General features: G+C 38.0%; 3 protein-coding genes across 3 annotated transcripts; 1 reads left to right on the top strand and 2 right to left on the bottom strand.

Moving 5' to 3' along the window:
* Positions 1-94,695: 94,695 nt before the first annotated feature.
* On the top strand, positions 94,696-239,799 carry LOC128857343 (acetylcholine receptor subunit alpha-like). Its single transcript, XM_054093056.1, has 9 exons — positions 94,696-95,007; positions 96,303-96,483; positions 119,984-120,099; positions 186,409-186,577; positions 205,036-205,172; positions 223,371-223,517; positions 223,620-223,712; positions 223,804-224,791; positions 237,860-239,799. The coding sequence occupies exons 1-9, from the start codon at positions 94,871-94,873 to the stop codon at positions 238,058-238,060; spliced, it is 2,169 nt and encodes a 722-aa protein (XP_053949031.1). The 5' UTR covers positions 94,696-94,870; the 3' UTR covers positions 238,061-239,799.
* Positions 239,800-273,216: 33,417 nt separating this feature from the next.
* LOC128856339 (uncharacterized) lies at positions 273,217-274,575 on the bottom strand. The gene is made up of 2 exons (XM_054091637.1): positions 273,700-274,575; positions 273,217-273,296 (listed from the first exon to the last, which is right to left on the bottom strand). The coding sequence occupies exons 1-2, from the start codon at positions 274,285-274,287 to the stop codon at positions 273,261-273,263; spliced, it is 624 nt and encodes a 207-aa protein (XP_053947612.1). The 5' UTR covers positions 274,288-274,575; the 3' UTR covers positions 273,217-273,260.
* Positions 274,576-275,940: 1,365 nt separating this feature from the next.
* On the bottom strand, positions 275,941-286,444 carry LOC128857342 (uncharacterized). Its single transcript, XM_054093055.1, has 6 exons — positions 286,045-286,444; positions 284,017-284,363; positions 283,707-283,850; positions 276,859-277,059; positions 276,562-276,728; positions 275,941-276,505 (listed from the first exon to the last, which is right to left on the bottom strand). Exons 1-6 carry the CDS (start codon positions 286,249-286,251, stop codon positions 276,408-276,410), a joined length of 1,164 nt encoding a protein of 387 aa, XP_053949030.1. The 5' UTR covers positions 286,252-286,444; the 3' UTR covers positions 275,941-276,407.
* Between the last annotated feature and the right edge of the window lie 1,914 nt (positions 286,445-288,358).

The following is a 288,358-nucleotide window of genomic DNA, read 5'->3' as shown; positions in this document are numbered from 1 at the left end:
CCAAAAAAATTTACATTTTAAACTTTTTATTCATTATACCTAATTCGTTCTCGATGTCACCGCCTCCATGCCTGATACAAATTCTCATTATTTTCTTGAAATTACATTTCACGACACTTGTTCTAAAAAGTCATTTCCTCAGCCTCATCGAGTATCTCATGTTTCAGAGCATCCATATTATCGATCGGCGAAGTATTCCATTTCATCTATGGTGAAAACAAATCTGAAGGTGGGGCCAAAATCTGACAGTTAACCAGCTCTCAACATTTGAAAAAACACCACAATCATCGCTCAAGCTGCTGCGTCGCCATCTGAACAATGACTGATTGGATAAGTAGGTGAATACGTGTAAAATGAGGAGACAGAATTCATCTGCCAAATAACCGCTGATGTGGTACCCAAAGTTGCTTGACAATTTTGTTTTTCCCCATAGCAGATTGGCAAACCTGGTAATCTATCAAACTTGATTTCATCCCTCACGTCAGCTTTAAGACGGAGTTCCACGCCGGCTAAATCATTGATCCATCTCTTCCAATCTAAACAAATTAATTAACATAAATTACCTAAATAATAAAGTTCTTAAGTATCGAAGACGATTTTCCCGGTAGTTCTGTATATACGAGCATTTTAATGACTCACGGCATAATTTTCAACACTACCCAATGGCGGTATGTCACAAAAACTTGTTAAGACCCAGAGATATAATTCTAAGTGTATTGGTTTTTATTTCCAATAAATAAATTGCCAATAGCCAAAATAGAACGACGATTGATGATTTCCTCAATTTTTCTAAAAATCAAAATTTCCATTTCTTCCCATGCCGCTGACTGCTTCCATCGATTGATTTTAGAGTAAATGTTGAAATATTTAAGTTTCCAGTGCATCCGCAAATCCTTGGGAAATTTATTGCGAAAATTTCACGTCAATCTTTTGAAAAATTATTTACGCTTACCACTCACTTTGCAAAGTGTTTTGTTTATGGTTTTTCTGTATTCTGAATGTTTTGCAATTGCTTGTTGGCCTTAGCATTGAGCAAAGTTTCTGAATTGTTTTATTATTGTAGTTTACTGTTACATCCGTTTCGGTTCTGCGTTGCTGCATTTGCTGGGCGTTGCTGACCCTCGAAATAGCTGCAGTGAATTTACGCATTTATTTTCATTACACAAATATTTTATGTAGATGCTTTGTTGGCACGCATACATGCATGCACACACATACGCACACGGTATATACAAATACTGTGTTTATTTGCCATTTTTAACAACAAAGCGAATAGAAGTGCACCCTGTGGTTATTGCCAACTTCGCTGTTTACCTTCGGCTAAAGTTGAGTACTGTGAGGAAATAGGATTTGTATGTAAACCTTTAAAAAAGCTATAAATAAATTAAATTATTGGCAGTGTGTCTGTATATTGTCTTCTCTTTAAACTCGATATCTCACGATATTTTGTGAAGTTAAATAAATAAAAAAATGATAATCCTATTTCGTAGGTAGAAGTTATTTGTGTTGGAGTATCAGTGAAAATTTTGTCACAATTTCATATTTGCTGTCGGGAAAGACAGAATCCAACGCAAGGTGCAAAGATGAAATTTTTATATGCACTTTCTAAAATAATGCGGTGGTAGATCGATGAGTAGAAGAAAATGCAAACAGCAAATAAATAACTTTTTTTCTGAAAACTTCGTTGCTGAAAATTAAAAAATACAAACCCCAAACTGCTAACCAATCGTTGAATTAATCACAAATATTGTAAAAGAGCGGCAAACATACTCGGAACAACATCACCAAGCACTTTTGCACCGGATATACAAAAACAACATTATCGATAAACGTCGATCCTGAAAGTAACCGGAAGGATAATCGAAAGAAGATGGAGTGGGAAACAGATTGGAGCTTTCAGTGACAGTCAGGCTGCACTGAAGGCCCTGGAGCACGCGAAGCAAACCTCAAAGATTTTTCAAGAATTGAAAAAGAAGCTTAATTCTGTCGCAAGACAGAGCAGGCTTGTACAGGTGGCGCAAAAGTAACCTTGCGATATTTTTTTGGATGTAATTAAAAAAAAAATCAAAAACTTTGATTCTTCTTGTGGATTATTTTTATTTGGTCTTTTAATTTTTTTCCATCAAGTCGAGAATATGATGTCATGTTAATGGCCGCCGCTACAGTTGATTGCCATTTGAGCCCTTTTTATGGCATTTTCCATCACTTTGGCCAAAACTTCCGGCGATAGGTCCTCTCATTCTTGACGGATATTGTCTTTAAGAGCTGCAAGACTCTGAGGCTTGTTGACATAAACGCGACTTCAAAAAGCCTCACAAAAAGAAGTCTGGAGCGGTCAAATCAGGCGATCTTGCTGGCCAGTGCAAATCGCCAAAACGGGAGATTAGGCGCCCGGGAAATGCATCCTTCAGCATATCAGTTGTGCCACGTGCAGTGTGTGCCGTTGTACCGTCCTGTTGGAGCCACATGTTTTCCAATCCCAATTCATCAAGTTGCGGCAAAAAGAACTCGTTGATCATTGCTCTGTAGCGCTCACAATTCACAGTAACCGTTTGCCCCGCGACGTCTTCGAAGAAAAAGGGTCCGATGACTCCTCCAGCGAAAACAGCACACCATACAGTGACTTCAAGCGGATGTAATGGCTCTTCGTGGGTTACACGCGGATTTTCAGTGCCCCAGAAGCGTAAATTTTGCTTACTTACGTACACGCTAAGATGGAAATGGGCCTCATCACTCATGATTATTTTTGATGAAAAATCATCTTCCTCTTGGTGGTGATTAAGGATGGTTTGAGTGTATGCACCGTCTAGACTTTGTACGGAAACATCTTCAAATCTTGTACCAAAATTCGCTGTAAAGACCGTCGACCGATACCCATTTGCGTGGCACGTCGTCTGGTCGATGTCGACGGCGCTTCCATGACATCCTCGGCTACAGCAGCAATATTCTCTGCAGAACGGCTACTCCGGGGTCTGCCACGCCTGCCACGTGTTGTGCCAGTCTCTTCGAGGCGAGCGGCTAAACGTCGCAGTGTTTTACCAGTAGGCGTTGGACGGCGAGGAAATCTGCGACGAAATTCACGTGTGCCAAAGTCACCGACCGATTATTGGTCAAATAAATAGTCAGCAATATTCCGCGTTCTGGAGCAGTGTAGCGTAACATTGTTTATTAACGTGTATTTCGCATGTGTTTACTACACAAATGTCAAAACAGAACTGACATTAGGGGCCAATCGCAAAATTTATAGCATTTTCTGATAGGAGGATTACTTTAGCGCCACCTGTTACTTATATGGGTTCCAGAACACTCCAGTGTTCAAGGAAACGAAAGTGCCGATGAATTGGCCAACGTGGATCAGCGGCTCCACCACAAGAGCCAGAGTCAATAATCGGAATCAATTCCACAGGAATCATGAATTGGATCAGCGATTATGTATGCAATTTACATAAAGAGCGATGGTCCGGTCTAGACCGCTACAGAACTGCAAAGTGCTCTGTGACGTGCTCGAATAGAAAACTGTCAAACTATTTACTAAAACGTGGAAGGAAAGACGTTCGGTTGATGGTCGGTATCATTACAGGACACATCCCATGGGGTCAGCATATAACCACCATGGGAATCATTGAGGACGCAATGTGCCTGTCGTGCTTGGAGGAGGCGGATAGCACTGATCACTTTCTCTGTGAGTGCCCTGCCTTTGCTAAAGCACGGCTACGAGTATTGGGTTCCGATGTCGTGAGAATGAGTAAAATTCGAACTCTCAATGAGGAGGATATTTTTAGATTTGGCAAAGGATCTAAAAAATTCTCACACAACTACCTTTGTTTCTGTCTCTATTCTTTCCCATCTCTTTCTCTGATACTTTCTCCTTTCCTCCTTGACTCTCTACCCTCTTTCCAGAGCACTAAATACAATGGGCTTTTTAGCCTGAGTATTTTAGGAGCCACCAAATCTCTTGGCATGAATCGGTCGTATGAATCGGAGTTGCTTGAGCGGTCTTCTGAGGTTAAAAAAATCTCAGCTCTCGAATTTTGTGGAAACCACTGTCTGCGAGGTATGCATGATATGAGGCTGCGCACTACTTCGAGTTCTTTTTGCGTTAGCTGTATGGAGAATGAGGTGCAAACATCTCAGCACCTCCTCATTAACTGCCCTGCTTTCGTGGGGTTAAGATTTAGTCATCTTGGTTCTCATTTCTTTGCTACGGCTGCAACTCAGTAATCGGTCTGTGGTTATCCACAAATTCCCCCCCCCCCCCCCCCCTCCTATTTTCCGTCCTATTAGTTACCCTCTCCTAATTTCTTCTGCAATTTCTTCGTCCAAGTGTGCCCTCTCTCTGGAAAACCGTTTGAACTTAGCCTACTATATAGAATGGGAGAGATAGTCTATCCAGAATAGATACTAAGGAAGTATTTTTATGCAATAGAATAACAAGGAATCCGTGGATAGCCAAAATTGTTCCTAGCATTCAAGACACTTGTCAAAGAGAAATTTTTTCCAAGATTTGGCATCGTGTAGTGTGGTTGATGGTGAACGTTTCAGGTTTAAAACCACACTTATAAGGTCCAATCACTGAGCTGGCAAATGGTTTTAGTCTTTCACACAAAACGCTCAACAGATCCTTATATGAGATGGCGATAAAGTGGTAATCTTACCCAGTCATACATTTCTTTTATTTATTTGTTTATTTATTAATTAATTAATTTATTTATTTATTTATTTAACGAATCCCTCCTAACACAGCAAGGATAAATTTTATAATTATTAGAACAACTACCTACGACTAAATTCCGGACAACTTACCTACGACTATCCCAAGTTAATCTTTGGTTGAAAATAGTTCCAAGATTTTTAGCCGTCAAGTAAGATTTTTGAAAAAGTTGAAGGATTGAGGGGCATTCTCGAGCTAACAAACACTTGAGACTTCTTATGGTTGAGAATTAGTGCATTGTGAGATGCCCATTTGCTTATGCGGCATAAATTTTGGTTGGTTTCAAGAACACAGATATCTATTTTATTAAATTTGTAAGATCGATAAATCTGGACATCATCTGCATACAAGTAAGAATCCATTTCGGTAAAGATTGCTGGTAGGCTGTTGATCAATACAAAGAAAAGAAACCCAAGAATAGATTCATGCTGAACTACCCTGTGCAATTCTAAAGCAGATGATGTCAGTGGGCCACTACAAACAGTTTGTGATCTATTTTTTAGAAAAGAGGCAATTAAAAGTCCAAAAAATGTGTCGAGTTTTGCCAATAAAATACAATGCGTTTGCGTGATCAAGTAGGATAAGAAAAGTCACATTTTCTTCTTCAATGGACTTATGAATATCTTCGATAACGTATATTAGATCAGTGCAGTTATACAACCGGATTGCAACAGTTCGAAAATCGTATTGCAGTGTGCGTAAAAGAGAAATCCTAGAAAAAAGCGCACAACTGTATCTTCTTCTTCTTAATTGGAGCGATAACCGCTTACACGATTTTTCCCGAGTTTAACAAAGCGCGCCAGTCGTTTCTTTCTCGTGCTAACCGGCGCCAGTTGGACACACCAAGTGAAGCCAAGTCCTTCTCCACCTGATCTTTCCAACGCACCAGCTTCCTCTGCTAGCACCAGCTGGTACCGCATCGAATACTTTCAGAGTAGATTCGATGTATGCCTTTGCATACATTTGGATGACTTGACCCAGCCAACAAATACGCTGAATCTATTCGCTGCACTATGTCTATGTCGTCGTAAAGCTCATACAGCTCATCGTTCAATCGCCTGCGATATTCGCCGTTGCCAACGTGCAAAGGTTCAAAAATCTTCCACAGGATATTGTCATCGTCCACGCTTCTGCGCTACGAAACTCAACTGTTAATGCATGACTAATTCGCATACCTTTGATAGATAGGGTAAAATTTCGATTGGTCGGAGTTCACCGTCAGCTTTAGATATGGGCAAAATTTTACCGGTTTTCCAACATTTTGGGAAAGTGGACATTTTTGATATCACGTTAAAACAGTGAGTGATATATGGAAGTAGGATCGGCCAAACAGCTTTTAAATACTTAAAAATCTTTTTTTACCATTCAATAGTTGAAAACTCGATTTTTTTTTGCTTCGACAAGACCACTATGCGCCATGCCTAGCCGCGAGGTGCACACATTTAAATAATGTCATATTTCATTTTTAGAGTCTTACATGGACCTATCAGGTAAAAAAAATATTTCCACTCAGCTATTCCTACTCGATTTCGACCCACTCCTTAAATAATTTGCATAAAAAATGAGCTAAACAGATTTTCCCTAGAAGTACAAGTACTTCTGTAAGTATACAATATAAAGGTAGAATGATGAGATAAAGTGAGTCAGGTAAATACTCAAAAATAATAGTTGGCAATTAAACTTGGAAACTTTGAAATATAACAACAACAACAACAAGCTATGGTATTCTTTCATCTACTCGCCTACTCAATAGGCGCCTCACGTATGTCCTTCGTAAAATTTGGCGCAAAATCTATACATAAAAGTAAATCGTTTGCCTATTTTCAATTTGCAATGAATTTGTGAGTTCTACATACACACATACATACATATACATGGATTGGCAGAGTGTACGTGTAAAATTTAACGTTTTAGTTTCACTCCAGCCTGACCCAAAATGCCAACAGCAACGCGGCAACTGTGCAAAAGTCGGTATGTAATAGAGTAAGAGCATCTCTCGCTCAATGCCAGCGAGATAAACGATGGCTGATGGGAGTGGTCGCACAGCAGGGGTGGTCGCATAGCGGCGCGCAGCATCGAAAGGTTGCCAGTAGAAGTGGAAGTGAAAGTTTTTCCCAACAAACAAATACATACGTATATGCATTAATATGTGTGTGTGTGTGGCCATTTAAGTGCAATCGTGTGTGTGCGTGTGTGTGAGTGCACGCGCCAACAGCAAAGGCCCGCTGGCATATACGCAACGCCATTCACCGCACATTGGCCATGAATTACGACCGCTGGGTGCGCAACCGTTGACGCGTCGTCGACAACAATGACAAAGAATTAGGTCGCCAGCAATATTAGGATGCTGCTGCCGTTGCTACTGCTACCACTACTGCTGCCATGGTAGCAACAACAACAACAAAGGCAATAGTGCGTGTGCATGTCGCGCCACAAAATCAGAAACGCCAATTTGCTGCCACAAGCAGCTGCATAAAACAAACGAATTCAATGGCATGCAACAGCAAAAACAACAAGAGCAATAACAACGTTTACGGAAAATTCAATCGCAATGGAATAGAAGTAAATGGACCACACGACTGCGTGACTGCCAAAGGCTGCCTGCTCACATATTCGTAGTTGGCTGATGATTGGGTGTGGCAGGCGACTGCCGACTGTAAACTATTGTCTGTCATTTGTCTTTGTCTCGCTATTACTCTCCATCTCTCTCTCTCTCACACACACTAATTTTTGCTATTTTTCATTGACCTTTCGCTTCATCGCTTTAACTGCATTAGCAACGCAAATAGTTTTAGGCAATAAAGTTGCCTCCTTTGCTCCGATCTGCTCTAATGCTGCTGCTGCTGCTACTGCTGCTACTTCTGCTGCTCTTACTGTTACTATTGCTGCTGCTGCATATAAAGTGTGGCAATGAAAATTTAGCCAAACTTACTCGACGAAAATGGAAAGTGGAAAAGCGAAAGTTGGAAAATTTCAAAATGCTTACGAGTGCAACCTCTGCAAAAGTTGGCTTGGCTTGGCATAGCAAAATGCCAAGTGACAATGAAAGAAGCCAGTTGGGCGGATTGGGACTGCATAGAGGCCATGACTGTGGCGGCACCAGCTTAGCGCGCGACGAACAAATGTGACACAGCATTGCTAATGCCATGCAGCATTAGAAAATCATTTACACATTCACACCAACATAACTACCCACACCTATTACTTAGGTAACATTATTAGCTACCTACGACGCACTGAGCATCGCTAAATTGTTTTTCGAAAGGGAGGAAGAGCCATTTCGGAGGAATTTAAAGTTGGGTAAGTGAGCCCTTAATATTTGAAATTTGTCTCACGTAAAATACATAGTCTAGAGACCGTGCGCTTCGTGGGCCATCAATAATCACCTCATTTCACAGAGAGTGGGGAGAGCCAGCATTTCTGTGCATTTTATTTAAAGAAGGATATCTCAGCATACTTTTACAAAATTTAAGAACTCACCTGACATTTATTTATTTACTCAATTTTTTTTTTTGTTTGGTTTTTTTTCAGTTGAATCCCATCCCATTATCAAAGTACCTTACTCTATTATCTACCACTAAACAACCACTGGTAATGCAATTTAGTAGCAGTACAAAATACCCAACCCTGTTGAGTATAATAAGAAATAAGCTGTACAAGTTTTGAAAAGAATTTTATAATTTTCAAATTTATTCAGTTTTTGAAATTTTGGTATAGGGTTTTTCAAGGGAAATAATTTATGTTATTTTTGAGAGATTTTTTTTTTTTATTTTTAAGAAAAGTTTTTGTAAAAAAATCTTTATCTGAACGGAGTGTTTTTCAAATACGAGGTGTGTTCAAAAAGTATCGCGAATTTTGTGTTTTTTCACAAATTATTTATTTATTCATTCATATCAATTTTTCCTCATTCAAAGTAATCCCCATAAGATATTATGCACTTGTGCCAACGTTTTTTCCAATCTTCGAAGCACTTCAAAAAATCATTTTTTTTAATCTGGTTCAGCTCCTCCTTCGAAGCCGTCTTAATCTCGTCAATCGTAGCGTAGCGTCGTCCTTTCATGGGCCTCTTGAGTTTCGGGAACAAGAAAAAGTCAGATCTGGGGAATACCGTGGATGTGGCATCATTAGTGTGTTGTTTTTGGCCAAAAAGTCGCGCACAAGCAACGAAGTGTGAGCAGAGGCGTTATCGTCATGCAAGAGCCAATTTTTGTTCTTCAACAAATCTGGGAGTTTCTGGCGGATTTCTTCGCACAAATTGGCATAACTTGCAGGTAATATTCCTTATTTACCATTTTACTCTGTGGCAAGAGCTCATGATGCACAACGCCATTGCAATCGAAGAAAACGATAAGCAAGACTTTTACATTCGACCGAACTTGGCGCGCTTTTTTCGGTCTTGGTTCGTGGGGCAGCTTCCCTTGAGATGATTGTGCTTTCATTTCCACGTCATAACCATAAACCGCCGATTCGCCACCAGTTATGACCCTCTGGAGTAAATTTGGGTCGTTGCGGACAGAGTCCAACATCTCATTAGAAATGTTCATGCGATTCTGATTTTGGTCGAAATTGAGCAGTTGTGGTACGAATTTTGCGGCGACCCGTATCATACCCAAATCATTGAAAAAATCAAATGGCACGAGCCAATCGATATGTCTAGGTCCTCAGCAACTTCTTTAACGGTGATTCGACGATTGGCCAATACCATTTTCTTCACTTCATCCATTTTTTCGTCTGTTGTTGAAGTGGTCGGGCGTCCGGCTTTCGGCGACGCTTTTCGTCGTTCACATCTTCTCAGCCTTCTGAGAATATTTTGTACCACCGATAAACGTTGCTTTGGTCCAAAGTAGCTTATCCCTATGACACAATCAACATTCGGAATGCATCCGCGCACTTAATTTCGTTTTTCACACAAAATTTGATACAGGTTCTTTGATGCCCCTTTTTGAATAAGTAAAAATAGAAGAGCTGTCAACAATTAACTGAACATTCAAAATGGCCGAACTCATCGGCATGAGTGAGAGACATGAGTACCAACATATCGCCACAAAAAAATCGAAACTCGAATATACGTAACCTGCGAAAATCCAAAATTCGCGATACTTTTTGACACACCTCGTATATATTCAGATATTTTTAGAAAATATTTTACACCGAAAGCGTAAAAACAAAAACCAAAAACGAAATGCAATGACAAGGGCTACAGTTTGCCATTGTACATAAATTTGTATGTCATATTTTAAAACTGGCGAAGCTAAAATCCATCAGCCAACTAAATTAAAAACCACAAAAACAAGAACTTTGATATAAATACACTTGTGTACAAGTGCGCGCAGGTATAATGTCATGTGAAAATTTTAACATTCTCATAAAATATATTCAGATTCCTTTTCAGTAACCAACCCTTCTGCGCATTCGAGGTGAAACCATGTTTAGTTGCCAAAATAAAATGTGATTGCTGTGAAGTTTTGAAAAATTGCCATACAGAAATAACACACTGGCTAGTTGAGAGAATGAGTAATGTGGAAGAGTGAAAGGTTGTATGCAAGGAGACGAAAAGAGGAGTGGAGAGAAACTGTCAGGCTACTGAGAAGAAAAAAAATTATGTTTAAAACAAGCAACATTAATCATAAGCAATTCAACCAAACACCAGGGACGCCAGTTGATATGAAAATATGAAAAGGAAACTTTAAATAACTGAATTTTACTGCCATTCTAAGTCTTAGCGGTATTCAATATGCAACGTATAGAAAATATAAGATCTAGTGGTATACTTAAATTTTAAGTACTTATTTTACAATCACAGCAGTACCTGAGAGGCGCTAGGGAAAGTCAGTTGGTCAAGGTTGAGTTATATTGAGTAGATCATCCACCCTTTGATGAAACCACTGAATTTGCTGAAGGAGTAGCACCACTGAAGAGTCTCTAACCCTTTCGACCACGATTGTTTTGCTTCGACTTGGCGTTTTTGCGCCCATCAGAGAGTGCGTGACGTCACGTTTGCCGAGTTGTGCAGTGTCATCAACCATTTGCTCTTCGCAATAAATTTAGTGCTTGTTTATACCCAAATGAGAAAATTTTTAAGTTTGGTGTCTGTTTCTTTTTTCTATTATAATTTAAGGCTACCGAAGCTGTAAGTTAAAAAAACTATATTATTGAACAACGGAAGTTAAAAAAGTTCATTATGAGAATTTAATTTTTTGCTCCTTTTAAGGTTATGCAAGAATATTAAATCTTCTTCTCTCAACTCTTCTTAAGATTGAAATCCGTTTCACACATTTTAAAAAGCGTTTGGATTTACTGAATGCGAATTAAAACCATAGAGGTGTAATCGTTTCATCCGGTCGTCAATCCTTAGTGGGACATAAGGCATCAATAGGTGTTGTTGCCGACTTAAGCAACCCGTAAAAATTTACGAAATAGAGCAACTCTGTGCGAAATTATGACTTGTCACTATAACTAAGCTTTGCTCTTTTATATCGCTCATTTCATTTTTATCGGTGCTCGCGGACACATATAATGCCTAATTGAAAGAAATAAAGAATAAGAGAGGAAAACTAAGGTAAAGAAAAACTGAAATATAATTAAACTACGAATTGTAAAAAATATGTAAAAACTAAAAGAATAAAATAAATAAATACCTTTACAGGTTTTTTAAAGCATCAATCAAAGAAGCTATTAAAAATTAGAATCCTCTTTTCTTTACAACAAAATCTTTAAAAAACCTTATTAAATGATGGCGGAATTAAACGGTGCTCCAGCAACGCTAAACACAATGGCTGAAGAAGTTGTAGTGCAAAATGATTGTGAGTATAACGTCACTAGTCCTGCACCGCCTGCAGATCAAAATTTACAAATAAATCTAGATGGCGACGGTGGCAGTCTCAGCGCACCACAAGAATTGCTAATCCATAGCAGAAAAAAACAGCTCCGTTTACAGCAACTAGAAGAGACCATGCGTTTAAGAGAAGAGTATTTACGGGAAAAATTTCGCATTTTAAACGCAGAAGATGCAGACGAGGAAATAGAAGGTTCATGTGTTATTGGCCCCACCAAAATGTGTGGAACTAATGTGAGCGGTAACACAGCATTTTCGCCTACTCCAGTGCAGCCTGTACAAAATAACAGAACCAACATATGTCCAGCGCGTGAGGTACCGGTACATACGGTTATGCAGTCACCACGTCAGCCGTCGACGCGGACTGCGGCAGAGCGTAGTCAGGCCTTACATGTAGACTGCAACGGTAATTCGCCAAACATATTTACAACGTTCACAGCACCAACAAGTACAGCACGTTCGCCAAATCAGGTATTCGCAAGTCAATCAGCCGATACCTGTAATTTGACGACTTCGCAGTTTGCAGCGCGGCAATGCGTGCCAAAAGACTTGCCGGTATTTAGCGGTGACCCCCAAGAGTGGCATATTTTTGTTAGTGCATATGAACAGAGCACACAAATGGCTGGTTACTCTCATCATGAGAATTTAGTTCGCCTTCAAAAGTGTCTACGTGGTAAGGCTAGGGAGGTCGTGCGCAATTTACTGGTATTACCGGAGATGGTACCTGATATTATAAATACGCTCAGAATGTATTTTGGACGTCCTGAGCAAATACTTAGAGTACTTATTGATAGGGCGCGTCAATTACCATCGCCTAAGGGTAAACTTGATCTACTCATCGACTTTGCATTTGCTATCAAGAATATAGTAGCAATAATTCATGCAAGCAAACTAAGCGGTTACCTCAACAGCCCATTACTATTGCAGGAATTCATTGAGAAGCTCTCTCAGGAGTCAAAACTTAACTGGGCAATTTATTCAACTGGCATGAATAACCCTTGCTTGGAAGATTTTTCTACCTGGTTGTCCACATTGGCTGAAGCAGCTTGCCGTGTTACGAATCCGGCATCACTCTCAGAGAAACTTAACAAGCGTGAAGCTCATTTGCACACGCATAAATCTGATGCCGTTTTAAAACAATACGAAGAAGCAAAATCTATGCCCAGATGCGCAGTATGTAATAACCCGCATAAGGTTCCTCAGTGTGACCGGTTTAAAGCACTCACTATGAATGAGAGATGGGACTTTGTTAAGAGGAAAAATCTATGCCGCCAGTGTTTGGGAACACACTCTCGCCGCTGCTGGAGTAACAAGTCGTGTGGGGTGGATAGCTGCACAATACGTCACCACAGGCTCCTTCATTCTGATGTTAACAAAAATAGTGAAGTTTCAACGATGCTGAATAACCACCGTTCGATTTCCAGCAACAACACCACATATTTTCGAATCTTACCGATAGTTTTGTATGGAAGAAATAAAACAATATCCACATACGCGTTTATGGATGATGGATCTACACTAACACTTATAGATCAAACACTTGCAGATGAATTGGGTGAGGCTGGCGTTCCCGATCCTCTATGCATTCACTGGACTGGAGATATAAACCGATATGAAGCTGATTCGCAACGGCTCGATTTACGAATTTCAGGTAATATTCAAGGTGCGAAAATATATCCACTCCGAGGTGTTTACACGGTTAGTAGCTTAAATATGTCATCATCAACATTGATTGCTGACCAATTGAAAACAAAATATGCACATTTAAAAGGCATTCCCTTGCCAAACTTTATTGACATAGTTCCTAAGCTAATTATTGGTGTAAATAACCCCAATTTGATAATGGCACAGAAGATACGTGAAGGTGGATGGCAAGATCCCGTAGGGGCGAAAACCAGATTAGGGTGGACAATTTTTGGTGGCGGTAATAATCAGAGTAAAGGTAACGGATTAAACTTACATAAATGCGACTGCGAGAGCGATAACAACTTGCATGAACTCGTAAAGTCTTTCATGTTGAATGAAAATATTGGAATTTCAGTGCCAAAGGTAAATCCAGTTTCAATGGAAGATCAACGAGCCATAGAAATTTTGGGTAACTGCGAGTTGCATGAGGGTCAGTACACCGCGAGCTTGCTGTGGTCAAATGATAATGTACGATTGCCAGACAGCTTGCCAACAGCTCTTAGTCGCTTTAAGTGTCTGGAACGTAAGTTATCTAGCAATCCTGAACTACAACGCAATATGCAGGAACAAATTGACAACTTAGTTAAGAAAAATTATGCGACCAAGTTACCGAACGAAGCTATAAATGACCGTGGTGACAAAATTTGGTATTTGCCGGTTTTTATTGTCCGCAATCCGCACAAGCCAAATAAAATTCGACTTGTGTGGGATGCAGCCGCAAAATCTAGAGATGTATCCCTAAACAATTTCTTACTGAAAGGGCCAGATATGTTAACTCCACTAGTAAATATATTATTCAACTTTCGAATGGGTAGAATCGCAATATGCGGTGATATCGAAGAAATGTTCCACCGCATTAAGTTACGACACCCAGACGCAGATGCTCAGCGTTTTCTCTGGCGTACTAACATGAATGATCCGATAAACGTTTACAGGCTCAATGTTTTAAGTTTTGGTGCTTCTTGTTCTCCATGTATAGCGCATTACGTGCGAAATCTAAATGCTTCGGTACACGCTGCTCAAAATTCTCAGGTAGCGTGTGCAATAAAGGATCACCATTACGTCGATGATTTTATTGATTCGGCTCGAACCGTCGACGAAGCTATCAAATTGGCAAAAAATGTTCGAGATGTTCACTCTAAATGTGGTTTCAACATGCGTAATTGGTCAAGCAATTCGCCAGATGTTTTAGCAGCGCTTAATGGAGATGGGGAGCCACAACTTAAATCATTTGACTGCAGTAAGGATGTCATAAATTTCGAAAAAATACTTGGTATGTACTGGGAACCAAAATCCGATACATTCAGCTACGTGCTCAAATTTGTTCGGCTTAAGCGCAATGTATTCGCGGACAGGGTCGTCCCTACAAAGAGAGAAGTATTGCAAGTGCTCATGTCAGTTTTCGATCCGCTGGGACTAGTAGCTTGCTTAACTTCATATCTAAAGATTCTTATTCAAGATATCTGGCGAAGTGGAATAGACTGGGATCAACCGTTAAATTATGAACTTTCATTGAAATGGAAAACTTGGATTGAATACATTCCCGTTATTACTAGCGTGTCGGTACCGCGTTGCTACTCTCCACTCCTTTACGAGGATGACTGTAAAGTACAACTGCATACGTTCGTAGACGCAAGTGAAAATGCATACGCAGCCGTATCATATTTTCGTATTGAAGCTGGAGGTCACGTCGTCAGTAGGTTGGTGGCAGCTAAAGCAAAGGTCGCACCGTTGCGCCCGCTCTCAATACCACGACTGGAACTACAGGCTGCGGTAATTGGTGCACGTTTAACAAACATGGTTGAGGAAGCACATCATATAAAATTTGAGAAACGTTGCATCTGGAGCGACTCAAAAACCGTTCTAAAGTGGCTTCATGGTGATCCGCGTAAATTTCAACAATTTGTAATGTTTCGTATCGCTGAAATCCAAGAAGCAACTGCTATCAGTGAATGGCGTTGGATACCAACAAAAATGAATGTCGCTGATATTGCTACGAAAACGAGGCCTTGCATTGAGGTAGCTCATCAGTGGATAAATGGTCCCGCTTTCCTTACTTTACCTACTAAAGAGTGGCCGGAACAAGAAGATCTGGGTACGGTGAACCCTAGCGAATTTCGAACTAAGCTTCTAATTCACAACGTGCGAAAGGTAAATATCAACTTTGAATATTTTTCGAATTGGCTTCGACTATATAGAGCTATAGCAAACTGTGTGCTTTACATCGAAAAACTTAAACAACGGCTCCAAATCACATCGGAAGGCAGTCATCTAACCGCATGTCATTTTCGGCGTGCAAAACTGTTTATTTTTAAGACAATCCAAATGGAACATTTTGACGACTGGTCATTGCTTAAAGTTGGTAAGCCTGTATGTAAAACTGGTCCGCTACGAAACCTGCAAGTTTATATGGACGACGAGCATCTCATTCGCGTGAAAAATAGGGCAACATATTTTCAGTCATGCGACCAGCCTCAACGTGATTTCATTGTTCTACCACCTGGTCATCGAGTAACCTATCTTATAGTAGATCACTATCATCAACGCTTTTACCATATTCAGCACGAGACAGCCTTGAATGAGGTAAGACAATTGTTTTTTATACCAAAACTGCGATCGTTATTTAAAGCTGTGAGGCGAAATTGCCAAGTATGTAAAATCGCGAACGCCGCTCCGCAAGCTCCACAAATGGCGCAATTACCAACAGCCCGGCTTGCCGCATATTCTCGTCCCTTTACATATGTTGGAATCGATTATTTTGGGCCGATCTTAGTTACTGAAAACCGCAAGGCGAAGAAGAGGTGGGGAGTATTGCTGACCTGCCTGACAATAAGAGCTATACACATAGAAATAGCCCATTCTCTAAGTACTGACTCCTGTCTAATGTGCTTGCGAAATTTCATTGCTCGCCGTGGCTGCCCTGTTGAAATATATAGCGATAACGGTACGAATTTTCGCGGGGCAGATAGCTTTTTAAAAGACGAGCTGCTTAAACTGAATGCTTCTATCGTAGAACGTGAACTTGCTCACAAAGGTATCGCCTGGAAGTTTAATCCACCAGCTGCACCTCACATGGGTGGAGCATGGGAACGCCTAATAAGAACAACAAAGGCAGTGCTGTATAAGATTTCGCCGTCGCAGAGATTCTCTGATGAAAGTTTACGTTCGGCTTTGCTGGAGGTGGAGATGATCATTAATTCTCGACCGCTGACATATCTATCGCTCGACTATGAAGACCAGGAACCGATTACCCCAAACCATTTTTTATTGGGTAGTTCAAATGGAGCCAAGCCGTTTTGTAAACCTGAAGAAATTAGCTTAAAAATGAATTTACGTCAAAGCGAGATGTTTGCGAATTTATTCTGGCGTCGATGGGTACGTGAAATGATTCCATCACTTACACGTCGCAGTAAATGGTTTGAAAAAGTGAAACCCATAAGCGAGGGTGACATCGTATTGATTGTCGATGAAAACGCAGAAAGGAACACTTGGCTAAAAGGTATAGTCGTCGAAACAACGATGGCAAAAGATGGACAAGTAAGGCGTGCTAAAGTAAAAACGAGGCAAGGTGTTTTAGAACGACCAGCAGTAAAGCTTGCAGTGCTCGACATCGGCAAAGACAAGGCAAGCTCCGAAGATTCGTCCGCTTACCGGGGGGACATTGTTGCCGACTTAAGCAACCCGTAAAAATTTACGAAATAGAGCAACTCTGTGCGAAATTATGACTTGTCACTATAACTAAGCTTTGCTCTTTTATATCGCTCATTTCATTTTTATCGGTGCTCGCGGACACATATAATGCCTAATTGAAAGAAATAAAGAATAAGAGAGGAAAACTAAAGTAAAGAAAAACTGAAATATAATTAAACTACGAATTGTAAAAAATATGTAAAAACTAAAAGAATAAAATAAATAAATACCTTTACAGGTTTTTTAAAGCATCAATCAAAGAAGCTATTAAAAATTAGAATCCTCTTTTCTTTACAACAGGTGTATTCATAGTAAAAATAAGCCACAAAATACTGAAAAAACCATAACGACATCTTTACAAAACGAGTACCTTATTTTGTTACATAACCTCAAATAACCTTAAAAAAGCGCTCATTTTAAAGACAATTCGTCACGCAGACAAAGTTCTTTAAGAAATTCAATAAAAGTTCGGTGTTTTATTTTTTTTAAATGGGCATTTGAGTGCGTTTTTAAATCCCAAGCTAGGCAACACTGCAGTAGCGAGAGAGAAATTTGACTGCTGAAAGCAGAAGAGCACCAACAACAACTGCAATCGCGGGCAATGCGACCAGATGTTAAAAAAAGTTAAGCTAATATAAATAAAACTGAGTGAATTATTGAACTAATTTAAGAAAAAATGTATATTTTACAAAATTGTAAACATTACTTTTAATTAGAATAGACTAGAAAAGTGTCATTGCAGATTGATGGCCTACTCTAATCTAGAGCAAACAAACGAAGTGAAAATAATTTGAGAGTTTGAGGGTGTGAGGGTGTGAGAATTTCGAACGTCTGGTGGATTTGAGAGCCATTGTGTGGGCGTTATGAAGTTCGGAACGTTGTTTTTTAGTCACTCTAGGTTCACTCGAGCTTGTGAGACGGTGCCGAGTTCAGTTGAAACGTCCATGGTCTGGCACCGAATTGTTTGTCTGCTAACATCTTCAAAACAACATCCAGAATACTTTCCCAATAAAATTTCGCATTTACCTTGACGCCAGGCTCAATCAAAACGATTGAAGAGCGCCCACATGAGGTTACAGCGGCCCAAACTATTACCTGTGGCGGGTGCTACCCCCTGGTGACCAATCGATGACTCACGTTCTCTCAACTCCTTTTCTATCTCAAGTCTGACTTGTTGGTGCTTTGGTGTGAGATCATGCGTCTTTTGGATCTTGCTTGACTTTGAGATCATTTTTCAGTGATGTTACGGTCAGATATTTTCTTTAGATTAGTTCTTTCGCCGTCGGGACTTCACTCAAGTCGCTTCTTCACTTTTTGACCCATTTCACGTGACGTTGTAGCCTCTTGATGACCACCTCAATGATGGTTCGCGATGCTACCAGTGTCGTTGTAAAGAAAAATGGTGCGATAAACAAAATCTTTATTTACTTTAAGGTACTTAAGCTCAAGAACAATCGCTGGTTGTGATTTTCCAGTCAAATATAATGCAATCACACTACGTTTGCGTTTGAAATCCATTACTGATTTTCGCGTTATTCCCGGCAAAACGCTTCCGCGCGCTTGTAAACAGTATTCTGGACTGTCATTTCGCCAAAACCAAACAGGCCCGTGCATCAGCTACGCGAGCGGTCTGAAGTTGGTTACACTTTTATTGCCGGACCATGAATTTAAAATATAAAAATAAAAATGCAAAAAAAATGTGTACAACCAAACCAATAAATGGACAAGAAATTTATTCGCTACAGATGTTATTATGATAATTTTTTTTATTTAATATTTTAAATTCGCAATGTGCAAAGTGGTCTCACTCCTTTTGTCAGAATTACACAAAAACATATTTGCATACCATTCGGCATAAGCCCGTACATTGGCATTTGTAATTTACCGCTACTAACCCAATTTTCGAGACTTATCCGTTACCTTGCATTTCTTCTACCTAAATAGAGCAAACACAAGACTGGAAAAAAAGTTGTATTCCCAAAAAAAACAAAGAAGTGATGCTAAGCATGAGATAGCGAGTGTTTCTCGTCTCCACCAACATTCAACATCGCCATCACCATCACCATCACCTAAAGCATTATGCCTGCCTTCATTAGGCAGCAACAACAATGAAGAGGGGGCTGAATGCACGAATAGCTGCATGGGTAGGTGCCACCAGCAGACGTGGCTTCATGCATATTCAAGCAAGCATTTTGCCAACAGGCACATAAGCGTACTTAGCATACCTTATGAGTCGCATCATCATCAACAACCAGCACAAACCGACTAAGCACCGCTCAGCGTTAGATGAGATGAGCTAAGTTGTAGTTAACCTTCTATTATGCCCTCCTGCTCAAATATGCACTATATGTATGTATGTGTGTGTGTACTTTCACTGCTCACCCATTGGCAGCTCCAGTGTCTGTCTTCTATTTAATGTGCCTTTCAATCTTATTTGGCTTTCCTATTCTTCATGACTGCACACTCCCATAATGTGCGCATGTGGAACGTGCCTACCACCCAAGGTGAATCATCATAAATAAACTTGCATACATTCAAATTTGCATGCACATAAACTCAGTCAGCTATAGGCATACACGCACACCCGCATACATATTTGGACTTACATATACAAAATTTACTTTTCGATTGGCCTAGTAAACTAAGCAGGCATCACCCCATTTCACATTTCACTAGACGGTGCAGAAGTTTATTATACTGTGCGAATGGTCTACAAATCTAATGATGCGATAATAATTTCATGAATTTCTCTTCATATCTCTGGTGAATAAGGAACTAAGATTCCAAAGCAATCAGTTCCAATTAACTAGTTTAGATTGGTTGGTCATAGAAAAAAGTTCGTTCCCCAGTCCAATCTTCTTGGTAGTCCAATGCACTCTGCAACTGAGGCTGTGCGTATTTAAATCCTCGAAGGAATTGCTCTCCAAAAATCTAAAGCACATTCTTCAAAGAGTGTAGCATTGTCGTTAAAATTAATCTTCTTCTTCCTCTCTTTAACTATACTTCATTAGTAATGAAGTGGGGAAAAGAATTGAGAAGGTGTGACCATAACAGACCTTTATCAAGCTCTCAGCGAATTTCACAGAGTCAGCTGATAGGCTGACCCAACTGGGGTCACGAAGCGGTTTGTTTACGAAAAAACTTGGATTGTGTTAGTGATACACGAAAAAAATCAACACAATGTCACTTCATTGGCATCTAAACAACTACTTATTGGACGAGTGTGTGAATACATGTGAAGTAATCGTGCATAATTCCCCTTACAATTTCTTTTTCACCATATTTATTGGACGAACTTTGTAAATTTCTCATCCTTGGTGGGAATTCATGCATTCATTGCTGCGAGCATCACTAAGTTGAGTGTTCCTCGCTCTTCAAATGTTGGGCTCGTCGAACTCAATTCTCTCCAAGTATTCAAGCGAGTTCAACTACAGTTAGTAGCTACTATAGCCTTTTCCGCATCCTATGAGATAAGTGAACTCAACGACACTTATGCTCTGACGATGAATTTCGTATTTCAACCGCTTTCCTCGGGTATACATTTACTTTCCTGGTACAGGCTGGTGGCGTGCAGTGGAAAAGATTTTAAAGGCCTTCAATATTCTTCAGCACATTTCGAACTAATCCTTAGAGACTTAATGCCCTTGATTGCATTGTGACTATCTATGAAGAAAACGAATTTTGAAGTAGCTCTTCATCTACATTGCAAAATATGGATGTGTGTATGTTGATTTGAGGAATAGTTATATCAGTAAGCTAATCAATTATATATTCGCCTTTGCTGTTCAAACCTCCTCCCACCTCTCGACCAATTTGTTGATTCCGTTCCGCCAAAAATCGTCTGTTTTTAAAGACCTCTTTGTTATCAAAGGTAACGCCCTTCAATGGTTTGACAGGGAGCGGAAAAGATAGTATTCTGTCTGCGCAAAGTCCAAAGAATACGGCGGAGGCTAGAGGACCTCCCATTCGAGCTCTTGGAGTGCGGTTTAGACGACTTTGACGAATTGTGCAACACGGGGCCTGGCGTAGTCGTTTGGTTTGACCATATCGGTCAGATATTTTCAGTCGAATAGCTTCATTCACGCGGTGTAGCTGGGCAATGTAGAGCTCCTTCTTGACTGTGGCATTCTTCTCGAACATTTCCCAGTGCACCATGCCCTCCCAGTCCCACCAAACACATCTGATGATCTTCTTTGGTTGAAGATCCGGCTTGGCTATCGGCTTTGACGTATCTCCTAGAGCCATCCAATCCTCTCTTTGCTTCATATTGGCGTATAGACACCAGTTCTCATCTCCCGTGACGATTCTGTACACAAAGCGTTGTTTATGACCGCGACTTTCTTGTTTTCTTCTTGTTGAGCTCGTGCGTCACCCAAGCTCCCAAATTTTTCGGTAAATCCCATTGAATGAAGGTGATTAAGAATAGCCTTATGAACGTAGTTCACTTTGTCCGGCAATTCATGACTAGTTTGACGATCGTTCGCCTTCAAAAGTGATTTGAGACGTTCTTCGTCGAATTCAGAAGGTCTTTCGCTACGGGACGTGTCATCAACATCAAAGTCGCCATTTTGAACTTTGCAATACATTTTCGTACTGTAGACTCGCCTATGACACCTTTTTCATACATGTCGCAAATGTCCCGGGCTACGTCGGTAGCTTTTTTTTCCTTGATCAAAAGCAAAAAAGAGCAGGTGTCGAAAATGTTGATTTTTGCGCCGTTACTCCATTTCTAAGCCTCAAAACTAATAAAAAATTAAATAACTCAAAAATGCAATTAACATAATATAGTTTTGTAAAGTAGAAAGAGTTCTACCGGATGAAATGAAATATAAGTGACTAGCATTCGAGTCGTCTAAGGTTCAATGACCACTGTGAGCTTGAAGCATCAAATATTTAGCGTGGCGGTCGTGCCACGGCCGGTAATTGTAAATATCTAAGTACATTTTTGCCTCATGCAACCCAGCTAGCCTGCGGTTACATAAAAGAGAGAAAAGAGTTTCATTTTGTTGACAACAGCATGACGAGCACCACAGGCTTTCGCAAACGCCTAACAAAAGAAATATCCAGCTACTAAACATACAAACATAATTGCAGGGTACCTAGTTTTTGTGAAAAAACATCAAATTTCAACGATTACATTGACCAGCATGCGCCTTACCTTTCTACAAATTGTCTTTACTTGCTCTTAACATCTTTACCGTCAATATTTGTATACAGTACACTTTCTACTCTAAACTACATAGAATAATTGCTAATTTGTTGACTTGCATAAATCGAGCGTACATTTTTTTACAAAATGCAAGGAACAGAAAACAAAGACTTTCTCACTAATACGCAATGGAAATTAGCGAAAATTGTATAATCCAAGTGGACCCAAAATTTGCATTCGGGTGGTTGCGTTGTAACAGTAAATTTGCACACCAAATATTCATAGCCGCAACAGAATGTTTACACACACACCCACATATATATGTACATATATACGCACAGTCTCTCGCAAGCTCACTACAATTTCTGCACACCGCACCGTCTGTTGTACTCGTGTTATTAGGTGCGCACTTGAGTATGGATAAAATTTGCATAAATTTATTTATAGGTCAATCGAGATTTTGTACTCAAGCGCCAGCAGCATCACAAGTACCCCAGCCGACAGACGAGTGTCATTAAAGCGCTCAAAGCAGAGTCTAAGCGGATAATGCGGCGGCTTTTGAGTGTGCGTGCATTGAATGTGTGGGCTTACCCATTGAGCCAATCGACTGGTAGCTATGCGCCTACTAAGAATCTAAAAGATGTATTTCTAATCTTAAATATGGGCATTATTTGCTTTGAGTTGTTACTTAAATTAGCTTGTAAAATTCGATAAATAAATCCAAATTACATTCCTATGAAAAAAGTGAACGAATCCGAGTGTCTTCTTGGCATACTTCTGGACTCAAAGCTTTCTTGGAAAAGGAAAATCGATGAAAGGATGAAAAATGTTTGTAATGCCCTCTTTATCTCTAAGAGGTCATTTGGAAAATAATGTGGTCTGAAACCATACATAAATCACTGGGCATACAATACGATCGTCAGACCCATTTTGACTTATGGTGCTTTCGTGTGGTGGAAGACGGTGTAGACACAAACCTACCTAAAGGTTCTCATAAAAGTCCAATTTTTAGCGTGTGTGCGAATAGCAGGTGCGCTCCGATCAACGGATCAGGGGGCGCTGGAAGTGATCCTACATAGTCCACCCATTGATACACCTATTAAAGGATACACCAGGATTAAATCAGCAGGCGCGTGTTAAAAGAAAACACGCACGGTCATGCATCAGTTCCAAACTATCACAATGAAAACAGACTATCTGGTTCACAAGGTAGACCTGAACAAAGACTATAAGATATTTAATATCTAATACCCGGCAACAAGGATTGACAGATGAGGGTCATCGCAGATGAAAGGAGTCACCATATTTGTACTGACGACTCAAAAATGGACAATGGCACTGGATCGGGAGCGTAGGTAGGTAGGCACGTGGAGTGTCTGTCGCAATGACATGCTTAGACCTTTCGTAAGTCCATTGTGATACCACTGGAGATTATCCTTACTCTAAGTGTTCCTTTTGAAACCATCCGGTAGCTTTAATAAACGAACAAAGCTTCGTTAGTTTTAGATGCGCTATGTCCGCTAGTTGAAAATGCCATATCAAGAGTATGGAGCCTCCTTATAGCTAACTTTTAGCACTCCCATAAAAGGTGTCTGAATATTTCCTCATACAGAAATCGAAGTACGGGAGTCCTAACTTTCTAGCGTGGCTGCCTATTAAACAATGACCAATAAATGCTGCTATCATTTTTCTTATAGCTTCTCTGTCAGGAGCGTACACGGAACAATTGTCATTCAATAGCTGTCTTAAACTCCCTGACTAGTGTAGCGTCTTCCAAGTTGAGATCTACGCTATGAACAAAGCAGGAAAAACGGTGATACGAGTAGACTTACCGCCAGCTTACCATTTGTGTGGGTAGTCAAGCAGCAATCAAGTCACTGGCCGCAGTGCGCATCAATTCAAGATGTGCTAAAGAATGCGCTCTCCCTAATTTGTTGGCCCCCGGCCACTCTGGAAAATGAAAGAGCGGGTGAGTTTTGGTGGTATCTGACTACTAACTGCAGGGTTGCGAAAGCGCTTCAGCCAAGAATGAGTCTTAAAAGGACAAAAGGTCTAATTGCATTCAACAGATCAACTACGAGCGTCTTCACAGCTGTTATAACAGGTCAATAGAGCAGTGACTGACTGTTTCCCTAGCCAGTCGCTACAACACCTTCTCTGTGGATGTCCTGCACTTAAAAGAAGCCGTACTAAATATGTTATCGTGGCGATTATTTCTTTGAAAATCTGGGAAATTCACAAATTGTCTTATTGGAGGAACTAGATAAAATAACAAATATTAATAACTAGCGCGTACACTTCTGTTAGGTGTTTGGCTGAGCTTCTCCTCCTATTTGATGTGTGCGTCTGATTTTATTCCACAAATGGCAGGCCCCGCAGTTTTAAGACGAATGCGAACGGCTCAGATATGAGAAGTTTTTTCATGGTTGAGTTACACCCAGAAGTTTGCTGTTGTCTGCCAAGGGGCAACTGCTATTAGGAAAACCTGTTTCTATTATTTGACGTTTATGCACGGAGATTCGAACCTAAGTACATCGGTTGGTAGGTAAATAGGTGAAATGGTTGAAGTGCCAGTCTGGCACTCTCAAAGTAGCACTAAGGCGCCGTTTTTATACCATTATGAGGCAGATATCTACAGCCAGCCAAAGCTGTTGATATGGGGAAGATTAGGGGAATGGCAGTCACGTACCAACCCATTCGGCTACGACGGCCGTTACCTTCTTAAAAAGATCTAAGTGGTTCAAGCAACTTAGTTAGGGTGTGGAAATCAAGTGCAGTTATCACAGTGGCCCTTAAGGCCAACGAGTATCTTATCTTAGACAAGCAACCTGGCTAGTCTAGCCTTACCTAATAAACTACTGCTCAGTGTTCCCAAAATACCAAATATTTTTATTTCTAAAGCGCTTCATACAGTCAGTGTTAGAAAAAAGGAAACGCGACTATTAATGAAGTATAAAAGATATATATTAAAAAATCGTTTACATGAAAGTGTGTACAAAACTACGAGTCGCAATTAATCAATAAGCCATGTAGTCTTTATCATTGTCAAGTATAGTCTGGCAACTTCTTCATGCTTTGGTCCAGTTTTTCTGCGTAGCTCGTCGACAAACAGGAGTAGATTTTGCGAACTTGACGCACGAGTTTCTTTAAATCATCCGGCAAGATGCGTTTTCATAGTTCCGCACAAATTTTCAAAGGGGTTGGCGTCTGGGGACCGGGAAGGTCAGTCCAATACTTTGACGCCATTTTCTTGTTTTGTTGTTTCTCAATGTGTTTCTCTGAGAGCAGTGTTTTTGATGATGTAGAACGGTAGGATATATTCGCCTCCTTCAGTCGACATTCGATGGTGTTGATACTCACATCTCTTCCCCTTTTAGCAAGAACTGATCGTACTTGGCGGGGTCACAAAGAAGTGTCCTGCTTAAAAAGTTGGACGATCACTTTATCCTGCTTTTTTGTCGTCACTCGCATCAAGCCGCGCTCGGAAAAGTCATCAACATTTTTGTACACCTTATAGCGCTGATTCCACATCACAACAACCTTTTTTTATTTTTTTATCACTTTTGCAGCTACGGCGTAAAAGAATTTCGGCCCTTTCGAATGCGCGCATAAAAATACCGCCTCAAAACGCTTCGCTTACTTCTCACTCATTATTATTTGGTTGCGTTTACGGGAGAGTTTCGAACGACACTAACCTGAGTTAGCACTGGCGTCGTAGCCCTTGCGCAGCAAAAAGCAGAATGAAATAAATCTTGAAGTTGCAAGAAAAAACCGGTTCTTTTCTTCTGACACAGACTGTATTTCTACAACATAAATCAAATATTCAAAAGCTGTACCAGTACCAGTACCATTTTCAAGAACGAGTAACAAAAAAGAAATTCATTTAAAAATTATATGGCAAAATTTTTGAAAACCATTTTTTCTGAGCCAATTTTTTTCTTTGAACAAACTGATTTTGCATAAAAAGTGGGTCATTTTGGCTCTAATTTGTTTCGCTTGCATTTTTATAATTCAAAAACCGCACCCCTTTCTGCATAATTCTACGCACTCGTAGCGTTGCATGTGGGTGCTCATTTATTGCTTTGTCTCACTGATTGATTTGGTCGCGTGGAACGGTATTCAACCAACTAACCAACCAACGAAATAACCAATTGACCGCCGTTTCAACATTTGTCGCATTTTATTGCATTTGCAAGCATAAAATATTGTTAGGGGGCAGCCGTGTCACATGCAACATGATATGCGACCGCAATGCATATTAATGAGTTACCGCTTGCCGAATTTGACAGTCAGCCATTTACTGTGTATGTTTGCGTTGATTTAGATGTGCGTGTAGGTGAATTCGTCGGTATTTACATTACTGCGCCACAGGCCTGTGCATATGTGTGTGTGTTTGTATACTCGTACCAACACCCGCCCCTACTTATGTGTATACATTATTTACGCCATTGCGATTGCTGGTAATTCAGGCATAATATTGGCATAGCTAGATACTTGCAACAAAGCCGAAAATTAAATAATACAATCCACGCATACATCTGCAACTTCCTGCGCACGCACACACGAACACAAGCGGCCATAGCCAGTAGCCGCGTATTTCCATTCATTTCCATTAGTTTCCAGCAACGTTGCCGCGAGTCATTGCTAACAGTTGCGCAACGTGCCACAAATGACCAAATGTGCACGCCAGCCGACATGCAAATGCACATACAAATGCATTTAGATGTACCTGCCCACATGCATGTAGAATTATTTGCGTAAAACTTTGTGTTTCGTTGAGTTATGACCATTCGATATTAGGCCCATTATTAGGCCGCGGTTAACATGTTGTTGCAACAGCCATTTCGGGTTAAAACAAACAAGCACCCATCTATATACATACATACTTAGATACAAAGCTCGCTACGAGTATGTCCAGATGCTTGTCATATGGCCGTGTTTGCATCAGGATGCTTTGAAGAATATATCTACTTAGTTTTGCCATAAATTCTGTGACAAATTTTAGAGTGCATACGGCAAGAACAAATTCGCAGAAAAAAGTTTCGTTATTTTTTCTTTTATTCATATGCATTGTCTACTCATAAATTTTACTCAGTTTCGTGGCAAATTTCGCTTGTTAGCAATGGAGTGGGGAGCTAAAGAAAATCGCATTGCAGTGATTGCATTTTATATGAGTGGGAAAAAGTGCAAGTGAGATCTACGATTTACTGAAAAAACTTAATATTTCGAGAGTGTTTGTTCGCCGCACGATCAATCGTTTTTCTCAAACGTCTGAAGTGACAGACAGAAAGAGAAGTGGTAGCCCTCGCATGGTTCGAACCAGTGCAGCCATAAAAGCCGACTTCGAGAAAAAATTCGTAGAAATCCCCTTAGAAAGCAGAAAATCCTGCCCAGGGAAATGAATGTATCGACCAGATCCATGTCAAGACTAGTTAGAGATGATCTCCATATGTACGCCTTCCATCGCTCAACTGGTCATCTTTTGACAAAGCGCTTGAAGAAAATTAGACTCGACAGATACAAGCAGCTTCTTCGGTGGCACACAATCAACGGACATGAAAATATTCTTTCGCAGAAGAGAAAGTGAAATCGAAGAAATTTTTAATAACCAAAATGACAAAGTCTATGTTAAAACTCCTAAAGACGCAAAAAATGTTGTTCCAAGTGCCAAATGTTGATTAGCGTGGCCACCATCCAGCCTCCTTAATGGTTTGGTGAGGAGTGTTTGTAAAAGCATTACATCTCTTCATTTCTGCGAAGAAGAGGTTAAGACCGTGGGCGAAAGTGCACTAGAAGGGTGTCTTAGAAGGCGGGGTGAAGCAGTTGAGTAGTACTCTCCTCAATGGAGAGTGTTGGATCTTCCAGCAAGATACAGCTCCAGAACATAAGGAAAGAACTACCCAGCAGTGGCTATAAAAATATTCCTGGGTTCATAGGCGCAGAAGATTGTCGGTCTGGAGACCCAGATCTCAATCGATTCGACTACAGACTACAGTTTGTGGTCAGAATTGGAGAACACGGCATATCGAAAACCCCACAGAAATTTGTAGAGTCTCAAACAACCTTTAGCTCGCTAATGCCGGAGGCATTGATATTTTTTTTTTTTTGGCGAGACAACTAGCAAGTGCAGCACTCAGACACAATTAATTTTCTTTAAAAATACCCGACCTCCAAAGAAATCTGAGTAGATCTTGTGGTGCCAAGGTGGTTGCTTCTTAACACATTAGTGCCAAAAACCTCAAACCTGATTCGAGCGAAGTGGGGCTGACGCACAGGAAGTGATCCGCCGTCTCATCCTCCTCTCCACATGCTGGGCAGAGTGCCCTGTCTGAGATGCCCACCTTTTCCATGTGCTTTGCCCGTAGAAAGTGGCCCGTCATCAGTTCAACCAGCCTCCTACAGTTCCCTCTCTTTAGTGACAGGAGGAACTGCGACAGTCGGCGGACAAAACAGGAAACATCAGTGGGCTTCGGGCCAAAAAAGTTGACCTTGGAGCCCATCCTGGCTAAAGAGTCAAAGATCTCGTTTTCCACGATACCCACGGGTCCCGGGACCCAAGTTAGCATCAGGTTATGATGCTGAAAATACTTTGAACGAAAAATACTGAAAATAGTACATATACGGCTACATAAGACTAATAAATGAAGGAGAAAAAATAACGGCGTGATTGGTACATTGATACTGGGAGAGGAGAGCGAAATATATTAAGTCGCAGAGAATTTAATGAGAAAGATACGCTACACGCATGGCGAGGGAGAGAGTACAGAAAATATTCCAAAGCCAATAAGTGTTCGATGCCAGGGACCAATCAGACTCATGCTGAAAAGATTTTAAAGGTGAACTCTTTGATCAACGACTGATTGGGCGAGTGTGTGAATATGTGTGAAATGATCGTGCAGATTTCGGTTGCCGAATCCTGCAGTGACGTGGCAGACAAAGTTCCCCTCACAATTTTCTTTTGCACCATAGTTAATGAGCAGACCTTGAAATATATCATCCTTGACTCAGACTGAGGTGGAGAGACGATCTGAGAGAGGTGCTGATAAAAATAAGAATCGGAAACTGAGAGCGGAGATCAGGTGATGGACAAGCATGAAGATTAAAGCAGACTAAAGCTAACAAGAAACTTTTGCACCAAACAATGGTGATGAATAAAGTAGCTTGAATGAGATTGAAGTTACCAGGTTTATATATTGTAAGTTTGTATTGAAAATGAGCAAAATCATATAAATCAAACTTTCAGACTTAAACAAAACCTTTTGAAAAACTGCAAAAAAATGTTCATCTAAATTGTAAACCTTTCAATTTAAAGTTTTAGAAAATTTTCATATATGTTTCGGCACTGTTTCCACAAATAGTTATATGCACATTAGGGTGACTCATCAAAAAAAGTTGCTAAAAAAATTTATTTTTATGAACAAGCTTCGTTAAAATATTTCGGGAAAAAATAAAACTTTTTAAAATATCTGAGAGTTATGTTCACATGTAGCGGTGATTCAACTAATGCAGTCAGCGATCGCATCAAAGTCACCAATAAAGCGGATTATGCCAACCTTAGTTTGTTCAAGTTTCGGCTCTTAACTACAACTCTCAACTACAAGTAAGCTTCGTAACTATGTATGTAAAAAATCTTTATCCGAACAATTTTAACGTATGGATGTGAGGTGTGGACTCTTAAGATTGCTGACATTGCTAACATGCCGAGAAAAACTTTGAGACAAGCATTTGGAGACAAATTGTTGGCCCAATAAAAATGGTTGATGGTAGCTATAGAATCGGGTATAACTCAAAACTAGCCGATCTTAACCAAAATGAGACAGCTGTGCGATTTGTTAAGGCACAGCGCATAAAATGGATAGGTCACATTAGCCGTATGCCTGCTGACTGTATTGTGAAGAAAGCCCTGACAGGGAAGCTAATGGGTGCGAAGGCCAAAGGCAGTCCGAGGAACTCATGGCTAGAAAACGTTTGCACAGATTGGCGAATTCGTAACTAATATACGAAGCAAAAGCTCAAGATCGACCGATTTGGAAGCGTTTTGTAAAGGAAGCTTTAACGCACCCCTCTTCGCATCGATATGAATGATGATGATGATAAGACTTTAAGTGAGCTGGATCGATTTGAAAATACCTGAAATATAAAAAAAAAAAAAAATTTTATAATTTTATAACAAAAACAATAAAAAAATCTGATTAACAAAATAAAAAAAAATTTTAAAAAACAAAAAAAAATATTTTTTACAAAAACAACAAAAAAATCTGATTAACAAAAAACTTTTTTTTCACAATAACAACAACAAATTTTTTTACAATAACAACAAAAATTGTTTTTTACAAAAACAACTAAAATTTTTTTATAAAAACCAATTTTTTTTTGGCGGCCGTAATGGGTTGGTGCGTGATTACCATTCGGAATTCACAGAGAGCGAATCTCGGTGAAAGCAAAATTAATAAAAACATTTTTCTAATAGCGGTCGCCCCTCGGCAGGCAATGGCAAACCTCCGAGTGTATTTCTGCCATGAAAAAGCTCCTCATAAAAATATCTGCCGTTCGGAGTCGGCTTGAAACTGTAGGTCCCTCCATTTGTGGAACAACATCAGCACGCGCACCACAAATAGGAGGAGGAGCTCGGCCAAGCACATAACAGAAGTGTACGCGCCAATTATTTATTATTTATTTAACTTTTTTTTTTTTTTTGGAAATAACTATTCAGATAGAATTTACATTTAAAATATATATAAGTATACAAGGTGGCACATAATTCATCTTTTTATGGAAAGATCAATAATTTTGCAAATGGCGTCGAACGTCAATCCTATTTGACACTCAAAATAAAAATTTCTATAACTCACACTAATTTTATATTTTTTATTTAGTAAAAAATTCTGTTTTTTTTGTACCTTACAATGTGAGACCTATCCGGCGCTCTTCATAATCACCTGTTACCGCTCATGAAAAACTAACAACTGACTCGACAATGCACATTCAAAATGTATTCCCAGTTATCGCTTTTTCTTCCTTCTAAGAAGCATTTAATGAAGCGACATCTTCTTTTTCATCCCACTTTCCATTGCCTTCCTTTCGTTAGTTAGTTGCTGCCAATTGGGTCGTAGTTATAAAAACTTAAAGGGTACTTAATTAAAATGCCTTTCAGCTGCATTACAAATGATTAATTTTGAGGCAACTTGCATATATAAAGCAACTTCGAAATTAATATAACGAGATTTTCCGTGATATTTTCAAATAGGTCCAGCTCGCGTAAATCTTAATACTTTGTCATAATAATATGGACGGAGTTCTTAAAATATAATAATTTTTTTTTAATTCCTTTTTTTTAATGGAGTGTGACGCCCCTAGTGTACATATTTACGGCTGGATTCGTAAATCATTTGCGGCATTTAATTGTATTATTTCTTATTTACATTTTGCGCTCACTGATTTTGCACACAGATGCTTGCCACAGCCGCCGCCATTAAGTGTGCAACATTAATACGGACGGTAGAAATTGTAGAAATTGTATGCAATGCAGCAAACATAGAGCACACACGCATTCACGTGCACTCACAAAAATGAATAAATTCATCACTCACAGGTGCGTGAATTTGAGCTGCATTTCAGTTGTGTTTAAGTGGAGTTAGTTAGGCACGAGAGCAATTAGGAAAATATGCAATTAATGCTAACAATGCCACTATAATGCAAGTTTCTCCCTCTCTCTTAGCTCGACAAAAGCCCTTCGTTAATTGCTATTTCACACCTACAAGTGGAAAATAAATATTTGTTAGCTCATACCACTAATTTCTTGTTCAAACTTGGTTTTACTTTTTTCTCTTCATTTTCTTTGGCTACTTCAATTGCACTGCTGCGCCACAGCGCATTCACCTTAATTAATTGATCAATGTTTTACGCCTCAAATGCCCTCACGTGTCCATACTTGCCTGCATATGTATGTGTATTTATTGGCAGCCACATACACATATGCAAGTAATATTAACTCACACAGTCATGTGCATGTTTGGTTGTATTAGTTGAAATTTATGCTGCATCCTTCGCCACATCGAGCTAATTTATTGCTGCTTATTGGTTGCTTCCTGCTGCTGTGCCCCTCGCCGGGCCTTGCTGCAGTTAATTAAAATGCGCTTCTTCTATCGATCTATCATTGGTAATTAGTTGAACTTTTACTTGCTTTTATTGTTGTCTATATTCAGATGGGTATTGCTTTAGCAGCTTAGCCGCAATGCACATATTGTTGTTTGTGTATCTCGCATATCTATTATATTTTGCCTGTAAGCAGTTCCTACACTTGTTTGCTACTTTGGCTACTTGAAGGCTATTCGGATTAAGTCAGGGGAGAAATATTGAAGCGCTAAGGGAAGTGACTGGGAAAGGTGTGGGCTGCCCAAAGGTATTAGTGTAAAGTATCATTTCAATGAGTTTGCCGCCATGCCACAAACCAGGCAAGTAAGGTTGCGTAAATCCACAAGCATTAATAGAATAGAATAGGCTAGAATAGAATAGAATAGAACAGAACAGAATAGAATAGAATAGAATAGAATAGAATAGAATAGAATAGAATAGAATAGAATAGAATAGAATAGAATAGAATAGAATAGAATAGAATAGAATAGAATAGAATAGAATAGAATAGAATAGAATAGAATAGAACAGAACAGAACAGAATAGAATAGAATAGAATAGAATAGAATAGAATAGAATAGAATAGAATAGAATAGAATAGAATAGAATAGAATAGAATAGAATAGAATAGAATAGAATAGAATAGAATAGAATAGAATAGAATAGAATAGAATAGAATAGAATAGAATAGAATAGAATAGAATAGAATAGAATAGAATAGAATAGAATAGAATAGAATAGAATAGAATAGAATAGAATAGAATAGAATAGAATAGAATAGAATAGAATAGAATAGAATAGAATAGAATAGAATAGAATAGAATAGAATAGAATAGAATAGAATAGAATAGAATAGAATAGAATAGAATAGAATAGAATAGAATAGAATAGAATAGAATAGAATAGAATAGAATAGAATAGAATAGAATAGAATAGAATAGAATAGAATAGAATAGAATAGAATAGAATAGAATAGAATAGAATAGAATAGAATAGAATAGAATAGAATAGAATAGATGTCTAAAGCTTTGCCAGACGAGAGTAGGACAGCTAAAAGAAGGTGCTTAGGTGATCCCTCTTCGTCCAGCAGAAAGGACTTTCAGATGAACCAGACTAAGGCGACAAATGATACACCCTACACTGACTGGGCTTCTATTACTGTTAAAACAACAACAACAACAACTTGCAGCAATCACAAGCCTCCAAACATGGACACCTAACGGACAATGTACGATAAAGAAACCCACCAAACTCTAGAGCTGCGGCTATTTTAGCCTTAGAAGTTCCGAGCGATCCATGGCCGGTAGGATCTCGCGACTTTGAACATCTGCGCACTATTCCCGGGCAAACCCCCCAATTTTCCTTATAGCTTAATTTTTACTATTTTACGAATTTTCAAAGAAATGTTTATAGTAAAACAATGTCGCCCGCACAATGCATTTACATAAACGTCAGCATTTCAGCTATGGCCCAACTATTTATGCATTCGCACCACATCAACTCTTTAAGAAGCTTATTTTAGAACTTAACACTAACGCAGCAATAACAATTCCACCAGAAATATGCAAACAAATAAGCATGAGAAGATTTCCATACTCAAATATGTCTATATATGCACTACTGAACATACTTGCACATGCAAACACACCCACTAACTTCCATATTTTCCCTAATGTCCCGAAGTGATAGTCGATTTGTCACAGCATTTTTCATATGCCATTCGCCATTTGACAGTAGATTTGTACACTGTCTCAGATAGCAAACAAACGAGGGGATATTTTCCCTTTCATACACAGAGTTGCATATGTAAGCTCAGTAAGAAAACTTCCTTGGCTATACAGAGAAAATATGTTGAACGCATTTCAAACGACAGATTGAAATCTCATCTGCATTGCCTTGAGATGACTTGAAAATGCAAATTTCCCCAGCGGTGATTGTATGAAAATGTGGTTTCGCATATATTTTTGGTTTCCCAGCTTTCTTTTCTTGTTTCGTACGCTAAAGTAAAGTAAAGGGTTATGTTGCAGATGAGGGGGAATCAAGGGGATCAAGCCTTCACGAGTCAACGGTGGATATTGAATGATAAAAATTGGAAAGTGTACTTTTGTCTCAGTTAAAAGGAACAATTTATATGACTTATCAGAGCTAGGTAATAATCAAAAGTGGATAGAGAAGTAAACCGAATCGGTCTGGTGGTGAACGAGGACAAAACGGAGTATCTCCTGTCATCAAACAAACGGTCGGCGGCCTCACGTATCAGTACCCAAGTCGGCAATTATGATTTCGAGGTTGTAAGAGACTTCGTTTGTATAGGAACCAGCATTAACACTGATAATATCATCATCCTAGAAATCCTACGTAGAATCTCTTTTGCCAACAAGTGCTACTTTGGACTAAGTGGGCACGTGAGCAGTAAAGTTCTCTTTCGACGAACAAAACTAACACTTTCCAAGGCTCTCATCATGTTCATCCTAATTTATGGCGCAGCGGCTGGAATGATGACAATATCCGATGAGGCATCCTTGGAGTGTTTGAGAGAAAGATGCTGCGCAAGATTTTTAGACCCTTACACATTATCAATGGCGAGGATCGTAGACGATGGAACAATGAGCTGTATAAGCTTTACGACGACATAGACATAGAGCAGCGAATAAAGTTCCAGCGGCTTCGTTGGTTAAGTTATGCCGTCCGCATGGATACAAACGGCCCGACTCTGAAAGAATTCCATGCGGTACTAGCTGGTAGTAGCAGTGGAAGACGAAGGCCTCCTCAGCGTTGCAAAGATTAGGTGGAGAAGAAATTAGTTTCACTTGGTGTGTCCAACTGGCGCCGGTTAGCACGAGAAAGAAACGACTAACACGATTTGTAAAACTCGGTCAAAATCGCGTAAGCGGTTATCGCGCCCATCAAGAAGAAGAATAGTCGTTGTCTCCAGTTTTCATATTCATCCACTCCTCGAGATTTGGTACAAGCTTATATGATACGTCCACCGGCCTTTGGTTGGCACTTCCCATGTGCCATAGACTGCCGCCGCTTTACCCTTCCCCCTTTGCACCAGAACCCATTTTAGTGCATTTAAATTTGTAGATTTTCGGAAATTCAATGCCGGCGCGGCTCTAAATATTTGAAATTATTTCATGTTTTAGTTCAGAAAAAAAAATATTTTGCAACAATAACAACAGCGATACGACTAATCTTAAAATAAATGCCTGCTCATGCAAGAGCCCACTTGGGCTCAAATTCGCAAACAGAGGATAAAATAGAGGATGAAGAACCGATCGGGGGGAGAAAAAAGCGGCTTTTGATTAGAGGAGAGTGACGACCGAATGGTTCATAGATAATTATGTTTGTATTAACCGCTTCAAACTGCTGATAAAATTGACCAAGTGTGTGAAATTTAGATCTGCTATATCCGCGAATCCCCAGCGGCTACCAAAGCCGCTATATAATACTACTGCAAAGCCTATCTTGTTATATGGAGTCATAGTCCGGTGAAACTCACTAGAGAGGACGACATTGGGGAAGAAGCTGGAGAGAGTGCAAAGGTCGGCACTTATTGGAATCAGTGGGGCGCTTCGAACGACTTCTACTCAGGCGCTCAACGCAATGTTAAACGTGGTACCCGCAGACATCACAGGCAGAATTGCCGCTGCACATACCGCAATCAGACTCTGGGGGCTCGGGCTATAAACTCAACCTCACTTATGGGCACTCAAGCATCCTTAGAAACTTCGAGTTCATCGCCCTGTAAACGAATTAGTGTATACCCTCGCTAAGTCCAACCGGAACCTTCTCCACTCATATTCCATCAAGGGAAGAGTGGGCGGGGGGCTACACTTGGGGACAGGGTCCGGTCAACTTATTCACGGATGGATGGAAGTTGGAAGGAAAGGTTGGCGGAGGAGTTGTTTGCGAGCAGCTCCCCATCAGATTCAAATTCAGGTTACCGGACCACTGCAGTGTGTTCCAGGCAGAGGTAGCCGCAACTAAGGAGGCAGCTGATTGGCTTCACACATACGTACTAACAGTCAAGAAAGTAAATATTTACTCCGATAGCCAAGCGGCAATATGGGCCCTCGGGTCAGTGACGGTGCATTCGAAACTAGTCAGGGAATGCCTGACCTCACTTTCGACTGCGTCCGAATTCTTTTACATAAGCCTCATCAGGGTTCCTGGTCCCAGCGACATTGCGGAAAACTGTGAGGCGGATGATCTGGCCAGACAAGGGAATGTGAGGTGATCCCTCCGCGAAAGGAGAGAATTAGGATCCCCCTGACTACCTGCGGTCTGCTCCTGCTTCGAGCCAACTTAGCTAGCGTTGGGCAAGTACACAAACTTGTAAGGTCGCGAAATCCTTCTGGCCGCGTGTGGAGCATGGCGCTTGGGCGAACTTCTGAGGTTGACAAAATATCATCTCTCGAATCTCGTGGGTTTTCTCACAGGACACTATGCGCGAGGAATGCTTGCTGTGAGATTTGGAATTACCTCGAATCCTTTTTGCGTTGGATGTATGGAGGACGAGGTGAAGTAGTCTCAGCCCCTTCTCCTTAGCTGCCCTGCTCTGGCGGGGTTAAGATCCAGGCGTCTTGAGTCTTACTTTCTTGCTACGTCTGCTGATATAACTGGCGTTGACATTAAAAATCTTATGAATTTCATCAGCAGCACAAAGCGGTTGGCGCAAACGCAGCACAGTTATCGTTCGTAATCCACACAATCTAAGCCCACCCTCCTAACCATCCCAGCACCGCCTCTCCCCGCCCTCTCCCCGCATCTCATCGGTCTTCCTCTTTCACCTCACCTCCTTCATAAGCGTACCGCAAAGGACGGAACCGTTTTTCCTCGTGCACGTGTGCTCATTCCTTAGGCAACCATACCAACCTAACCTAATCAAAGCCAAATGAATTGGTGCATCATTAGCATTCGGCAATGCGTAGGCCCGAATTTCCGTGCATGAAACAGGAAAGTGATAGAAAACGTTTTTTCTGATAGCAATCGCCCCTTAGCAGGCAATGGTTCTGTTTCGCTGAGTTATTTCTGCCATGAAAAAGTTCCTCATAACAATATTTTCCGTTCGGAGTCAGCTTGAAACTGTAGGTCCCTCCATTTGTGAATCAACATCAAGACGTACCTCACAAATAGAAGGAGAGGGTCGGCCAAACACCCAAAAAGGCTTAAGCGCCAGTTATATGTATAGAAAACGTAACCAATTTAGAGGTATCGGATTTGAACTTGAAATAAAACAACGAAAATTCAAATTGATTGAGAAATCTTTGTTATTTTTGTGTAGAACCATTTATGATATTTATATTTTAAAGGCAATCCTTTTCAAATAATTCCTTACAGCGATCCATGAACACCAATGAGTCGCTGGAGGACTTCGGACAATAACTCGTGATTAACTTTAGCAATGTTGGCTTCCAATGCCTCAAGCAAAGCTGGGTTATCCACAAAGCATTTAGACTTAACATACCTGCACAAATAAAAGTCCAAAGGTGTAACATCGCACGACCTTGATGGTCAATCCACTGGTCCGAAACAAGAGATAAATTGTTCACCGAAACGACGACGCAGTGAATCCATTGCTTCGTTGTTTCACGTGCTGCATGGCAAGTAGCGCCGTCTTGTCGGAACCAAATGTGTTGGAGATCACGGGCTTGAATTTCCGGCATCGGCATAAAAACGATGTTTGTCATGGCACGATAGCGTTCGCCATTCACTGTTACATTGGCGCTAGTCTCGTCTTTGAAGAAGTAGGGGCCGATGGTTCCTCCAGCGCATAGGTCGCACCAAACAGTTGCTTTGAATGGATATAATGACTGTTATTAAATGGCTTCTGGTTACCTTTCAGCCCAAATACGGCAATTTTGCTTAGTTCCGTAGGTATTAAGCCAAAAATGGGTCTCATCGCTGTACACCATAAGTTGGCCTGAGTGCGCGATGGAAACAGAGTGTCGATTTTCGTAAACGTTGTTGAGGCGTAAGTCTCTTCATTATGAAGTGTCCATGACTACTGATATATCTAAAGATATATCCGCAGGCAAAGGAAAATAGTGAGTGATAAGATATCTGAACCTTCGCCCAGGGAACCCGGTAAGAACTAATCTTACAATTGCATACTTTTTGTACAGGGTGGACCATATAGCCTTTGCTTTTTGAACCACCCATTTTTTTGAGAATGGTAACACAAATGACATGTCAAATGTGTTCATAATGTACTTAAAGGTTTGACATTTACGAAATGGGACGCTATACGCTTGAACAAAATTGGGAAATATTGAAAACCTATTTTCAAAGTGGTGAGTCTTCTTCTTCTTCCGCGGTTACAGTAAATGGCGAGCGTTACCGTGACATGCTCGACGAGCTTTTGTTTCCAAAAATTGAAGAGGATGACAAGGACGACATTTGGTTTCAACAGGACGGTGCAACTTTTCACACTGCCACAGTTACACTCGAACTTTTGGCTACCGTTTTTGAATTCCGATATCAATTGGCCGCCTCGGAGGTGTGATTTAACATCGTTGGACTATTTTTTGTGGGGAGCCGTTAAGGGCAAATGCTATGCCAATCATCTAGAGACGATTGGTGCTTTAAAACACGAAATCGAAGTTGCCATTCATGAAAATGGAGCCCAAACAATCGAAAATGTGCTTAAAAATTGTCATTCATAAATGACAATACTCAATCTTCAAAATAAAAAAAAAAGTTTGAAAAAATATTATAGCCGATTCAAAAAGCAAATTTTACATGGCCCACCCTATACTTAACATCAGTCACGACCCAAACATTTTCGTAGCTAATGCGCACTTATCTGCATGACATTAGCGCACACACAGCGCATACGCATACCATCCACGCAGCCGTAGTTTTAAGCATAAGTAGCTTTACTAGCAATCGAGTAAGCAATTTACATCTTCCACAGCTCCTAGCGCACGTCGTCATGTTCTTGTCAGTAACGATTCAATTTCCCCATTCATTGAACGAACTTGTCCGTGCTTTTGTTATAAGATTGCAACATGCAACAACCCACAAGCACATAAGCACGCACACCGCCAACACAAGTGGCAAGTGACTAGCCCAGTAGTCGAGCGACTAGCCCATAGCAACGACGTAAATGAAATTAACTCTTGCACACAGCCAACATGCGGCATGCATCACTTAACAACGAGTCACGCCCATCACATTTACACTCAGAAATGAATGAATGCTATGCAATCTCACACTCTGAACACTTTCGTGCATAATGTCGCTCTACGTGCAACATTCATTGCTTGCAACAAAAGCTTGTAGCTATTTGCAAATTCGCCTGTAAAGACAACTTTTTCTACAAATGGCTTTGAATTGCGCGTCTTCTTTTGGTTAGCTGTTTTTTTTTTTTTTATTTTTTATTTATTTATTTTTTTTTTTTTTTTACTGCTGGCTGCATTCAAATTTTTGCAATATAAATTCTCTCCCTAATTCGCCAACAATTTGGCGTCCAAGCTTTTGTTACATTTTCCTCGCTTATTATAGTTGATTGTGTTTCGTGTTCCGCTTAATTCTTCTCAGCTTCCTTATTTCTCCCTAATTTTTACCTCTTTGCCTATTTAGTTGTGCTCTTAACAATGTTACCATGTTGTTTCACTTGCTTGCAACATGCAACATCAACTTACAAAGACACTACTGCAACTAACTGTAAAGCGAAAAGTAAGAAATGAAAAATGATATTTTCTGAAGACTTTCACTCCAAACGCTTCCCCCGCTCTACATAGGAAAAACTTCAAGTAATTTATGTTTTATTCTTTTAGTTTATTTCTTTCTTATTACCGCGCAGTGATAGTTGTTGTAGTTGTAACTGCTGTATTGTCCTCTAACTCGGCGCTTAAGTGCTACAATTGTGGCAAAGGCTAAGGCTCAGGCAGGAATTGAGTGCAGCCTGACACCAAAGTGTCAAAGTTGCTTGCAGCTCTGCGCGCAACAATAAAAGCATCAAGAGCAACAACAGCAGCAACAGCAGCAAAGGAAATAGTGCTACACATAGTTGATGCCTGCCTCGTTTAACGAATGCCCGTAGCAGTTTTTGTATGTTGAATGTTGAGACGTGCAAGACACACAAGCACTCGACGTGTCGCCTTAGAAAACTACAATAAATGATGTGCCTCCGCACTTTACGCTTCATGCCCGCCATCTGTTCTACGTTTTCTGCTCCAGCCATTTAACGTTGACACTCATTGTGCAAATTTTTCGCTAAACTTTTTTCTTTTCGACTTTTCTTCAATCTCCGCTTCCACAGCGCGTTGAATAATTACAGCCCCCAAAAAAAATATAGCACCACAACAATTTGATAAGTTTTGACTATTTTTTTGATTAGTTTTTAATTCAAATTGTTATTGTAAAGAAAATAAACAACACTGAGCTAAAATAGAAAGACAGGAGTTTTTTTTTTTTTTGATAACTTTGAGTTTATTTATTCAAAATATTCCCCTCTGGCCTTTATACGCTGTTTTGTGCGAACTAAAAGCTTTTCGAAAGAGTGTTTCTGGTCATTGACCGGAATGTCCTTCAGGATGTCTGTACAAACCTTTTGGATGGCCTCTACGGACGCAAAACGTTTTTCTTTCATGGTCAAATGCAATTTTCCGAATAGATAGAAGTCACATGGAGCCATATCAGGCGAATACGGTGAGGGATTGGTGGTTCAAATGTGATTTCTAGTCAGAAAATCAGTCACAAGAGTGCAATGCAATAAGTGCTCGCTTCCTCCTTCGCTGTATTCAGGGCGAATTCGACGAATGTGATGCATCAAACGCTTCAAAACGCCAAGATAGAAAATTGCATCGACGGTTTGGCCCATTATCACGAAACCTTGTGGACGATTCCCTTGGAATCGTAAAAACATATGAACATCGACTTGATTTTTGACTTCCCCAAATGCGATTCTTTTGGTGGTGGCTAATCTGGGGCCTTCCATTCGGCACTTTGACGATTAGTTTCAGGTTCATGTTGGAAACACCACATTTCATTACGAGTTACAAAGATGTAAAGGAAGTTATCGTCTTTTCTCGCCTTTTTACTGAGGTCTTTCGAATATTGAATTCTGAGCAATTGGTGCTCAGTTGACGTACACAGATCTTTCGTAAGCCCAAATGATCAGTTGAAATGCGATAGATCGATGTTTTGGAGATACTCAACTCCGATTTCATGAATTTCAATGATGCATTCGGTTGATTTTTGATAAATTTACTAACACTTTCTATGGAGTTTAGGTGATTACTGATTTTTACTGTTTCATTGTCACTTCTGGCATGAGATAGATGATCACCATAAACTGCTTTTATCAATTCAAATGTTTCGTTAAACGTTTTACCGATTTAAAAAAAAAATGATATTAGCTCTTTGTTCGAAACTCATTTTTGTACCGATGACACAAACATACTTAAACTTCAGACGCAATAACGTCGCTTCCACTGAACCGAATATCGCCAAACTTTCACTGGAAGTGAGCTAGGGATGTAATTTCCAACGCAGTAACTCATTAAAAATATGGCGTCATCAAAAACATTTTTATGACGCCAATCTTGTTTATTTTGGACACTTTTTATGAATAACGAATTCTATACCTAGCGTCTCTGTGCTATTCGTTATAGCCTCCTTCGACACGTTGTTCAATGCCGATGAGATATCCAGAAATGTTCCTCAGAAATATTCTTTACAATCAGGAACTTCCTCTATATTGTATAAATTCTAGCAAATGTAGCGCAGTGTCTACAGATTTACGCTTAATATAAGCATATTGAGCCTTGGACAAGCTGTCTGGAGCTAAAGAGTCTCCAATATACACGCCTAAAATCTTCTCCTGCGTTTTTAGCACGAACGAGGTCAGACTTATCGGTATACTTATATATTCTTTTGAGTGAGTGGGGCTGCCTTTACCTGATTTCGGTATAAAAACAGCCCGTGCTCCTATGAATGCGACACATAACTGAACTTCAAACATCCTATGAAAATTTCCCATAGCCACGTCACAGCAAGTTTTATAACTTTCTGGAGCATAGACGAAAAGGAGCTAAGCAGGCTTTTATGTAGGAAAAATGTGGAAGAAGCCGCAATTAAGGAAGCTGTGGATTGGCTGCTCGCTTCTGTAATTACAGTACATGAGGTAAATATCTACTCCGACAGTTAAGCGGCATTTAGAGCCTTTGGGGCGCTGCTTGGGCGTTCAAAATTGGTCGAGGAATGCCTGGCTTCCCTCTCGATTGCATCGGAATCCTTTGATATTAGGCTCATTTGGGTTCCTGGGCACAGCGGCATAGAGGGAAACTGCTGGGCCGATGAGTTGGCCAGACAGTTGATCCTTGAGACGGTTTCATCGCAATATGAGAGGATTGAAGTTCCCTTAAGGGGTATTCTAGTGTAAGGGCATGAATTTCAGGTGTTTTTTCAGGTGCTATAAATAAAAAATAAAAAATATTTTTACCATCCATTTTTAATAAGATATTTATTAATGTTTTAAAAATACATAAAAAAATTAAAAAACTCAAAAAGTTATAAGTTGTTGAAGTGGGGGTCGAAACAAATTTTTGTTTGGCCAAATTTGGGCTGCCCGAAAAAATTATGAATTTATTTACTACTTTTTGTTACTTTTGGGAATTTTTTAAAAATATATTAGTAAAAATTTTATTTTGTTTATAATAATAATTAGTACGATAGATATATATATTTAGAAGGCTCTCACCAAATTTCAGGTAAATCGGTTAAATAGAACCTGAGAAATCAAGGTAAACATTTTGAAATATATAGTTTCGAGAAAAGCGCGTTTAAAGTTTTGGGTGCAATTACGCCCTGTGGCGTTCCAGTCGAGCCAGTTTAGACGTTGTGACACTAAAATTGCTATATCTCTGGAAATAATTAAAATTTTAAGAAATCCTTTAAAGAACATATTCTTCAAAAGTTAAACTTTGAGAATATCAGAAAAAAAACGATTTTTTTCAAACTTCTACACTAGAATACCCCCTTAAGAACCTGTGAGCTGTTACTGGAAAGATAGACGAGGTGGAATCATCTAAGCACCTTCTTCTCAGCTGCCCTGCTCTCATAGGGCCAAGGCTTAAACATCTGGGCTCCCAATTTTTCGCTACACCAGTGGATATTGCAGGCTTAAATATCACAAATCTGGTGAAATTCATCAGCAGCTTGAAGCGGTTAACACAAACGTAAATCGCCACTCGTTGATTGTCATCCTCATATCCTCTAATCCAAGCCCTGGATTCTGTCTAGTTGCTCCCCCTTTCCTATTCCCCTCCCCTCCCGCTGTATGGTATCACAAGTTCAAATTTTAATTTTTTTGTCCTCACAAGGGCAGGAATTTAACCTAAGAACTAATCAAAATGTTTGGCTGCTATATATTTTTCGCGGTCTGCATAATGGAAGGACTTAAAGACAAGTTTTGACACTTGCCTTGTTTAATTTCAAATATTTCTTTAGGAAAATATTTTCATTCTTCTGTAAAAAACCCATAAATCCAAATTTCAAACTTTGTGCAATTTCAAAATATTCAACAAATTTAGCAAAATTTCAAACTTTTTAATTAGACTTTCCCACAAAATGTCATGTGCGCAGTTTTATAACCTATCTAATTCTAGTATAATAAAACGCAAACTCGAAGTACTCCTGAAAATCGCGTTGATTTTTCAAATTTTTTTGCTGACATGTTTTCTTCCATATGAAAAAAATGCCGTTTATTCATTTATACATAGAAAATGTTGCTGTAGTTATGAAACGCACTGTACTGTACCTATTGAAAACATCCATATACACATACATAATATTCACAACTCTCCCCGCAACCGTCGCACGTAAAGAAATGAGTGAAAAAGTAAAACATAATAAAAAACAAAAATCGCGCAAAAGACGTCTGACATAGAAAATCTAGCAAATCTACTTTAGTACTCGTACCTACTCTCCTCCTTGCTGCCACTTCTCAGCGTTTCGACAACAATTTATACTAACAAATTCATTCTTCAAAATGTCAGCCACAAAAGCAGCTGCAGAAAGTGTGACAGTGTAAGAGAAAGAGAGAGAGAGTAGAGTGTGGCTGAGAGAAAGGGGGAGAGCGCAGGCTATTTGCGTGACATACTGCCACAAAAATGCAAATTATGTGCGCACATTTTTGACATCATGGCCAACTTTTTAATGCAACACCAACAACAATTACGGCTGTGGTCAGGAAAGTGGTGGGTATGCGCGACCCTCGAACGCTAACTTTTGCTTTGAAACTCCCATTCTGTCATTCGCGCTTCATGCTCGTTCCTTCCTGTCAAGTGCATTTCATCCGGACTGGGTACACCGCATTTTCTTCAAACATTCAAATTTTCAAATTTTATTTAATTTTTCATGAGTTCATAATCGCGTTAGTGACAAAGAAAACGGTACTTGTTTTATAAGATGTATTTCCATTTATGCTTAGAGGGAGAGGACTCATCACAAAGGGCTGTGTCTAAACACGTTGACATGAAACAATTGAGGAGACAGTGAGTCGCAGTAAGACTTCAGAGTTTAATTTATTTTAGATTAGAAAAGTCAATGTTGTGGTGGTACTAAATGTGAACATTTGTGTGCGTTGGATCTTTGAAGGGTCAATAACGTAAATAGAAAAGCAGCATGGACATGTATTGAACTCTTATTTAATTTTTTTTTTGTATTTAAACTAGCTATTTAGAGGAACCGTGAGCAGTTTCCCGCGAAACGTTTTTTTTTTTTTTGAAACGAGTGACATCGGTTCCCTTGACTGCCTGTAGTCTGCTCCTCGAAAGGTGGGCTTCGCGTCAACTCAGCGCGAGCGCTGGGCAAGCACTCAAACTTGTAAGGTCGCAAGATCCTTCAGACTGAGGGTGCACTGAATATGCTCGAGGGAACTTGTAAAGCTAACGAAGCTACAGCTCTAGCTTAGCGCAGGTTCTTTATGCGCAGATTTTATCTGAGGAAACCCCTACTGAAACTTTCGTGGCTAATAATTATTTAGAATTATCCTTCATGCTTCCATGCGGTTATCTTCGCCATAATGGAAACAGTGGAAATCATATCCCAGAGAGGGTTCGAGAAAGTCAAAATTAAAATACTTTCTGACAGCCAATCGGTTCTAAAAGCCTTGCATAGCTTCACATTCAAGTCAAAAGTCCTAAGAGAGTGTAAATACACTCAACAAACTGACCACTCATAATCAGGTCCCACTGATTTGGATACAAGGACATGAGGGCCACGAAGGAAACAAGAAGGCAGACTTTTTTGCCAAAAAAGGAGCAGAAAGGCTATTTATTAGGCCAACCCCATTTTTCGGCCTTAACAAAAATAATATAAAACGGGAAACTAAAAAATAAATCCGAATTAAAATGACGGAACACTGGAACGACACAAGCGGCCTTAATCACTCCAAAAAGTTGTTGAACTTCAATGCCAATAGAGCAAAATCTGCTCTAACCCTAGATAAAAAGAACCTCTGATTACTCTGTGAAGCACTTACAGATCACTTTGCCTGTAATAAACACTTTAACATAATAGCATTATGCAGGTTCTGCTGTGATGAAGAGGAGTAGATGGAACACTTAATCACCAACTGAGAGGCATAAGGCCACAGGAGACTTGGAATCCTGGGCTCGTGCCTACTAGGGGAGAAAGACCTACAGTTGCTCGCTCCTAAGGAGCTGGTTCGATTCCTCGGTATACTAAACATTTATAATTAAGTAATTAGGGGCGCACAATAAATCAATCTGGTCACAGTTCATAAAGGGGTTAGCCTAACCGGTACAACTATTACCATTACCATTACCATTCTAATCTTCCAGCTACCTTCAAAATGCCATTGTATTCGGACCTTTTAAAAAAGGTAGAGATAATGGATTAGAATATTGTACAAAATTAACATTTGTAAAATTTTACTATTATACACTTTAAAAACGTATTTCTCACCGTTATGTAAGTCAACCATCTTTTTCATTTATTCTAAAAACATTTGGGCAAAATATTGCAAATTTAAAATGGCCATAGCAAAGAAACGTTGGCAAAGAATGCAAAACGAATTTGAGGTTTTACTATATGGGTCTAGGTCTTTCAGCCAGAGTTGAAATCATTCCGAACCCAGACAATGACCTTCAAATTGTGGTGCTATAAGTGTGAGTAAAAACGAGGGGACCTAGCCAAAGAAGACGAATCATTCTTCACTCTGGCATTACAAGATCCCACACATAGACTCAAGCAAGTGAATTTTTGGACATTGTTCATTTGTTCATTTGGCTTTCAATAACTTTTTCTTGTTAAAATCAAAAATAAAATGCGCGGGCGAGGTTTTTTAAGGCTTCAAGAAGTGGTTGGTGCATTTAAAGCACACATTTTGCAGTTATCTGAAACAGAATGCAAAAAACGCTTCACATATTCATTCAAACACTTGCAAAGTATATTGATAGGAAACATTTTAAAAATCCATGAAAGTATTAGGTTCTCGCAACTAAGTTCGGCTGTTTGTCAATAGATGCCGCCAGCAATGTGTGCTAGCCGATTCTAACATAACATAAACGTCATAAAACAAGCTTACACATAAGTAATAAGCATTGCGCCATTTCTTATGGTTCTTCGCATCTTCAAACCCCATTTGTTTAACTACATAAAAATATAAAAATACTCGTATATGTACAATCATAGGTAATTGGTTTTAGCACTAAATATTCGAATTTGTCGACAAATATTGCTACACTTACATACAGACACATATATTTTGTCCATTTTTATATGTCTACAATTCCAATGTGTTTATGACGCTTTCATCGAATAGCATTTTCGTTATGTTTATCTTTGAAAATGATCTTAACTGCCTCCTTGTTTCACTTCTCTGCTGCATTTCACTTGACGCCGTCCGCATTGATATTTCTTATGCGCCAAAGCGAACCACAAAAACTACAGTCTTTATTGCATTCGTACGCCTGATTGCATGCATGTGTAGGTGCTTATAAATATCGATTGTCTATCCCCATGTACGCATATGTGCGAGTGTATGTGAGCACATCTGCGGGTTGTAAGTAATTTGAGTACTGATAGAGGCGTGTTGGTTTGCAATTTATTTTTATTGTCGGGATAATCTGAAATCTATGCAAAATAGTTTGGTGGCCGCTTTAGGCAATTCGTGGCCATATCTACGCATGTGTGTATATGCCCGCATTTGTCTCTAGATATTTATTTCAAGCTATTTGTATTCAGCTGCAGAGTTGTAAAGTTCAATTGCTGGCCTTAATGGGTTATTTTTGAAACACGCAAACACAGACACTTTTAGCAATTAATTTTGGAATTAAAATAAACGGATATTTCTGAAATATATCTCTAAAACGGAAATTAACATCGCGTTTTGGTGTACCATAAAATTGTATGGGAATTTATAGTTAGCTGTAACTTTAACCCTTTCGGTCCGAACGGGACTTATATGTCCCGGCACATGTTTGAAGATACCTAGCCTGGAAATTAAGCGAATTTAATGGACTTTATTTATCCCATTTCAGAGTTAATGCCATTCTTAACGGTATTTCCTTCCGTTATTTGAAGTTAAATGGTAAACACGTGTTCATTAGTCAAAAAACAAACGCAAAAGTGGACGCGAATTTTGCAAGTGGTAGGTTTTTTTGCGATTTTTCGTGGTTTCTTCAAAGTTTACTGAAAATATATTTATTTATTGTGCTAGTGCTCTATTATTATATTGAGGTAAGTAAGTAAAAGTTTTTGTGTTATATAAAAAATTACTGGCATTTTTATCCTGGTGGGACGTATGTGCCCTCTCAGTATTCTTGTTTGCTCCTTACCAAAAGTAAAAACCAATTTTTTATACTGTATTACTTGCTCATTGTTTTCTTCTTTTCACTTTACTGAAACTAAATATATGTTGAATTCATAATAAAACAAAGTTTTATATAAAACGATATTGGATCATAAAATACTAAACGGGACAAATGCGTCCATAAAAATACTGAGGGGACATATATGTCCCAGCCCCTCCCACCGCCCCTTTTTAACCGAATACAATTTTGATGGGACAAAATACTTTTATTTCACCCATTGCAACTATTAAACATATAAAATAATTTGTATTTCCGTTAGCGGCTTTCCGTACCGAAAGGGTTAACCCAATAATAATAACCAGCATAAAATTGGTGAACTATTCATGAGAGCTAACGATAGCATGCCCACCGTGGGTAACGAGATCTCTGACTCTTTATCCAGAATGAGCTCTGAAGCCAACTTCTTTGGCCGGCGCTCGTTCTGCCACTCCCTTCTGCTGCCATCAAAGTCACGGTTAGCAAACGGGTTACTCTAACCCACAAGCGAGCTTGGCAGGCTGAAAGAGGCTGCAGATGAACAAAAGTGATGTTACCTGTTATTTGATGTCGCTAAGCAGAGGGGACTGTAGACAGCTGGTTGGACTGATAACGGATCACTTTCAATTGGCAAACCACACACATGTGGAGAGGAGGATGAGACGGCGGACCACTTCCTGTACATCTGCCCCGCCTTCGCTCGAATCAGGTTTGCGGTCTTTGGCACCGATGTGTTAAGAAGCGACCACATTGGCTCCATAAGATCTACTCAGGTTTCTTCGGAGGTCAAGTACAATGAACTTTGTGTCTCAGTGCTGTACTTGCTAGACTGTCCTGACAACAAACAAAAAAACCATAGCTGACGGTCGGTGGCAAATGATTCTCAAAAAGCGAATAAACTAAAAAAGAAGGGTCGTTAAAAAGTCACGCCTAGATGTCAGTATTGAATAATAATTCCTTAACTGTACTTTTCTTAAGACATCTTTAACATTTGTAAAGTAGACACATCCACAATTTTCAACATAGGTTAGGTTGGGTAGGGCTGGCTGATGCGAACAAAAATCTCATTTAGACCTATAGAGTCCATTGTGTTGGCAGTGTTATATAAAGGGTTTTCAAATAAGAAGTGTTATTTTGATATTTTCCCGTAAAATATCAATGGTTTCGTTGCTTGTGTGGCACGTAGCGCCGTCTTGTTGAAAATAAACGTTGTCCAGATCAATACCATCCGACTCCGGCCATAAAAACCGTCATTCATCTCTCGATAGCGCTTTCCATTCTCCATAACTGTTGCTTTAGCTTAATTTTCGAGAAAGTGAGGTCCAATGACTCCGCGGGACCATAAACCGCACCAAACAATCGAGGCTTTTCTACAATAACTCTTGGATTTTCTGAGCCCCTTATCCGACAATTTCGCTTGTTGACGAAGCCACCGCGGAGGAAATGGGCCTCATCACTCAAGATGATTTTTCGGTGGAATTCCGGATAATTTTCATGCATTTCAACGACCCAATCGGCAAAGACACGACGTTGTTGATGATCGGTCGGCTTGAGTTCTTGTATTAACTGGACTTTATAAGCCTTATGACCCAAATCTTTATGCAAAATACGGTGAAATGACGTTTATGGAATGCCTAATTCCTAAGAACGACGAGGAATGGACAAACCTGAGCGACGTGCACGGATTTTATTCTTCACATCACTAACTTGTCCCAATACCAATCACGATGACCGAAAAATGTTTTTACGAACCGCCTCTGCCAAATTTTCAACATTTTTATAGTACATTTTAATAATTACAGTGCGGTGTTTAAGAATGTATCGTTCCATTTTTATTAATGGCGCAGTTTCTACTTGTCAAATATCAAAAAATGACAGCTTCTAAAGTGACATCTACCGAAATAGCGGGCTATTCAAAATAACACCTGTTATTGGAAAACCCTTTATTCGGAGTCGTCGATATTATTTTATGTAATTCCTAATGCAAGCCGTTCAACCTTCAAGGATGAAAAATATGTTGATCCTAGGCACATTTATCAAGTCCTACAAAGAGCGGGACAGTGGCAAAGTAGGTGTTCGAAAGTACCACTAAGACTAGTTCGAAATGTGGGGTGAGACAGTGTTCCGTTAGTACTCCCAACAATATTTTGCAGTCTTTTCTAGACAGTGATAAAAAGAATTGAAAAATAAATTAGAATATAGAACAGCGAGTTAAAATTATTGAAAAGTATAATATTATGAAAATGGGCGATCTTTAACATCGCAAAATTCGTGATTTTTTTGGTAGAAATAATCATCCGAATGAGCCGAGAATTCAAAGGTTGGTAAAAAAATTTCAGGAAAATGCAATCAGCTGAGTAAGACGTTTTTATGTTTGTGCCCTTAAGTGTTAATGCTTTTTTGTGAAATTTACCAAGTGTTGCTGATCCACCGGAATGTATGTCTTCTCTCAGTTGTTCCTGTAGCTGACATATCACGTATTGATTCACCTGACCATATCAACGCTTTTTTGAGCGCAGTATTGGTTACATAAGAAGAGAGAGTAATACAGCAGATTGGCGAGCTGCTAGCTAAAACGGAAAATGTAAAGCTGACGATAACGGACATTGAGAAAAAAGTGACTGCTGTTGAGAGCAGATTCACAGATGTTTTCGCTCTTTGCAGTGGACTAGCCTCTGCTCAGGCTCAACTCGATGCTCTTGAAAGCAGCGCAGTTTCAGCAGATATAACTATTAACCAAGAATGATAGAAAGAAGATTACGCCCATCAGAGAGTGCGTCACGTCACGTTTGCCGAGTTGTGCAGTGTTGCCAACCCTTTGCTCTTCGCAATAAATTTAGTGCTTTTTTATACTCAAAGTAAGAACATTTTTAAGTTTGGTGTTTATTTCTTTTTTCTATTATGATTTAAGACTACCGAAGCTGTTAGTAAAAAAACCTAATATTATTGAACAAAGGAAGTTAAAAAAGTTCAGTATGAGAAGATTTTAGTGCTAATGGAAATTTGTTCATCCTTATAAAATTTGAAAGTTCAAATTTAATTTTTTGCTCCTTTTAAGGTTATGTTAGAATATTAAATCTTCTTCTCTCAACTCTTTTTAACATTGAAAACCTTTTTAAAAATCGTTTGAATTTACTGAATGCGAATTAAAACCATAGAGGTGTAATCGTTTCTTACGGTCATCAATCCTTAGTGGTACATAGGACATTAAGAGGTGTATTCATATTAAAAATAAGCAAAAACATACCAGAAAATACTAAGGAAACCATAATGACATTTTTACAAAAAGAGTACCATATCTTGTTACATAACCTCAAATATAGCGAAGCAGAATATAAAAATATAAAACAACGAGCTGCTTAATATTTCACTTTAGGGCTTATATCACAAACTGAAGTAAAACTTAATTTTATATGAAGTAGCTTTTTTTTAAACAAAGTTAAACAAATTCTTCTAGAAGCTTTACCAGCACCACTGCCATTCAAATATTCCTTACTTGAGTAATTTTTCACTCACCAAAAATTGTGGCAAACCAAAGCACACCACAGCGAACCAATCATCGTCATCGTCGTCAGCAGCAGTCACTGCTACACAAATTTGCATGCCCGCTATGTTCCAACCACACATACATATGTATGTGCGTATGTATGTACGTGGCCGTGAGTGCAGTGCGAGCTAATGGCTTCCTAAACACATAGCAACACATGAGTGTGCAAGTATGTGTGCTCATCTGCTCATCCACTTACCGAAACGTACTCAGGACGCACTCGTCAAGTGTCAAAGGCATCACATCCGTTTCCGTCTGCATTTCGATCTTTCTACGCCGAAAATGACATTGACGATGTTTGACGCCAGTCGGAAGATTGTAAGTGGCAATGCAGTAAAAAACCGATTACTTATATGTGCAACAACAACAAGCAAAAAAAATAAGAGCAATGCGCTATAAAAAAAGTAGGGCAGCCATTTTTTGGCTTCTTCGTGAGAATTGAAGCGCTGCTCGGAAAGTGCGTGGCCCATCGATGCAAACAACTGATAATCGGAAGACGCCAAGTCTGGTGAGTAAGCCGCATGCACCAGCGTTTCCCAATCGTATGTCTCTATCAATTCCCGGGTCGCTCTTGTTCGATTTGGCGGTGCATTGTCATCCAGAAAAATTACCTTGTGACGCCGATCGGCATATTCTAGGCGTTTTCGGTGTATAGCGTTGTTCAAATCGGCCAATTGTCGTTGGTAGCGTGCACCGTCAACTGTTTCACCTGGTTTTAATAGCTCATCCCAAATCATACCACGCTGATCCCATAAAACACACAGCATTGCCTTGCGGCCGAAACGATTTGGTTTGGCCGTTGTTTTTGGCTTGTGGCCGGGCGGACTATACAATTGTTTACGCTTGGGATTGGAGAAACACACCCGTTTTTCATCACCCGTAAAGATTCTATACAAAAAAGACTTCCTTTTGAACCGGGAGAGCAGCATTTCACAAGTGGTTTCACGATGTCGGCAAATCGTAGTTTGAAGGCACGAAATTCGACATTTTTAAGAGTGACAAAAATGCATTGTTGTATGAAACGTTAGAAACAATCACCTGAACATTGACAGACGAAAAAACAAGACATTTGGGAAGGCTTAAAAATACTCCTAGTGACATCTATGGACTAACAGCTCAAAGTCTTACTTCATAGGTATATACCTAAGTATGTAGTAGTGACCTTGTGGACAATTAAGAACCAATTAAGAAGAAAAAGAAGAAGACTTTGTTGACAGGTTCGGACAATTGATTTGCTTCCTATTTAATTTTAATAATTTTTTGTGAAAGCATAGTTCATCTCCTACAAGTAAAAGTTTCAAACTCCTTTGATTTTTTGCAATGCTGAAACACCATTAACTGAGATAGCGGCTCCTTCGTTACGCACAAAAATTTTAATTTATCAATTTACATGCTATTTAATAGACATAATAATGCCTTGCTCATGTAGCCAGAAGGTGGAAGGAGCTCAGCCGAAAGTACAGTGCACGAAGTGGAACGAATTTTTTCATACGCAATGTATTGGCATCCTATGGGCTGATTTGGAGTTTCTAATCAGCTCAGACAAGAATTTTTTGCGTAATTTATTTGCTGATTCTTGGCATAAATCAATCCGTTCACCACCACCTCCTGCCATGAACGCCATAACAAATAATTATAATTTCGTAAAATCCAAACTCTTCAAACTCTTTGAATCAAAAATATTTTGACTTTCTTAATCAAACTGATAATCCTAGTGAAAGCACCAATAAGCAGTGAGTTACATTGGAATACTAATACAGTTTAATTGTTTCTCTTCGATCTGAGAATGTCCATGTGCATAATTTAATCAGTGATATGCTTCTACTTCTTAATTGGCGCGATAACCGCGTACGCGATTTTGGCCGAATTTAACAAATCGCGCTAGTCGATTCTTTCTCGTACTATCTGGCGTCAGTTGGGCACACCAAGTGAAGCCAAGCCCTTTTCTACCTGATCTTTCCAACGCAGAGTAGGTCTTCCTCTTCCTCTGCTACCACCAGCTGGTACCGCATCAAATACTTTCAGAGACGGAGCGTTTGTATCCATTCGGACGACATGACCCAGCAACGTAGCCGTTGGATCTTTATTCTCTGCGCTATGTCTCTGTCGTCGTAAAGCTCATACAGCTCGTCGTTCCATCGCCTGCGATACTCGCCGTCGACAACGTGCAAATGTCTAAAAATCTTCTGCAGAGTCTTTCTCTCAAACACTCCAAGTGACGCCTCATCGGATGTTGTCTTCGCCCACCCTTCTGCGCCATACGTTAGAACGGGCATGATGAGAGTCTTATTGAGTGTTAGTTTTGTTCGTCGAGAGAGCACTTTACTACTCATTTGCCTACTTAGTCAAAGTAGCACTTGGGGGCAAAAGAGATTCCACATTGGATTTCCAGGCTGATATTGTTATCGCTGTTAATGCTGGTTCCTAAATAAACGAAATCCCTTACAATTTCGAAATCATAACTGTCAACAGCGACGTGGGATCCGATACGTGAGTGCGCCGACTGATTGTTTGATGACAAGAGTTACTTCGGTTGACAGAACTAACAGTGCGGTTGTTAACGCCAATGATGCCAAAATCAACGGCATACACCAAGAATTGTACGCTCTTATAAAAAATTGTGCCTGAGCAAATAAATTGCAAGATCTCTTCCAACATTAGGTTAAAGAAGTCGCACGACAGCGAGCCACCCTGTCTGAAACCTCGTGGGGAAAGTCACTGATTGCCATTCACTTGGGGGTGGCCAGAACCGTGGTTCTACATATGGTCCAAGCAGCTCACAACTTCCGGGCTAAGTCCAAGTATCTTCTGTGTAGCTTCCGAACTTCCGTTCGAGAGCGAGCTCATGGTGAGAAGGCGAAGCAACCCAGGATAGCTTGTTGTACGCTGGGTTTGGGACCTCTCCCCTCAATGAAAATAAGAATAAAGCCTTGGAATCATTGATATGCGCGAAGGCAATAAATGCATGAAGACATAAATATATATTTTCATAAAATATGAAGAAACTTTCCTACACTTGGTCCATTTTTAGTGGTACTAATAGCTATTTAATCCTTTTCTGTAGTTATGAAGCTTTAGAATTAATAGTTCACGCAACATAAAATAAACAGTGACCACTGAGGAGATATTTTATCAAGGATCCATTCTTTTATAAGCGTACTTGGACCAAAATTTCCAAATAAATCTTTACATGTATAAGTGCGCAGGTGCTTTTAAGAACGTCATAACGGTAAGTGCTGGATTTGGTATGCGTTTAATAGTTTTTGTGTACAACAAATAGCGACAATCGACAACAAGATGTTAAATTCGTATTAGAATTAGAAAAAAAATAAAGCTTCATATTTTATAGCTTCCTGTGGGATACCCACCTCGCTATTCCCTACACTTAACTTCAAGCAAAAAGTAACAGTGCATTATCTTCACACCGATCCAATTTCATTTTAAATAACAGCAATTGCTGGCCTACCTATCAGCAGCAACACTGAGCCTGGAAATATGCTAATATCTCTACCACAGCAATTACTCGCCTAATTGGCTACGGCTATTAAATATCCTCAACCTGCGTTTGCCACTTTTCTGCTTGGGCAGTTTCCATAGCACCAGTAGCGCCGGCGGCTTTGAATGGCACAATTCATTGCCTAAATGCTCGATTGAACAACTTCACTTCCAGCCAAAAAATATCTACAGCTGCAGTGAAAATATTAGTAGCGTAAGTGTATTCAGTTTTTTTGTAATTAATTTTTTATAGAATTTTCTTTACATTTTTTTACAAATTAGGTGAATTAAAAATAAGGTGGAATTCAAAATCTGCACGCTTGTTATTCTAAACAAATTATAATTTATTAGGTTGGGGAATAAATGCGTAGTGTTTTTACTCAAGAATTTTATTTAAACAAAAAAAAAATAATTATATCATCAAGTTAATTAATTATATAATCGTCATTGCTGTTTATAACCTCTTCCCACCTCTCGACCAACTTGTTGAATCCGTTCCATCAAAATCGCCTGGTGTCAAAGAAGTTGTTGACCTAGTTTTTAAAGACTTCTTTGTTACCAAAGGTAACGCCCTTCAAATGGTTTGACAGGGAGCGGAAAAGGTGGTTATCGGTCGGTGCAAGGTCCAGAGAAAACGGTGGATGTTAAAAGACCTCTCGTTCAAGCTCTTGGAATGCGGCTTTGACGACTTGTGCAACATTGGACCTGGCGTTGTCGTGAAGGAGTATGGTTTGACCATGCCGATCAGGTATTTTCAGTCGAATAATCTCATTTACGCGATGTGGTTGGGCAATGTAGAGCTTGTAGCTAATCGTGGCATTCTTTTCGAGCATTTCCCAGTGCACCATGCCCTCACAGTTCCACCGAACACATATCATGATCTTATTTGGATGAAGATCCGGCTTGACTCTCGGCTTTCGTGTACCTTCTGGAGGCACCCACTCTTTTCTTTGCTTTAAATTGATGTATAGGCACAATTTCTCATCTCCCGTGACGATTCGGTATAAAAAACGCTGTTTCTAAGCGAGTGTTTTTCGATGGCGGGCGAGATGTTGAGAAGCAATTTGAAGGCGACTTTCTTTGTCTTTTTCGTTGAGCTCGTGAGGCGCCCAGTCGCCCAATTTTTCGGTAAGTACCATTGAATGAATGTGATCGGGAATCGTTTTATGATCGCAGTTCATTTTTTCCTCCAATTCACGACCGGTTTGACGATCGTTTTCTTTCAAAAGTGATTTGAGATGTTTATCAACGAATTTAGAAGGTCTTCCGTTGCGGGACGTGTCATCGTCAGTAAAATCGCCATTTATGAACTTTGCAAACCATTTCTGTGATGTAGACTCGCCTAAGGTACCTTCTCCATATACATCGCAAATGTCCCGTACTACTTCGGTAGCTTTTTGACCTCGAATAAAAGCAAATAAGAGCAGGTGCTGAAAATGTTGGGTTTTTCCTCCTGGATAACCCATTTCTAAGTCTCAAAACTATTAAAAAATTACAATAAATAACTCAAAAATACAATTAACATAGTTTTTTAGAGCAGAAAAAGTTCTATCGGACGAATACTTACTCTTTGACAAACGGCAAAGAAATCATGGTAAAAAAAGAAAATATAGAAACGCTATGAACTTATTCCCCAACCTAATATTTAAAAGGGTGATTGCTAGAGCTGGAATCATTTAACACAGTGTAGAGGCATTGAAAACCTGAATTAGTTAAAACAATAATAAAAAATTCGATTCATAAGCATTACAGAGATTAATTTGTGAAAAAAATATTAACTCGGGGAAAAAGAAATCTAATATATTACGCGTTTCTTTGAAGACATCATGATGCCGACTGTGTTTTCTATTACCGTCGGATCTACTGATAGTATAGCTAAATCACCTCTGATAGTCGCAAATCGTGGGCATGCAAAAAACACAAGCCTAGCCTCTTCCTCTTCCGGGCATGCTGGACATAAAGGCGAGTCATGTATTCCAAGGCGATGTATGATAGGTACTTCTGGTAGCAGCCGCGACCTATCAGGAATTCTGTTAGCTGGAAGTTAAGCTCACCATAGCTTCGATTTAGCCATTTTTGGATGTTTGGGATTAGCGAATATGTCAACCTTCCCTTTGACGAGTTTTCGCAACACTCCAGCCTTTTTAATAAGGATGTAGCCTTCTCTCTTTTTTACGATTTCCGATATGTTAGTGCGACCTTGTTCTTTTAGCTCATACACTCTTGTTCGTTTGGCCACTATATCCATAGGACTCATGTTTGTGATAACGAAGTCTGTACAAGGCCTCGTATGGTTCTCTGTATGCTTTGACCTCCAAGTCGAGTGGAAGTGCTGACGTTAATTAGTAGAATGCATTGCTGCTTCCCGGCCTACCCACGTGTGAGCATTCTACAGAGCGTACCGACTTTCCCGGTCAGCCTGTTTATGAGTGCAAATGTGCAGATTATTTTACTATATTTAAATATATTTGCTATTTCTCAAATATTTTAATATGCAAATTTATGTACTAATATGTATGTTTGTAGACTCAAAGGCGTGGTAATTTACTCGGAACGCAAATAACTTTTTAATATTTATTTATTTGTTTTGCTGAAAACTTCTGTTTTGAATATGAAGTAATTTTCATAGAAGCCATGCACGCACAAAAACTTTATCTAAACAAATAAGATCCAATTGCAGATTTTAGTTTGGTTTACAAACTTTTTGCAGCATAGCAGCTAGTTTACTACGCAAATACGCATATGCGAGTATATGAACAAATACATTTACTTGTGTGTGTGGATGCATTTCACACTCACCATTTACTTAGAACTTTTATGCCACATAACTAACTGCAGAAAAATTGGGATGTTTTCTCAAAATACAAAAAAAAATGTGTTTTTATGTTGACGACTTGTAGCGGCTTTCGTGGCTACAGACTAAAACCTCTTCGCACTAGTGCACATTGGAAATCTAACCTTAGCCTCAGTTGAGTAATTCTGCAATATTTTCACTAGCAGCCTCGCAGAAAGGCTCTAAGCCAAACGAGTTCAATTGCCTTACGAGACACTCAGCTCATTTATTGTCGTTAAAGATATTCAGATAAAATGTTTCAGAATAGGTAAGTCTTTAAGCGCGGACTCACTATATTGAGCTCAAGCTCGATTAGGTTTGACGAAAGTTCTTTGAGCTCGAACTTAAGATGTGCTTCAAGAGACTCATTTCTGTACACTAATTGAAGGCATCATAGAACGCATCAAAAGTTTACCAGACCAAGTTGGTTACCATTAGTCGCTAATAACTAAGGCTTAAGTACAAATGGGATACATGCGTAAAAGTCGAGCTGATCTCACAGCCGCGGATGTAAGAAAAAGAAGTTTAGTAACAAAAAAACGAAAACTACGAAAACGCTGGCAGCAAACCAGAGATTAAAACGAAATTGAATTTAAAAACTTAACAGTTACTTACAACGACTAAGAGATTTTGAAATTATGCATTCAGTCGAGTTCTGGGCTCACAGCTAATAAAAGCACAGAATATGCCTACCGGAAAGCAACTAAATTTTTCAATAGACCAATTCAACTCAGCGCTCCTGCTAAAATTGACGAGAGGAACTGGGCTAAGGCAAACAATCAAAAAGCGAATATATTTGTTGAGCATTTGGAAAAAAAATTTAGCTCTAATGAAGGCACTGATGAAGTAGAACATATTGGAAGCTGTCTCGGGTACGGTGAATATATTATTCCAGTTACACCAGAAGAAGTAGGTAAGGAAATAAAGACAATGAAGCTTGAAAAAATTCGATTTAAACATAGCTGGAATCCTTCGTAATCTGCCAAAACAAATTATGTTTTTTGACCAGTTTATTCCCAAAGCTTAACATACCTACCTATATAGGTATTGTAAATTCGCCGAGGTTGCTCTGATACCTTTTTGGGTGTTCAGCCAAGCTCTCCTCCTATTTTTGGCGTGAGTTGTGGTGTTATACCACAAATGGAGGGACCTACAGTTTCTACCTGACTCCGAACGGCAGATATTTTTATGAGCAGCTTTTTCATGGCAGAAATACACTCGGAGGCTTGCCACTACCTGCCGAGTGTCGACTGCTATTAAAAAAAGTTTTTCTATCATTTTGGTGTTTCATGCACGGCGATTCAAGTACTTTCGAGTGGTAGTCACGCACCAATCCATTCGTAAACGGCAGCCTCAATGATATTTAAGCCTGCCAACACAATCCATCGTGGTGTTCTCGCCATATCTTAATGTTAGCTATACCGGTTTGGACTTACAGTATATAATTTTGAAGATGCGCTAGCCAAAAGTGCATCAGCTATATCCAACGTTTGCAAACCATATCCAAAATCCAGCATAGTAAGTGCGTCAAACTACTTACTCGTATACGAGTATATAAATAATATCGACCTTCATCGTGAGCTTGGCGTGGCAACTGTGTGTGAAGTAATGAAGTAATTCGCCAAAGCTCACAAACAGCGACTAAAAAATCACGTTAACGATGGAGCATCCAAGTTACTTCGGGTGAATTCTTCTCGAAGATGATTAAAACGCACAACGGTAGCAGACCTTATGGAGAGCTAATCGCGATTGCATTGTAAAATGCTTGTTAAAATAAGTTAAAATATCAAATGAAAATTGATTATTAATATCCCCTTAAATATCATAGTATAAGCATATACTAGGTTCAATTCTAGGGCTGAAGAAGTGCACCGCGAACTACCTGAGTGGTCGTCATGCGTCGGTGTTTTTTCGAGACCAAATCTCAAAACAGAGGAAAATAAAGCAAGAAGTTCCACAGGGTGAAAGGGCACCCTTGCTTTTTAATTTCAACATCTCGAAAGTACCCCAGCCACCAGAGGGAGTCTCCCTGGCCTCCTACGCCAAAGACTGCACGATAATGGCGTCAGACAATGACATTGACGGCCTGTGCACCAAGGTAAACGACTACCTCGCCTACCTTTCTCGCTTCTTCACTGCGAGGAACTTACAACTTTCCCCACTAAGTCCACAGTGATTCTCTTCACCACCTGGACAAAGGAGGTCAAGGTGCAACTTAAGTTGAAAGTCAATGACACGCCAATTCCGACTATAAACAACGGAATATTGGGAGTTTCTTTTGGCAGTTTGCTCTCCTTGGGGCAAAGGCAAAGAAATGTTGCTATCGACTTTCAAGGCAATAAGCCGACCGGTTTTAAACTATGCTGCGCCGATCTGGTCGCCTGGCACCAGTGATTCAAGTAGACGAAACTACAGACCTGCCAAAACACTGCAATAAGGACTACGACAGGATGTCTACTGATGTCCCCAATATAACATCTTCATGACGAGGCCCATATGTTACCTGTTAAGGAGCATTCCAAAATATTCAGCAAGCAGTTCCTGCTAGGGTGTTACCGCAGGTCTCACCCATGAAGATAACTGCTGGAGCCTGAGCCACCTCCCGGGCATGTCAGGAGGCACTTCCTTAATTACGCGGACGAGATCCAGGACAAAACAGATCGAAAGTTACTGGATCGGACAGTGTACAGACAGACAATCAACGGCATTCATTGGGAGGCCCTTACCACCTTCTTAAACTCCCGACCCCCCGAATGCCGTCATCGGAGTCCAACCACCACCTAAAGCAGATGAAGAGCTCCAAATTCCCCGAGAGTCCCGTGTAACCTTGGCACCACTACGTTCTGGATACTGTAGCAGGTTAAACCCCTACCTATCTAGAATTGACCCCGACATACTAAACATATGTCCGGCATGTAACGCGCGACACTAACCACCTTTTCATATGCGCCATCAAGCCCACTCATATAACATCCTTTTCCCTTTGGACCAAACCTCTCGAAACAGCAAGTTTCCTGGGACTACCGTTAGATGAGCTAGACGAAGATGATCGGTGATTACACTGCATTGACAGGGCAAAGTTACTGCTACAACAACAACAACAGGTTCAATGCTATATACATATGTACAACGCTTCTAAAAAGTTTGTAAAAATTGTTAATAAAAAAAATTATAAGCTTTCAAGGCTTGAACAGTCGAGCTCGAACTCCTTGTATATAAGCGGTTAAAGGCCTCGCAAGAAATTCAGGCAGAGGCGGGAAGTTGGCAGGTTGGATTAAGCCTTCTCGCTTCATCTCATTTTCGTGCATGAGACCCAATGTTTTTTTGCAATAGCCCAAAGCTACCAGCTAAGAGTATGCCATAAAATTATATGCAGAAGATAGTAAAAACACGCAAATTGAATAAGGACATGTATTTATTTGGAGACTATCTGAGAACGCCTGCTCTAATAATATACATACATTATCATCACTACTTTCTAAAATATTATAAAAGCAGAGTACAACAGTTAAAATAACCCACCGTTATTTGAAATAAGAAATTATTATATTCTATATATACGTGTACCATTTCCCCTTTCAACAGACTAATTTTCTTCAGCACATAATTTTTGTTCCTAACTTAAAGTTACAGCACACAGTAGCAACTTTCTAGCAATAAATGCTTTTTATATGCAAAGGATGGCCCTGCAAAAGAGAGTGCGCATTTCCGATGGTCTGCTGTTGAAATAAAACTTTCGTCAAGAAGCATCTGTTTTTCAGCTATGATGTAAAACTGTGAACAATTAACCAAAAATTAAGTTAAAAAGGAAACTAAAGTCTTTCTAAATATTTTACGGGTATATACGTCACACAACTATTATCATTACTTATCTGACTACGCGCAAAAGTCACCAGTTGTTATAAATGCTGCAGCAGTTTCTCCGTTTGGCATCGCACGCACAGCTACCTTAGAGGCACAGGACCGTACGTGCCTTGCCATTACAAAATGGTTTTATGCGTGCCAAACGATGAAAGCCTACATATTTGCAAATATACAGTGCTGTAAATACATTTACATACATCTTTCCTTATGTAAAATACTATGCAGAAGATGCTAATATCCATCTTGGCTTCAAAAGGGAATGATTTACTTTGTCACGTTTAAAATTAACGAAAAAGACAGAAATTCACAAAAAATGAATGGCACAATTTATGCCTCATGAAATTTTTTGTATTTTAAGGTACATAGCACAAATACCTGCAAACTTCTTTTTCCATTCTTCCACTTATTATTATATTTTATTCGTAAGCTTTTCCAAAAAAGTCTATTAAAAATTTCGTTGTTAATGAAGTTACTAATAAATTGGGTATGAGAATAAGTGTACGTCCTTTCTTAGCCAAAGTTTTTATTATTAAAACAATACATGATACTATGTGAAGTATGTGACAGTGAAAGCTACAACTTTACTCCATCTTTTAGGCAGCATACAGATTCCTCTGACGAAAACTTCGAGTTCTTTCGACTTCATCCACTCATTGAGCCAGTTTACGATGCTCTCGTCAGAAGTGAAACGCTCTTCAATAAGGGCTGAATGCATTGATCGGAACAGATGGTAATCCGAATGTGCATTATCTGGGGAATACGGCGGGTGAGGCAAGATTTCCCAATTCAATCCCTCCAAATATTTCTGGGCCGATTTAGCAACGTGTGACTTGGTGTTGTCATGCTGCAAAATTAGCGTATCATGTCTAGCGTCCCATTCCGGCCGCTCTTCTTTGAAAGCTCGATTCAAACGCACTAACTGCAGTCGGTAACGATCGCCTGTGGTGGTTTTAGATGTTTTAAGAAGTTCATAATAGATGACGCCTTTCTGATCGCTCCAGATGCTCAACATGGCCTTTGAAGCATGAAATTTTTTTTCGCTGCCGATGGACCTGGCTCACCTGGCAGGCTCCAACATTTTCGATGCTTAGTCTTATCAAAATAGATCCATTTTTTATCACCAGTGGCAATGCAACGCAGAAAACCTTTTCTTTTCTGCCGTTCAAAAAGCATCTCACACGTCACCAAGCAGCTCTCGATATCCCTCTCCTTCAGTTGATGTGGCACCCAGTTACCTGCTTTCTGCTTGCTGGGCAATTCCCATAGCGCGAAGCGTTTGCTGATGATTGATCTGTTAACATCCAATTCTTTAGACATATAATGGAGGGTTCGACATGCGATATGCGTCTTCATTCAATAGATGTGGTAGTTGAGTATCTTTGACTTTTTTCAGTGCCTCTTTGCGATCTTTGTCATGTCGAAATTGCCACTTTGGAAGCGTCGAAAGAAGTTGTATTTGATGGAGCGTGATTACGGTAAAAATTGATCAATATACGACACGTTTCGGTTGCACTTTTCTTTAAAAGGTAATAATAAAGCATGAATTCCCGCAAATGCTGTTTTTTCGGGACGGACGTAGACATTTTTGACATTGGATAAAAAAAGGATCTTTACACTGGAAACGAATGTCAACTAGTGCGATCGAGAGCTCACATATACATCTTCAAGTCGCCAGTATATTCCAAGAGCGAACACAAAAATATTATGAGCAGCAACACCATTTTTACGAGGGCAAAAACTTATTCCCTTACCATAATTGCTTTGAAAATGGTGTAGTCCACTTTCCTCGAATTTCCTTTAGTTCAAAATGGTGCTATAGAATTTCTTTAGTGCATTTTTTTATGTGTGGCAACATTGGAAGTGACATAAACCTGTTTATAGTTTACCTGAATTTCGGTTTTCCTCCGTTTATTATAGAATATAAAGTTATCCAGAGGTACCCAAGAAATTCCGGGTTGTTGCTTGAAGTATTTAGAAACTATAACCACGTAATGTAAATAGAAATTAGAATTTGGCTTTAATGTGTCTGACACTTATTTAGTCCCCCAATAAAGGCATAAAAGTTATGTACCGTACATTTTTATATTCGAGGCACTCTAATATATCAAATGATGCCGATTTTGAAGTAAAGAGAGTACTATAAAAAAAGGAAGTGGCAGCCCCTATTAGAGAAAACTTTTTTTATGCACGGAGATTCGAACCCACGTGCTCCGAATAGTAGTTACGCAGAAACCTATTCGGCTACGACAGCGGCGGTTGGAAGTACAGAAAATTGCAAATTGTAGGCATTTTCATTGTTAAAACTTGATTGAGCCAAACACGAAGAATTTGTGAATCATCCCAAAATTGAATTTGAAAACTCAGTGGCAGAAGCCGATTTTTTTCGCTACTTTTAATTTTTGATAAGTGCCAACCCTGCATAAAAGTATATTGTATACATTTTTTGTTGTTGTGGTTGTTTTTTTATTATATGCGTCGGTTTATTAACCCCCTGTTGAACACCTTTTTTAAAACCTTGCGCATAAAATATTATATCCACAAATCCATACAAATTAAAGTTTAGGAAGCAATCTGGAAGCTCAAGTCGTAAGCTATAACGGAAATCTATTAGATTCACATCAAAAGGAAATGACTAGACCGGGGTGTCCAATGATGAATTCGAATACACTTTTTAAATTTTTTGCCAATAGGTGGCAATCCTGCCTAATATTTTTTTAATATTTTCCATTTCACTGTTTCCTAATAGGTTTTAACGGGTTTGACAACGTGAGGTCGAGCGTTGCCATGCTGTAGAATCACTTTTTCATGTCTCTCGGCGTATTGCGGCCGCTTCTCGCGCAGTGCTCGTCTCAATCGCATCAATTGAAGTCGATACCGATGCCCAGTGATGGTTTCGCTTGGTTTTAACAGTTCATAATAAATAACACCAACTTGGTCTCACCACATACATAGCATAACCTTCGCAGCGTGAATATTCGGCCGAGGCGATGACGTAGAAGCATGACCGGACAGTCCCCATTACTTTCTTTTCTTTGGATTGCTGTAATGAATCCAGTTTTCATCGCCCGTCACGATGCGATGAAGAAAACCCTTCCTTTTTTGTCGCTGGAGCAGTTGTTCACAGGCGAAGAAACGACGTTCAACATCCCATGGTTTCAATTCATAAGGAACCCCAGTCTCCTATTTCTGAACCATACCCAAAGCATGCACTCGCTTGGAAATGGATTGACGGGCAACTCCTAATACTGAAGCAAGCTCTTCTTGCCTTTGACATGGATCCTCATTGAGCAATGCCTCCAATTCAGCGTCTTTGAAGGTTTTTGGCGTTCCTTCACGCGGACGGTCGCCAACATTAAAATCACCGTCTTTGAAGCGAAGGAAGCAATCTCGGCACGTTGTTTCACTTAAAGCAGCATCTCCATAAACTTTTTGTAGCTCTCGATGCGCTTCAGCCGCCGTTTTTTTTTCGAATGAAAGAGGAAAATCAACACTTCCCGCAAACGACGATTATTAGGCACCAAACCAGACATTTGCACAAAACTAAAAGTGTACGATGCCAAAACAAAATCACTAATATGTCGAAGCAGTTGGTTTACCATATGTCTAAGCTTGGTTTATGACGTTTAGGTTATGTTAGAATCGCCTAGCATACACTGCTGGCGGCATCTATGCGAACCCACCGCAGCTAAAAAGAAGCAAAATAAAAAATAAAAAATGTAAAACCAAATATTTTGTCCGTTCGTGGGTATTCGGTTACACATAAGGCAGCTGTTCTTTTATATATGTATAATATAAGGGCATAAATATAATTTATATAAGGGTGGTTAAGTTTCAAGGGCCGGTATTGATTTTGAATAAAATACAATTTTTTTAAGAAATTATTGTCATTTCTTATTATTATGATAATATTGGTATGGCTGAATTACGTATGGTACAAAATATTGGCCAAATGGCCACCGCGACCTCGGCGGCACACCCCCAAAGACCACCAAATGCAAATAGTTCTTTATCTAAAGGGTGGTTAAGTTTCAAGAGCCGGTGTTGATTTTGAATAAAATACATTTTTTTTTGTTTTTTGAGATTATTATCATTTCTCTTCATTACGATATTTATCAATATTATCATAATAAAGAAAAATGGCAATAATTTCCTCAATTATGTATGAAACAAACTATTGCCCAAATGGTCGCCGCGGCCTCGGCGGCACACATCCATCCGATGGTTCAAATTTTCGATGACGCTGAGGCATAATTGAGGTTCTATGCCGTACTGTTACTGGCTTATCGACGTACACCTTTGCTTTCAAGTAACCCCAAAGAAAGAAGTCCAACGGTGTCGTTGACGTTTAGGTGTGGTTCACATTCAACATCCCCCCTTGAAATTTAGCCAGCCCACATATGTAGATTGGACCACATTTTTTAATAAAGCAATGTTATCGATTTTTTACAAAGCTATTTCCATTAAAAATGGAGCACACAACTCATTTTTCAATTATTTTCATACTTAACTGAGCTCATCAAGCTAAACCTCATTTTCTTGAATTGAAAAGCCACAGAAATTTTAGTTTAATTCTCCGTTTCTCAACCAATTCTATATACCCGTAAAGCCATAGTAAAAGCCACCACTTTTATTTGAAATGCCTTGCATTTTGTTGAGCATTTAATACTTTAAGAGACCAACAAAAAAAGCTCACATAACTTCTATAGCATTTTAAGGCATAGCTTTGACTTTGCCATTGTATGGTAGTTAGTCGCCATTCGCCATTCGTATAAAGTGTTTGCTGTTTAACGCAGTGACCTCACGTAAATACTTGCACTTGCACAGCAATGCGCACACAAACAACCAAAGATGCACAGAGTGCATACGCACACAGGCAGTGTGTGCGTATGTATGGCGCACAGGTTCAAAAAGAGTAAGCAATTTAATGCTGCTCGTAATGCGGCCGCTGAGTGTCAAGGATAGTGCCAAGTCATACCATACCGAATTATTTTCGTATGTTGTTGTTATTGTTGTGGCACTTATGTGTAATGACAGTAATGGCAGTAGTGAGAGGAGTGAGAGCAGTGGCAGCAGTGGAATCTTGGCGACGCCAACAATAGTGGTAGGATTGCCACCACCAACACCTCGAATGCCAAGACGACGAGGCACATACACACTATACCTACATATACATTTACAGTACGTATTTTAGATATATGTACGCCAAGGTTCCTATTTAGGACTTCTACCTGCCGCTGGCTAAAGTGTCTTTGCAGCAGGTTGAGATGTTGGTGACACTGAGAAAATTTATTGCATTGTTTTGGTATACAAGAATGTGAAATAAATGTGTGCGTCTGTGTGTGTACTTTACGTGCTTTCGCACCTTGTCAGCAGGTGAGTAGGAAAAGTAGCAACAACCACAGTGCACTGATGTTGTTTTTGCAGACACTACCCTAATAATAACAAACACTGCGACATTAACGTCAGAAACCAAGCAAACGAGCTGAAATGCCACCAAGCTGACAGCAAACTCGTAGTCTCCGAAAGTGAGTTATGTCTCATAGTTTAAGTAGCAAAGCAGCCAAGATAGACCCGCAAAACAAGCAACCAAACTGCATCTATACTCTTGAGATGTTAACTTGTAATGCGCATAACTTAGGGCATAACTTTTGATAGTCGTCGATGAGGCATTAGCTGAGGGCAGGGTGAGTAAGAGATGCGAATCTTACTTTAATACAAATAGAGCTCGAAATCAAAATGAAGTTAAGCGCTTTCATCATAGGTAAGAAAATAGGGAGCAGTTACAGATGCACAGTTAAAGAATTTTTCAAGTTCAATATGCAAGTCAAAACAATTACTTTAGAATTTAAGTTTACACTTCTTGGAATGAAACGGCGTAGGCAATCCAGACCTAAGTCCGCAGTGTTCCGACTGTTGTGGGAGTCGTCTTCAACATAGTTCGTGTCTTGACGCATTTTAATAAACAGTTTAAGCTTCTGACAGAGATGACAAGTATACCGATCCCAGGCAGCTATAACGAGTTCTGCTTACAGCAGGGCAGTGGCAAAGGAGGTGTCCTAATGTACCCCCTTCTTCTTCATATAAATTACCAGCGTCGTTCTGAACCAAATACCATTTTACAGACAATGTCACGTCAGTACTCCAACTAGCATAATATAATACACTCCTTCATTGGGTGTGATGGAATAAAATAGGTTGTTTTCATGTTGCAAATTCGTAGCATTATTTTGGCAATCCTGTGGAAAGTCGAAGCTTCTCATATAGTTCCACAGTTAGTTCCTCGTCTAGTTTCGTCTTGCAGGCTGAGAGTGAGAGGTATATGTTCAATGTACTCATCCTAAGCAAGCAGATGCCTGCCTTAGCAAGCTCGTTAACTCTCTCATTTCCCTCTATTACCTTGTGCCTTAGCATCCAGTAAATTTTGACCTATATGTTCCCGCAGAGCTCATCCATTTTGGATATACAGCCTTATAAGCCATCCGATGTAGTCATTACAGCCATTATTGCTTTAAAAGCAGCTTGATTATCGATGAAGGTGTCTGTGTGAGTGTCGAAAAGGTTAGGTTAGGTTGGGTTGAAGCGGTTGTCCACTGTGCGACAGCCTTTATCTCTGCTAAAACCTGTATGTACTATTAAAAAGTTTTAGAAGACCCCTGATTTCCACAGTATTGAGATCTGCTAATTGGTTAAAAATTGTCTACCTAAAATGGTAAATCTACATCTTGACAGAGTAGGACAATGGCACAGAAGGTGCGAGGTCATCTCTTCCTTTTCCCCCGTTCCCCCTATTAGGCAACTAAGGAGAGTTTTCAAAGCCCTTAGGTAGGTAGGTAGGTATAGTGGTTGACGTTTGACACACCTAGGCCTGCTGTAGACCCATTGACATACCACCGGGGCTATCCCCTCTCCTCACTCTACATCGTCCTCATTGAACCAACCTGTGGCTTTGATATATCTAACAAGACTTGTTATTTTTATATTGGTACTTCTGCCAAGTTATTCAGAGAGATTTTTCCTAGAATATTGAACCTTCTTCTATGCACCCGCATAGAAACTGTTCTATAGTCTCTTCTTCTTCAATGTCGTTACAGCTTCTGCAATAGTCGTTATAGGTCGCTCCCAGTCTACTGACATGCCTGCCAATCAGACAATGCCCTGTTAGGAGCCCTTAAAAAGGAAGCAAATTTTTGTATAAAATATTGGGTATACACTTTTGGGCATTTGAAAAGGGAAATTAAAAAATATACACCTGTAAACATTTTATACTAAATTATAGTATATTTTTCCGATGGCAATTCAATGTAAATTTGCAAACAATTTGAAGCCCGGGGAACTCTAACAACATTCACAAATTTGAACTTTTTTTCGCGTATACTCGTTACCCTTAAACTGAAAAAGTAGTAAGTCAACTGAGCTCAAGTAATTAACTCCCAGGATTTTCAATGGGTGGCGCTGTGGTCGAGATATCTCTCAAAATCGTATTTAACATTTGTCGCCCAAAAAGAAACTCGTATCGATTAGTGTAAAGAAGTGTTGAAGATATTCAGTGGTTTAAAGCACGTATATGACATCTAACAGGTGACGAGTCTTGGATATATGAATATGAGCCAGAAACAAAACAGTAATCGACAATATGGGTGTTCCAAGACGAGTTTAATCTAACAAAAGTAGTTCACGGAAGAAACATCTCAAAGCAAACAGTCGCCTGTTTTTTTCAGAAAGCCGTGAAGTCACTACTGTACCACGAGAGAAACTTAGTAGAAGTAGAGGTAGTAGAAACTTGAGTAGTTAGATTAAATTAGATTAGATTTGTGTAAGATTGGGCAAGTCCAAGTACTTAGTCAATAAGACCACTGTACTACGCCCATATAGATTACAGCGCAGTGTCCAAGACAAACTTTGTTGTATTTTGAAACCTGTTTGGTTGTGTCTTTCATTGATCGACCAATTTCGAAGAGCAGCATGGGTTAGCAAGGGTTCTCAGTGCAGCTTGACTGTCACTACAAATTCCAATACTACTACCGCGCCACTTTTTCTCAATTAGCCAGTGGCATGGCATAGACTTCCATTAAGAATACCGTAGCTATCAGTCCTGTAGCGGTAGCGTAGGCATACTTGGTGTCTTAGTGGTACAAAATCATTTGTTTGCCAAAAGTTTTCAGAGAATTCAGAAAAACCAATCGCCGAAGACGAATTGTTCTTCACCAAAACAATGTAAGCTCTCTTGTACTGCCTTACACAAGAGAGTTTTTGAACACTCAAAAAATCGAAGGAATGAGTCATCCGCCTTACAGCTTTGATTTGACGCCAAAATGCGATCGTTTTGATTTTATAGTATTTTAATATATTATTGACATCAAATAGTATACAAAAACAATTTTTTTTTTTTTTTGTTTTTCTGACAGATTTTTTTGTAGTAATATGGCACCAAAGTAAGCGTCTTTAAAAAAAAAAAGGTGGCTTGTGGAAAAATAACAAAATGGCGGACTTTTGAAGAAAAGTATGTTTTTCGGGTGGAAATCCGACTATGGTATGGAAAATTAGGGCGGAAAAGAAACGAAAGTGGCACCTGCCAGAATGACAAGCCTGCGGAATAATAATCAGTTTACATTTTTATTTTCAAATGTCCTGAAGTACCAAAATCCAGCCACCTATTTTTTATTTAAGATGCTTACTTTGCTGCCACACTACTACAAAAAATATGTCAAAAATTAAAAATGATTTTGTATACTATTTGATGTCAATAATAACATACTATAAAATCAAAACGATCACATTTTAATTTCGCTAAAAAAAAAAATCCTAAAAAATATATAAATAATGAGTATTTGACCAGGCCAGACCTTAAAGCAACTCATTTTGGATATATCCATTTCTCAGTGGCAAAAGTTCTTTGGTTGAAAAACAGTAAATAAAAATTTATTTTTTTTTTTCCTTTTTTTTCAAAGTATAGTTTTAATACAATAAGCGTAAGATTAATTCTTCAACTCATTCCCTTTTTAAAAAGTTATTTGCCGAAATGTTATGAAAAGCATTTTGATACAATATCTTCAGTGTTAATAAAATATATTATTTTATAATATATTTTTTCTTCTTCTCCGCAAAACACACATTTGAAGGAGGTTCCCAGGTACCAAGGGTTTTTAAATACCAAAGAAATCATTCTCACATTATTTGGCACGGCATTTTTACGCAGTTTTTGTCTCAGAGGTTATGATTTTGTATGCTGTTTCATCTTAAGACTTAGTTAATCAACCCGAACTGAGTCAATTGCATTTCTTGCTTCAACCTCATTGATTAGTAGCAGGCGGTAGCGAATCATAATTTACTATTGAGCGATTCTGTGTCAAGTACTCGGGGTGTTTTGGACATAGTCGCCTATTCTTGTAAAAAAATTGTTCTAGATTTCAATATCATAAATAAGTAAACTGTAAAAATGTTTAAATAAAATACTTTGATTTGAATTTTTTCGTTAATTTTTCATATTTGTTTAAGATAAGTTATATTAAAACAAAATATTTTTTGTAAAAAAAAAAAACAATTTAATTGTTTTCGAATTCTTTTTGTTTTTACATTTTAGAAAAACAGCCTCCCGAAATGTTTTTCTTATGTTGTTTTTTTAATAGCTGAGACTGCACTCAGTAATCCCTGAAAGCTTCATAATCCCCGTAACTTATCGAGTTATATTCAAATAAGTACCGCAATACAGTGCGAAAATTTGTTGAAGTTGGCAGGTACTCAGTTGGCGCACATAAAAGTTACCTGGTTAGTTGGTTAAAAGTTTGTTAAGTAGTATAAAAAATAAATGAATATCACCTGGATACATTAACGGCTTTATAGCACTTTACAACTGCTACCAAATTGCCACGTATTTGCATACATAAATACATTTTAATCTATCTCCATATAAATTTGTGTATATGTATGTATATGTACATTTGTATGCATGTATACGTACATTTGTATGCATTTGTATGAGCAACTCATTTTAGTACGCGCCTGGGTGCGTTTATGTTGATGTCTCCCTGGTGTACCTTGAATATTAACTGCCACAACTTCACGCACACACGAGTCTGCAAGTGTGTGAATACGCATACATACATATATATGTATGTACAAATGTTTTTTGCCACAAATCATTCTCTGATATGGTGCCGCCAGCGTAAGCTTTGTTAATTGTACATCTCTTTAATTTTATTGTATAAAAAAATGTAGGAAACCCTTATTTGTATGGAAGATTTATTTGGATATTGAAAATGACGATTGAAAGGAGGCATACAATTCCTCATATAAGAGGCTGAAGCAATGCGTAAAATTTGCTTGAGTCTATAACTCATTGTTTAGTAAAAAAATTTAATTTGGTTTAGGCCCCTAGGGAATTTAATTCAGCGAAACATACAAAACTTATGGAAAATTTTAAGTTCGGCCTCCAAATGGCACGTCCGTTTTGTCACACCCGTTTGCCGCTCGTCTAAGCGGATATATGCAACGTCGGCTTTGAAAACATGCAGTCATAATAGAAGAATTGCAAAAATATTGTTCCACAAATGGAGTGGTCTACACTTTCAAGCCGATTCAGAACAGCAGATATTTTTCTGAGGAGCTTTTTCATGGCAGAAATACACTTGGAGGTTTGCCATTCCCTGCCGAGGGGCGACCGCTATTAGAAAAATGTTTTTCTTAATTTGGTGTTTCACCGAGATTCGAACTTATGTTCTCTCTGTATTCCGAATGTTAGTCACGCACCAACCCATTCGGCTACGGAGGCCGCCGATCGTTATCTTGGTAGTATATAAAATTGCTTTCCATTCCCAATCTGGTGCATGACTGCCTTACATTTTGCTTTAATATGTCAACATGTCGAAAACGATCCTCATACCTTGCATAAAATGCAGATTTCCCCTTCCTTTAGCCGATGCTGATCCCCAAATCATTACCCATATGGTGGTGGTTTAATGCTTAGATGTGTCTCTGGTACCTTTTGGCAATTGAGCTTCGTTGAGACGTCGCCATACAAAACGGTGACCATCAGATCGCTGAGTCACTCATCGTAAAGGCATATCAGAGAGAACTAAGAAAAGAGTGTTAAAATAGCGAAGATTTACAAGCAAAAAAAAAGAAGTTAGATTAGTGCACTCTAGGAAGTTAAAAACAAAGAAAATATAACATCAAAAGTGGTTTGCAATCAAACGAAAAATATAAAGAAGATCCACAACTGCCTCTGTACAACACTGGACGCTATCAAATTCACTGAGCGCCAAGTAGCAGCACCGTTGATATGCATAGCCTGCTGTATTCTCTCAGCAACCATCTGTAGTTAACAAACCTTAAATATAAACAAAATTTAGCTGATAGGCTTAACTTTATTATGGTGATGGCACCTGATGCTTAACAGTGATCCTAACTGCTGTTGTTAAGCTCATAGTGAAAATGTTCCACATGACATCAAAACTGTAATGAACATTTATTATCCACTATGTAACTGGATTTTGCTTCTTATTTGATGACTGGAAAGAGAAATCCGCCTTACACGAGGTTTTAAAGAAAAATGGAAAAATCTCTGGAGGGCAACAAATTCACTTTGGCGCCCGTCATAGACATTGAGGGTGCTTTTAATAACATCAGGGAGGAGTCAACTGTCACTGAATTAGACAGACTAGAGGTGGAAAAACCTATCGGGCTCTTTCATTAGCTCGGTGGAAAGAGGGGCTAAAACCACTACACCGTTTCCCTCAGTCATGGGTGTACTCAGTCACTGGACTGCCAGTTGAGGGCTCCGAGTCAAGTCTGCCAAAACGGACGGGTACTATTTACCAGAAAATATAAACCTCCACACTTTCGGCGTACCAAATTAAACAACCACGTTCTCTCGCTTTGATATCTTGGAGTGATACTTGACTCCAAATTTGATAGGGAAGCTACTGATTGGAAATCGGGTAAAAAGGCCACAGTACAGTCTCCTATTGTGGAAGTACAACGCAGTGATTTTGCGAATTTTAACGTATGAATGCCTGGTTTGGTGGGAAGCTCTTCAGAAGGGCTATAATATCACTAAAATGGGGAGAGTGCAAAGGACTGCATGCATTGGCATCACCGGAGTAGGCAGAACTTGCCCCAGTGCTGCCCTGCATGTACTTTTGCACTTATTTCCCATCGACTTTCGCGTTATTTCCATCGCAGCTCAAAGTGCAATCGTTCCAAGTAGCCGGGATTGGATAGAGTGGAAAATCTGCACAGAAGCTTGCACCTCTGCCTTCACTGACGGCTCCAAGATGGAATCGAGAATCCGAGCAAGAGTTTCCTCTAAATCAGCCAATTTATCTATCTCCTTTAAACTGCCGAATACTGCTAGTGTTTTTCAGGCAGAAGTCTTTGCGATCCTGCAAGCATGCAAAATGCTTAGGGAACTTGGGAGCGAGGGAGATATTAATACTTTCTCCGATAGTCAAGCCGCAATCAAGTCTTTAGCGATGTCATGGTGCTGAACCAAATTGGTCAACTCCTTTAAGGAGGAGATCAAATCTCTTGGGTGTGCAGGTAGCATTTCTCCGACCTGGGACAAAGGAACATAGAGAGAAATTAAATTGCAGATGAGCTTGTCAGGAAGGCGACTGTTCTCAGCGCCCTCCTACCCAGTCATCGGCACTCCCCTGACAGTTGTTAAAGGGGAACTGCACAAATTATTTCACAGGAAAGCACAGAAAAGATGGAGCTCTATTTCTTCATGCGCTATTTCAAAAATCCTTTGACCCCTGTACAATATACAGAAGACCCAGAAATTCTTGACCACTCCACACCATTCAATTTCCAAACTCGTACCTGTGTTTACCGGTTGTTGGACGATCAGGGAAAAGCTAGGGTTACCATTGCAGAAGCTCCCCATTTCAGAGAAGGAGTCTGTAGAGCACTTTCTCTGTAAATGTCTGGGTTTGGCAGCTAGACGATTTAGGTCACTGGACGCTCCTTTATCTGACAGCCTGGAACAGTGCGCCACCTAAATCTCATCAATCTTCTCCATTACAACAACAGTTCTAGTTGACTGTAAATATCTTCCTGTTGTAAGTCTCACAATGGTACCAAAACGGCGCTGAGCCATTTCACCTACCTACCTGACGCTATATCTAGTCAGCAATTATTCAAAAAGCGATTTTAAGATGAGAAAGTACCAGCTCATGCCGGAAAATCGTGCTTCACAGGCTCAATGACAGGTCTACAAACTATATTTTATCTCTTCCGAGGAAAGATTATGAACTTGTAGCAAAAAATTAGCAGCCTACTTAAATTATCTAAACTGTAATAAAGTTCTTAAACTCTCCATACAAACACTTGGAATCACTTAGGATCAATTTCTGGTATATGTGCAATCTACAGGGTCAACCACTTCCAACCTAACCTAACCTAACCTATTTTATTATTATTATTTTTTTTTTTTTTTTGTTAATTTTAAAGTGCATCATTTTGTGTGCACATTTTTTTTCTGAGATCAATCTTTCTCATGCGTTCCAACAAACAAAAAACATGGAGAGTTCAGATTTCTGAAGGAAGCCACTTTTTTGTAAGGAATCACTTAACACATTTTTGAAAAAATTGTCAAAAAATTGTATCATCACGTTGCATCTGAAATTGTGTGTAAATCGTGCACGATATTTAAGGTCCATTACACCTACCATTTCTATCACGCACATATAAATTTCTATGTGCATACGTACAAACATACATATACCGTAATCACACACACATTCGGGCTCGCATCTTCAGTAAGGGATACGTTAAGCAATTTCCTTGTAATCTTACTTCGAATAAGCCTAAATTGACCTCTTTAAGTATACCACATAACCAATACATCTGCTGGCTCATTTCCTTCTCGCAAGGAAATCCAAATTCCAAGCAAGCAGCACACACAAAAGCAGGACATTGTTGTAGTGGAGAGGTTAGAAAGTGCAAACTCATGGTATGTCGGACGAGATTTCAATATGTAGCAGCAAAATAACATTGAAATCAAATCCAAGGTAAATATGGTCATCAACAACACAGTTGCAAATAGCTGCTTTCAACATGCTACTCTGCGTTGCTGATGTTGCTCCTTCTATGGTCTTCTACTGCCACTTCCTTCCACTGGGAATGGAAACAGTTAAAAGCAAATTCGCACAGAGTTGGTCCAACTAATCTGCGGCCGTAAACTCATTCTGCGAACCAAGCACGAACAAGGCAAATTATGTGAGCAAGTCAGCTAAGGCAAAGTAATAAAGCGAATCACCAACGCCACTGCAGTAATGGCGACTTTGATGCGAGCAAAAATACTGGCATTGAAGAAGAATTCAAAGTCATGCGCAAACGCATATCTACACACATATAGATAAAAAGGCATTTACGCCTTACATATATGCATACCAATGCCTGACCTCACTTATGTGCACGTTGCGGAGCACCAAAGAAAACTAAATTCTATATTTAGCTATGCAGTTTCTTCAGAAAGGAGTTTTATTAAATTTTATATAATATATTATATGTTTCCGTTTGATTCACTTAGGACCGATTTTCTTTGTTTTCTTCCAAAATAAAAATAAAAAATGCATGAACGTAGGTAAAGCCCGTGATTCAAAGTTTGTAAAGTTTGACATCTGATTTGGGATGCTGCCTAACCCATTTATGCAACTTAGAGGAAAGGGAGGAAGGGGCCCTTTCTGGAAAGGCAGTAAAATTAATTTAAAAGATATCGATGTAGGTCGTATAATAATTTTACGGATGATACTTAGTTATTTAAATTTTATTAAATTGATTTATATTTTTAACTTAATCATGCCCGTGGATTTGTCACATATATATTGGCAGTGCACGTGGTTTGTGAAAGCAATGGTCTGAACATGACTGCTATTGACGACGATGATGTGATTGGTATCTATGTGTATGTGCTCAGTTATCGAGTACTTTATACAGTATTTAATGGTTTTTCCAATTTTAAAAATTTACTTTAGTAAAGCTTCCCAAATTTACTAAGAGTTTTTTTCAAGTTGTAGGAAGATGAATATTATAAATCCAAAAGCACGTTGTTTGGAAATTAATTGTGATAACCAAAGCCACACCGGAACAAAATAGAATTAAACTTAACTTGAAAGAGAGAATTTTCTTTGGCAAATCTGTAAATATCCTCCAGTTTTAGAGAAGGAATATTACTCATTCTCACGACATCGGAGCTCAAAATTCGAAGCCTTGCTCTAGCAAAGGCAGGAAACTCACAGAGAAAGTGCTCAGTGCTATCCGCCTCCTCCAAGCAAGACAGGCACATTGGGTCCTCAATGATTTACATGGTGTTCGTATACTGACACCTTGGGTTTTGTCCTGTAATAATGCCGACCATCAACCGAACGTCTTTCCTTCCAAGTTTTAGTAGAAAGTTTGACAGTTTTCTGTTCGGACTTGCCAAAAACCTCTTTGCAGTTCTGCTATGTAAAATTCATACATAATCGCTGATCCAATTCATGATTCCTGCGGAACTGATTCCGATTATTGGGTTTGGTCCCTGTTCGTTTCCTTGAACACCGGCGTGTCCTGGAACCCATATAAGTAACATGCCTATTTTGTCTTGCGACAGAATTAAGATTTTTCTTACATTCTTGAACAATCTTCGAGGTTTACTTCGCGTTCTTCAGGTATTTCAATGCAGCCTTACTGTCACTGAAAGCTCCAATCTATTTTCCGCTCCATCTCCTCTCGATTACTCATTGAGCTACTTTCAGGATGGCAAAAATTTCCATTTGGAAAACAGTTGCCATTTCCCCCATAGCATAGTGATACTTATTACTGTCGTTTAAGTATCATCCGGCTCCAGACCCTATTTCATGCTTGGACCCATCGATAAAGAAAATATCCGTTGAACCTCCCTGAATGCATTCTGGATTGCTCCATTGCTTACGCAATAGAAATCTGGCATCAAATTTCCTTCCAAATGAAACTATGAGTATCAGGTTTCAGATTCCAGGATTTATCAAATCCTTTGCGGAGTTGTTGAAAAATCGTTATTGCGCGATCCTCTTTCAGCGAAACAATGTGTCTTCCAAGTTAGTTTCTTATCCAAGATTACTTCTACGTATTTAAGACACCTTTCAGCGCGGGAAGACAAAGCCTGTCCAATTTGCATTTTCTCGTCAACAAGACTTAGATAGTTTTGTGCAATATTTTTTTCTGATATTTTTTCGAAGAGGTCTCTGGCAGGTCTATTTGGCACAAAAAGAATTGATGATGATGATTTCTTCGCATCTTATAAACCCTAAATGCAAGCTCAGCTGTTTTATACAAAAGGTTTGTAAATGCTTAAAATTCAGCAAATGTTTCAAATAAAACTTTGGTTTCCTAAACTAGTAAGATTTTTGTGATGAAAGTTTTACTAAATGCATGTAATATAAACAAACTCGACAATCCTGGGTATTTTCGGAATTCTAAAACGTGATTGGCAACCCCAGTGAGAAAGGTCAATTAAATGCATAGAACACAATATAAAAACAACAGTATAAACATGCATTATCTACCCACACATGCACATCATTAGTAATACATAGTTATTGTATTTGTGCCATTTGCGGTTGCCGTTAGTCAACACAAGCGACCACATAATCAGAATTCCAGATGAATATTTTCACACGCTCTCATTTCAAGCAAATAAAAACATTACCGTAGCCAAATACAAAGTAAAGTAAACACATATGAAAAGAGAAAAACAAAAGGAAAACATAAAAACATGGATGATGCGGAAAATTAGAGAAAAATGTATACTATAAACTTATTCTGTTAGTCAAGAGGTTAGGTTAGGTTATGGTGGTAGTCGGTCTGTACGTGATACTACTATGCTGCACGGGAACCTCATTTCGTGGAACCATTTTGTGGCTCTTATGAAACGTAGAATTGATCCTAACCCCACGCCAGACAGCTCTGTAAGAAAATTGAAAAATATCTACTTAGAAAATCTTTTCTGATGTTAGCTAGAGCTGGACAATTGCAAAGGAAGTGCTCAACTGTTTCTTTCTCTTCCTCAACTTCTGCAATATCCAGGGGAGAAAACTTCTAGTCTCAAGAAAAGCCTAGCAAATAGCCAATGGCCGGTTATACACGCCAAGACCTTCGAGATATTCTCTCTTACAAGGAACTGCACTACTACTTCTACTTTGTAATTTTCTTATTTATTTGCAGCCGTAATAACCCAGCTCTGTCTTCATCTCCCCATGTTCTATTGGCCTCTTGGATAATGTCATTCTTAATTATTAATTTGTAACCATAGGTATCGCAACGGTACTTCTATCACTGAACTGAGTAGTACCTTTCCTGGCTAGCCCATCGCCTTTACAATTTCCTTCAATATCTCTGTGCACCGACGCCCAAATAAGGCTGACCTGAAACATGAAACTAATATCATTTAGGGCTACCCGGCATTCCTGTGCAACCTTCGATCTTAGTATAGCCGCATTCATTGATTTAATGGCCGTCTGGCTATCCGAGAATATATTAATATATATTATAGTCGTTTTTGTTACTGCCTGCGTACTTAGATATGTAATCATTCTTTTATAGATACAATCTCTGCCTTATAAAGCTGCAGTAGTCTGGTAGTCGAACGAATAGTTCGAGTCCTAATTCCTTTGAAAATACTCCATAGCCAACTTTATCGTCTAGCTTGGAACCATCTGTATAAAAATTTAATTTCCTCCGTCTCCATGGCTTTGGTGTCTTCCACTCTCTTCTTGACAGTACGTTCGTCCTGAAGTGTCTGTCGAAGGTGAGTCTCTTCAACTTCTATTTAAACTATTGCCGTTGGATGACTATGTGGCCTTCAGACAATGGAAAGTTAAAAAAAAATTCAGTAACCTTTTCTCCAAAACTCACTGTTTAATTCGTCACGCTTTTATTTATTTCAATTGAAATTGAAATTGAAATTTGAAAAGGTCGGGCCAAGGAGCACCAGGAGATTTGGTGGCTCCAAAAACGTCAGGCTAAAAAGTCCATTGTATTTAGAGCTCTGGAAAGAAGGTAGATAGTCAAGGAGGGAAGGAAAAAAGTATCAGAGAAAGAGATAGGAAAGAGTAGAGACAGAGATAGAGACTGTTAGTCCTGCGACAATTTTCTAGATTCTTTGGCAAATCTCCTCCAATTTAGACAACGAATATTACTCATTCTCATGGCATCGGAGCTCAAAATTCGAAGCCTTGCTCTAGCAAAGGCAGGAAACTCACAGAGAAAGTGCTCAGTGCTATCCGCCTCCTCCAAGCAAGACAGGCACATTGGGTCCTCAATGATTCCAATGATGGTCATACGCTGAATCCCATGGGTTGTATCCTGTAATAATAATGACCAACAACCGAATGTCTTTCATACATAATCGCTGATACAATTCATGATTCCTGCGGAACTGATTCCGATTATTGATTCTGACTCTGTGGGGGAACCGCTGATTCACCAATGGTTGGCCAATTCATCGGCAATTTCGTTGAACACCGGAGTGTCCTGGAACCCTACATAGTACAAGCCTGTTTTGTCTTGCGACAGAGTTAAGCTTCTTTTTACATTCTTGAACAATCTTTGAGGTTTGCATCGCGTTCTCCAGGGCAGGGTGCAGCCGCTGCTCTGAAAAATCTGTCTCATCCGTTTTCTATTTATTAACCTCTTCTCACTTTTTATTTGCATTAAATATGGGTAGCATTTCCGTAGTTATTGAATGAACCGGGATGATTATTCCTTTATTGTAATGCATAGTATTTGCTGACTTTGATTAAGAGTCTAAAATAAGAATAAACGGACGTTTTTTTTATTTTCTTTCTTAAAACGATCGAACTCGATTAAAACTTATTGGTCGAGGACTTTCAGGTTCTCCGAATTTTAAGCCATATCCACTCATAGAGAAAAGTTTATCAAAAGAAATATTCAGAAGTAGAGTTGTCAAAAATCACGTAGAGAAGGGCTTGGCTTCACTTGGTACCAACGGTTCGTTTAAATTAAACATTCCCGGTACTTTTTGATCATAGGGTATATACAGATAGCTCAAAGCTTGCAAATAGGGTAGGCGCCTGTGTACTTACTTATATATTCCGAACATCTCCTGCAGTCTTCGGCTTCACAACTACAGCAGTGTCTTTCAGGCTGAACTGATGAGAATAATAATAAAATCCATGGCACTGGTACAGTTTCGGAGATGATATCTATGGTACAATTTCACTCATAGCAAGCAGGCGATAAAATCCCCCACGAAACAGTCGACAACCTCTAAGGTAGCCATAAAATGTCGCACATCTCTTAAATCAGATGGCTGGGCTATTTCACTCAAAGGTAACATGGGTTCCTGGCCATTACGACATTGAGTGGAACTGCAGGGCTGATGAACTAGCGATACTTGGCACCAAGTAGGTTGATGAGTATACAGACATGTGCATAGGCACGCCCTTACAGATTTGTAAGCTACTTATTTTAGATAAAATTTCAAGAGCAGATGGCGTAGTGGTGACGCACAGAATCTCTGCTATGTCAAAATATAGTAAGTATAATCTTACCACACTGATTTCCATTACAACCGGGCACTACCTAGCAGGCACGCTCAGAGGATGGATGTGCAGACACACGACTTCTGCAGAAGCTATCTATATAAGAAAAAGCAACAGACAACCCCTCATATTCTGTGCCATTGTCCTGCTCCATCTAGTCATATATTCACTATTGTAGATAGGGAATTTTTTATTTAATTAGAAGATCTCAGTACTGTTGAAATCAGTACTGGTGTCCCATAGTGGACAATCGCTACCATCCAACCTAACCCATGTAAAAAAAACTAAAATAACTCCCACTATAGATACTATCGATGGTAGTTTGAGAGCTTCATTTCGGACTATTCTTGTTCCTAAATGTGTATACTTACACTTCGAGACTTTTAAATTAAATAAAAATACCTTGTTTTTATTACTGTTTACAGAACCAAGAACATCAGTTACCCCAAACATTTTTTAAGCTCTTATTTTGGTATGAGTTGCTCTCCAAAAGCAGCCAGTGAAGCACTAGCGAATATTTAAATATGTTTGTCTGCCATTACTATTGCAGAAAATGGCACAAAAATGTCGACGAAAATTTAAAATATAAAATTATTTATCTAATTTAAGTTTTTAGTGAATGCAACGAAACATTTTAATGCAAAATTTGCTTACTTCACTTTAAAAATCCAATTCAATTGTCAGCGTGCGTAGCAGCAGACGTCTAATGACTTAGCAAATAGCCAGCAAATAACAAATAGCAAACATTACAGTGTACAGGCATTAAACGGTCGCCACCGAAAAATCCCTGCCCACTTGGCTGCCTCTCCGTCGTTCCGCTATATGTACGACCACAGATATGCGTAATTTCTTGGGCGTCATCGCCACACAATAGCTACACCCAGCCGCTTTGCGACACACAGTCCCACAAATGTTGCGCCATCTAGCCATTTGAATATTAATGCCTTCTTATACCTCTCTGTGTGCATGTAAATCGTTGACACCTCAGGCGCTATGTTCAAAGCTTTTCAGGCTACTTTCTGCACGCTCAGGATTCAAAGTTTGACCATTTTCATAATTATTTATTTGCGGTTTGAATTTGGCAAATTTACATTTGGGTTTCACATTTTCGTGTTTTTCTATTTTCTGCTCTTTCGCCATTTGCGGGTTTCATTTAGCGTGCATCTACATATACACTCGTAGGTGTGTGTATGTGTGGCATATGCTTTATGTTATTGCTTTGCGAATTTAATTGCGGCACTTTGGCAGAATCTTTTTTGTTTTTTTTTTTTTTGCTGCTGGAAGGTCATTGTGGAGGTCTTAAGTCGAAAATGTAAAGTAAATAAGAACTTAAAAAAATAATAAAATTAACAGAAATCTTTCATATTTTGTTTTTGCGCCCTAAAGCACTTCCACCGCCCATAAGCGCGTGAGTTGGTGTGTAAAAGTGGCTTAGACTGCAGCTCTTGTAGAGGCAGGTCTATTATAAATACACGTAAATGCGCATATGTATGGATGTATGGAAATTTTTGAATACAGCGTGTAAAAAAGAATTAACTAGTGAAATAAATGTCTGATTCAGAACTGGCACAATTTCACGCCCATTGAAAACCACTGCGCTATTCAAGCCATGCGCTCACGCGATGACTGTAGCTTCTAATCCAATAAATGGCTTCGGATACGGCTATTTTCTAATATAATTGAATTTCAATTTCAATTAAATTTGAATTATTCAAAAAAAAAAAAAGTTGGATAAATAATTTTGTATTAAACAATTTGCAACCAAAAAGGATTTTGAAAAATTCTCTAAATTAGGCTTATGTGCCATTTTGAAAACACAACAACATTCAGAATGGTAAATTTAATATATCCAACTTAAAGTAAAAGTAAATAGTAAAGTATAAAGAAGGTTTAAGGTGATCTAGAAAAATTCGAAAAAAAATTTTCATTTAAAAATGTATTTAAATTAATTGCCTTAGCTATTTTTGTAAACACTTTATGGGGTTTATTACTATTCATTAAACATTAAACTTTCACTCAAAGGCAACAAATTACGTAAAAGTTCGCCATACTCACTACTAATTAACTATATATGTAAGTAGATAAATGAGACAACTCATACGGAGGTTCGTCTACACATATTCGCTTCTGCCGCAACGGAATTTTATACACCTAGCGAAGGTTTTATTGGTTGGGGAATAAGTTCAAAGCGTTTTTATATTTTCTTTTACTTTACCCTATTTTTTTGCCGCTTGACAAAGGGGACGAATTGATGCTATAGAACTCTCTTTGCTCTACAAAACTATGTTAATTCTATTTTTGAGTTATTTAATCTTTTATTAGTTTTGAGGCTTAGAAATGGAATACCCTGGAGGCAAAAATCAACACTTTCGACACCTGCTCTTCTTTGCCTTTCATCGCGGTAAAAAAGTAGCCCGGGATATTTACGACGTGATGGGAGAAGGAGTCACAGGCGACGGAAATATTTTGCAAAGTTAAAAAATGCGACTTTGTCGTCGATGACACGTTTCGCAGTGAAAGACCTTCTTAATTCGATGAAGAACGTCTCAAATCTCTTTAGAAGGAGAACTGTCGCCACACCAGTCGTGAATTGGCGGAAAAAATTTACTGCGACCTTAAAACGATTCTCACTCGCTTTTATTCAATGGGATTTACCGAAAAATTTCAAGCCTGGGTGCCTCACGACCTCAACGAAAAAATTAAAGAAAGTCGCCTTCAAATTGCTTCTCAGCATCTCGTGCGCCATCGAAAAACACGCGCTCAGAAACAGCATTTTTTATACCGAATCGTCACGGGAGATGAAAAATTGCGCCTATACAAAGCAAGGAAAAGAGTGGCTGGCTCCAGGAGATACACCAAAGCCGGATACCGTTAAGCCGGATCTTCAACCAAAGAAGGTCATGATATGTGTTTGGTGGGACAGGGCATGGTTCATGGTGGGAAATGCTCGGAAAGAATGCCACGATCAACAAGAAGCTCTACATTGCCCAGCTACACCGCATGAATTTGGGCATTTGACTGAAAAAATCTGATCGACATGGTCAAACCATACTCCTTCACAACAACGCTAGGATCCATGTTGCACAATTCGTCAAAGTCATCTAAACCGCACTCCAAGAGCTCAAGGGGAGGTCCTTTAGCCTCCGTCGTATTATCCGGACCTTGCACAGACCAATTACCATCTCTTCCACTCCCTGTCAAACCATATGAAGGGCGTTACCTTCGATAAGAAGACGTCCTTAAAAATTGGCTCAACAACTTCCTTGACACCAGAACAGGCGATGTTTGGTGGAACGGCATCAACAAATCGGTCGAAAGGTGGCAAGAGGTTGTAAACAACAACTGCGAATATATAATATAATTAATGAACTTATTGATATAATTATTGTTTTTTGTTTAAATAAACGTCTGCGGTAAAAACGCTACGAACTTATTCCTCAACCTAATACGAGTATATACATAAGGAAGACTCTATTTGCTTGAACGTAGGCGGTAATGGCCCTTTCTCCGTTGTGTTTGACGGACTTTCCCCTTTTCAAAACTCAATTAACTTCACTACAAAGGCAATAGTTGTACTAAGGATGACAAACGAAAATTTGCCTAATACGCCTAATACGCACAGTAGCCTAAAAAGCTTTACACAATCGTTCCGTCATTTACTTTTTTTTTGTTTTTTCCGAATACGTTTGGTAAATTTTTGTTATCATTTCCTTTTTTTATATATAAGAGGCAAATGTGTTCTCCGAAACTCAGTGGATACTCATAAGTTACAGCTCGTTGGAAAAAAATCTAATCTAATTTATTCGTAAGGCACAACAATACAGAATTTACTCGTCCTTATATTCTTAAATTGCGCTAAACATCATTTGTCCGTTCTAAAATGGGGTGTGCACCTTTGATCTGGAGACTTTATCATGCCTGTCAAGTAGCATAAGTAAAGGCAAAGGAAAGCGAATTAGTTATGTTTCAAAACCCACTGGAAACTCACTAGTATGACACTAATGGTTTTCCTTCAGGGCATTTCAGAAAAAAACAACACCGTCAATATGAAGGTGATATTGTATGTATGTAGCATGCAGCTTAATTTTTGTGGTTTTAAACTTTTAATGGGCTTTTTTTCTAGCCACTCATTTTCTTTTATGCGCTTAATGATCTACGAAGCATTTGTATATTGGCTTTGCTTCTTCGACCAACTTTTGCCTTTCTCTTCTTCGTTAGCTGTTTTGCGCTTGCTCATTGTTCAGCGTTTACTCCCACCTGCTAAGTTGTTTGCCATTTTCTCAAAAACTTTGACATTAATGCGGATTTTCTTTTTGCGTTCCTCCTTCTGCGTTAAACATGGCTTATGCAGATTGTATTTGATTAGGTTGGGTTGAGGGCAAAGTGGCTGGGAGTGGCTTTGCTCTTAAATTTGTGGTAAACTAATTTTGAGTATGAATTATATTCATATTATATACATTTATACTTATACAGTCTGTCTAATAGAAGCGTGACCGCCATCACTTTCAGAGCTATTTGACCAATTCCATACTAACAAACTGCTTTTTATGGGCTTATAATACTTATTATACCCAAAATAATCTATAAAATGTGTAGTCACCGCCATTAGCTATAAGGGCTTCACATCTTCAAGTCATACATTGTGTTAATTCCTGACATTTTTGCGCAAGTTGTGGAGGTAATCGGCTCCAAATCAGTTGAACTCACTTTGATAACTTTTTGGCCGTCCATATTTGTTTTTCTTCGAGTTTCTGCTTAACTATTGCCCAAACATTTTCATCGAAGGGCAATCCCATATTTCAGTCCCATTTTGCTATTTCCACTCTATATGCCATCGACTTCGATGCTTGGCTAATTTTTTGGTAAATTTTATTCATCAAAACTGTATTCAAATTGGAGCTAAATATTAGGTTGGAGAATAAGTTCGTAGCGTTTTTACCAAAGACTTTTATTTAAACAAAAAACAATAACTACATCAATAAGTTCATTAATTATTTGTATATTCGCCGTTGCTGTTTGCAACCTCTTCCCACCTCTCGATCAATTTGTTGATGCCGTTCCGTCAAAAATCGCCTGGTCTGGTGCCAAGGATCTCTTTGTTATCGAAGGTAACGCCCTTCATATGGTTTGACAGGAAAATTGTAATCGGTCGGTGGAAGATCCGAAGAGTGTGGCAAATGCTAAAGGACCTCCCATTCGAGCTCTTGGAGTGCGGCATTGACGACTTTGACGACATGTGTCTGGCGTTGTCGCGAAGGGGTATGGATTGACCACGTCGATCAAGTCTTTTCAGTCGAAAAGCCTCCTTTACGTGGTGTAGCTGGGCAATCTAGAGCTTCTTCGCGACTGTGGCATTCTTTTCGAGCATTTCCCAGTGCACCATGCCCTCCCAGTCCCACCAAACACATCTCATGATCTTCTTTGGTTAAAGATCCGGCTTGACTCTCGGCTTTGGCATATCTCCTGGAGCCATTCATTCCTCTCTTTGTTTCATATTGCTGTAAAGGCACCATTTCTCATTTCCCTGACAATTCGGTACAAAAAGCGCTGTTTATGATCGCGTGTTGCTTGAAGGCGGGCGAGATGTTGAGTAGCAATTTGAAGGGGACTTTATCAGTTTTTTCCTCCAAGGCTCCCAATTTTTCGGTAAAACCCATCGAATGAAGGTGATCGAGAATCGTTTTATGATCGCTGTTCATTTTTTCGGCCAAATCACGACCGTTCTCCTTCATCAAAATCAGAAGTAAACTTGAGTATAAAATGAAACTAACCGAAAAAAAAAAAAAATTTAAGAAAAATAATTATGCGTTTCGCAAATTGGCAAAAAAATTGTTTCCCAAAAGCTTTTATCGAAAGTAAATTTTTTGCAACAAGAATTTTATAAAAAGTGCATTTTATACTAAAAAATTCAAAAATAAAATTTTTAAATTTAAGAACCCATGGTATTTCACTTCAAGAAACTCTGTACCTTAATTTTTAACATTAAATAAATTTAAAAATTGTTCAAATTTTTCTTGCTATACTTTAGGCAATTTTAAAATATTTAGATCAGTTAAGTTTCACAGAAAATATTTTCGTGAATATCTTATCCCAATAGCTCCCACTTAAAAGGGTGAACGAAGGTGCTTGTCGAAAATCGGAGTCCCGCAAAAAAAATATGCACCATGAGGAATGATAGCCTGCTACTGAACGCAACGCGAGCCGTATGGGATTACTACCGGAAAGAAGCGAGACGTATTATCCAAAATAAGAAGCGTGAGCCCAAAACACGTGAATGTGAATAGCTTTAGATACTGGTCAAAAGGGAATCACGCAAAAATTCTACCACAAAATTGTGCGGCTTACAGAAGGCTAACCTCTAAGGCATACTTAAGTTATGAAGGGAATACTTGGCGTCTTTTAGAATTGCGATAAAGAATTAAAAATCATTCACGATTGGGCTGTCTTTCCCCTAACTGACCACGACGAGATGAGAATTGCGGTATCCCGGCTAAAGAACAACAAAGCAACATGGCGTCGAGGAGCTGATCTTTGCAAATTATATCGGATGAATGCATGCCTGTCCATTGAAATTGAGGTGTACTGCGCCCGATCCACAGGAAGGAAGATTCTGCAATCTGTGCAAATTACCACGGAATTAGTCCTCTAGATATCGCGCACAAAGTTTTATTGCAGGTACTGTGTGAAATACTGAAGCTCAGCACGAAGCACGAATTCATTGGACCTTGTCAGCGTGGCTTTAAACATGAAAAATCGAGCATTGACCAGCTATTTACCATACGAACCTATGAGAAGAGAATAGATACCCACTATCTCTTCCTCGATTTTAAAGCCGCAAGCGCCAGCATGAAAAAGTGTACGCGAAAGTACGACGCGATATCTGAATTTGGTATCTCCATAAAACTAGTGAGGCTGTAAAAAAGACAGAGATTTGATACCAAACAAGATTTCAAACAGGGTAAACGCTGCCGTGTGACTTCCTTAAGCTGATGCTTGAAAAGATCGTACGAGCCACAGAATCTAATCGCTGCATTATTTTCCAGCCTAACCCGAACACTGGATGAGCATATCACAAGTAATGTGGCAGAAGAGCTATGGTTTTCTTCTTTTGTGCCGTCATTTGCTGAAAACAGATGTCACTACTCAGGAGATGACAACCGAAGTTCTTTGCAAATTGGCAATAAATTTATTTCATTATTTTGGGGTTTCCTGGCAGAATTCTCAATACACTGTGACACATATTTCCCACAGCAAATAGTTTTATCACCACCTTCCACACTCTGGCACAGCTAATCATCGTACACATAAATCCTAATAAATGAGAAAATAAAACAAAATCAAACGGGTGATATAATAAAGCAGCCATTTCGCTGCCACAGCCGGTTGAACAGGCACATCAGCCAATTTTCTTCAGCACCAGCTCAAACTGTCAGTACCAATGACATATTTAATTACCCAACAAGTTAATGATCTGCTGATGTGAATATTTTTTACGACGCATTTCACGCGTAGCCCCACCGCCGATCTACTTGCACTACCAATATTGTTGATAGCAACATTTAAGGCCACCTCCATTCATTTCAGTTTGTTTGTGTTTACTACTTCTTCCATATATTTGTTTTTTTTTGTTTGTGCAATTCCAGAAATCATTGCCTGTGTTAATGGCAACTGTGCGGCTCATAAAATTCATTACGCCATATAAATGCATAGGTGTATACTCGTGTATGTGTGTGCGAGTGCTCGTATCATTTTCATTTCGATTTTGCTTCGTTATTATGAGTGGGAGCAAAGTGGCGTAAGAGCAATGCCGCAAGCTGCTGTTAAATTATATGTTTGGCCGTAAATACTCATTTTTCTTATGATTGATAAAATCGTGCTTAGACAAAGCAATACTTTATAACAATCACAGTAAAATGTCGGACCAAACTACCGGCACGAAAAACTTTATAGTTTCGCGTAAAATTAAACACTACAACTATTTTTTTACTGGGGCATTGCACCAGAGCTGACTGTTGTGTTTTGTGGCGTGAACGATTTAATGAAAAAATAAAAATAAAATGTTTGAATTCAGCAAAGGTTTTTGAGTCGACTGTTCAGTGTTGTTGGTTCACAGTTATTCATTTATTCAAAATTCATTAATTACAAAATTCAATAAATTAAAAGGTTTTTACTAAATAAAACTGTATGCTGATCTTTCAAGAATATATCTTCATTATAAGTGTAACTCTAGCGGCCTTCCATTAAGATGGTGCGAAATTAATTATTTTTTGAATATTTTTTTTATTAAATAAAAAAAACAATATTTTGAATAACGCAAGTCTTTATTTTGACCTCTACTGCAGCTGTATAGTTCACAAGTGTCCAATATGATTGGTAGAAATTATAAATCTTGCGATAACGTGATTCATTTTGTGCCATCTTGTAGCAGGTTACACCGAAAACTGCAACAAACTCGTTCCCCCAGTGACAAAAACAAAGTAAACGAAGCGTCACAAGAATTGAATAGTGAAATAAATTTTATTGAAACTGAATCAAAAGAGGTAACTATTCACTTTGGAAATATACTAAATATTTGAAAAGACCAAACTGTCATGTTCCTTTAATCAAAAAAGAGAATAATACATGGGCAAAAAGTGGCAAAGACAAGGCAATAGCTTTTGCGAAACACTTAACAAAAACCTTGCGAACCAACGAAAATCAATGTTAGAATTTGTATACTCTTACAGTGAATAAAAACACCCCTATCACATTCATTACCATAAGAGAACTCAAAAGAGAAATAAAAGAACTAAAAGACAGAAAAGCGCCCGGATTCGGTTTAATTTACTCCGAGGTATTAAAAAAGTTACCCTTTATAAGTTTGGTTAAATTAGTAAAGTTATTAAATCATTCAATTAATCTGCACTATGTTCCAACCTTGTGGAAAGTTGCAGAAATGATAATGTTTCCAAAACCAGGAAAAGATGTACATCTTGTTTCCTCATACCGACCAATCTCGTTGTTGTCTCAAATTGTTAAGGTATTTGAAAAGCTTGTCCTCAATCGATTGACGCCAATTATCGACTCTAAAATTTTGTTACCTTCCCATCAATTAGCTTTCGCAGTAAGCACTCAATCACCGATTAGGTGCACAGAATCACAGCTGAAACCGAAGAACATGGACAAGCTTTCGAAAAGGTTTGGCATGTTGGTTTAAATAACAAACTAAATACCTGCCTTCCAAATGATTTTTGCGCCCTCCTAAAGCCGTATTTGAGCGAACGCTACGTTCGCGTTAAACAGGGAAACGAATACCCTAACCTTAAAGAAATAAATGCTGGTGTGCCGCAAGGTACGCTCTTATGCCTTCTATATACCAGGTACTCGCCGATACCCCCGAATAGCTTCACCGTCACTTTGTCAGTCAAAGTAATATAAATATACTTCAACGGCTGCAGTATAAAATCCTTCGAGATATTCTCAACTCACCTTGGTTCGTTCGCAATAAAGATATTCATCGTGACTTCAAGATCCCTTGTCACTGAAGAAATTAAAAAACAAGCAGATGCCCACTCCCTCAGGTTTCAAAGGCACGTGAATGAGGAAGTTAACAAATCCTCAACTCCTCAGGCCTAACCCGACGGCTCCATCGAATCAAACCACATGATCTGACATAATGGCTGTTAACTTAAGGAAGGGACTAAGAAAATCTCTTCACAAAATTCCAAAATTCTCTTCAAAATTTAGAAAAAATTTAAAAAATATGTCAATAAGAAAATTTGAATAAAATAATAAATTAAAATTCCTATTATTTTATGAGTTACAGCCTTTCCGATCCGTCTTATCTGAAAACTTTGAACGCGTTTTTCTCACAACTACTTTTTTCGAGCTGGTGGTAAGGACTTTTCGAGTTCTAATGAATCGATTTACTTCAAATTTTGCCAGGAAGTTCTTTATATAGCCATTCTTTATACAATCCTAGCGGGAAACTATAACTTTTCATTTAGTATTTAAAAAAAATCGGATTGTTTAAAACTGTTGAAGTTATTTCTGGCAACACTATGCGTGTCATCTGTTATTACTTATCATCTGTTTCTTTATTCTTATTCTTATTCTTCTTATTTCTGTGACCGCATTTATATCGTTTTTTGTAAATCTCTAAATAAAGATTGCTAAATAATTCGTGCATCGCATTAAAAACATATCCAAAAAATAGTTTTTTTTTCAAACAGCCGCAATATTGTGAAAAATTTTTTTAACTTGTCCAAGGCTCATTTGATCGCGGCATCTATAAAATTTTAAAATCCGTTTGGTCTTTATTTTTCAGATCACCAGGGGGGTTGGAATCATGCACGTCAGGGAACCTTCTTTTTTTTAGACTCCCTACTTTGACTGCACATAATTTTTTTTTTTTTTTGTACTAGTTTTTAATGTAATAATCAATAAACAAATGATATAAAATGGATGGTAAATACATATTTTTGTGTTTCAAAAAAACCGGGCGAAATTCATGCCTCTACACTAGAATACCCCCTTGAGGTTTCTTCATAAAGATATGCAAAAGTCTAATATCCGAAGTTCTTAGTTTCTTCTTTCAAAAATTTTAAAACGCATTTATAGATAATGGAAGTGTTTTTTTTTCAAATTTTATCATCACGACGCGCACCATAAATTGGCGGAGGTGCACGACCCAACACCGGACCCCACTTCGTAGATCACAAATATAAACATTTTAAATTTTTGGACCCGTATGCTGCTCTAGTATACAAAATTGTTATAAAGCCCCATTATTCTGATTTTTTAGCTGTCCATTCCTTATCCAAGACTCTACCTGCTTTAAGTTCAGTGCATGATTTTATATATTCATTTGCCATCATGCCTTCATCACTAATCAGTTTAAAAACACTTCCTACCGAACCAAGCATAATGTGCCTTTAAGCATAGGCAGTTGGACCTGGGGCCTCTTTGAATACGGTATAACCTGGTAATTTACTTAACAATTTCCTGTATTTTTTTTCTTTCTTTTCAATATTTTCTATAAATTCGCAACAGCAGCATTTTCGGTGAAAATTTCTTCATTGCAAAATGTATCAATACCATCTAATTCATTTTTGGTTTCAGAATCAGAAATAATCCTTGCTCTGTTTTTGCTTGGAGCTATATAATGAAGGTCCATTTTTTCGCTACTCTAAGATTCAGTACTATTAACTTCTTCCTCTACTTCACTTTCGTTAGGACATAATTCCGTATCAGTTGCATCCGATTGATTATCTGATTGGTCTTCCCTTATTTTGTTTAGTTTTTTTAGCAAAACATAATATTTCAGACTTTATCCCATACTAACAACCCTACGTAATTTGATGTAAAATGTAATATATATATTCTGTCAAAAAAGTACCGGAAATTGTTTATTAAAATAATTGTTAAATCATCGAAATTTATTTTGTCGCCAAAGCAATACACATATGCCAACGATTGGTCCAGTCATCAAAGCACCTTTTAAAAGCGCTTGAAGAGATCTTCATCAGCTCCTTCAGCGCATTCTCCTTAGTGGTCTCTATCGACGCAAAAGCGGAGTGGCAATTTAAGTATTTGGGAAAAGGAAAAGGTCACAAGGGGCTAAATCTGATGAACACAGTGATTCTTCGATGACATTTGTCGAGTTTTTGTTCAAAAAAGTGTTTAGAATATGAGCCTTGTGAGGTGGTGCGTTATCACGGAGCAAGATCCATGACTTTTCTTTCCACAAATTTGGTCGTTTCCCACGCACTTCCTTCCTTCTCTCCCAAACGTTGTATAACTTCCAAATAATATTCCTTATTTACCGTAGCATCACTTGGAATGAATTCCGAGAGCACAACACCATGATAATCAAAGAAAACGAGTAGCTTGACTTTCACTTTTGACTGACTTTGACGTGGGTTTTTTGTGTTTCGACTCATGTGGATAGCGCCATTCAGCCGCCTGTTGACTGGTTTGCATGTCAAACCCATATACCAGGTCTCATCACCTGTTATGATGCGCTGAATAAACGTTGGATCCGAATTCACTTGCTCTCAAGCATGTCTTCAGCCACCTTCTTCCGATGAATTTTTTGAAAGAAATTCAATTCTCTTGGAACGAGTCGAACAGCCACACGTCTCATGCCCAACTGATGGTGTAAAATGTTGCGAATTGACTCGTTAGACCCTCTACTTAAACTTAAATGATGGTTTTTCATCACCATTTTCTTGACTTTGCCGACATTTTCATCCTTTGAAGATGTTGATACGTGACAAGATCGTGGCAAATCTTCCACGATTTCTCGGCCCATAAACCGCACCAAACAGTCACTCCTTGTGGGTGCATTGGTTTTTCGGGAATCACTCTTGGATTATCATTCGCCCAAATGCGGCAATTATGCTTATTGACGAATCCACTGAGGTGAAAATGTGCTTCATCACTGAAGATGATTTTCTTCGAAAATTGGTCATTCACTGTCGCCATTTCCTGCCACCATTCTGACCATTGACGACGCTTGAAATAGTCAAGAGGCTTTAGTTCTTGAGTCAATTGCACCTTGTAAGCGTGTAAATGCAAGTCTTTGTGCATAATGTTCATCAACGACGAGCGTGAGAGGTGCAATTGTTGGGCACGATGACGAGTTGAGGTGGGCGGCTCTTCAACCACACTATCGCGAACCGCCTGAATAACTTTAACGCGTTGCTCGATTGTGTATCTTTCCATGGTTCAAATTCAGTCTGAAATTGAAAAATGTCAAATGAAATGCAAAAAAAACTTGATATTTAAGTGTGGTTCACATTCAACATCGGCCATTGAAATTTAAACACCCTTTATATTTATATAGCAGTAGAATTTTAAATAAGCCAAATTGGCTCAGTCCGTAAATTTAGTGTTAAAGAGGCATACATCTGAATTGGCACACCTAAAATCCAGACGAAATATGGGGTGTTGGTGCAAACTTTGAAGACACAATACGAGTGTGGTATGCCTCGTCACAACTTACGCATATTTATTTATTTTCCCAAAGGCCTTTGGCTAATTTCTGTATCCGAATTTAGTTTTACATTCTTGCCTACACCGAAGCCACTGCCTTACTTTCCCCTTAGCTTTACGACCAAACTCCTTTACATTTTCCGCCGTATTGCTTTTGCAATCAACACAACTTGCACTGTCGTTTATCATTCGACCAATTGTAGTAAACTTTTTTTGAAAAGCACAAAACAAAGGATATTGAAAGGAAATCTTTTCTACTTTGAATGTTTGATTGCCTGTTAGGCTGTATGTGAGTGCGTGTGTGTGTGTGCAAGTATCTGCGTATGTATTGTAACTATTTGTACCACTCTTGCCAACAATACTTTGGTTTTGAAAATATTTCATTTCCTTTTTGTCTCTTCTGCTTATTCTTCCGCTTTCTTCTCTTTTGTTTTTCCTTTTAGGCAGCACATCGAATCCCGATGCTAAGCGCCTCTACGACGATCTCCTCAGCAACTATAACAAATTGGTGCGTCCCGTTGTCAATGTGACTGACGCTCTAACTGTACGCATCAAATTGAAGCTATCACAATTGATTGATGTCAATTTGAAAAATCAAATCATGACAACCAATTTGTGGGTGGAACAAACCTGGTACGATTACAAACTCCAATGGGAGCCGAAAGAGTATGGTGGTGTTGAAATGTTGCATGTACCCTCGGATCATATATGGCGGCCGGATATTGTTTTATATAATAAGTAAGTAGTTTGAGTAGTTAAAGATACCACAAAAAAGAAACATTTGTCCATACAAACACATGTTTGCGTGAAGCGTGCGTGTGTGAGTGTGTGCATTTGTGTGTTCAATGAAATATCTCCGCAGTAAAAGCTCGTATATCACTATCATCAGGCACATCAGCAGTGACGTTATTTGACTCAGCATATGTGGATGCCAGGCAGGGAAACAGTGAATTAGATTATTTTTATGACTGGTCTGGGAATGCCAAGTCTTGCAATAGTGAAAAAGAGACTCAAAATGAATGATATTTCCAGTATTAAAATTGTAAAGTTATTATTTATCCAAATCCTAGTCCTGCAATAGTTGAAAAGAGACCCAAAGTGAATGCTTTTTCGAGTAGTAAAATTATAAAAGTTATTATTTATCCAAATGGGCTAGTAAATGGAAATAGAATTAACTTACCGCGCTACTTTCTAACTAACAAAAGCCAAAAAAAAATAAATAGAGAAAAGTGCACCATTCATGCTTTCGATCCATCTAACTGGGTTTAGTTTGGTACCAAATAAGTTTCGCTTTAGTAGATTCGCTGCTGGATGTTGAAAGCAACACCAATAAAATTACCAAAAAACTTAGCCGAAAAGCCGTCAAGAACTCAGCAATAACTCAGACATTTGCTAGGTTTTTCCTATTCTTTTTTTTTTGTTTGTGTTTTTGTTGTTGCTGCTGTCATTGTCATCGCCGTTTGTGCTCATCATTGCGGTAGTTTGATTTATTTCATACGATATCTTTTTTTTTTATTATTTCCTCTATATTGGCAAATTCCTTCCTAATCTCACATCTCCGTTTCGTATTTCGAACATATGCACACACACACATACAAATTTACATATGTGATTGGTTGAAGCAAATAATTTCCGAGATAAATGAAATAAATGTAAGATGGCGTAAAACATTTCAAATAGCCCAAATGGCGGATCAGAAAAATTGTTTGGAACTTGAGATATTTTATTAAAAAAAAACATAAATGTTGTGTACACTTCCTTTAATTGAAAGTATGTTTTCTTATAAAGTATTTTTTTACTTTACTGTTCGCTCCTTTTAACTAAAAATAATTGTACAACATTTTTCAATATTTTTCTTTTGATTTTTTCATTAATTTTCTCTCTACTCAAATTCACTTTTTCATATCCAATTTTTTCCCTAACCCACTTTCTGCTTCTAAATATTTATTTTTCACATTTTTCTTTCTTCTTATCTTCCCAACTCGCTTGCCCCCACTCCATCAATTACTGGCTGATATCGCCCGCCGCCACAGCGCCGATGGCAATTTCGAAGTGACGTTGGCCACAAAAGCCACTCTCAACTATACGGGGCGCGTCGAGTGGCGGCCACCGGCGATTTACAAGAGCTCCTGCGAAATCGATGTCGAGTACTTCCCATTCGACGAACAGACGTGTGTGATGAAATTCGGTAGTTGGACATATGATGGTTTTCAGGTGAGTTTGTAATTGAAATTTAGCCATGGGCACGATTGGATTTACTTATTGGATTTTCCATATATTTTTGTTTTTTTATTGTATACATTTGCGCATATGTATGTGCTCTTTTAACGTACACACAAACCGACCGAGTTTACATACACCTACGGACATAACTCAATTTGTGATTTTTTTTTTTAAATCAATTTACACGTTTTTGCAACCTCATTCGTCTGAGTAAACTGAACTCAATCAAATGTTTAATTGGCTCGAATCATTCGTGCACACTTTTGGGCGAAATATTAGGGGCGCAGAAAGTGATTTAAAGGCACAGAGTCAAGAAAAATTGTATATTTAAAATTTAGAAAATGATGAAATTTATAACCAAAAGTATTCACTGAGGCGGCCCCTGCAGCCGAGTAGGCTTTTATGCCACTACCATTTAAAACCTAATCTGGGTTCCAGGACATTGGAACATAAGGGAAATGAAATTGCGAATGAGCTTGCCAGGAAGGAGACTGAATTGGTTTCAAAGACTTCCTTCTCGGTAATCGGCATCCCCCTGACAATTAAAGAGGAACTACACAAATTATTTCTTAGGAAAGCCCAGAAAAGGTGGAAATCCCTTTCTTCATGTGCTATTTCGAAAACCCTTTGGGAGACTCAGAAAGTCCTTTTGACTCCTCGCCATTAAATTCCAAACTCATAGCTGTGTGTACCGCTCACTGGACGATTGGCACGCACGCGGAAAAACTAGGGTTACCATTTAACCCCCATTGCAGAAGCTGTGGACACCTTTCAGAGAAGGAGACTGTAGAGCATTTTCTCTGTTCGCGTTTGGCAGCTAGAAGTTTTAGGTCACCGGGTATTTCTTTCTTCGACAGCCTGGGGCAGTGTGCCAACCTAAATCCCATCAATATTCTCCATTATATCATCCGCTCTGGCTGGCTGTAGATATTTGCCAATTGGATGTCTCACAATGGTATCAAAACGGCGCTTTAGAGCTACTTGAGGAGTGCCAGACTGGCACTTCAACTATTTCACCTACCTACCCTACCATTCAAAAATTAGTTAGAAACCCTTTTAATTAGCGATAAACAAACTGTCGAATGCATTTCAATCATGCCCGATTATAGAACAATATCAGAGGAGGCCTTCCTCTTCCTTTGCTACCAACAGCTGTTCCGCATCGAATACTTTCAGAGCCGGAGTTTTTATCTATTCAGACGACATGACAACGAACGAAGCTAACGAAGTCGCTGGATCTTTATTCGTAGCACTATGTCTATGTCTTCGTAAAGCTCATACAGCTCATTGCTTCGTTACCTAAAGGTCTAAAAATCTTCCGCATAATCTTTATCTCAAACGCTCAAAGTGGCGCCTCACCGAAGCGATTAAGTTCTGCGACTCGTATGATCTTTTCCAGCATTAGGTGAAAGAAGTCACATGGCAGCGAGTCATCCTGTCTGAAAACTCGTTTGGTGTCAAACGACTCGGAGAGGTCCTTTCCAATTCTGACGGCGCTGCTGTTCGTTATTTTGAAAAACTTTGATTCTTCTTGTGGATTATTTTTATTTGGTCTTTTAATTTTTTTTACATCAAGTCGAGAATATGATGTCATTTAAATGGCCGCCGCCACAGTTGATTGCCATTTGAGCCCTTTTTATGGCTTTTTCCATCACTTTGGCCAAAACTTCCGGCGATAGGTCCTCACATTCTTGACGGATATTGTCTTTAAGAGCTGCAAGAGTCTGAGGCTTGTTGACATAAACCCGCGACTTCAAAAAGCCCCACAAAAAGAAGCCTGGAACGGTCAAATCAGGTGATCTTGTTGGCCAGTGCAAATCGCCAAAACGGGAGATTAGGCGCCCGGGAAATGCATCCTTCAGCATATCAGTTGTGCCACGTGCAGTGTGTGCCGTTGCACCATCCTGTTGGAACCACATGTTTTCCAATCCCAATTCATCAAGTTGCGGCAAAAAGAACTCGTTGATCATTTCTCTGTAGCGCTCACTATTCACAGTAACCGTTTGGCCCGCGACGTCTTCGAAGAAAAAAGGTCCGATGACTCCTCCAGCGAAAACAGCACACCTACAGTGACTTTGAGCAGGTGTAATGGCTCTTCGTGGGTTACACGCGGATTTTCAGTGCCCCACAAGAGTAAATTTTGCTTATTTACGTACCCGCTAAGATGGAAATGGGTCTCATCACTCATGATTATTTTTGATGAAAAATCATCCTCCTCTTGGTGGTGATTAAGGATGGCTTGAGCGTATGTTAGACGCGATTGGCGGTCAGCAGCTAACAGCTGATGCACCGTCTGGACTTTGTACGGAAACATCTTCAAATCCTGTACCAAAATTCGCTGTAAAGACCGTCGACTGATACCCATTTGCGTGGCACGTCGTCTGGTCGATGTCGACGGCATGAAATCCTCGGCTACAGCAGCAATATTCTCTGCAGAACGGCTACTCCGGGGTCTGCCTCGTGTTGTGCCAGTATCTTCGAGGTGATCCGCTAAACATCGCAGTGTTTCACCAGTAGGCGTTGGACGGCGAGGAAATCTGCCACGAAATTCACGTTGTGCCAAAGTCACCGACCGATTATTGGTCAAATAAATAGTCAGCAATATTCCGCGCTCTGGAGCAGTGTAGCGTAACATTTTTTATTAACGTGTATTTCGCATGTGTTTACTACACAAATGTCAAAACAGAACTGACATTAGGGGCCAATCGCAAAATTTATAGCATTTTCTGATAGGAGGATTACTTTAGCGCCACCTGTTACTAAAGTACATTCAAAAAATTTATACACAAATAATCAAATACATACTAGTGCTGATCAGTATTACCAAGCAGAAAGAAAAGCTGTCAATATCAGTTCGTGGCCACGATATAGAACCCCATGAGTCTATAAAATATATTGGCGTGTATATTGATTCCAGACTAATATTCAGAGAACATCTCACAGCTGTTAGAGTAAAGGTAAAAAAGGTTAACAACGCGTTCATGGGTATGCTACCAAACATAGGAGGACCACAGGGCACCAGGAGAAAAATTCTTTCCACAGTCACGGACTCTATAATACTGTTCGCCTCTCCAATCTGGGCTGAAACAAAAAACTAGCAAAATGCCTATAAAGTACCAGGAAAATGAATAGAAGAGGTTATACTGCTCACAGGTTCCCAGGACGACAGAAGAACTCAAACAAGCTGAGTATTCAACCTGGATAGCTGAATGGCAATCAAAATGGGACCAGACACCAAAAGGCCGATGGACGCGTAGGTAGATCCCACAGAGTAACGAGGGGACGTAGCTTTCAAGTGGACACGTACGCTTCTAAAAATATCTGCATCGCCTAGACTTGTCTGTAGTCCTTATTACCCAGAATGCTTGGACGACGAGGAGACTGCTGTGCACAAATGCTTCAGTCGATTGGCAAGTGGAGGGCGATACAAGCTTTTACCACACAAATTATTGTTGAGCATCAAGAAAAACTGTTATGTTGATAAAATGCAGCAAGACTAATAGCAGTGAAATGTAACTGACGATTGAGTTTATTACTCACGACGACCTCTAAATGTAATTACAAAATCGATATCCCTGCAAGATGAACCGTCGGACTTAAGGTGTATTTAGTGGCGCTAAAGTTCCGCACCGACTAAAACTTTCGATTGGTTTTACACCTCTTTGCTTCCTTAACAATTATGCTCAGTAATATATAATAATAACAGAGTGATTGAATATCAGTTCTTTAATGCGAGTATGCTGAATTCTATGAAGGAATTTTTCTCTGTGTACCTTTGCACTTTTTCATATGAAAAAACCGATTAGCATATAAAAAATTCTAGCTAAAAACAGAACTTGTATAGGCTACGGTTCAGAGTCGTGGACATTAAGTGAAACAGACAAAGCCAAACTCCAAATGTTTTAAAGAAAAATTTTGGGAAAAATCTTCGGAGCTGTCAAAGACATCAACGGCGAATGTGGCATAAGGTGGAGCCATGAAGTGGACTAACTAATAAAAGGAAAGAATGTTGTGCGCTCCAGCAAAGCCCTAAGAATCAGATGACTAGATCTTGTCGCGAGGATCGACCCAGCAGGAACTCAATGAAAAATAATTGACACTAAAACATTTGCAACGAAAGCAAAAGGTATACCAAGATCAAGATGGATTGACGAAGTGAAGGATGACATGAGAAAACTCAAAGTAAACAACTGGAAGGAAATAACTAAAGATCGGGTCTAATAGAGAGATTTCGTTGAACAGCAAAAGCTCACACGGAACTGTAGCGCCTACCGATGAACATGGCAGGCGAATGCGAGCATGTCGACGTTGCAACAAAAGGAAATGAAAGCCTTATTGGTGGGACGAATGCAATGCGTATTAGATTAGATGAATTTACCATATTTTAAGAACATCAAATGAAAGAATTAAAAACAAGTTACTTTCGGTCCAATATATAAATAAATAATTGGCCGAGCTGCTCCTCCAATTTGTGACGTACCTCTTCATGTTTTTCCACAAATGGAGGGGCATACAGTTTCAAGGCGACTCCGAACGACAGATATTTTTTTATGAGGAGCTTTGTCATTGCCCGCAGAAGGGCGACTGCTATTAGAAAACACTTTGGTCTTTCACCGAGGACGTAGGTTTTCCTCTCTGAATTCCGAACGGTAGTCACGCATCAACCTTTTCGGTCCAATAAGAGGAAAACAAGTAGGTCGAACAAGAAAGAGATGGCTTGATGTTGTCGAAGCAGACTTGAAAGTGATGAAAGCTCATTATTGGAAAGAGAGAGAGAGAGTGGACTGGAGGAAGATTGTTGATGAAACTATAATCCACCATAGACTGTGAAGGTAAAGAGAAGAATACTATATGCAAATGGCATTCCTCACCTTCTTCTGTTTTATGACCAAAACAATTCTTGTATTTTGTCTTTTGCATTTTCTAATAAACTGTATAAAATACTTACAGGCCGATAAAATTAGTTTGGAAAAAATAAATCCATTATTTTCTCAGTAGATAACTGTAGTGATCGATATTTTGTAAAGTAATTTAAAGCTTATGCCCGTTGTCAAGATTACATTTCAAACTAAAAAACTTAGTTTACTTTTTTTGTTTGTTCCATTCAGTTGGAGGTTACAGGATGTTAACAATGGGAGTCAACAAAGAGAAAATTTGGTACATTTTACAGTTTTTCTTTGATAAAAGCGAAAGTGCCAGTTAGGTCGCTGAAATTATGAATGATGTTTATGGTGCCGATACAGTAAGAGCTAAGTTCAGGCATTTTGGATGTTAAAGAAAATGTCCATAATGTCGAAAATCACAGAAATAATGGAATTTGACCGACATGTTAGTAGTCGTAGTATCGCCCAGGAGCTATATATCGGCCATGGTAATGGTAATGGTAATGGTTGTACGGGTTAGGCTAAGGCCTTTATGCACTGCGACCAGATTGATCGATTGTGCGCCCCTAATCACTTAATTATAATTTTTAGTATACCGACGAGTCGAACCAGCTCCTTAGGAGCGAGCAACTGTAGGTCTTCTTCCTCTAGTAGGTACGAGCCCAGGATTCTGTATCTCATGTGGCCTAATGCCTCATAGTTGGTGATTAAATGCATCTGCATAATCTTGTACTAGATAACCCTATTGTGTTAAGGTGTTTATTACAGGGAAAGTGACCTGTAAGTGCTCCACAGAGTAATCTAAGGATCCTTTTATATAGGGTTAGAGCAGATTTTGCTCTGTTGGTATTGAAGTTCAAAAACGTTTTTGAGCGATTAAGGCCACTTGAACCGTTTCAATATTGACCATAAAACAATTTAAACCAACGCTGACTTGTCAAAACTAAAAAAAATTGAAATAAACAAAAAAGTATCTAATCGTCTTTTTCTTATTTTTGGTATAATTTTTTTGGTCATTAGAGCCATTCGCTCTTTTGATATAAAATCAAACAACCTCCTTCCTACTATTACGAATTTTTAGAATTATTTAATCAATCTAGAGCATAAATTCTACTTCTACCGGGCAAAATTATGAAAACCTTCTGGATTCTATTACAAAAATTCCCAATGTTCATCTAAAAACCCCTCTAAATATTCAAAGCTGAGTAAAATAAAAACAACCTCAATTGATCGCAACCATAACCAGGCAGGCTGGATGCTAGCTGCCTCTCATCTTGCACCGTTTCACCAAAAAACTATAAGTGTGGTGCACTTCCACTGCGGTGGCGATTAAATGCCAATACCGCGAAATCCACTACCGAAAATAAAGCGCAATCCTGCCACTCATTCGAATTCGCGTGCAATACCAAAAAGAACGTCAGCATCAGCACCAGCAGTTGCAAGACTTTACCCGAAGCCACGGCGGCGGGGGTGGTTCTTGTGCAATGCAGGGTGAAGGCATTTACGGCTGCCAAGTATCGGAATTGGATTTTCATGTTTGAGTCAATTGAAGCGAAAAACGCGAAGGCGCAGGGACAACAAGGTGAGCCAATGCTGGAGAAAGTTTACCACACCGCTATAGGAAGGTGTGAGTAGGCAGTTTGGTATTGGTGTAAGTGGCATGCAATTTAGAGGCAAGTAGCAAGACGGTTGAGAAAAGCACTTTTGAGTATATATTCGTATAAGGGCAAAACGATGGCATGCCAAATTTTCAACCGGTTATGTCTGACTGCTGCATACCTCTTTCAAATTTCAGCTCGCCAACGCTGATGAGCTGATGTGGCGTAAATTGTTATTAAAGGCATCATCAGTAGTGGCGAACAACTGAAATGGCACAGTAACAATTGAGGAAGGAAATAAATGAAATGCTTCAGCTTGTCGGCTCAGTCCCAAGGAATTTTTGTTGTTTTTTTTTTGCATTTTTGTTGCATTCTTTCACCTTTCCTTGAATTGCTGCGCTGATGAAAAATCATGCAAGCGGAAGCGTAACGTAATGAAATATTTCCGGTTATTATAATGCCGAGGCGAGGTTGGGGCGCAGCTATGTGAAGAAAATGGAATTAAATTTGCAATTTAATAACATACAACGAAACCAACAACAACAAAGTATAACACAAGTATAAATAATAAATCACATACACATTCACGCGCATTTATTTGCAACAGCATTTCGACTATGTTAATGTTGGCTATTGGCATCAGCTGCAGTTTTTGCTGCCAAACTCGAACGGACCTCACACTTCGGTCTAGCACTCGGTCTTTGCATAAATTCACTGTGATGTGTGTTACTCATACGCCATGTGGCACCCAGCGGCACAGGCGTGGGTGGAATATTAAAGTGCGCAGGTGTGATACCTCAATTTAAATGCAATAGCTTACTTGTTTTTGCACTGCGCTCCTATTGTTCTTTATTCAGCGCTATTTTTTGTTTTTGTTGTAATCACTGCCTGCTCCATGCCACTCAGCTACGAATTCATGTGATTTGCATTTGCATTGTTGCAGATTTCGCGCACAAAAGTTACGTACATATTCGTACACACATACACATGCACATGAATTACTTAAATAAATAAATAAATAAATACAAATAGACTCATAATTGGCGCAAAATTTTTAAAACAAAAATTTCGAAAATATTTTTGCTATTCCCTTTTAGTACTGAGTTGTAGGTTGGGCATATACTATAAATACTACAAATTGCTGAAATAAAGATTTGCAAAGTATAAACAAATTGCACGACTATTAACGCTTTACCGCTTGTGAGGTCATTTTTAGATTGTAATTTCGGTTGAATTTTATTTCCAGATTTACTATTACACAATAATTCGAACTATTTTAATCCGACAAATTTATATTTAGCAATAATTAAACGCAAAAAAATGTCTATGGATTTTATGACGCTTCGAAATAACCTCACTTTCGTTCAAATGGGTGAAAAGGCAGAACTGAAGTAAGAGTGAACTAACAATATTTTGTTCACTCTTATACTCGTTTTTGTCGCCCGATAATAGTTTTTCCGCTTCTCAACGTTCCTCTATACTTTACAACTAGTTTGTATGCACGGTTTCGTAAATAAAAGCAATGTTTTTTTTTGTTTTTTTTCCTTGTTCACTCCGCTTGGGAGCATAGGGCCTCAGTTTTGCGTTGGTTTCGTTAATTTGTTTTGCTTCCTGGCAGGGCCTGCCGCTACCAGTCCTAAGTAGTGGGATTGCCCACCTGTCGTTGCTTAGGAACAACGCCTTCTTACTGCTTGGAGCGCTATCTGCGTTTCACATTTTTTTGCCGGAAGGATCACACAGATGGTTGAGGACTTCGCTAAATTTTGGTGTCTGCGCTATTACCACGGCTGCCCGCTTCCTCTTGCTGGCGCCACTGATGCAATGTGTAACTGTGTGTTTTTCTTTTTGTTTTTTGAATGTTTTCGCAGCCACAGTGTAAGTAGTGCGCTGACTTTTCTGCGGGAGTAAGGATCGAAAGGATAAGGTTTCTTTTTTGCTTTTAGGGTTGAAGAGTGAAATTTTTCTTTTGTTAGAAAGTAAATAAGTTTGGAAAAGTGCGACGACCGTGTTCGAACCCACAACCTCTGCGATGGCAGGCTAGTGCACGTACGCTAGACTACCGAGGTCGCAGAAAAGGTTTAAGGGCATAAATTTAACTGCTCCGCCTTTTTGCGCACTTATTTAGCAAAGGTATGAACAGTCAACTAATTCAAAGTATTGTCTCTCTTTAGTCACCACTTTCACACATTCTCAGGTAATTATCAGTTTTCTTCTCGAAAAGGGGACTTGGCTTTTGTGGTGATCTACGAAGCGAGCCAAATTTTAAATTTCTTCAATAGAGCGGCATTGATGAACACCCAAATACTTCTGCACTGTTAGGAACAACCAGTAATCGAAAGGAGCTACATCAATGCATACAGTCATAGAAGTTCCATTTGAGAGTTTTCTAATAAAACAATAAGAGCAACATGTGACCAAGTCTTGCACAAGTGAAAATCAGCCACTCTCTTTGTGCGAAATTAATTAATTAACAGCTACAAAGTAATATTATTCAAAACAAAAACTGTAATTCATACATAGAACAGAACAAATTTAGCAAAAACCGTAAAGTCAACCCACTAACAACCAAAAACAAATTAACCCTTTCACGACCACTGCACCCACTCAAGGGGTTTATGCTCAGTTTGAAAATTATTAGTTTTTTTGCTGGTCAACTATGGGTCTGAAAAGTGATTGAAATGCTTGTTCCTTTGTAAGTTTTTTTTTTCAGATTTCAGATTGACCGATTTTTTAGCTATTTCGATTACCCAGAAAAAATATAAAAAAATATACAGAATGAATACTAAGCTGTGGCTTGGCTTCAAACTTTTTTTGTTTAGGGGTTAGGGGTAGTCAGAGTTTTCAAAAAATTTGATTTTTTTTGTTTTTGCATTTTCTTAAAGTATAATATTTTAAAAATATTGTCTGAAAATTTGAAGTCAATCCGATAAATACCTTTCGAATCGGAGCGTTCGCTAAACTTTAAATGCGCTTTTCTCAACTGGTGATCACTGTAACTTAAAAACCGCTTGGTAGATTTCAATAAAATGTATACTGCTTTTGTAAAACATTAAAACTTGTGCCTGATCGTAGGATTTTTCTTTCAAAAATTTCGATTTCTTTTAAACAATTAATTGTCGGTTTTTTTCTCGAAAATCTGAAAAATATTTCCTTAGACCGCCAAATTGTTAACTTTGAAAACAAAAAAACTTCGATAAAGCACAAGATTGTCTATTAATAAAAGTAATTTCTCTTGTCCGATTGATTTTAAATGAATCTCCAAGGACCTTTGATGACCACCGCAAGGGACTTCTGAAGAAACGAGCTATGGAACAAACAGCGATAACTTTTACAACTATTATTGTAATTATTTTTGTTGCAATGCTAAAGTGAAGTCGAAATATGATGTTTTAATGCTATGTTTTTATTTTTGTATAGTAAAGCAATTGACTACCAAAACAATTATTGAAAATCATAATTTTTTCGGACCTCTGACTACGACTAAGAGCCCTTAAAGACAGTCACTGATCGGATACTCTTCAAATGAATTATTGAGAGAGTGCTAATGGAATATTGGAAAATTGGGTTCGTAGGATCTGAAGTTGCTGAATGAAATATATTAGTATAATATTTCAGAATGGAAACATTGGTAACGTTAGCTATCTCTCTCTCTCTCTCCTTCCTTGTGTGGATAAAATGCACGGGACCGTCATCTAAAAAAATTATCACAAATCAACAACTTTAAACTATTTCAAGCTTTCACTTTATCAAACCATAGGCTATAGAAATGCATACTCCTAATTTTTCTGAAAATTCTGTTTAAAAATTGTGAATTTGTGGTGGGTTATTTTTTGAGTTCTTTTCATATTTGTGCAACGTTCGAAATTTGGATTTATAAAGTGTTTATGGGAAAATCAACAAAATTATTAGAATTAAATAGAAAGAATTAAGCTGTCAAAATGTGTCAATAAGTTTCTTTTCTGTAGGTATAAAAAGCATGTTTAATTATTTTTTTACCCCATTTATTAAATACCATCTATCAAACATAACATACAGTATAACGTTTACTTTATTTTGAAAAGTTGACATGTGTAAGAACTTCCAAGAGAGTCCACTATTTAAAGTGTTCTTCTTCTTCTTAATTCGCGCGATAACCGCTTACGCGATTTTGGCCGAGCTTAAGAAAGCGCACCAGTCGTTTCTTTCTCGTGCTAACCGGTGTCAGTTGGTCACACCAAGTGAAGCCAAGTCCTTCTCCACCTGATCTTTCCAACGCAGAAGAGGCCTTCCGCTTCCTCTGCTACCACCAACCGGTTCCGCATCGAATACTTTCAAAGCCGGAGCGTTTGTATCCATTTGGGCCACATGACGCAGCCAACGTAGCCGCTGGATCTTTATTCGCTGCGCTATGTCTATGTCGTCGTAGAGCTCACACAGCTCATCGATCCCTCGCCTGCGATATTCGGTGTTGCCAACGTGCAAAGGTCCAAAAATCTTGCACAGAATCTTTCTCTCAAACACTCCAAGCGTCGCTTTATCGGATGTTGTTATCGTCAATACGCCTGCGCCATACGTTAAAGTCTACATTTCAAATATTTGAGGCACATTAGTAGCAAGCCGGTTGTTATATCTTATACTGATGTTGTCACTTTCTTCATGTACCGAAAGCACTCCAAGCACTCACGATGAATTATGTGTATCGGCGTAGACAAACCATGACACACATGCGCAGCTTTTTTACTGGAACCTCTGCATGATGTCAAGACTTGCTGGCTGAGCCCCACATTTGCACTCTGTCTGTCCATATTGGTTCAGTATTGCTTTATATATGAGCAAATTTTTGTCCAGGAAAGTTCTGATTTTTGGCCAAGTAGCCAATAAAGGTCACCAAGGTTTATACCAAGCTACTGCCGCTTTGCCAATATATGACGTCGCCACGTAAATCGTCGATAAAAATGATTGACTAAATATTTAGCGTGGTGCGTTTGGCGTAACTCGCAGTTGTTAAGGTGCAATGGGGGACAAGTTTCCTTGCGTAGCGTGAAAGTTATTTACGCTGATTTTGCTTCATTGGCTTTTATTCCTCAATTGTTCAGCCATGTGCTTAGGCTGTCAAGGTTTTGTTGAAGTTGACTAGAGGCAGTAGATGCGTGGCTATTTGTAGCCATTACTACAGTGTCATCTGCATATGTAGTTGTACGTATACTTACTGTTGAAGGCAGGTCGGCAGTGGAAAGCGTGTAAAGTGCTGGTCCCAGAACACTTCCCTGCGGCACATGTGCTTTGATTTTATAGCTATTACTCTCCTCTTGATTTATTTTAACTCGAAAATGAATGCTTTATAATATGAGAAATTATGAGGAACCTTCATTTTTATTTTGTATAACAGGCTCTCGTGCCGCACCTTGTCAAATGATTGTGCTATGTCTAGAAAGCCAGCAACATTGTATTCCCTATTTTCGAATGTTTCTCTGCCGAAGTTATGTACACAGTTGACCTGCTCGATGGTGGAATGATGTTTTCTGAACCGAAACTTGATGCGTGGGGATAAGATTTCCATGTGAAATTATAGAACTGAGCCGGTTTAGTAAAAGTTTTCTGGTCTGTAAGAGGACGCACTCTATATGTAAACCAAATTTTCTACATCTCCCCTCCAATAATTCACTTGTATACCGACACAAGTTTTTTATCAATTACCATAAAAAGTAACTCACTTAAATGCGTGGTTCAGATTTATTTTTTGTTGCTTTTTTCTGCTGACAGCCAAAAGTGTGCACTTGCTCACCTTTTTTCACAAGTGAAGGCAAAATAAATTGATATCAGCCAAAAAAAAAACTAACCATCAACTACCCCCACATACATACATACATACATATGCATATATAAATATTTTATTTCGCTTTTGTTGAACTCGAACTGTTAAATTGCTGTCGCGCAAAAGCCATTGAACTCACCACTAACTCAGGTGTTGGCACTGTGTGAATTAATAAGTGTGTGAGTCCCAGTAGAGAAATGAATGAGTGGCTGATAAATTTTTACGCAGAGGAATGAGGACTATTGTCATAAATAATAACTCTATAAATAAAAATAGGCTGTCCCCATGGCGTGCGCAAAAAGAAGTTCTTCTCGCTATTCCATAAGCAGGCCGTTGACAGATGGACTAACCTGCAAAATAACTAAACAAACGTGGACCAATTCCAGTTCTTAAGAAAGCCATGAGCACACATATTCAGAACTACGTCAACAATAATCGGCCACTTGCCTTAGGGAGGCTAAGAAAGGTCTTTCTGAAGGTCTACGGAAAACAGTATTTTACTATCTGTACGAGTAGCTAAGTCTGGGTGCTCTGCGACATAGAAAGCTGGGGAAGTTATCAAAAGCTAATTTGAAAGCAATTGCCGAAAAGGCAGATTCATAGCCTCAACTAAGGCCGCCGCAGTCAAGAAGGTTGGTATGCGTCTAACATTCGGTAGAGGCCTGGAGAGCCCTAGAGAGAAAAAGGTTTTTTTCTAAAAGTCATGGCCTCTCCGACAAGCAATGGGAAGCATCCGAATGTAACTCATCCATTAAAAGGTACTTCGTAATAGAACCATATGCCGTTCAGAGGCGGCAAAAAATTAGAGGTCCCTCCATTTACAGGACGACATCAAGAAGTGCACTAGCACAACAAAAAAAATAACACCACACATTAGAAGAAAATCGAGTAAGCTTCTTTCTTAAACCAATCAAACCTCCCACACTGAAACAAAATAAATTTCTGAAAAACTCCCTTTCACAAATGACAAAAAAGCGTTCCAAAACAATTTTGACAAAAAACAACTAAAACTAAATTTTTTAAGTATATTTTATCATTAGAAAAAATTATAAAAGTATTCAAAAGAAATGAAGATATTTGACTTTAGAGTGCTCCTTGCACAAATTTTCAATATTGATTTAACCTCAAAATTAGTACATTTTTTTCAAAATTTTTTCTGCTTCCCATTTCCTCTTTTTCTACGACCAACTCATTTACACCTTACAGGTCCGTTGTGATACCACTGATACCGATACGGGAATCTCATTTATTTTTTTTTTCATGGAACCATCTTGTAGCTCTTATGAAGTTCAGAATTGATCCCACCCTCACGTCAAACAGTTCCGTAAGAGAGTTGAAAAAATATCTACCTAGGAAACCTTCTCTGTTATTAGCTAAAGCTGGACAATTGCAAAGGAAGCGCCCAACAGTTTCTCCCTCTTCCTCATGTCTACAACTTCTGCAATATTCGTGGGAGAAAACTCCTAGTCTCGAGGAATGCCTGCCAAATAGCTCATCATCGGTTATACAAGCCACGACCTTCGAGATATTCTCTCTTAAAAGGAACTGCTGCTTACTTGGTATTTTTTTAATTTAATTGCAGCCATAATAACCCAGCTGTTACGCATGTACCTTCATCTCTCCATGCCCTATTGGCCTCTTGGATAATACATATTATTCTTAATTATTAATTTGATTGTGACCATAGGTATCGCAATGGTACTTCTATCACTGAGCTATGGAAGAGTAGTACCTTTCCTGGCTATCCCACCACCTTTACAATTTCCTTCAATATCTCTGTGCCCCGGAGCCCAAATAAAGCTGACCTTGTGATAATTAAGTTTACAATGTCCTATTAGTAGTTCAATGTAAAGTTTTATTTCCTTTCTACTTCGGTTAAGGACTGCGTCCGCCTTTATCCGTTCTGGATCTACGAGTATTTTCGATAGCCCCATGCCCGATTGGGCTCTCCAGTAATCAATTAAGCCTCGTTGTTCCTGCTCACGCAGAAAGGCGCTTTTGAAGCTGTTATTTACCCCACAGAAAGGTTCAAGATCTATGAGAGTTTGCCTTTTCTTCCGCTAAGGTGTCCCGGAACCCACATCAATTTAACAAAGTTTCTTGATGCTAGGGTGTTGAGGATTTTAAAACATTCCCAGGCCAACCTTGTTTAAAATAAGAAGCTATCCAGAGATTTTAGAGCTGCCTGACTATCAGAAAGAATGTTAATATTGGCACCGCGCGTGTCTCTCCGTAGACATTCTCTGGCACACAGCTCTAAGGCGTTGACTTCCGCCTGGAATAAGGAAGAGGTTTTCCCCATTGCAATTGCCTTTTTGAAATTTGGTCCGACGATTCCAGCCCCGGCACTACCTTCAACCATTTTGGACCCATCAGTAAACCACACCTGTAAGGATATTTATTTGTTTCTCCACGCTGAGTGGTCACAAATGACCACTTTGAATTTCTTTGAATACTAGTATCCTTTCCATCTTGTCGGATTGAAACCAGAATTCTTACATGTCCTGTAAGATTGCCTTCTTTGAGATGTAATAGATAGGAAACCTTAGAGCTGCACTGACTGTCGAAGCTTTGGCTATGAGATAGAGTGGGATGAGTCCAGTGACCATTTCTAAAGCCAGTGTGGGGCAGGTTCGCATTGCTCCCCTTACGCTCAGTCAGGCTATTCTGTATACCTTGTTAAGTGTTATCTGAGTCTTAGTTTGGTCTGCTTTTGGCCACCATACCAGAGAGGCATAGGAGATCATTGGCACTATTATTGACCATGGCAGCATATTTGGTCCCAGCCCCATGTTTTACCGTAAGCCCTTTGGCATATGAATATTGCTCTAAAGCTTTATTTGTGATGTACGATAAGTGATTTTTCCAGGTCAAGGTTTTATCAAGGATTACTCCCAGATATTTCATGTCCCCAAATAAAATTAACTTGGCGTCCCCTAAAAAAAATTAGTCATCCAAATTTTAAATCACTTCTTTACTGAAAAAAAATGATTTTAATTATTAATGGAAACCTTTATTTTGACCTTTGGGCGCTCTATTTTTTGTCTGTTTGTATACTGCAGCAGCTTTCTAGTTCATAAGTCTGAAAATATGATTGACATAGGACACCATTTTCGAAAATGATCAGTCTGTCGAAAGAGTGATTAATTTTGCGCCATATATCTACAACTTACAATTCATGCCTAGGTCCCATATTCACTGCTTTCATTGCTTTCACCATTTAACAAAGTGGACTAATAATTTCCATTGTATAATTCGAGTATAATTCTTGTGTAATACAGTGCACTTTAGATGTCAGCCCAACTTTTGAGTGAGTTGCGAGTTTATTTTTAAAGTCTGTAAGCAACTCCCTCCTTCCACAACTTAATATAACTGATTCTAGGTAGTTAACACACTTTTTCACCATTCTTGCCATTCTACCCTCGCAACCTATCGATCAACACATAATTACTCGATTTTGTATATCTCAGAGGCTTTTATTTAAATAGGTGAAAAGCTTATTGTTATTCATATTCTAAACATAAAAGAAATTCCTTGATTTGTTTTCAAGCCACTCCATTAGACTGCACGCAGCTGCCGTGACTTGCCACATTATAAATTTTATTCTTTTAAAATTATTTCCTTGCCTTATCTTTTACTGCCTTTTTCTAACTATCATTTTTCATTCAACACCCACGCACATATTTTTACGACATCACTACGAAATATGTGTAAATATGTAATACTGGATATTTTTCCATTCAGCATCACTCCGTTTCTATTACCGAGTCATTCACAAATACAAAAATTTCAATAAAAATGTGCGGTAGAAAATATTTCAGGAGCACAAATATTATGCATCGTGTTTTATGTTTCATTGTTATTATTATTATTTTTTTTACTTTATAAAGAAAATGCTTTTGTTGGTAAAGCAAATGTATTTATAATTTGCATCGCCGTTTTCTAAGTCATTTTCTATCCATAAATTAGTTGGCTTCAACAATTTTAGCTCAAAAAACCCAATAGTCCAATTTACGTCATACAACATATTTTAGTTCACGAATCTTGCCACAACACCAATCAATTTAAGTTTAATTAAGGTGATGCTCCCAGTAGTCGAAACCTACTTTTAGAAAACCAGCAAAACTTCAGATGTTTTGAGAAATCGTGTCTACCCAGCCATCCTTTCTACACCTTTGCCTATTACGCCTCATAAACTGCCTGTAAAAACTTCTATGACTGTAGATAACATAAAAGCCAGGTTCAGTAGAGCACTTAGAAAACAACATAGTCTTATACCGTGCCGCCAAGCACAGTGTCATCTGTTTAAGTGCCTGCATTAGCAGGTGAAATAGATGGGGTCTGGCACTCGAAGTGTAACCAATAAAAAAGGATTAGTTCTAAAATTACTTTTATTCAATTCAAAGTAAAAAATATGTGAAAATAATACAAAATTAAAAATCGATTTACTTTTGCTCGATATGACCACTTTTTGCCTATGCCACTTTTTGACTATGGCCTTGAGACGGTCCAGAAACGAATAGCAAACTGCCCGAATGTGACTTGTAAGTATTTCCGCCCACTCGCGGACAATGGCCTTTTTAGCGCCTGGAGACTGGTGAATCTTTTAGTTCGGACCTTGCTCTCAAAAATGGCCCAATAATCCATCGGACTCGCATCCGGTGAATTTGACAGCAATTTTGTGGGCGTTGTGAAGTTCGGAACGTTGTTTTTTAGCCGTTCTTGGTTCACTCGAGCTTTGTGAGCCGGTGCCGAGTCTTGTTGAAACGTCCATGGTCTTCCACCAAATTCTGCCAAATAGTCGTTTCATGAATGACTAATTGATGAGAATGTTGATATATTTATATTACCGATGTTGTTATGTGTAAGTTGTATTCTTTGTAATATAGAATATTTAGTTTTTGATCTACCAGTTTATATGCCTTTCCCTATCCTCGACAGAACCAGTTTCTTCAAACCTTTCCACCAACCCTTGAGATTTCGACTCATTCGGATGATTATTTCCACCAAAAAAATTCACCATTTTCATAATAAGTTTCAATGATTTCAACGCGTTGTTCTATCTTATAAAATTTTATATCTGTCTTCTTGACAAATTCCACGGCTGACATAAAACAAACGAATTATTCAGTAATAAAAACTAGGTGGCACTTTTGAAATACTCTTTAACTATTGGTAGAGAAGTCATCGACCTGTGTCAGCTCTCAAAGTAAAACAGTACTAAAAAATAAATCCAAATTTGAAAGACTCTATAGCACAAAAATTATTTACTTAAAATTAAAACTAAAATGTTTAAGAAATAAATTTTGATATTGGAATCACCTTTCTATTTCCTTAAGTTGAAGTCACTGATTTTCAGCCTTTTCAGTTTTCAGAGATTACAATATTAACTTTATTTCTTTAAAATATATTTTTGAAAACTTCAAACTTTTTCTTAAAAATTGAATCTACACATATCTCAACTCATCGCTTAACAGTTTGTTTTCTCTTCTTTCACGCTCTAATCTCCATATCATTTTTCTCATTAATCTAAAACACGTTTCTGTAAGCGACTCATCCGCTGCTGACTTCCGTAGTCGTGTTTACCTAACAGCATTTCCTGGTACTAATGCGTTCCAGAATTATAGAAACGGAGCAAGAGTACTATTAAAAAAAAAAAAAAATAACGTGGGTGTTGTATAAAACTGGTTACTCTATTTCGACTGGCGAAACGGAGATGAATATTAGTAGAACACATTAAGCAGACAGTTTCAACCCAAATATATGCATATGTATTATATATATATTTATTTATTTTTGCACGAATTTGCGAACAACACTTAAGTGTTGTTGAATTTGATGGGAAAAGCATTAAAGATAAGCATCGAGATATAAAATATAAACTGCGTAGAGTCACTGTGGCGTATGAGTGATTTTACTTTTTCTCGCATAATAGTACTTGAATGCTTTTCCCATCAAATTCTACAACACTTAAGTCGTGTTTCTAAATTCTTGCAAAAATAAATCGCAAATATAACATAAAATATTTAATAAGCTCATTTTTATTGCGAGTAATTGGTTTTGTATTATGATGAAGGTAGATAGGAAGGTTGACGTGGCCACCTTTCGCATTGTGTCCCCATTGGGGCAAGAGCTTTTGGTTATTTTACCTTCTGTTAAAATTTAACCACTGAGTGCGCTTTTTGAAGCGTGAAAAGTTATGATTACTTCCTTAATCTAGGTCTATTAAGCATTCTGAAAATAAGTCTGCAAGTTTTGGTGAAGCGACAGAGCGAGACAGTGCGCAACACTTTCCACCTGTTCACATGTGCAGCGGCAACAGAAGTCGTTGACTGAAAAGTTTGTCATTATGCAGTGTATAGCCAACAGGCTATATCCTATTATTAAGCCGACTATCGAGCTAAGGAAGAAACAATCAAAATAATTAACGGCTTGATTGCAGACTTTATTATAATTATTTATCTAAAAAGTTTGTTCCGAAACTCATTTGATATTTGAATAGAATGAAAAGGAGGTTTGCGCTATAATATCAGGACCTTTTGTGGGCAGATGACATTTATTTCCCTCTTCGACCAGAATCGCTCATCGATAGTTTTGCCTTCTTAGCGGACCACTAGGTAGCTCACCTGAGATTTTCTTAACCTTTTCAGCAAGTAAGAGCTCGGACTAATGAAAAAATAGTAGTCTAATTACCCTGCGAACAGATCTAACCGTGGATAATATAATTAATTTCCTGACTAGTTTATTCACAACACTTGTCCCAGGGATGCACAAATTAACATAGACTAATAGGATCTACGCTTGTGGCTTAGTGCAAATCCAGCTCGTTTCCAATTCTCCTACATTCGTCAATTGCCTTCGAGATGGTATTTTCATATCTTGAGTGTAAAAGTAAATGGCAATAGGTCCTTAAGTGGAAGCTGTGGGACAAAGCGTAGTATCTACTTTTAAGATAGATAAAAGCTCAGGTTTAGTGAAAGGTTATTGATACCTCTACTTGAGCTCTCACTAAGCCTAAATTCAGCCGTGAAAATTGCCGCGAACCTTGAGGTCAAGCCCATAATGTCTTCTCACTCGATCCAGTTTGAGATTCCAATGCAAATTTTCTTGTTGTAGCAGAATTGTGAAGTAATACTGTCTAACTGCCTCAATTTTCCCAGTTGTGCAAATCCCCTTTGACAACAGTCAGAGGGAGGCCGATGACTAGCTGGGAGATCTCTGAAACCAATTCAGTCGACACCTTCCTGACAAACTTCATTTCATTCTAAAGGGTCGTTAAATTTCAAGGGCCGATGTTGGATGTGAACCACACCTAAACGTCAACGACACCCTTGGATTTCTTTCTTTGGAGTTATTTGAAAGAAAAGGTGTACATCGATAAGCCAGCAACAATTCAAAGTTAAAGGGAGAGATAATTCGGCATATTAACGGCATAGAATCTCAATTATGCCTCAGCGACATCGAAAATTTGAACCATCGGATGGAGGTCTACCGCCGAGCCGCGGCGGCCATTTGGCCAATATTTTGTTCTATACGTATTTGAGCCATACTAATATATATATCATAATAAAGGGAAATGACAATAATTTCTTAAAAACTTGTATTGTACTCAAAATCAACACCGGCCCTTGAAACTTAACCCCCCTTTAACACAGGTCAGAGAAATGTTACTTGCACACCCAAGAGATTTGATCTCCTCCTTAAAGCAGTTGACAAATTTCGATCTGCACCATGGCATCAGCAGGGGCTTGATCGCGGCTTGACTATCGGAAAAAGTGTTGATATTTCCCTTCCTCCCTCGATCCCTAAGCATTTTGCATGCTTGCAGGATTGTAAAGCCTTCTGCCTGAAAAACATGAGCTGTATAAGGCAGTTTTAAGGTAATAGATAAATTGACTGATTTAGAGCAAAAACCCCTCCTCCGACTCCCGATTCCATCTTGGAGCCGGCATTGCAGACAGAGGTAACAGCCTCATTACAGATTTTCCCCACGATCCAATCCTGGCTACTTGAAAAGATTGCCCTTGTCTCCAGAGCCCAACCTCCTTTATCCCGATTGCACTTTGAGCTACGATGGGAAGAATAATGAAAGTCGATGGGAAGTAAGAGCAAAACTACAGAGTTAATACAATCACTCATTTGAGCCCTCCCCCATTTAATAATATAGGGTTTTCCAATAAGAGGTGTTATTTTGGTATTCATAGAAAAATGCAATTTTTTAATATAAATGATCGGATGTTTATTTCATTATAAAGAGGAAGGTATGCCGTTAATAGTGGAAAATAACATCAGGCAAATGACCACCACGACCAGACTTACAGGACAATAGCCTTTTCATAAAATTTTCCATAACTAAAGTGGCTGGCCTATGCCCTCGATAGCCTCACGAATTCCATCTTTGAGGTCTTGATTCGACCCTGGGCTGTTGGCGTAGACCTTCTTTTTCACGTGGCCCCAAAGAAAAAAGTCACAAGGTGTTAAATCACAAGATCTTGGTGGCCAATTTTGATCAGCTCTTCGAGAGATAACACGGTCCGGAAACTTTTTACGTAAAAGATCAATGGTTTCGTTGCTTATGTGGCACGTAGCGCCGTCTTGTAAAATAAACGTTGTCCAAATCAATACCATCCAACTCCGGCCATAAAAAATCGTTAATCATCTCTCGGTAGCGCAATACATTTACCAATAACACCTATTATTGGAAACCCCTTTATCATAGCCCTTCCCAAGAGCTTCCCGTCAAACCAGGCATCTGTACGTAAAATTGACAGAACCACTACCTTGTGTATCCAAAGATTGGCCTGTAGCTTGAGAAAAGAAAGAAAAAATGTGGAGTAAAGAAAAAATGTAGGCTATTTGTTTATCTTTAATAATTTTTTCTGCTCAGCAGCAGGTTAAATAAAATTTCCATTTATCCTCGTCTCTTTGTACTTTCTGCTTTGCGTTTACCATTACTATCAGTCAATTACTGTTTTGGTTATATTTCATTTATTTGTTTTCTAATTTCAATGGATCGAATCGTTCCATAGAGCGATTTTGAAGTGAAAACTTCTTTAGAATCGTTGGGAGTGATTTGAGACTCGATGAAACGAAAAAGCGACACTCTTGGCTACGAAGCGTTATATGTTGATATACGTATATGTGTGTGGCTGCGTACTGCTGATACATACTCACTATAGTATTGTAGTATGTATACTACACTGCCTATTACTTGCTTTGGTGTTTAGTTCAAGCGTCATACGTATTTATGTTTGTATGTATGCTAGTACGTATGTGTGCGCGCCTGCGTATTACGGAGCCACGGTGAGCGAGAAGGCATTAGGTATACCTATACTACACTACCTAATACTTGCTTAGACCAAGCGTCCTACGAATGTTTGTGTGTATGTTAGTACGTCTGTGTAATATACGCGTTACGACGCTCATAATAGTAACCACGTGTGCTGTATTGCGTCCGTATTTTTATATTCGTAAATATTTTCATTTTTAAATATTTACCGCAATTATGCCGAAAAATAATGCAGAAAAGTGTCGTGAATATCGACAGAAAAAATAAAGTGTACACCAGAAGTATCGCGGATACTTAAAAAGGTTACGATAAAGTTCCAATGATTTTAAGTGGCGATTTTAACGTAAATTTTGCATTGGACACAGCGGTTCCTTCAATTGACGTTCTCAATACAACATTCAATTTAAAAATGTGTAACAATCGCACTGAATCGACAACACGATCAAAAACAACCATTGACGCGGTATTTCAAAGACATGTTGACAACATCGAAACCAAAGCATTTGTATCATATTTTAGCTATCATAAGCCACTCGTATCATTTGTTGAAATTGAAAACATTGAGGATGAATAATAATAAAATGAAGAAAATAAAATATGAACTTTATAGCAATATTATAATGAACCTATAATTATCCCGCTCCTAATGCTGCTTTCGTCTCATTCTCTCTCAGTTTGTTTTACGGAAGGTTTCACTTCTATCGCGTCTAACCGTTAGACTGGTATTTTTTTTTAAATATGCTCGTATAAGATCCGTACATTTAAAGTAGCTACATACCCTTAAGTAGCATTAAACAAAAAATACATATTTCATTTATTCACTATCTTGCTTTAATGCCCAAGCAAAAAGCTTCGAGCATTTTTGTAAATCAAATATCGGTGGTGTCGAATTGGTCCGAAAGATATGTTTGTGCCAATACTTGTGTCCTAAATTATCATTATGAGAGGATTTAGCAGTACATCCTTAAATAGTTATTGCACGCTCTTCGTGGACTCAAAGTATTCCTCAGAGCCCAACTTCTTCAACAAATCTTAGTTTTTGTCTCATTTGATTGAGTTTTGTTTCCTTCTCTGTTAAAGTTCATATTTATTTACCCAGGTATTTTGGGTATGATGTCAACATGTGCATGCAAGTTAATCTTCCTCTCTACAGAACCTGTAAGTTCCATTGGAGTATACTCCCAGAAAGGTACGATGATAATTAATCGACAATTCCCTGTTATAATTCCTGTGATGATTGTCAAATTATTCTTATTTAATTCCATACCATCTTTAAATTAGTTAAGCTTTAAGTTACCTATCAGTGCCTGGTACATGTTCCCATACAATCTTCTTTATCTTTCCACTTATTCTTCATCACTCTGGGCCTATAAATGGATGGGCCTCCGCTCTCCTGGCTAACGAATCTGCCCTTTTGTGCTCAATAACTCTTATGTGCCCTGGAACTTATAAGATACGTACCTGATTGTTCTGGCTTAACCTATATCAGCAAGTTTCTTTTTGAGACCAGTCTCAGATAAATAGCTCCAAATGGATATCAAATAAGTGTTCACATGCCTATCCGATTTCACCGCTTCCATGGTTGTATTGACATTTTCGACCAAATCCCTCATATTGTCAGAACAGAAACACTGGAACCACCGCTTTGCTATTGCAGTCGAACATCACAAGTTATGATAGTTTGACCTCCTCCTGTGTTTTTTTTTTATATTTCGAACTTTCTAATCTTATATTCCCTTTCAAATGCTGAAACACACCATTGTCTCTATCAAATACAAAGTTTCCATGTGAACTTTTTTCAAAGCACACTAAAACTGCCAATGAAAAATGGTTCTACTACACTAAATATAATTTTGTATTTTCATATATCTTGCACCATCAAAACTTAGATTTTAAAATAAATTTACTTTTTCTATATGTTTTACAGGTGGATCTGCGACATATCGACGAGCTGAATGGCACTAATGTTGTTGAAGTTGGTGTTGATTTATCAGAATTTTACACATCAGTCGAATGGGATATTTTAGAAGTTCCTGCAGTGCGGTAAGTGAGCCTAAATTTATTGTATAATTATTCAACATTTTTGGTATATTTAAAAATTCACATGTAATAATGTACATTAGGGTGTCTCAGCGAAAAAAGTGGTAGTTTTACGACCAAAATTAAAAGTGTATTAGTTTTTAAGGCTTTCCCCAAATTTTATTCGACAAAATATTATTCTCCAAAATATTAAAAGTTAAGTAAGCTGGATTGATTAAAAAATCTAATAGGTTATAAATAAAACTAGTTTTTGAAAATAATCTCAGATGATAGAAGAGTTTAAGCTTGAATGGGTTAAATAAAAATGTTTAAAAAATTTATTAGCGAAATCAGATGAATGAGATTTTTTATATGAAATATGATGGAATATTGAATAAATCAGCCACGTCTTCACCAATATTGAATTTTAAGGTATCAATGGAAAGATATTTACGAGAAGGAAAAAAACCAGACAGGTGGAAAAAGGAAGAAGAGGCTTTGGATTAGAGGATGACGGCCAACAGTGGCTAATTATATTCCTATTAACAGCTTCAAGCTACTGACGAAATTCACCAGGTGTGTGATATTTAAACCCGCAATATCCGTAGGTGTAACAAAAACGTGAGAGCTCAGATGTCCAAATATTTTCCCGACGAGGTCAGGTCAGCTGAAACGAAGGCGCAGAGATGGCCTTCACCTCGTTCTTCAGATGCCAGGTCTTCGATGAATCGGATTATCTTGGCGGGAACTCCCTTCCTACTAAGTGCCAGCCATATTGTTCAAATTACCCATTTTGAACTTCCTACCCATTAAACAAATTTCTGATATCTCAGTGATTTATAGAAATTCGATACATATAAAAGGAAAAATAAATAAGCAAACGCCTCTCTGAAGTGACTTTCTGCTGGGCTTATAATAAATGCATTCAGAACTACTAACAAAATTATTAAATGAAGAACTATTTCCATATTAAAAATGGCATATCCAATTTTTTATATTGAAATTAATAACGAATTAAGAGTTTGCTGTGTACCAAACCTACAAGGATTACCACACCATTTAAAATAATCATCAGATATTTATTAAAAAAAACTCATTAGATATTATTTTTTTAACTTTGACTACGAAGTTTTCCTGAGAGAATACCAATAGCGGAGTTTACTGTCGCACGATGTTATAAACCAACAAATTTTGCTAACTAATTTTTGTACAACTGGCATTTTTCTACTTCTCTACTTATTCCTTACAAATTATGTATATAAACGTTAGACATCTTTCCTCTCCATAAACAAATCAAGATGTAAATAGCCTAAAGCTCGTAAACACATTTGTACCTTATTGAGTTGACAACGTAAATGTGACAATGCAAATTGCCATTTGTCTCACAACAACGCTGCCTGGGCAGCGTATGCACGACATGTGTTTTGGCCCCTAACGCGTCTATGTGTGCGTGTGTGAATGTGTGTGGTAAATATTAAGACATTTTGTCTTCATCAAAATTACACTCGAGGGAATCGCGTGGACTGTCAAAGAAGCAATAAACTAAGGCTGCAATGCAACAAACAACAACCGACCTTTTATTAAGTAGTCGCCCTACTGTGTGCCCAAAACGGCTACGATGGCTACAGCAAAATGTCACGTGCTGACTTGCAATCATCCAAAAAAAGTTGAGGTAGTGTAGAGTGTAAGCAGAAAAACCTAAGCTAACAGGAAAAACACTAATGTATTGGCGCACACGCACACACACACACACATCTTTCCCAAAAGATTATAAAACAACAGTCCTTATTACATAGACAAAAACAAAGTAAGGCTTTGCAACAGCAACAAAGGTGGGGTGGCGTGGAATACTTGCTGGAGACAACGAAACAAAAACAGAGAAATTCTCAAGCAAACTATGCACTTTTCATATACATCAAAATTTCAGTTAACAACTCAACTAAGCTTACCTTTTGCGACGTCTTTTAACTTTTGTTCTTTGTCTCCATTTTGCTGCTCGTCGTTTTTAGCTTTTTTTTTGTGTTGCTTTGTGAGTTTTTGTCATATTTTCTACACGCTCTCTCGTTTACGCAGCAACGCAATGTGCTATTAAAAAGGTGAATGTAAAAACTGCTGAAAAAAGCCTTGGGCGTGACAAGAGTCAACAAGCACTAACACATACGCAGAAGTAGTTAAACTGTCGGCTGCTCTCTTTGTTTTTCTAACGACTGCAGTGGCTTTTTTGTGGCCTTTATGAATGCTTTTATGCGCATTTGTGTGTGTGTGTGTCTTTACAATAGTGTGCATATAAGCTCCAGCATGCACTGCTCCGGTATGGGCACGCTCCCATCTACCGTTTTTTTCGTGCCTTCTCATAGTCACATAGTTCTATATTTGTTTTGAGCTGCTGCTCTACGCCTCGAAGCTTGCTACAAATGAGGTTGTCACTATATGCAGTTATTTCGCAACCGTTTAGAAATTCACTCATTCACTCTTTTATGAAGACATTTGCGCCTAAATTGGCACATTAACCTTTCAAGAGGGGGGAAAGTTAATTCGATGAAAAAACTAATGTTTTTAAGAATTTATTTTTGGCGATATAAATAACGTAAATTTATTCAGTCAGTTCCCATCTAATAATGCAACATTAGAAATAAAGGGTTTTCCAATAAGAGGTGTTATATTGCTATTCAAAGAAAAATTCATTTTTTTAATATAAACTATCTGATGTTTATTTAATGGTTTGTTTAGTTAATAGTGAAAAATACCATCAGGCAAATGACCACCAGGACCACACTTACAGGACAATATCCTTTTCATGAATGGATTTTCCATAACCGAATTGCAAAGTGGCTGCCCTATGTCCTCGATAGCCTCACGGATTCCATCTTTGAGGTCTTGAATCGACCCTGGGCTGTTGGCGTAGACCTTCTCTTTCACGTGGCTCTAAAGAAAAACGTCACAAAGTGTTAAATCACAATATCTCGGTGGCCAATTGTGATCTCCTCTTCAAAACATAACATGGTCGGGAAACTTTTCCCGTAAAAGATCAATGGTTTCGTTGCTTGTGTGGCACGTACCACTGTCTTGTTGAAACTAACATTGTCCAGCTCAATACCATCAATTCCGGCCATAAAAAATCGTTAGCAATCTCTCGATAGCGCATTCCATTCATTCATAACACCTGTTATTTTAAAACTCTTTATGTGAAGGGTGGTTAAGTTTCAAGGGCCGGTGTTGATTTTAAATTAAATGGAATTTTTTTAGCAAATTTTTATCATTTCTGTATATAATGATAATACGGGTGTGGCTCAATTACACATGGAACAAAATATCGGCCAAATAGCCGCGACAGGCTCCACGGCACACCTCCATCCGATGGTCCAAATTTTCGATGCCGCTGAGGAATAATTGAGGTCCTATTCCGTTAGTGTGCGGAATTATCTCATGCTTTAGCTCTTGAATTGTTGCTGGCTTATGGACGTACACCCTTTCTTTCAAATAGCCCCAAAGAAAGAAGTTCAACGGTGTCAAATCACATGATCTTGGCGGCCAATTGGCATCGCCGTGACGTGAGATTATTCGGCCATCAAATTTTTCGCGCAAAAGAGCCATTGTTTCGTTAGCTGTGTGACAAGTGGCACCGTCCTGTTGAAACCACATTTCGTCCACATCCATATCTTCCAATTCGGGCCATATAAAATTCGTTATCATCTCACAGTAACTGCCTGACCGGCCTCATTTTGGAAAAAATACGGCCCAATGATGCCGCCGGCCCATAAACCGCACCAAACAGTCACTCTTTGTGGGTGCATTGGTTTTTCGGCAATCACTCTTGGACTATCACTCGCCCAAATACGGCAATTCTGCTTATTGACGAATCCACTGAGGTGAAAATGTGCCTCATCACTGAAGAAGATTTTGATTTTGATTTGAACGCCCGTTTTCATAATAAGCCTGAATAACTTTATCGCGATGCTCGATTGTGTATCTTTGCATGGTTCAAATTGAGTTAGTATGTTAGCCTTTATATATAAGTATACCTGTATATTTTTTTTCGTAAGATATTGAAAATTCCGCTAGTGGCAGTGAATGTCGAAAAAAAATTGGTTTTGCGATGTACATCATCTGAAACAAAGAAAATAAAAATGCGTTGTTAAAGGAAATAATTCTCGAGGTCTCTCTGGAAAGATTTTTTTTTTCGACTTGTTGATGCACGATTCTTCATCATCTTTTGGCAGCACAGCTCTTATTGAGCTTCATATGTCTCAATCGACTTTTCTCCAATACATTATCCCCAGTTTATTGATGACCTCCTCTAGTTCATCCGCCCATCTTGTTCTCGGTCTTCTTCTTGCTCTAGTGTTGAACGCTCTGACTTCTGAAATTTTCTTCTTCTCCCTCGTACCGTCCATTCTTGTTATATGACATTTTATATAACATTTTCGCCATTTATAAGATGGTCCGCCTCGTCGTTCCGGCGCCATTCGCCCTGATTTTTGATTGCTCCAAAGTAGTATCTCTCTGAGTATTTTTCGAACGAGAATTTTAATATATTTTAATATCAACTTACATATAACGTTTTCACTTACGAGCTTTTTTTGTGAAGCTAAACAATGCATCTAACGAAAAAGGCCGGTATTATTGACACAGGAGGGCATGGATCAGCTTACTTCGACTTTAAGCGATAAACATCACATTTAACCACTGTTGAACGCTGATAAAACGAGTTCCAAAGTGGCCGTCAATCCTTTCTGGACGAATTTCGTGAAGGTCGTCCATAAACAGTTGTAGTGCCAGCAGCAATCGATGCAGTGCGTCAATTGATAACTTAAGCTCGCCATGTGACATATCGCAAAATGGAGGCATCCTTGGGCATTAGTAAGATTAGTATATATTCAATAGTGCTTGAAGATTTGATCGTCAAAAAGAGGTTTCCTCATCGCATACCGCATAATTAGGCAACTCCCCAAAAACAGAGACTCGTGAAATGTTGAAAAACTTTAGCCCCACTTTTTCAAAGCACATCTATGACATCGTAACAGGTGACATAGCTTGGATCAATACATTTGAGCTGGAAACAAAACAGCAAAGCGACAGAAGAAGCACCTCAAAGCAAATGGTGGCCTGTTTTTCGGAAAATCTGGTCATGTCGTAACTGTCCAACTAGAGAAAGTTGAAATAGTAAATTCCCAGTAGTACACAACTATCTGTTGACCAAAAGCTTTCGGCCGAAGGCCAATCTTTCTTCACAAAGACAAAGCGAGCTCTCATGTATCGGCTCACAAAAGAGAGTTTTTAAGCACTCAAAATATCGCAATAATGTCATCTGCTTTGCTGTATTGATCTGCCACCTAATGATATTTTTGGTTCCCGAATATCAAAAACAAAATGCGTGGTCAAAAATGAATTACAACCTAGTCCAACCGAATGCAGAAGCCTCTTGACCTTCAAAAAGAATATTTTGAAAAAGAATAAAAACTTTTTTTTTTTTCTTATTTTACTGTACTTCCATTATTGGGCGCAAAATATAAAAGCGAACTCATCTTTGCTTTACACAGAGAGAATGGAAGACCACCTTCTACAAGGACAATGAGAAAGATAAATCAAATTTAAGTTTAGGTAGGTAGGTTAAATGGCAAGAGTACCCCAGGTACACTACAAGTAGCACTTACGAACCGTTTTGATACCAAAATTTGGACCATTACCTATGCAAAGACAAATTATTAGGAAGAGAAAACCTTCTACAGCTATCCAGTGCTGTTGATGTTGTGGAGGAGCGAAAAGGGATCAAGGCTGAAGAATTTCTTCAAGCCATCCCCAAAGAACACACTAAGGAAACTAAAGCGCCTAGCCGCTAAGAGCCGGACATTTGCAGAGAAAGTGTTCAACAGTCTCTTTCTCTGCAGGATCCCCACAGGTTCTGAAATAGGGGTTGTACGGAATGCCAAGCTTCTCCGCATGAGTACCGATCACCAAGTGACAAGTGAACACCGCAAGGAGCTTGGAAATTGACTGGCGGGGGATTCCTATCACCTTAAGCGTTCTGTTTATATCGTATTGAGGCCATAGTGTTTTCGAAATACTACACGATGAGACAGACGTCCATCTGTGTTGTGGTTTTTTTAGAAAGAAATTGTGTAGTTTCCCTTTAACAACGGTCAAGGGGACACCGATGTCTGAGAAGGGGACAACTGGAACCGGTTCTGTCGATCCGTGTAATCGTGTCCCATGGAACCCAGATGCAGAAGAGAGCTGCAATAGGGTGACGATAGAACCCATTATTCCAAAAACATGTTAAAAATTACAGAAATTGTGTTAAACAAAAGAACACAAACACCAAGGAACGTCGTCATAATTTACACATGATGGAAAGAATAATGAGATGGCGCCTATCGCGGTGCTGTTACTTTGCTCTTAGCGAATTTGACAACGAGTTCCGTGATTTTAGCTTCAGTATGGCCAGATTACCATTTTCGTAACTTGATTTAGCTTCTTTTTTTTTTTGTTATTTAGTATCGGAGTTTTAGTTCTTTCTTCACGACATTTTTCTTACCTGTTCTAATTAAAATGTAATGTTTATAATTTTGTAAAATATACATTTTTTAATAATTAGTTAAATAATACGCTCAGTTTTATTTAGCTTTACTTTTTTTTAACATCTGGTGGCATTGCCCGCGACTGCAGGTGTTTTTGGTGTTCTTCTGCTTTCAGCAGTCAAATCTCTCTCTCTCGCTACTGCAGTGTTGCCTAACTTTGGATATAAAAACGCACTAAAATTCCCATTTAAATAAAATAAAACACCATATTTTTATTGAATCGCTTAAAGAACTTTGTATGCGTGACAAATTGTCTTTAGAATGTGCGTTTTTTTTTAATAAATGTGTTATGCTTATCTACAATTTAATTTATGGGTTTTTTTCTTGGTAAGCGAGACTCTTTTGTTAAGGGAACGACTTATTTACTATATTTGAGGTTATGTAACTAGATAAGGTACTCTTTTTGTAAAAATGTCAGTATGGTTTCTTTAGTATTTTGTGGTTTATTTTTACGATGAATACACCGCTTGATGCCCTATGTCCCACTAAGGACTGATGGCCGGAAGAAACGATTACACCTCTAATCCGCATTCAGTAAATTCAAACGCCTTTTAAAATGTGTAAAAAGGTTTTCAATCTTAAGAAGAGTTGAGAGAGGGGCATTTAATATTCTTGCATAACCTTAAAAGCAGCAAAAAATTAAATTCACACTTTCAAAATATCAAATTTTATAAGAACCAACTAATCTTCATTAGCACTAAAATCTTCTCAGAGTGGCCTTTTTTAACCTTCTTTTGTATAATAATACAGTTTTTTTTAACTTAAATTTTCGGTAGCTTTAAATTAAAAAAAAGAAACAAACACGAAACTTCAAAATTTTCGCATTTTCGGTATAAAAAATCACTAAATTTATAGCGAAGAGCAAATGGTTGGCAATACCGCACAACTCGGAAACACGTGACATCACGCACTCTTGATGGACTCAATCTTCTTTCTATCATTCTTATAATTTACACATTTACTTATCTCATTCTTAGAGAATCATATTTGAGTAGCTAAAATAATATGACAGTTGCGCAACACTTTAAATTACCGCGCGCGGCATAACCACAACAGGACAACTTTGTGAAAGTAGCAAATGAAAGCAGATGCTTTCCATTTCAATTCAACCGGGCTATTCGGGTCATGTTCTTCGATTTCGATGTAACTTAAATATGTTGCTCTCTGGTCAAAATAATGAGACACGTATTTTTTTGTTCGCCCGAAAAAAATTTTTTTCAAGAGTTATCGGCAATTTTGTTTTTCGCCTCAAACTCGATTTTTTTTAATTATATAAGAAACAATTTTTTTTAAATGCCCGTAACTTAGTCAAAAATGAACCGATTTAAATAATTCTGGGTTCAAAATGATCGTAATTACTTACACAAGCGACTTCATGTAGAAACAATTGCAAAAAAGTAGTTGCAAATTTTTTATTTAGCAAAAAAGAAAAAAAATTTAAATTTTTTCAAAATTCAATATTTCAAAAAGTGTATTTTTTTTTTTTTTATAACTTTTTCCAAATCAAAAAAACATCTCAAACTTTAATTGAGCTGCATGCCTAGTAGCTAAAATGAGTTGTTTTTGAGTAATGAATTTTTGAGTAAACACCCTGTTTCGCACTTTTTGTTTTTTGCAAAATAAAAAATTTTCAACTACTTTTTTGCAACTATTTCTACATGAAATCACTCGTGTAAGTAATGACGATCATTTTGAACCCAAAATTATTAAAATCGGTTAATTTTTGACTAAGTTATGGGCATTTAAAAAAAATTTTTTCTTATATAATTAAAAAAAATCGAGTTTGAGGCGAAAAACAAAATTGCCGATAACTCTTGAAAAAAATTTTTTTCGGGCGAACAAAAAAATACGTATCTCATTATTTTGACCAGAGAGCAACATATTTGAGTTACATCGAAATCGAAGAACATGTCCCGAATAGCCCTTTTGAATTGAAATGGAAAGAATCTATATAAGAAAATTTTTTTTAATTGCTCATAACTTAGTCAAAAATAAGCCGATTTGAATGATTCTGGGTTCAAAATAATCGTAATTACTTACACGAGCGACTTCATTTAGAAATAGTTGCAAAAAAGTAGTTGAAAATTTTTTATTTTGCAAAAAACAAAAAGTGCGAAACAGGGTGTTTACTCAAAAATGCATTACTCAAAAACAACTCATTTTAGCTACTAGGCATGCAGCTCAATTAAAGTATGAGATGTTTTTTTGATTTGGAAAACGTTATAAAAAAAAAAAAAATACACTTTTTGAAATATTGAATTTTGAAAAAATTTACATTTTTTTTCTTTTTTGCTAAATAAAAAATTTTCAACTAGTTTTTTGCAATTGTTTCTACATGAAGTCGCTTGTGTAAGTAATTACGATCATTTTGAACCCAGAATTATTTAAATCGGTTCATTTTTGACTAAGTTACGGGCATTTAAAAAAAATTGTTTCTTATATAATTAAAAAAAATCGAGTTTGAGGCGAAAAACAAAATTGCCGATAACTCTTGAAAAAAAATTTTTTCGGGCGAACAAAAAAATACGTGTCTCATTATTTCGACCAGAGAGCAACATATTTAAGTTACATCGAAATCGAAGAACATGACCCGAATAGCCCGGTTGAATTGAAATGGAAAGCATCAGCAATCAATTAATGGTTGATGAAAGGGAAAGGGAATGAAGGATTGAAAAGTTTCACCAAGCTTAACACAGAAACATAAATGAGTAATATGTATTTATGTATGAGGGTCTTTGTTTTTATGCACACCGTCCGAAACGCAAACATTTGTAGTATAACGAAGCCTTGCGTGTATGTGTGTACGTTGACTGGCATAAAGCATCACTCAACAATGTGGGGTGAACTGGGTTAGACCACAACTAATGTGGCAAGGAGGCAAATAACAGTATAAACAAGCCAAGGAAGCTTTTGGAACAGGGATACGCATGATACGTAGGTATATAAATATGTATGTACAGGGGATTATTTATGCTATTGCGCGATAGTTCCTTCAAGTAACATAGACTAAATATGCATTAGGTGGCTTATGAGCTAACTGAAGTTTAGGTATCCACTGCTCGGTGGAATGAGCTCCCGGATAGCTGAGCAAACTCACGAAATTTTGAAATCTTGCTCCGAATAAACTAGACCGCAGACCAGTCACTGTTCATAGTCCACAAACACTCAACCCTCCCCATCCCTTTCCCTTTCATCCTTTTCCCTTCACCTCTTTTCCCCCTCTTGCAATGATATCACAAAGGATGAACCAAACTTCTTTCCCACTCTTTGGGCAACCATCACTACCTAACCTAACCTAATCTTACTCCGAATTATGACTTTAAACTAACAAGTCACTGATGATGAATTAAGTTTCAAAAATTAAAATTGTGCAAGTGGAAAATTTATCAACTATTTTCCCATTAACCAGAAGGTACAAAGCCGTAGGCCATCTTCTACAAGGGTAAAGGGTATTTGTCATAAGGGCCAAATCCTGTTCATCAAGGAAACTTTAAACAAAAGCTCCAATCAAGAAGGTTTAAAATTTAGCTAATATTGAAAATGTGAACATTTATAGAAATTTGTCCATTAATCAGAAGGTTCAAAGTCATAGGGTAGTTAGAAGAGTATGTTCCCGAAGCCCTCCACAAGTTTGGATCAATGTCGTGTTCCAGGTTTCAGCGATTGTTGAGTTTGTAAGGTAACTACGAGAATTTTAATTCTTTTGGCTTAAATTGGATTGAAATAATGCGGTCTGCGAATGGGCACAGGCCGGAATTTTTGTATATTAACATAATTATTGGGTTGGGGAGTAAGTTCGTAGCATTTTTATTTAAACAAAAATCAATACTCATATCAGTACTTTAATCAATTATTTATTAGCCCTTGCTGTTCACAACCTGTTCCCTGGTGTCAAAAAAGTTTTTGAGCCAGTTTTAAGGACCTCTTAGTTATCGAAGATAACGTTCTTCATATGGTTTGACAGGGAGCAAAAAAGATGGTAATCGGTAGGTGCAAAGTCCGGAGAATATGGCGGATGCTGAAGGACCTCCAATTCGAGCTCTTGCAGTGCAATTTCAACAACGGGTCTGGCGTTGTCGCGAAAGACTATGATTTGACCATGTCCATCAGGTCTTTTCAGTCGAATAGTCTCATTCACGCGGTTTAGCTGGGCAATGCAGAGCTCCTTGTTGACCGTAGCATTATTTTCGAGCCTTTCCCATTGCACCATACCCTCCCAGTCCCACCAAACACATACCATGACTCATATCTTCTTTGGATGAAGAGCCGGCCTGACTCTCGGCTTTGGCATATCTCCTATTTCTCATCTCCTGTGGCGATTCGGTACAAAAGCACTGTTTATGACCACGTGTTGCTCGATGGAGAGCGAGATGCTGAGATGCAATTTCAAAGTGACTTTCTTTGTTTTTTTTTGTTGAGCCCGTGAGGCAACCAGGCTCCCAATTTTTCGGTAAGTCCTATTAAAAGAGAGTGCGTTTATTGATCGCACTTCATTTTTTCACCAATTCACGGCTGGTGTGGCGACCGTTCTCCTTCAAAAGTAATTTAAGACGTTCTTCACCGAATTCAGAAGGCCTTCCGATGCGGGACGCCTCATTGATGTCCAAGTCGCCATTTTTGAACTTTGCAAAGCATTTCCGTGCTGTAGACTCGCCTGTGACACCTTCTCCATACACGTCGCAAATATCTCGGGCATTCTTTGTGGTACTCGTGTCCTGTCAGCAACTGAGTCATCTCAAAAGTGATGGCAAATGACTTTCGGTATATTCTGGCTTTACCTGGGGATCGGAAGAAATCTTTTGTTGACGGGCCACTGATTTCTTGCTGGTACTCTAATTAGACTACAGTTGTGGTCACTTTCTCTGTGGGTGTGTGTCACTTTCCATTTGAGCCGGGGGCCCATCGTGATACCACTAGTTTGGGATCAAGTTCCTTCCCATTCTTTTCTTTAGTGATAGCTGGACAAAATCTATAGTTTGGGTTGCTTCACATTTAATTCTAAGCTTGACTGGTGCCGATATCTCCAGTTTATGATTAGATAGAACAGATTCCACTTGCGTCTCAGGTTATAGAACTTAGAAGGAAACTACATGCCTGATGATCTTTCATTTATATATTGTTTGAGCGGCGCCCGTAGCCGAATGGTTGATGCATGACTAACAATCGGCACTGCGTAGGCTCGAATCTCCATCCATGAAACACCACAGTGAAGAAAAAGGTTTTTCTAATAGCGCTCGTCGCTCGACAGCTATGGTAAGCCTCCGAGTGTATTTTTGCCATGAAAAGCTCCTCAAAAAAAACCATTTGCCGTTCATAGTCGGCTTAAAACTGTGAGACCCTCCATTTCTGGAAAAACATCAAGACGCACACCACATATAAGAGGAGGAGCTCGACGAAACACCTAACAGAAGTGTACGCGCCAATTATTTATTTATTATTTTATCATTTGAGCTTAGGAAACATTTGCATCACATTGTTAATTTCTTCTTCAGTCTCCAATTTGTGTGTTTCTCGCGGTGTCTGAAAAGACTGAGACACAACAGCGGCAGCAAATCGCCTTCCCTATCCGCGAAGTAATACTTGATGGTGATCCGACGGCGAGAGGTGATGAATATAAACTGCCTCGGCCTGGTTTCAGAAGGCCATTTGAGGGTAGCGCGCTACCACAACGCCTATAAAAGAAAGAAACCATAGCCTGCGTTGCTACCAGGACTGTTTGCCGATTGCTGGGTGGAATAGTCAACGGCGCTGGCACCGGCCGACAGTTCAGACCGTCATTAGTGTATGAAATTAACGAGCTCGGAGTGCCACTCCTAAAAACGATCTCATTCTCACGATCGCACTCGCTGAGCGCATTCTCTGCCACAAGAATCACGTGTGATGCGTGTCCATCACATCTGATAATTTGTTCAGTAAAAATGAAAGTCCACCCACGCTGATGAAACGACCAGATATATTTTAATCAATACCTTGTGCTTGCTGCTGTAACTTATTCCTTATTTTATCATAGCATTCGCCCACTTCCAGCACCGTTGAGTGAGTACTTCGATTTGGTTTATGACCGGCAATTAAGTGCCACACAACCCATCCGCTGCTGAGTCGATCGAAGCTAATGGTCAGCCCAACGAAAATATGTATTTGTAAATAACCTAATGAAAACTTAACCAATGATGATGTGATGTCAAGTGATGCGATGTCTCACGAGCTATATTTTCATATCTTTTTGCACTTAATCCCTAAAATATATTCAATTCAATACAAAATTTCGTATAGTTACTTTATATTCGCGGCATTTCAACTAGAAACCCACTGTGCTTCTTTACAATTCCTCTTCAAATATCTCCCTTCACTTGACATTTGTTTAACTTTCCAAAGCACTTCTAAGCAAGCATTTCACTTTTGAAACTTCCCGAATCTTTAAGATTTAAGATCTGCTTGACAAATTGGTTTCTCTCATCATGAAGCCTTACTGCCGACTACCTTGATTAACCTCCAAGCGTTTGCTGTGCTTCAAATGTTACTCTGCAATGAAGCTATGTACTTATGTATAGGTATACGAGGTGTGTTCAAAAAATTAGGTGAATTTTCATTCTTCTCAAAAAATCTTTATTTATTCATCAATTTCTATTTTATCTCCTTCAAAGTAGTCCTCCTCAGATGCAATGCACATTTGCCAGCGTTTTTTTCTAATCCTCGAACCGGTTCTGATATGCACTTTTTGGTATGCCCTTGAGCTCTCTCAGCAATGCGGTTTTTATCTCCTCAATCGTCCCAAAACGCCGTCCTTTCAAGGGTTCCTCAATCTTATTTTTGGGATCGGAAAAAGGCGCAGGGGGCCAAATCTGATGAATACGATGATAACGGTGTTGTTTTTGGCCAAATAGTCTCTCACAAGCAACGATGAGTGAGCAGTTGCATTATCATGATGCATTTTTTTCCACAATTCCAGGCATTTTTTTCGTACTGATTCACGCATAACTTCAAGGTGACACTCCTTATTTACCGTACGAACTTGTGGTAAGAGCTCCTGAGGCACTTGGCCATGGCAATCGAAGAAAACAGTGAGCAAAGGCTTTACGTTTGATCGAACTTGGCGTGCTATGTTTGGCCTTAGCTCTCCTGGACTCTTCCATTGGGATGATTGGGATTTGGTTTCGATGTGATAACCATACTAGTATACCACCGATTCGTCACCAATTATGACTCTTTTAAGCAAATCTGGATCATCGTTGACGTCATTCAATAACTCCTGAGTGATGCTCAGGCGACGTTGTTTTTGGTCACAATTCAGTAATTTTAGAACGAACTTCGCTGCCACACGCCCAAAATTTCCGAAAAGATTGCATGGAATGAGCCAACCGATATGCCGACATTCTCAGCTATTCTCTAATTCTACATTCTGGTTCGATGATTCTCCATAACAATTTTCTTCGCTTTCTCAACATTTTCATCGGTTGTTGATGTGCTGGGGCGTCCAGAGCGAGCGTCGTCATTCACATCTTCTCGACCTTCAGTGAAAGGCTTGTACCACTTGTAAGCATTTTTTTGACTCAGAGTACTCTCAGCGTAGGTATGTCACTGTCAACATTTCAAGTGTTTTTGAACTCTTAATTCCATTTCTTTTTCAAAATTTAATGCAACTTCGTTGGCCCATTTTCTTCGATAGCAGAAAATCGCCGAACACGCAAAACACTTGTCTTATTTATGCCTCTCACAAACAAACTAAACAGGCTACATATCGCGGTATATCTTTGAACCGACATAAAAAAAATCATAGAAAGTCGAATGTAGCCCGCGAAATTTGAAAATTCACCTAATTTTTTGAACACACCTCACATGTGTGTAGTATGTCTTATAAGTATACATGTCTAAATATTGGATAAGCGGGTGTGGTTTACTTGATGGTCACAATAACTCATTTCCTTGGTAGCTGGGTGCGGTACTCTTTTCAAACGCTTTGCCACTCAACCACTCGCAGTTTATTGGTGGCATACTCAACTCGTATCACTTTAATGTCATAAGTGGTAAAAGTTTTTTTAATTTAAAAAGTTTTTCTTTCATTATTTGAGGATGAGTCGCAAATCATCACTTTTCTGCTATTAAGTAAACATTAGCACAAAATGTCAAAACACAAAGTGGAAGTGTCTTTAATTAATTTTCGCGTTTGCCATTTAAAACAGAAGCAAAATAAACAAAAAATTGGAAAATGTTCGATTCTACTACCAAGCCGCATGGCATCCTTGACCTGTGCCAACTCGCCAAGTAAGGAACCAAACAAATAAAACGAAAGCCAAGTTACGCAGCAGCCAGCCAGTCAAGGCAACAGAAATGTGCCAAGAAAAGGGCCAAGTGAGTCAGATCAATCTGGTCAAGCCCGCAAGTGCGCTTACTTAACTCCCAGGCCTTTCTTACGCACAAGGCTCTGCAACTTCCGCTTGCCACAACTTTATATTCTGTATGCTCTACTTTCGACTTATTTTTTATTTTCGGTCTTGTTTGTTTTCATCCGTCGAAGTTTATTGTAGGTACAATTGGCAAACCTTTTCTTGTGGGTGGGCAAACTTTTTGTTTTTTATTTATTTGTAATTACAATAATCTTATTTTTGCGTGTGCAAACCATTACGGCGTGTTCGTTCATTTATGTGTGTGTGCTTATGCACGAAACGACTTCTCTTAAGATATCACATAAATTTAATTACTTTTCTCTGGGACAAGTCGAAAAAGTTATTATAATTATCGTTTGCAAGTAAACTAATGCGTAGTTGAAAATACGAATTAATGAATTTTGGTGCTCATCCAAAAAGGTGAGCCATCAAGCAAGAAGTTCGTCCTTCCGCGAAAGTAAGCAACCGTCACTACTGCACTTAAAGTAGAATAAAGCATGAACTTAATCAGTTAAAATGGCAACGTGATATACAAGAGAAAGCATACAGGGTTGCCAATATTCAACGGACCTAGCAAGCAACCCTGTATCTATTGACAGAGACCGCTTAATGACATACCGCGTTGGAAGCTTCAGTCCAAGCAGATTTTTACCATGGAACAGTACACGCCACGCAAGCGCTCCCAAATTGTTGAAATTTACATTCAACAAAAGAAGGCAATTGTTAAAACTCAACGTGCGTATAAAAAATTAAATTATGTGAAAAGTGAGTCTTCTAAGAACCCTATTAAACGTTTGTACGAAAGGTTTTCGACTGGTGATGCTCTTTCTAATCCAGAGGTCAAATCAAAACCGACCAAGGCGTCACCAAGGACATCCCAAAATCGCCGTTCTCAGCAGTTGGGCATGGCTTGGACCACTTTACAATGAATTATCCGCATTGATTTTCATTTATTCCCGTATAAGATTCAATTGACGCAAAGATTGTTGCCTGCGGACAAGCCTCGTCGATTGGAATGTGCCCAAAGAGTCATCGAAATCCGTCGGGTCCGTCGAATATAGGCAACCCTGTACATAATAGACTTGTTTGTGTGTAAGTAGTAAGGATGGCAATCAGAGCACTCGGATTATCCAATATTTCGACGTTTTTATGTACCGAAAATCCCGGAATTCATTTCAACTTACTAGCAAATTTTCATAATGAAATCGTTTTGGAACATTTGAAGCTTATAGTCACATCCGCTTTGCCATAAAAAAGAACAGAGATAGAAGACGTTATTTGAAATGCTTTGTATTCTCACCAAGCCAACACATTTGAAATGAACTGAACCATAAGTGCCAAGTTTTTTAGATTTAGGGAAAGGGGATTTAAAAAAATGCAAGAATATTATTTATGTAAATAAGTCAACAGTCATATCATATAGGGTGTTTTTTTTGGCTGCGTGACTACCATTCGGAATTCACAGAGAGAACGAAGGTTCGAATCTCGGTGAAACACCAAAATTAAGAAAAACATTTTTCTAATAGCGGTCGCCCCTCAGCAGGCAATGGCAAACCTCCGAGTGTATTTCTGCCATGAAAAGGCTCCTCATTAAAAAAATATCTGCCGTTCGGAATCGACTTGAAACTGTAGGTCTCTCCACTTGTGGAACAACGTCAAGACGCACGCTACAAATAGGAGGAAGAGTTCAGCCAAACAGACAGAAAGTGTGTACGCGCCAATTATATATGGTTGCACAGCTGCGAATGGTAACTGTGTTGACATTTCCGTTCAGTAAGGCCCGGCAAGTCAGCTTGAATCGTTTAGCGACAAAAAAGCGCTTCCAAATTGTACAAATTTACTTTGGAAACAAAAAAAATCAGTTCGTGCAACTCATAGAGCACTACTGGCCTCATCGGCACTTATTTCTTTCGAAATGAGAAAGAAACTGCCGTTGCCATGAAGACGAGCATGGTGACCGAATTTTCGTTTCCAAGAATTAATCAGCTAAACATCGACGACATTTGGTACCCATAAAACAACGCAACTTGCCATACAGCGCGCTTAACAATTTGTTGGACTGATCGAATGCACCTTGTAACTCGTACCCCCGACGAGCACCTGCCGGATATAATACTCAAAATTAAAATACCATGAAATTATCTAGTAGATTATAATAAAAAACAAATCAGATTGTAATAAAAAAAGAAAAAAAAACACAAGTCAGTCCGACAACATTTCTATTTGTATTATCATTTTGGGTTATCAAGTCCTTAAAAAAACACTCGATATATGTACTGCATTATTGTTTCTTATTGGGTACAGTCAATATGTATAGAAGTTTTGAAGTGATGTATGTATGTCTAGCCGATGTTTCTAAGCCCAAACTTTAGTAAATACGATTTAAAAAATGTATTAATCCCTTAACTTGCTTGGCTTGTATTGAAACAAATATATAATAATAAAAGTCTATGTATTTCTAATTTTCCGCAAAGTAAATTTAATATCATAATATTTAAGTGGTTGATAGATATTTTCTATGGACATAGAGAAGGAGGTAAATGGAATCGCAATCGAATAAGTCAAGTTACATTTATACAAACGTGAAAAATTACGAAACATTTATCAAATTCATGAAAGATATCTTCAATTTCGATTGTGCATCAGACGTTAATAAGTCAACAACACTAAGAGGCACCATCGTCGATTTGACTTTTTCAAGACACTTTACACTCGAAACACCCCCTTTCATTTCCTACTTTTTCTATCATTGTCCTATTCTCAACAGAGAAATGGTTCTTTACCATGCACACAGGAAGAAGGCACATGCAAATACAAATATGTGAATTTATATACAAATGCGCATATACATACATATACATACATATGTACATATGCTCACTTAAGTAGGAGAGAACCAGATGTCGAACGGTACCGAATGCGGGGGCCGATTGTGCCTATCTGTCGTTCGTTCCGCGCTCTCGCTTGCAGTTCAAGCAAGCTAACGACTCATGAGCAAGATAACGGCGAATGAGCAAGATAACGACGCATTTTTTGGTGCGTGCAACGGGCTACATCGAATTATAAGACGTTATCACGTCAAAGATTAGTTTGGGCACTAGAACAAGGAAGCACATTCCAACATCCAAACTTAATATTTCAAATCTGATATATCAGATCTGATATTTCTGATAACAAACACTTTAGGAAAGCACGACGATAAACTCATTTTTCCGCCCAGCCAAACTTTTCTTAATATTTTGAGAATGTTTGTTCGCCGCACCATCAATCGTTTTTCCCAAAAGTCTGCAGTGACTGACAGAAAAAGGAGTGGTCGTCGTCACGTGGCTCGAACTAGTGTAGCCATAAAAGCCGATCGAGAAAGAATTCGCAGAAATACCTTAGGAAAGCAGAAAATCATGTCTAGGGAAACGAATGTAGCGACCAGATCTATGTCAAGACTAATTAGAGATGATCCCCACATGAAAGCCCTCTTTCTCTCAACTGGTCATCTTTTGACAAGCCTTTCTAACCCTTTTAGCTTTATCTATATATTACAATAGATTTTTTTAGATTTAAAAACCTCATACCAGCGTACATTTTCAAATTACCAGAAGTAAAATCAACCAAGAAAACCATCCCCTGGCTTTAAACTTGCATTCAACTTAAATAAAAATTAAAAAGCAACAAAATGAGAGAAACAGCAACAACAACACGATGATAAATTAAATCAGGCATTATATAGAAAATCGCAAAATGAAAACTGTTTAATCATCGCCACTTTTATCATTTCATCTCAGCTACCGTTGAATTTATTGTAGTTTCCGTTTCCGCTTAACTCAGTAGCGCTGCGATAAAGCAGACACAACTGGAACGCGGCTGAGCTAAACTCAAAGTGACTCAACTACCAGTAGCGCCGTCTAGCTACGGCTGACTGCCTATGTATGCTTCTACATAGGTAGTAGTTGGGGCACAGCTGCTCGCTTGAAGGTAGCTGAAAGCCCCAGCAACAACAACTGAGCAGATGCTGCTTTCTTCAACGTGTCACATTGGGTGGCCGGCTGATGTATGTACTGGCTGGTTGAGGCACGTTCATCACTTAAATGTGCTACACCGCACAGTGAATTACAAGCAAAGTCATAATTTTAATAGGCAATGAAAAATTGGATTTCCGTCGAGGATTGATAATGATTGTGATAGGGTAGGTAACGGTGTTTGTGAATGTGTTGCTGTTAACGTTGACGTTGATGTGCGGACGTAGTATGGAACTGACAGACTGGCTGGTTAGTTTGCCTTGTCTTTGGTGGCTCGCTGCTAGAATGGATGTCTAAACGAAACGACGGCTGTCAGCACATCATCGCGTAAATGTATTTGCAACGAATAGCGGCATATAGGCAGAGACATAAGCGAAGCTATTCGAAATGGTTGATTTGAATAAAAAGTGGCATCCCAGCAGCTGCGTTGAAAAAACAAATAGTGTTAGCAGACTAAGTAGAATAAACGTATCGGGCAAGCAGACGAAAGCGGAGTGATATTTTGGACTGACATTGACAACTCGACAATTGAGTAAAACGCAAATGTACATATGTGTGTATGTGTGTGTGTATGTTAATGCTCCCTCATAGCTTTGATATTTCCGGCAATCGACTGTGCAGGTGACATGAATCGAAGAAAATGACAAAGTCAGTGAAAAAGAGAAAAGCGATTAAAACATTGTCGCCCTGCAAGTGATGTAAGTGAAAAGTGCCGTAAGTCCTTTCCTGTACACGGACATGTGTGATATTGGAAATTCGTTTGAAATATTCAAATGTAGAGACGAGATTCGAAGAAATTGCAAACAAACTAACTCCATCCACTAGCTTTCCGACAAGTTGACACCAATTTGCCTTACACGCCGAACGGATATTTGATTACAACTTTCCGAACAATCCAATACGTGTCATGTGATCGCCTCCATGAAAAAGAGGAATACGAGTAGTTTCAAAAACACATTGCAACAACTACTATGGCTGCTGCATACTTACACAAAGTTACTCAACTCGCGATTTGTGCAATGTTTTAGGAAAACGCACGCAGCCATGAAATTAACTAATGCTTGTTAAGATAAACCTTTTGTAAGCTTCGTGGTATTTTCGATGATATGGTTGTAAATATGTACGATTGTGTTATGTAAATAGAAAAGCAGTACTCATTCATAAACCTGCGTTTGAAAGTGCTTGAGAGTGTGAAAGCAGGATGTTCAAACATGCATTTGAAAGGAGGAGAAGGAAACATTGAAAAGAAGAAGTAATTCTGAAAACCCTCAAAGATTTATGCTGAAAATTCGCGGACTTACGGGGCTGTGGAAAAATCAAAGTACTGGGCTGGGGAATAAGTTCATAGCGTTTTTACATTTTTTCTTTCATTTTACCGTGATTTGTTTACCGTTTGGCAAAGAGTTAGTATTCATTCGATAGAACTCTTTCTGCTCTACAAAGCTAAGTTATTGTTTTTTTTTTGAGGTTTTTAATTTTTCATTAGTTTTGAGACCTAGAAATGCAATACATAAGAGCCAAAAAAGGAGATTTTTGACACCTGCCCTTTCTTCCTTTTTATCGAGGTCAAAAAGCTGACGAAGCAGTCCGGGATATTTCCGACGTGTATAGAAGAGGTGTCATAGACGAGTCTACGTTCCGGAAATGGCTTGCACGTCCCGCAGAGGAAGGCCTTCTGAATTCAATGAAGAACGTCTCAAATCACTTTTGAAGGATCGCCAAACCAATCGTGAATTGGCGGAAAAAAATTAAATGTGATCATTAAACGCACCTTCATTACAAGGGATTTGCCAAAAACTTGGGAGCCTGGGAGCCTCATGAGCTCAACGAAAGAAACAAAGAAAGTCACCTTCAAATTGCTTGTCAGCATCTCACCCGCCATCGAGCAATACGCGGTCATAAACAGAGTTTTTCGTTCCGAAACGCCACGGGAGATGAGAAATGGTGCCTACACATCAATATGAAGCAAAGAAAGGAGTGGATGGCACCAGGAGCTACGACAAAGCCGCGAGTAAAGCCAGATCTTCATCCAAAGAAGATCATGATATGTGTTAGGGGGGACTGGGAGTTCAATTTGAGAGCTGCTCTAAAAAATTGCCACGGTCAACAAGGAGCTCTACATTGCTCATACCGCGCGAAAGTCTTAAAATCATAAAAGTTTTCGATAAAGACGCTACGAACTTATTCCCCCCCAACCTAATATAAGGACGAAAGATAGGCACTAAATTGACCTATCATCCTACTAAAAGGAGCATTCTTCCCATAAACAGTTTTAGCAGTACCCACAAGAAACATATCATTACGACGAAAAATGCGGAAGGGAGCATTAGAAAGAATTTTATTGAGCAGATACCCACAATCTATTGAGCGCGCACAAATATAAAAAACAAAACACATCGACAACAGAACACGGCTAGACTCTAAGGACGTGACATGTATTAGTAAGCAATGAGAGCGCTAGGATGAAATGGCATCAACGAATTCCATCGACCGAAAAGCAAAGTGCACAAAAGCACTCTAAACAGACTCAGACCCATTAATGCAGACTACGCGAAACGGTCTCCAAACGAATAGCGCGCATTCTTTCTTGCACCGAACTAAGAACGAGTACAAAAGTTTGAGAGTATAGGGATCAGAAAACGAAGAACTATTTCTGAGAAATTTTAAAGTTTGCAAGATTATTCTTCTAGAAAATTAGACAATCCTTAGCAAGGTGCAGCAGAAATTTGTGGGCAAAACAGTTTCAACAAATTTTCAAAATTATGGAAAACACATCGTTGAACTTTTATGCATGAATTAAACAAAAAACAATATTCCTATGATATTTGTACGGACTATCTTCATATTTAAGGGATTATCAAAAGAGATATGAATATTAAAAATCAATAAACAATTGTTTGAGGACGTGAGTAGAAACCTAATCGATTTAAACGGTAATTAAGAATTCACCAACATTTTCCATTATAGATACTCACCGCACTATATTTACCATGGTGAAAAGATGTTTAGGGGTGTGTCCAATATCAGACCGTTAGCCGGCTCTCAGCGAATTTGACAGAATCCGTTGATGGGCTGACGTAGCAGGCTAATGAAACGGTTTGTTTGCGAAAAAACTAAGAATTTTTTAGTGACGTACCAAAAAAATTAGCCGAAGTTCCCCACACAATTCTGGTTTTCACCATAGTTATTGGTCAAAACTAGTAATCTATCATCCTTGCATATTTGCAACCTTGCCAGGCGGCCAAAAGGGTAACGAAATACTCGGTTTCTTGGTATTCTCATAGTGAAAAGATTCTTAGCCGTGATCTATGTAGCAGACCGTTATTCGGCTCTGAGCGAATTTGACAGAATCGGCTGATAGGCTGACGTCATTTGAGCTGTGTTTGAGAAATTTACGTTGTGTCTGTGATATATGAATGCCATGGCATGATCATTGGCTTTGTTAATTTTTTTCATACAGCACTAACACAAGTTAAATTTTGGTTAACATATCCCAAATGAGGTGGCAGCCAAAGTTGCCCTAAAAATTTTTTTTACCATAGCTATCAAGTAAACTTTGAAACTTATCATCCTTACTTACTTCCACAGTACCAGAGTGAACTTCATACGTCACTAGTGCCGCCGCTACTTATACAAAAAATATTTTGAACTAACAAAGACAGCTGCGCATGTCACAGAGAATGTGAAGATCCCGATACCCCAATCGTCGACGACGGAATTGACGTTCCGCTACCCGACCGTGACGAGGAGAAAATAGCGATAACACGGCTAAAGATCAACAAAACGGCGGGCGCCGACGGACTGCCGGCTGAGCTATTCAAACATGGCGGCGAGGAGCTGGTAAGGTGCATGCATCAGCTCCTATGCAAAATATGGTCAGATGAAAGCATACCTGCCGATTGGAATTTAAGTGTGCTCTGCCCAGTCCATAAGAAGGGGGATCCTGCAATCTGTGCCAATTACCGCGGGATTAGTCTTCTAAATATCGCCTATAAGGTTCTAGCGAGAGCATTGTATGAAAGGCTGAAGCCCACCGTCAACCAACTGATTGGACCTTATCAGTGTGGCTTCAGACCTGGAAAGTCCACCATCGACCAAATATTAACAATACGCCAAATCTTGGAAAAGACCCATGAAAGGAGAATCGACACACACCATCTTTTCATCGACTTCAAAGCTGCATTCGACAATACGGAAAGGAGTTACCTGTATGCCGCGATGTCTGAATTTGGTATCCCCGCAAAACTAATACGGCTATGTAAGATGACGTTGCTCAACACCAGCACCGCCGTAAGAATTGGGAAGGACCTCTCCGAGCTGTTTGATACCAAATGAGGTTTCAGACACCCTGTCGTGTGACTTCTTTAACCTGATGAGAGCATCATACGAGCCGCAGAACTTAATCGCTCATGCACAATATTTTATAAGAGCGTACAATTGTTGGCGATGATATCGACATCATCGACCTTAACAACCGAGCTGTTAGTTCTGCCTTCTCCAAACTGGATAAAGAGGCAAAGAACGAGGACAAAACAAAGTACCTCCTGACTTCAAACAAACAGTCGGTGCACTCGCGTATCGGCACTCACGTCACTGTTGACAGTTATAATTTCGAGTTTCTAAAAGACTTCGCGTATTTAGGAACCAGCATTGACACCGATAACAATGTCAGCCTTGAAATCCAACGTAGAGTCTCTCTTGTCAACAAGTGCTACTTTGGACTAAGTAGGCAACTGAGTAGTAAAGTCCTCTCTCGACGAACAAAACTAACACTCAATAAGACTCTCATCACGCCCGTCCTAACGTATGGCGCAGAAGCTTGGACGATGACAACATCCGATGAAGCGACGCTTGGAGTGTTTGAGAGAAAGATTCTGCGCAAAATTTTTGGACCCTTACACGTTGGCAGTGGCGAATATCGCAGGCAATGGAACGATGAGCTGTATGAGCTTTGCGACGACATAGACATAGCGCAGCGAATAAAGATCCAGCGGCTACGATGGCTGGGTCATGTCGTCCGAATGGATACAAACGCTCTGGCTCGGAAAGTATTCGATGCGGTACCAGCTGGTGGTAGCAGAGGAAGAGGAAGGCCTCCTCTGCGTTGGAAAGATCAGGTGGAGAAGGACTTGGCTTCACTTGGTGTGTCCTACTAGTGCCGGGAGAAAGAAACGACTAGCGTGCTTTGCTAAACTCGGCCAAAATCGCGTAAGCGGGTATAGCGTCAATTAAGAAGAAGAAAAACGAGAGTGCAATGAACAAGGAATAGAGAGTGTAAAGATCACGATAAATTTTTCCATTACTCCAAATCTATTGATTTTAAGCAATATCACAGTTATTCAAACAAAAAATTGGCTAATTAATTTTGCGTCACAAGAAACTATAAAAAAAGCATCTCGAGCAATAAATAATAATTTCAAAGAATTTAGTGTACCCCTAGCAAACACGTGCATATGTGTGAGTGCAACACATTTTTCTTTTTGGTTATTTACATTACGCTGCTGACTTGACTTTACTTGACTTTTTGGCTTTTTTCGGCCCCGTCACGCTTTTGGTTAAGTACAGCATCACTTTGGCACCAGCAACGCTGTGTTTGCTGTGGCATGGCAATCTTCGTGCAAAAGTCAAGGACCAAATTATTGATTAAGACACTTTCACAAAAGCATGGCAAACAACCTACCACTCACATACGCACTCAAGCGCATTCATACATAAGCATAGAAGACACATACACACACACAGTTGGGCGCAACATAACTGGCAGAGAGACACGTGAAAGTAAACGGCATGCGTGTTGAGTGCTGGTAAATAAGCACATTTATACTTAAGTGGGTACATACACATACACAAATATAGGCGTACATACGCTCGTATTTGACCATTCCAGTATTTGCGCTAACGCACACACCATCTCTTGCTTGTGGGCTTGGAGACTAATGCCATCTGCGTGATAATTACGTGATTGCTCTCTTGTCTCTATTGTATATATATCCTTTCATGTGTACTCTGCGTCCTTGCTGTAGTCCGCCGTAGTATAGTGTGTCAACAGCTAAGGATTTCACAGTTGTGTGGAAATGCGTTGATGGGGACGTGCATATACACTTTGATCTTCTTTAATTACTTATTTAGTTGGATAGAACAAAAATATAGTAAAATAATTCCTTGCTAGTATAAATTTAAACATCAGACTAGCAGGCTGTTCCTTGGAAATTTTTCTTGTGCACAATCCTCTTTAGAGAATCCTAGTTGTAACGTGGTAAAATAGTTCAACGCTATACTAAAATCAGCCAAACGATTTGCACTAATTTTGTAACAGACATTTTCGTACTATATTAGTTATAGACTTTTGTTATACGAGTATTCAACTGAAGTGGCATGAAAACTATCAAAACTATCAGCCTTGTAAGAGTCGCAAGCTTTTATAGCCTTTTAAAGCTCTTAACATTTTGGTCGTATTAATATTTTAGGTTTTTTCTCCCAAAAAATTTAATCGAGTACCACTAAAACAGCATATCTTTTGTGGCATATAAGGGATTGCAGAAATCCAGCAACCAGAAATTTTACACAAGCTGCATACCAGCATAGATACATGCTTCTGGTATCAAGCTATGTCTGCTTCTAAATAACAGCAATTTGCTAAAATATATTTCAATAAAATATATTTCACAAATTGTACCAAAAGAAATTGAAATATCTACTAATCTAAATACATCTGAATCTCAAATATCTACAAGAGCGGCTGCTAAGTTCGCGGTGACCCTGATTCGCTGATTTACATTTAAAAATTGTATAACATGGTTTTATATTTCTTTTATTTTTCAGTGTAAAATACACTTTCAATATTGTGAATAGAATGAATTTGTGTCACTGAAATAATATTCATTAGAGTTCTTTTTAGAATGATTTTCTATAGCCTCCTTCATCTCACTGTCATCTCGTAACTGTGGAAACATCATTTTGCACGCCAACTCGCCACGTCACTTCCTTGCGACTATCTCTCGTGTCTGAACCAGTAAGCTAATTTAGTACTAGCCGTTCATTGTACGTAGTTTCTTCAGCGAAGTGATTAATTAATAAAACTAAAAGTAAAGTCGGTTTACTGACGATGGTTTAACGTGACAACGTCATATCTTCAATTTCGATTGTGCATCAGACGTTAATAAGTCAACAACACTAAGAGGCACCATCATCGATTTGCCTTTTTCAAGACACTTTACACTCGAAACACTCCACACACACCTTTAATTTCCTACTTTTTCTATCATCGTCCTATTCTCAACAGAGAAATGGTTCATTACCATGCACACAGCAAGAAGGCATATGCAAATACAAGTATGTGAATTTATATACAAATGCGCATATACATACATATATATGCTCACTCAAGTAGGACAGAGCCAGATGTCGCACGTTGCCGTTCATTTGCTTTGTTTGCTTTGTCTTCGTTCTGCGCTTTCGCTTGCAGTTCATTCAAGGTAACGACAATGAGCAAGGTAACGGCAAATGAGCAAGGTAACGACAAATGAGCAAGGCAACGACAAATGAGCAAGGTAACGACACATTTTTTCGTGCGTGCAGCCGGCTAAATCGAATTATAAGACGTTATCACGTCAATAATAGCCATAGCTATCGATGTCGATTTTTTTACTCCGAATTTCCTGGAAGGCCTTTGCTCCCTTTTTATGCATTGCCTTATGGTTTTAGCGGACGCCGTAGTCGAATGGTGCGTGTCTACCAATCGAAAGTGCACCCTGAGCATGAAACAGTAATTAATAAAAGAAGTTTTTTCTAACAGCGGTCGCCCCTCTGAAGCTAATAGCAAACCTTCGAGTGCATTTTTGCCGTGAAAAATCTCCTCATAAAAAATCATCTGCAATTCAGAGGCGACATAAAATTGCAGGTCCCTCTACTTGTGGAACAAGAAGAAGACACACTACACAAATAAAAAGTGGAGGTCTCTATCCACAAACTGGAGTTGCGGCTCGTGCCAGGCTAATATTTCCAAATAGGCACAATTGGAATGAAGGAAAAATCCGTAACAATTCTGGTAGCTCTGTCTTTACTGACAGCTCCCAGATGAAACCGGGAGTTGGAGCAGAGGTTTTCTTCAAATCCGCCAACTTATCTTTAGTGTTTTTCAAGCAGAAGTCTTTGCGATCATGCAGGTTTGCAAAGTACTTAAGGCGCGGTAGGTAGGGAAATATCAACATTTCTTTCGATAGTCAAGAGCGATCAAGGCCCTGACGAAGCCATGGTACAGATCCAAATTGGTCAACTCCATTAAGGAGGAGATCAAATCTCTTGGGTGCGTAGGTAGCATTTCTCTAATCTGGGCTCCAGGACATAGAAACATAGAGAAAAATGGAATTGCCGATGAGTTTACCTGGAAGGAGTCGACTGAATTCGTCTCAGAGGCCTCCTAGCCGGTCTCCGGGATCGCCCTGACTGTTGTGAAAAGAAAATTTCACAACATAGTTCTCAGAGAAGCACAGAACAGATAGAGCTACATTTCTGAGCTATTTCCAAAACACTTTGGGACCAGTACATAGACGCAGGACTCAGAAAGTCTTGCGTACTTCTCGCTGTTCAATTTCCAAACTCGTAGCTGTTACCAGTCATTGGGCGATCGCAGACACGCGAAAAAGCTTAGTTTAGTATTAACTCTGCATTACCGAAACTGTGGGGACTTTTCAAAGAAGGAGGCTTTGGAGCACTTTGAATATCCGGGTTTCGCAGCTAGACGATTAAGGTCACTTGGTGCCGCTTTTTTCGACAGCCTGGGGCAGTACGCCAATCTAAATTCCATCAATGTTCTCCAATATATTAACAGCTCTGGTTGGGTGTATATATCTTCCTGTTGTAGGTCTCATAATGGTATCAAGACGGCACTTTAAAGCTACTTTGGGAGTGCCAGACTGGTACCTCATCCATTTCTCCTACCTACCTACATATTCTGCTATCACTATTGTCACTGACCGTGTACCGGAATATTTTGCTTGTTACAATTGTCGAACTCCTAGCCAAATATTGAAAGTGTAAGTATATTAATCGGAACTCATCAATCGGAACACTTTAAAGCTACTTTGGGAGTGCCAGACTGGTACCTCATCCATTTCACCTACCTACCTACATATTCTGCTATCACTATTGTCACTGACCGTGTACCGGAATATTTTGCTTGTTACAATTGTCGAACTCCTAGCCAAATATTGAAAGTGTAAGTATATTAATCGGAACTCAGTATGGGAACACGGAAAGCTCTGCTCTATATACACGTTCTGGTTAAAAATTGCAAAGATATTCAAAACGATGTATTTATGAGTTTCATTGATTATGAACACGACAAACGTATCAATATTCTAGAAACTATGGATATTGATAAGAAAGATTTTCAATCCATAAAGAAGATCTTTTATATCAATAATATGCTTGCCGTTGCTGTTTCTCATCTCTTCCCACCTCTCGACTAATTTGTTGATACCGTTTCGCCAAAAATCGATTGGTCTGCTGTCAATCAAGTTGTTAAGTCAATTTTTAAAGACTTCTTTATTATCGAAATTAACGCCCTTCATAAGGTTTGACAGGAAGCGGAAAATATGGTAATCGGTCGGTGCAAGATCCGAGGAATACGGCGGATGGTGAAGGGCCTGCGGTTTGAACTCCTAGTGCGGCATTGACGACTTTGACGACTTGTTCAACATGTGGCCTAGTGTTGTCGTGAAGGAGTATGGTTTGACCACATCGATCAGGTCTTTTCAGTCCAATGCAGAATGAATGACATGCAGAAAATCTGGACAATGTAGATCTCCTGGTTGACCGTGGCATTCTTCTCGAGCATTTCCCTGTGCACCATTGCCTCCCAGTCCCACCAAACACATATCATGATCTTCTTTGGATGAAGATCCGGCTTGACTCTCGGCTTTGGTGTTCTTGTTTTATATTGATGTATAGGCACGATTTCTCATCTCCCGTGACGATTTGATACAAAAAGATTCTGCTTCAATACCGATTTGAGACGTTCTTCATCGAATGCAGAAATCATTCCGCTACAGAATGTGTCATAGATGTCAAAGTTGCCATTTTTGATCTTTGCAAACCATTTCCGTGCTGTGGACTTTTCCTATGACATCTTCTCCATACACGTCGCAAATGTCCCGGACTGCTTTGGCAGCTTCTCGACCTCGATGAAAAGCAAAGAAGAGCAGGTGGCGAAAATGTTGGTTTTTACCTCCTGGGTATTCCATTACTAAGTCTCAAAAATAATAAAAAAATTAAATAACTGAAAAATACAATAACTTAACTTTGTAGAGCAGCAAACAAGTCGCGGTAAAATAAAAGAAAATATACAAACGCTATGAACTTATTCCCCAACCTAGTATATAATATTTATGCTGCTGGATTACCGAAAACTGGGATTTTTCTAAAGAAATAAGGGCTAGAATAGATTATTCCAGAGCAGTATTTTATAAGTACTGAAATGTAATAAGTAATCATGACTTGAATGCTTAAACTTAAAATCCGTATTGCCAAATGTTATGACCTGTCTGCCCTCCTTTATGCTGTGGAGATGTGGATAACAAAAACCATTGATTTAAGGACGTAGTCTGGTCAAATACTCATTTTTTATAGATATTCTTTAGGAATTGTTTTATGAGAAAATAAAATGCGGTCGTTTTGATTTTGTATTGTAGTATGTTATTATTGACATGAAATAGTGTACAAAAACAATTTTTTTTAACCTATTTTTTTATAAAACATACCTTTTTTCAAAAGTCTGCCATTTTATTATTTTTCAAAAAAAAATTCCCCTTGTCACACCTGCCAGAATGACAAGCCTACAGAATAATAATCAGTTTAACTTTTTCGTTTGAGATGTCCGTAAGAGCCCAAATCTTGTTGGCAAGCAACCTATCTTTTTTTTAAGACGCTTTACTCTGGTGCCACCCTACTACAAAAAAATATGTCAAAAATAAAAAAAATGTTTTTGTTTACTATAATATTAAAAAAAAATCCTAAAAAATATCTATAAATAATTACAATACTATTTGACCAGACTACGTCCTTAAACAAACTGGAAGTATTTGAGATGTGGATCTTTCACATAATCCTAAAAATAAGAAAGGCAGACAGATCTCGGCAAGATCGAAAATTAATCACTACTATTAATGGCAAAAATCGTGTGCTGCAATTACTCCTTCAATGAAAGGTAGAAGGGAAAACGTGGAACCGGCAAAAACAGTTATCCTGTCTAAGAAATATTACGCATTCGACTGGAATCCCAAACAAAGGAACATTAGTAACAGCAGGAAGAGATCGAGAAGTTTATAGTAAAGTTGTTAAACATATTTATAATTTTATGTTATGGTTATTTATTGTAATTATTCGTCATTATTTGCAAGTGCCACAAAAGGTATTACTGAGCCTTTTTTTTATTTTTATTATTTATTTCTTATATCTGTACGACTGTGTGATCGCCTGCATTTGAAATCGGATTGGCAAATAAAGAAGAAGTATATTAGGGCGCAGAATCTTCAGGAAACGTTGATTTTTTCAAAAATATGTTTATTTGTTTTTACTTTATTTTTTAATAAAACGAATTTAATACCGATGTGATGCCGCAAATTGCAGGAATCTCAAGTTTCCGCTTCGATGGTGAACCAAACAAAAAGAGAGGTGTCAGTTGCACTGATCATAAGTCGCGCGTGATGAAGAGTCACCCAGAAGTATCTTAAGTCGTAATATTACTTGCCGTCCCTCGTACGCGTACTTGCATAGACATATCACAGTTTCTTCCCATTTACCATTTAGGTATGCGGCCAGTGAGGGGCACTGGAAATTACATTTTCCTGCTCAACTGAAGCGAGCAGAATATTTATACTTCACTTATGTACTTTTTCTCTTAAATTGCACTTTTTATGCCATCGTGCGCACTTGCATGCCTACACATACGCATGCATGCGTGCTCACAAGCATGAAATATCGCACTTTTAGAATTAATATTCGCATGTATTCACAACAAACGTGTCGCATGTTGAATGCCGTATGCCGCCACTCGTATAAAAAAGTACCAAAGTACGTGTTAGATACCTCTTCTGCTTCAGACTAGAATTTTTGAGCTGCTAGCCACCTTTTTATTGCATTATTTGCTACATTTACTTTGTCCTTTGTCACAGTTGTGCATGAATGCGCCTGCCCCACTTTTCTGCTACACAGCCCTTGAATATTGGCTTAGTTCGCCTTTCTGCCGCTGACACTTCCTGCATGCAGTGCGTATTCTGAGGTGCTCTATAAACAATTCTGCGTATTCGTATGAGTATATTTGTCAAGGTAGTATTGGCTTTCACTTGAAACAATCTATAGTACGAATTTCGTTTTAAAACATATCGGCACGTCAGGAGGAAATTACGAAACGTGATGCGTATGAATGTGATGCAAATCTTCTGGGCAGTTTGATGCAACTCTCAATGCGCCATCTTTAAAGATATCAGGCACAACTGTTGACAACTTAATTATCAAATAAAAAAAATTGTGTACACACAAGAGGCAAGAAGAATGTTTGATGTCAGCATTTCAGATGTGGATTTATTATTTAGCTATATGAAGCGCTTGGCTTTTAGAGTATTCATACAACAGCAGTTGAAAAAATGTGAAAACCCCAATATGACTAATACTATAACAACAACAGCATTAAATAGAAAAAACCGTAGTTGAAGGTCAGAACGAGTATGGGATTGATATTTTTCGCAGCGCAGTCGTGCAGACACATTTCCTGGAGTCCAAATACAGCCTGAGACCAGCATCAGTTTTTCACATATATCTTGAACTAGTGACTAACATAAATTAAAAGTAACATAATAGTTTGGGCAAAAAGCAATCCATTATTTTCTCAGTAGATGGCTGTAGTGATCAATATCTCACAAAGTATCAATCAAACAATTTAAGGTGTATGCTTGTGGTCAAGGTCACATTTCACATTATTTTGCTGATTTATTTTTCATTCAGTTGTCACAGTGTCACAGGGTGCTAACAATGGAAGCCAACAAAGAGAAAATTCCGTACATTTTACAGTTTTTTCTTTGATAAAGACCGGTGCCGTTACTGTAACAGCTAATTACGTGCAATTTTGGTTTCGTCTATTCCATTCACCTGTCTTTGATGTTAAAGATGCACCTCGTACAGGCAGGCCCGTCGTCGAAAGTGTCGATCAGAAATGATCACAGAAATAATCGAAGTTAACCGGCATGTTGGTAGTCGTAGCATTGCCCAAGAGCTAAAGATCGGCCTTGAACTAGTTTTAAACCACCTACGTAAAACAGAAAATAAAAATAATATACAGTTGTCAAAAAAATCTTTGCATGTGAAAATAAAAAAAAGGAAAATCAAAAGATGCATTGGATTTTAATTGAAATAACAACTTTTTTTTTATTTTTTTTTTAGCAATGTTTTACAAAAACATATTTTTTCCAATATATTAAATATAAAAACTTCTAAGGCGATAATAATATGCTAATATATACTCAAACATAAAAACAATTATATTTCTCTGCTGTCAAAAACGTGTTTGCACAGTTGGTTGAAAATCAAGTTTGGTGGAATTTTTGGTCTTCTGAGGTTAATATTTTGTATGTCCTCCTTGGGCATGAAGTACCGCTTGAAGACATTGATTTAATTAGTTTCGGAATATCATATTCCAATGGTATTTTTCCCCACTCTTCTCTGATGAATCTTATTAATTCAGTCTTATTAGTTGGCGATCTTTTTCCTACTTTTCTTTTTAAATGAACCCACAAATTTTCGATTGGGTTAATGTCGGGACTTTGCGCGAGAGTATCAATAACTTTGGTGCAGTTGTAGAGTAACCAGGACCTGCATAAATAAGATTTATGTTTGGGATCAGTATCTTGATAGTATTTGTATTTAAATTTGTTCGAATTTTCCTGGTCAACAAAGCTGAATTTTCTAATACTAAAAGTCAATTCGGTTTTTAAAATATCAAGATATACTTCCTTGGTCATTACTTCGTCCAAAATTTTGATTTCACCCACTCCCATTGTTGATATACAACCCCAAACCATTACTGACACTTTTCCAAACTTTACGGTAGGGATAATATTTTTGTTTTTTAGTGCTGTGAGAGCATCATTTTCGTCTCATCTGAAAAAATAAAGTCATCCCAGGGCTCTGTGGGAAGTGATATGTGCTCGGTGGCAAATCGCAATCTTTTATCAACATTTTGTGCTGATAACAGGGTTTTTTTCCTTTCCACTCTTGAAGAATATTTGTGTTTTTGCAACACTTTCCGCACAGTTTCATGAGAAACTCTTAACACGTAGTATTTTTCCACTTGAAGAGCTAATCCTCTTGAACTGGTTTGCGGGATATTATAAATAGTTTTAATAATTTTACGTTCAATTCGCTGCGTCACTTTTTTTGGTCTGCCTGTAGATCCTTTCAACTCGAGTATTTCTTCATTTTCAGCACGGTTTATGATATTATATACAGTTCTAATTTTGAGGGTGAACATATCGTCGATTTCTCTGGCTGATTTGGCTTTATAGTGATTGAAATACACTATTTGAATAATATTTTTTTGAAACTCGTTCTTCTGGCATTTTTTTTATTATTCAATTCTGAGGTCACTTGTAGCGCTGAAGATAATCTCTTTATAACTAAATGATTTCTTACCCCTTTCATGGAATGTGAAAAACCCAAATGAATGAAATTCGCGGAAAATAACTGCATTTTTTGTTGCTTTCATCAGTTATGCAAAGAATTGTTTGACACTTTTTAAATAGAGTCAACATCTTTTCTTTATCTTGATCTTTATCTTTATCTTTATCTTTATCTTTATCTTTATCTTTATCTTTATCTTTATCTTTATCTTTATCTTTATCTTTATCTTTATCTTTATCTTTATCTTTATCTTTATCTTTATCTTTATCTTTATCTTTATCTTTATCTTTATCTTTATCTTTATCTTTATCTTTATCTTTATCTTTATCTTTATCTTTATCTTTATCTTGATCTTGATCTTTATCTTTATCTTTATCTTTATCTTTATCTGTATCTTTTTCTTTTTCTTTATCTTTATCTTCATCTTTATCTTTACCTTTATCTTTATCTTTATCTTTATCCTTATCTCTATCTTTATCTTTATCTTTGTCCTCATCTTCATCTGCATTTTAATTTTTACTTATCCCTATATTTTTCTTTATCTGCATTCATCTTCACATCCCTCCTTGAATAATTTTATTATTCTTACTCTCAATTTACTTAAATCAATATTAAAGCATACATTTAGGAGGCATTTGCAAATGTGTTGGCATTTATCGCTTGATATTAAACTAATTTGAAAATTAATTAACTTTCTTGCTTTCAGCAGCAAAATACCTGTGAAGCAGCACATAAACATTCAAGTCTTATTAAATTTGGCATAAATTACGTGTTAATCCTTAATAGTAGGCGCAACTTTTGATATTTTTCTTTTCGTAATTAGAAGGGTATTAATGATATATGCAGGCATATCAAATCCTACTATCGTGCATAACCCGCTTCAGGGATAAGCAATAAGAAAGTTTTGGTTCACCCACTTTTGGAAAACCTCCCACTTTTTCATGCAGACACAGCGAATTCTAGTAGCTCAGCATAAGCGGCTTCAAAGAAAAGCGAGCTGATAATTTTGGTCCATTTTGGAGGTATCACGCCTCTTTTTCCTATACGTACGCCTCCGATATATCAGATTACTATATGTTTCAGTGAAGTCGAATAAACGGAACTTCGAAATTAGAGGTGCTAAAGCTTTTGATGTGGCGTCTTTATATGTAAATTTCTTGTGAGCAAAAAAAAAAGTAAGAAAATCTTCGCCTAAATTTTATTGGAATCAATTCACATGTCATTTGCCACATCACTACAATATTAGAAAAGGACACACACACATTCACACTTACAAAAATAAGTAAATAGGATGAGTGCCAAATTTCGTCAGAAGTCAACCACAGTTGAAGCCCATCCCAAGCGTAAATATGTGCCTTCAAACACAAAGTTTCGAGATGTTGTGCAAACTGTTACAGACATACAAGTGAAGCAGCTAGATAGGAACTCATTTTCGCTCGTTCACACTTCAAACTTAATTAATTTGAAAGTTATTCGCGTATACTTGAATTTTCGCCACTTGAATCTCATGCAAACTTGCGCTTCATTAATGCAAAACCCTAAATACAGTAGCGGAATTAAAAAATGCAGTTTTGGACAAGAAAATATCAGGGACTTGATTTTGGGGCATCATAGGAGTTAGTTATTATTACTATTGCAAATTGGGCCTTTACGAGGCAATGGTAAGTTAAAATTTTTTGGTGCAGCAGTTACAAAAAAAAGTAATTAGTTTTAGTTAAAAATTCATTTATTTAAAAATCAGAAAAAAACAAGCGGTGTGGCATTTACCCATTCAGATATCTAAACTTGGTCTAAGGGTGGATCAGCGTTCATGTCTATTGACACAACAGGTACCTGCGTCCAGGTTCCTCTCACAAAGGCGTATGGACGTTATATGCTATCGATAGTATCCATTACTTCCATTGTGTTCATAAGTGGTTCTGCAGGAAATGGAATATCGAGAAATGTTGCAGGTATTATCGACATGTCGTGGTCTGATACCGTGAACATTTGCTCAGGAGTCTGTGTTTTGTCGTCAGTTCGTTGGCACTTCACCTCCAATCGAAAGCGGATGTTGGTTTTTTCTGTATGTTGCGTTGTCACGCTGTGTGTTGAAAGTATAGCAAAATTTCTAACTGCATTCCAGCAAGCATTCATCTTGGTGATTAGATTATCCGGACACAGCTGTCCAGCTAGGTTAGGTTAGGTTGGAATGGTTGCCCAATGAGTAAGCACACTTGGACGAAAATAAATGGATTCGTCCTTTGTGATACCATTATGAAGGAGGTGAGGTGAAAAAGAAAACTGATGGGATGAAAGAAGAGGGCGGGGAGAGATGGTGGTAGAATGGTTAGGAGGATGGGCTTAGAGTGTGTGGATTATGAACGACGACTGTGCTGCGCTTGCGTCAACCGCTTTGTGCTGCTTATGAAATTCGTCAGATTTTTAATGTCAACGCCAGCTATGGCAGCGGCGTAACAAAGAAGTAAGAGCCAAGATGCCTGGATCTTAGCCCCGCCAGAGCAGGGCAGCTAAGGAGAAGGTGCTGAGATTATTCCACCTCATCCTCCATACATCCAGCGCAAAAAGGACTCGAGGTAATTCCAAATCTCACAGCAAGCATTCCTCGCGCATAGTCTCCTATGAGAAAACCCACGAGATTAGAGAGCTGATATTTTATCAACCTCAGAAGTTCGCGCTATCGCCCCCGATCCACACGTGGCCAGAAGGATTTCGCGACCTTACAAATTTGTGTACTTGCTCAATGCTCGCTGAGTTGATGCGAAGGCCATCTCCCAATTCCCAGGGGGATACCAATTCTCGACCTTCGCGGCGAGATCGTCTCACATGTCCCTTATCTGGCCAGCTCATCCACCTCACATGAGGCTTAAGACAAAGAATTCAGACGCAGTCGAAAGTGAGGCCATGCATTCCCTGACCAGTTTCGAATGCACCGTGGCTGTCGGAGTAAACATTTACTTTCTTGACTGTTAGTGCGCATGTGAGCAGCCAATCAGCTGCCTCCTTAGTTGCGGCTACCTCTGCCTGGAACATGCTGCAGTGGACTGGTAACCGGAATTTGAGTCTGATGGGGAGCTGCTCGCAAACAACTCCTCCGCCAACCTTTCCTTCCAACCTCGATCCATCCGTGAACAAGTTCACCAGGCCTCTTCCCCAAGTGTAGCCCCCGGTCCCCTCTTCCTTTGATGGAATATGAGTGGAGAAAGTTCCGGTTGGACTAAGCGAGAGTATACATTGATCCGTTGACAGGGGGATGAACTCAAAGTTTGTAAGGATGATTGAGTGGCCATAAATGAGGTTGAGCCTATAGTTCGGACCCCTTAGTCTGATTGCGGTAAGTGCAGCGGCAATTCTGCCTGCAAATGTCTACGAGTACCACATTTAACATTGCGTTGAGCGCCAGAGTAGGAATCGTTCGAAGCGCCCCACCGATTCCAATGAGTGCCGACCTCTGAACTCTCTTCAGCTGTCCATCTTAGGTGTCCTTCAAGCGTTAGGTGCTCCTCTCTGAGACGATCGCAGTAGAAGGATACGAGTTCCGCACTTTCAATCGTGTTGTTGCAGTTTGGGCAGAACGAGATGTTCTCCAGATCAAACCGATGGAGGTACTCCAAAAACAGCTGTGACCACTCAGCATTTGAGTGATATAGTAGTCAACCCCACCATGTTTTCTAGTCACCCATTGGCTAATAATTCAGATAAGCCTATAAGTCCAGCATCCGTCAGTTGACGCATCTAATCTGCTTTACCATTCTTCTAGCGAATGCAGTCACTCTGCAGCTTTTTCTTTTAATGGCGGCTTAGCTCATCGACAGCCATAGAGACGGCTCAATTTCTTTGCCTGAATGTCAGCTAGTAGTTTGCCCGCGATAACGCCTTTTGCGTCCTTTGAGACCGTTCTGAATACACATGCTACTCCTATTGCACTTCAGGGAAGTACTTGTGCTGCGTATTGTATACTGGACGCCAATATTAGGAAGCATTCGTGCTGGGGAGTTCTATTGGTGGCATCAGTTCTTGCGCTTACCCCAGATAAGTAGCTAAGTCGCCTGTCTATTATCCCACCAAGATACGTAATCGATTCCTGATAGAGTATTTCTTGTGTGTCGATACGTAGTTTTATTTCCTCCTTTTTTCTCCGCGCACTGAAAAGTACCGGCTCGGTTTTTTAGGCTGCCAATCTAAATATGGCCTTTGCCAACCATAGACTCACCCTTTCTGTAGCGTCATTGCTTTTTGCTTCTATCTGGTCCATGTAGCAACTCCGAGCGCAATATCATTCGCATAACCTACGAGTAGCACCATCTGGTAGCACTGTCTTGTGGCTCGAAGACTCCATCGTACGTGGCATTATAAAGTGTTGAACTAAGGGCAGAAGCCCGCCAGTTATTTGGCATGCTTTCTTGGTCAATGTCTGCATCGTATGCAAAATTTTCTGGGTTAAGTAACTACGAAGGATGCGCAGTATATAACACAGTAGCACATATCAGGTAATCACTCTATAAATTACCTATTCTCTAAGTCACTTATACCAGGTCCTTATCCCTCCAAAAAAAATTAGATCTGGTTTTAAAACTCTCAGCAAGTTATTGAGTCTTTGTTGCTCTAAAAAAGATATTTAGGCGAAGTTGTTAGCTTAGACATAAACCATATACGAAATCTTTATTTCCACGCATTCCTCAGCAAAAAACTTTTTCCAAATCCGCGAAATTCATCAAATGAAATTATGCACCAGTACGAAAATAGCATGCCGCTGTATAAAAAACTTTCAAATAGTTTGTGTATCGTTCAGACCAGTTGCTATTTTATTCCCCGCCACGATTTATAGTAAGTTATATGCATATACGCACATATATGCATACATATGCATTCTACTATGTCCCTTCACAATTGAGCTATTGACAATTTTGAAACTTTTCCCACATAAGTTGACAAACAACGCACTTAAATTGATTCAAGAGAAAACTCCATCACTTTAAGTGTGCACAGTAGAAATTTATATACGAGTACGCATTTACATATCAACATTAAATAACCTGCAAGTTTGTCAGGGTTCCTTCCACACACTTACCATGGGCATACCTATGTATGTGTCTGTCCAAGGTAAACTCATTTTGATTGTAGTTATTTGCAATTATTATTATTTGATGTATCGTTTTAGCGAGCGACCAAACAGCGAATGAATGAAATCTGTATTCGCCCGCTTGTACGAAAGGTTTTCGACTGGTGATGCTCTTTCTAATCCAAAGAGGCCAAATCAAAACCGACGAAGGCGTTGCCAAGGACATCCCAAAATCGCCGTTCTCAGCAGTTGGGCATTGCTCGGACCACTTTACAATGATTTGCATTTATTCCCATATAAGATTCAATTGACGCAAAGATTGTTGCCTGCGGACAAGCCTCGTCCATTGGAATGGACCCAAAGAGTCATCGAAATGGCTGAATATGACGAACAATTTTGGAACAAAATCATCATGTCCGATGAGGCTCATTTCTTATTGAATGAGACGGTAAACAAGTAAAATTGCGGTATTTATGCCACTGAAAATCCTCACGAATGCAGATGCGTACAAGATAGGGATTGCTAACGCGGACAAATGCAGAGAGAATGTTGAGGCGTCTGTTCGGCATTATTAAAAACGCGTTCAAAATGCCTGGGAGCCCCACTAGTTGAGGGTCTGGACGGCGTCTCAAAAGCGGATCTCCCAGCTCTGCTTAGATTCGCCGAAAACGTTGACATCCTACATGATGTCTGCCTTCAGAATTCATAGAGGCCAGTCTCTACCTGGTATCGCAAGGGGCCAAAAAGTCTATGCGTGGCTTAATGTCAACCAAGCTAACCTAACCTAACATAACCTCCGACAACCAAGCGGCAATTAGGGATTTGAGCTCGTTGTTTGTGTGTCGGAAATTACTCAGGGAACGCTTGACTTCTCCCTCGATTGCATCCAAATACTTCGAAATTGGGCTCATTTGGGTTCCCATGAAGGAAAATGGATATGGTTTCATCGCAAAACAAGAGGATTGGGATTCCCTTGAGAACCTCTGAAATTGGAAAGATGGGCATCGCGAAAACTCAACGAGCACTGGGCTAATACACAAACGTGCATAGTCGCGAAATCCTTAAGGCCATGGTTAGATCGAGAGCGCTCGAGAGAAGTTCTAAGGCTATCAAAGCCGCAGTTCTCCAAATTCGGTAGGTACATTGTTACATTGTCCGTTCGATGACCATGCGGTGAGACTTGGAATTGCTTCAATTCCTTTCTGCAGAAGCTGTCTGGACGATGAGGTGGAATTATCTCAGCACCTTCTTCTAAGCTGCCCTGCTCCCGTCGGTCAAAGATTTAGACATCTGGGCTCTCACTTGTTTGATACACCTGCGGATATTGCAGATTTAAATATCATACAAAGGGTGAATTTCATCAGTAGCTTGAAGCGGTTAATACAACCTAATTAGCCACTGGTTGTCGTCATCCTCTAATTCAAAGCAACTTTTTCCTTTTGCCACCTGTTTGGTTATTTTTCTTCTGATTCCCTAGTTTAACTTAAAAATTTGTGTTATTTTTAAACGGAATAATTTGTATTGATACAAAATTTCTGTGTTATTGTCAAATAGTGGTTGGATTGCATAAATTTTGTACCCAGAGGCTACCCAGTTTGAATAATTTAAACAAATTTATATTATGTTATATTTTGTCTTTGACTTACTTAATATTTAAATACTTTTATAGATCCTTGAATGTATGTATGAATGCATATTTTCATACTCTCCCCCAAACCCTTCGATTTCAAGCCATTCTGCATTTATATGTACGTACTTTAGTTCACATAAAATATTGCCTATTTCTACCTGAGGCACACAAATGCACACATTTTTCTTTGGCAATGCGAACTGCACGCAAAAGTCAAATATATATAGTATATAATTGGCGCGTACACCCTTTTTGGGTGTTTGGCCGAGCTCCTCCTACTATTTGTGACGTGCGTATTGTTGTTGTTCCACAAAAGTCAAATACTCGCATTAAATATTTGATTTGGGTATAAATCTGGAATAATATATAATCGCCATGCAAACAATCTACTCGCCTTTCTGAGGGACTACGGGTACGATATGCCCTTTAAACACCTTCTAAACCCACTGCAGTAGCGCCACAATCAGAAATACGGCAGGAAGTTGTATTTAAAATTATTTACTTTTGTTATGGGACGAAAGTCAAGTGCGCGCTTATACGGCTGTCCGCGCTGCAAATACACGTGCGTGATTTTTGTTTGATTCAAATACGACCCGTGGGAGGCACACGAGCACCTACATAATGAAAAGTAACAATCGAAGTATCCCAATAAGCATTTTTGTTGGATACCAAGTTGAGACGAATTTGATAGCTAGCGAAGGGTGAAAAATTTCGTACCATGAACTACTTAACCGAAGCGTTGCCATTGATACGATAACAAACTAATTTTTAATAAAGAATATTTTGATCTAGTAAAGGACATAGTTTCTTTTTTTAATTCACATTCATACATTGGTTGGTTGGTTGAAGTGGTGATTCACCAAAAATCCAATTAGAGCTTCCGCACCATTTTGTTGCCACTTCCTCGCTATAAACAAGTGACGACTACCTGTCTGTGCGATTAAGAAGCCTTATAAGCCAGCTCTTCGAGGTTTTCTAAAAGCGGCTTACCAAAGGTTAACATCCTTGCCTTCCAAAGAGCAGGGTATTCACAGAGGAAGTGGAATATAGTTTCCTTTTTCTCTGGTTAATTACAACTATGACAGTATAAATTGTAAGGGATACCCACTTTGGCTGCTTGCTCTCCTATGGGTCAGAAACCAATTATCACTGCCGTGAGTTTGCAGACATCGCTTCGTTCCATATTTGTCAAAGTTGGCGTTTGTTTGTGGTTGTAGGTGGACCAAAACATTCTGCTAACTTTGCATGCCATCTGATCTCTTCTTCTACAATCCGCGATTCGTAGATATTTTGAGGAGATTTCACTCTTGATTGCACCCAATGGTGTGGATACCGATTCTGCAAGAATGTTATTCATGGCAGATCCCCCTCCTGCCAGTTCATCTGCTTTTTTGTTTCGTTCAATGTTCCGATATCCCGGGATCAAGATTAAAGTAACTTTATGGTTTACACTCACGGTCATAAGGCTACTCTTGCTTTGTTCCACCAACTTGGCTATCCGAAAGAACAGTTTTTATTGCCCTTAAAAGAGAAGTTTGCGATTAGTAGCCTACGAGCTTTCCCTATTGCCAGTACTTACACAAGACACAGTAGGCATTAGGAAGACGCCCAGAATCTTCAATGAGAATATGTACCAACTTCAACACAACAATCCATTTTAGAGCTATATGTACAGGCTATAGTCACGAAATTGTTTAGTGATAGCCTTTTACTCCACTCCTCCTGAGGTGGAAAGAGAGTGGCAAAATTCCTATTGAATGTTACCGTTTGAACGATGTTATCAGTGCTTTCCCAATATGTACGGAGTTTATCGCAATAATAGACCAGCATGACCATAAATAATTTTCTTTCAGCGACCCACTAAATTTAACCTAAATGCACCCACGGTTGTCATCTTCTTGATATACAGATCTATCGGAAAAGTGTGTGTCGGTGCATTACGAGAATGCCTAAGACCAGATCTAATTGCGCCGTTGTTGCATAAGCTGATCTCAGTAATCTGCCAAATAATTTGGTATTGTAATCTCTTCCTAGAACTTTCCGCCACACTACTTATATGAGCCGATACGTGAGAGCTGACATTGTCTTGATGAATGATTTGTCTTTGGCGGTTGATTTCCTTAATTCTCCAAAAACTTCTGGCAAAAAAATGGGTATATATCACACAGAATTGACTGGTTTAAGTTTCTTTAGCCCTACCCCTGCATGACTTAATTTTTCAAAAAAAGAGGTGACAATTCGCTTTGAGGTGCTTCTTCCGCGAACAACGCTTGTTGGATTAAGCTCGACTTGACACCCGCCCTGCCGATTGGAGTTTTGTTTTCGGCACATATGTATGTATGCATAGATTCGTTCACGTTCCCTTCTATTAAGATGTCATTGACATGCATTGAACAACCGCGGCTGAATCTCTTTACACCAATCGATACGAGTCCTTCTTTTGGGCATTTGTAAAATTGTGTCACATCCAACGAAAATAATTCTTATTGAGGACCAAATACTCATGCCAAATTGAATATATGCTGATCCCACTAAAACACAAGGATGCCTCCATTTAGCGATATGCTTGCATTATCATTTGACGCATAGCATCGAATTTTTTCTGTAAACCACTTTGAAAATAGTACAATAATAAACCATCACACGAGAAATTGCACGAATTAACTCCCTGAACGGAATTTTTCAACTCACTGAAAAAAGAATAAAGCTCGTGAGTGAAAACGTTAATGAAGTTTTATGCTAAAAACTACCAAACTTCTTAGTAGAAATACCGAGTTTCAGCTCATCGAACGTAGTGTTTCAAAGTCGCATAATATAAAAGCCAACCCTCGTACAAATACATGAAGGTAGGTGAATTTCGTATGGGTCTTACCTTCATATTATTCTCGCTTTCAAATGTTAACTTAGTCTGTTCTGACTTTTCATTTCTTTCCAATTAAATTCTTATTCAAAAACATTTGAGTGCAATTAAAAAAAGGTGTCCCATAGAAAAGGTGCACGAGTAAGAGATGCCTCAAACTAAGTATATATTTTTAACGAAAAGTTAAAAAAGTTTGCCACTTTTGATTTTACTCATTTCACTATAAAAACTTTTTGCCGCAATTTAACTGACTTTTACTGATTAATTTATTCTTGCGGTGTGATGTACTAAACTTTTCGTGTATGAAGTCTGCTGCAATATTTTTTTTTTTTTTTAACTTTCATTTGTGCTCATGCTACCCCACTGGCATTGCTTTTATGACTGATGGAAATCACTACCCTTGTTGAATGAAACAGGAATAGTAGGCTGAAATGTCAATAAACCAAATACATCTACTAGCAAATGTATGTGTGTGTGTATATGTATGACAAAGAGCTTAAACCCAGCTTGTGTACATAACACAGATTACAGAAATATTTAGGTAAGTAGTGTGTGTACACACATGTATGCCGCCCCTGCAGGAAAGCGTACTGGTTAGTACCTATCGACGCATTGTTTAGAAACATATTGGGCATTAATTTAGAAGCATTATTGGGTACTCCTACTTTTTTTCAAACTTTTTTTTAAAACTTTGAGCTCGATGAAAGGTGTGCAAACTTGTCTTTGCCAATGCCATAAAGTTGCGCAAGATATGCTCTGTGGTTTCATCATCACCAGACAGAATCCACAATCACTCTCAATCCCAATGGGAACTTATGAGAAATGGTAATTGAAATAATAGTGGCCTGCCAGAAGACCTATAATTTTACTTACGTCTACTTTAGGCAGTCTATGCAGTTTCCTGTTTGTAGGTAAAAGGTCATATAAACCTTTCGGCTTGACGGAGTTCTTGTGTGACTTCCCAATGGGTAATTCCTTGAGTATTCTCGCAACGATTTACCACAGTATGATTCTGGGTCGAGAAAATCTGTTGCCAATCCCATCCTAGCGAATTCATCAGCAATTTTATTACCTTTTATTCCAGGGTGACGCGGAACCTAACAAAGTATAATTTTTTTTGTTGCACTAAGTTGGTTTAGGTTGTTAAAGCACTCGTACACTAATTTGGGAAGCTAGTGCGTTCAATATAGCTTGGTTGTACGAGTATATGGCTATGTGTGCACCCTTATTGACTCTCGTACGATGTGTTCTCACACGGATTGAAACTTCTTGAATTTCAGCCTAGGCTATTTGCCCATTGTTTCGGAGATTTTTGTGATTGGATCATATATTCTTGCACTGACTTCAGTGATCGACCCAAGGGCCTCCTAGTTCTCATTCATCGTGGCATGCGATTATGAAGGTTTTACAGCACTTTTGGACAATGAAAAGTTTGCAAGAAGCGTTGTAGGGATATATATAATAAAAATAAAAAATTTAATCTTATGAAGCCTCACCTCACTTACCTAGATTTTTAAATCGTATAGCTCAAATTGCCCATTTATTATTGCGACAAACTCAGTTTACCTCGGGAAGGGTTGATTGCATTGACCCAACGTTTCAATAGGAATTTTGCCACTCTCATTCCATTTCGGGAGGAATGGAGTAAGGGACTAAACAACTTCCTCACTGCAGTCTACATAGGCGGTTCGAAAAGGGCTTGTGGTGCTGGCATCATAGATTTAGAATTGAAAAACTTGTACGTCTTCCTACAACTAGAAGTGTATTCCAGGTGAAAGTATTGGCAATAAAGGATGCTTTCAGGCTACTAACTTAGGACAATATCGCTATTCTTTCGGATAGCCAAGCTACAATCCAGACACTGGATTCGGATACAACAACCTCTAAACTGGTGGGACAGAGCAGAAATAGTCGTACCATCTTGAGCGAAAACAAAAGCGTTACGTTAATCTGAGTCCCGGGTCATTGCAGTATTAAAGGAAATGGAAAAGCGGACGAAATGGCAAGAGGAGGTGTGCCATGAATAACATTCTTGCAGAATCGGTATTCACATCATTGGGTGCAATCAATAATGTAATTTTCTCAAATATTTACGAATCGCGAATTGTAGATGGAGGGATCAGAAGGGCACGAAAAGTTAGCAAAATGTTATGGCCCATCTACGACCACAAACAAAGGTCAACATTGTTAACCATGAAATGAAAGAATGTCTGCAGACTCACCGCAAAACTAACTGGTTTCTCACCTATAGGTGATCAAGCAGCTAAAATGGGCATCCCTTACATTTTATACTGTCATAGTCAATCAATCGGGGAAAAAGAAAACTATCTTCCATTTCTTCTGTGAATGCCCTGTCCTATGGAAGGTGAGGATGTGAACCTTTGGTAAGCCGCTTTTTGAAAACCGCGAAGAGCTGGCTGGTATAGACGTAAACAACCTTTTATGTTTCTTAACCGCACAGACTGGATATAGTCGAGAACTTGTGGATAGCGAGGAAGTGGCAACAAAAAGGTGCGCAAACGTTAATTGGATTCTTAGAGAATCACCACTTCAACCAACCACTTTTTTTTTCTTTTATTTTTTGCACTGTCTGAGATCCCACCTTTTCCATGTAATTTGCCCATAGAAAGTGGGACATAATCAGTCCAATCACCTGCCTACATTACCCTCTGCTTAGTGACAGGAGGAACTGAAACAGACGGTCGGACAAAACAGGTAACATCAGTTTTGTCCATCTGCAGCCTCTCAGCCAGCTCGCTTGTGGGTTAGAGTAACCCGTTTGCTAACCGTGACTTCTGATGGCTGCAGAATAAAGTGGCGGAACGGGTTCCGGGCCACAGAAGTTGGCCTCAGAGCCCATTCTAGCTAAGCAACCAACCATAATATTAATTTTATAATAACTCACATTTATTTATTTTTATTCAATTCCGACTAAAAACTGCATTGCGGCTCCAGCCAGCGAATTGATGCACCACATTCCCTAAGATACTCCATTGAGGTCATGAGCGATGTAATGTGAGAAAAGAGACACATTTTTTCTTTATTACTCACCTTTGACGCTGGAACACACTCTCTCATTAGCAATGAAGTGAACTATTTTACTTTGTACTAGAAATTTCCTGAAATATTCCCTGCAGGGTCGTTTGTCAAAAAAGGTGAACTAATGCATATGCAGGTCTATTTTTATTATGTGCAGGTAAATATTGAATCAGCTACTAGAAAGCGCCAGATTGTATAATTAAGAAACTTTTCCCCGAGCCTAAACTCTTAAGCTCTGGCCTGAACCAGAATAAATTTACCTTTTTCGCATTAGAAGCCACAGTTTTCTTAAGTGAGTGAACATACAAATTTACCTGTTTGCATGCAACTTAAATCAACTTTGGAAAGTAAAAGAGGTAAATTTGGAGAGGGTTTTAAATGCATACACACATACAAGCAGCTTAAATGATTGGAGGCTTTTAGACCATTTGTAATAAGTGAAATTCAGATATAGTAAATTTACCCCTCACAAAAACAAAGCGCTTTAAGTTTCTTCAGAAAGAAAACTATTTTGTTTTTCTTAAATGGCAGTTTATTTATTCATTCCATTGTGGATGACATATGATGAGTATTTTGTATCTGTGAGGAGCTGACGTCAGTGCAAAGTCTTCCTTTCAGTATAATATCCTTCCAGAGGTTGCAGAGCATACCAGTCTGCTATTATTTATGGTTATTTGTCTGCCTTTTTCTCCGCTAGATAATCAGAATCGGTCCACTCTTTGAGTTTCAACGAGAGAAAAAACAGATATACTATAAAAAGACATGAGCGTTGAGCTTAACGGAGACTAAAAACAGAGTACACTTAAATTATTAATTAAACACTTCTTCATTCCTCTTAATGATAATGAAGCAGAGGAGATGGTAAGCAAACTATCATACAATGGTCTAAGAGACCTGTTACCAGCATTATAAAACCTTCAACCAGAAGAGCTGATGGACTGCTTACTGAGCTCTGTGTAGACAAAGAGTTGATGTGCTCAATAAGAAAATTGCAGTCATGACGCAAATTATAGAGTCCAACAATTTGACAAATAAATACTTCGAATTAATTTTTGTATCAACCAATGCTTACTACCTGACCCCTGCACTCCCGTTTTTCAAGCTGAAGTAACAGCTATAGAAGAAGGCGAATCCGTAGCTATCCACATGTTTTCATCGTTTATTAAAGGGACGAAGTAGTTTCACTACATTGCGAATTAGAAATTGAACCCAACTCAGCGTAAGTAAGCTCTTTTACGCCCTTATGGAGAATTGCAACCACCATTACCTAAATTCACCTACATGCGATACAATTAATTTTCCATGCAAACCGATCCATCCTAAGGTTCGCAGTTGTACAGTCTGTGTCAGAAGAACAGAACTGGTTTTTTTTTTGTAACTCTCGGTTCCTCTTCGTGAAATTCTAGCCATTAATGAGGTAGATGGTTAGGCAAAACTGTGACTACCTCTAGAGAAGTTTGTACTTATTCTGATAGACAAGTGGCGATTGAATCTCTTAGTGGGATTGTCACTCATTTCATTGCTCGAAAATGTCGGGCATCTCTTAAAGAGAGGGCGGAATATTTCCCTATCCAGGGCATAGTGGCATGCCAAAGAATTGTAAGGCAGACAATTTAGCGAGAAAGTGCACTACCACTCGCCTCCCTCTTGGTATAGATATTGTAAGTATACTCTTCACATCCTACAAACTGCGTGGTACATGTCGCATAGTCACTTCCGGCAAGAGGAGATGGGTTGATAGTCTGACATGTAACGTTACAAAAAGAATTTAACCAGAATGGGAAGTCAGGCGTTCAAAGGTGCTACTTAATCGGCCAAGGAAAAACGTATATATAATATATTAATTGCCTTGATCACAGGCCACTGTCTCCTACATAGGTGGGCATGCTCAAAGATTGAAGATTGAACGTACCTTATTTCGGCGATTGCAGACGCTGCAAAAAAAAGGTAGAGGAAGAGTCTGTCAGACATCTGCTCTGTCACTGTTCTGCGTAGCATCCCAATAGGTTTAAATACTTTGGCTCATCGTTTTTGAATGCTACTGATGACCTTAGGGATATAAGTGTCAGCTGGATCAATGGGTTTTCACATAAAATAAAATGGAGTAGTGGGTAAACTGCTACGGTGGTATCACAATGGATCGGCCATAGTCTAAGCGAGTTGCGTCAAAGACAGCTGATTGTGCCCGGCGCATTGAGAGGGAGATGTCATTGTGCTTAAACTCGTATTGGCGGAATAAAAGTCTATGCCTCTCATGATAACTTTCCATAGAGCATAAACCTCGCAGTTCCATTCTCCTACAAGAGGCATAACTGTAAGGGATTAATAGAACAAATCATAGAAATTGACACAATTTCTGTTCGCCGCATTGACAGTAAGTTCTGCGACAGCAACTGAGAGCTACGACTTTATTCTGGCTCTTCAATCCACTTTTCCTTCCATGGCACACACATAAAGAAAAAAAAAACTATTGTACTAGCCTGGTGAATGCAATGAAGCAACCGCGATAACAATAACAAGCAAATGAATAAAGCAACGGTTGAATAAGAAAAAACAGTGGAAGACTAACAATAAAGAAAACAAAGTCATTGGAAGACCAAATCGAACAATTCCCATAAAGTATTCTGAGAGTAAAGCGAGGCACATGTTGAGCAAAAGAAAATTGTTGACCTCGGCAAAAGTAACGCAGCATGAATTGTACGCGATACAAAAGGTCACCGAAAAAACTGTTTATTGGCGCCACAGGACAGCGGTAGACTCCTACAGCTGCCAACATTCTTGCTTCGCTTACCTCAAACGCGTTGTTGTTAAGAAGCCTCAAGTATTTTTTCCTTTCTTTTTTGTTGTTTTGTAAACATATTTGTGTGTAGTTGCTACACAGCCATTTTCTTTCTTCGCCAGTTTTTGCAGTGCTTCGAGCTTTCAACTTATAGTTATTCGTTGCGGCGCGCAAACATTCTCTTTCACTTTCTTGCATCTGGTTGCGAAATCCCTACTAGATTGATTTACTGATGCCATTATTTGAAATGCCATGACTAGAGCACGCGTTGCCTGCTCCTTTTCATTACTATTCTCTGTTGTTTCTATTTCCTACCAATGCCTACTGCTGCCTAGGCGCTGAACAGTTTTTGTTTTCGGGACTATTTTGTATGCCATTCCACAGGCACACGAATGGTCTACGTTTGACCGCTTGACAAAGTTCTTCACGAATTTTAGGTTATATTATGTATGTGTTTATGTTTGTCAATATACATACACATGAATGTGCTTGCACATGTCTTGAAACACATGTATACAGCTGCGGTCAAAATAATAGTAATATGTCCAACTAAGTAATAAATTAAATAAGTTTTAAATTAAGTTTTTGGAAGGTTCAGTGTAGGGGTGTTTGACTATTACATCGAATCTAAGCATAAACAAAATTAAGAAGCGAAAACTCGGTAGATTTATAGGTACGTATTTGACTTAACCCTCCGTAGGGCACCTGGATCTGGCATTTTCATTTTTAAAATTTTTCTGAATTAAATTTAACATATTTTTATTATAGCTTACGACTAGAGAGAGCTTCGAGGTAGCTTCCTAAAATTTACTTGGCTATCGGTTTATGGATATAACCTTTTAAAAAGGATTCTCGAACAGAACGAAAAAAGGCCAGCCAACTGAAAGTTTTAAAAAAGATGGCCAATGGAGGATTAAAGGGCTAAAGGCAAGAGCGACTGTAGGCTAGTCGATGTAAATCCAAATAATGGAACAAGCTGCTTAATATCTAATATTAAATTTAATAATAATAGTTTCAATAAAATACAGAGTATCTGGTTGTGCGATGCACGTGACACCCGCCAAGTTAGATCAACGTTCAATGAAATATGCTATAAAGAGACTCTCCTCGGATGGAACACTACTCTATGGATGACGATCAGGCAAATATTTTAAAGGCTAGTGCACGTCCTATCTTAAATGTCCCTTCACGTAATTTGGAAGGTGTACTTAAACAGCTGGCAGATGTCCGTACATCGTCCAGTGTTTTTTACGTGAGTACCTGCTGGCGACAGCTCAAACCCACGGTACCCAAAGGTACACGGATCAATTAATTATTGATCAGAACCCAAATAACTTAGGTACCAACTGGCAGTGTGGTATGGACACACCAACAGCCTTGATAGAGCTCGAGGCCTACCCATACTTCTGCCGTTCCGGCACCCAGTTGCAATGCAACTCCACATCGGCCTAAAGCCTACCCGCGCTTTAGGTCTTAACCACAGGCACCACGAAAACCTCCTCGAAGGGCCGTTCCCAAAGAATAAGTCAGAGCGAACTCTGAGGGCTCCTGTGCGCCGTGGTACCGAGTTATGGTCTTCGGTAAGGCATCGTACCTAAAGACACTGCCATACTGCTCAGGCACTGGTGGACCTAGATTTTAGTCGCCTTTTACCTCGGGCATATTCTAACCCCTGCACCGCTGGGACTAGATGCCCGATCAGTAAGACATGCATAAGAGTGAGCATCATCGGCACAAAGGAATAAAAAAGAGATAATATAGATCGGTTATGGTAAAAAGGTCACCAGCCAACAACACGTCTACCAGATGAGTCCTATAACGGAATATCAATTCAGTGTTTGACTTATGATAGATCTAAAAACTTTCCTTTATGCTGTTGAATGAGCATCTCACACAGATACTTGAATATCTCACTAGATGGAGGAAAAGGATTATTCTTCCTCTTGATTGTTGCGATAGCCGCTGACGAGATTTTGGCCGAGTTAAACAAACCGCACCAGTCGTTTCTCTCTTGTGCTAACCGAGGACCGCAGGGCACACCAAGTGAAGTCAAATCCTTCTCCCCCTGATCTTTCCAACGCAGAGGAGGCCTTCCTCTTCCTCTGCTACCACCAGTTGGGAGCAGATCGAATACTTTCAGAGCCACCTCCGTTACCAGTTATATAAAAAACGCAATAAAACGGTCCTACAGTCAGAAGATTCAGCATGCTCAATGGAATTTTCGTTAATGCACAAAAACCAATAAGACTTAGCGAGGGCTCGAAACGTGGTAGTCCATAGCATCATAGCAAAAAATACGCCATGTCGCGTGTCTGAAAAGAAGGCATAAAACAGAAACAAAAGCAAATCTGTTTTATTGGATCGATCATCGGAAACCCCACTGGTCGCTGAACACAAGTTAGCTAAGCTGGCTACGCGGTCTCTAAGCTAGCTCGTTAAAGAAAGGCGAAAAAGGAACTGTTTCAACAGCAGCAACTAGACGACGCCTGTGCCTGTATTCATTTAGAAGCAGAGTTCCGATGAACGGACCATAATGACGGACGCCTGACTTTATCACTCACGACTTAATGATACAGTTAAAAGACGGTTGGTACTGGCATTACCGCAATTGCCATGTTCCTTTTGGTACTACCTACAGTGGAAGCGATTGGAGACTATCAACGGCGTAGTACCTTCAAACGTTTCAGACAGAGGGCCTGGTCTTGAGTTCTTATTGGGTGGCCAATAGACACAATCACGTCTCCACCTCGCTGTAATGAAAAAATGTAGTACCGGGTGGAAGTCAGCCGAAGATAGGAGGTCCGCTGTAGTGGTATTATTAATTGAATTGTTTCAATTAAAATGTTTCTGATATTTTCATTATATATATATAAATAATTGACGCGTACATCCTTTTTGGGTGTTTGGTCGAGCTCCTCCTGTTGTTCCACAATGAAGGGACCTACAGTTTCAAGCCGACAGATATTTTTATGAGGAACTTTTTCATGGCATAAATACACTCGGAGGTTTGCCATTGCCTGCCGAGGGGCGTTCGCTATTAGAAAAATATTTTTCCTAATTTTGATGTTTCACCGAGATTCGAACCTGCGTTCTCTCTGTGAGTTCCGAATGGTAGTCACGCACCAACCCATTCGGCTACGGCGGCCGCTTTTTTTCATTATACCCTTTAAAAACCTCCCTCTATCTCAAGGTACAGTTAAGAAAAAAAGAGGTATATTATTCGAAAAAAGAAGAGAAAGACCCAAATACGTGTGTATGAAAGATTTGAGATGCTGGCTGAAAACCTCCTAATAAAAACTTGACAACTAACAGAAGATTTTGAATAATACCTTGAGGATTTATTGTTAGCTCAAAGACACTAACCAGGTCACTAATGTTCAGAATCAGCTTTCAAACAATAATTTACAATAACAAATTTTAAGAGAGCCGATACTGTTTTTCTTGTTAATCGAAGCTACTACTTTTCTTTATCAAAACAGTATCTATATACATATGTAGATGTACACAACTGTCTGTATTTCTTAGGTATTTTCCCCATATATGCCTTGATAGCCAATGTAACTATTTGACACAGTGAAATCTGTTCCTGGCACTTATTGCGTGCGGGTGTCAATCATTGCTGTAGCTGCTTAGCTTTTTGCCTCAACATAACCACTACATCTTACCCTTGCGCGCCATTACTTTTAATTCATTAATTTTATTTGCACTTATTTCATTTACTCATGACTTTTTGGACATTTATTTTGTATCATTATTTTTTATTTGTTTCATACACAAGTGCCATTATTTTCACTCAACTGTAGCCACACAAAAATCACTTAAAGAAAAAACGAAGGAAGGGTTTTGTAGCTTACCAAAAGTATTCCTTTTAAAGACATCTAATTGGACAAAAAAGTCTTCAAGGTTTCATAATGCATTAGCTGACTTTTTGTTACCAGAAAGCTTTCGTTATTACTTGACTAATTATTATTGTGACACCTTCAGAAAGTAACTTAAAATGGGAAAGATAGAAAGAATTGAGATAGAAATGAACGATAACTTATTAGGAGTTAGGGAAAGGAAAACGTTGCATGTTAATGAGCAAACCCGTAGGCGACGGATGTCAAAATCCGAAGAGCTCTAAAATTTTTTAAACACGAAGGCCGAAACATTTGAGCCTTGCTAGAGCAGATAAGCTTAGTAGTAGATATTGAGATAATTTTACCCAATATCACCCTCCATGCAGCTACTGCACAAATACACGTAGCTCAAATATTAATTCTTGCTACATGGATTCCTATCGAACAGTGTTTGCTTAAGACGCCCACCATCAATGGGAGATACAATTTTACTAACATCGCCTCCGACCAACTCAGAGTGAGAAGGCCTTTGCAACTCGACAAATTAACTTCTTCAGGCAGCTCTTACCGAGTTGTCACGATGCTCTCCTGTTCATTGTGCATCGTGCACAGAGAAATCAACTCAATGGTGTTCCGCCTTGCCAACTCAACAACTATACAGTTTCGAGCAATATCACTGTTGCCTGACTTCATTTACGAGGATCGTTTGAAAAGTGCGTGCAAAAATGAAAACTATTTAATTGTTTGGGGTAAACATTTTTCGACAGAGTCTCCTTTTGGGCTTACACACTTCGTCCAAAGCTGTTGTAGTTGGCTGATCCCTTCCGAATAATAGGATTTGTCCCAGTCTGGAAAATAGCCATTAGCTTCTGCAATCACCTCCTCGTTGCAATATTTTTCACGCCAGCTATTTCTTCAAATTTAGAAACAAATAGTAGCCCGCGGGATCCGAGGGAACCAAGTTAGGAAAATAAAAAGGATCTGAAACGAGTTGGCACTCTATTTCTAATCATTTTGTGGCCACAATTGCTGAGACGTGGTCTGGTGCATTTTCGTATTGGAAAAGAAAAATCAATCGACTTACTCGATTCAAACGAATGCCAAACATAAGGAACTGTGCCGATTTGGCAGAAACTTGGTGTGTGTTCTTCCAAGAGATGCTACTAACTAATCACAACCTCGACACATTCCAGTAGTGCCATCTCTGAATTTGTATGGACCTTTCAAACGAGCCTTGTATGGTTGTCAGCTTTCATGTGAAGTATTCGCCTACGGTCGAAAGGGATGTCTAATATTTACCAACCAATTTCGACTGACCGTAAGGGCTTAACTGGCGCTTGACTTTCAGAATGTATATAATATTTTTGATTTTAAAGAGCAGCGCATCTACTGATCCTTCCACCTCCACTTGGATAAGGCAAGAATGGTACAGAACCCTAAATTTTTGCTTAATGAAGAGAAGAAGATTTTTCCACCAACCTTCCTTCTTCCAGCTTCGAGCCACACGTGGAATGAGTAACTGAGATTTCTTTCTTGATGTTGCGCGATGCTACTCATTTCTAGAGAGAATGTGGGAGAAAAAGGGTTCAATTGGAACCAATCTAACAGCGTACCAATCAAACCAGATGCTTCGTATTTCAGAGAGCTTCAAAGAATCAAACGCGATAGGTACTACGAACACCAAGTGTTCAATAGCAGCATCTACTTTAAGTGCTTCGATATCTATTCTTATGGATTGCAGCGCAACAGTCGAAGTTTCGTACATGGCGAGTTATTTAAAAGGTTGTCAGAGCCGTATCTTTATCACATAATCACAAACCGAAGCTTGGAGTCTCATCTCGAATAAAATGCGATCATCCTACTCAGGTTTTGCTACACCAAATCATGCAGAAGGCTCAGAAATTTTCAGTTAAAAACTAGAATGCTAGGACCTCTTAACTAAAAATTGAAGGCATACATCAAGAATCTTCTTGTTGTCTAGACACAATTCCAATGTTTTCACGGTTATTTGACTATGAGACAAAGTAAAGACTTTGGCTTCACGGATAGCCAGCGCTTCCGCATTGTGTACAGTACGGCGTATATAGGGAGCCGAAGCGATGTTACTATTACGAGCAGTTTTGGAGAAAAATCTCCTGCTACGGCTCTCCCGTCTTAGAACAGCCATGGTTGTTGTTGCAGTTGTAGCAGCATAAAAATTTCCCGAACAAATACGGGGCATGCTGCTGAAGTGACACTCCTTGGCCGGATATAAATCTTAGTCGTTCCGATTACGTAGAACCAACTGTCGTGTGATTGAAAGCTGAACCACAGCCATGGTCGTTACATGCGAGTGCCAAGCAACATTTTTTCTGGTAATTAATGTCATTGCCCTAGTAACCTTGTATTGCATATTCCCAACTACTCTAATAATGTCATAATCTGTTCAACTCATTCGTGGCTCAATCGTGGAATATTCCACATCATTTTATTATTCCAATAAATCAAAACACATGAATTCATAAAGTAAAGACATAAAAACGAAAGAGAAAACAGGCGTCAATCAAGTAGCAAATACAATGATTGACATAATTCAAACAGCAAATGGAATCAATCACATTGTAAAAAAAAAAATATTTTTGTTTTTTGGGACTGAGTAAGGAAAAATGTTAACTTTTTTTTTAGTATAAACATTCAATTATGCTAATGTAAAATATGAAGCTGTTTTAGTTGCAGCAAAAAATAATGAAATTGAAATGTCAAAATATTTTATTACTTCAATTCCTCTATTAGCTAATCAAACCAACCAACCCAAACACCAACCTATCAATGCAACCAATGGGCAACCGCAAAACCTATTCGGCCAACAACCGACAAACTGATCTTCCGGCCGACCTCATTCAAACAAACTACTTTCAATCGATTGCCAGTTACTTTGGTTTTGGGTTGAATGATTTCACTTTTTAACTTTAATGTTTCAAAGGGCCACAGAATTATTGTGGATATCATTGGAGGCTATGGAAAAAGGGCTACAAATGGAAAAAGGGCTACAAGCAGCATTGCGCATTCAAGTGGCGTAAGAAGATGTGAAGTCAAACAAAATCTGAGTCCTACATAAGTGATTTACAAAGTGGAAAGTTTATGTTTGTTTACACAACACCATTCAAGAGTCAACAGCCGAGACTAAAAAACTGCCAAACAATAGCAAAGGAATGTGGCGGGGAATGTAAAAATATAAAGCGTTAGAAATCTCAACTGGGCCCACTCAGCAACCTGTATTGGTGTTAGTGAACTGCATAAATATTGACCACATGATAAATTGGTTCAAATATATCAAATGTGTACAATAAATACAATGGAAAAGTAACTCCTGCTAGTATACACACACACGCACACTTATGCAAGTACATGAATATAAAATTTCCAGTTCGCCCTCAACTTAAAGGTTCGAGTAACTTCACTTTATTTTCGATTCTATCTTCTATATACGAGTATGAGCCAGTACATATCTTATGAATAGTCGCAACTGATGCTATCTTTGACGTTTTATTTATTCATGCTTATATGTAAATAAGGTTTTGTGTGCGTGTGTGGTTGAGCTCATATTTCTTGTTTGCTGCTTATGCTGTGATGTCCCTAATACCCAGCGGCAATACGAACCGGTAACCGTAGTCCCGCGGATTTTCGTGAATACATTTGGCGAGCTGAATTTATAAAATGACTGAAGCCTCTATTTTCACAGAATCAGGCACAACTGCTCGCAACTGGAATTGAAAAGCCGTTAATACCAGGAGCGACTGATTAGTACATCTTTTCAGTATAGGAAGTTCTCATCCAAGGCTTTGTACATCTTTTATTTGGGGTGAATTTTCAGTGGCGGGTCCCAAACCCAGCGCACAACCAGCTATCTTGGGATGCTTCATCTTCTCACGTTGTCTCAGTCCCGAACGGGTGTTCGGAAGGTACCCAGAGGATACTTGGACTAGTCTCGGAAGCTGTGAGCTGCTTGAACCATATGTAGAAGAATCGTCCTGGCCACTCCCAAGTGAATGGCGATCAGTAACTTTCCCCACTTGCGTGGACTTCTACATATGGTACCAGCTATGCAAAATGACGGTGTTCAATACCAGCAGCGCCGTCAGAATTCGGAAGGACCTCTCCGAACCGTTTGTTACCAAACGAGGTTTCAGACAGGGTGACTCGTTGTCATATGACTTCTTAAGCCTGATGTTGGAGAGAATCGTACGAGCCGCAGAACTTAAACGCTCAGGCACAATTTAGTTCTATCTTTTCCAAACTGGATAAAAAGGCAAAGCGAATGGGCCTGGTGGTGAACGAAATACAGTCGGCCCTCTATTATCCTTGATGGCAGCGAAAATTGTGTTTGTGTTAATAGCACGTCACTGTAGGTGGATATGTACATATGCATAGTAAACATGAAAACGAAACATGTTTGACGATGAGCCAGAAGCATTTACAAGTTATTATTGTAGTTTTATTTTGAAATTTGGGAAGTGCGGGTGGTTAGATCTAAATATATTTAATATGGCACCGTTACCAGTGGTAAAAAGAAAAAGAAACGTTTTAAATATTGAAGATAAAGTAAAAATAATTAACGAGCATTTGAAAAATAATGTGAGTGTTAAAATGATAGCTCAAAAATACGAAGTTGGGATGCAGACCGTTTATGACATTTTAAAAAGCAAAGACAAGCTTTTAAAGTTTTGTGCAGAGAGTGATTCGGTGGTTGGATTTCGTAACCGAAAAGCTTTAAAGTCAGCTGAAGAACCAAAAGTAGATTTGGCACTTTACGAATGGTTCAGACAAGAGCGTTTTAAAGGTACTATAATTACAAGACTGATGATAAGAGAAAAGGCTAAAATATACCACACAAAACTAAACATTGATTCTGAGTGTGAATACTCCAACGGGTGGTTGCAAAATTTTAAGAATAGACATGGAATAAAAAGACTTAATGCTGAAGGAGAAAAATCTTCAGCAGACTATGTAAGTGACACAATGTTTGTAGAATAATTAAATGAATTGATATCAACGGAAAATCTTACCAGTGAGCAAATTTATAATGCGGACGAGACAGGCCTTTTTTGGAAGTGTTTGCCCGAGAGCAGTTTGGTTTGTCATAATGAAAGATTCATAGATGGACATAAGGTGTCAAAAGAAAGACTAACCACTTTAATTTGCGCTAATGCTGCTAGAACACACAATTGCAAAGCTTTAGCTCGTCCAAGAGCCCTAAAAAATGTATACGACCTTCCTGTAATTTATAAGGCCAATTCAAAAGCATGGGTAAACCAAACAATATTTTTAGAATGGCTTACCAAAAACTTTGCGCCAGAGGTAAAAGAGCATCTTAAGAAATTCGGTCTTACGGATGATAGCAAAATCCTTCTGTTATTGGAAAACCGCCCGGCACATCCAGACGTTCACGATTTTAAGGCTAAAAACGTTATTGTAAAATATTTGCCACCGAATTGTACGTCCTTGATCCAACCGATGGATCAGGGTGTAATATGGAGTTTTAAATGCCATTATCGTAAAACTATAGTGCAAAAACTAGTCTCGTCAAATAATAGAGAAGATTTTAAGAAAGAATTTAATATAAAGAAAGCCCTGTGGTCCATTGATAATGCTTACAACGCTGTTACTTCTGAAGCTTTGAAGAACGCTTGGAATAATTTGTTATGCCCAGATAATGAAGGTGCGTAGGCATATTTTTATAATTTTTTAAAATATTTTCATGCAAAAATTCATTCATTTTTGTTATAGGTATGAACATATCGAATACGCACGTGAATGTGGCACAAATGATCAATATTACGGATGACTTTACCACAGAGGATATAGAGGCATGGCTGAAATGTGATGAAAATGCCTCCCAATTTGCTGTTTTGTCAGATGAAGAAATTATAAGCATGGCAAACAGTAACTCAGATGAACCTGAACGAGACAATGGATTGGAAGACACTGATGAAGACGATGTAATTGTTCCAGAAACCACTTTAAAAGAAGCGATAGAGGCATCAAGCACATTGCTGAATTTCCTGGATAGCCCTGGTTGTCCCGGAATTACAGAGCTGGATAAAATTCAAGCTTATCGCATAGAAGAAAAACTTAAAGAAGAAAATTTTAAATTGAAAAATATTAGACAAACAACATTACACGACTTTTTTTAAGAAATTGTATTCTTTTTTTGCTTGAAGTCATTTTCTTGCCCAATGTTTTCGGTAGAAAATTTCATGTATACATACATATGTACTCATTTAATATAAAAATGTAATAAATGTAAATATGTATGTACACCAATGTTCACTTGTTAAATAATAAAAATATTAAAAAAACTATAATCAAAATTGTTATTCCATTAACCGTGAAAATCGATTATCCGTAATGCTTCTGGTCCCGACCATCACGGGTAATCGAGGCCCGACTGAAGGACAAATTAAAAAAAAAACTAAGAACTAAATACTTTCCAAGCATATTTCACCTTATTTTTGAAATAACTAATGACCCAAAATCATGCCAAAGGAAGTATTTTTATTTGTCACTTGACGGAGAGTTCATATAAATAAATTTTGTCAAAATATGTAGTCTCTTTAAACTCTATTCATCTATTAATAAATCATTGCATTTATACGATTTCAATCACGGAGCCAAAATATTTCTTCTTAAGCAAATAACGGATAAATATAAACCCAATTTTGCCATAAATGCGATTTCTTAATTAATTTTTAACACTAGTTATGTCTTAACCTGGACGTCTTGCGAAAACATTTCATTTTCGGTAGTTAACCCCTAAGTTATACGAACTGTGAAAGCTATCAAAACAAAGCCTTTAAAATTTTAAATGCGTGATTACCAGATTATCTACTCTCAGACGCTTTTTCAATATATAGATGCATGTATACATTGTAGCGTTTGGGAGCCATTACCTTTAGCCGCCGTCAAGTGGATGGTGGGTTTAATGAAAATAATTGCAATTGGAGCGTAAAATTACTCTAGAGAAATTATCTACGCACATTTTATGGTTTTAAACGCTTAAACTCGTATATGAACTTTTATTATATACATACATATACATATGCATACAAATTATATTGTACATACACACATATATTTACATGCATATATAAATAAGCTTGTCGCTGACACAGAAATGTACCTAGCAAGAAAATTTTAAGTTATAGGGAGAAAGTAGTGAAGAGACTGATTGCGTTTGGTCACACACGAAGCCACTGGGCAATCGCCCTGCAGATTGCCTAGAAACAAGAGCGAAGTCTTATGAAAATTTTAACAGTAACGCAAAGCACGGTCCTCGCACTTTTTCAAATTTACCTTCATTTCCTGTTTCTAAAAAACAACAAAAATACAAACAAACAACACATTCGTACAAACGCACTCTTGACTTTAGTTGTATTACCTTCCCTCTCTTTTCTCAACGCATTGCTTACAACAGCTTCTAACTCATATTGTTTGTCGAACTAACGAAAATTTAGATTACATGCAAATCCAAGTCTCATTGTTGTTTTTATACTAACATCATTGCATTCTAAAGATCATATTAAACATAAGAACATATTCGCATAAACGCATCAACTAAATTTTTATATGGGCATATCTACAGTACCTTCAAAAACTTCTTGTTCTTCCTTCAAAAACTAATTGGTGCTAAATTTTTATTAATAATTTCAAAAATACGTTTTGGCATTGATTTCACTAAATTTTGCAGCAAAGTGCAGAACAAATCTTCCCAAGCTTCCTTAATGGCCAGTTTCAGCTCAAGTACATTCACATGCTGATATCCTTGCTATTCTTTCCAATAAATTTTGTACGACGAGCCCCCCTAGAGGTTCTCCACAGGACTCAAATCGGAACTCCATGCAAGCCACTTCATAAGCGGCATGTTGTGCTTTTCAAAACATTTCAAAAATTCTTTGGAAACGTGAATGGCAGCTTTAACTAGTTGGAAAATGCTGTCTTCATCCAATTGATCATCCAAAAACTAGATGAAAGCATCATCCGACATTTAAGAATTCATTTCGTTCGACACTAGGCAAATATTTGCTTTTCCTCCTAATGAAAATGCCGCCCACACCACAATACTGCCACCACCAAGGCTTCTTTTTGACATACGTACGTCGTTGTTATGCAAATCATACCAATAACAACTGTATGAGTCTAAGCCATCTAGGTGAATTTTTTTTTTCATCGAAAAAAACACAACATCGTCTCACTCAGTTTCTCACTGCATGCGTTTTTGAGCGAAGTCTAAACGGGCATGCCTGTGTTCCGCTTTCAGGTTGTCACTGGAAGACCCAGCTTCTCTTTCATTTTGAGTGAAATTTAAAAGCGTTGCGTGGTTTTTTTTTAATTTGGTTTATTTGGCGGTTAGTCAGTTTTTTATTGTCTTTCGTAAGTTTTCTCACACCATGAGTTTTGCCCTTTTTTTAGGGGACAGATACCTGTAAACGGCCATATTTTCCCTGATTTTCATTAAAATTATTTAAAATGAAGAAGTCAATATATTTTTTTCAAAATTGGCATACTGTTTATTTATACATTAAAATAATATAAAATGTTTGTTTTGAGAAAATATTTGTTTTGTGAAAAACGCGTCTAAAGTTTGAATACAACGTAACTATACCTCTCCCTACGCCCGAACGCAAAGAATAGAGTCGCCACGGTTGACGATCTATAATATAAGAAATACTTAAATTTACATTCTAAAAATGGTTTGGCATATTCTTAAGGAATTATATTAAAATTTTATGAAAAAAAAAAAAAAACATTTTTTCGAAATTTTACAAGTATCTGTCCCTTTAAGAAGAGCACAACAATGCCTCTGACCTCTCAATTATTAACCAAATCTCTCGATTTAAATAGCCCTCCTTATGACATACTTTGATTTGGACCTTTTTCTTAAAAAGCATAGTATTAAAATATCATATTTTGCACCTGAATTGTTAAAAAAACCTTACCAATTATCAGTTTAATGCAAAAAAAGCAATTTTTTTATTCACTTCAATGTTTTTGGCTTCCGAATATGTTTTTATTTTCCGCATGACATTTAAATTGCAACGATGTTTGTATAACAACAACAATGAAACTTGAATTTTGCACACAATCTAAATTTCGGTTAGTTTGACAAACAATATGAGATAAAATTTGTTGTGAGAGAGGGAAACTAGCAAAACTAAAATTAAGAGTGCATTTATACGAATAGGTATATAAGCGAAAAAGGGATATTTTATTGAAAACAGTTTCCTGGTGGATGCTTGCACAATTACATGTGTACGTGCGCGTTTCTGGCGATGTCAACAAATTGATTTGGTATAAATTTTATACATCAGATACTTTTACTGCTATCACTGAATGAAATTCGAAAACAGTGATACTAAAACGCATTATAAAAGTAAATTTTTTATAAAATACAAAAATATTGGTAAATATTCAGTCAGAAAAGTACCACGTTTTGATCATTGTAAAAAGCTATTTTAAGGTACTATAATTGCCCATGGTTGAATTTTCGAACAATTCTCACTTTAAGGAGTTTATACAGTTAGAATTTTCAACAAATCGATTCTATTTTTATTTTATTTTCTCAATGTACATAAATTTAAGAATACACACACAAAATTTAATATCGTTCCGGTGAATATTTTCGAGGTTACACGCAAATTTGAAAAGGCGTTTCAGAGTGCTTGTAGAGTGTTTTTCAAACTTTAAACGCGTCTTCCTCAAGATGCTGTTTTTAAAGTCGGTGACCAACATTACTCGGAAACGACTAAACCGATTAGTCTCAAATTTTAACACGAGCTTCTTAAATACATTTTTTAGTAATTAATCGAAGGGTTTTTCTCACCCATAAATATCTTTTTTTATAAACAATTTAATAGCGAAAAGTTAGTCATAAATCGATTCGCTTTTTTGAGAAACCGCCATTTTGTCAAAAGAATTTATTTTGTTTATTTCTTCGATTAGTTACTAGATTATGTTACTTCAACGAAATCTGTTTGGTTTTTTAATTTTAGAGGATAAAGTTCAGAGATATAGGGACCACCGCAAAACATCTTTTTTGAGAGAAGCTCCCGGGGATCAGCTGTAGCTAATTTCCTAATAAATATTTTTACTAGCACAAAGTCTTAAATACAGTTAGAAGATAACATAATATACGTACAAATGTTTGGATCAATAAATTTAAAAATTCTCTCAGAAAAAATTCGGGAAACTTCGCTTTTTTTCGGCCTTCTAACTGTATATAACCAATATATACTGATTATTTTGACAAATACCAAGAAACTCTGTATGAGAGAGAGTTTGTTTTCGATTCCTGACTTCCAAACGCAATTTTTACTTTTTTCTGTGATAATATATGTCAAGTTCATCATACACTGATTGCGATCCATAAAAATTGTTTAGGGATTTTGAAATTTCTGTTGAATCACTTATTTTAAGCACACGATATGAAATTTCACTTCACTCATTTACTTTCATTTGCCAAACTCCCTTTTCCAATACTTAATACTTTGGAACATAAGGCAGGTATTTGCAATTTGTGTACCTGTATCAAATTTCATTATCTTAGTTTTTGTGGTTCCGGAGAAAAGCGATTTTAGAGACAAATTATTTTTCACATTTTGGTTTATATCAGATGCCGCTCCTCTATATACTGAGGTTAACATTTCTGCACTAAAGAAAGTTATTTCATTCAAATCGGTGCATACTTAATTGAAATCGGGCGAACGGAGCTATATTAGTATAGACATTTAATTTCATAATAGATTTTCAGATCATCCGCACATAGCAAAAAATTACACATGGAAAAACAGGAGGAAATATTGTGAATGCGTAGAATAAAAAGTAGTAGGAGAACCAGGCGAAGCAACAAAATAATAAGACGACACATTATCGAGAATGAACGACAAAGTGTCTATTATTAAGAGATGAAATTAACCACTTAAGAAATTGGGAGTGAAAGCCGAGACCCTCAAGTGTAGCTATTAATATTGGCTGAAATACCCTATCGAAAGCCTTAAAAAAATCCGTAAAGACTACATCCATTTGGGAACCCCTTTGAAAGGTATCCAAACAATCCTCCGTAAAGACAGCTAAATTCGTTAACGTAGATATGCCCGGAACAAACCCATGTTGATTGGGTCAATATTATTTTCATTGTCGCTTTTAAGGATAGGCGTAATAAAAGTTAATTTCCAGTCACCAAAAATGACTTCAGCCGAAAGTGACATATGAATAACCGGTAGAACATCAACGTCGTCAGGGTAATGGATGGCTTAAGCTGATTTATGCCAAGAATGACATCTTCATCAGTCAGATTTCATTTCCGGAAGTTGATGGAAGTATATAAATTAAACAGGATACCGCTTCATGAACAATGCCAAATCAGTATTGCCTGAAATAAAATTTTAAGAAACAAATTTAGCAAAAAGGTTGACAGCATTAGAGATGAAATTAAGATGAACAGACGCAGGTATATTTGAGCAAATTTTCTTAGATTTTGTGTAACTCGAACAATACTTGGGATTACATTTAACTAAAGGGTTTTAGAAGGACAGGTGTTATCTATCGCTTTCGAGCGCGGATTAACGACTTTTTATAGCCGGAATTGGATGGTATCTGAACAACGTTTATTTTCAACAAGACGGCTGTACGCACCACACAAGCAACGAAACCATTAATCTTTTACGGGTAAAGTTTCCGGGCCGTGTTATCTCTCGAAGAGGTGATCACAACTGGCCACCGAGATCTTGTGATTTAATCCTTGTGACTTTTTTCTTTGGAACCACGTGAAAGAAAAGGTCTACGCCAACAGCCCAGGGTAGATTCAAGACCTCAAATGCAATTCGGTTATGGAAAATTTTTTGAAAAGGATATTGTCCTGTAAGTGGGGTCCTGGTGGTCATTTGCCTGATGTTATTTATATATATATACCTTCCTCTTTATAATGAAATAAATATCATTTATATTAAAAAATAGCATTTTTCTTTGAATATCAAAATAACACCTCTTATTGGAAAACCCTTTACATAGTACTGCGTCATTCCCATAGCAAATTATTTCTATTTTTAGTCTGCATACTTTAGCTCACTTTTCACCTTTGCTATTATCTCATCCATAACTAATTTAAAGAGTATAGGGCTTAAATTATCCCCTCACCCTATCCCAGAGGTTACTGGAAGATTTCGAGACACATTACCGACTCTTATGCTTGTTATGTTGTCGGTGTTGAGATGTTCGATAGTTGGTTTGATGATAGAGGATTGTCTATTTTCCGGATGTGAATTTTAATCACGCCCTTCAAAACAAATCTGTTAAAAACTTTAGAGAGATCGATGAAGCGAAGGTAAGCAACCTTGTCGTATTCTATCGATTTTGCGATTATTTGCCAAAGAACAAATTTGGCATCAATTGTTGACCTATTTTTCCTGAAACCTTGTAGTTCTTCTGATATTCCACTTTCTGCAATTCTATTGGCAAGTATTTTTGTGAAAAGCTTCAGGATTGCGCTTAATAAAGTTATTTCTTTGCAATTATGTAGCTGATGGAAAGCACAGAAAAACAAAGCCCAAAAAAACATAGTCCATATGGTTTGCAGACCTCCTGCCTCCTTTGCTTGATATTGCTCTTCGAGGCTTTTCCTCCTTATAAAATTCAAATTATCACTTTAGAATATCCATTTTCAGTCTAGGTCAGAAAACCGAAAGAAAACTTTGCGTTGACTACTCAGGCATAATATGCATAGTGTGCACTCGGTACCAGCACGCGGGTAGCCACTCACAATCCCACACAGTTATGCTAACCAAATGTCTACCGAAACAAATAATCAGCCATAGAACTGGAAAACATCTACATTTTTTTCTTCAAATTCGATTTAGTCCGAAGCAAAAGAACTTAACATGACTTCGTAGTCATTCATTCATACCCCTTGTTGGATGTTACTGGATTTTCATACTGGGATGCTACAAATTCTGTTCATGCATACACAAACTTACTGTACTCGTATGTGTGTAGGCGAAAACATTTATTTAAACGTAAAATTGATTAATTCTCTCTGTACGTTGATTTCTGTTCAGTGTTTTACAATTTATAATGTCACTAAGTCAATTGTGACTCTTAATTTATTCCTAGCTGAATAACTAAATTTATGTATTTACACTTTTATATATATAACTGAATATACATAAATACATACATATATTGGGTGTACAATGCAAATATTTGCATACAATGTCACATATTCTGCCGAAGCTATCCACTTTAAAGCAAAAGTTCAATAAACTAAGCTTTTTCAGCGGAGCGATTAGTTTCATAAAACTTTAATGTAATTACAATTTTTTTCTCTTGTAATCAATTCCTAATATATTGCAAAATATATGTTTTAATATTTTGTGATATTAAGCCGAAAAGCTATGACTATTTCGATACTAATTCTTTCCTTCACTTCTTTAATTTTATTTACAGCAATGAGAAATTCTACACGTGTTGCGATGAACCCTACCTGGACATAACATTCAATATCACAATGCGCCGTAAGACGCTCTTCTATACGGTCAATCTCATCATACCCTGCATGGGTATTAGTTTTTTAACCATATTAGTTTTTTATCTGCCATCGGACAGCGGCGAAAAGGTATGTTGAGACCTTAGTATTTTTATTTTTATTTAACCAGGTTAGAGAAAAAGATAAAGATAAAGATAAAGATAAAGATAAAGATAAAGATAAGGATAAAGATAAAGATAAAGATAAAGATAAAGATAAAGATAAAGATAAAGATAAAGATAAAGATAAAGATAAAGATAAAGATAAAGATAAAGATAAAGATAAAGATAAAGATAAAGATAAAGATAAAGATAAAGATAAAGATAAAGATAAAGATAAAGATAAAGATAAAGATAAAGATAAAGATAAAGATAAAGATAAAGATAAAGATAAAGATAAAGATAAAGATAAAGATAAAGATAAAGATAAAGATAAAGATAAAGATAAAGATAAAGATAAAGATAAAGATAAAGATAAAGATAAAGATAAAGATAAAGATAAAGATAAAGATAAAGATAAAGATAAAGATAAAGATAAAGATAAAGATAAAGATAAAGATAAAGATAAAGATAAAGATAAAGATAAAGATAAAGATAAAGATAAAGATAAAGATAAAGATAAAGATAAAGATAAAGATAAAGATAAAGATAAAGATAAAGATAAAGATAAAGATAAAGATAAAGATAAAGATAAAGATAAAGATAAAGATAAAGATAAAGATAAAGATAAAGATAAAGATAAAGATAAAGATAAAGATAAAGATAAAGATAAAGATAAAGATAAAGATAAAGATAAAGATAAAGATAAAGATAAAGATAAAGATAAAGATAAAGATAAAGATAAAGATAAAGATAAAGATAAAGATAAAGATAAAGATAAAGATAAAGATAAAGATAAAGATAAAGATAAAGATAAAGATAAAGATAAAGATAAAGATAAAGATAAAGATAAAGATAAAGATAAAGATAAAGATAAAGATAAAGATAAAGATAAAGATAAAGATAAAGATAAAGGTAAAGATAAAGATAAATAAGTATATTTGTATATGCAAAACAAGCACACATCAAATTTCATTCCGGATTGCATTCGTTAGACTCGCCTTAGGAAGGGGAAACGTAAGCACAGGCTTTAAATGCCCGCCAACGTATTTAAAAATTCAAACATTACAGTTATGCAAAACAACTTTATTTACATCTGAAATAATGTTATAACAATCAATGTTGCCATTGATTTACATTATTTCCAGAAAAGGGCAAAGCATGGAGATTATGGTACGTTAACCATTGCGTATGAGTGATCAATGATTTTGTTTTGATGTGAAATCAAAACTCAAATTAAAATTTTGAATAATTTAGTTGAAACTTTTTGTGCATGTCGCCAAAGTGCAAGCAAATTTTGTCAAATATATGTAAAAATAGCAACAAATCAATAACAAACACAAGTGCAAAGCAGACAGGAAGCAGTTTGAACTTTGTAGTTATGTGAAATATCCGAGCAGAAACCGCAAAGCCACATTTCGCAAAGGCTGATTTATTGGCAAAAGTACTTGCAAATTATCAATACAATTTTTGGATAATTACAACTGTTAGTTTATTCATGTATGTATATATAGTAAACGAAAGGTTTTTAATTTACACACACAACTTTAGAATGTAAAATATATACAGAGGGGTAACGAAAAATCACACAGCTACTCCTTGTTTGCTGTCAAAGCATACTTTTTTATTTAATTTGATTTTAATTTATAATAATAAGTTAGGTCATATTCTGACAAAAACAGCACAAACTAAGGTAATACACTTTTTAAAAACACATAAAATAATGAAAATATTGGCTTTCATCAAAATTTAAAAATTGTATTTGAAACAAAGTCAAGAGCATTTCCAGTTCCCTGTACATGTAATCATTTTTATTTTCAACTTGCGTTAATTGGTATTCGAAGATGTAAAAACTTGCAGTTCTGACTAGGATCTACTAAGATCTGACTAGGAAATAACATTTTATTCCAGAATTGTAACTACTACTATCCGTTCGTGAGAAATAAGAGGATTTTAGACCACCACAGAATGTGCACCTGTTTGCTTTTTTTCAAGCTTTAATGATCGAGACAAAATTTCGAAAACCCAATGGCAAATCTTTCGAGCCTGTGAAACTTCCCTTGGATTTCGAGTGTTCTTTTACCCCACCAAAATCAGTTATCTTGCTAAATTTACGGTCCCATTTAGCATACTTAAGTTCAGTCTTAAAGCAAAGTTCAAAAATACCTTCAAATTCATTTGAAATCTGATGACATTTTGGACAAGGCAACTCACTTCCTGGCAAAATGCTAATCTCAGTCAAGTCATTTCGAACACAACAAAATAAAGAGCCACAGTAAATATAACGGATAGAAGGACGAAATCTAGAAGAATAGACCATATGACGACTTTCTTACAGATCAGCGCAACTTGAGTTATATTGGATTGCGCACCGAAACCCAGAGAATTAAATTAAGAAAAAATCAAAAAAAGATATTTTATCGAATGTTTTGTGGTCTGATGAATTGAATTTCGATTGATGTTTGGTCGCTTAGTAAAGGTACCGTCTGAGTGACATAGCCCAGACTCAATTTGCACAAAAGATCCCATTTTGGTACACCACTTCTAGAACTGCCTTTAATTAGTCGAACCATCTTGATTTGACTTTTATTAATTTGCTTATATCACCCATTTTCTTTACTGCAATTTCTACCAAGTTGTTTATTCAAAGTTACCAGACATGTGCACTCACACAGCTAGTGGAAGACTGTCTCTTTAGATACTTATTAATTGCAGAGTCTACCACTATCGTTACACGACCACCCCATCTTCCTATCATGGTCTCCGATAGGCCGGTTATTGTTGGCGAAATTCTGAAGATGTCTGTTCTTGGCTTTCTTAACACCTCATCAGTTCTGGACTCACATTGCAATCTGCCTAAGTTTCCCTCGCTATTTTGAAGGTATCGGAGTTGGTACACCTGTCAACAGCCTGCTTTAGGAATTGCAAAAAAATCTCCGTTTTGTAGACCCTTCGGGGGCAGCCCACTTCTACCACTTCGGATGCTCTAGAGGCAGCCCCGTGTCTTGCCTACGCATCAGCTTTCTCATTTTCTTCTATGCTCCTATGGTCAGGTACCCAGATGAGAGTGTTGTCTGTCGTGCTTGCTAAGACATTTATTTCTTCTGTGAATTGGTTGTTGGTGTCTTCAAAGCTGTGATGGCTGCTTGTCTATCTGAAAAATATTTGCTTCTGATAGTTGTTGTGGATGATTTTTGATTGTCCTGCAAGCTTCACTTATCCCGAGAACCTCTGCTTGAAAGATACTATTCCAGTTCCCCAGACGAGAAAACTTAGAATTTTCGAGGTTTTTCAAATATACACCCGCACCAACGCCGCAATCCAACTTGGATCCATCGGTGTAAAGTGCTGTGGTATCTTCCTTGACTACTATGTTTAACTCCCATTCCTTTCGCGTGGGAAACGTTACTTTAAATTACCTTAAAGTCCGAAATCTAAGTATTGATAATGTAGTCTGATAGATGGCGGTTTAGCCTTCGGCTGTCAAGAATTGCACCAAACATGCTAGCATTCCAAAAACCACCCTCCTCCTGGCGCGAGGGTTAGTTCAGAATATTTTAAAATATCAACAAGCAGAGCAACTTATCCTAATCCAAATTCGAGGAAAAATCAAAAATCTTACAGAACAATTTTTTTCATTTCCTACAAGTATTTGGAACTCCTGGTGTGACGTTCGTGAGGCGACGGATTGGTGAGGAATACCATCAAGATTGCGTGGTAACCACTGTTAAGCATGGGAGATGCAATATTATAATCTGGGGCTGTATGTCGCGAAATGTTCATTTGCGAGGGTCGCATAAACAGTCAAAAGTACATAAATGTGTCCAGGTAACATTTCTCTGATCGGGATTCCTGGACATAGGAACATAGCGGGAATTGATTAAATTTCTGATAAGCTTACCAGGAAGGGGGCTGAATTGGACTCAGAGACCTCCTACCCGGTCATCGGCATTTCCCTGACCGTTGCTAAAGGGGAACTGCATAAATAATTTCTCAGGAAAGCGCAGAAAAGAAAGCGCATGTGCTATTTCGAAACGCCTTTGGCCCCAATACGCTATAGGATATACTCCTCGCCATTCAATTCCCAAACTCGTAGCTGTGTTTACCGGTCACTGGCCGATTGGCACACACGCGAAAGAGCTAGGGTTACCATTTAACCTTCATTGCAGAAGCTGTGGGGGTCTTTCAGAGGAGGAGACTATTGCTGAGTGCTCCTTTCTTTGACAGCCTGGGGTAGTGCGCCAACCGAAATACCATCAATCATCTCCATTATATCAACAGCTCTGCTGTCTGTAGATATCTGCATGTTGGAGGTCTCATAATGGTATCAAAACGGCGCTTCAGTGCTACTTGAGGAGTGCTAGACTGGCACCTCAACCATTTCACCTACCTACCCACCTACATAAATGTATTACAAATGGTAATTGTGCTTAACGCGCATTTTCGGCCACCGTAGCCGAATGGGTTGGTGCGTTACTACCATTCGGAGCTTAGAGAGAACGTAAGTCCGAGTCTCGGGGAACGACCAAATGCCTTTCGGCAGGCAATGCAAAGCTCCGAGTGCGTTTCTGCCATTAAAAAGTTCCTCTTTAAAGAAAAATATGTTTGCCTGGAGACTGTGTTTCTACTCCAGATCTAAACCCAACAGAGCACATGTGGAATATTTAAAAGAAATCCATTGAAATTTCCTCGTTTTGGGCTTTATTTCTGAATGAGGAGCCCTATATTTCTTAAAAAAATTACAGTTAAACAACACAGGCCGAAACTTTTGTTAACTAGTGTTAAAACGTCCTAGTTTTTTATACTGTTTGAGTTTACAAAAAATAACTTTTCCAAGCTTCATAAGTTACTCAACTCTAAAGACATCTCTATGCAATTTCCTACCAAATTTATTACCCATCTTTTTTTGCTACCCAATGCAACAACTGCTCCCGAACGCTTTCATTGTTAAAAGCCCATCTAACTTCGATTTTAATATAATATAATTTAACGCAAAAAAAACTGCAGCGCATTTACTTAAAGACAAATATTCATTATAGTCCCAATCGAATTAAATTCAAGCCACAAATCGTTTCTTAAATTTCCTTCCTCCTATATTCAGTCAATGGCTCGTGTTGGGTGAACTATATTACCTCATGCCAATGGTAAACTTCACCAACGCACCAGGAAATGCATTGACATTTGTCTACACATTTCGGTTTCTGGCTTGATAAACATATTGTGCCTGGTATACACGGGCACATGGGCACCCGCACGCGTGTGTGTAAGGCTGTGTTGGCAAGTGTCAAAATATGCTGGTTCCACGCGTGCCGCAAATGCACCAGGAGCAAAAAAACCAAATTCAAAGGTGTGCGAGATTGTCAATACACGGCTACGTGGAAGCGATTTCACTACAACCGCTATAACAGGCGTATGTGCGTGCATATGTTTACATGTGTGCGTCTGCTCTGGCCTTAATGGGTTTTCATATATTTGGTGGTGCGTGCGTAACTACCACAGAAATGCTGTGACAATCAAGACCAAACTCGACGCTGACTCGCTGGCGATTGGGTGGCACTCAACAAGGGAATAATGCGAACTATTTCTGTGCCGTTTTGCATAATTGAGGTAACTGCCGTAAGCGTGGACAATGAATATTGGTCTCGTAGTTGTTGGTATTGTTGTTGTTGCTGTTTCTGTTTACGTTTTTCCTTGCTGTTTCGCTGCTCTTGCGCTGGCATTCACATTTCACTCAAACGCTTAGCTGCCTGATTTACTCGGGAAGGTGCAGATGTGTGAGTCGGTGTTTATGGTGGTGCCATAGCTAAGGTATTTGCGTTGTTGGCAGCCATCAGCAGATGTATGAATGTACACTGCAGTTCTTTCTTTGGTTTTTTCATTTATTTTTTGTTCGTCTGTCTGAAGGGAATTGAATTTGATATTTCCTACTAAACTGATGTTAACCCCAAGATGTAGAAGTGCAGAATAATCAGCAAATATTTTAAATTGTTTGTTTGCTTAAACTCCTTATGCAGGATTTCCGGAAAAGCCGTTCATTATACTTGAGGGCATTATTAGGTCAGTTAGGTAATTTCTGAATAGTTTGGTTATTTGACATGTTGTCCAAAATTTAACGGTTTCCGAGATACCTGATTTTAAAGATTATTAAAAAAAATATATATATTTACGAGGTGTGTTCAAAAAGTATCGCGAATTTTGAATTTTGGCAAGTTACGTATAATCGAATTTGCGATTTTTTTGTGGCGATATGTTGGTACTCATGTCTCTCAATCATGCCGACGAGTTCGGCCATTTTAAATGTTCAGTTAATTGTTGGCAGCTGCTTTGCTTGCACGTATTTTGGCTCGCCTTCGATTTTTACCGATTCAAAAAGATGGATCAAAAAGCCTGTATCAAATCTTGTGTGAAAAACGAAATGAAGTACGCGGATGCATTCCGAATGTTGACTGTGTCATATGGAGAAGCTACTTTGGTCCAAAGCAACGATTATCGGTGGTACAAAATGTTCTCAGAAGGGGGAGAAGATGTGAACGACGGAAAGAGTGCCAAACGCCCGAGCACTTCAACAACAGACGAAAAAATTAATGAAGTGAAGAAAATGGTATTGGCCAATCGTCGAATCGCCGTTAGAGAAGTTGCTGAGGACCTAGACATATCGATTGGCTCATGATATTCGATTTTTTTCAATGGTTCGGCATGAGACGGGTCGCTACAAAATTCGTACCAAAACTGCTCAATTTCGACCAAAGTCAGCTTCGCATGAACATTGCTAATGAGATGGTGGACTCTGTCCGCGATGCCCCAAATTTGCTCCAGAGGGTCATAACTGGTGACGAATCATAGGTATATGGTTATGACGTGGAAACCAAACCTCAATCATCTCCATGGAAGCTGCCGCACGAACCAAGACCGAAAAAAGCGCGCCAAGTTCGGTCGAATGTAAAAGTTTTGCTTACCGTTTTCTTCGATTGCAGGGGCGTTGTGCATCATGCCACCGGGTAAAACGGTCAATAAGGAATATTACCTGCAGGTTATGCGCAATTTGTGCGAAGCAATCGGCCAGAAACGCACGGATTTGTGGAAGAACAAAAATTTGCTCTTGCATCACGATAACGCCCTGCTCACACATCGTCGCTTGTGCGTGACTTTTTGCCCAAAAACAATACAGTAATGATGCCACAGCCACCGTATTCTCCAGATCTGACCCCTGTGACTTTTTCTTTTCCCTGAAACTGAAGAGGCCCATGAAAGGACGACGCTACGCTACGATTGACGAGATAAAGACGGCATCGAAGGAGGAGCTGAACAAGATAAAAAAAAATGATTTCTTGAAGTGCTTCGAAGATTGGGAAAGACACAGGTGCATAATATCTCATGGGGACTACTTTGAAGGGGACAAAATAGATATAAATGAATAAATAAATAATTTTTGAAAAAACACAAAATTCGCGATACTTTTTGAACACACCTCGTATTATGTTATTATTTTGTATTATATTGCACGCCCACTTTTTATTAAATATTCATTCATTTTGTTCGTTTTTAATGAAAGAATATGTTAGTTAATATGCAGGTATAATATTTTCCAAGAACTCGATGTACCCCGGGCGTATCGCATTAGCAGACTAACGCAAAAAAGGAACGTTTAAAACGCAGTAAACCCAACACACATAAAGGATGTTCCAGCTTCAAAAATATGTTCAACCGACTTGTTTCTATTGCTTTAATTATACCTGGTATTAAACAGGCAGTGTTTGGAATCGGTTTTTCATTACGTTCGACAACCTGCTGAGTCTAGTCAGTTACATTATTCATAGAAAATTTCACCTTTTTGGTTAGCTAAGGAAATGTGGTTTTCAAAATAATTTCCAGAAAGTTTCCATACGAAATATGTTTTACAATGATGCGGAGTTGGAATGAGGTCGACTTTAAAGCTGCATTCGACAGCACGAAAAGGGGTTGCCTATATGTCGCAATGTCTGAATTTGACATCCTCGGAAAACTAATACAGCTGTGCAAGATGACGTTGCTCAACACCAGCAGCACCGTCAGAATCGGGAAGGACCTTTCCGAGCCGTTTTGAGGCTTCAGATAAGGTGACTCGCTGTCGTGTGGCTTCTTTAATCTGATGTTGGGAAAGGAAAGGGAAACTTAAGACTTCGTTGGCTGTGCCAAGTCGTCCGAATGGATACAAACGCTCCAGTTCTAAGAGTATTCCATGCAGTGCAAGCTGGTGGTAGCAGAGGAAGACAAAAATGTGTTCTGAATATTCAGTGTCCATTTCACAGTATCCGCCGATGATAGTCTCAGAGTATCTAAAAGTCTTACGTCTACTCTGACGAGTAAAAGTAGCTTATCAGTAATTCCCTTGTCCGGCGTTAGCAACTGTTTCGCTTGTTCCAAGACGAGCAGAATTCCGCCAGTGTTCAACGAACTTTTTCTTCCGCCACTTCCTGAGAACTTCGTTAATGTGGCCCTTCGTAATTCCTGGCCTAGCTCCTCCTCCTATTTGCAATGTGCGTCATGATGTTATTCCACAAACGGTGGAACCCACAGTTTTATGCCGTCTCCGAACCGCCGCTATTAGAAAACATTGTTTCTATCAATTGCTATTTCGTGCCCAGTTTTCTAACCTGTACACTTCCGAATGGTAGTCATGCGTCAATCCATTCGACTACAGCGGCCGCCATCGGAAGGTTTATAATTTTTGCAAATGGCAAAATTGCAGACTTGCGGCAGTGATACCTGGCTTCTCGCCCATCGGAGAGCAAGCAGCTAAAATGGGCATCCTTTAAAATTCATACTGCCATAGTTGTAATAAACCGGAGAAAAAGGAAACTGTCTTCCACTTCCTCTATGAATACCCCGACCTTGGCACCCGCCTTTTGTAAACCTCGAAGAGCAGTCGAGTATAGACGTAGACAAATCTACATGGTTTCTCAATCGCACTAGATATAGTCGTGAAGTTATAACTAATTGAATTTTTAGTGGAGCACCACTTCAACCAATCAACCAACTAAAGTAATTTAACTTTTTGATGCATTTAGCTTATATTCCATACACATAGAATGAATGAATGCAGAAAAAATCATAAATCGAGACCCCAAACGTCACATTATATAAGCTCTCTTAACACTATGTACATACATATATGTGTATGTATGTATTTATATGTATAGATGTATCTGTGTGTGTGTATGTATGTATTTATCCGGTATATCATCATTATATCCCAGAAGACTTGAGCATGAAACGAAATTTCATTTCCCCAATCAAATATTCAACCAAACGACACAAATTAAATAAAATGGCATATCGTTCACATTCATCAATTCATAATTGATTAATTAATTTATGGATTTGGAAAATCATTTGCTTGTCCACAACAAACTTTTCATCAAACTCACACAGTTCTTATTTTATTTCTTTTTTTAATGTTTGTAGATATTTACATATGCCTAAGTGGATACAAGTGTACGTATGATACATTTTTATCTCCGGTTAGAGAAAATTACCTTCGAAAGATAAAAAAATATGCACATGCATATCTAAGTATATTTGAATTTACCTAGTAGGAAGAAAGGCTGATTTTTAGCAAGTTTTTACTAAGTTTTGATTATAAGTAACCAGAAACTGATAGTGATCCCTATTTCGTATTCTCGGCAACAGCTAAGTATTTCTGTACATCGATAACCTCAATTCATTATACAAACATCTTCTGATATACTTATCATATATGAATGTATCTGTGGAAAGCAACTTTTGTTGCTTGAACTCGTTACCAGTGATGTTTGTACTTTGTCAACACACTTTGTGCTCTCGTTTTTCGCAATGGTGTTGCTGGCTGCATACCAAAAACTAAACAATTGAAAGCAACGGAGTTGGCGTGGGTAAACACGTGGGTCAACACCGAAAGAGAATTTGCAAAGTTACTGCAACTAAAGCCCCCCGCCTATATGAACGCGGTCTAATAAAACTTGCCTAATATTAGAAGAGAGAGGCATTGAAAATAATGAGTAATACCAGTTTTATGAGGCATAACCGTACTCGCTGAACGAACTTTACTCCATAACTTGTTGTTACTTTCAAATGCAAATTTTTTCGTCAAATGTGCAGACGAGCAAAGACTCTTGCCATACACATATTTAGGTTGTTTAAAAGGTGTCGTAAATGTCCTTTTGACTTATGTCGTAAAATCTTTAACTGTTAAATATTTAGGAGACGTAAAACCTCAACCAACTTTTTTTTAATTGTGTGAAAACTCATTAGGTTGTTTGGAAGGGGTCGTAAATGCCCTTTTGTCTTATGTCGTAAAATCTTTAACGATTAAATGTTTAGGAGATCAAATTTTTTTTAACTGTGTGAAAACTCATAATATGGTTTGTACGATGTCGTAAATATGTATATTTTCAAACTTTTATAACCGACCTTTTTTATATAGATTACATAAAACAATGCGATACTTATCTTGTGACTTTAACGAAAAAAAACTTTTAATCTTGCAAAGCTTAAAAAATTTTTTTTTAAATAAACTCTTATTATTTTATTTTTTTTATTACATCCCAATAAAGGAGTGAATTACATTAATTGGCGACAGCCTTGCTGCAAGCCAATAATTTATAACAGGTAGAAAGATTGCAATTAAATTAATGTCTATAAATATTATATATTGCAATATAAAATAGTTAACAATTTGACAAACCAAAAGAAACATTTACTGTAAAAAGTTTCGGACTATATGACAAGAATTGAGTAATGCTACTTTCTGCATGTCGAAAATTAAATATTCTGGGAGTTGAAGAGTTTTCACGCTGACTGCTAAGTTTTTATGCACTAGTCCGTGGGCTGAGATGATAATTGGTAGTATGTGCACTTTCCTTAGCTTCAACTGGCGTTTGACATCAATGCATCGTATTTATGCTGCTGCTTTGCATAGCTCCAAGATACTTGTATACCTCTCCTGGGTCCATTTCTGTTATGTCGAGTCCGCTACTTTCCGCAGTTACATGTCGAGAAACCACTTTACCTTTAACTATTGTGATCTTTCGGCATTTATCAAGTCCAATAGGCATTTTAATGTCATTGGAGAAGGTTTCGACACATCTCAAAAGCTTATCTAGATGTTTGGAATTACTGGCGTAGAGTTTCAAATCATCTACGTAAAAAAGATGGCTCAGTCGGAATCTTCCAGACTGCCCGTGTTTTAATACAAACCCATGTCCCGTCTCATTCAGAATGTGACTTAAGGGGTTCATGCTGAGAACAAACCAGAGCGGACTCAACGAGTCCCCTTGAAAGATGCCATTTCGAATGTTTATTTCGGTTGTGTATTGAGAGCTTTCCGGGCCAGGTATTTTTATTCTTGTCCTCCAGCGTTGCATAACTTTTTCTAGAAATAGTATGATATTGGAATTGAAGTTGTAAATACGAAGTACTTCAATAAGCCAGGAGTGTGGAACCGAATCGAATGCTTTCATCCAGTCAATATAAGCTGCATAGAGGTTTCTGTTCTTCTATTTAGATTGCCCAAGGACAACTTGATCTATAATCAGTTGCTCTTTACAACCTTGTGATGCACGTATACATCCTTTCTGCTCTTCTGCAATCAGATTATGTGTTTCGATATGCTCATAAAAGATGTTAGTTATGCATGACGTAAGTATTTTGTAAATAACGGGCAGACAGGTGATGGGCCTGAATTTTGAAGGGTCATTGATTTCATCACATTTTGGAATCATATATGTCGTACCAAGCGTTGCAAAATTTGGCAATTCTTCTTCGCCGGCTATTATCTTGGTGAAGAGGGCTGCAAGTTTGTCGTGTATACATGTAAGCTTTTTGAACCAGTAAGCATGCAAGTTGTCGCAGCCAGAAGTTTTCCAATTGTGGAGCCTTCGAGCAACTTTCGCAACCTCTTCAGGTGTTACGGCTGAGAAACCAAGTATTGGGATACTAGAGTACTTTTCTCTCACTTCTGCTATCCAGCTTGCCGAGGTGTTGTATTTCTGAGGTTTGGACCAAATAGACGACCAGTATGATCTAAATTCATCCATTGATGCCTGTCGCGTCTGCCTTTGAACGTTCGTGGTTTGTTTTAACTGTCGTAAAAATAGCTTTTGATTGCTTTCAAACATACGATTATGTTGCTTGCGTTTCATAGACATGCTATATTTTTCTCTTCTGGTGGTTAGCGTTCTTAATTTTTGCTTGAGCGTATCGAGCGTACGCTTGGGCATTTCTTCATTATTTTCGAACTTCGAGTGAGTATTAAAGTTTTTACATATTTTGAGGACTTGGCGTTTCAATCGTCCGGAGGTGTTTCCACCTACCAATGCTGTTATTTTTCCTATTTTTCGGCGGTGCTCTTCAATGTTCTTATCGAGTCTTATCAACCACTTCGGTTTATTACTCTTGTCAGTTGATCTGGAATGTTTTGGCTTCTGATTGTGTTGATTGTTCTCAAAATGTTTGTTAGTGATTATTTCAGATATAGTTTTAGCAACGCAGTATATGACTATTATAAGTTCTTCGAGACTAATCTCTTCGTTCAGTGTTTCCGGTAATAGTCAACTAATTTTCCGAGTTTTCTAGAGGTGTTTAGTTTCGGCAAGTGCGGCAGACTCATCACAGGCATTCCCCTATATTTCGCATAATTTTCTTGAAAACTATTATATGCGCTTTCAAAATCTATTGACTCTGCATTGTCGTTGATGGGCTCAATAATTAAAGGGGCATTCTGTTCGTTCTCTTATTTTATTTTATTTTATTTTATTTTATTTTATTTTATTTTATTTTATTTTATTTTATTTTATTTTATTTTATTTTATTTTATTTTATTTTTTTTTATTTTATTTGAGCTTAATCCATCTCGGCTATTGCCGGAGATTACACATCCCGGACAAAATTTTCAAGGGATTGTGCTCTGGTGGAGCGTAGTCCAAGTTCTACGCCCATGCGATTGCTATTGCTTAAATATTTAAAAATCTACGAACTATTGCACATGTGTCCAGTATGGTCGACTTCTGCATGTCTTCTAAGAGGTGTTGGCAGTCATACTTCTTCAAGTTTTTTATTAAATGCTTAGGCACTAATCCAGTGGAAGATATAATTATTGGTATTATATTCACTTCCCTCGCTTTGTACATCCGTTTAAGTTCTATGGCCAGAGCTGCATACTTCGATACTTTGGTGGAGTATGTGCTTTGGATGTTGCGATTAAGGGGCACCGCTATATCGATTACTTCGATCGTTTTATTTGTCTTGTCGAACAAGATAATGTCAGGTTTGTTGGCAGCTGCTGTTTGATCTGTGGATATAAATCTGTCCCAGTACAGTTTAAAATTTGCATTTTCGATTATTGCCTTTGGTTCATATTTAAAATACAAGACTTCTGCTTGTAAGAGACCGTGTTTGATCGCGAGTTGTTGGTGGAGGATCTTTGCTATATTGTTATGTCTCATGACATATTCACGGGGGGCAAGTACGCTACATCCAGCAATTATATGGTCGATTGTTTCACCGTAAATGCCGCACCTTCGGCATCTATCTTCTATTGCCTCGCCATGTATCGACCTTCGGAAATTCCTTGTTGGAATAACTCGGTCTTGGATAGCGATTGCGAAACCTTCTGTTTCAGAAAATAGTTTTCCTCTTTTCAACCATAAATTGGATGACTGTGCGTCTATCCATTCCATTTCGAGATCATGCGGATGGGCACCGTGTATTGTTTTTGCCTTCCATGCTGCGATCATTTCTGCTGGGGATTTAACCCCCTCAGGTACTGGGATATTCTGCTCCATCAGACTTAGCGGGGTAAAGCCATTATCTGCCATAGCGATAGCTTTAAATAGATGGGACTCGCTGCTTAGAAAATATGTACGTAACTTCAAAGTTTGCGAAAAGTGTAGGCGCGCTATATTAATGATTCCTCTCCCACCAACGTTTCGAGGAAGCGATATTCTTTCCACAGCGCTTTGAGGGTAATGGCTTTGGAACTTTGTGAAAGTGGTGCGTATCAGCGTTTCAATCCGAAGGATGTCTGTCTGAGACCATTTTATTACTCCAAACGAGTATGTCAAAAGAGGTATGGCCCAGGTATTGATTGCCTTGCATTTATTTCCACTGTTCAGACTAGTTTTTAATATAGCTTTCAGTCGTGCCTCAAATTTTTTAATGAGGTTTTGCTTTACTAGCGTGTGGTTGATTCCTTTAAGTTGCAGAAATCCTAAATATTTATAAGATTCGCTGCTATGCAAGTTGTCTATAATCGTATTTTGGTCTACTGCGTAGTTTTCTTCGGATTCATCAAGCTGACCTCTAATCAAATGTATTATTTTGCACTTATCTGGTCCAAATTCCATTCCCACGTCATCGCTAAAAGCTTTAGTGGCATCTATCAGCTCATATAGCTTATGCTTTTTGTTTGCGTACAGTTTCAAGTCGTCAACAAACAGAAGATGGTTGAACGTGTGCTCTCTTACTTCAGTTTTGAGTATAAAGCCATTTTGTTTAAGTGTGAGAAGCCTGCTAAGTGGATTGAGACCAATGCAGAACCATAACGGGCTTAAGGCATCCCCTTGGAATATACCACGTTTGATTGAAATCTGTTTCGAAACAGTTCCATTTAGAACCAGTTTTGTATTCCACTTGCTCATTAAGCGGCCCAAGAGGGCAACAGTGGCAGCATCGATTTTGTATATTCTTAATATCTCTAATAGGTAATCATGCGGCATTGAATCAAAAGCTTTTTTGTAGTCAATAAATGCGACGCTTAAATTCCGCCTTCTTCTCAGAGCTACTCCTGTGATAACAGTGTCTATAATAAGCTGATCTTTACAGCCCATTGTGCGCTTCCTGCAACCTTTCTGTTCTTCACATAAAATGCTGTTACTTTCACAGTGTTCATATATTCGGTTAGCGATAATTTTCGTCAAGAGTTTGTATGTCGTGCTCAAGCAAGTAATTGGGCGGTATTTTGCTGGATCAGCAGATGGTGCGTCCTTTGGAAGAAGATAAGTTACTCCGGCAGTGAGAAATTCTGGGATAGCAGCTATATTTTTCAGTAGCTCGTTGTAGCATCTTGCGAGTGCTTCGTGCATTACTGAGAGCTTTTTAAGCCATATGTTGTGTAGCTGGTCTAGGCCAGGGGATTTCCAGTTAGCTGAAGTACATATATTATTCTTTATTTCTTCTGCTTTTATGTCGTAGAAGTGCATTGGTGCAACGTTATCCGCTTTTTCTTTTTCTTTGGCTAACCAATTCGCATCAGCATTGAAGAGTTTTGCTTGTGCCCATATTTTCTCCCAAAACTGCTCTAACTCTTGTTGTTGTGGATATAATGTCTGAGATTCTGCATTGCTGTTTTGTTGCAGATTTCTATAAAAGCTTTTTTGATTTTTGTGGAAAAGCTGGTTTTCCTTCCGCCTCTGCTTACTTTTGAGGTATCTTCTTAATCGCTTTGAGTAAGCGGCGAGTTGCTGTACTTTCCTATCAATTATCTCTGATAATTGGTCAAGACCCACAGTCTGAGGCTTAAGCGGCGCGATGATACTAGATACATGCCTTAACAACCTTTTAGATTTAGCCCCATTTTTAAATGAAGTAAGCCTCCCTATAGATTCTCTTAGACCGGCAATTCGTGTTTCGAGTCTTCTTTGCCACCTGGGGACTACTGGCGTTTTTTGCGTTGTTTTATTTTTAAATGTCTGTACCTTTGGGTGCTTCCCCAGTAATCGTACAGTAGTAAGAGCAGAAACATAAAAGAGAGTGTTAACATATTCCAAGTTGGTGCTATTGGCGACATATGCTGGCAGAATTTTCGAGTTAAGTGTTTTAACCACTTCGTTTAATTTTTCCGATTCGCCTAATCGGGGTATCCTTGGTCTTAGCAAAGGATCCATACCTTCATAATTCGCCAGATAATTAAGGAAAATATCTTTCACCTCCCGTTCTTCATTAGTTTCTGGACCATCGCTTTCAATACTTTCATAGATCAAGTTAAGTTCAGGTTGTACGTTGGTAAATTCCGCTAAATCTTCAGGCTGTGGGTTGCGTGCCTCGGTTATCTCTGGTGTTATTTCTTCTTCGCTTCCTTCCACTCCTCGTAGCTCGTTGCGTATTGCACTTTTAATTTCCTCTTGCTTTTCTTTTCTTACATATTCGTGTTGGAAGATTGCTTTTTTTCTTGTAGCAAGGCTATTTTCGGTTAGCTTCCCATTCAGATGTCTATATCTTCTTAGAAACAGGTCTAGCATTCTCTCACGATAGGTCGTCATGTGCTCCGGTTCTTCACAATTTGTGGAAATGTAGTAGCAGCGCAGGACATATTCATTCATTTCCGTTGTCCATTGAATACGCTGTCTAACACGGCCTGCTCTTGTGGTCCCAAGATTAACTTGAGAAACACTTGTCGCAGTGTTGGGGTTTTCGTGTTGTTGTTGTTGTACCACTGGCGACTCCGCTATCTGATGCCGATGAGCAGAGCCCTCGCCGGCAGCCGTGGCTTCTGCCGACACTTGAGCGAATATCCTCGCTCGGCTGCAATCATTAGATTCCTCTATAATGCGGCTCTCCGTTTTTCGAAACGGGTAATTGCATTTTAAACCTTCTGCCAGGTGGTTTACAGATTTCCTTCTGGGTTAACTGTGTCCTTCAGACATGCATTCACACAGCCGGCATGTTAGGCATTTTAGCGGTATGTTTTCTTCTTCGCTGAAACTTCGGAGCCGTGGAGTCGTTACTTCCAGCACCCCTCGGTGAGGGATGTCCGTGCGGGGTCGTGACTAGGGGCCGCGGGGTTGTCATGCCCGTCAACTCTCTAATGAGAGATGCCCTTGCGGGCTTAATCCATCTCGGCTATTACCGGAGATTACACATCCCGGACAAAATTTTCAAGGGATGGTGCTCTGGTGGAGCGTAGTCCAAGTTCTACGCCCATGCGATTGCTATTGCTTAAATATTTAAAAATCTACGAACTATTGCACATGTGTCCAGTATGGTCGACTTCTGCATGTCTTTTAAAAGGTGTTGGCAGTCATACTTCTTCAAATTTTTGATTAGGTGCTTAGGCACTAATCCAGTGGAAGATATAATTATTGGTACTATATTAACTTCCCTCGCTTTGTACATCCGTTTAAGTTCTATGGCCAAAACTGCATACTTCGATATTTTAGTGGAGTATGTGCTTCGGATGTTGCGATTAAGGGGCACCGCTATATCGATTACTTCGATTGTTTTATTTGTCTTGTCGAACAAGATAATGTCAGGTTTGTTGGCAGCTGCTGTTTGATCTGTGGATATACAGTCCCAGTATCTGTGGTCCCAGTACAGTTTAAAATTTGCATTTTCCTATATTGGCTTTGGTTCATATTTAAAATACAAGACTTCTGCTTGTAAGAGACCGTGTTTTATCGCAAGTTGTTGGTGGAGGATCTTTGCTATATTGTTATGTCTCATGAGATATTCACGGGGGGCAAGTACGCTACATCCAGCAATTATATGGTCGATTGTTTCGCCATAAATGCCGCATCTTCGGCATCTATCTTCTATTGCCTCGCCATGTATCGACCTTCAGAAATTCCTTGTGCGATTGCGAAACCTTCTGTTTCAGAAAATAACTCTCCATTTTTCAACCATAAATTGGATGATTGTGCGTCAATGCATTCCATTTCGAGATCATGCGGATGGGCACCGTGTATTGTGTTTGCCTTCCATGCTGCGATCATTTCTCCTGGGGATTTATCCCTCTCAGGTACTGGGAAATTGTGCTCCATCAAACTGAGCGGGGTAAAGCCGTTATCTGCCATAGCGATAGCTTTAAATAGATGAGACTCGCTGCTTAGAATATATGTACATAACTTCAAAGTTTACGAAAAGTGTAGACGCGCTATATTGATGATTCCTCTCCCACCAACGTTTCGAGGAAGGGATATTCACAGCGCTTTGAGGGTAATAGCTTTGGAACTTTGTAAAAGTGGTTTATTTTATTTTATTTTATTTTATTTTATTTTATTTTATTTTATTTCTTTAATCTTGCAAAGCTAAGAAAATTTTTTTTTATATAAACTTTATCTTATTGTTTTTTTTTAATTGAAATTAATGTTTTTTTTTTTGTTTGTACTTTATTTTACTGTTTTTTTCTATTTTTCCTTAATTTCAAATCTTTATAATAAAATCAAAATTAGGTTGAATAAAATTAACTCATTTATATTCCTGGGTACATGCCATGTAGTTTAAACAAGCATAGCTATGTATGTATATCAGTCATGTACTTCTTAATGGCCTTAATGGCCTTAATGTACCTTCTTTATGTCCAAATTGAATTTTTTCGACAATCGCTGCCGCAGTCATAGCGACTGCTCCCTTTCCTTCAGTACCTTTATAATTTCTCAGTAATAATTTGCGTATGTACTTGTGTTTTATTTGCTCTTTCTTTGTTTCTCTCAATTCCAGGTCTCATTAAGCATATCCATTTTACTGTCACTAACTGTGTTCTTCTTGCTGTTGGCTGAAATCATTCCACCAACGTCATTAGTTGTGCCGTTATTAGGGAAATTTGTGCTCTTCACAATGATACTGGACACGTTCAGGTGAGTTATTGAGCATACGCTTACGCTTGTGTATATACTCGTAAATGCATAAAATGATCTCTGATATGTGTTTGTGTGAGAGAGTGGGTTTTTGTTTTTTGCATGCAAATCCCAATCGATCAATGAGAATGTCTTTGGTAATTTATCTACTTATACAGCTTTGCTGAGCGTTTTTGAGAATTGGGAATTGGCTGTGAGAATGTGATAATTTTAAATGAGAGCACTTATTTATAGATATTTATTTCCTAGTCTTATACAAAAATAAACAAACATGTTTTTTTACTTCCTTTTTACCACAAAACTATGTTTTTAAGGTACAAAGATGTATATATAAATATATGAATATATGAATTTTATATATATTATATGTATAGAGAGAGAAAGAGGGAGAGATAGTGATAAAGAAAGGGAGGCGAAGATAAAGTTACATTTGAACCACTGACCGAGTGCTAGTTGTATTACTTTAACAATAATAAATTTCAAACTATTTACCAAAATTTTTAAAACGAGAACCGAATTACATACATATATTATATAATACAATATTTGAAAGAAATCCTTGTATAAAAATGTAAACAGTAGTATTTTTTTCAGTTTTTGATTAATTTCGATTTTTATGACTAAAACAGTTGGTAGTTCTGTGCTTGGAAGAATTTTTCATTATGTATGCTAATTAAATTTGTGCAAATTGTGTGGCAACTCTGTTAAAAATTAGCGGACTAAAACTCGATTAAAGTATTAAAATATGAAGAACATATTTGTGCCAGATTATATAAATTAAAAAATATATTTTTAAACGTTCAACAGACAAGATGACTATAAAAGTATAAGTATTTTTTTGTTTCACCATCCACATTTAACTATAAGTCAAGGGATTAGTCCAATTCGAATATATTTTATCTTTCCTCATACCAGTCTTTAAAAGCACTTCAGCCTTTAGTGTAATACAGGGTTTGATTGAAAAGTAATGAGCCTTACTTTTTTTAAGCAGTTTTATTAAACCTTTTGGTTTACACAACTAATATTATTCAAAATAGGACCCTTCAGCGTCAATACACCGCTGGTAGCGAACCTTCCACTGCAGGAAACATTTTTTAAACTCATCCGCCGGAATCGCGTTCAATTCGGCTGTCACAGTTTTTTGGATCGACGCGGGAACAAGAAGAAGTCCGGAGGGGACAGGTCTGGGCTGTAGAGAGGGTGGGGAAGCACCGGAACCCCCATCTTGGTCAATGCAGAGGTGCAGAGGAAGGCGGTGTGCGCCGACGCATTATCGTGATGAAGGGTCCTTCCAGATCGCTGTTCGTCTTCGACGTCCTCCCGGCCTTCCTTGAACGACTTGTGCCACCTGGGCACTGGGCAGATATTGATATCCGTGAGCCTCCTTGAGTAGCCCAATGGTTTCGGTACTCGTTTTGTTTAGCTTTACGCAAAATTTAGTCAAGTAATGTTGCTTCAACGATCGCTACATTTTCGCCACTGCAAAATCCTAACACACTTTTGAAACAGCGTTTACGCGCGGAGCGATTTTGACTGCACCGCTGTTGCCAGCAAACTGGGACCGGTTTCTAGTGGAAGAGGAAGGTCCAACGATCATTTTCCCCACCAGCTGATTCGTATTTTTAGCCAAAACTAAACAATCGCACGCGCAGAAAACAATATTCAAACTACACTGCATTAAATAACTCCAGGTGTTGTATGCAATGTGGCTGTAACTTCCCGAAATCAAAGTTTTTCTTTGTGCGCTTTTTCAGGTAAGATATGGTTCAAGAAATGAAGAAACATGCAGTTATCGTCGCTCTATGTGTAAATCACATCGATTTAGAAATCTCTAATTTTCTTAAGTGCACCCGTTCATTCATTCAGAAGACTCGCCATTAATTTGGGAAGCATCAGGCGGTGATGCAGAATTTGGTGCGAAACGCAAAAAAGACGAGGAAGATTCTGACACCATCCAATCTGCAAGCGATCATTGAGGAGGACCCTTCATAATGAGGGCCCTTATGAGGGAGTTAAGTGTTTCTGAGGATCTTATATGTCGAATTGTGCATGAAAATCTCCTACGTTATGCGCAGAAGACAGTTTATGTCGGAGCACACGCGAGAACAGCGAGTTATCTGATCAACATGTCTTCTAAACAAAATTAAACATTCTTGAGTCCCTGAAATGTTATGGTTTTTTTCTGAAGAGAAAAAAATTGACTAAAACCATAAACCCAACCACTGAGGTTCCTCTTGTATTACACACGAAGTTTCCAGGCATTATAATGGTTTTAGGTGTTTTGAGCGACAAAGTACATGTCATGCCACCACACTTTTTTACTGAAGGATTTCGAGTAAATTCTGCTGCAGATATCTCAAGTGTCTCAAGTGACAGTAGTGACACCGTGGATTGATAATGCACGCGGTAACAGCCCATACATCCCATAGTTAAGCGTGAACCCAAAAAGCATCCCCATAAAACCATTTCTCTCTGAAGGCTAAAATTAATACCGTTATGGTCAATATGAGTAAGAATCATTTGAGTCGTGCATGCAATCGTTTCCGAAGCCGGATCGAGGAGGTTATTGCAGCTAATTGAAATTTTTGAATAATTGTATAGATCTAAAATAAGTTAATGTTGGGTAAAAAAATTGTGAATTTTCACAAAATTTTGTTCAAAATAAGTTTACTCTCAAGTTGTCATCAAATACCGTACGAACCCTGTATAACACCGGAAAAGATTGACAAATTTTGGTAATATATTTCTTTCTGATTTAATTTTAATTATTTTTTTTTATAAAAACATAGTTCATCCCCCTAAAACAAAACAAATTTGCAAACCATGTGCAAATGCAAGCAAATTTGCATCATAATTCCATACCTTTTAATTAGAACTTATAGAAAATTTTCGAGTATACAGTTTTATAGTCTATTGGATTTTGCTTCGTGTTGCTGGCAGTGTTGGATATTTTTGCCACGAAGTGGTGCCATTATTTCGCAAAAAACCTCGCCTTTTACTTCGAGATGCTGCAAAACAGGTCCATATTCCGAAAGGTTACGTCCAAAAGGCTTACGATCACAAAAAGAAATTGTAGCACTCAATCGAAATAATGAACAAAATAAGAGTGGTAAAACACGTGCGCAAAACTTATACACTCAACGTATCCCTAGATATGGCTGTGGCGTTATGGACGATGAAACATACGTCAAGGTAGACTTCAAGCAGATTCAGGGCGATGAGTTTTATACTGCAACGAAGAGAGGAGGAGTTCTAGGTATCATTAAGGTAAAATATTGGACAAAGTCCCTAAGGTGCGCATCACTAAATTTAAAATCGTTACAGAGTAGAAGAAATATACCTTCACTCTGCTTTGTTTTCGATATGTTGAATGGGACAGTTGACTCGCCTTTATTCTTAAAGCTCATTAATGTTTGTGAATACCTCAAAAAAAATCTCGGATTAGAACGTTGAATGAGTTTAACCATATTTCAAGTTATTTGTCTTTTGATTTATCTTAACATAAGTTCACTCAATTGGTTTTTTAAATAGTAGCAAAACAGGCATTTATATACAATTCTTATAAGAAACCTTGGATTTCTAGATTTACTAAATGAAAAAATGAATGTTATACCAAAATTTTGCACAGAAGCTATTAACACCGTTTAAATGGATTGAACAAAAAATGTTGATTTTTATTGTTAAATATTTTGTTTATCACCGTAGTAAACTTCTAATACCAACAGAAATTATGAATGAACTAACGAACGTGTCAAAGTGCATAAATACCTGAACTAAAAAATAACAGAAGCTAAACTTAGACTATCGAAAAAACTTTGGTTATGCAAAATGTGGCCCATGTATTCATATAGAAATGCAACTGTATTTGTAATAATAAATATTTTCAACTTAATTACAATCGCAGTGCTACAAATGCAAGGCACAAACAGCACAAACTTCGAAAATAAATTCGAAATATAGCAGAATGAAATTTGCCACTAAATTGTCTTTACGTTTTCGCCAAATTTTTCTTTTTACACAACTTTTGTCACTTTTTAAGTTATTTGTTACCTTTCTCATATTCTATAAACATTCTTTTACAACTTTTTTAGAAACTTTTTTCATACCCATCGCCGAGTCCATATTTTTGTATGCAACTTTACCGCCCGTTCACTAAGTTATTTGTTATTGTCATGCTGGCGGAAACTGGCATTTTTCGGAAATGTTGGCGAATTTCTCAAATTTCGCGAAAAATGCAATGACTTGGCGTTTTGCCCACCAGCAAAAAGCGAAAGCGATAGCCGAATTGGCAGTGGGCGCAACGGCGGTGTGAGAATTTGTGTCGGTGGTGCCACTGACGTTAGCGTCGTTGTTGCTGCCAAAACTCTAGAAAAAATTATTTTTTTTTTTTTTTATCACAAATAAACGCTTGGCAGTTATGTGTGTGGCACAAACAGACAAGGTAAACAACTGTCGATTTTTCACTTTACATATTATATAGGTATATGTATGTATGTGTGTATGTGTGTATAATAAAGAATATAAAATAAACTTACGCCAACACCTTTGGCAGCAACGCAGCTAGTCCACAATGCGCAATCCAGTTCATATGTTAGGATTTTTTCACGCGTGCACGAATACAACGGATGACTAAGCCACATTCCACAATAGCGTGAATATGCATGAAAAGAGTTTATATCCGACTTGAAGAAGTTTAGTTGTAGGTGAAAATTTAAATTCGAGTGTTTACAAATTGAAAAAACAAACAACGGTACTTATGAAAAGTGACGGTCACCGCATAGAAACTCTGATTTTTAGTTTTTGTTTTCTTATCTGGTGCACAGTTCGGTTATTTAGTAAAGGTTCGCTGAAGCTCAATTGCCACACAAGGGCTGTTTTTCAGCTGGTCTTGCATAACTTCCTCTTAATGTTAAAAAATTATTAATTAAATAACAATAGAAACATTTTTAAAGAATATTAATTAAATAAATAAATCACAATGGAACCAAAAAGTAAAGACAATTAATCGCATAGAAACTAGTGTGCTCTTTTTTTGTTTTTAAGTTAGTGTAATATTTTATATTATTCTAATAAATAATAATAATAATAATAATAAAAATAAAAAATATAAAAAAATTATAATTTCACTTCAACTCGTTATTATTAGAAACTTTTTCTTAAACTCTTTCCACCGTTGAAGTATGCGCCTCTATAAATACTATTTACATAAGATGTACTGCCCCTTTCACCATACTTTTGTGGCATTGCACTTTTTCGGTAAACTCCCTCCCACTTAGTTCTTCTTCTTCTTGGTTAGCGCGAAAACAGCTTAAGCGCGAACTTAACAAAGCGCCAGTCGCTTCTTTCTGGTGCCAACCAGCGCCGATTGGGCACATCAAGTGAAGCCAAGTCCTTCTCCACCTGATCTTTCCAACGCAGAGGAAGCCTTGCTCTTCCTCTGTTACCACCAGCTGGTACCGCATCGAATGCTTTCAGAAAGTCTGAAATAAGTCAAAAATCATTGTGTCGAAGGAAACTTGCTACACATCCTGCGATATTTTCTTATCCTTTATAATATTGAATTCGCGCATTTTAGCGCATCAGTAAATTTATGTAAATACTCAGTTTAGTAAAACCTTGACTATTTTTTATTTTAATTCATTTTATTTAATTTTAATTAGTTTTTATGTGTAAATTTTTTTAATTAATAATTTTTGTTTTATTTTTTTATTTCTTTATTTTATGTGATCTTAACAGTAAATTTAAATACGCAGTTTAGTAAAATTTTGAATAGTTTGTTTTTTAATTTTAATCATTTTATTTTCATCATTCATTCAATAATTTTATTAAATGCTAATTTTCATTAACTTTTAATTTTTTTTTAATTAACATATTTTTTTTATTTAATTTTTTTATTTATTTTTATTTATTGTAATATTTTTTTATTTTCATTTTAACTCATTTTGTTTAATTAATTCTAGTATTTACTTCATAATATTTTAGATTACATCTTATCTCAACAGTAAATTTAAATACCAGACTTAGTTAAACTTTGATTAGTTTTTTCTCATTTTAATTCATTCAATATAATTTTAATTTTAACTAATTTATATTTATTTTATTTATGTTGATAGACTTTTTTTACTTTATCTTATTTTGTATTTATTTAAATTCATTCTGTTTAATTTTAATTTATTTTTTTATTTTTAATGAACTGGTTTTTACTTTACCTTGTTTTTATTTTATCTTAATTCGTTTGTAAATTTAAACATCAGATTTAGTAAGCCCTTGATTATTTTCTATTTTTTTTTTTTAATTTATTTGGTTAATATTAATTTTTATTTATTTAATTTTTTTTATTAACTGTAAAATTGTTTATATTATTTTTTATTTTACTTAAAGTCAACAGTAAATTTATATTTCAGATTTAGTAAATCCTTGATACATTTTTTTTAACTTTAATTAAATTTAAATTTTAGTTAATTTTTATTCACTTATTAATTTTTTTTTTCATAAATATTTTATTTTATCTTATTTTATATATTCATACTTATATTTTGTATTTATTATTTCAAATTTTTTTTTTATTTTTTTTATCTATTATTTTTTTAATTTAATTTTATTTTATTTAATTTCATTTTATTTCATTTTATTTAAATTTGTTTTTTATTCTTATTCTTATTTTTTATCTTTTTATTACATTTTGCTTCACTTTATTTTTCAGTTTATTCCACTTCGTCTAATTTAGTATTGTTTACAAAGTGCACACTTTTATTCACATCCACACTTCATCCCAGTTAATTAAGTTAATTTGCATTCAGCCAACTGCAAAGAGCCCTCATGGCCCGCCAATTCCCATCACAGCATTGAAAGACAATTTTATGCGAATTGAAGCCTTGATTTCAACGCGGCCATCAACACTGTCATCCACATTATTGTTGATCAACATAACTACAGTAACAATATACGTTGTTGCCCATTGCAACAATGAGGCTGTCGCTCATTTTAGTAGCCGGCAAGTTGCCAGGAACAACAGCTGCCGTATCACCACTATAATGACCGGTATGAAGTGTCAACATCATCGAAAATCCCTACAGCACCGCTCAGTTTTTCGCTGTTTTTTTTTTTTTTGTTTTTGTGTACTTCGGCAGATGTCTACTCGTGCTCTTGCTGTCATCAGAGTTGTCAGTTCACATTCCTCTGAAAAGCGTCATCTTCGCTCTGCTCCTAATTAAGTTGCACTCAGATGGATGCGGCTTCACTGCGTAGTTCGGTAAAAAGTTGAGACACGAAATGGAATATAGAATTTTCAGTTTAATTACCTGCTCGTTGAGGAAATAGGGTAAAATTAGTATTCTTCGTATTTAGTATTTGCATATTTCTTTATCCATGTTATACTTTTTTCAATTATAAAGCAGTTGGAAGTAGGAGAAAAAAGTAGATTCGAACGGAAATATGTGTAGAAAAATCTAACAGGATTTAATCACTGTTTGCTTGGCGTTCGGTTTTGCTCATTTTTTCTTCACAAATCACTTTCTTTACAAATAATATTTTTTAAGCCAGTCCTATGATTTTGTTCCCATACCCTCCCATATTTGTCCAAGACTTTTTAAATCTCAAATATTTTACGTTACTTTTTAACACCCAGTATTTAGTGGGGTAGTGTTTTACCAACTCCTCACACGAATTTGAAATCCCTTCTTATTTCAAAGATCAACTAAAGCATTATTTATGTTTCATTTCATATTTCATAATTTACTAGAAATAAGGGGTCTTTCAAAAATGATGCCTAAATGTAAGTACTAAATAGCTCCAAAAAGGTACCGTTTTTTATGTGATCGTCGACATCTTTGCTCAATCTTCAACAACAAAATATCGCGAAATTTGTGATTATTTTGAAGGAAATACTCACCCGAATTAGCCGACAACTCAAACCATCGACAATTAGCCACTCATAAACGGAATGTTTGGTGGGTATTACCTGTAGACTTGCCGGCACTCGAAGTGTAACCAACTTCAGGCCGCTGTCTGTTAGTTGGATACATGACAGTCCAGAGGGAACATCTTGCCGAGATTAAATGCGAAAAAAGAAAATCAGTAATGGATTTCAAGCGTAATAGTGTGATTGCATTATATTTGGCTGAAAAATCAGAACCAGCGATTGTTCGTGAGCTCTAGCACCTTAAAGTAAATAAAGCTTTTGTTCATCGCACCATTAATCCTTACAATGATTTGGGCAGCATCGCGAAACGTTATTGAGGTGGTGATCAAAAGACTGCAACGCCACGTGAAATGGTTCAAAAAGTGAACCAAATCCCCGACGAAGTGCCAATCAAATGGCGAAAGAACAGAAAATATCTGACCGTAACATCTGCCGCATACTGAAAAATGATCTTAAAGTCAAGCCTTACAATACCCAAAAGGCGTATGTTTTCATACCAATGCAGCAAGAAGTCAGATTTGAGAGAGCGAATGAGTTGCCCAACTTGACCGAAAGCGGTCAATTTCCGAGCATTGTGGTTTCTGACGGAAAAATTTTTCAAATTGAGCAATTCGTAAGCTCCCAAAAAGATAGGGTTTATTTGACCCACTGTTCATACGAGAATATGAGTCATCGATTGGCCACCAGGAGGCAGTACCTGCCACTGGTAATGGTTTGGGCAGCTGTAGCCGCAGCTGGGCGCTCTCCAATCGTTTTCATCGAGCCTGGCGTCAAGGTAAAGGCGAAATATTATCGGGACAGTATTCTCGGTGGCAGACCATGGACGCTTCAACAAGACTCGGCACCATCTCACAAAGCTCTAGTAAACCAAGAATGGATAAGAAACAACGTTCCGAACTTCATAACTACCACACAATTGCTCTGAAATTCACCAGAAGCGAATCCAATGGATTATTCTCTTTGTGCCATTTTGGAGAGCAACGAAGCGAACTAAAAGATTCACCAGTCTCGAGGCGCTGAGAAAAGCCACTGTCCGCGAGTGTGTCAAAACACCTGCAAGTCACATTCGAGCAGCTTGCGACTCATTTCTGGACCGTCTCAAGGCCATAGTCAAGGCAAAAGGTGGTCATATAGAGCAAAAGTAAATCGATTCTTAATTTTGTGATATTTTCACACATTTTTTACTTTGATTTGAAAAAAGTAATTTTCCAAACTAAATTTATGGCCTTTTAAATTGGTTACTCTTCGAGTGCCGGACCCTGTAATTGTTGAGAGCCGTATTTTGAATAAAAATAGTGAAATATGCAAGAATCTAAATTGTTACACATTTTATTTTAAAACAACATCTACGCGGATCTATTGAATAAGAACATTAAAAGAAGTAACAGAAGCTCTAAATTTTTTTTTGGCTTTATTTTATTATTCAACAGTCCTTTTACTAATCTACGAATTCCGTTGCATTAGAAAAAGTGCTCAAATGGAATTTTTGGAGTCATTATTTTGCTGTTGCATTTAGTTATTTATTTATACTATATTGGGTTTATGAACAGCAGAAATTTCATTGATCACCTGGCCATTGGCTTTTCACCTTGGCCGTAGTAGTACTGTAGAAAGTATCGTATTTTCTTATTCTTATTCCTCTTCCTGTTTTTTTTAACTTCACTTTGGAGTCCTATAATACTACACCACTGCTTTCGCCAAACACAAAACTGATTAAGAACTTCTTCTAAAGCATAGCGTTAACTGCAAATCGCCATGCAGTAGGTCCCGAAGCGATTTATCTACCTTGAGCTTTGGCTTAAAAACATCTATCAAAAAATATTCAGCTTTTTTCCTTACTTCCCCTAATATTTTTTCAAAAAAATTCGGCAAATTAATCAACATGAAAGGTCATTTCAATCTTTACCGTAAAATGTATTTTATTTACATAATTCGAGATTTATGGGCAGGAAATAAATTGTTAAATACAGAATAGCAGTTATGAAAAAATTTCAATATAATTTACCTGTTTCCACATTTAATATATCGCACCCTAAATACAAAAGGGGCACAACTCAAAATTTTCCACACTCGAGCTTGACTTGTTTACAGTAGCACAGAAAACAAACTATGTGACATATCACGCTGAAATTTGCCATGTAAGCTTATAACAGTCCTACCAAAAACCAAAAAATTTATTTTTGCCATATGTCATCCGCGGACCGTTTTATTGATAACATCTAGTTCGTATTTCAGCAGAAGTACATTTTGAGTTGTAATCCTTTTGTATTTAGGGTGCGATATATCTGTATGTATGTGTGAGCGGGTGTATATGGAAATCACAATTTTCATTTACTTACAAATGAATATTTTATTTAGCATAGCAAAAAAAATTGCAAAAGTGGCGTAAAACTCCCTTGCAATTTAATCAATCAAAAAATGTTCGCATTTTTTTCCACTACATTTACAATACTGACTTTCTTCCGCTAATGCCAATTCTGTGTTACTCGTTTCAGTGGAGTATTTAAATTTACATTTTTGTGATCCGTGAATGAGTAAAATAAATATTGATTGGCCTCTCAATTAAATATTCAATGGAAAAATATACACACATTCGTACGCGTTTGTAAAGGGTGGTTCAATTTCAAGAGCCGTTGTTGAATGTGAACCACACCTAAACGTCAACGACACCGTTGGACTTCTTTCTTTGGGGTTATTTGAAAGAAAAAGCTTACGTCGATAAGCCAGTAACAATTTAAGAGCTAAAGGGTGAGATAATTTGGAATACTAACGGCATAGAACCTCAATTATGCCTCAGCGTCTTCGAAAATTTGGACCATCGGATGGAGGTGTGCCGTCGAGGCCGCGGCGGTCATTTGGCCGATATTTTATTCTATGCGTAATTGAGCCACACCAATTTTATCATAATAAAGAGAAATTACAATAATTTTCTAAAAAAATTGTATTTTATTCAAAATCAACACCGGCCCTTGAAACTTAACCACCCTTTATATTTGAGTTGTACCTGTGACTAACATAAAATGTACCCTTCAAGACAGTGCTGAGCACTTTCGACAAAAATTCCAACACATTTACAAATATTTTATTGTATTATTCTCTAATACATGAGCATTATCAGAATAGCATATAAAACATTTTTTAATGGGGATATAGAATATTTCATTTGATATCCTTTTCCCCTGTTCGGTGTGAATTCTATCTCTCTTTTACCAATAGCAATTTCTTATAAGTGAAAAATATATCTACTGCGCGTACTTTAAACGCCAAGGCAACTCATTTGTATGCTTATAGTGTGGCTGCTCTGAAAAAAGATCTAGTGTGAACTTTGGCTTTGTTTAGTGTATGGTCGTCAAAGCCGAATGAGTAGATGCTTGGCTAAAACTTGAAAATTCGTGAGTTCGAATCTCCGTGGATGAAACACCGAATTGGTATGTAAAAAAGTTTTCTAATGAAAACAAAAAAATATAAATTTTACATATTTCTAAATAAAACATTCCATGATGATGAGAACTCCTCAGTCTGATTACTATTTACGAAAACGAGGAGTTTGTGCCGATTACTTTTTCATGACGAAAATGAGTAGTTTGGCCCATCAGTGCTGATTACTTGTTGAGAACAAAAATGAGAAGTATGATTATTAGTGCTGAGAAGTTTGTGATGACGACGATGAGGAGTTTAATTGTCAGCAGTTATTGCATTGTAAGAATAAAAGTGATTAGTTGTCTTGCCTTTAGAGCATAGCAGATATATTTTTCAGTTATAAGAAATTGCTATTAGTAAAATAGAGATAAAATATTACACCGACAAGGGGAATCTATCAGAACTTTCCCATGGCTAGAACAAAAATGTTTAGTTGGATGAGGATAGTGATGATGATAATATTAGTGCTTGTATGATAGTCAGCTGTCTTGTAGGGTAATTTAAGTGTGCCTTGCTGGTATACGAAATGAAAAAACTGAACAACAAAACTCCAGCTGGATGCGCCGCACTGAATTAATCCATTGAATGGATATTAAAAGTTCTCAAAGGAGAACATTTAACATTGAATGGACAAAGGTAGCATGTTTCGAAAATATTCACCCTGTATCTTTTATATTTCATTATTATTATACTATTATTTGCTTGAGCACCGGCTGGCCACAAAGTGCCTAATTCGGTTTTTAGCAACAATACTTCAGGACCGATAGGTTGTTAGCCCAGGGTTAGGGCTGTCATCTTAGATTTAACTGGAGGGAGCGGCATTTCCAAGCCAGCTGCCTGATACGAGTCGAACGATGTTTGCAGCTGCCCACTGTGAAACAGACACTGCGGAAGGTATTTGGGCTAGACGCTTGTTTGAAGGCGGCATCTTCTCGCCTTATCGATGCTGTTTACGACCTTTTTTTAATTAGAGGAATGTAGAGCCCACTTCACACCTCCACTACAATCTGATATAGCAGCCGCTGCTTGTCCGGAACTGCTTATTTGTTATTTCTAACTTATTCGCAGCTAACCGGTGCAACCCGTCCGGTAGACTGCAGCTTGGCTACCACAGAAAATATTTCCGTCCTGCCAATAATGAAAAACTAATTAATTTCGTATTTTTTTGTTAAAAAACCCAGTTATTTAAGTATAAACGTGAAAAAATATTTTATTCAAAATATTGTCCATCGGAAGCGGCAACTTTTTCCCATCTTTCAGGCAATTTATGGATTCCATCCCAAAAAAACTTCTCATCTTTTGCGCCGAGAAAGTCATCAAGCCATTTTTTAATACCTCCAACATTGGTGAACCGTATTCCAGAAAGGTGATTCTGCATCGACCGAAACAAATGGTAATCAGAAGGAGCTATGTCTGAGCTATAAGGCGGGTGAGGTCGAATTTCCCATTCGACTTTTTCCAAATAATTTTTGACCGGTACTGCAACATGTGGCCGAGCATTGTCATGATGAAAAATCAATTTATCGTGTCTGGTCGCCCATTCTGGCCGTTTTTCGGCTATGGCTTGTTTCAAACGTATCAATCGTTGCCTGTATTGCTCTCCCGAGATCGTATGGCCCGATTTCAGCAGCTCATAGTTCAGCACACCCTTGTGATCCCACCAAATACAGGTTCGAAAACCATGAATATTCGGCTTTGGTGTCGATTTGGCTGGTTGGCCTGGCTTCACATATGATCTTTTACGCTTTGGGTTGTCGTAGTGAATCCACTTTTCATCACCAGTGACAATACGATGCAAAAACGATTTCTTTTTGTGGCGATTAAGCAGAATTTACACATGCAAAATCGTCTCTCGGCATCATTTCGTGTGGCACCCAATTTCCTTGTTTGTTAATGTATCCGGCTGCTTTTAAACGTTTAAAAATGGCTTGTTGAGTGACTTCCAATGTTATTCCAAGTTCTTCTTGAGTTTGACATGGATCTTGATTGAGTAATGCCTCCAATTCTTCGTCTTCAAACTTTTTTGATGGACCTCATCGCCCTTTGTCCTCTGTGTCAAAATCAACACTTTTTAATCGTGCAAACCACTGCTGACATACTCTAACCTCTGGAGCATATTCAGGATAAGCTTCTGAGAGTAAACGATGTGCTTCTATTGCACTTTTCTTTAAATTGAAGAACAAAAGCAAACCTGCCCGCAAATGCTGTTTTGTTGGAACGTAATTTGACATTTTGACTGTAATAAAAAAAAGTTGTGTGTTTACTAATATTCACTGTGATATATCAAATTTACTTGATTTTTTGGCGTGCTTTAACATAGAATAGCTGTCACTCTCAAAATATTGACTACATAAATAGATTAGTAACAAATACGAAATTAATTAGTTGCACACCAAAATATTCCAATAGGAAGTCCATACATTTCTGCATTCGCTTGATCCAATTTTTAAAACACTTTTGTCACTCAGAAGTGGATACCTCCAAAATGAGCTGTTTAAAAACCTCAACAGCTTTCCTTGGAGTTGCAAAACGTTGAATTAGCATTTTGTGTTTACAAAAAACAAACTATTAGGTGCCAAATCAGAGTTATAAAGCGAATGACTTATTTATTAATTGGAACTTTTGAATGCTCAAAAACTCGCTTGTGTGAGCCGGTGCGTGAGAGTTCGCATTGTTTTAGTGAAGAACGATTCATTTTCGGCGATTAGTTTTTCTAAATTCTCCGAAAACTTGTACCAAACGAATGGTTATGTGCTACTCAGAATTGATTATTTTGAGTATCTTTAGCGATACAGTTGCGATCCGCCAAGAATTGACTATCACCTTATTGAAAAAGCTCTACGCGTGGTGCTTCATCTCCAAAAGTCGAATTAAGTTGATCAATGTGCTCTGGTATAGATAGTCCATCAGTCTTGAAAAATTATTATAAATCATCGCTATCACAAAAATGTTCACGAGTTAAATCAATTTTTTGAGCAAGATGAATTTTTCAACTCACTGACAAAAGCACAAATGAAGTTCTGACATGAAAACGTTATATGTAATTTTATGTAAAAAATCCAAGCTTTTCGATAAAATCAGATTACAGCCCAGCACACGGTCAACCCAAGGCCAATTTTTCTAAATTTTGTACACGGTTAAAAGTTTGATTTATATGCTCTTGGTTAAAGCATGGCAAATATTAAAAAAAAAAAAACAAAAACACACAAAATTCGAACTCAATTTTTTTTTTATTTTTTTTTTTTTTTAATGTTGTATAAAAAAAATTATCATGTACTCAGTTATGTTCGCCAATGTAGTTGTAGAAAGTGACATTTTCCTCTTTTCTTAAATTACCTTCTGTGGGTCATTTAACACTAAAATTAAGCCTAGATTAAAGTTTTCTCGCTGCCAAAGGCCTTGGCAGCCAGTGCTCCTTTCTTCGTGTAAAAATAGTTTATTGTTTTTCCCCCTGTTAAATAAATAACGTTTTCTCAAACAAGTCCATAATATTGGGTTGGGGAAAAAGAAATGTCGTATTTGTGATTGAAATTTGACGCTTTATTTAACGTACTTAGAATTATCCGATTCAAGTCAAATATGCCCCGTTTTGTTCGCAAACTTGTTGTCATTTAGAAGGTAACTTCACTATCGCCCCTTTATAAAACCCCCCCTCCCCTCCTTATTTGCAAAAAACTCAGACAACCAGTTTTCGCAAACCTCTTTTGAGGCCAACTTGGTATCACCAAGGGCGTTTTGCATGGACCTGAAGATATGATAGTCACTTGGTTGCCAGGTCCGGACTATATGGTAGGTGCGATAGGACATCCCATCCGAGCTCCCGTAGCTTCTGGCAGGTCATCAAAGATGTTTGAGGACGAGCGTTGTCCTGGTGGAACACAACACCATTCCTATTGACCAATTCTCGCCGTTTCTGGTCTATCGCCTGCTTCAAACGGTCAAGTTGCTCACAGCAGAGGAGCGAGCTAAGGGTCTGGCCATAGTTGAGCAGCTCATAGTGGATAATTCCGTTCCAATCCCACCAAACACACAGCAAAACCTTCCTGGCGGTCAGTCCGGTCTTGACGTCGGGTTGGGCCGGCTTGCCGCTTCTCGACCACGATCTTTTTCGCTTGGCGTTGTCGTACGTAATCCACTTTTTATCGCCAGTCACCATCCGCTTCAAAAATCAAGTTCGTTCCGTTTTAGCAGAGAATCGCAAGCGTTGATTCGGTCCAAGAGATTTTTTTGCGTCAACACGTATGGCACCCAAACATCCAGCTTTTTTTGGAATCCAATCTTCTGCAAATGGTTCCAAACGGTTTTGTGGTCTACACCTAGTTCCCGACTAATCGAGCGAATGCTCACATCCCGGTCTCTTTGGATAATTTCAACGATTTTATCAGTCTCTACGACGATTGGCCTACCACTACGGGGTGCATCTTCGAAATCTACTACACCAGAACGAAATCGATCGAAGCAACGCTATGTTGTGGGAATAGTTACAGTATCAGGCCCATAAACTTCAAAAATTGTTGCCGCCACCTTCGTTGCATTTTTACCTCTAAGCTAGTAAAAACGTAAAATATGACGAATTTCTTGCTTGGAGGACTCCATCTTTGACGCGCTATAACTTAAGACTGAAACGTACGATCACAACACTGTCAAAGAGACACTTGTAGACAGATTGTCATCTTCAAATCGCCGTTTAGTGTGACCCGATGCAATAAGTACAACGCAAGATATGTTTAAATGTCGCGCTCAATTGACAAAATACGATATTACTTTTTCCCCAACCCAATATAAGTATTATTATTATTATTTATAGGAGATATATACAATATAACCCCAACTTAATTAGGACACAAGTACAGGGTGGCTGATGAAAGCCGCTACCAAAAAAAATTGAATAACTTTTTTCTTTTTAAGTTATCTGTTCCATTTTTGTTTTAATTTGCAGATTGATCTTTAAAATTTATTAAAATGGATAACTGGGACACGCAAACAAGAATTTGGATAGTCCGCCGCTATCACGCACCGGAGTCCGTAGTTTTGGTACAGAGAGAGTACAGGCGGATGTTTGGCGGCGATCCCCCGAGCAGATGGACCATAATGAGACTGGTGAATAATTTTGCTGAGCAAGGAACAGTCGCAAGAAGGCCTTATCATCGAAACCCACCAGTTCGGACGGAGGAAACGATCGCTGCTGTAGCTGCAGCTATACAAAGCAATCCAAGGGTTTCAACAAGAAGCTTATCTGCTCAACTTGGTGTCAGCCGACAGTCTTTGCAAACAATAATGCACAAAGATTTAGACTTATTTCCCTACAAAATTCAAATGGTTAACAAACTGAATGCAGCAGACTTGCCGATTCGCTTGGAACTTTGCCAGAAGATCCTGCAAATGGTGGAAGAAGACCAAAACATGTTAAACTGCCTTTTCATGTCTGATGAGGCCCATTTCGATTTAAACGGCAATGTGAACAAACAAAATTGTCGAATATGGAGTACTTCTAACCCACAGATACTCTACGAGACGGAATTGCATCCTCTTCGCGTGACAGTGTGGTGTGCGGTTTCTTCACGCTGTATTGTCGGGCCTTATTTTTTTGAAGAAAATGGTCACACCGTTACGGTTACTGGAAACCGTTATTTGAAAATGCTCAAAGAATTTTTCTATCCAGAACTACGCCGAAAGAGAATTCCTTTCAACTCTGTGTGGTTTCAACAAGATGGGGCAACGTCTCACATAGCCCAGACTGTTATGACAGAGTTGCGACGAAAATTTCCCAATAAACTGATTTCAAGAAACTCCGAATTTCGTTGGCCCCCCAGGTCGCCTGACCTTACTGCACCTGACTTTTTCTTGTGGGGTTTATGTAAACAAGAAGTTTATAAAACAAAGCCAACAAATTTGGATGAACTAAAACAATCCATTCGGGCAACAATTGCGGCTATTCCTGTCGCAACTCTCAAAGCAGCAATGAACAACTTTTTACTAAGATGCCGCACTTGTGTCAACGAGCATGGGGGGCATTTAAATTCAATTATTTTTAAAACTATTGTAGTTAAGCTACATTTAATAAAATTTAATGACCTTCAACTTGAAAAAAAAATAAATGAATTCCATACACTAAAAAAAAAGTTATTTGAGTTTCTTAATGTAGCAAAATTCATCAGCCACCCTGTATTATATATTCCACAAGTCTTCAATTTTTGTTTTTATTACAAAAAGTTTACGAGTGAATCAAAACTCAAAAAAGAGGGCTCTCCCTAATGCAAACTGTTATATGCATTCAGTGTATGTAGAATATCTTCTAGACAGCTTTAGCATGCAATTGAAAAAGGTCATTTTACATGAAATCCCACACACATGTCCATACTACTACATACGAGTATCTCTGTGAATATTTTCAGTGCGACCTTTGCTTTGAACAGTGAATGGAAGTAAGTGCGCCAGCACCACGCAGGAGTTTTTAATACATACGAGAGAGTAAAAAAAATCACTTGAAGTGCATTGCATCATCTATTTCCCCAAAGTAATTTATAAATATGTAGAACATCTTTTACATGTCGCCCTTTCTCATTCTCTCTCTCCCTCTCGCTCTTTCTCTCCCTCTCGCTCTTTCTCTCCCTCTCTCTATGTATGCACACAAGCATATGTACGGGAATCGAATTTTTTCATATAAATGGTTTTTCTATTTTCTGCAATTTGCTATCTTTTCCGGTGTGCCGTTATGAACGCAACATTGCTCACTTTGGCTCTACACTGGTTGGTCTCGCACGGATATTTGCCACAAAATGTTCTACACCGCCATGGATTGCCATTCTATTACCGCGAAAATCCTTGCACGTCATCCTCTGGGAACCGTACTGTAGTATATGTGTCACGGTGGTGGTGCTCAATATACATTTCCGTTCGCCACAGACACACACAATGGCGCCCTGGGTGCGAACGGTGTTCATCAATCAACTGCCTCGCTTTCTGGTCATGCGACGACCACTGTATCCCATTAGTGAGATGATGTGAGTAGGAAATACACCTGAATAAATAATAAAATGTTTAATTAAACGACTGAATCAATTTGTTGTTAATAATTAATCCATGTGAATACTTTTTGCTTACAGCAAATCATCGCGTCGCTTGATGGTTCGCACCTGCAATGGATTTGAGTTGGGCGACCAAATACCACCGGTACCACCGCCAGCGGCCTTGTCGAGGTATTACTATGTCCTCTTTATATATTTTTGTATACATTTTTATAGTTTCTTTATCCGTTAATATATCTCCATATTCAATTCTCGTTCTCAGAATGCATCACAGCCCAAAGACGACGTCGCGCAGTACCTCACCACATCTGCAACATCGCGTGCAGAGTCTCAATCTACTGGACGACTCGACGATTGGTGGCCTGGGTCTTTCTTCCACCGGCAATGCCTCAGCAGCTGGCCAGTTTTCCACACTCTACCCCTCCAATATCTCGACTGTGAATCAACAGACATCGACCACATCATCACTCGTGGACGCACAACATCATAGTCAATATCAGCAGACTGGCGGTTCACTGCTCGATCATCCGCTAACGCCAACAAAATTCCGCCAACAAAAGACTTCCACGTCAGTTCAGACGAATGGCTTCGACGGACCATCCACCTCACAGTTCGGACGCCTGCACCAGCAACACCAACAACAACTGCCCAGCGGCGCCATCTCAGCGTCCACTTCAACGCTGCATCACGTACATACGCATTCGGTGGGCGTGGGTGTCGGCATAGGTTTTGGCGTAGCCAGCACCTCCACACATCATTTGTATCGCCAACAGTCAGCGTCATCTGCACAATTCTCGCCCGTCCCAGCTCCACTGCATCCCCACCAGCAACATCAATCGACCACAACGTGCGATCTGCTGGGTCGCAGCAATGCGAATGTGATAAAGTCAACGACCACAGTGAACTCGGTGGCGACTGCTTCGACGCTCGCGGACTCCTGCTGCAGCGGCATTCAAATACATCAGGGTATGGGTGCAGGTGCCGCCTGCCAATCGTCGGAGCAGCCGTATCAACATGCCGAGACCGGTGCCTGTGGACAAGGAGCGATTGGTGGCACCCTGCCGCGTGAAATACTGCCAGCGTGTCAACGAGAGGAGGGTCCGCATTGTTGTCTGACGGGCGGTAGTGAAGGTTGCAATGAAGGCAGCGGTCTGCGGCATCGTTGGCATGCCTGTCCCGAATTGCTCAAAGCCATGGATGGCGTGAATTATATAGCGGAGCAGACGCGCAAGGAGGAGGAGAGCACAAGGGTGAGTTGAGTATTCCGAATGTTAAGAGAAAAAAATAAACGCAGAAGAAAATAGAAAAAATTTGGTTCTTCGATTTGTGATTTAGTTCAGCCAAAACGACACATTCCGGTCAATAAACCTTAAAAGACCATTAATAAAATTGCGGCAATAATGGCGGTGCCGGTCGTAAATTAAAATGTTTGTATGCTGCGTGCGCCCCCCACAGCTGCGTTAAGGCTGTTAAATTTATTAAGCATTGACGGCACAAAAGCGAGATGTCCGCTGAGTGGGTCTGAGTGGCTAACTGCGTTGTAGGCGAGCAGCTCGATGGCAGTAAATGTTGTATAGAGTCTGTAAATGGTCATATACTATATAAATACATATATATTTATATATGTACATATGTACATTCGGCTTGTCTAGTAAGTAGCCTGGACTATAATTCACAGCAAAATCTTAGATATTTCAACGGCGTACTCTAATTATCTCATGAAATTTCAAGACTATCCATTTATTTGGTTGTTTGCGGTGGCCATCGTCAGCTGCATAATTCATACTTATTTTGCAGCACTGTAAAAGATGGCACAAAATTAATCATAAATTTTGGTTTTGAATAAATTTTTTACTAATGAAAATGATTTTGAGGGATTGAAATCTTTATTTGGGCCGTATAGCGCAGCATTGCATATCTGTATATCAGGTCAGTTCATAAGTTCGTGCGTTTTTTAAAGGTGGTTTTAAAATTAATAAAAAGGATTTTTAAAGTATTTATTAATCAATAATATACTTTCCTTCATTATTTACAATGTCTTCCCAACGGGAATTTTTAATTCCCTGCTCAAAAAATTGTTTGTCCTTGGAGCCAAAATACGCTTCGATATCCCTTTTCATAGCTTCTTTTGAGGAGTAGTTCTTGTTACTCATATGGGATTGAAGTCCACGGAAAAGGTGATAATCACAAGGTGCAATATCCGGAGAGTATGGTGGATGCGGCATTAGCTCCCATCCGAGCTCGTTCAGCTTGTTTAATGTTTGCCTTGCGGTATGAAGTCTTGCGTTGTCGTGGTGAAACAAAACTTTGTGTATATTCACTTAGACGGTCGATTTTTGTTAAGTGCCTCATTCAGGTTTGATAGCTGATGGGAATAATAATCAGCAGTTATCGTCTGGTTTGGTTCCAGAAGTTCATAATAAACAATACCGGCCATATCCCACAAAATAGACAGGGCAATCTTTTTGGGGCGAAGGCCATCTCTAGGGGTCGGTTTTGGTGTTTCATCTTTATCTAACCATTGGCGTTGGCGAACAGGATTATTGTAAATGACCCATTTTTCATCACCAGTAACGATACAATATTTTATAAGAGCGTACAATTGTTGGCGTACGCCGATGATATTGACATTATCGGCCTTAACAACCACGCTGTTAGTTCTGCCTTCTCCAAACTGGATAAAGAGGCAAAGCGAATGGGTCTGGTGGTGAATGAGGACAAAACAAAGTACCCCCTGCCATCAGATAAGCGGTCGACGCACTCGCGTATCCGCATTCACGTCACTGTTGACAGTTATAATTTTGAGGTTGTAAAAGACTTCGTGTATTTAAGAACCAGCATTAACACCGATAACAATGTCAGCCTTGAAATCCAACGCAGAATTTCTCTTGCCAACAAGTGCTACTTTGGACTAAGTAGGCAACTGAGCAGTAAAGTCCTCTCTCGAAGAACAAAACTAACACTCTACAAGGCTCTCATCATGCCCGTCCTAACGTATGGCGCAGAAGCTTGGACGATGACAACATCCGATGAAGCGACGCTTGGAGTGTTTGAGAGAAAGATTCTGCGCAAGATTTTTGGACCTTTGCACGTTGGCACCGGCGAATATCGCAGGCGATGGAACGATGAGCTGTATGGGCTTTACGACGATATAGACAACGCACCGGCTCTGAAATTATTCGATGCGGTACCAGCTGATGGTAGCAGAGGAAGAGGAAGGCCTCTTCTGCGTTGGAAAGATCAGGTGGAGAAAGACTTGGCTTCACTTGGTGTGTCCAACTGGCGCCGGTTAGCACGAGAAAGAAACGACTGGCGCGCTTTGTTAAACTCGGTCAAAATCGCGTAAGCGGTTATAGCGCCAATTAAGAAGAAGAAGAAGAACGATACGGTTCAAAAAACTTTCATTTTCAAGCCGTTGCAGCAGCTAAGAACACACCTTCCCTCTCAGCTGATGGTTGGCGACGGAAAGTCTATGCGGAACCCATTTCCCAGCTTTGAAACCCTTCCCAACTGAACCAGATGCCTGTGAACTGTTCCATGCCATGAATTTAACCTCTGAGCTTTCATATCGACTGTCAAATTTGGCTCAGCTTCCACGAGGTCGAGCAAGGTGTCGGAGTTCAAGACTTCAGGACGACCAGCGCGCGGGCATCCTCCACGTCGCAGTTATCACTTCGGAATTTTGAAAACCACTTTTGTGCAGTCCTTACACTCACGGTATCCTCCCCGTGAACAGTGTTTTTTTCTGCAGCAGCAGTTTGCTGCATTTTTACCACTTTTATAAAAAAAATACAAAATATGCCTCTTATACGCGTTCGAAGATTCCATTTTAATTTTTAACAACACGCGCTTCTGTCCGCGATTAAAATCACTTGATAAATGCACAATATATCAAAAAAAGATATAAATATATTAGTTCCCTTATATTCCGCGAATAATTTTTTGTATGCAAAAATCGTATAAAAGTGAAATTATGGGTAAAATACGCACGAACTTATGGACTGACCTGATATACATCACAGGCATCAAATCTGATTTATGTGGCATACGACGCTAAAATTCTACATCTTCAAGCAACATCAGCAGCATCATAGCATCACAATTCGGGGTCAACCATTGCTTGAGTTACAATTCGCCTACAAGTCATTCGGTCATCAGCTTTTCGTTTGATGTCAGATATGCCCATAGCTCCATAGTCACCTTCGCTGTCATCTCTCCATCGTTTTCTCGGTCGGTCTCTTCTTTTGTTGTCTTGTGAATTTATCCCGAAGATCTTTTTTAGGTTTCTATCCTTGCTAATTCATAACATTTGACCATACCATTGAATCCTTTCCGCTTTGACGTACCTGATTACATTTGCTCTCCTGATGAATGTGTCTAACTCGTGGTTGTCGTTGAATGCGGTAGATACCGTCTTCAAGTCGTACAGGTTCCGACAAGGCGATTCATTTTGATATAAAATTTGTTCCTTAATTGCATGTGGAATACAGCAAGCGTAATTTCTTAAAATATTGTATATTATCCCTCATAAACTAATTGCGTGTTGCGGCTTTAAATACAGAAACCAAATTTGTTCATAAGACTTCCTAAGCGGAATGGAGTTTAAGTGTTAATTTCATACTTATGTGGGATTGAAGTAGTGCCAAAGTGCCTGGAAAAATGCTTCTGCTTTTAAAGCTTCATATGCTTCATTACGCTTTGGAATTACGCCAATTTGTGCATTTTCCAAAATAACAAATGCAACAAAAAAAGAGAAAATACAAGAATGCGGTATAGCAATTGACAAACAAATTAGTAGTGTACTTTTTTGCATTATCTCAAAAACAAAAAATATTTAAAAAAATGGTATTACTTTTAAATTGTATAATCGCTTAATTCGATTACGAATAGCAAATAAAGAAGAAGATGAAACACTCATGATTTTTTGGTTGGTTTTGTTCAAAATTACTGAAATGATAGATGCCTTTTAATTTTTGCATTATTTCAATTTGTATTAAAGCAACAATATTTGTTCATATGATTTGATTTTTAGTTAAAATCAAAGTTTCAACATTTCAATATCTTCAACTCTCAAGAATGTTACGTATACGACCCGTTGTTCACACAACTTAAACCCTTCAAATTCGCGCATTGTTTGGTTTATGCTTATTTGCCCACACTCTGTGTCTTCGCAAGTAATTCACATTCTTTACAACAATACTTTATGACACTGGCTCAACATATTTGCATTTAATATTTTGTTCTTGTTTTGGTTTTTGCGTTTGTTTTTCATCATTTACATATTTGTTTGTTTATGCGCCTCAGCAACATATTCCAACAGCGGATTACACTGTATCATGGCTTTGAACGCTAGCGCGTGTACTGCTGAGCACACTGTAAAGCTACTTTATGACTTTCAAATGCTAAGCTCAAAAGAAAAACATACATAAGAAGACTTTATGCGGACTTTGCCAGCAAGGCATTAGCAGCATAAAAGCTTGTTGGCTGAGCTCTCGTTTAGAGATGATAATGTGACAAATTTTTTTGTTTTTGCTTTTTTCTTTTTGTTTTTCTACAAAAAGTCACAACTTTTAGATTTTTACGGTCAAGGTTAAGAAAGAATTTAGATGTTCGCATTGCCTCGCTGAAGTAGATGCTTGAAAGCAATAAAAGTTCCTCTTACTTCCCATTACAACACAAGCTTTTCCGTTTGTATGAAAATATATTGCAGTACATTGGCTGCTACGATACTCTGCCCATCAAAACGCATACACTACCCGAACTAATCGTCATTCATCTTTGTCACCAACTGAAGGTCCAACACCATCAATGTCATAGAAGCGCATTGACAACTGCAAAACCAATTCAATCACCATTAAAATCAGCAACAGCAGTCAGCAGCAACACCACTCACAGCACTCCACAAACACGATATCACATCCACTGCCACTCTACCGCTGCACATCGCGACTACTATCATCATCGTTATCATCACATTCTTGCTTAAAGTCCAATAGCAGCAGCGTCCTATCGTCCATTCTATGGTATCTATCACAGAGTTGTTGCATCCAAAAAAAAAAAATAGTATAAGCAATATATACATTGCTCATTAGTCGCCTGCTCATTCGCCCTCATCGTTCCTTTGTTGGCCTTGCCTCTGCAATACCCTGTCAATTTCACTCAAATGCAATATTTCAGTCATTCGTCTTCAATAATTCCGAAAACTATTTTAATAAACAGAAAAAACGGCTGCAGCATCATCCCTGTAGGAAAAGCTTGAACTAGTGAAAGAAATTTCTCGTTCAGAACTGGTACGATTCTGACGCAAGTACCGAAATCTATTTTCAGAGTTTCAGACTTAGCGGTCGGTAATTGAATAGGTTTAGTAATTTATTGCTCAATTAAGCAAGATTTCATTTACTAAAGTTATAATAACTCAAAACCCAAAGACACAAGGATCTATCCTCAGCCCCGATCTCTGAAATTTGAGCTACGACGAGATCTTGAGCATAAAAGATACATATTTATTGGGATACGCGGACGATATAGCGGCGGTCACATCAGCCCGGGCCACTCAGGATGCTTGGAGGAAGCTGAACCAATTTATGATAAGGACGCAAATAAGGCTTGAGAATCACGGCCTGAAACTCACAAAAAAAAGACCGAGTCATCCTGATGGCACGAGATCACATGTGACTCGAGGTCAGCATGCGTATCCTTAGTGACCCAAAGAATAGTACCTTGGTATTCAACTTGACTGCAGGCCTACTTTCTGAGCCGAGCAGATTAAGTGCGAACATGGGTGGGACAACATATAGCAGCCACAAACTCAAATCTCCTATACGGAAGCGAAGTATTGGGAGATGCGCTAAACTGCAAAACCAAACGCGAAACACTGGAGACTGTGCAACGAATAGCGGCATTCAGAGCTGCCTCAGCCTAGCGCACTGTTTCTGACGCTGCACTCCTTGTGATCAGCGAAGAGATATCCCTCAACCTCATGGCCCGGAAAGAAATGGATGTCGTGGGACTGCAAGAAGAAGCACGTCAGCACTAATGTCGCGGAACGGAGATACCAAACCATGCTGCGGTGGTGACAAAACCGATAGAGTGGTAGATGGACGGCGAAACTCATTCCATTAATAGGCAAATGGGTCCAAAGAAACTTCGGAAAAGTGAATTACTTCTTATCTCAGTTCCACTTCTTATCTAGCCACGGATACTTCCGGAGATACCTATACCGCATGAGCAAGTTAAGTGCATGTACTGCGAAGCGTCGAGGGCAGATGGCTCGCGAAAATACCTGCTCTAAAGAAGCAGATTGGCAACATCACGTCGAGTAAAATAATTAGCAAAATACTCAACCGTGAGAACAGCTACAACGCGGTAAAGAGATACATCGAAGACGTACTATGGAAAAACAGAGCTCGACACAGTGCAACAACGCAAAGCCTCACTGACAGAAGCACAAGCAGACGAGCCTATAGCATGAAAGCTGGCTACAAATACGGTGGACCCAGACGTGGGTGAATCGAATTGGTGCTTTATGGATGTCGTTCTGGCTCCTCCCGAAGTCTTGCAGAAACTAGTCCTGGGAAGAATGTCTCCTCAGAAGAGGAAGAGGAATTGTTTTAGTGGGCACACCACTCAACAACAGTAGACGACGGTCGCTGTAAGTGCGAAGGCATTTCGAGCCCAACCTCACCAACCTCAAACAGCAGGCATCACACACAAGTTATAAAATAAAATACATTTTCGATGTGATGGATATGGATTGCTATGGCAAACAAACATACTCGAAATGGCACCCAAACTTTTCAACTAAAATTAATTGAATAATTTAGCAACTGGTATTTTGATTAACTAAAATGTTGAGTATTCAATTGCAGAGCCCTGAAATTTATAAATAATACATTGAAGTATTGTACAATCACTGGTTGGTGCTAAGAAGATCTCATCTGTCCAGTTTAGCGCTAATTCTGATCTATCAAAATCTATGTAATATGAATTTAGCGAAGGACAATTAACACTTCCTAGGAAAATTCACCAGCTGCTTACATGGAAAGCGGAAGGAATACGACCTAGTCGTGAAGCTAATTTCACTAGAAATGAATCAATTCGGTACTAGTTCAATTCCCTGTAGGGATGCAATAAACAAATATATGTCCTTTCATACATTACATACGTACATCTATAACATAGCGACTGCATTGCGTGGTGCTAGCAATGCTTTGGTGTCTTAAATACTATTTGGATGGATTGAAAGTTATTTGTTTGCCATAATGAATGATTGAATGATTGGATGAATGAATGCAATGCATAGTTGGATAAATGCGAGAATCGCTGGATATAAAGTGCGCTTTACGAGCATTGCTGCAAAATATGCTCAGCTGCCTTTTGGCCAAATGAAAACGAGCACAACAGATGAGCACCGAATAAATGATCGAAATGCTTGAGTGGCGGCAGAAGTGGCGAGCGAGCAAACAAATGAAAATATAAATGCACAAAGGCAATAGTTCAGTTGTAGTGCAAAGTATAGCAGCTCTTATAATTTATAAATGAAAATAATAATAATAAATAAATAAAAAAATGTAAGTAAAAGTGCAGGATGACGCAAAATTAATCGAAATCATTTTTGCAAATGGCGTCATACGTCGATCAATCCATCACTTAAAATTATTTTTTTACTCAGTAAAAAAATTTTTCAAAAACAAGATAATTTTGCGGCACCTTGAATAAGTAAAATCAGGATTCTTATTTTGGATAACACGGATTTATTTTTTTTTTTGTTGTTGTTTTTGCTTTTCGTAGATTTTAAAGAGGTAATGTTTGGAAATTATTGAAATTACTACGAGGGCAAATGCCGAAAGGTCGCATGGATTTCAAAGGCTTACAAATCAAGTTTTCTCTCAGTTTATTCCAAAGTAGTAAATCAGATATTTTATTAAAATTTTTCAGCATATTAAAAAAAATTAATAAGATATTAAAAAATATTTTGTTAAATTTTTAAAATTCAGTAATTGATTCACTAATTAATTCACTCAGTACTTGAGCAATTAATTCACTAAGAAAAAGTTGCACTCGGTATTATCAGAATAATTCATGATAAACTCTAACAAACGCAGGCCTTACCTCCTTAAATTTTATTATAGTTGACTTTGAGCTTAGGCAAAAACTTTTTGCGGCTTATTGCACCATTTAACTAAATAATAAAGAAAATATCAATGCTTTAAGGTTTTCAAGCCCACGTTATTTCTAACATCCGCCGTGTATTTGTCCATAAAACTGTGCAGGCTAAAGTGAGGGGCGTAATGATAAGTTCACCATATATTGATTTTTTTTTTTCAAAAATTTATTTGGACTATTTTTTTATACAAATATATTTCATTCATTGACAAATTAATTTGAACTACTTTTTTTATAAAAGCATATTTCATTTTTTGACAAACCCCTCGTACTTAAATTCAACTTTTAAACTTTCTACAAAATCTTTAAGCATCCATTAAATTTTTCTTCAGAATTTGTAGAAAATTTTCAGGTATGCAATTTTATAGTTCATTGAATTTTAGTGCAATAAAGTGCCCACACGGACGGCCGCCATAGCCGAATGCGTTGATACGGGACTAGTAAGTAGTAGTAATTCTTTATTTATTTATAAATATTGCATCTTACATTTCAATAATTTTTACAATAATTCGTTTAAATATATAAATACATAAGGAAAGGAATAATGAATTTGTAGCAATAACAATGCTGTCTGTCACAGCTCAAAAATTAGTCAAAAATTAAACACTGCAATAAGAAAATCTCTGTAGCCTAAGGCTGAGTATATAAAGCAAGTTAGTCTTTTCCAATTATGGCCATTAAGTATATATATTACTTCTGCTTCATTTAGCTTCGCTGCGTTTAGGTATTTTGTTCTGATCTCCTTTAGTATCGGGCATCTTCCGAAGAAGTGCTGCATATCTTCTTCCTCGTTTAAATTGCAGAGAGTGCATATTTTCTGAGCTTTTCCATACGTAGTTGCATTTAGCTTCAGTAAACCACATCTTGCTTTGAAAATTGTCGTGATATGAGCTAGCCGCATATCTTCTTTAATATATGATTCCCCTTTTGAGTAGTCTAAATGTTTATAAAACTAAATAAATGTTTCTGACTATCATTCAGAAAAACGTACGTTCGAGTCTCCATGCATGAAACACCTAAAAGATAAAAATAGTTTTTTTTAATAGCGATCAGCCGTCAGCAGGCAATAGCAAACCTACGCGTTTTTTTTTTTCATAGGCTTTGGGGTAGCGCGCTACCCTCAAATGGCCTTCTGAAACCAGGCTGAGCCTGTTTCTCACCATCACCTCTCGCCGAGGGACAACCGTCAAGTATTACTTCGCCGGGAGGGAAGGCGATTAGTCGCCGTTGCTGTGTCGCAGTCTTTTCAGACGACTCATCTCTTTCATAATCTCGGCCACTAAGTTGCATGCCGCATTCCACTGTTCCTTCGAGCGCAGCATGTACGAATGTTTCCGGCGAAGGAGGTTCTCCAAAGGTTCTATAAAGTCTTTCTTTTGCAGAACGGAAGCGCGAGCATGTGAAGAATATGTGGTAACGTCCTCTAAAATGTTTCCATCGCAGTAGTCGCAATAAGGATTGTCGTCGTGGTTAAACCTATATGCTTTGAAGCATCTATGTCCACTCAAAACCGGGGTCAGGTAAAAGTCCTCTTCTCCATGTGGCCTCTTTAACCAAAGCTTTACGTTGGGAATGCATCTGTGCGTCCAACACCCTTTGGCCGAGCTGTCCCACTTAGTTTGCCACTCATGATGCAATTATCTCGTAACGTGGCCCGAGTAGACGGACTTATAGGTCGCTGTGATCTCTCGCTATTTGGGCAGTTTCCATTGCTAATATGCCTAGCGGGTACATGCCAGATATTACTAAGGCTGCATCTTCGGACACCGTTTTAAATGCGCTACATACGCGTAGTGCGCACAACCGGTAGCTAGACTGTAGACCTCGAAAGTATGATACATGATCCGTTTTATTCGCCCAGATCGGAGCACCATACAAGCCTACGAGTGTATTTCGAGGTAGGCTTAAAGCTATAGGTTCCTTCATTTGTGGAACAACATCAATACGCACGCCAAAAATAGGAGAAGGAACTCGGCCAAACACCCAAAACGGGTATAAGCGCCAATTACAAGTATATAAAAAAAACAATTAAGTGATAATTTGTAGTGGTTCAAAAATCCCATTGATTTTTAATATATTTTTTTTTTTTTTGCCGACGATGCTGCTCATTTTCTCCATAATATTTATAACGAATGCAGGACTTTTTATTAACAACCAAAAAATCTACGAGAATTTTGAGCCATGAATTGGTTGTAAAGTTACATACCTAAATTTTTTTTAATTCTGATTAAAATGTGTGAAATTTTTATAAAAAATTTTTCGAATTTTAATAAAATAAAAAAATAAATAATTGAAGCTTTAATTGCAAAAACAGCCTACACAAACGAACGAGTGATAGACAGAATTTAAAGCAAGACGTACTGTTGTGGTTGACGATTCACTTCGCTCCGGTTTTCCATCCACCACAACGACTAAGAAAAGTATCGAAAATGATAATAAAAGATAATCAGGTGAGCATCAGGGAGACTGTTGTTAATTTTGATGCCACAACTGGATAGATATTGAGCGTTATTTAAAATTTTGGTGAAATCATTTTAAAACGATTGAGGGGAAGCAGTTGAAAGCATTTCAAAACTCGGCTTATGAAAAGTCGTACTAGAATTAGAAGAAGTGACAGAAAAGACATATTTGTTGCCATGAAAATCTTTTATTACTATTTCGATAGGAATTTAAAAAAAATATCGATAAATATCGCCAAATTAAAACTTTCTTTTAAAAGGATTATTAAACGTACACTTATTTCGGTTCAGAAAGTCTTAAAAAAAGTGTCTACTTTTAGCATACAAATAAATTTCTCCTAACATTCAAATAGCTCTATTATTGCAATTTATGACCAACACTTCGCTGAAAATAGCACACTGTGCAGCATCGGAAGGCAATCCTAATATGCTGCAGCACTTAAGTGATGCCCGCAAATACTTCAAAAGCTGAGGGACATCGTTGTTGCCAACTTTGTTGCTTAGTTTGTTGTTTCACAAGTAATCAGAAAAAGTAAAATGAATATATTTTTAACTTTGCCCTTTCAAGTTCTTCCACCATCAGTGAGGTTGTACGCTACATTTTATTGCTTTAAATAGATTATTTTTTCCTACTTTATCAATTCTCGCAATTCTGCTGGGAAATATGCAAAGAAAGTTTGATAAATTTATTAATTGTACTCAGCTTTTGACTTCATTCGGAAGGGTTTGAGTTTTAATTTTGAACGACAAAATATTTACTTTGCATGTACGGGAAGTCCAAAACACACAGATTTTGTGTGGACGTATAGGAAATGTGGGTGAAAATTGTAGCATACGCTCACTATAAAGCAGCGGAAGTTCTCGAAAGCGTTAATCCAGTACTGGACACAAATATCAGTTAAATGTAACAGAAATATATAAATTTTTTAATGAAATCGTTTCTACATTTAATGGAAGAATTATGAATTTGAATCCTTACAAAAAAAGTTTCGGAAAAATTCAAATGCATAACAAAACAAAAAAAATAATAAAGAAAAAAAATTGGTTTTCAGATAGTTTTGATTGTACGCTGTATGCTGCTATTTTTTTAGGTAAGGGGTTTTCAAAACCTGTGTACCACAAGGTGAAGTCCAAAATAAACAAGACTGGCTTCATAAAAATGATGGTGACATTCGGTTCAGTGGAAGCGAGATTATTGTGACTAAAGTGTCAGTTTGTTTGTGTCATCGGTACAAAAATGAATTTCGAACAAAGAGCTAATATCAGATTTGGTTTTAAAATCGGTAAAACGTTCACGAAACATTTGAATTGATGAAAAAAGTGTTTGGCGACGATTGTCTATCTCGTACCAGTGTTCATGAGTGGTTTACACATTTCTGAGATGGTTGTGAGGACATAAATGACAATGAACATACGGTCAAAAATCAAGTCGATGCTCCTTTGCTCTTACGATTCCAAGAGAATTGTCGCAAGTTGTTCATGCCAATGGGCCAAACTGTCAATGCAATTTTCTATATTGGCGTTTTGAAACGTTTGTTGTATCGGATTCGTTGAGTTCGCCCCAAATATCACGAAGGAGAAAGCTGGCGCTTATGGCATGATAAAGGACCTTCCGAGCGATCCACTCTTGTGATTGATTTTTTGACTTCGAAGAAAATCATCTTAAGTGATGAGGCACATTTTCATCTCAGTGGATTCGCGAATAAACATAATTGCCGCATTTGGGCGAATGATAATCCAAGAGGGATTGCCGAAAAACCAATGCAACAAAGAGTGACTGTTTGGTGCGGTTTATGGGCCGGCGGCATCATTGGGCCGTTTTTTTTCAAAATGAGGCCGGTCAGGCAGTTACTGTGAATAGTGTTCGCTATCGTGAGATAATAACGAACTTTTTATGGCCCAAAGTGGAAGATATGGATGTGGACGATATGTGGTTTCAACAGGGCGGTGCCACTTGTCACACAGCTAACGAAACAATGACTCTTTTGCGCGAAAAATTTGATGGCCGCATAATCTCACGTCAGGGCGATGCCAATTGGCCGCCAAGATCATGTGATTTGACACCGTTGGACTTCTTTCTTTGAGGTTATTTCAAAGAAAAGAAGAAAGTAGATAAGCCAGCAACAATTCAAGAGCTGAAGGATGAGATAATTCGGCACATTAACGGCATAGAACCTCAATTATGTCTCAGCGTCATCGCAAATTTGGACCATCGGATGGAGGTGTGCCGCCGCCATTTGGCCGATTTGTTATTCCATACGTAATTCAGCCATACCAATATTATCATAATAAAGAGAACTAACAATAATTTCCTAAAAAAATTGTATTTTATTCCAAATCAACACCGGCCCTTAAAACTTAACCACCGGTTTGTATAGTTTATCATTCTTTTAACTGAGCATTGCTTTGAAAACGAAAACTGATTAAATATTTGTATCTTTTAGAAGGAAGCACCTGAAATTTTCACTATAGCGCAATTCTGGGTGTGTCGTAAATATGCAGTGCATGGACTTTTTACGTACTACCCTAACGTGTACGTGTACACAATGATTTCCGTAATCAATACAGACTTTTGTGTCATTTATTCTTACCCCTTTTTTAATGTTGTTTACTCTAAAATTTGGCCAACAATTTCTATTTCCACGTATTTTCACCATTTCCCCATATGTTTTCTTTCTCTTTTGCGCGCGACAGGTCAAAGAAGATTGGAAGTACGTGGCCATGGTATTGGATCGTCTATTCTTATGGTTATTCACAATAGCCGTTGTCGTTGGTACAGCCGGGATAATATTGCAGGCGCCAACGTTATACGATACGCGCGTACCAATCGATATTAAATTGTCGGAAATTGCAACGACAACAGCGAAACCGAGCATTGCCAAACCTGTGTTATAAAAACAAATTGCAAAGAAAAAACAAAAGCAACAGCAAAACAAGGAATAATAAAACAACAAAGCTGATAACAAAGCGAGTTAAAAAAAGTTAAATAAAAATTAGAGTTAAGAGATAACAAATGCTATAAAAAACTTGTTAAAAGTAAAAATAAAAGTTAAAAAATAAATAAAAATATAAATGAAAATGATAATAAAAATTTAAATAAAATAAAAATTAAAATGGAATAAAAGTAAAAATAAAAGTAAAAATAAAAGCTAAAAAACATAAAAATTTAAGTGCAACTGAGAATGAAAATGAAAATAAAAGTAAAAAAAAATCAAGTTAAAATAAAAATAAAACTGAAACTAAATGTTAAAATACAAGAAAAAACTTAAATAAGAACAAAGAAATACTAATTGAATAATAAAGCAAAAGCGAAGCGCAGCAGCCAACTGGAGTAAATAGCATACAAAGAATAACAGTAAAGTATGGCGCGCATTCCAGTAGAGGCGGGCCTGCAATTACGAGACACACTACAACAGAAATAGCAACTAAACACGTAAGTTATTATAATATTATAAATTACTACTACTATTAAAACGAACTAACAACTACTAAAGTAATGCATACTAATACCACTACTAATATTGTAATAATAAATGATAAGTAACGACTATTGCTAAGTACGTTTGTTAGCAATTGAATAAAAGAGACATTTAACGGGTTGCTGGAAGCAATGAAGTAACAATGTACAGAATAGTTAATGCCAAATGAGAAACTTACGAGTATATTAATGATTAGTGCATAAGCACATAAGTACATAAGTACATAAGCACATACGTAAATATTTATGAGTTCAGTGAATGGTGGCAAGAGCATTGTATCACAACTACTACCGCCGGCATTATTATTATGAATCCCCAAAATCACTACCTACTATATTAGTAAATATAAAAAAAAATATAAGAAATAGCACAGCGGCAATGATTAACAGGATGGCAGCTTTTGAAATTCAAATTCTCAAGCACTGCCCCAGGTGTGCACTAGGCGTAATGTATTGAAATTGTTATATGTATTGGTGTGTAATTTATTGTAACTAATAACTAAGTCATTTATAGGTAGCAACTACAAATACAATACTGACAAGTTAACCGGCATGCGTGTGGGATTTGGTAGTAGGGATGCCAATATTAGCGATGTAAGTTGTCAATCGGATTGGTCCCGAGATTTCGTTTTCTTTAATTCAACAAGAATTTAAATGTCAAATATTATTTACCGGAATTGAAAAACTGTAATTAGAACGTAAAGTTTCTAAAGAAAAGTTAAGTTTCGATAAGCGGAAAGCTATTAGGTGCGCAACTAAGTTCTCACTGCTTTTTTTTATGAAAATACAACTTTATTCTGAACAAATGGTTACAGTGAATCATTGAAAGTATTGCCCATCGCTGACTACTACTTTTTCCCATCTTTCTGGTAGATCTCGTATACCGTCGCGGTAAAACTGTTCATCTTTTGAGGCTATCCACGGATCAAGCCATTTTTTGATGTCTTCATATGAATAGAACTGCCATCGACCACCAGTCAACCAAGAAGGTCACTAATTAAAATAAAAAAATGTATAAATAAATTTATTGACTTATTATCAACTCTTACAATTGTTTTGGGTGATTTTATATAGTGGCCCACTTTACCCGAATACCCGGGGTCACATTAACCACTATTTTTCTTTTCATCAACTTTTAAAGTGGTTTCAGTTTTTCTATATTATCCGACAAAAACGATTATATTAGGGTATATTTTGCAATAAAATGTAAACATAATCCAATATTTGTTAGAATGAAAAAAAAGATCGCTTTTTCATTACGATTATTTTGGCAGAAATTAATATCAAGGTAAAATGGTGCCCACAATACCCGACTTTACTCTATTTAAACTTTATAAAAAAATGTATTTTAATTTTTCTTTACAAAAATTTCACACATAGATGCCGATGGATAGCAATTTATCAAATTTCGAACTCCATCAATCGGGTGTTTTTACGATTTTCTTCTTTTACGCTCTGCTGACAACTGTAATGGATTTTGCAAACCTCTCACAACAACGGATTTTTTTGCTGTGCTAACTATGTCAGGTTGTATGCCTTCAAACTACGATATGCGAACGGCATGAACATAGAAGAAAACCTCTCACAAAATGATGCTAGCAAGAAACAAAAGGAAATCACTATATATCGAATCGTTAATGTCATTAAAAAGTCGATATATGTATGTATCCATTTTGTGAAATGCAAACGAAGAAAATTGGCCAACAGTTCACATCGACCAAAACCAAGTTGCTTCAGAAAAACAAAGGCAACGAGATTTGTCTCTGGGGATTGGGGAATTGTAATCTGATATAAGTATCTAAAATTAAGTGAAGCTATTGTAAATTAACGGTACCGATGAAATGCAATTGAATTATTATTTGCTTCAAAAGCGCGCAGAAAATCAAAAGTGGGAAAACAAAATTATTTTCTTTGAAGACAATGCACTATCACGTTGACGAAAGCGTGCCAAGTATGAAGTAAAATCCTTTCATGATTTATTCAGCAGTCTTAGCTCGATCTGATTACCACTTGTTTGCCTGGATGTGACACGCTTTTGTGGAGCAGCACTTCGACTTTAAAGAAAATGTGAAAAAGAAATTTCCCAATGATTGATTTGAGTAAGAAGGAAAACGATATTTTAGAGAAAGCATTCACTGATTGGCTTAGAGATGGAAAAATGTATATCTAGCAATGTAGGTGTGTTCAAAAAATTAGGTGAATTTTCATGTTTCTGAAAAAAAAATACTCATGAATTTTATTTTATCTCCTTCAAAGTAGTCCCGCTCAGCTAAAATACAGTTGTGCCAGCATTTTTTTCCAATCCTCCAAACAGTTCTGGTATGCACTTTTTTGGTATGTCCTTGAGCTCTCTCAGCAATTCGGTTTGAATCGTCTCAATCGTTGCAAACCGCCGTCCTGACATGGGTCGCTTCAATCTCTTTCTTGGGAGCAAGAAAAAGTTGCAGGAAATCTGGTGAATACGGTTGCTGAGGCATAATAACGGTGCTGTTTTCGGCCAAATAATCTGTCGCAAGCAACGATGAGTGAGCAGTTGCATTATCGTGATGCAAAATCCAGGTATTTTTTCATAATTCCGGGTGTTTTTTTTTTTTTCATATTGCTTTATGGAAACGGTGCATATCTTCAAGGTAATCCTCTTTATTTACCGTACGAACTTGTTGTAAGAACTCCTGATGCACTACGACATGGTAATCGAGGAAAACAGTGAGCAAAGTCTTGACATTTAATCGAACTTGGCCGGCTTTGTTTGATCTTGGCTCTCCTGAGCTCGTACATTGGGACGATTGGGCTTTGGTTTCAATATCATAACTATACACCAATGGTTCGTCACCAATTAAGGCCCTTTTAAACAAATCTGGATCGTCGTTGACGTCATTCAACTAATCTTGGGTGATGCTCATAATATTTTGTGCTGCCACCTTCTTAATAGATTACTCCGTAAATGTATTGATGAATGAATTTGTACAAATTCTCCAGACAGTCTAATGAAATTTCAGATCAGGCTGTTTAATGATTTGAATTAAAACATTTTGGTATTAAAATTGTTGTCCATTCTCATAAACCGTGCTAGAGCAATCTTTCCAAATAGGCAGGATTGGATCGAAGGGAAAATCTGCGCCGAAGCTTGCAACTCTGTCTTCACTGACGGTTCCAAGAAGGAATCGGGAGTCGGAGCAGGGGTTTTCTCTAAATCAGCCAATTTATCTATATCCTTTAAACTGCCGAACACTGCTAGTGTTTTTCAAGCAGAAGTCTTTGCGATTCTGCAGGCATGCAAAATGCTTAGGGAACGCGGGAGCGAGGGAGATATTAACATTTTCTCAATTCAAAGCCGGAGCGTTTGTATCCATTCGGACGATATGACCCAGCGAACGTAGCCGCTGGATCTTTATTCGCTGAGCTATGTCTATGTCGTCGTAAAACTCATACAGCTCATCGTTCCTTCACCTGCGATTTTCCCCGTTGCCAACGTACAAAGGTCCAAAAATCTTACGTAGAATCTTTCTCTCAAACACTCCAAGCGTCGCTTCATCGGATCGTCCAAGCTTCTGCGCCATACGTTAGGACGGGCGTGATGAGAGCCTTGTAGAGTGTTACTTTTTCCAAGATTTGGCGTATTGTAAATATTTGGCCGATGGTAGACTTTCCAGGTCTAAAGCCACACTGATAAGGTCCAATCAGTTGGTTGACGGTGGGCTTCAGCCTTTCACACAATACGCTTGCTAGGACCTTATAGGCGATATTTAGAAGACTACTCCCGCGGTAATTGGCACAGATTGCAGGATCGCCCTTCTGCTGAAGTTTTACTGCTGTGAAATACCGTTAGATGGAATATTATTTTGACGCATGCTTACGTTCGAGCAAAGTACAGTATTCACTATAATTATCAGAACCCTTGGATTACTAGCTCCAATATGGTTGCTGTAATAAGAAGAATCAGCAAGTGAACCAGACGTACATATACCGAATATCATCATCATCTTTTCATTTCTTTTTACAAACTATTTTCTATTCTAAATTTTTAGCCCATTTTATGTTTGACAAACATCAAAAACGTTCACGGGACTCGTTGCAGCTGAGATTCCCAATATTTCATAGATCGGTATTGGCATCCCTAGTGGATATGAATGTGCTACTCAATTCGGCTTTTCGTACACTTTTCCCTATAGAAACATCATTATTATTGCCTGCCTTGCCTACGCACTCCGCTTCCATTATTGTATTTGCGCTATGACTACCAACACAGCTACTACTTATCGCTTGTTAGTATGAGTATTTATACGGTACAATTATATGCTTATGTGAGTATTTAATTGTAGTCATATTTTGTGCTTAGTAATTTGCAGCAGGTAAACAGTTTATGTTTATGCTTATGCTATTTTATGTTTATGCTACTAAACGTAATGTTGTTCGGTTATTTATTTAGTTATTGCTCGAGATTTTCTGAAGATGCATTTTACGATATTATTTCATGCTAAAATATTGCATGCTTATACATACATACGCACGCATACACTTCTACTAATGTACTCATATACAAATATTGTATGCCTTACGGGGTAAATTATTAGAAGTCTGTCTTCCACTCAACGAGTAATGTGTCGTTGTGCTGTGTGGTTGCAAGGTACACTGCCATTTTCGGCAATTAAAGTATAGACCGCCCACAGGCTAATATTTGTGACAATGTAATTCTGTTGATAATAGCGGAAGAGCGGAAAGGGAAAATACGGAAGTTCAAGCTAGATAGACCTGTTAATGGAGGTATGCAGTACAAAAACTTCTAAGTTGAAATATGAATATACATTCTCTGGGAAAAAAATGCTGAGAATTGGTCAATAAAACACAAAATAGTTATTATGCATTCAAGTCCATGCTGTTGCCTTCACAGTAGACCTTTTTCGAATAATACCTTTATGCCAACGAATAACACCGCGCAGCTGCAAAAAGAAGAACCAGAATGCGATAAAGTGATTACGGAAGAGCTGTAGAATATTGTCACTACAAAACACAATTTTTTTTTTATGCATTGAAGTTTTACTCATTTGGCCTAAAGTTGCGTAAATTATAAAAAAACTCATACTCCACGAAATTTATTAGGTGTGCAACTAAGTTCTAGCTGTTTTTTTGATGAAAATACAACTTTATTCTGAAAAAAAGGTTACAAGTGAATCAATCGTGAAACCATCGCTGGCTACTATCATACTTTTTCCCATCTTTCTGGTAGATCTCGTATACCGTCGCGGTAAATCTGTTCATCTTTTGAGGCTATCCACGGATCAAGCCAGTTTTTGATGTCTTCATATGAATGGAACTGCTGGTTAGCTAGACCAATGGCCATCGATCGGAAAAGGTGATAATCGGACGGCGCAATATTTGGAGACTATGGCGGGTGGGGTAGGACTTCCCATTTCAGTGTCTCCAGGTAGGTTTTAACACGTTTGGCAACGTGAGGCCGACCGTTGTCATGCTGTAGAATCACTTGTTCATGCCTCACCGCGTATTGCGGTCGCTTCTCGCGCAGTGTTTGGCTCAATCACATCAATTGAAGTCGATACCGATTGTCCAGTGATGGTTTCGCTTGGTTTTAACAGTTCATAATAAATAACACCAACTCGATCCCACCAAATACATAGCATGACCGTCGCAGCGTGAATATTCGGCCGAGGCGACGACGTAGAAGCCGATGGCTGGGCAGTCCCCATGACTTTCTTTTCCTTGGATTGCTGTAATGAATTCATTTTTCATCACCCGTCACCCTTCCTCTTTTGCCGCTGGAGCAGTTGTTCACAGGCGAAAAAGCGACGTTCAACATCCCTTGGTTTTAACTCATAAGGCACACAAGTCCCCTGTTTCTGAATCATTCCCAAAGCATACAATCGCTTGGAAATGGATTGGCGGGTAGTTCCTAATACTGAAGCAAGCTGTTCTTGTGTTTGACACGTCAGCGTCTTCGGAGGTTTTTGGCCTTCATTCACGCGGACGGTCGTCAACATTAAAATCACCGTGTTTGAAGCGACGGAACTAATCTCGGCACGTTGTTTCACTTAAAACAGCATCTCCATAAACTTTTTGTAGCTCCCGATGCGCCTCAGCCGCCCTTTTTTTTGGTATGAAAGGGGAAAATCAACACTTCCCGCAATTGACGATCATTCGGCACAAAACCAGACATTTTCACAAAACTAAAAGTATACGATACCAAAACAAAATAACTAATATGTCGCATGGGAATATGAGCACTCACTGAAACAGACTCCTAAATTTCTCCATCGTGGAAGTTAAGGTTAGATTCACCTGGTTGGCTTGTACCTGGTGACTGGTCACGTATAGTCCGGTGCGGTCCATAGTGATACCAATGCGCTTATGGCCTGGAATATATAACAAATTTAGCTTACAATTCGCTGCTAACCTTTTTACTTTCTGACTCCTTGCTCTGAAGAACGATCTTGAACGTTACACTAAACGATGTAATTGCTTTAATGGTTGTCTGACTATCAGAGAATAGTTAGCTTTGGAGTTAGTCCCAGTAGTAGCAGAACCTAGCTTTACTGCCAGTGAGCTGGAGGCTTATGGAACTTCTTTAGGTCTAACTTTATACAGTATGTCCCAGCGCCTTCTTCACTAATCACTTTAGAACTGTCCCTATAAAAGTTAAGTGTAATGCATTTGGAGCTAAAGCCCTTACGCCGCCACCCGTCTTTTCGATAGTGATCTTAAACCCTTTTTCCCACTTAAAAACTGGCGCCATTTAGGGCCCATATTGGCTATATTATTTCGGTTTATTAAGCTATGCCCATAGGTCCTACATGAGAGTTCGTTTGAAGGTTTAAGTCTTCCTGCAGATTTCGCTGGAAGGTTTTCTGTAAAACAGTTCTGGCGGTGGTAAGTCGAGAATGTATTCGAGGGCCGCCGCCGTTCTTAGCGCTCCTGTCATGCGTCAAGCAGCTAGTCGCTGAGCCTATATCATAGGCGCAATATGTGAAGAGCAACCATGGTGGAACACAAAAAAAGATAGGTCAGTCTATCACTAAAATTAAGGAGAAGTGCTGAGCCGAGATAAGTGTCTTCGCTTCCGAATAAGAAAAAAGCAATGGGTTTTCGAAATTTTTTTTTGTTTTTCTGCACAATTATTCTTTGGTTTTGCTGTTCTTGTTGTTGAAATGGTTGAAATTATTGAATATTTCTACTGATATAATCCTAAGTAGCGACCAGCTCTATTTTACTACCACTGCTCTCGTGTGCTGATGTCTTGTGTCTTTTTTTAAGTCAGATCCAATTTGTGAGCAGCAAATTCTCTTTCTCGATGTCTGCGATCTCATTAATATGCTTTAAGCAAGGCTTACCGAAAGAGTGAAGTCTTGCCCTAGCTAGCCCTGAACATTCACATAGTCAATTTACATTAGAATTTTCTGCATTATTCAAATCTTATAAGTCAGAAGTCATGGAAATCTAAATATTTTATTGTATGTTTTATATTGATAACCAACGAGTGGAATTTATTGATAGTTAATATTGAAATTTAACTTCAAAGAGCAACATTCAAAGTCTATTTGTGATGTGTCCTGGATGTTGTTCCACAAATGGAGGGACCTACAGTTTCAAGTCTATTCCAAACGGCAAATATTTTTATAAGGAGCTTTTTCATGGCAGAAATACACTCGGAGGTTTGCCCTTTCCTGCCGAAGGGCGACCGCAATTAGAAAAAACTTTTCCTGCATTTTGGTCTTTCACCGAGATTCGAACCAATGTTCTCTCTCTGACATCCGATTGGTAGTCACGCACCAACCCATACGGCTACGGCGGCCGCCAGTAGCCAGAGATAAATTCACAGAAATTTCGCAGTAAACCTTCAAGCACTTATTCACTGTTAGACATTCTTTTCCTGCGATTAAACGCACTGAGAGGTATACCATTGCATGCCACACCATGACCACCCCCTCTTTCCTATCATTTTGATTTTTTATGTCCCTAGTGGGACTTGAACTTAGAATTGTTTATCGTTATGCCATGCAGAAGCACACTAGGCAGCGATGCCTGCTTAGAATACAAAAAACTTAGCTGAAAAAAACTGACTTTAATAACAAAATATGGTTAATGACTATTTTGATGAAGCCCATATTCTGATAACAGCAATAGAGGCGTTAGAAGTGATACAAAAGTGGAGTTATGTAGAACGTAGCATATTGAGCACAAGAGGGATTATGTTGGGAAATTACAAAGCTGTGCTACACCAGAAAAGTCACGCCTCCATTCATATTTACAAACACTTTAAGTAAGCACATCAAAGTGGCTCCTACTAGTAGAAGACTTCAAAAAAACAAGTCGAACGCAAAAATCGAACACAAACTGAGGGAATACCGAAATATAACAAACAAGTGGTGGTAAAGTAGCAACAATCACGAAAGTGATCATAAAAGCTTTCAAGTATTGTTGTTTCGCCCGAATTCATATGCCATAAATCAGGTATTTATGATGTAACAGCATCTAAGGCGGAAAAACGTATTGCAATAAAACACACAAATACTTCGATTGTGAAAATAAACATTGATTATACTTGTACTTATATGTATAAGTGTATGTACTTGAAGGAGATAGTAAATATGTGAAGCCAAACAATTGGTAAGCGAACCAAAGTAAGTATTTGGTTTTTGGAGGAAACCAAGTAAGTAGTTGTGAAAATTTGCTATATAGAACTCCATTAAGTTCATCAACGTCACTTAGAAATCACGTTTTAATGGCTCATATGTTTTATTGGACGTATTATTTATGTGAAGGTATCTGTGTTTTCTACTGCAGACTATCATGAAAGTTTGAAGGTATTTCTATTATTCAAGCGCTAGTAGAAATGGTAGTCGCAAATACAACTGAGTAAATACGTATAAATGTACACTTGCATGTGTAGTATGTCGGCTTGACAACAGCTGAGCTATAACTGTCTGTAGCAGAACAACCTTTCTAGATCTCCCCACCCTCTTCTCTTTTTACCCAAGTTCTGTATAAATACTAGCATGAGTGCCCTCGTGTAAGTTTGTGTACATAAAAGAGCGTAAATATGTAGGAGTGCATGTGAGTGTTTGTGTGTGAAAAGAATGAGTTTGAGTGTTCTTTGTTACACACTCTCGTATTTATTGCCATTATGTACCAATTGAGATATTTTTGTGTAAACAAAAACAACCAATGGTAGTTTTAAGAGAGCATATGAAAAAAAAAATCCAACAACGAAGCTGTCAGAGAATTGTTAAAAGCAATGATCAAAGGCAGCAAAAACAAATAGTAAAAAAATAACAAATGGAAAAATAACTTATCTTAACTATTGTAAGTTTCAAAGCCAAACTATACTAATGTAAGTTAATTGCATGTATGTTTATGGGTATGTGTGTATGTGGTGTGATTGTGTGTATGTGGTGTGTTAGTGTGTGTCTGCAAGGGGATAACAAAGTGAGTGTTTAACTAAATTAAAGGCAATAAAATGCGGCAAAACTAAAAGTAGACTATTATGACATGTGTGCGTGTGTGTGTACGAGTATTTGCTCATTGGAAGGGACGATTTAGGTACTGCACATTTGCAACTTGCAATCAAAGCATACACACATAAGAGTAAAATAAGCATGAATTTATTTTTACTTAATTTATTATTCTTTTGCAAGAATTGCTTTGTAGGCACGCCCATGCGTATGAGTAACATTTGGAGTTGTCTCCTTTTTCTTTTGTCAATATTGAGAAAATACCTTAGTTATGCAAGTCATAATTTAACTTAACTGAATTTAACTTAAACTAATCAACTTGACTTAAATTAAATTAGCGTAACATTAGCTCAACTTAACTTAACGAAACTTAACTTAACTTAATGTAGCTTAACTTAACTTAACTTGACTTTACTTAACTTAACGTAACTTAACTTAACGGAACTTGACGTAGGCTATTTTCATTAACCTCATCTTAGTTTTTAATAATTTCTCGATACACTTTTTCTCAACTCTTTCTTATTTATTATAGAAGTGTCTTCACAAAATTTCAAGTCAGAGGTGACGACGTTTTTTGCTGCTTACTTGTGAGCAAATTTGGACAATGGCAGTATAAAATATCTTCAAAATACTATTTTCTTGAATAAATATTTTATTCAACGTTTGCTTAAAACTATTTGATTTACACATTTGACATTTTTCTTATAATTATTGGGCACAATTTGTTATTTATAAAAGTATTGCTGAATACTCAAAAAAATTGTTCGCCACACAGCTACATATAAGTTTTTTTTAAGTAACTTTATTAAATGCTTCACAAATGAGTTATTATTTGGTCATATGCAGCCACAAACGACTACCGTTATCATTACTGCTCATCAAACAAGAACAAAAAGAATGCTACTGATAAGCCTATAAACATGCGAAATTGCTCTCAGTCAACATTTGGATCGAAAGGCTTAAACAAAAAACATTTAAATTCTTAATTTTAGCAAATTATATTTATTTCAAGCCGAATACAAACGACAGAAATTTTTTATAAGGAGCCTTTTCATGGCAGCAATACAAATTTGGCATTGCCTGCCGAGGGGTAGCCACTATAAGAAAAAACTTTTTCTTCATTTTGATGTTTCACGGAGATTCAAATTCCGAATGGTAGTTACGCACCAACCCATTCGGCTACGGCGGCAAATTGCAAATGGGAAAAAAGTGTACGCTCATGGGAGATGCCCGTCTAATAGAGGTGTCCGTTGGGAGAGGTTTCACTATAGATACTTGCTGAATAAATCCGCTCGATTTTCGCTACACTTTATACTGCTCTGATTGTGCAAATGTAATTTTTTTTTTGTGTTTAGTACTTTGTATTTGGTTTTTGTTTTTTTTTTTTAATTTTTTTATATTTTTTTTAACTAGCCACATCTTTCTAGGCAAGTTCGCCAAAAAATTTTGTACGCCATTGCATTGCATGCCATGTCTACCAGCTTACGGGCTAAAAGAGTTATTTTCAGGTCATTAGACTCATATTTTATGCCATCACAACCACAAAAGGAGAGAGTGCCTCCCAATCATTTTCACAAAGTACCCTTCAATTGGCTTATTAAATTTCGGCAGCAATACTTTTCACCTCTTCAAATTATTACAATATCCGCTCAATATATGAAAACCACCCAAACGCACCCAAAAAAGATATGATCTAAAAAGGGTAATTTGTTGAGTAAAAGTAAATAAAGCACGTGCAAGAAGCTTTGGACAACTTTTTACATACAACCTATACTGTATGCAAGGTGCCGCACTTGTGACACTTGTGAACTACAAAGACAGCTGCAGTATACAAACAGACAAACAATGAAGCGCGTGAAAGTCAAAATAAAGATTTTCGTCACTATGAATCTTTATTTTTTAATAAAAAAGTTATTCTCAAAAACTGATTAATTTTGCTCCACCTTGTACTTATATTTGTATGTATTTTATGTATATACATTACAACTCATACAATAATGCGTGACCACAGATGCCGGGATGCTCATAAGGCTCATGTAGGCATTTATAATTATGTAATGTAAGAAGGTATACCTCGTAGGGAAATCAACTGGTTTCGAAAACACTGCATTTCAAGTGCTTCAGAAAAATAATTTTCTTTTTTTTTCAACCAAGCCTATAAACATTGCACAAAAAGGGAATAAGGCTCTGACAATGACTCAGGGAAAATTTTACTACAGAGTAGTGGAATCTGCCAAGCGCCGCTTTTAAAGTTTACGGCTACCCTGCAATTTTTCTCTATATAGTGAGGTTAGGTAAGCCTGGTTGGCATTAACCCACGCATAGACCTTTTGATCCATAGCGATCCCAGATGGATACCAACCTCCATGAATTCCGAAAGTAGATATCATGTAGGATGTCAACGCTTTTGGCGAATCTAAGCAGAGCTGGGAGATATAGGGGATATAGTGACATGAGCCGTAATTTTTCAACAACAATTCTTATACTATATTTTAGTCCATTATACGCTTCGTGTATGTATTTGTTTCTTTTTTCATTGCCAGGCATAAACAATACCCATGAAAGGGACCAAAAATACCCATGAAAGGAATAAAAATTCACCTCACAGTATTTTAGACGAAATTGGTGAATACATTTTATATGCGCATGCTTTACAGTATCAAAAAATTGATTTTCGCAAATGCACATAGTTCTATGCGTCCATATAAAATATATCAAATGGGCTTGGACAAAGCTCTTTTACGCACTCACTTTAATAAATCGGGCTTGAACATGAGATAGATTTGACAAAAATACTCGAGATTTTTAATAAAATTCTGATTAAAAAGAGTGATATTTCAATGAAAATTTGTTGAACTTTTTTTCTAATTTTTTTTTTTTTAATTTGAAACTTAAGTTTATATGGTTTCTGTAGTAAAATGAATTACATTTTCACAAAGTAAATTACTAAAATTAAATAACAAGCAAATACATTGTAATAATTTGTGAATGAGTCCCTGTGCCTACTTCACCGAAAATTAAACGATTTCAAAAATTCGGCTATATTAGCCCGCAATATTTACACTGGTTTGCATTTAGCGAAATGGGACTAGTCGTTTACTGAAATTGTGTAGCGTTATGCCGGGTTCTTCCTGTGGTGTATGATACATATGAAGGCTGCCATATACACCACATACTTATGCTCACTCTTACAAATGTAGATACGCAAAATTCAGTATTGTAACGGAACTTCCAGAATTGGTGAATTGATGTGTAAAATAACCGCAACCGCAACAACAATAGCAAAAGCAAAAGCACAAACACAGATACAAATTTAGCAAGAAGATAGCACCGATTTTCGTAACCACGGAAGCATAATTGCCACAATAAAAACGAAAAATAGACAGACATACGAACATATTTTGATGTTTAGACTACGATGATGTTTTCATTTTATGCGCAAAATCGAAATACCGGCAGACGAACATGGAATTAGACGCTTTTGAGTTCGATACTAGTCTACGTTTATTGAACTTTAACGTAACAGCGGCGGTGGATGTTATTAAATAGGCATACCAGTCAGTAGATCGCGGGTTCGAAACCCACTATGAGCGTGAATTATAAAACAAGTTGTTCTAATGTTGATTGCCTTTAGATATCACCAAGTGAATTTCTGTCATGAAAAAGTTTCTCATAAAATACCAAGGTTTTCATATTTCCCCTTTAACTTGCTTGGCCGTCTTTCTATGTATTCATTTGCCAATAGTTTGTAAATTTGTAAATACCCACGTCATAAGCTGTAAGAAAGTATTACTTCCACAAGGCTTCCCTTATTTTTACTGCACGCCTGTTTTCGCTTTTGTTAGATTTTCGTATATTGGGCACACTGCACGCACAAAAACTCCATTAACGCACATTACTGGCCACAGATAAAATACCTTTCCGCTGCCTTCAAGCAGCAGCGTGAACACAAGCACAAACGTACACCCATACATTCACGTACTCTACTTCGCATCTTCTTCAAAATGTTCAGAAAGTGGCCGTTCAAATATGAATGTAAAATATTTTCTACTAAGTGGGGTCGAAATAAAAAAATCATAAAGTTACGCTCGTTTATTTTATGAGTCCACTGACACTTTGCAGCTGCTGCTGCAGTATTTTCAAAGTATACTCGTATTCATACGCTTCTACAACTTCTTGAATGTTTCACACTTCTTCCGCAATTTCATACGCCATGGCATTCCTACATTTTTATCGCATCTTGTTTTCTGTTGTTGCGTTAACGTCTCCTGTTATTTGTGGTCATATTTATAAGTTATGTGTGTATAACAATACTATTATTTATGGAAATACATACATACAAATACAAGCATAAATGTACCGTTAGCAACTAGCCAGCAACTACAAATACCAATACACTTAATAATAAGTAAAATAATAAAGGAATAAAGCAAAATGAAGAGGCGTATAGGGCAATGGTTGTGGCGTATTGCAGGTTCTCATCTTCACTTTATCTAAGCTACAAGTATGGGCATACTTATCGCTTTTGCCCCACTCTGCTAGGACATCAGCTAAGGTATTACACAAATCCTCAACCTAAAGCGCAAAGCAATGCGAGTGCGGTAGGAGGCCATTTTGAAATTGTAGCTAATTTGAGAAATTGCCTATGGTAGCGATGCTTAAAATATGAAAACATAAATGAACAAATGAATAACAGTAACAAAAGCGATTATACTATGTGTATGTGTGCGTATTGTGTTGGGTCAGTGAACCACTCGGATAGCAGCCAAAGCTTCCATCTTAATATTTTGTGTTTTTTAGTACTTCAAAAAAGATAGAAGGGATAAGGGAGGCTGCCACTTGTTTGTCTTAGCAAATACACTTAACCGTTAGTGACATATTGACATAAAATAAATTAAAGTGGCGATAAGTGAGTAGCTTTTCCTTAAATTTGGTTGCAGTCAAAGCTTTGGGCTGAAAGTATTTAGTCATATAAAAAAGAAGATGCGAAAATGTTACAATACGTGATTTGTCGACTCATTGGCAGGGCGTTATATAGCCTCAATACTTTATTTTTGCGATTGTCCGACGCTTCTTAGAGCCGTTACTTTTTTTTCATTTTCTTAATTTATTAAATCTTTCTTGTATAAGAAACTAAAAACATGTTTAAAAATCTTATTTACTAGAGAGGAAACATGTTTGCTTGGGCAGGGCATTCACAGAGGAAATGGAAGATTGTTTCTTTTTTCTTCGGTTGTTTACAACTATGACAGTATATGTTGTGAGGGATGCCCATTTTGGCGGTTTGTTCTCCGATAGACCAGAAGCCAGTTATGACTGCCGTAAGTCTACAGGTGTCCCGTCATTTCATGTTTATTAATGTCGACGATTGCTTGAGGTTGTAGGTGGGCCATAACGTTCTGCTGATTTTGCATTTCGTCTGGTCTCTCCATCTACAATCTGCAATTCGAATGTATTTTAGGGAAATTGCATTCTTGACCGCACCTAGTGGAGTGAATGCTGGTACTGCAAGAGCGCATGGCAGATCCCCCTCTTGCCAGTTCATCAGCTTTTTCGTTACCTTCTATATTCCGGTGTCCCGGGACCCAAATTAAGGTTACTCTATGGTTTTCACTCAAGTTGTAGAGATAGTTAGTCCTGTGAGAATTTTCCAGATTCTTTGGCAAATCTGTCGATATCCTCCAGTTTTAGAGAACGAATATTACTCATTCTCATGACATCGGAACCCAAAACTCGTAGCCGTGATCTAGCAAAGGCAGAACACTCACAGAGAAAGTGCTCAGTGCTATCCGCCTCCTTCAAGCAAGACAGGCACATTGGGTCCTCAATGATTCCAATGGTGATCATATGCTGACCCCATGGATTGTGTACTGTAATAATACCGACCATCAACCGAACGTCTTTCCTTCCAAGTTTTAGTAGAAAGTTTGACAGTTTTCTGTTCGGACTTGTCAGAAAAAACGTTGCCGTTCTGCAGCGTTCTAGACCGGACCATCGCTCTTTATGTAGATTGCATACATACATACACATACATACTTGTCAGTGTTAAGAAACTAATTATTTGCTCAAATGAAATATATATCTGCACACATGATTAAATCGGATGTGAATGGGATGGAAGTGAATGCATGGAGGGAGGCAGAAAGGACAGGTTTCTAGTCTTCGGTTCTTCGATGTTGAGAGCCGGAAAGGGCTAGTTTTCAGTCTCCCTTAAAGCTTCCGTTATCCCTCATGTCGAATGTGCAAGATTTTTTTTGCGATAGATGTGAATCCTATGGTATGGCGCAGACGATTGAACGATGGCAACATCCGATGCGGTGTTCCTTCGAGTGTTTGAGAGAAAGTTTCTGCGGAAGATTTTTGGTCCTTTATGTGTTAGTTACAGCTAGTAACGCAGACGATGGATCACCGAGCTGTATGAGCTTTTCGACGGCATAGACATAGCGCAGCGAAAAAAGATCCAGTAGCTCCGGCTCTGAAAGTATTCGAAGCGGTGCCAGTTCGTGGTAGCATAGGAAGATGAAACCTCCTCTGCTTTGGAAAGGCGGATGGTTTCGCTTGGTGTGTCCAACTGGCGCCGGTTAGCACGAGAAAGAAACGCATTGTTAAACTCGGCCAAAATCGCGTAAGCAGTTATCGCGCCAATTAAGAAGAAGAAGATGTGGATGGCGGCAGCCGAAAAGCACAAATATTCAGTCTCCAATTGTTGGAGAGGCCTCGTTTCCAGTCTTCCTTAAAGCGTGAGTCCGATTTTTTTTTTTTTAATTTTTTTTTTTTTTTTGTGATGTGATATAATTGTATGGAGAGAGCCTAAAATGTCTAGTCTCCCTTTGGAACTTCCTTCATCTCTCATCACGATGAGGCCGTACTGAAAGTCAGAATGTCCGAGATTCCATTGCCTTCATGGACGGATCCGCGTGCAAGATGAGATAATTAGGAGTGTGCAGACTTGAAGACTTGTCTTTTTCTCTCAATCGTGTGTGACCTTCATTTAGAAGTAGATTTCGGGCTAGTTTATTGGGATGGTATTCGAGCTTTTGTAGGTATATTTTGCTCAACCGTACTACTTTATCGGCTACACGAAGTATGCAAAAGTATCTGTAAAGTTAACGTTCTTTATATATGATAGCATGGAGCTCCCGCAATTATTCGCAACACTTAAGATTGCATTCGATACTGTCATTTTCCGATTTTTGAAAGCGTAACAGTTACCCATTTTTCTATACTCTACGTCCATATTGGTTTTAGCATGGCTTTATATGGTCACACTTTCTACTGTAGAGGTAGTGCTGATTTCGAATTAAGCATCCATTTCAGGTTTTTCATTTTAAGTTTGATATTAGCCAATTTCTTTTCAATATGATTCCACCATGCGAGTCTTCTAACTAAGGGAATTCTTAGATATTATATTTCTATTTCATTTTCTGACCATTAATTGGTACTGCAAGGGTAAAACTTAGATGCACGCATGTTTTGATAATTTTTATTTATATGCATGCGTCATATATTATTTTCTTTGTTATGTATATCTGCTTCGTAATTTCTTATTGATTTTATCTCTTCAAGAACTCTCTTGCTCCAAAGTTTATTAGCTACATTTTTAAATATTAGGAATTACTCACTAATTGTAGATAAAAATTCACACCTATTATATACTATATATGCATATATCCATAGAATTATAAAAATAGTAAAAAAAAACGAAAAGAATATTCCAAAAACCACGTCCTGTATAAACCCTTTCTTTGTCACAAAGAATTGCAAAGCTAAAGCAAATAGTTCTAAAACTTCTAATATTAAGACACAACATCAAGCGAGTAAATAAATTAATTAAATAAAATTAAATTTAAAAAATTAAAAAAAAAAACATTCGCAAGCTAATTAGTTTAAATATCACCAACACATGCGCCAATATTACTCTCAGCATTCATTAGTAATCACATCTACATATGTACGTACATTTATACACACACATCTGTACACACTCATTGGAGCATAGCGGAACATAGTTAACGTTATATACCTAAATACAAACTTATTTAATTGCTCGTAAGTTAGGATGTACGAAAATAAAAACAACAATTTGTTTATAAAATATATATATACATACATAAAATGTAAGTTAGTTACGCATCCTGCATCGCACTGCACACATCCAACGCCTATTGTACTTATATGTATGTGTGTACGTGTTAGGGTAAATTTTAGTGTTGTTTGTAAGTAAAGTAATGAAATTTAATAAAACATGCTACAAAAAAATGTTCAGCCTACTATAAGAATTTTGTTATTTTCATCTAATTAATTTACGACTTTATTGAAAATCAATCGAAATTCGCCACTAAGTGATTATGTCGTAACAAAAATGAGCAATGGGAATGACGTATGGACTAAGAGTGTAAAATTCGGATGGCATTGATATATTTTATTATATTTAGAATTATATTTTGAAGTCAAGATTTTGTGTTGATTTTGAATGGATTGGTAAAAGCTTGTATATAAATTTGTACCCTGTCAGACAGTCGTGCAAAACCAAGTTGTTTAACCCTGGTGTCACAGCAATTAAATATTTCAATGAGCTAAATTATTTTTAGCGGGCTTTTTTTAGCGGATTTCAATGAGCTAAATTCTTTTAGCGTAGCCAATGGATCATTCGGAAATGTGTAGGTTTGAATCTCCGCACATGAATCACCAAAATTAAGAAAAGGTTTTTTTCTTATAGCGGTCGCCCCTCGGCAGACAATGACAAACCTTATTTCTCTGCCCTGAAAAGACTCCTCATAGAAAATATCTGCCGTTCGGAGTTGGCTTAGAACTATAGGTCTCTCCATTTGTGGTAAAACATTAAGGTGTCCTAGAGCTCGAAAATTTAGGGTATTTTCAGAAATTTTTTTCACAATAAAAAAATTAAAAGCAATATTTAAAATTTGTTGGCTTTTTATTTAACTTCTTTTACATGCAAAAATGAAACGAAAAAAGTGTAATAATTAGGAAAAAAAATTGGACCTGGACGGTGTTGTCCATTTTGGTTTTTCTATTTATCTGAAACACAAAAACCAAAAAAATTATAAATCAGTATGACTGTAGCTATGTCCCGTACTAGAATAAAGAAAAACAAAATTTTACAAAATGGCGCGGTTTTGAATTTGACTCTCTAAAAATCGGATTTTTTTCAGTTTGTTAATCAAAAAAAAAAATTAATAAATAATAATTGAAATAATAATATGAACCTAGTACGGGCGATAGACATTGATGTTGTAAACAACATATTAAAATTTCAGACGATTTTTCGTTCTGTTTTTGTTTTTTTCGACAACACCAGGCCGAAAAAAGTAGTTTTGAGATAATTGAGTTTTGAGAGTGAATAGTGCGGCCATTGATGCAGCCACGTGACGAATCTGACTCTACCTGCTAAAACGTCTGTAGAATCGAAAATACTAGAAATAACCTTCGAAAAATTTTACAGTATATTCTTAAAAGCCTATACTTCCGAGATATCAAAAAAAACGATTTTTTGAAAATTCTAGACCATCGGTATGCCTTAGACGCACGTCACAAATAGGAAAAGAAGCCCGCCCAAACACCCAAAAATACCTCTTCGGATCATCTAAGAAGACCCCTTGTAAAATTTTTTGGAAAATAAATTTTCTAGAATATTTCAGTCCGCTAACGACTTTCCGTATTCGGACTCTAAGAGCTATCTAGAACGGAAGTAAAGGTCAAACCACCACTTTTAGGGGAGTTAAAAGATTCCCCGATAACATTTCCTGCAAAATACTGAGCCTTTCATTTCACTCTGGCATTAAAAAAGAGCAGAGGGAAAAGAACCAAACAGGCGGAAAAACGAAGGAGGAGCTTTGCATTAAAGGATGACGACCAACAGTAAGGTTAGGTTAGGTAAAGTGGCTGTTTGAGGACGCACCTAGACCAAAAAGAGGTTCTTTGTGATACCACCGGAACTTTCTCATCCTTACTTCACTTGGTCTGCTGTAAACCGTCCTGTGCACTTTATACATCTAGTTATGGTAGTTTAGCTAATTGTATACATGCAACGTCCAGAATAGCGATTGCGAGCAAATTCAAGCTTCTCCTACACAAAGCCATGCACCCGCATAGAAGGTGTTCAACTGCCTCTTCCTCTTCTACATCCTGATTACCTTTATACTCGTATATATAATTGGCACTTACACCCTTTTTGGGTTTTTGGTCGAACTCCTTTTCCGATTTGTGGTGTGCGTCTTGATGTTGTTCCACAAATGGGGGGAAATTTAAGCCGACTCCGAATGTGTGATATTTTTTATGAGGAGATTTTTCATGACAGAAATACACTCCGAGGTTTGTCATTGTCTGCCGAGGTGCTTGGCTTCCTATAAGATAGTGCCCAGTTTTAAATTTAAGTAGACGACCAACAGTGGCTAATTATATTTGCGCTTGAAACAATAAAATTCACCAGGTGTGTGATATTTAAACCCGGAATATCCGGAGGGGGGAACCAAAGAGTGGAAGCCCAGATGTCTGAACTTTAGCTCGACAAAAGCAGGGCAGCTGCGAAGAAGGTGCTGAGATGATTCCCCAAACAGCTTCTGCACAAAGAGCTTGAAATAATCCGAAGTCTCAGCGCACGGATAACTAACAGACAATGCCTGGAGAGGTTACCCACCAAATTCGAAAGCTGTACCTTTTCTAGCCTTAGAACCTCCTTCGAGCGCGTCCAATCTACCCTTGCCCAGGAGAATATCGGGCGACTACGCACCTTTGCAAAATAACCCAGCACGCGCTGAGTTGACGCGAGGCCTATTTTTCCAGGAGTAGACCAGACCTTCTCAAGGGAATTCCAATCCTTCCACTGAAACCGTCTCCAGCGTACCCTGTATTGCTGTCTCATCAGCCCAGCGGTTTCGCTCTATGCCACAGTGAACGAGTACCCAAATGAGCCTAATATCGAAGAATTCGAATGTAGTCGAGAGAGAAATCAAGCATTCCCCGACCAATTTCGAAAGCACAAAGAACCCAAATTGCCTGACTGTCAGAGTAGATATTTACGTCCTTTACAATAATTGCAGAAGTATGCAACCAATCCACGGCTTCCTTAACTGCGGCTGCCTCCTCTTGGAAAACACTATAGTGCTCTGGATGTCTAAATTTGAATTTAGTTTAAAAAAAATTAGAAATTTTTTTTATAAAAGGTTTGAACTAACGAATATTTTGATAAAAAATTTAAAATTTAAAAAGTATTAATTTAATTAGAATAAAAAAATATTAAATGTTAATATTAAAAAAATTTAAAATTAAAAAATTTTACTTTTAATTAATTTTTAATTCAAAAATTTTAAATCTAAGAAATTTTAATTTATTTTAAAAAATGTTTAAATTTAAATATTGGAAAATACTTCTGTTTTTAAATCATATACCTAGCAGCCAAACTAAGAAAAAGCATAGCAGCAGATATAAGTGTAAAAAATTAATTTCAAAATATATGGCAAATTTTATATTGTAATAATATAAAATAATAAATTGGTAATAATTCGTTTTGCTAATGTGAATTTCTTATTTTTTGTTGTTGTTTTTTTTTTTTTGTAAAAACTTTAATTGAAAATTCAGCTAAAAAATTTCATTAAAAAGAAAAAATTCTAATATTCTTTCCTAATATTTTGTGGAAAGCGGGAGGGTTTGTAACAAAAACAAAAGGATAACTTAGACACTTCGACTAGAATGAGTTTTGAAATAAGTGAATGCGAATGAAATCATTCAATATTAACGTAAATTTGTTAGATAATGAAATAATAATAATTCAAAGGCATGATTCATTGTAGTTATGACCAATGAAATTGATATGAAAAATTGTTAGCAAATTAATTTTACATGGGCGTAAAATAATTTTGAAGCCAAATTTAGATAAATAAGTAAAATATTGTTAAAGGACACAGTGAAGAAAAGGCTTTGACTAAAAGAAATTTCCCATTGTAATATCCATTTTCATGAAAATGTAATGAAAATAAATTGGAGAAAGTGTATGTTCTTATACAATTTTTAAATTAAATTTTGTACTAATTTAATGGATGAAAAACAAAATATTCATAAATCTTTTCCACTTTTTTAATTAGAGAGCGAAGTAACTGTAAGTTGTATGTGTAAACGCAAAGAATTAGGCCTAGAAATTTACACTCCTGAATTTATGAATACCAAAAGCTAAACAGTTTTCCGTATGAAGCGATTTAAGTGGCCAGCAGCAATAACCGCCTAAGTAGAAAGTTGTTTTTTGAAAGAAAATTCGCATGATGTCTCTGTATTTTATGCAGAAGTCAGCAAATTTGTATTAATCACTCTTTAAGAAATATTGTGATTGAAAAATATGGTCATGTAAATGTGTTATTCGCTCGTTCGAATGCAGTAACATGCAAACTTAATTATCTCTTACGTCGACGTAGGCGGTTATTGCTCATGAATTTATTAAAACTCTCTAGTTCAGTTGAGTACCTGTAAGTTTAGAAACGCAACTAATGTGGCAAAAATAAGTAGTTTCAATGTGACTACTAGAAACAGGAATTTGGTACCCGTGGGACATTGCTGACTCCTACTTAATCATCGCCATTTAAAAACTAGTATGAGAAATTCTCCAAAAAAGTATTTCATGCCAGACAGATTAATGCATAATTTCCGAAAGTTCTTACAAAAAGCCTACTTATTTTCGAATTGAAAAATGTAAATAAATTTGAAAACAATTTTTTTTTTGTTAAAAAGTTAAAATATAGGATAAAAGTGCAAGGTGGCGCAAAATTCATGGAACATTATTGTTTTTGAATAACTTTTTCACTAAATAAAAAAAAATGATTTTAAGAGATTCAACACTTTGGTGAAATCTTTATTCTGACCTTTACGCGCTCCATTGCTTGTTTGTTTGTTTTTACTTACAATATACTGCAGCGCTCAAGTTCACAAGTGTCAAATATGATTAACATACGACGCCATTCGCAAAAATTATAAATCTTCCTATAGGGTGATTAATTTTGCGCCATCTTATATTTGACTAAACTTACGATGTGAATTAGACAGTCAAATTATCCTTGGGATAGTCGATACAAAGTACAGGGTGGCAAAAAATAACTGTATACAAACTCCTCTGTGCAATTAATAGATGAATGTAATTTTTTTTAGCGAATACTCTCATTTTGTGATTGTTGTGTGTGTTCTGAAGTATAAAAAAAGTATTCGTTTCTGTTCCAGCTCTTTTTAAATACTTTTTGTAACGATGTTAAGTAGTCGCTCAGCTACATATTATAGCCCTGCATCAGCTAGGAGCACGCAACTGCGAGATAGCACGGAAGCTTGGAATTGCACGTTCATTCGTTTCTCGTGCAATCAAACGATTTAAGGAGCTTGGTAATGAAGGTGACCGTCCTTGAAGAGGAAGAAAACGAACTGTTAACACTTCCAACAAACGAAAAATCATCAAAAAAAGAGGCATCAATCATGAATAAGTTCGCCTTATAGCAAAAAAGAACTTGGACTTAAGCCTTATAAACTACAAAAATGCCAGCTGCTCACGGATGAAAACAAAAAAGTAAGACTCGAAAGATGTCGCTCGCTCCAACGTTGGACCGCAGGTATGTGTTGGGAACAAATCGTCTTTACGGATGAAAAGCTGTTTACCGTTGAACAAGCTCACAATCAATAAAACGACAGAAATTGGTCTACAGAAGCCCCTGGACCTTCATCCATTGTTGAACATCGTCAAAATCCGCGATCTGTCATGGTATGGGGTGGAATTTGCGCCAGTGGCAAGACTCCTCTGATTTTCATAGACCAAGGAGTCAAAATCAACAAAGAAGTTTACCGTCAAGGCATATTAGAAGCAGTTGTTCTACCCTGGCCCCAGCAGCACTTTGGTGACGATGAGTGGACGTTTTAACAGAACTCGGCACCAGCCCACAGAGTGAAAACAACCGAAGAGTGGTGCAAAGCCAATTTTCCCTCTTTCATTACTTCCCAAGAATGGCCACCCTACTCACCGGATCTGAATCCACTAGATTACAGCGTATAGCCCAAAAATTTTGGAAACGTTTGAACTTGTGTACTCGTGCTAAAACTGGCCACTTCGAAACTGGCTGAATATAATGTTACTCAAGTATTGTCTATTAAAATTTCACAATTTGTTTTGAGCTACTATCAATGATGTTGTATACACTTATTTTTTGTCACCCTGTATTTTGCTATTCATAGGTATATACATGGATAGTTTGAATAAAAAAATTGAGGGGTTAGGGGTAGTCAGAGGCCCGAAAAAATGATGATTTTCAACGATTTTTTTTTGCTAGTCATTGCTTTATTTTACTCAAATAAAAATATTGATTTAATAAATCATATTTCGTCTTGACTTTAGCAAAATTTCAAAACAAAAAAATAATTAATAAGTGTAAAAGTTATCGCTGTTTATGTGGAGCCCGTTTCTCCAGAAATCCCTTGCGGTGATCATCACAAGTCCTTGGAATTTCCTCTAAAATCAATCGGACATGAGAAACTAGTTTTATTAATAGATAATCTTGTGCCTGATTGAAGCTTTTTTTCAAAGTTAACAATATGGTAGGCTCAGGAAATATTTTTCAGATTTTCGAGAAAAAAACCGACAATTAATTGTTTAAAAAAAATTTAAATTTTTGAAAAAAAATCTTTCGATCAGACACGAGTTTTTTATGTTTTTCAAAAGCAGTATAAATTTTATTGAAATCTACCAAGCGGTTTTTAAGTTGCGGTGATCACCAGTTCAAAAAACATAGTTTTGAGAAAAATGCATTTAAAGTTTTGCTATCGATTTACGTAGAGTTATACGAATTATTTACACGAAGTCATCTATTCCTGGGCATAATAGCTTCCAAAATATCGATTTCCTGTTGCCTACGCTCCGGAGCGCCCGAGCGACCTTTGTTAATTGTTGAATAACTCGAAAAGTATTTGTCGGATTCACTTCAAATTTTAACACAATATTTTTAAGATGTAATTTTTAAGAAAATGCAAAAAAATCCATTTTTTTTAATTCTGACCTAACCCCTTAATAAAGCTTTAAACAAATTCGAAATTTTTTCCAGAAATTTCAAAGCATTTATTTATTAAAAAGTACACACAGAGACACAAGCAAATGTGAGCTGCTTTTTGAAACCAAAAAATAGCGAATAAATGGAAGTTAAGTTCTCGAGTTATCTTCGTATCTGTACTTTAAGGGGTTATACGCAGTTATGAAGCAAATAAAAGACGGGTTGTCAAGGATTTATCCTGAAGAAATTTCAGAATATTTTAATTTCAAAATTTTTGGCGGTTATAAAAGCATCCTTCAAGAACGTAACAAAATTTTTTATTTATGAAAATGTTGATTATAGAGCGCGCTGCAGGCGATTTCTGGAACCTCCTTTAAAAAAAGACGATTTACGGTGTACATCGTAACTCAGGATTGGATTATCTGAAATCAAAAAACCAAACAAATTTTGTTAATATATTAGATTATCTAGTAATTAATCGTTCGGCTAATCAAAATAGTGAATTTTCACAAAATGGCAGCTTTTAAAAGAAATGATTTCGATTTTTACGTTAAAATTTGGCCGTAAATTAATTACAAAATGGAAAATAAGTATCAGATTTACAAAAGGAACGATTAATTACTAGAGAATGTATCTTTAAAGATTGAGTTAAAACGGTTGACCGATCAAACAAGCCGTTTTCGAGATATCGTGTACACCGACTTGAAAAATGCCGTTTTGAAAAAAACACGTTTAAAGTTTCAATACCTACCTTAAAACGTACCGAGGCATCTCTACATATTTAGGTATAACTCCGAAAGTATTGCTTAGATCTACTTCAAATTTCGTGCGTATACTTCTGAATATATGTACATTACAAAAATGCAATAAAAAAAAAATCGACCTGCAAGTATATGCCAATAAATAAGCTAATGTCAACTGAGTTTTCTAGAGTCCGATGAAGTCATGTAACTGTGTATGTCTCAAACCTTTTTATAAAAAATCACCAAGTGATCGAGGATAAATGAAAGTGAGTTGGGAAAGGCACAAATCTGTGTAGCCGCATTTGGTGGAAAAACTACAATAGTATGACTGTTTTTAACCAAAATCGAATATGTAATCTTGTACTTTACCAATACCAATTTGCCAATACTTGTACAACACCAATTCAACTACACACAGCCCACATCCAACTTATCTGACACTAAATAAAATTTAAATAAATTTTAAATCAAATTTATTCATTAGCACTTTCTAACTACTTTAGGAAAGAAATGTCCTTACAATTCTTCTACCAGGCAAACAGAAATGTGTATTTGTTTCTTTTGTTTTTGTAGTTAAGTACATATATGTGATTATAATAATAGTCTTGTACGTAAACAGCTTTAGTGGCATAAAAATAAGATTTGCTAAAAAACACAAATATTGAGAATTTAAAAATGTTTAATCAACTGCTGTGTAGTGTTGTTAAACTAACAAAGTGAAGGTTTAGTTATAATATGCATTTTTTTAATAAAGTATTAAAATTTGTAATTACACTGCCAAAGATGAAAAGCATTAAACAATGAAATATTTTCATCAATTTTAGTATGTATGTATATACAATTTTTGTCAATTTAGCTAAAATATATTAATATCTATATATATATACATATATATGTATAACATTAGTCGACATCACAAATCAACCGCATAAAAAAAAGTTTAAGTTAGTTTTATGGATTTCGGAAGAGAGACGCAGTGGCAGCATATCGAAATTGGCACTGAATTTGTATAAAAAACACAGTGTGATATGTTTTTCTATGGCGAAACTCGCCAATTGTCTAGTAAAACTAAGAAAAAATGCTATGGGAGAGATTTCTAATACGAATATACCCCGCAAATCTCGTACATTCTCTACATTCTTATTCGTTCTAGAAATTCTTTTATAATTTTTTACGATATAATCGATTTTTATCGATATACATAGCATATTTTCTAAGACAATTTATTGAAAGTAAAATTAATATCATTGTGTACCTAGCAAAAAATATCAGCGCCGCTCATGCTCACGCAAATTTTCGTTTTCGCTATGCGCATTCTCATTAACATGCGCTCTCTCAACATATTTATGTATGATCTCGAGCGCTACTTTGCAGAAACAGCCGCAAATGCTATCGCAGTCGCTGCCAACGCCAATGCCATCATCAACATTGTTTTTGCTATATACGCATCACAGTTTAACTCTCGACGCTCTAATGGTAATTGCAACAATGTATAATATAATAATAATCCGTTCTTTTCAAAGGTAGCTTTATTAATGATTTCCAAGGTTACATAATTTTTTAAACTCTGTTAACAAATATAAGCTTAAAAACTAATAGTGAGAGGTAAAATGTAAATTGTTGTTATTGTTATGTAACAAAGAGCAATATATTGGTTTAGATAGCATCATTGAAGAAAAGATCAGTTAGTAGGGGAACAAATTAAGATACCTAAAGAGGTAAAAAGAGAATGAGTAAGGAAGTGTGTGTTTTTGGTAGTGGAAACATGGCCTGGTAGAAAGATTTTTAGAGGTGTACTACCTAGCAGACCATTACTCGGCTCTGAACGAATTGGACAGACATACCGACGTCATTCGTTTTGTGTTTCACTAAGCTAAAGCTAAATTTTTGTACGCATGTGCAGCATACCTATGATATAGGGTTTTCCAATAACAGGTGTTAGTTTGAATATGTCATTTCGAGAGATGATTACCGATTTTTTATGGCCGGAATTGGATGGTATTGACAACGGACAAACTTTATTTTCAACAAGACCGTGCTACGTACCACACAAGCAACGAAACCATTGATCTTTTACGGGAAAAGTTTCGGGGCCGTGCTATCTCTCGAAGAGGTGATCACAACTGGCCACCGAGATCTTATGATTTAATACCTTGTGACTTTTTTCTTTGGGGTTACGTGAAAGAAAAGATATACGCCAACAGCCCAGGGTCGCTTCAAGACCTCAAAGATGGAATTCGTGATGCTATCGAGGACATAGGGCAGCCACTTTGCAATTCCGTTATGGAAATTTTCATGAAAAGGATATTGTCCTGTTAACGTGGTCGTGGTGGTAATTGACGTGATGTTATTTTCCACTATTAACGGCATACCTTTCTCTGTATAATGAAAAAAATAGCACTTTTCTTTGAATATCCAAATAGCACCTCTTATTGGAATACCCTTTAGTTGTGCAGTCCTTTCACGAGAGCGTAAGTACGAATTGAGTCAATTTTTTGTCGGTAGTTCTACACATAACTTTTGCTGTTTTGCATGTGGTCAGTTAAGTCCACCTCGCTTTTTCATGTAGTCGTCCATTTCGTTGTACATTGACTACCATAAATTCTATTAAAACCCTTTTCCGCTTTCAATAAGCATTGAGGACCCACTGTGACAGCCGTATTACTCGCTCAATTTTGGTTCTCATCATAGTTGAAGGCCAAATCTGGTAATCTATCCTCCTTGGCGCTCTACCTATACAGAATTCAACCCGACATACTGAACATATGTCCAGCATGTGGCACGCGCGATACTTATCATCCACTCATATGCTTCCTATGCACCTTTTTAACCTAACTCCCCTCTCTACATGGGCCAAACCTATCGAAGCAGTATGTTTTCGTGGTCTGAGATGAGATAGGCGATGACGACCGGTGACTACACCGTACCGAAAGCGTTAAAGGTTTTTTTTTTCAATTTCAAACGTTTATTAACAAAAAATGGTTACAAATTTAATCTTCAAAATATTAGCCATCGCTAGCGACACATTTTTCCCATCTCTCAGGAAATTTGTGGACGCCGCGCCAAAAAAATTGGCTGACTGTGGCCGCAAACCAATCATCGAGCCATTTTTTGGCTTCTTCGTGAGAATTGAAGCGCTGCTCGGAAAGTGCGTGGCCCATCGATGCAAACAAATGATAATCGGAAGGCGCCAAGTCTGGTGAGTAAGCCACATGCACCAGCGGCTCCCAAACATACGTCTCCACCAATTCCCGTGTCGCTCTTGTTCGATGTGGCGGTGCATTGACACATTGTGAGTTCATGCGGCACCCATCTTCCGACCTTTAAAATCATGCCCATGTCTTTAAAACGTTTGGAAATGGTTTTTTGAGTCACTCTCAACTGCTCAGCCATCAGCGTTTGACCATCATCTTCATCCAACAATGCTTGCAATTCGGCGTCCTCAAACTTTTTCGGTAGCCGACCACGGTCCTCGTTCTCCACGGTAGAATCACCACTTCGGAATTTTTCAAACCACCTGAAGCACTGTGCTCTACTTAGAGCATGACCACCATAAGCTTCTATAAGCATTTGATGGGCTTGAGAAGCGTTTTTCTTCAATTGATAACAGAAAATCAACGATGTCCGCAAATCGTAGTTTGAAGGCACGAAATTCGATAATTTTAAGAGCGACAAAAATGCATTGTTGTATGAAACGTAACAAACAATGAACTGAATATTGTTGACAGATGACAGACGAAAAAAAGAAGACATTTAGGAAGGTTTAAAAATACTCCTAGCGACATCTATGGACTAATAGCTGAAAATCTCATTTCATAGGTATATACCTGCCACAACAACAACCATAGCCTATTCTACTGCCAGTCGGCATTCTCAGAAGGGGCATTCATTCTTCTTATGCTTTTTTATTGTTTACCTAATTGCACAATTTGTACTCGTAGTGCACTCCAATTTACTCTTAAATGTTTGCTCCGATTTCAAGCTTCTTATATTTATATCTGATACTTCACTTTGTTAATTTACTAATACTCCACAACTGAATAGTTATGTATGCGTAACTGAAATGCCATTCAACTGAAAAACAATAAGTAACAACTTAAACTTAAGTAGTTAAATGCACAAACTAAATTAAACTAAGCAAATTCTGGCATACGAGTATTAGTATGTATATTCATATGTATGTATGTATAATAAGAAATAGAAAACGTAAAAAAAAATTAGACAATGGAAAATATAACAAATATAAAATATAAAACATAAAACATAAAACATAATTCCAAACTACTTACATATAAAGGGAAAGAGTTATTGGTGAAAACGTTGTTAAACCTAAAATAAAATTATTGTAAATATAAAGAAAAATTATAATCAACTAACTAGCACATGCGAAACAAGGAAATTCATTGATATTAAGCAAAACTTACAACAAACAAAAACCAACTATGATTAACTAATTTTATACACAAAAAGAGTTCACCCATGCATTATTAGTAAAATTTTACACATACATACATAAGTAAGTACCTAAAAGAAAATCATTATGAAAACTATTCTTTTTTAACTATAAAACTAATACAAAAAATAGTTGAAATAATTAAAACGCAAAATTTAACAAAATAAAATTCCTTGCAAATGTTAACAAATACTAAAACTTTAAATTTATAATAAATAGACAACAACAATAAAACAAATGAAAGTTTAACTTAATAAAACCAAAAACAAAAAACAATTAAACCAAGGAAATTGTAGCAAAAAATTTAATGTAGCAAATAAATAAATTCAAAAGAAAATTGAAGAAAAAAGAAAAAAAGTAAAAATTCATAAAAATGTATATTATTAAAGTAAGGAGGATGCATAAGCAAGTACTTAAGTTTACACTTAGCGCATTTAAGTTTTAAATAAGATTTATACTAAGTTTACACCAGTTACAATTAAAATGTTTCGGCAAAAAACAAAAAACAATTCAAATACAAAATTACTACGTAAAAATTTAACAAAATTTCGAGGTTGAGAAATTGAAGCAAAATCGCTTACAAATAAGTTGTTTGTCTAAGAAAGAGTAGAAAGTTGTAGTTCGAACGCCAAGGCAATGAAAGGGGCGTGGCATACGAAATGTGTGTTCGTGAGAGAAAACAAATTACCAGTTAAGTTATGAAACAATTGAAGATTAAATGAAGGAGGAATGAAAAACGAAATAAACAATGAATTTTAAAACACAAATAAAAAACCATTTTGTTTGCTTACTACGTAAGACGAAAGTGTGGGTAAGTAAGAACTTAACTATTTACTTATTTTTTAAGTAACGGGTGATTTTTTAGCTATTATCTTTTTAAACAGTGGGTTTAAACAGCTGACGCACGTTTCGTGTTTTGTTTCACAACGCACAGTGGGAACTTTTCATGTAGACTGCGGCCATAAATTAATTTTTTTCACATCGTTCGATTTGCATGAAATTTTCAAAATTTATTAACAACTAATTAAGAATTGTTGTTTTAAAATTTTAGACCATAATCTTTATTATTTTTCTGTACACAGTATGTCAAAGTTAAGGTAAGACAACATACTTGAAATATGGGAGTTCAAAGTGCTATATTTGAATGCTTGTTATTTACATATGAAACATCACACAACATTTCTAAACATGCAATTCATAAGAACCATTTTTCTTTATTAAAAAAGACAAAAAAAAAAATTAATTCCTAAAAAATGGAAAAAGTTGAATGTAGCATATATACAGCCCAAAAAAATGAACATTTATCATTTTCAAAGGACTAGAAAATATATTGCACCGCTGAGCACCGCATTAAGACTTATATCAAATTAAAGCTTGAAAATTCAGCTAAAAGTTAAAGAAAACAAGACATAGCACAGCTTAGCACAGCGATTTATACACAACAAAAACCACAAACAACCATGCGCGAAATTCACACTGCGCGCTATGCATATGTATGTTTACGTGCAATAGTCGGAGCGAGTCTTGTCGCCAAAGCGAGTGGTGGGAGAGTACACAGAAGTGAGTTCTTAATGAGTTGGCGGTGAATCGTCAATTGTCCGTTATGGATTAAAATATAAATATGCTTGCATTATTATCTTTGTGACAGGACAGTTAATACAAGTTTAATATAAAGTGTTTAGAAATTTATTAAAGTTATGGATAAATCTAATATTCGTTATAATGCGATTGTTGAACTATTGTTCGATAGGGATAAAGATATTGACGTTGTTGTTGGTGTCATATCAGCAAATTATAATTTGTCTGAGACAAATACAATTAATTTTCGCAAATTTTTAATAAAATATTTCTATCCAAATTTTAAATTAAAGTGGAACAAAAGTGCGCGCATTAAATCCAGGTTTTTAATTGATAATAAACAATGGCTTTCACGGGTTTATACGATAAATAAAAACGTTTTGAATATTGACTATGAAAAGTAGGCGTAAAAATAGTAGGAATAATTTGAAATTCACACCAAATATTGAAAACTTTTTAAAACGTAAATGTACCAAATTTTAAAGTTTGACCTAAAATTGTATGCCAGTTAGAGCATTTTTTAAGTTAGTATTGTATGGGAGGTGGTCGTAAGAGGGGGCAGATTTTTACAAAATTATTACCCAATATTAGGAATTACACAAAATTCAAGTATACAAAATTTTGTTATTTTTTTTTTAATTTTATGGAAGTTATGGCTACTTTATTGTTAAGGTTGTGTGGGAGGTAGGCGTAAAAGTGGGCGGATTTTTTTTATTTTTTAACTAGAAGTTTAAAATGTCTAAAAAGTGATTTCTGCAAATTTTCAAAGTTCTAGAATGACTCCTTGTATTTTTGGCCGCTGTGGCACCACTGTGCAACGCTTGCAAATCATTGAATTTTATTATAAAAATGCGTGTTCTATTAAGAAAGTTTAACAATCCACTTTTTTATCGAAAAATTGTGTTCAGCGACGAAGCTCGTTTTTGGATCAATGGGTACGTAAATAAGCAGAAATGCCGATTTTGGAGTGAAGATCAGCCAGAAGAATTGCAAGAGCTGCCAATGTATCCAGAAAAGGTCACAGTTTGGTGCGGTTTCTGGGCTGGAGGTATCATTGGACCGAACTTCTTCAAAGATGCTGTGAATCGTAACGTAACTGTGAATGGTGAGCGCTACCGTGAAATGATATCCAACTTTTTTTGCCCAAAATGCAAGAGCTTGACTTGCATGACATGTGGTTTCAGCAAGACGTTGCCACATGCCACACAGCACGCGTAACAATGGACTTGTTGAGAGGCGACTTCGGTGAACATTTTATTTCACGTTCGGGATCTGTCAATTGGTCACCCAGATCGTGCGATATAACGCCTTTAGATTATTTTTTGTGGGGCAATGTTAAAGCTCATGTCTATTTAGGCAAGCCTGCTTCAATTAAGACAACATTGGAAGACAACATTGAAGCATTTATATGTGAGATACCGGCCGAAATATTGGAAAGAGTATGCCAAAATTGGACTAAGCGGATGGACCATTTGAAGCGCAGGCGCGTTCAACATTTGTATGAAATAATCTTCAAACATTAAATTATATGGACTGTACTATCGATTTAAATAAAAATTTCATGCATTTTTCTAAATTTTACGTTGTTTTGAAAAACTTTCCTATAGCTCTTAAGAAAACGCCCTTTATTTATTAAAATTTGAAAAAAGCGTGCCTAGGAGCATTGAGAGAATGATAACTCCTAAAACACTCAGGCTAAAAAGCGCAGCGTATTCAAAGCTCTGGAGAGTAAAAGGGTAGATTTCGTTTTTTTTTTTTCTTGTTCACTCCTCTTCCTTAGGGCCTCGACAAGGCGCTTCCATCGAACACGGTTCTGTGATGTTATTTTTCCACCGTCCCATGAGATGTCGGCAACTGCTAGTTCGCGCAGCATCGTTCCACCAGTGTTTTTTGGTCGACCGCGCCCTCTGCTCCCTTGCGGGTTCCAGTTTAGTGCCATTCTCATGATGCTATCTGGTGGCTTTCTCAATGTGTGACCCATCCATCGCTACTTTCTGCGTTTGATTTGCCTAAGAATGGATTCCTCGATCGTTAATCTTCACAGTGCGTCGTTACTGATGGTGTTTGGCCCGAACATTCTGCAGATTATGCGGAGGCATTTGTTGATGAAAGACTGTAGCCTCTGTGTGGTGGTGTTGGAGGCCAGCCATGTTTCGCTTGCGTACAACATTACGGACTTCACGCATGAATTGTTGTACGGAAAAGAGCAGATAGTCAAGGAGGAAAGGAGAAGAGTGGCAGAGAGAAACAGATAGAATAGAATAGAGGCAGAGACAGAAACAGAAACAGAGACAGAGAAAGCTAGTTCCCTGAGAATTTTCCAGATTCTTTAGCAAATCTGAAAATATCCTCTAGATATTCTCCCCTCTGAGAGAACGAATTTTACTCATTCTCATGACATGGGAATCCCAAATTCGTCAGCCTTGCTCTAGTAAAAGCAGGACACGCACAGAGAAAATGATCTATGCTATCCGGTTCCTCTAAACAAACCAGGCAGATCGGGTTCTCAATAGTTCCAATCGGAATCATACGCTAACCCCATGGGTTGTGTCCTGTAATAATACCGACCATCAACCGAACGTCTTTCCTTCCAAGTTTTAGTAGAAAGTTTGTCAGTTTTTTGCGAGCTTGTCATAAAACACTTTGCAGTTCTGCAGCGTTCTAGACCGGACCAACGCTCTTTATATAAATTGCAGACATAATGTTGATCCAATTCATGATCCCTGTAGTACTGATTCCAGTTATTGGCTCTGGTCTCTGTGGGGTGATCGCTGATCTGCAGATGGCCAATTCGTCGGCAATTTCATTTCCTTGAACACCGGAGTGTCCTGGAACCCATATATGTAAGTACAAGCCTGTTTTGCTTTGCGACAGAATTAAGCTTCTTCTTACATTCTTGAACAATCTTTGAGGTTTGCTTCGCGTTCACCAAGGCCTTCAGTGCAGCCTGTCTGTCACTCTCGGAGTTAGAACTTCAGAGCTTACTTAGATTCGCAAAAGACACAAGCTTATTACAAGAAGCCTACTTCAAGGAAACGTAAGGGTCAAGCTTCATCTGGTTTCACTAAGGGCCAATAGGTCTATGTGATTGCTTTCAGCCAGCCAGGTCAACCTAACCTAACCTAATTAATAAATAAATAAATACATTAATTTTGTAGTGAAATATTTTAATTTGATATATTATATTTTTTACACAATTTGTTACAACTTCGTTTTAAATTATTGAAGTTTTTTGGATTTTCTTGTGCAAATCGAATATTATTTGATTGTTAATATAAATTTTTTTTTTATTTTAATCATTCAAAATGGCGGATGTACACTCAATTCCTCAAGGAAGGCCGCAGCGGGGTTTCTCAATCGGCAGGCAGTGTAGCATCGGCGTCAGTGACCTGAATACAAAAAACCACAAATATTTTTTGTTTATTAATGTCATAATTTCTATGTGAATTAACAATAAATGGAAAACAAATTCGCGGAATAAAATGCTTCAAAAAAAAAATTTATTTTGGGGTGAATTTTCCTACTACATATTTTTATTTTATTTTATTATTTATTTTTTCGAAAAATTTTCGAAAACTTAAATTCACATAGAAAGTAATATCATAAAAAGGATGTGTGCAAAATTTCATGGAGATCGGTAAATAACTTTTCGAGTTATCGTGTACGCCAATTCGAAAAATATAGTTTTGAGAAAAACGCGTCTAAAGTTTGAATACAGACGTACAGGGTGGGCCAAATTAGACCTACTAATGTTAAGCACAAATAACTTTTTTTATTTTTTGACATATTTACTTTTCTCTTATTGTAGATTATAAGACGTGAAGCTAGGAGTTCTGATTTTTCTTTCGATAAGTTGAGATCACGACATAAATCGCTTAATGCTCTCTGATTAATTGGCTTTGCCTTCTGACTCGATATGCTTGGGGAACTGCCGACACTCGAAATCGAAGCTGTTATTCCTTGAGAACTGAGGGGCTCTGCTTTTGGTGTTGGTGGTTCACGTTTTGGATATTGGGTAGAATGTGGTGCGCTTTTTGTCACTGATGACACTTCGGCATACGTAGCTTTGCTATATTTTCCTCCTCGAAGTTTAGTCAGGCAAAAATAGCAATCACTCACATGATCAATAGGATTCCTCCACTCAAATGGCTTACCAAAAGATAAATATGTCCGTGAGCCTTTGGTAAATTCGTTCAAACGTGCAGAACATGTAGCGCAGACAGAGTTTGGAGTCCACGTTTTGTCCATATCTTTTGCTCTTAAACCAAAATATTGCTCGTAAGCTGCTAATAAGTGCGTGGTCAGCTTTTTTCGAGCACTTTTTTTTAAGATATATAAACCACAAATAAACCAGAATTTATCTGGTGCGTGCTTGCACATTTCAGTGCATTTTCTTATAACACAGATATAAACAAAGAAAATCAAAGTAAGTTCTGCTCTAATGCAAGGCGCAATCTCAACTGCCCGACCGCCTGACGGACTTACGAAAGGAGCCTGTATAATTTCATTATCTCATTATTCTATTGCTCTCTTTCTTTCACTTATGTATTCCGCGCCTTACGACCAGACCTTACTCGACAACAGAGTCCGTCTCTTTTCCTCTGTCGTCGTGCACAAATTTATACTTGCAGGAATATGGCGCCACCGAAAATTGTATACAGACGTACAATGGTCATACCTACAAGGTCATGCCTCTAATTTAGCTGGAATTGGTACAATGGCGACATATATATATATATATATATATGTAAATATATATATATATATATATGTAAATATATATATCTATTTGTATGAAACAAATATTGTTTTTAATTATAATGAGCCTAAGAACAGTTATTTTGCGTGACTCAATACGCAGGCTGGCATGATTTACTTTTGTTCGAAACCGTATTGCATCTATCAAAAGGATATATGACAACGATGAAATTGTCTTCATTCACATAATATGTTATAACTTCTACAATTTTTCGTCGATTCAGACAAACTTAGGCTTAAAATGTAGGTGAAAAAATATTCTTTCAGAAAACTTATCTTATGTTGATATAAAAAAATTTTTTGTTCCAGAAAAAAGTTAATAAACTTTGATAATTTAGTAAAAAACGTCAAAAATGCCTTTTTTTCAACTTTCAACAGCTGTTTTGCGAAAACTACGACTTCCATTGACACGAATTATGTATTGGCATGTAGGTTATGTATGTGCCTTTCGAAATTTATGCACTTCAAAGAAATGGCGCGCACTGTTTTCGAGATTGCAGGTAATAACTGCACTATTGCCCAAAAAACAGGTTTTTTGGGAATATCTCGGAAACCGTTCTTTGAAAAAAAAAATAAAATTCATTTTTAGTTTCAGCGACCTCAAATTAGTTTAAAAAACGCGTTTTGGTCGAGGACCATTTTTGAAAGTGAAAAATTGTAAACTAATGTTTCAAAAATTCATTGACAATTCATGTGACAAGCCAAGCGGTAGATAAGGCACAAGCAGATTTTCCAGTATGGGTTTCCATATTAAATAATCATGACAATTTTCTAACACGTGTGAATATCCAAATTGTAAAATACTAAATAAAAATAATGACGATTATGTTTTATGTTCAGCAATACATCCCGTGTTTTAACGCTCCATCTGTACAGCGCGCGTTCTAACAACCAAATTTTACGCATTCAAAAATGCCGCCTTCTAACTTGCAAATTTTACGCACTTTGAAAATTCCGTGCTCTAAAACTCTTCTTGACCAAGCAAAAAATAAAATTTATACATTTATACATTTATCAGGCTTTACTGGTTGATAGGTTTACATATTTTAATTGCGTGACGATTTTTAGGTCGTGTCGCTTTCGCATATTTTCAAGCGCTTAATTATTTTCAGTGATAAAAGTTTTTTTGTAATTATTAATTAAAAACTTGATCTTTTTTTATCAATTTTATTTCAATTAATGTCAGATAAACATAAGGCTTTACCATCAGAATACAAAAATGCAGGTCCTTACTCAACAGTAGCACCCACCCAAGCAAATTATAAAACGAGTTCAATATGCAACAGCCAAACATTTTTTTAATCGTTTATGTATATATATAAATATATATATGTTTGTGTGTGTCTTCATTAAAGGTTTAACATTTTATAATAACTACAAAAATTGTAAAATGTCAGTAAGTAAACATAAAGAGCGGTAAAACTAGCAAGCGCGATTGCCTCACATCACAAATCGCAAAAAATGTCTTTTCAAATGTTATTTAAAAATCGTAAAAGTAGCAATTGAGTGCTTTCCAAAGTTTTCAAATAAATATTAGAAGGGTACAAAATGAAGAAATTAGTGGACTAGTGTGAAGGTAAGTGCAAAAAATAGAGAGCGTAAGGTATTGAGAGGATGAAAAAAGCAGAATATAAATGTCTGCTTGCGTTAAGCAAAATCGATATGTCAAACATATAATGTAATATAGTTTCAAGATTGCACGACAAGCAACACATCAACTCAAAAAGTATGTAGTTTCGCATCTATTCATTAGTCATATCTTCGGTGTCATTCTCCATCTCCATCTCCGAACCACGTCCTTCGCGTATACGTTTCAATTTTCGCTTTAACGTCATTATGCCTGAAATGCAGAAAAGTCAATTTGATTGTTTTTTTCCCCGACATTACATCACTTACATTTTATAGCTTGAAAGGCCTTGGCTGAGGTACAGGAGCTCTCTGAACCCGATGAATTAGCCAGTGTGCTAATTTTCAGTTTTTCTTGAGCCAGTTTTACTTCCATATAGGCTTTTTTGAGTGTTTTAAAATGACGATGCTCGCTCGAGTCTTTCAGCAAAATACATCTGCAAAATGTTTCAGAATTATTTTAATATTATATTAAATTTTAAATTTAATAATTTAACAATTTTAAATTTAACAGCATTTTCTTTTGTTGTTGTTTTACATGTAGACATGTAGAAAGCCGAGACTTACTTTGCCGCTGATCCTTCACCCGAACAATCCACAGGCGATGAATGATAAATTTGATGATAAAAATACTGCAGCACCGGTGAATTCCATATAGAGAGGCCGTACCACAGCCAAATGGTTACATTTAGCATTATTTTAAAATTTTTGGCAAATAACGTAGGAACTAAGTATTTGAATGGTAGCAGGCTGATGAATACGTGCGACCTGCAAATGAAGGCCAGAAATAATAATTACAATATTAATAATGAAATGCAATATGAAACGAAACTAAATAAAAAGAAATAATTGGAGCGTACACTTATGTTAGGTGTTTGGCAGAGTTCCTCCCCCTACCTGTGGCATGGGTCTTGATGTTGTTCTGCAAACGCAACTACATTACCTAATTTTGAAAAGGGTTATTTGACCAAATGCACACTTATAAAAGGTTCGATTTCCTTCATAGCACAGGCGTAGAACATAAGCACACATATCTCTGGGCAATGCTGCTGTGGTGAAACCGCAAATAAATCACGTTCGTTCCGGTAATATGAACTTAACTGCTTTGGCATCTTCGAATTTTAACGGGTTTAAGCTGAATTTTGTTGGACAATTTTTTTGAAGTGCAACTTCTTAGGCGTCAATGGACGAGCGAAAACGGAGAGTAAAATTTCAAGGTCATGCAACGTTTTGGGCATTTTCGTTCCGCGAGAGAGAAAATAGATATAACGTAGAGGAAAAGGAGAGAGAGAGCTATACCTTACATTTATCTTAGATACACTTTAGACTATTTTTCCTGAGTTTTTGCTCGTGGTTGCTAATTTTTAGTGAGAAATAACACTACCTACTTTTTGGCGCTTGTTTGTTGGTGCAAACTTGTAGGAAATATATTTTTGGTGCCTACTTTTTGGCGTTATATTTCCTTGGTGCCTACTATTTGGGGTGTTTTTGGGCCCCTACTTTTTGGCGCTATCCATTCGGGCGTCGAATTTATTGGTATTGCCTTGCGATAATTTGTGCCGTTGCTGTGCGGATGATAAACGCTTAGGGTAGTGCGCGTTGTTGCCACGGTTTGTGTCCGGCGTTTACCTCGGTCGACCCTTCTCCTTTTTTTGTAAATTTTGTCTATTTGTATTCTCTGCAAATGTTGTGGATTTATTTAGATATATATTCTTTCTCTCTCTCTCTCTCTCTCTCATTTTCTCTCGGGTCTCTCTCTCTCTCTCTTTCTCTCTCTCTCATTTTCTCTCGGGTCTCTCCCTCTATCTTTGTCTGCCTTGAAAGTTTCACTTCTTTTATGTGTACTACACACTACACGCACTTTTTTTTGTTTTTGTTTTTGTATACCTATGACGTTCTTCAGCGTTGTACCCTATATCAAGAATGGATCCATTGTGGCAACAAAATTATTTATATCTACATAACATAGAAACACTTTAACTCTTTGAATGCACAAACGGTTTTAATTGACGCCCAGCCTCTATTGAAGTTAGACTAACTAAAGATCCAGGTGATTCGTTGGCTGGGTCATGTCGTCCGAATGGATACAAATGCGCCAGCTCTGAAAGAATTCAATATGGTAACAACTGGTGGTAGCAGAAGAAGAGGAAGGCCTCCTTTGCGTTGGAAAGATCATGCGGAGAAGGACTTGGATTCATTTGATGTGTCCATCTTTGTGCGCTTTGTTAACCCTGGATCACTAAACATTCGTCTGATAGAATATACATGCCTGCAGTTTTGCGAATTTGACATATTCCCGTCCCAGCACCTCACTAACAGAACTTTCATAAATAGCTAAATGGAAATAATATAACAACTTCACTTAATTTACACTTATTTGTTTGAAATAAAAAAAGAAATATTCACAGATGGTTCACGTACTGACCATAGTACTATTTTTGCTGTGGTAAAGAATGACGGAAGCCTAATATCCAATGGTTGGCTGACTCCGAATAGCTCAATTTTTTCTGCCCTTGAAAAAGGTTGAAAGGTCTCAATTGAATCATCCATACACCCTTATAAATCCTGATTGTAAAAAATCCCTATTCCCAACTTCCCTTTCCAAACACCAGATCACAGCTTTCATACGTCTAAGACTCGGTCATACTAAACTAATACATGAACATCTTCTCCTCGGCTCTCCTTCCCGGACTTGTCAGTTTTGTGGAGGGCATCATCAATCCAACACATCCTAGACCTCTTGTCCAGCACTAACCACCAAACAGTCTACTGCATTTGGAACTATGGTACCATCCACTCTATAAGCTGTTCCACTATGACCCAAATGCAAAGTTCAAAAACGCCGGGTATTGTAATATTATAGTTATTAATAAAAAAATATTTTCTATGAAATTATTGTTTGTAATTCTTTTATATACATATCCTAAATCCCTCAAAATTACTCCTACGCGAGCGGGCCGCGGGTTAAAGTTAGTAGGCATATAAAAAAACATATTGACTCGCAAAATGGTATTCAACGGCAGGCGCGAACCATCTCTATACCCAAGCAATATCTCGATATTTATCAAGCCAGTTCGCCCGACTCAGAATTGGACATACCAAACTCACGCACCAACACCTCCTCACAGGAGTACCCAACAACAATGTCCATTTTGTGATAATAACACATCAGCTGAACATATTTTAAACGATTGTCGCACCTTAAAAAGTTTCAGGAAAAAACACTTCGGATCCAGCAAACCTTATGCTCTACTGGCAATATAACTGCTTTAAATAATTTTTTGAAAGATTGTAACTTAACTACTATGATTTGCTAATAATAACACAGACTCTTCTATCTAACTATGGAGTTGTAGGCCCTGATAGCTAGTACTCGTTCTAGTAATAGTTTTAGTATTATATATTAATTCTGTTGTTGTTGTTGTTGTTGTAGCAGTATCTTCGCCCTGTCAGTGTAGTGTAAATTACCGGTCGCCTTCGTCTAGCTCATCTAACGGTAGGCCCAGGAAACTGGCAGTTTCGACGGGTTGGGTCCAGAGGGAGAGAGGTGTTAGATGAGTGGGTTTGATGGGGCATGTGAAGAGGTGGTTAGTGTCGTGCGGGGTACCTTCACATGCAGGACATATGTTTAGTATGTCGGGGTCGATTCTGGATAGGTAGGAGTTTAACCTGCTACAATATCCAGAACGTAATTGTGCCAAGATTACGCGGGACTCTCGAGGAAGCTGGAGCTCTTCGTCTGCGATAGGTGGTGGTTGGACTCCGATAACGGCATTCGGGGGTCGGGAGTTTAGGAAGGTGGTAAGTGTCTCCCGATGAATGTCGTTAATAGCCTGTCTGTATACTGTCTGATCCTGGAGAGGTCTGTCCGTTTTGTCCTGGATCTCGTCCACGTAGTTGAGGAAGTGTCTCCTGATGTGCCTGGGAGGTGGCTCAGGCTCGAGCAGGTGTCTGCATGGGTGAGGCCTACGGTGACACCCAAGCAGAAACTGCTTGCCGAGCATTTTATTATGCTCCTTAACCGGGAGCATGTGCGCCTCGTCATGTAAATGGTGGATAGGGGACATCAGGAGACATCCTGTCGCGGTCCTGATGGCAGTATTCTGGCAGGTCTGAAGCTTCGTCCACTGCGTATCACTGGTTCCAGGCGACCAGACAGGCGCGGCATAGTTCAGAACCGGTCGGCCTATTGCTTTGAAAGTCGACAGCAACATTTCTTTGTCTTTGCCCCAAGTGCTGCCGGCAAGCGACTTGAGGACCTTGTTGCGATTCTGTACTCTCGTTGCAATAGCGGTTGTGTGCGCCGAGAAGGAGAGCAAGCTGTCAAAGGTGACTCCCAAAATTCTGGGGTTGTTTATCGTCGGAATTGGGGTATCGTCGACGTGTACCTGAAGTGCCAGCTTGACCTCCTTTGTCCAGGTGGTAAAAAGGGTCGCCGTGGATTTAGTGGGAGAAAGTTTTAAGTTTCTCGCAGTGAAGAAGCGAGAAAGGCGGGCGAGGTAGTCGTTTACTTTTGAGCATAGGCCATCAATGTCATTGCCCGACGCCATTATCGTGCAGTCGTCGGCATATGAGACCAGTGAGACTCCCTCTGGTGGCTGGGGGAGTTTCGAAATATAGAAATTAAAAAGCAAGGGTGAAAGGACACCACCCTGCGGTACTCCTTGCTTTATTTTTCTCTGTTTTGAGGTTTGGTCTCGAAATACTACCGATGAATGACGACCACTCAGGTAGTTCGCGGTCCACCTCTTCAGCCCTGGCGGGAGTGTCGACTGTAAAATGTCATCTAGTAGCGTGGCGTGGCTGACTGTGTCGAAAGCCTTTTGTAGGTCCAACGCTACTAGGACAGTCCTCTCGCACTCTACGGAAACCATGCTGGTGTGGGGCTGGAGTCAGGTGTTGAGTGAGGAGTGGGAGTAGAAGGGCCTCAAGTGTCTTCACTACTGGGGAAAGGAGAGTTATCGGACGATAAGACTCCCCTTGGTTGGCGGGTTTCCCAGGCTTCAGCAGTGGGACCACTCTCCCTAATTTCCACTTATCAGGAATGATAAGAGTGGCCATAGACAGGTTGAAGACCTTTGTGAGATATTCTACTCCCAATGGACCCAGCTTTTTCAGCATCAGCATGTTTAGTCCGTCGGGGCCAATGGCTTTTGATGGTTTCATGTGTTTGATGGCCCCCTGAACCTCGTCGCTGGTGAAAGTAAGCGGTGCACTGTTGTAGGGCAGTTTGTGCAGCCGTCTGGTGGCACAACGTTTGGATCTGTCGACCGGAGGATGCAATATAAATTGCCGGCTAAAGTAGCTCACACATCTCTTCGGGTCCGACGAAGTACGACCGTTGAAGGTGATATCCACCTTGTCGTTGTGCTTCGTCGGGTTCGACAGGGACCTTACGGTGGACCAAAGCTTGCTCACACCAGAGGTGAAGTTACAGGACTTCAGATGCTCTACCCATTTGGTCCGCTTATGTTGGGTGACCAGTTGCCGGATCTCCAAATTGAGATCCTTTATACGAGGATCCCCGGGATCGGCCTGGCGTAGACGGTCACGCTCGTTTGCCATAACGGCTGCTTCGGCTGGGAAATTGGGACGTAATTCCCGGATCCGTCCAGCAGGTATGAAGCGAGCCGCGGCGGCTGTAATCGCCTTGCGGAATGCGCGTTCGCCTGCGCGCACATCGGTGGGAGTGGGTAGGGCTGCGAAGATGTTCTCAGTAAATTCCGCGAATCTGGTCCAATCAGCTTTGTTAAAGTTGATATATGACCGGTGATCCGCGGAAACAAAATCGGCGGGTCTCTCGATCGAGATGTTAATGGGCAAGTGGTCTGATGCAAGCGATAGCATAGGTCGCCAGGTTATGCTATTTATCAGTCCAGTGCTAGCAATTGTTATGTCAGGCGAGCTGCTACAATTGCCCACTACCCTAGTGGGGGCGTCGTCGTTTACAGTGCTGAACGTCGAATCGTCTATCTGCTCTGCCAATAGCTGTCCCCTACGATCATTTGGCAGGCTTGAATGCCAAAGATCGTGATGCGCGTTAAAGTCACCTACTACCAATCGGTTTTCTCCCCTGATGAGCGCACCAATATCGGGGAGATATCCTGCCGGGCAGCAGGTGACAGGGGGTATGTAAATGTTGTAAATTTCGAGCTCGGCATCGCCTGACCGGACAGCTATACCTTGACGTTCTAAGGTGCTGTCCCTGCGGTCGATGCCTTCATCAATAAGACGATACTGCACTGAATGGTGTACTATGAACGCTAGGCCACCACCGTTGTCTCGCTCGCGGTCCTTTCGGTGCACGTTATAGCCGTCCCTGGTAATCAGGGGGGAGCTAGCGTGCAGTTTTGTCTCTTGGACCGCAGCTATCTTAATTCCGAACCGACTCATGAAGTCGACTATCTCGTCAATCTTACTCGTTAGTCCGTTGCAGTTCAGTTGCAAAAGCTTGAAGCTTCGCGGGAGGGTCGTCGTAATTCGGAGGGTGAGGGATGCGTGATGTTGTCTGCGTTGGTCCTGCTGTGCGTTCCGCAGAATGGGGAGTGGCCTGATGTTGTCGGGTGGCCGCGCCACGGAGGGCGGTTGCGGGTGCAGAGCTCTGCAGCAGGGGGCGTGTCCACTCACGGGTGTCCACTGTCGCGTGTCCACTCACGGGTGGTGTGCAGGCCGGAGCACCTCCGAAAGTGACACCAGCCACTGCAAGAACTGCATTGGACAGTTGTCAGGTTCCGAGGTACTACGGTCTGGCACACGGAGCAGACTGTGCGGGGGACCAAGAGCTGCTGGTTTGTCCCCGCACTGGGGTAGGAGCAGGAGGGTTGTGGGTTGGAGAGGGAGTCGTGTTGCTCTTGGGGGCTCCTGGCCGTTGAGGTGTTGTTAGTGGCGGCAGTGTGATGTGCCGGCACTGAGGGCAGTGTAGCCGTAGAGGCGGTGGCCGCCTGTGGGCGGGAGCAACACGTGGCCACATACCTTGGGGACCACTCCCTGTGAGTCTTAAGGCCTGAACAGGTCTTAAGATGGCACCACCCGTTGCACTGGTTACACCTAACCGAGGTGGAGTTCGGGTGGAGCCGTTTGTGGCAAATGCAGCAGTAAAATACTTCAGGTCCGGGGTTGGGTTCGACGCCAGCCCGGAAGAGAAGTATTTGGAGCAAACTGGCTGCAATGAGTTGCTCCTGTGACGGAAGGTTTAGGGTAAAATACGGTGCACTAGACAGGGCTAGTGTACTGGGGCGGCAGCCCTTGGTCGGGAATAAAAACCCGAGTCATTCCGGTAACGTAGAACCGGCTGCCATGGGAATGTTATATATATATTAATTCTATAACACTGTGGTTAGAAAAGGCGCACATCTTAAAATATTAAAAAACAAACAACACTTTAAATATTGCCCTCGTTGCTGTAACATACATACCATGAGGCAATACGTAGACCCAAGAACACTTGAAATAACAAACGGCTGCCATTCGAATTGATTAAAGCTAGTAGAAAGAGAGTCTCGGTTAATATATTATAGACGCCTAAGCTGAGATTCAGACCAACAAAGTAGTTCTCATATCTGAAAAGAAAATAAATTTTCAACTTTATCATGATTGAATGAAGAGATTAGTGCAAAGTGCAATCTTAGAAAGGCTTTTGATTTGAATGCTGTTTTTAAGGTAGTCGTAGTTAGCTACAGTCCATAAGTTTGCACTATTGCCTTCAATTTAGAACTGTCAACATACTTGTACACATCAATGGCCACCAGTGCTAGTAAGTAGAGCGTCTTAGAGCAAGCCTCTAGATAATCGGATTCTTTAAAGTCCAATATGGCGTTGTGCAGATAAAATGTGATAATAAATAGCGAATAGAATTGGAATTTTTCGCATTGCTGCGATTTGTAAAAAATCATATTCTCCGATGAATAAAACAATGAATAGCGTCCTTGATTTTTAGAAAGTTGTGGCAGCAACATAAACTCATTATAGAAATATAGAAAAAGCGTACAAGCAGCATAGAAAGAAATATTCCAAACGGAGCGGGCGAATTGTTTGCGTTTGTAGAATTTTATGTTAGACGTTTTTAGGAAAACCTGAGGAGAAATATAAGAAAAACGATTATTAATACTCAGAAAGGCACAAAGGCTAAATTTCAATTAGACATGGATTCTGTAGTAATAAACTAATATTAAATTATATGCAATTGCGGTAGATCTTTCATTTATTTATTCATACATTTATTATTCACCTATTTTTTTCTAAATTTGCAAATCGCGCAACAGTCGAACGAAATAAAATCAAAATTTAATATTCAAATTTGTGAGAACAAAATATTATTAATTTTTTCTTTCCAAAATTCTTTGCGTTTTTGTTATCAAAAAATTAATTAAAAAATTTCAATTTTAATTTAAAAACATTTTAAATGGGATTTTTATATAAAATACGATAATTTACCGATAAATATTTGTTATAAGAGGTTACGGGTAGTCAGAATTTTCATACATTTTTTTTTTTACATTTTCGTAAAGTATAATATCCTGAAAATATTGTGTGAAATTTTGAAGTGAATCCGAGAAATACTTTTCGAGTTATTCAACAATTAACAAAGGGCGCTACGGAGCTCGATAGCAAAACTTTAAATGCGTTTTTCTCAAAACTACAATATGTTTTTTGAACTGGCGGTCACTTAAAAAAATTTATATTGCTTTTGAAAAACAAAAAAAAACTCTCTGATGGAAGGCATGTTTTTTTTCTTCTCACTCGTGACAAAGTTTTTCTTTTTATAAAAATATTCTTTTATAAGGATATTAATACAAAAAACCGGTATTTAATTTCCGAAGCAAATAATTAGAAATTTTTAAAAATTACCGGTTTTCTTAAGCAGTTTAAAATTTTTAAAATAAACTTTTTTATTCTGACTGTGGTAAGATTTAATATTTTTGTTGTGTTTTTGTTGGTGTTGTTGTTGTTGTAGGAGCATAAACATTCTAAATAGTTTTCTTAAGCAATTTATAATTTTTAAAATAAACCTTTTTGTTCTGACTGTCGTAAGATTTAATATTTTTTTGTTGTTGTTATTATTGTTGTTGTCGCAGCATAAACATTCTTAACAGTTTTCGTACAGTTTAAAATTTTTAAAATAAATTTTGTTGTTGTGACTGTCGTAAGATTTAATATTTTTGTTTTGTTGTTGTTGTTATTATCATTATTATTGTAGCAGCGTAAACATTCCCCATACACATACGGGGAATGCTTCAGTAGTGACAGTCCTTGACCGGATGTAAATACGGACCGTTCCGGTTACGTAGAACTGCCTTGCGAGTTGTTGTTGTCCTTTTCTTTTCATATGTTGTGAATAATTAATATTATTAATTTTTATCTTTTTACGACTTCACGCCTTTTTCCCATTTAAAAAATAGCAGCTGGCAACCTTTTGGGACAAATAAACAACAGCTGTTTCTGACGACTGCGATGCTGCCTAAAAGATTGTAAACAAAAAACACAAAGCAACCATCAGCTGATTACAGCAGCGTCGCTGTTGCCGCCACTCGGCTGCCGCTAGAGAAAACAATGCAACAAAAACATGGAACACAAAAAAACCACAAACTCGCGTGCTATTTATAGTAACGCTAGTTGTAAAAGGAAACAACCACAACAACAAACTGCAGTGCATTATGCACGCCCATGCAAGCCTACATTTGTATTTTAATACAGGTGAACATGGGTAAGTGTGTATGCACTTTTGTACATTTGCCCATTCTTTTTTTAGCCTACCTCGAATATTTTATAGAATCCAATAAAGCCTCCAGCGAAGAATAGAAATATCCAGAACATTGCATTCAGCAAGTAATTCAAGTCCACATGCTGCATCAACGCATCGAAGCGTTCGTTCGTGATGAAGTACTTCAACGGCAGAAAGAAGTTGCAAATGTCCGCCCAGTAGTCAGGCGGACCGGGTTTCATATCCAAAATAGATGTCATGGTCGCTGCTCCGTTGAATAACTGCAAATTGCTTCGGCTTTGTCTATTGCGATTTTACTCCCACGAATCTCGCGTTTTACATTTTTACTTATGCTGAATGAAAAAACTCTGCCACAAAGGCATCAACCTTCACAAGTTCCGTTTATCTCGTTGCAAGTATTTTTGACTATTTCCTCTGCACTCACTTTTCTTTCACTGAGGCGTTTGTAGCGAGTGCGAGTAACAGTGGTGCTGCCATATTTTAGCGGAAAATTGTTATGAAAATAAGAAAAGCACAACTTTAACATGGGGCTAATATTAATTAATCGCAAATATTTTTATTATATTGAGATATTGAAGATTTTTTTTATATTATTAGTATAATGTATATTGAAAAATTAGAGACTCCCAAAGAAAATATATCATCGAATTGGAAATCGAAGGCAAACTCACAGTAAATGGTGTATAGTTTAGCATACTTTTAGGCATCGCGATTATTGTTCTTACAGCAGTCCGGTCTACGCTATTGCAACGATGCGGGCTTACCAGATTGCCCGAGAATAAATAAATATGTATATTTAAAAAAAATTGGCAAAGCTGTATTTCATTTTGTGTGTTATGAATTTATTTCGAAGAAAAAGAATTTTAAATATTTATGAAACACAATTTGTCTAATTTTTCTCTTCCTCGGCTGGTCTTGCAATTGCGTAGGCAAGCTGTCAGCCAAAATTTATTTACAGGGTCTCGTTCTGTTTCACGAATGGCACGGACGATATTCTCCTTAAGAACATTGCCCTTTCTCTCAAATTATACCTATAAAATCGGTTTTAATAAACCCCATTCGCCCAAAAAACAAAAACTGTGTCAAACCAAGCGAAATCATTTTAAATTCGCTTCCAATGGCAGACGGATTTAATAAAATATGTTTTCCGGACAGAAATAAAAGGTGAAGGAGCAAAATATAGCTGACGCTGTAAAACAATTTAATCTAATGTTATACATATTATCTTTCTATCAGATTCAAGATGTCAACCTTTTCTATCCCTGCAACGATCCATTGTTCCAAAACGTGGTGGAAGTCTTATTCTGTTCCATTTTTTTGCTTGCAGCTTTGATCGTCTCTGTAACAATTTCATTCATGCTGAAACAGTTAATCGTTTCAAAAAATGTTTAATACGAAATTAATATAATTAGAATTTGATGCTTTACATTTTTCATACTGGATTGAAATGTCAAAAAAGCCGTAGGAAGCAGATATTTGCAAAAAAACTGGTTTTCAGGACCTTTGACCTTTAATATTTTATGACGTGGACAGGAGATTTTATAAGACTTTGGAGACAACTTTTAGAACGTCAACTTTTACCTCTCATTTCGAGTTGATACCCTTTATGCATGTGAGTGGACTAGTCGACGGTGTTTCGACCGCAAAACCATTTTTTTAGTTAAAATTAAAATACGCAGAAAAAGCGTACGTCGTAATTAAAGTTAACACTTTGAGGAGTCATACTATATAGTGTATTATTTTTTCAATTTTATAAGGGAAGGTAGGAGAAGGTTTCATTTGAACATAGTGATCTTAATTATTAATAATAGATTCACATACGAGTGTAACTAGAATATCCACTTGTGCGAGCTTAACTCCCAATCAGTAATTAAGCAACAACATTTCTCTCCCGATATCCGAGACTATTATTATTAGATGGCCATTGCGCACTGCGGCCAGAGCTGATCTCTTGTGAAAAAAAGACTATAGAGACTATAAAATTATCTTAGATTATAAAGAAACTTATAATACCTTGACATATAAGTAGATGATCACCTTTTTGGCACTTAACTCAAAATCCGTAATTAAAAAGCGCGATTTCTCATACAAAATTTCTCTTCCAAAATCTGAGATTATAAAATAATCCTAGATAATAACGATACTTTTTGAATTACAACTCTGTGTTTTCTGTGTTATCGATAATTATTACTATGAATGTAATGAGAAACATCAAAAGAAAAACTAAATGAAATGGATGCCGGCAAAGAAAACAGGTCTGTAAACATAATTCTAATAATTTTTTATAAAATATTATTAATTAGGGATTCATTTTACAGAAAAAATCGTGTGTCCATAAACGTTTTG

This window comes from Anastrepha ludens, chromosome 3, assembly GCF_028408465.1.
Source record: "Anastrepha ludens isolate Willacy chromosome 3, idAnaLude1.1, whole genome shotgun sequence".
Lineage (NCBI taxonomy): Eukaryota > Metazoa > Arthropoda > Insecta > Diptera > Tephritidae > Anastrepha > Anastrepha ludens.
Note: the sequence above shows the minus strand (reverse complement) of the source record. Positions and strands in the feature narration are given on the sequence as shown.

Excerpts from the sequence above, each read along its gene's own strand:
- LOC128857343 (XM_054093056.1), top strand. The coding sequence starts at position 94,871 with ATGACAACCAATTTGTGGGTGGAACAAACCTGGTACGATTACAAACTC. Across the intron at positions 186,578-205,035 it reads CATCGGACAGCGGCGAAAAG|GTCTCATTAAGCATATCCAT; the intron begins GTATGTTGAGAC and ends TCTCAATTCCAG. Across the intron at positions 205,173-223,370 it reads ATGATACTGGACACGTTCAG|TATATGTGTCACGGTGGTGG; the intron begins GTGAGTTATTGA and ends ACCGTACTGTAG.
- LOC128856339 (XM_054091637.1), bottom strand. The coding sequence starts at position 274,287 with ATGTGCAAGCACGCACCAGATAAATTCTGGTTTATTTGTGGTTTATAT. Across the intron at positions 273,297-273,699 it reads TAATCTACAATAAGAGAAAA|GTCACTGACGCCGATGCTAC; the intron begins GTAAATATGTCA and ends TTTTGTATTCAG.
- LOC128857342 (XM_054093055.1), bottom strand. The coding sequence starts at position 286,251 with ATGACATCTATTTTGGATATGAAACCCGGTCCGCCTGACTACTGGGCG. Across the intron at positions 284,364-286,044 it reads GATTCTATAAAATATTCGAG|GTTTTCCTAAAAACGTCTAA; the intron begins GTAGGCTAAAAA and ends ATTTCTCCTCAG. Across the intron at positions 283,851-284,016 it reads GTGGCCATTGATGTGTACAA|ATATGAGAACTACTTTGTTG; the intron begins GTATGTTGACAG and ends TTTTCTTTTCAG.